The sequence below is a fragment of the Sinohyriopsis cumingii genome, chromosome 6, assembly GCF_028554795.1.
Source record: "Sinohyriopsis cumingii isolate HCF-2022 chromosome 6, ASM2855479v2, whole genome shotgun sequence".
NCBI lineage: Eukaryota > Metazoa > Mollusca > Bivalvia > Unionida > Unionidae > Sinohyriopsis > Sinohyriopsis cumingii.
Genome location: NC_142966.1, coordinates 30895884 through 31152902, shown reverse-complemented (window position 1 = coordinate 31152902; position 257019 = coordinate 30895884). Strand labels below are relative to the sequence as shown.

Here is a 257019-nt window from a genome sequence, read left to right as displayed (position 1 = left end):
GTAATATCACCGGTCCATAGCTCATTCAACAAGATGTCGGCTCACAGATCACTTGATTGCAATATAGTCAATACAGTAACGAGATCACAACAAGCAGGACTGAATGAGGTTGCATACAGTGCTTATGCCACCCGAACCTTTGCTGCAGTATGTTGAATACCGTCCTGAGGTTGTTATAAACTTGAAGGTCCCATTGCCAAAATAAACGTGACTGCAAGATGCTAAATACGGTCGCGAGGTCATCTGAAACTGGGGTGCAAGATGTTTTATACAGTCATGAGGCCATTTGCAAACTTAACAGCGGTATAGTCTTCGAGGCCACTTGATACGTGTATGTAACATTCTCTAAATACAATTAAGAAGATGCCATAAACATGGCTGCAAGGAGTTAAATACAATTTCGAGGCCTCGGTGAAATTGGGTTCATGCGAATAAATACATTTGGTATGCCACCTGAAACTTTGTTGCGGTATTCATAGTAAAGCCCAGTTGACACCTGAAACTTGGTAGTAATATGTTGAACACAGTCCGGAGACCACATGAAACTGGGAGGGGGGGGGGGAAGATGTTGAATACATTTCAAGCCTACTCTAAACTTGCCTAAAAAATGCTGAATATAGTCTCAGAACCACCGTAAATATGGTTGCAACATGCTGAATACGGTTCACTGAATAGTTGGCTGCAATATGCTTACAGTCTTGAAGTCACGTGAAACTTGGCTTGACAAAGATGAATAGAGTATCGAGACCAAAGTAACTTAGTTTCACCATGCTGAATACAGTCCTGGGCCAACTGAAACTTGGAAATAATATGCTGAACACAGTCCTGAGGTCAGCGGAATCGTGACTGTAATATAATTAAAAAAGTAATAAGGACAACGGAAGCTTGACAATTAATAACAAGGGTCTCAAACTCAAACCACCCTGAGGGCCGCATGAGGGCATTTTCGATGGCCCAAGGGCTGCCCCACCTTTGTTATCTCGCATGACATCTTGTGACGCCAATCACTTTGCGGGCCATAGGATACGGCTTGGCGGACCGCATGCGGCCCGCGGGCCGCGTGTTTGGGGCCTCTTATTAATAAACTCCCGAGGACAGCGGAAGCTTGACTGGAATACAATTGATAAAGTCCTTAGGATAGCTGAAGCTTGAATGTAATATAGCTAATACGATCCAATGGCATTACTAGGTAAACACGCAGCTGAAGTGTAAAAACTTGGTTGGAAGTTTAATAACTCAGTTTAATTCATCTGCGATAACAATTCATTGTAACTTGTAACGCCGTACAGCTTTGTTCCTTTAGTCATTTATCTTTATAATTTTTTAAAATATCTACAGCCAAACATCATGTAGATTCTGTCGAGTAAAACTTTTTTGGATTTACTTTATTTCTCGCTTGTGTAATAGTTCTTTGTACCACTGCGACCTTGAGAAGAACCAGTGCATCAGGGTTCGATTCTCATTAGGGGATGAAATAACGTAGTCTGCATGATAATATTATTTCTCCGTATATAATTTCACTTCAGAGTATCACGCATTCTCCGGTAGGAACCAGGGATACCATTTTCACCTCTGTCTGGTATGTATCTATAGCTTTCTGTGCGAATTTTCAGTAGGCCCTAATTTCTGTTAGATGAATCTTAACTGACAATATTTATATCAGAGTTGATTACTGGGTTGCCTTCGACTGTGTCGGCTATGTAAGTCTGCACCTTTGAGTAGATTCCACCCTTTAGTTGGAGACGTGCGCATATATATATATATATATATATATATATATATATATATATATATATATATATATATATATATATATAGTATGTACGCTGCATCAATGATATACCACGTTATGTATAAATTTTTCATTAAAAGGAAACGAGGCTTGCCGAGTTACATTCTAATGAAAAATGTAATCCAGTGATATATCATTGATAAAGTGTACATACAATACGTACATTTTATTTATATCACATACAAATACACATATTTGTACTTTAAATGGAGTTACGATATGCACCGGGCAACTGTGTATTGACTGAGTGAATGAACTCCTCACATCCCTGCGAGTGTGTCCGCTACAAAATGTAGTTCTACGATTTTTCTTATTCACAGTCACATATTCAAATTGATAAGATGATTGTTATCGTTTTGAGTTTCTATTTTTATTCACATTTATTAAATCAATATAAGAAACACTCATGCTTTAGACATGAAATATGGTTTTTATGAAGAAAGTAGTGCACTCCAAACACGGTTAGCTGCTTGTACACTGAACCTGAACTGTCAGGCATTCACGTACTGGCGTATGGAAATCAGCGTGTAATAGAAACTAAGCGATATGACGAACCAACAAGAGGTAATTAAAATATTTTAATATATTGATAGTTCATTTAAATCATTATTCTGCTTTAATTAGCATTTCTAAAAAGTCTCTCTCTCTGTCTCGCCTTTGTCGTATGACACAAGCGAAAATTCCAAACGCTCGTATTTTCATGGATTTTCGCCGTTTCTAGCTATGATAATCCAGAGAGAGAGAGAGACAGAGAGAGACAGAGAGAGACGAAGGCGACACTTTGGACCTTTTTATAGTTAATAGTTAATAATCGAATTTTAAAATATTATAATAGGTTTAAGAAACAACAACAGCAGAGCATTAAATACGCTGCAGTATGTGTGCCTCGAAACCGAAAAATTTAACATATAGGTTTTGTGTCCACTGGCTATTGGAATTACGTATCACTGATATTATGAACACTGTAGACAGATCCCAAGGAAAGCATAAACATACCGTTAAGACAAACCGGATTACTGTAGGTTACTTGGAACAAGTTCAGTTTTAAATTTTTAACCAGCACAATATGTTTTTCTCTCTCACTCCAAATTTTTGCTGATTTTGTCCCTTACACACGAGAAGGGAGAGGGGAATGGAAAAAAGAAAGGCTTCCGATGAAATTGTGTACCATTGTAATTTCATTTAGAAAAAAGGGACTATTAATACTTTTTATCGTTATTTTTATATGTCATTTATGATTAATGAATGAGTAGAAATTCATCATTGATCTATAGGCCTGCAGTTGAAAGAATGTTTATATATTCGTATTATTGCGCCATAGGCGGATCACAATTTGATATACCAATAGTATTGGTATATCAGTTTGCTTTATGCCAACACTTTAAAAATGTCATGCTATTTGTAATGTATGTGGTATATATCGTAACCATCTGCATTAAATTTTGTTGTCATTGTATGGAGATAGAAAGGCAAACAAGCTAACGGATGCATGGATTGATGAAATTAAAAGTAACTAAATGAAGATGGATTGAAAGCAACATATATTGCAAGAAGACGACATATTAGAGACAGAATGGAAGTGTTTTGACAATGAGGATTTTCAGACAAAAGTGATGCATTCTCTTGCAGGAGTTACCGTATGTCAATGATATTTTTTATTTACAATAGAAAGCTACTGTTTAAAGGAACGTTTGCAGGCATTATAGATGCGCAGGTAGGTGCAAACTTCATATACCGTTCCGTCTCACAGGAGTCAAGAACAACAGTTTGATTTACTTGGTAGCACTCTGAATTGATGAAAGCAGAGGACCTGGCTAATACAATATGCATTATGTCGACCGTGAACCCCTAAGTTCAAGCTCATTCATCAATGAGTTCCCGGATGTGCTATGATATGGATGTATGTTTATAAAAACACTGTGGTAGAAATGTAACCAATGTAATCGATAACACATATGTCAATTAGAAGAAGAGAAAAACAACAGTATGTATGCACCTTTTACCAAGTGAAGTTTCTTTTGGGGCTGTAATTAATAGAAGTACCAGTTTTTTTCGTTTTGCTTTGGAAGAGCGTGTGTTTATCTAAAACCAAAATCGATAGCAGCAATAACAGTTCATTTTCAGTTGACCGATACTGCAAATTGTTGTATTAAGATAATATTTTTGAAATATTTTTCTTCATATTTTTGTTTGACTTTGTTTAGCATTGCCTTTGTGCTTACGTTATTCTTCTTCTTCCGTTTTTTCTTTTTCTTCTTCTTCTTCTTCTTCTTATTATTATTATTATTATTATTATCGGCTGCAATGGCAGTCACTCCTTATCAATGTGGGTGGGTGGGTGGTCCCGATTGGTTGATTGGTCTAAGACACTCTCCTTTTCAGATTACAAACATTTCTCACCTCTGTACGTGTGAATTCGAGTTTCGGGTCGGTCTGCGTGGGTATGTGAGCTTCCCGTGGGTTGATGGTTCTGTACCGCGTTAATGTGATGAAACCCACAAACCAACTTTTCAACAGAACGGTTACATCCCACAGCTAAATCCCACAAACCAACCTCTTTAATAGAACGGTTATGCTCAATGGTTAATGCCAACAAACCAACCTTTCCAGCACAACAATTACCCACATTTCAGGTAGGTCAACTAGAGATATATGCTCTCTTAAACATGCCTATGTTCAGTATTTTAAAGCTCTTTGCCACATTTGGCATGAGACATTTGTAATTGTTTCCCTTACTGTGTCATCACAGTTCTATAATTCTAGGGAAATTAATTAAATGCAGTGAGTGCATATGTTGTAGTGCGGTAGTATATGTTCACAAGATTACGTTGTGTCTGATATTGTGTTTCAGTTGTGTCTATAATCAAGTCTGTCATTTTTATGATAAGTATCTTTCAATTCTATAGATCGTTTTCATGATTTGTTGTAGGAATGATCTATTTATTCCATTTTATTTTCTCCTCCATTAAAAAAATAAAAGGGGAACTGGTTGGATCAGCAAACTATAAAAGTACAATTATTTTCTGAAGTGGTACTTCTCATTCTTTCGAGACAACTTGCAGTGAGTGAATAAGAAGCGTACTTAATAATCCGAATATAAAATTGTATTGATTTGATCAGCAACCTTATTCAGAAGTAAACCCTATTCAGTATTAACGAATTCTTAACCATGATGATGATGCTTGTCAATAAAATATGTGGTATTACTACTACTACTGCTACTACTACTACTACGGCTACTACTAATACTATTGCTACTACTAATGACTGCTCCGGTGGCCTAGTGGTTAGAGAGTCCTCATCGGAAGCGGGAGGTCGTGGGTCATACCAAAGACTTACAAAAATGGTACTAATAGCTGCCTCGCTAGACGCTCAGCATTAAGAGGTTAGTGTTAAGACTGGTCGGCCTGGTGTCAGGATAATGTGACTAGGTGGGACATCATGCTACATGTCTGCGGTATGATGCCCCAGTGCTAGATATCACTTTAAACTGCAACACTGCAGACATCGTAGTGATATGACTGAATTTTTTAAAGCTACCTTACTTAATCACACATACATGCACGCACGCACACTACTACTACTACTACTACTACTACTACTACTACTAATGATGATAATAATAATTGCAATACCTATAAATTGTGTTACCACGTTTAATACCAATCAATCGCGTGTCGGTTAGTATTAGCATATTTAATAACTATCAAATGCATCTGGGTCAAATGTTAGCACAAAAATACCAATCAATCACGTGTCTGGGTCAAATGTTAGCACAAAAATACCGATCAATCGCGTGTCCGATTATTATTAGTATATTTAATACATTTCTTTCGCGTCTGGACCAAATGTTACAACGTTCAATAAAGATCAATCTCCTCGAGGCTTACTGTTAGCATATTTAACACCTATCGAAACGGGATATTATTATTATTATTATTATTATTATCAAGACAGCCAATATGAGTAATTATTTTATCAACATAATCAATTTAATCATCATACTTATTGGGAATATTAGTACAACTCACATCATGAAATTTGTTGTCTTTCATAGTACATTCACAACTGAGTTATCTTCGAGATTTATTTTCTTTGATTGTATCTTCACAATTAGAATCTTCAAGCTTTATTTCATTGGTTGTACATTCAAAACTGAATAAAAAAACAGCGCAAACTTCATCATGAGTTATTGTATATTCACAATTGAGTAGTCTACAAAAGTCACGTATTTAATTTATATTGTGTGCATAACCTTTGCCTGTGACTGAAGGCAGGATTTTAGCCTACATGATTGTTGTCGTATAATGTATACCTGAGTTTGTCATAGTTATAAGTGATAAACAAAATGACCTTGTTTACGAATGAGTGAAGTTTATCATTATAAATGACGGTCATCAAGGCATTTTGTTGTGGCAAGGGTCAGGTGACAGTCTGCATTCAAGATTATTAGAATTCATTCAGAACACCCTATACGTTTGGATTTGTGATATAACATTTTGGATTATTTGGAATTTAATTTGCAATACTATAAGATCCCCTTAAATTTTTACTTTGTAAGAAAATTTAATTCTTGATTTTACTAAATATATTGATGTTGCTTCTTTCTGTTGCATAGTTTAATACCACAGACTCGTACCAGATATTGGGGGCTCTTGCGGGATCTGAATTTCTCTTGAACATTTCCGAGATATTAAAAATTGTCTTTTAAATTTAAATTGATCTTGTTTTGGAATTTTCATTGTCCCTTGTAAAATTTTTAAAGAGAGAGAGAGATACAATTGCACGAAGTGGAAAGAAAGAGGCAGATAGAAAAGAAAAGTGAACAATAAAATGCAAATACGCAGAGAGAAAAGAAGAAAATAGAAAGAAAGTTAAGATAAATACAAATACAAAGAGAAAGAAAAGAAAAGCTGTTTCAAAGAGAGAGAGAGAGAGAGAGAGAGAGAGAGAGAAGTTACCAGAAATATTAGGTCAGTAACCACTCCTTTTAGCGAAAAAGAAGATTAATACTTTCCTCACTTTAAAAAAAATGCTGAAAATGTGAAAGGCCTTGAGCATTGAACTTTATTACTACAAAGTGTACTTATTGGCTAAGTCTTCACTTCACTGTTGGTACAACACAGTTCTGATTATAAAAAATGATCTTGAAAGGTTATCAGTCTGAGGCATATCGACAGCGGTTTTAAGAATTGTAGAAAAGAGACAAACTAATGTCAAATATGCAAGGGAAAAGGAACAACTATTTGAGGAGCTGAGCCAAGAAGATTGATCAATATTACGATAACCTCAGATATCTTCTATTAATTAAAGAGGTAAAGAATAATGTCCATAGGGATGCCAAGACCTATCTTGATGAGCGAAAAAGGTCGAAACTTTGCCAATGCTGCTCGCACAACTGATGATTATTCCTTGACTCACAAAGTTTCACATGTCAATACATTTTAGCAGCTGTTTAGTACAAATAACAATATTAGTCTCATACGAGTAGTTCCAAATCTCAATCTGACATACAGTTTTAGAAATCAAACAAAAAAAAAAAAATAGTAAAGTAAATCAGAATTCCTTATCTCTTCCTATATGCAGCTCTTGTAAGAATAAAGAGGATGATATTTCCGATAGCTACATGCCAATAAATAAGTAACAGAATAAAGACTATTCCAAATGCTCTTATTTCGAAAAGGTCATGGTTACGGTCCTGTTAAAACAAGCACTACACTGGTAAAGTAAAATAACTAGTCGGATTGTATGTTGGAGAATTATAATCATTCATGTCGAAAGGTTCTATATCATTTATTGACGATTCTCCCAAGCTTGTTCCATTTAAAATATTAAGGGACACAGGAGCTTTTAAGAGTCCACAGTCTATTTTATTTGGTACGTTACCTTTGTCTGAGGGGGCCCCAAGTGGCCGAGTGGTCTAAAGAGCTCCCCTTTACGGATCACTGCAGTCTCACTTCTGTCAGCGTGGGTTCGAGTCGCGGGTTCGGCCTATAAGAGTATGTGAGAAAGCTTGCCAGTAGCCTCTCGTGGGTCGGTGGTTCTTTCCGGGGTTTTCCCTGGGTTCTTTCTCCACCATTAATACTGGCCGCCATGTATAATCTATCTTGTGCTGAAAAATGGCGTTAAACACCACCACCACCACCACCACAACAACAACAACAACAGCAACGTTTGTCGGAGAAGTGTACCTCTAGTGAAAGTGTTCTTATTCAGGAAGTAGAGTAAGGTTTTATTATGTTCCTCTCCATTGTGTAAATTTCGTATCAGACTTATTCTCAGGACCCGTAACAGTTGGAGCAGTGCTTCTTGACCTATTGTAGGCATTCATTTAATACTAGACAGTGACCATACTGGAGACTGACAGTAATCCTCTTTTTACTTCTAATTCTCTCTATTCTAACCAGGGTGAAAACAGTCAATCACTCAGTATTGAACAGGAACAAGATCCTGAGATTTCCTGTTGTTTCAGAGCTATTAGCAATATTTAAGCTACACAAGTATTGGCTTACTATTTTGTGAAAATGGGGTTCTAGTGAGAAAATGAAGACTACCTGAGGTATCCACTGGTGACGAGTGGTCAATGAACTTTTAAATTGTCGTTCCGAAGTCATATCGACATGAATGGAATAGTCTAGCTTATGAAACTCCGTCGACTGGTCATTTAGGAGTCAATAGGACGTTTCATTAGATCTTGAATCTTGGCCGCAACTTGAAGGTGATATTTCTAAATACTGAAGACCTCGTCACACTTGTCGAATGATAGGAAAACCCAAGCGGAAGATACCTAAGGCTAATCTGCAACCTATTCCTGCATTTGATGAACGATTTAGCAGAATAATGGTAGGCTGTGTCAGTTCCTTACCAAATATCAGGTCAGGCAACCAGTACTTGTTGACCATAATGTGCGCGTTCACAAGTTTCGAGAGGCAATTCCTTTAAGAAACATTGAAACTAAAACCATGTTAAAAGCGTCGATACAGTTTTCTTTTACACTTTTTGCCTTTCCAAATCTGTTCAGTATGATCAAGGATAACTTATTATGTCTGGTATTTTCGAGCTAGTCATGCAAGAATTAGGCATCCAACAGTTTAAATCTTCTGCATATCGCAATGAAAGCCAATGAGCTTTGGGAAGATTTCATCAAACTTTGAAGAACATGATTCGGTCATATATATGAACCTCTTACTGTTGTTTGCTGTTAGGAAATCAGTTCATGTGTGGCTGGGTTTTAGTCCTTTTGAGCTTGTTGTGGGACATACTGTCCGTGGACCGTCGAAAGTATTAAAAGAGAAACATCTTTATTAAGATTTCAAGAGTATGTCTCTGATTTCAAATAAAAGTTGTAAGATGTCTTGTGAAGTAGCGAGATCTAGTCTTCAATCTACTTAGTCAAAAATGGAATTAAACTATGACAGAAATATACAGGAAATCAGGTTTCAGCCTGGTGATTGAGTTCCAGATCTCTTCCCCACCCTTCAAAATCTTCTTCAAGCTAACTTATATTGTCCTTATGAAATTGAAAAGAAAGTAAGTGATTTATATTAATACTCACAGAAGGAGGAAATAGAAACAAATGTGTCATATGAAGCAGCAGGGAGGGCAAACAGACCTAGGGTTTCCGACAAAAAATAAATCTTCCACAGAAAACGTTCCCGTAGAAAGGTCTAGATTACCGAATAAAAGCTTCTTGGAGAGTCTTACTCGTTATTGAACTCTGTTCCATTAACGAAACCTTAGTTTGAAGATTTAGCTGAAAAAAAAATACGTGAATTTTAATTTTTTTTTGATTTTGTATATACGACCGACCTTAGGTAGGTGCCCTCCCTGCTGCTATCGTCTAATTGAGGAGAGTTATAATCAGAAACTTACGCAGAAATTTACAGTCAGAAATTTATATCAGAGATAAATATCAGCGTTAAAAGATTTTATCTAGACCTATTCGATATCTTGATCTGGGATCAGATAAATTTACTGTTACTAATCCATAAGGAGTTGATTGAGCTCGTGAGAAAAAGTTTCTGAATTTATTTATATCCATATCGCCACCACACCAGGTTTGGTGAATATTTCTTAGCGTATGAGCATCAACACCATTAAAAACAAATAAAACATTACAATTATCTCTGATTACTTTAGGTATCTGAGTATACCTCTGAGTTACATAAATGACATCTGTATTTTTATGTCTGCCACGGGAAAATATTCCGGCAGGATTAGTTTGTTTATCTAACATTACATCGTCATAGACAACTAAATTATTAATCGATCCATCTAGATCATCAACTGAGGGAGCCTCTTCGATATCTGTTATAAAATCAATAATATTATTACCGTCATTTAGTAAAGCCGCATTCTCATTAAATTCTCTTAGTACCTGATAACATCGTTGAACATCTATGGATGGTGCTATTAAATATAATTTATCCCATTTTAACCACCTCATTATCAAATTCAATAACAGCTGAGTTTTTCCACTACCCGATGGACCAATTACTATCATTCTAATCGAATTAGGTAACGCTGCGTGGTGTTTGACAGGAACAAATTTTTTTGTAGCTGAAAAATCAATTACATTCATGATATAATAAATAATATGGATTTATATTGTATTAGATGTAAAACACGAACACCAACAATAGAACTAACTACGGTTGTTACACGTAATAACAGATCAGTTGTTACCGGTAGATGTGAAAAATGCGGTACAAAAAAATTTAGATTTACGTCATCAACTAAAAAAAACATTCCACGGAGGTGATGTCACCTCAGGATTATCATCATTACCAGGATTCCCCTGGTCTAAATATTCCGGAGAAAAACACCTTCCAGGATACAGCTATTGCGGGCCAGGTACCAGACTCGATATCAGATTAAATAATCAGGATCAACCAAATTCAGGTGAAGAGCCAAATGATGCGATTGATCAGGCTTGTCTGGTTCTTGATATAGCATATCGAAATAAAGATATTCAACAGCGACATCTTGCTGATATAAATTTAATTCACGCAATAAATTCTGTAAAAAACAAAACGATTAAAGAAAGGTTAGGTAGTTGGTTAATTAAAAACGCAATGAAGGGTAAATTAGTTTTTGGTGCTGGTAATTAATATGGAAGCAATTTATTATTTTCCTGCTGGATTTTGGCGGGGCAAACCAGCTATCAAAAAACTTGCAAAAGCTGCTCGAGTAAAACCATCAGCAGCTGCTGCTTGGTTATCTAAACAGGCTATATGGCAAATTTATCTACCACCACCTAAACGAATTGAGTACGCGCATTTTGATGTCAGCATACCAAATGAGGTTCATCAGGCCGATATAATGTTTTTACCACACGATACTGTTGATGGTAAAACCTACAAATATGTGCTAACTGAAGTAGATATCGCTAGCAGATACAAAGAAGCTGAACCATTATCTAAGAAGACAGCTGCTGAGGTAGCTAGTGCATGTGAAAAAATATATCAGTTAGGACCATTAATATGGCCAATTTTACTTCAGGTTGATCCCGGACGAGAATTCCTTGGTGCGGTGACTTCATTAATGAAACAAAAAAATACAAAAATAAGACGCGGTAAAGTTAATATTCACAATGACCAGGCAATTGTGGAGAGATTCAACAAAACATTAGCTGAGCGACTTTTTGTTTATCAGTATGCAATGGAATTTATTCAGGATAAAAGATCTAATGACTGGGCTGTTAGATTATCCGGTGTTATATCTACGATAAATAATGAAACAACGAGAGCTATATCAATGAAACCAGCAATTTCCATACAGAAAGATTTTATACCGATAAAACGACGTGACTTTTCAGCTCGACCTGTTCTCGGTAGTGTTATCGTTAGATATCTATACAAACCAGGTGAGGCTGAGGGTGGCAGAAAAAGAGCAACAGATCCTATTTGGAGTACAACAACACATAAAATAGTATCTGTGACGAGATCATCATGTAGACCAGCAATTTATATACTTGATTCACTGGCACCTCAAAGACGTTTTACTCGTGAAGAATTACAAGTAATACCAGCTGATGCTCAATTACCACCTCAGTCGCTTAGATAATCAACTCCACGCCGATTACACTCCAAACACGTCAAAGTAACGTTATCGCGATTATGACCTAAATTATTATTTATTCTGTCTACGGTAAACTGTCTGGAATCGTTTTTTTCATAATTCCATGTCATTATGCAATTACAAACAGCACAATAATTACCCTGTTTTGCTTTCAGTGATAAGATGAATTCGACATCTAAATCAAATTCGCGGTTATTTTTTTTATCAATTTGTTTATAACTAAGCAATTTTTTTAAATCACGTACTCGTCAATTTCATCGTTAATAATTATTTTATCTAAAACAATTCGTCCTAGTTGATTTATTTTTCTAACTCTAGATTCAGCTAAATACACCAGATTAGACCATTCTATGTGGTCATCTACAATCCAAACTCGAGTATCGGTTATAGTTAGTCCCTGCGAAGAATGAATTGTCATAGCATATCCTAGCGTCCACGGAGATTTTTCTGCACTCAGCATATCACTAACAAAATTGATATCGACGGCAACTATATCATTTAACACAAGATTTTGTTTTTGTTGTCCTGCTATATCAACGTCAATATTTTGTAATCTGGTATCAGCTGGTCTGTAACACAGCGGCACAGGTATCAACGGAAACTTTTCCTGATGTAATTTAAATAATCTCTGCTGAAGTATATCTCGAATTATTTTTCTGCTAGCTACAATCAAATCATTTGGAGTCCACGTTGATAAAAAATCATCCATGGACGTTTTTGAAATTATTTCTCGCATTACACTACACTGACTTTTATTTGACTGTAATCGGATTAATCTCTTAAATTCACTTAATCTACCATCAAGAGATCTGTTGTCGGTGTTGACCTCTTCATAACAGTCAACAAAATTCTTTAACCACTCATGAGGTGATTCTCCATCAATAGGATTAGGTTGACCGTAGTCTCCGCACATAATTACTGCGGTGTTTTTTGTTAACAACCAATCCAGAAACATTCTTAACGTTTTAACGAATACAGTACAAATTTCGTCCCATATAATTATTTTATTTATATATTTTTCTCCCATTCGCGAAGGATTCCATGTACCACCGCTGTATTTGAAAAAGCTGTGATATGTGCATGAGTTAACTCCGCGTTGTCTCATTTCTCTCGCTAGTCGATGAGTTGGTGTCAATACAATTACATCAGAATTTCTAAATAATTCTATAATTCGAGTTGTTTTACCTGCTCGACCTGGTCCGTTCACGTAAACCGTTTTATATCTCGACACAGGATCATATACTGATGGTGCTCTTGAGATTTCTGATACACTATCTGACTAATATTTATCCTCAACAGGTACATCAGCGTTTTCACAGTACCATAAAATATTTTCATCTTTTCACCCCATAGTTATCACCGGTTAATATTTCCAACTCTGGCAGATGCTTCTCATCGATCTACAGTGAATCAGTAGTTACTCTACCAGCGTCATTAGGGAATCTACTTATCATCGATAATAAATTTATACTCGCATATGCTAACATCGATGATCTTAAATGAATATATTGTGGTGACTCTCCCTCGAGATAACTAACTACAGTACCAAGTTTTTTTCCATCTGATAAATAAATATTTTCTCTGTCACAAAATATACCTCTCTCATCGGTATCAGCGATTATAAAATCTAATTCGGCTTCATCCATAATTAATCTGCAATGATGTCGTTGATGATCACATGCTCCACCCTGAGTAAACTTACCAATTATTTTTCTGCCTAAATCTTTTGCGTCATCGTGTTCAGTTGGTAGCCGAACTGATGTTTGTTTTTTATATGAAATAATAGCCTCGCTGACCATCAACGACGTTAACATCACATAATCTAGCATATATCTCAATAAAACTATTGGAACCTACCTTTGTTCTGAAAAATGTTTACCAAACCAAACATAACAGATCTTATGTAAACCATCATTAAACTTAAACGATACAACACGAGCGAATCCTGTCATTGGAAAATCTGGCAGAGTACCATTAATAGATACTCTGGTCATCTCGTCACAGGGATGGCCAAATTGATTAAAATACTTATTACACTCACCTAATCCTAAAAACTACCGGGATAACATGCTCACGTCGAGTTGGCTTCCATATATTTTTCTCTCTCGCTGCGTGAGCGACAACAGATGGAATGGTAAAACAATTAACCAATAAATTTTCACCTGCCGAGTATTTTTCTGCTATTGCTGTCATCGAATTATGTAAAGATTCATTTCTATATAATTCTCCGTTAGGCCGCACAAATTGATGGTATCGCTGATCACTGGAAAACAACCACACGGATACCGGATCAGCTTTACTTATTTCATGAATAAAATCAAAAATATATCCGCGGTAAAATTTAACAACGCGCTCTCGAGGAAACATTGCCACCGCGTTACTCCATGCATGTGAATTATGATCAATTATTTCGATAGGAGCTCCTCTGGATTTATACGCAGATGAATATAAAACCTCGCCTGATATCGTCTTTACTGTAATAGGAAATTTTAATTTTACTGATAACGCAGCGACGTCACTTACTGATGCTCCATCAGCAACTGATTCAGCCCAGGTATTTATTTTTTCTCTTCGTAAATCTGTTAAACCGTTGCCGCGTTTCGCGTTTGTAAAATGCTCTACTACTCGCTCAGCTACACAATTTATCTTTGTCGACATTTTCATCTTAGCGAGATTCTCGACGGTAGGTTTATTTAATTTATATATGCCATAAACAACAGCTGTAACGGGATAAGCTCGCACATAATATGATTTATCTATTCCTGTCAATAATCCTGGTTTAGATTTTTTACTTACTGTTGCAGATTTTTTCCCGCTGATTACAGGGTCGCGTTTGTCACGAGTAATCCACACATCGTTTTCGTTGTATACGATAAATTTGATTCTGAGTATGTACTTATCATCACCGAGTAGACTAATTATTTTTTTAGCTCGTGCATCATTCATCGTATTATCAATATCATTTGTTCTCTACGTGGACCACACATGAGCTGCTCCATCATCATAGAACTCTTTCTTAGCGCGATTCACTTCAGGAATATCATATTCAAGATCATCGAGGTCGAATAAACTCATTATATTTTAGACAAATGTTTAATAAATAAAATGAACAACTGCAAATGGCTAATGATTGGCTCGTTAACTTGCTGTAACATCGTGTCGGCGGGAGTATTGTGGAATACATTTAGCTTATGTAAAACGAGGTGGAGCAGGACCAACAAGATGCATCAGATGCAACGTCGGAATAAGAGGAAAAACTCGTATTTGTTTAGATTGTGGAGGGAAAAAATACAGAGAGCTAAAACGATATTATAATAAAAAATCTTCAGATAGTGATCTCGCTATCAAATGCGAAGAAGATTATATAAATAGATTTTTAGACAAACTTTGATTTAGACAAATGGATATTTTATAATGAATACCATATTCAGGAGACATCCAATTTACGATAACTATGAAGCGTCATGTGATGGAACAGTTAGGCATGTTAAAACCAAAAAAATCTGTTGGTAGCATTAGTAAATTTGGTTATCTCAGATTTAATATCAGAAACGAAAAAAATTATCTGAATCACAGGTTTGTATTCGAGTGCTTCAACGGACCAATTGGATATGGTCTTGTAGTTGATCATATTGATGGAGATAAACTCAATAATTCCATAGATAATCTTCAGGCTATAACAGTTAGTGAAAATACTGCAAAAGGTGATGCGGGTGGACGAAGAATTTCTATGGCAATTAAATCAGTTAATATGGAGACCAATGAAGAGTTATATTTTCAGTCTATGTATTCAGCTGGTGAATATTTTGGTATTAGTTCAGCTTCAGTGAGCAGAGTTGCAGAGGGGATAACCAAATCATCTTTTTCATATAAATTTGGCAGCTGCATCAAATTCAGTTACTTTCCTCTGATATTAGATAAATAATCACATTTAGAATTAAGCTAATATAAATAAATGAATCAAGAAAATATTGACGAGATAATTAAATCTATTGAGGTGTTGAAGATCAGGTAAATTCCAGTATCAGATGAATTAGATGCTGATAAAATTACTATGGATTTTGAAACACTGGCACAATATAAACAGGAGGGTAGATATACTTTATCGTCTGAATACAGATTTATCAAAAAGATACAACCTGCGATGTATAAATCATTAATTAACATCGACGACACACAGATATCAGATTTTGCTCCACTAGTACGTGCTGTTGAAAGAATTCGATCAGCACTGTCTGACGAGTATGAATCTAAAAAAAATGATTGATACTCGTGCGAGACAATTAAGAAAGCTAATGGAATGTTAGTGAAAATATTTAACAGAAACAAAATAATATTTTTTTTGTTATTTTTTTTGTTACTAATGACAAAATTAAGATTTTATCAGAAGATTTATATTCAGAGTCTCACCACGTAGATCTAGCAAATTTCCAGACTGATCAGTTAGTGAGAAATTTACCTGTGATAATAATTTATTATGACACCGGAGATAAATCGGATTAATTGGTTCTTGTACAACTAAATATCCTGGTGATTCTTTTGGTGAAAATGAATATAAAACAAACCCCTGTTTTGCCTGATTTGACACAGATGCGTCTGCGCTGTAGCTGTTCTCGACGATATCACAATTAAGATTAACTGCGACAACATTAGTTATATTTACGATTTCAGGTGAAATATGTCGTCCGGTACCATCTGGTGCGTTATCGCGCTCAAGAATAGATGGTGGTGGTTTTTTTTCCTCCATGCAGCGTGTAATTTAGAAAACAACTCATCAATTGTTTTGGTAAGAGATGTTTCTAACTTATCTGCGTTATATCCAGGTAACTTAAAATTTTCTAACTGGTCATTAGTTATCCGATACGCAGCTAAAAATTTTCGTTTGTTATCTAATCCATAGGTTTTTATTAATCGCATAAAATGTAAATTAATGTATTTTATCAGTGATATAACCGACATTACACTATTAAGACCATCAATAATTTTATCACATGAACCTGATATATCAAAAATACACTCCTGAAAATAATTTTGCATTATTTGTAAACTCTCATTATATATTTGCTCATGCTCATTAAACCAGTTGATAACAGTACTTAATTCAATATCCCAACCCAACCTAAACATCCATAACATATCATCTTTTCCTCTAAAGATAAAATAATCTATTGAAAACCTCGTTATTATTTTAAATGAAAAACGATCTGGAGTATAAGGAGAGGAAAATATAACAATATCTTTGATCGTAAAATCCTCTCTTTCAGGTTCTGGTGGTATTGGTGGTGCTGGCGGCATAACCTCAGGCCAACCTAGTACGGTCCTTATTGAAGTTGCGTATATATCAACTATGTAATCTGAACTTACTTCAATAGCTGAAGATAACGTCGACTCGTGAACAGATATTTTTATTCCGGGATCCTCTCCGGTTATATTTTTTATTCTCCATGTCAGCTCATCATTAATTTGTGTGATCTCATAGCTGCCTGTTGGTAATCCGACTACGGTCCAATCAGGTGTTCCATCGGGTTTATTTTTATTAGCAAAAACAAAAGAATTATTCGACTGTAGATTTCCAAATGATTTAGCTCTAATATTTGGCCAGCTGTAATAAACTCTTAACTGTGCTAGTGCTATTTCACTAATAGAAATAGGTGTTGGAAAAATAATGCTAAATTCGGGTTAAGTTGAGCTTGCTGATGTCATCGTTGTTTTTTGCTGGATTGTGTTCGTCGCTATCTGTTGCAGTAACTCTGTCATTATTTATACTGACATCTTTAATCGTTTGATTATAAATCTTAGTCATCCGCGAGAACTCTGCATCAGATACAATACCATCATTAAGACTCTCCGATAACATCGAAGATAATTTTGAGTATGCTGCCGTCGCTGTGTTTAATTTATCTTTATATCCGGCTAATTTTTCGCTGGTACATGAGGATAATTTTTTGTTATTACACCGAACACACCGGATAACGCAGTAGCCACAGAAACAACAATAGTTATCGCTGCCGGCGCTATCATCGTTAACGCTGATAATATTATTCCGGTATCAACAACAACAGCAGATACAGAGTAAACGGTAACATCAATTATAACTAACCTACGTTGGTATTTTTTTATTTTTATTTGATAAATATCGATTATGTTTTTTAGATACTCCTGCCACATAAGGGCCTGATTGTATCGATATTTTGATGCTCTCATTATTTATTATTTTTATGTCCAACTAAATGATGGGGGTGTTTCAGCGAAGAAATCTATGTGATATAATATTGACGCCGACGCTGGTGGTACGTATTTATCTTTGTCTTTTTCAGCGATAAAAGGCTCAAATCTAAAAGTTTCCTCAATATCTTTACTCAATAAAATATTTAGCGTACCAAGAAATCTATCTGTGGTATGTCTCCATTTATATTTTTCACAATTAATTCTGAACCTCTCTGCGGAGAAAATACTTAATCCATACGCGCCAGTGACCTGTGCTGTGTATTTTAATGTGGTGGCTGTTGGTGTCCAAGTAAATATTCACGTTGCGACTGTAAATATCAAATTACCGATCATTGATGATTTTACTTGTGGTGAGATTTTAACGTAGCTGGTTTTTTCAATAATTTCTCTGATCTGCTCACTAATTCCCTCATATAAATCCGCAGTATTTTTCAGATCTTCGAGTATTTTATCAACGTCTTCGAGTTTTTTATTGACGGTATCTTTATTTGTGTCGTGTTCGAACGTATCGAGCTTTTGACGGTTTATTGCCTTAACATAATCATCAATCTTTTTGATGGCGTCATTAATCTTTTTAATTTCATCGATAATTTTTTCTGCGTCTTTCTGGGTGGCGCTAAAATCATCCACGTGAATTTTATATTCGTCTCGTTTGATTATATCACCCATTTTAACGTTACTCGTTTTCAGTTTTCCGTGTTGATCCTGAAAAATAGTAACCTCGTCAGGACCTACTCCTGCTATCGATAAAATATTATTTATATAATCTTTTGTTGCGCATTTAGATAAATCAAAATCGACGTTTTTTTTTTTATCAAGCGCGACATCAGAGATCTACAATAAATATCAACCATTTTATTTATTATTTGTATTTAATTTACTTGATGTGTACTCGTGAACTGTTTTATGGTAGGGTTTATCAAATAGCTTCATCGCCGCAGATCGGAGGATCGGTTAGCTTTTGCGTTGATAACGTAGAATACCACGTTGGTATAGTTAAGTGAGATATGTAATTAAGAAACTCTCGAGGCGGAGCTAATCCATATGAGTCTCCGATTTATTGCATAAGCAACCCAGTGAGTACCTGGACGGTGTTGTTATCGAGATTTATAATTCCTGTTTCATATTTATTTGGACGAGCTGGTAATTGATCTCGCATAAATACGCCTCTGAAAAATTTTATTTTTTGTTTTTTAGCGGCGTCAATTAGATCATAATTTGACATCGGTGTTATCTTGCTAAACGAAGGCCTCGTCCGTATTGAGTTCTTCCCAGATAAACTCCTCGACCTTTTTTTTGCCGTATCTTCCGCCAACTATTTTATTTATAACTAATCCTCCTAGTGATCCAGCAGCACCTAACGCAGCAGCCTTTGCCAGAGCTGGTGCGGCTGCTACGGCTAACTCTGGTAACGCAGCGGCCTTTGCTGCGAGTAGCGCATGGTATCGCAGCTAACAATGGGAAAAATCCACCTGTTTTAACCATATCTTTAATGGCACCAGCAGATAAATTAACCTGAATTCCTGTGTTACCTAATTTAGCTTTATTGAAACGCGCATGTTGTGTTTTAGTTAAAGATAGTTTATTTGGACCACCCTGAATCTAATCATTTTTCAGTGTTAATTTTGTCCCGCAGGTTTTTATGATACTCGATTGTAGTTTTTTTTATCTGACCCGGAGTCAGAGTAACGCTAACGTTCTTCTAACCGTTGCTGAAGAGCTATAAAAATATGCCTCGGTGCAGATACACCTTGCTGAGATGCTATGTTCCAGGTAAAATAATTACCAGTCGTCGAGGTGATACTGTCTGTGATAGTTGTTAGCCATGATACAACAGCCCTGCCGTCCTGATTCATAAAAGATAATAGTTTTTGTTCCTCAACAAGTAATGGTGGAGTCATTACCGGCATCCACAGAGATAACTTAGATAATACAACCTTAGCATCTTGCACACCAGCAGTAGCTTCTCTCCAAATAGCGTCGTTACTATTAGCTTTTCGATAAAAGACTATCGTGTGTTTGGCTCCGAAGATAACTTTTCTAGACCATCTGCAAAATCCAAAAAATATGAGATAATGGAATAGCACAAGGAAACTGTCTGCGGCCTCCACTTAGCATAGCTTTACGCGTAGCATATCCGAGGTTATAATGGTCATTAGTTTCATGAATTGATTTAAAATTGGCAGCTGGTCGTGGTACTGTTCCAGCCACAACCGTAACATTGTCACGATTCATTTGTATACAATTAAACGGCTCATGATCAGCATGATCGGTATTATCCTTAGCAAACATCATGCTGGGACCGGCCGATCTGATAAAATCATCAGAATATCTTGCTAGTCCAATAAGTGTTGTAGCAATATCTAAATTATTATTAATATGACTCGATTTCTTTTCCATCAACCATGTCGATTGCACTATTAAACAGCGCCATGATACCGTTATTAACAAATCCAACTCTGATAGCCTCTGCAAAGGCATTATTATTATCAGCTCTAACAATCTCACCAACAACCTCAATAAAAGCTTCACAAGGGAAAAAATATCTCGTTGTATCTTGTACTTGTAATTCAATTCGTCCAACCGCATCAGGTGTTTTTGCATCATATGAATAAAATTGATAATCCTGAACAGATACATCTCTACCTATTGCTTCATCCATATTAAAAGCGTCGTTGGATGTTGCTGAAAACATTTATTATTATTATTTATCTTCTAAAACGAATACTACCTCCGAATGCGCTGGTATTAATTATATCTTGAGGTTGTACCAGTAACGGTTGTATTAGCGCCGGTAACGATTGTGCTAGAGCTTCTTGCTGAACCAGCTCTGCTAGTTTTTGATTAGCTGCGTCATTTATTATTTTACTTACATCACTAGGCATCTCAGCGGTGATAGGTACTTTTGCTGGTGGTTTTTTTCGTCGTACTAAATTTAATAATTTTTCTTTCACGGTATCAAAAGCTTTGCCAGCGGCATCACCAACAACATTTAAAACTTCATCGCGAATAACACCTATCGCTTTCATCGATAACTGTTTAGCAATAGGACCAACCTTAGGAGCTATCCTAGTGAATAAATCACCCGTTCCTGACCCGTATTTGTATACGGGCAACCACAAGTTAACAACTCGAATTTGTACTGGTCGTTGATTATATTTATGGATAATCATTTTTTATTCATTATCTAATTGTTTAACCGCTATGGTCGTCAACTAGTTCATCGATGAAATCACGGTAGGTACTTATATCTATAACACCACCTTGAAATAATCTTCTACAGATATTTGTTGCTTCATTGATTATTTCATGAGAGTTATTTCCGGCTCGTTTCCCTCCAATTAAAACCGAGATGCATCTTTAACAACGCTGTCGGTACAAACAGAATAACCGCTGCCTGTGGTTTCAGGTGCATCCTGGAATTCTTCTGGAGATTGTGGTCGCTGAATTGTCTCAATTTTGTCACGTACGCGACTTTTAAATTCTAAATATCCTGGATTTTTTATATCATAATTCTCGCCCGTAGAAGCAAAATATACTGATGGAATCCATTTTTTATCTGTTATTTTATCTAAATGTTCTGGTTTTAGATATTTATCTTTGTCATCATAACCATGCGCGGCAATTTGGATTAATTTATCTTTATCTTTAAAAGTATCAAGAGCATCATCGGTGAATAAATAAACTGTTCTTCTTAATTTTTGTGGAGAAGGTTGAGGTTGTGGAGGAGGTTGAAGTTGTGGAGGAGATTGAGGTCGTGAAGGAGGTCGTGAAGGAGGTCGAGATGGTAGTTTTTGTAGATTTTCAATATACAAGTTTATTGCATCGTTGTATCTAATATAATTTGGATCATCTGCTCTGGCTTGACTAGTATTATAATATACATAATATACCCATTTGAACCATTTTTCGCGATCCGCGGGTTTACTTGCGTATTCAGGTTTTAAAACCTGACCCTGTCTTTTAAGTGATTCCACAGCAAATCCAGCAACTGTATAAATATCTTTAAGTGATCGTATTCCATTAATACTATCTTCGGTAAATTTTTCAATAGCAGGAACTCTAGCAGTAGCTTGTTCTTTAATGACTTTCTTCTCATCCGCGGCCTCTGTGGTTTCTTCCTCATCCGCGGCCTCTGGGCTTCTTTCTCATCTGCGGAAATTTTAGTTTTAGGTTTATATCTTAATTTAGTTTTTGTTGGTTTAAATTTGGGTCTTCTAGGTGGAGGTCTAGGTGGAGGTGGAAGCGGAGGTGCAACAGGTGGAGGTGGAGGTGGAGGTCTAGTTTGCTCCTCAATTCTTTTTAACACAGGAAGAATACCATGTTTTCTCACTTCAGGATCCTCTACGTCACCTAATAAAACTTTTTCAGTGGTTTCAGTTACTGGCTTAAATAATAATTGAGTTGACTCAGCAAATCCTTCCTTTGCGTCTTGAACCTCACGCATTTTTCTTTTAACTGATTCTCGCAGAGGTATGTATCTTTTTAAAATTTCTTGTTTTTCTCGAGCTATTCTTGTTCGATGAGCTTCTCCAACATCCATAATTTATTAAATCAGTATTAATTTTAATTATATAATTTTCTATGTAATTTTTTTTCTGTGTAAATTTCTGCGTAAGTTTCTGATTATAACTCTCCTCAGTTAGACGATAGCAGCAGGGAGGGCACCTACCTAAGGTCGGTCGTATATAGAAAATAAAAAAAAAATTAAAATTCACGTAGAGTATTTTTTTTCTCTCAGCTAAATCTTCAAACTAAGGTTTCGTTAATGGAACAGAGTTCAATAACGAGTAAGACTCTCCAGGAAGCTTTTATTCGGTAATCTAGACCTTTCTACGGGAAAGTTTTCTGTGGAAGATTTATTTTTTGTCGGAAACCCTAGGTGTGTTTGCCCTCCCTGCTGCTCATATGAGGATGTTAAAGGAATATTTTGGTAGATATCATTCAGTCAATTTAGTGGTACCTGTACCACACAGTTAGGATGCTAACGATGCAATGCAATTTGACTGTAGTGACTAGTTTAAAGCATCTTTGGAATACAGAAATAATAAAAATTTGGATCAGAAACTTTCAGAATCTCAAGACAAGAGTGAATTAAAACAGCTATTATGCAAATATGAGTACCTGTTGCGAGATATTCCAACGCGAACAAATAATATACTAAGATATTGAGATTCTAGATTATACACCTGTGAAATAACATCCTTACATAATGAATCCTCTCAAACACAAAGTTAAAAAAAAATTGAGGAGGAATGATTTCGTAGAACCATGTAAAAGTAGCTGAAGTAGTGACTAATAAAATAATAATTTCCGTATGTGTACATACTATAGAACAGTGAGCAGTGCCACCAAAACCCATTCATTTCCAATTCAAATCCTCGATAAATGCATTGCCAAAATTGGAAATGCAAAATATGTCACCAAGTTTGATCTTGTAAAATGATTCAGGCAAATGTTACTCACGGAAAGAGTGTAAGAAATTTCGGTATTTGTAACTCCAGATGAACATTGTCAATAGAAAGCGATGTCCTTTGCAACGGAAATATCTCCGTTCGCCTTCCAGCCTGTAATGAGCGTGAAAACACCTAGTCTAGATAATTGTGGCGCATATATCAATGACGTCATCATCTGGAAAGATCACTTTGAAACCATTCAGAGACTCTTTGATCGACTCAGTGGTGTGCGTCTGAGAATTAAGTTTGGTAAAAGTGAGCCTGTGTTGCATTTTTAGGAAATACTGTGAGACACGTCAAGTGAAACCTGCAGACCTTATGGTCAAGACTATATCTGAATTCCAAATCTCAATCAGTAAAATGGAACTTATGCGATTTTTGGGTATGGCTGGAAGTTATCGGAAATTTTGTTCAAATTTCTCAATAATTGCTAGTCTCTGATAATTTTTTAAAAGAAATACATTTGCCATTGTCTGATAATTGTAATGAATCTTTTGATAAACTAAAGGCCATACTTAAAGGTGACCATTTCTTTCAGCCAGAAACGTCACTGATTTATTTAAAATGTCTGCTGATGCAAGTTATGTAGGGGTTGGTGGAATATTGATTCAAGAAGATATAAAAAGCATAGATCATACAGTGAGTTATGTTTCTAAAACGTTCAACAAGCACCAAAGAAATTATTCCAAAATCGAGAAGGAATGTTTGGCTTTCACAGTGGCTTTGCAAAACTTTGAAGTGCACATAAGTTCAGCTCCTTCACCGATTGATGTATTCAGCGATCAAAACCTCCTTACTTTCATTGGCAGCATGAAAAACAAAAATCAGAGATTGTTAAGATAAAGTTTGATGTTACAGTAATACAATATTGTCATTAGGCACATCACGGGAAAATAAATTCTGATTGCAAATGCATTTTTACGTGTATTGAAGTACTATATTGCTTTATTTTGTACATATTTTGTGACATTCACAAGACACCCTCTCATGCATAATTATTACTGTAACATATGCATATTTGACTAATGTGTAAAAGAAAGCTTTACTGTATAAAACTTTATTTCTCTTTATGAGTGGATGTGTTCTGTATATTTAATTGGTAATAATTGCAATTGGATTAGTTTCAAAGATTTCCATTGGTCAGAACATAATCATGTGATCAGGCCAAGCTGCGTTTATTTCTGTATAAACAATACGGAGATCTACTTTATACCAACTTCTAAAAATAAGGGAACGTGCAAAGTAACTAATGTAAATATTAAAACGGAGGGTATACACATTGCACGCCTTTAAAAGACACGATAATGTTGGTGCGTTTATCGTATTCTGAAAATTGAATAAGTTTATTTTGACAGAATCAAGCGACATGCATCATGTCTGAAAATAAATCATTCTTTCTTTGACTGGATTTGATCCAAATCTGGAGAAAAATAATGTTGTATATACGCTAAATTTGGGTCTTTCACTGCGGATGATTACAAATGTTGTATAAACGCTAAATTTGGGTCTTTCACTGCGGATGGTTACAAATGAAATTAAAACTATATATAAATGGATATAGGGATTGGGAGGAAGGGGCTTGATAGACTAACAATTTTACAAGAAGACCCGTAGTCCTACAATGTACGACAACAACCCTAATAGTTACAATGTTGGGGTATTGATGGGTCGGAGATAGATCCACCATCGTCACGGTCAATGTTAATGTTTTACTTCGTTTGACCCTTGGACACCCATTACTATAACCGTTTACCGACAGTCTTAATTTCCCTTGTAAGTAGCCCTTCTATGTAGCCTAACCTGTTAATGAACACGAAGATTGATTTAAAGAAATGAAAATTGGTTACTCAAAAGTCAAGACAATAATGAATCGATCCAGTTACATTGAACTCGTCTATGAAAACATCAAATCCACCAGTCATTTGAATGGCCATTAAAACAGACATCCTTTGCTCTTATTAAAATTTAAGTTCAAGGCCCGACCTTGTTTGCGACCTAATGAATTTTACATTTAGAAATGACCCTCATTCAAGGCATTTTGTTGTGGTATAGGTCAGGTGACAGTTTGTATATAACGACTAGGTAAGCAATTAGTTATTCTTATTTTAAGATCAGTCTATGGAAACATTTTTAGTTGTGTTCAGTTATAATTTAAGATGAATTATTGATTCAAATTATTCACTGCCATTATAAAGTACTTATTGACATTTTGAGTTAAAACGCTGTTTTGGAATTATTGAGGCTTCTATCAAAGACTTTCTGGATTATTTCATTGGAGTACATCAGGACATGCAAGATTACTGGAATTCATTTGGAACATTCTATATTTTGGACCTGTGATAGAACATTTAGGATTTTCGGGATTTAATTCACAATAATGAAGGTTCTTTCAAATTGTAACTTAGATAAGTAATTGTATGTGTTGATTTAACTAAACTTGTTGGGTGTGCTTCTTTCTGTTAGATAGTTTAAAACCACAGAGTCGTAACGTACAGTCACAGACTGTATTGTCTTTGGTTCTACATTCACAATTAATAATCTACAAGTTCCGCCCAACAATCACCATCAAGCAGACGTACGACATTCATTGTTGTTTGTTTTATTTTCCATTAGGAGGTTGTCCATTCTCAGTCTGTCTTCCTTTCCATTAACATTCTTATTACAATCATTATGAAATGAAGGCAAAAAAACATTTGTTTATTCTAAATTATTGACTTCGGTTTTTATACTGGTGCATCAAGTTATTGCAATTAAGCTTTACAAATTATATACTTACCTTTATTCTAAAAATATTTATTTGGACAAATAAAAACATAATTAAGTTTTTTTAATATTCTCTTGCGAGGACCGCATGGTACAATTATATTGATTGGAAAATGAGTGAACCTGGCATTATCTGCATCTGTTGGACGTAATACAATTTTTGCTTGTTGGTGAAATCAGATTATCGTGCGATCTTACGTCAAACGGGAGAAGATTCACATCAATCTGAAGGACGAATAGGCATGTGGTAAAAGCATTCAGGGCAAGACATTTCATTTGTAGAAAAGATGCAGAATGGTAGCTCAAATCTAGTTGGATATCCGTATTCAGACGTACGATGCACAGTTTTTTTTATAAATATTTTTTTATCAAGGAAGGAACGCCAGTGATCTACTTACATATGGGGCGGGGGGGGGGGGGAGGGTATGACGACAATTCCTCAGTAACAATTAGAATTGTTTTTAGTTAATGTGTCAGGATTAACGTTGGGCGAGATACTGCGCAGTCAACAAAAGTCATCAACCTCTGCTTGAAAGTCACATTCTATTACTATGTCCTTAATGGAGTTCTTACACCACGCTATAATAATTTATTACATAAATATCATATTTTAATCCTGATAAGCGACTAAACAGATTCCCAAATTTTGTTTCATAAGGTAATTCTATATTTGATATAACGTATATCAGCAGTAACATAGTCTACTTATTAATTATCGCCTCCATGTTCGTCTACACGTGGTTTCCTTGTTGTGCGTTTACGTTATTTTTCAGCACATGATAGGATATACATGGCAGCCAGTATAACTGGTGGAGGAAGAATCCTGGAAACCCCAGTAAGAACCTCAGACCCACGGGAAGCTGCTGGCAAGCTTTTGCACCTACCCATATATGCCAAACCCGAGACTCTAAGGAACGAGGACAGCGGTGTGATACAAGTGGTTTTGCGAGTAACATTCATTGAAAGATAGACTGATGGACGAATAGTTAGAAACGTGTGCAACAATATAACGATGGTCTGATTTCAAGTGAAAAGCGAATGTACGTTTGTGTGTGCGTATGTTCTTTTTTAACTGGGGGTAGGTGGGTGGGTCGGTCCGAAATATATATCTGATATATATTTAAATATTCCCACCATGTCGACCAATTCTGCGTAACTATACGTCATTTCTGTAAACATTCCATCACGTGTTATTTTTGGTGGAACATTCAATTTGTATCAAGAAAGAGCGATCGTCCTTTAATTAAGGAAAGTGTTATTCATAAAATGTACAAACATATCTCACATTTCTACTCTAAATGCATATGAAAATGTGATTTCTAAATATCAACATAAAGACCCACTCCACGACCTTCTTTAATACGTGAACCAAAAATACCTTTTTAATAATTACCTTTCAGAATCATACAAAAAAATACATTATTTAAAAGACGGAAATATTTACCTTAGAACAACGCTGCATCTTAATTCAAGTTTTTAATTTTGCAGGAAGTTGTCCCACACGTACGTTTTCGTTTGCTATCCAAGATGTCAATTTGCCACTAGAACGGGATTCTCAAGAAATTCCCCGGCGTATAGTCTGGTTCTAAATTCTTTGGTAATTTTTTTCTCCCATAAAGAGACACATTACCTATTCATTGATGTTTCTCTTCAACATAATAGCTTTTCTGATAAAATGTTGAACTTTGACTAAATTTGTTTTACAAGATCGGTTATGTTTACTTAATCTCTCTTGCCATTTAGTGGCATTGTTACGTTGAATTTTGTAAAACCAGCTATAAACCTGACCTAATTACGTCACTGAAATGCTGAAAGAAAAAGTCCACAGAAACGTATTTCATTTTCATAGCCCGACGCATAAACATTATATCTTTCAAATTTTTGCGAAGGATAGGCCGATATATTGCGAGTCATGAAAACAAGGGGTGGGGGATGAGGAATGGGGCGGGGTATCGCGTGTGTCCAAAAATTAATATCATTTTGAACAGAATATTCTGGTAACAATTGCCTTGCTTCAAGTGGTAAGCATTGCAGTTTTATCAAAATTCGAAATTGGAATGCGTTTTGCGTCAATCTTGGTGAGGGAAACCTTACGTGCGCAGAATTTAGAAAGTTTTCAGGACAAGTAGCAATTTTGATTTCCTCTCACTGTAGTTATTACCTTATGTCAACGAGGTTCTGGTACGGGTTGATGCTGTCTTCACACGCCAATACATTCTCCAGGAAACAAGAGAAACATGCTGAATCTGATGACTACTGTCTAGCAGATGGAACAGTATACACTGAAACTAGTGTTTTATCAATAGGGTAATCAGTCTGATGTCTACTGTCTAGCAGATGGAATATTATACACTGAAACTAGTGTTTTATCAATAGGGTAACCAGTCTGAAGACTACTGTCTAGCAGATGGAATAGTATACACTGAAACTAGTGTTTTATCAACAGGGTAATCAGTCTGAAGACTACTGTCTAGCAGATGGAATAGCATACACTGAAACTAGTGTTTTATTAATAGGGTAACCAGTCTGATGACTACTGTCTAGAGATGGAATATTACACACTGAAACTAGTGTTTTATGAATAGGGTAACCAGTCTGATGACTACTGTCTAGCAGATGGATAATAGCATACAGAGTAAAGGCGTCCAAATCTTCAATCATTTAATTGAAGAGACTTTCAAATCTTAAATATTATTTTATTTCCCAACTTTAATACGTTTATACCTTGCGACATGACCATCATTTGTGTATTGTCATACTCGCAACGCAATATATATGTGATTTTCCAGACGTAGTATGGATATTGATGCAATTTAATATCGCATAAATTACTTAGATGCCCAAGCGTAGCGATAATTCGGTACACTTTACGGTTTGAGAACCCCAATGTTAGGCGGAAGACTAGAGTAATTTGTTTTAAATAATCTAAATATAGACATTAAAATCTGTATCGTAGTTACCTAATTATTTAAGTATATGATACGCTCAGCAGGGCTGGACCAGGTCAAGTGTTTTTTTTTTTATAGATTTTTTAAAAAAAATTTTATAACCAAAATTTCAAAAGGACCTCGACTTTTCGTCGAAAGGGCACCAAAGCAAAAGTCTACGTCTATTTACTCAAGGTGAGCAAAGTACGCAATAAATATGCCCAAGAACAAAATGATGGTCGAATTCCAAGTGACTATACGTGTGTGTTTATGTATTTTTATTAAATTGTTTTTGGCGGTGGGGCAGGAAACCCCGGAACCCTTCCCCCGAACCTGCCCTGGTTAGTAATTACGTTTCGGTCTTAACTACAATAGAGACGAAGATATAATTTTGACTTCGTTCGAATGTAGGATTACTTCTAAAGAAACGAAAGTAAAAGATGTCCGATATAATTACATCAAGGAGCACCATTCTTTCTCAATAGATGCAACGTCGCCTTTCCTTTCAATAGTAGTTTGCATAATTTTCGTCATTAACAAAGAAAACAACACATCTGTAGTTTTTGTTCATGCAAACAGTGCGAATCTGACAAATAACTATGTTAACTCATGATTCTAACAATTCTTTTGCTTGTTATGTCTCGACAGATTTTGACTCTACATATTTTCCTTCTGATGTTGATGTTTCTTATGCTTTCCTTGAACCATTTTTTTTTGTTTACAATGATATCGTCATTTCCCATACCGTGCAGTCGAAATCATTCATAAACCTTTTCCTCATTAGATTAATTATCGTATAACATGCAGTAAAAATTATATAATCCGTGCACCTGTTGTAATTAGATAAAATGAATTCGTAAGTGACAGTACAGTTGCATGTCTGCACTAACGCGATTGTTGTGTTTGACATTAAATATACGGTGTTATGCATTTCTTTCTTTTTGTCTCAGTTCCAATTAGATTTTGGCTAATTCATCTTCCTAGAGGTTCTGAATATGTGTGATGTGCTTGTTAAAGTTTTGCTGTTTCGATTCATAGCTGTAGATTTTTCCTGGTTGACATTTTCATCCAACTGTAGCAAGTCATCTCTTCAACCAGCATCTTTTCATTATTATCCAGAAGCAATGTGGCAACATTAGGGAACCATATATCCTTATTTTTAATTGTTGTTCTTTCTTGCTGTAAGCTCAATCACAAATAGCTTGCATGGAAGAACTGTACTTCAGTATTCGACGAAATATAATACATTTCCTTGCAACTATTGTTGTCGAAGGTATGGAATTTCCACTCAGTAATCAAAGAAATGCCTATGGAAGAGGAGGAGGAGGAGGAGGATAAGAAAAGAGATGATGATAATTATGCGCATCATCACCGTTATTATTGCTACTGGCTTCATCACGTCATTATGATTATCATTAGTTTCTCGAGTGCAGCAGTGTTTTGTACAATAAATATTTTTCGGTCGTGGGTGTTTATTTCGCAATCATTGTAGATATTGTCAATATACTAAATTAGGTTTAATAGTTTGTTTACCTGAAGCTTTGCTGTGCATTAAAAACCAAACCAAACGAAACCAAACCAGTATTTTAAATTCTTACTAATCGTAGAGTGCGTTAGTTTCTTCATTGCCTAATCCGTTTGGCAGATATGTAAAGTTAATGTGTGCTAAAATATAAGTCTACAAAATAAGTCAGCAAAACCATATATCACTTTGTTTAAAAACAGATGGTGGGTCGATATAAAGCCATTAACCTTAAAATGTGCAAGGTTGAATAGGTTGATAATTAAACGATCACTGCACACAGGGAGAGACGTGTTACCCATTTTTATCTCAAATTAATTAGATGTTTCTGCTTTGCGATACAACAAACACCTTAATAGTTTTTGTGCAATTGAGAGACGTGTTTTGAACGTTAAATATAAACTCTCAGTTAGACTTGTATAGAAATGGCGTACGGCGGACGACATATAAAAGACACCATGGAGAGACTGTTATTATTACTAGGAATCAATCCTATAATATTGAAAAGTGAGTTTCAGATTCTCCTCTGCTATGGGGTACATTGTGTAGGAGAAACATAGTGTATATTGTAATTTTTACCGTAAATATTTAAGACAATGAAACGTTCCCCACTATTTCTATAGTACTGCTATTAATAGTATACCAAGCAGTCATGCATGAAAAGTATATAATTGCTTATAGAGCAAACAATTTCAAGTACCATACATGAAAGTGTTGTTATACCTTCGGTTAAAGAAAACAAGAAAAACAACATATTCTACCGAAGGAAGAACGTGACATACAATTTTAATAAGAATTAAGCCTAAAGCAAAACGTTGTTTATAGAGTAAAAAACTCCACAAGACATTTGAATGTAGTTGAAAAAAAATGTAATGACTGGTAGAAATTCTCTATTAGAATGAATACACATAAAAGAACAAATGCGCTTGAAATTCTGTGGTAGGGTAAATAGAAATAAATGACTGTGCAGGAAAGTTGATGGCAGGGTAAATAAAATCATTAAAACAACAATAACAAACAAACAAATACAAAAGAGTGTCTTAGGAATTCCATGGTAGAGTGAACACAAGATCCTCGCCAAAAATTTAAATGGTAAGGCGGTTAAACAAACAGGCAAACAAACAAACCCAACAACAACTAAAATCAACAACAAAAAACAAAAGCCCCAAACCCATCAAAAACAAACAAACAGCAAACAAAATCAAAACCAAATATAACAGTAAAGATAAACAACTGCTCTAACAAATCCTCGCTGAGCAAATGACAAAAAAGAAAATTACTCTTATGCTGGCTTTGGAATCTGTTCTTGAAAATCTATTTTTTTTTTGAAAGGATGAATTTATGCTAAATTCACACACGATCTGTTAGTATTTATATGAACTTTACCCGAGACTCTCCTAATATTTCGATCTATTTCAAGTTCAATAAAAATCGGGAAAACTTTAATTTGTAATTTTGAGTTAGACAGTCGTTGTTGTGAACTAAACAAATTCCATTAAAGCAAATGTCTTTTCTTATTGAATTGTCTATAGTGAGCATTTGCGAAATCAAATCTTTAGCAGTCCTTTCTTTCAAATATAATTTGATAGTCACAAGGCAAATTGTTCATGTTGTCCAGCAAAATTGTTTTCATCATAACATGACTAGGCTACTGGAGTCATCTTGGCTACATATTAAAGTATCGTTGCTTATTGCGTTTATTTTTTTCGCAAGCTGTTGTTTGCTAAAGCCAACATTAATTTCATGAAATGACGTTATTTTAAATCATGCTGTTCAATTACAAGTGTGAGAAAACCAAAATGAATTATCCATTGACGCCTCAATAACCTTCATTAAGCCACCTGCTCCCTCCTACAAGAGAGTCTTGACGGAGAGGATCACAGCCATGCATATGTAATTTGGGTACACCAGTGAGATCAGTAACACCCTCATGAAAGTACATGCCGATCACGAATTGCGTGAATAACTCCAGCTGTTCCAACTAAATGTAATAAATTTGGTAAACTATAGTGAAGTTTTCTAGGAAATCTGCAGACTTGTGTCGCTGTTTTAATGCCAGTGATAAATGAGCATAGCGACTGGTTTGTGAAGTTAAGCAAAATTTCTTCGTTTGTTCCTTATAACCGTTTAATCGCAGAGACCCTTCAGACACTCTTAAAGTTATCATTGCGCTACACTCTTGATCATCAGCATAAGTTGTAGTTCTAAACGCCATGAACACGTGTTTTGATGCGCTAAGACGATGTAGGGCACTTCTCTGTCATCCAACTGTCAGTGAACATTGATTGGCTTCGAGTCAGCTGGGCGCGAGAAACGACTGTGTTGACGCAGTTCCAGATCGCATATACGCGAACTAATGGTGTTCTGTGGTCAGTGAAGGGATTAATGAAGGCATCCACAACGTCATTGTTGACATCACAACATCGTTGGCGGTACTCTTATGGGCTAACATGGCTGTGTTTTTGGCTCCACAACACTTTGCAGACATCTCTGCAAAATTCGAAAATACGTTTGAAGTGAATCGCACATTAAAACGACAATGAAGCTCCACTAAGTGTGTTTTGGTGCTGGGAGAATCCACGGTTGAAATTTTATTTGGTATTAACAGCTTGTACATATGCGGCAGCGTTGCCTGCACGATTTTAAGGTCGCACACGTGTATAAGGTAAAGGATCTGCATGATTATTTGTATTTTTGACAAATATCATAGATGGAGAAGAGGATCTCACGTAATCGCTTCTATATATGGTGAGTCCGAGACTCGTCAAGGCAATGTCAACGGCGTAGAGAACTGCTTCGATTTCCCTACAGTCGAGGATATAACGTTCAAACTAGAGCAACGCCATAATGCCATTGTTGACCAATCAAATATTAGTATTGGCGGAGGAAGTAGTACCGACGGTGTCGTCCTACACAAGTTTGTCCTCGATTTCTAAGAAGCCCTCATAGGAAGAAAACATAGAGGTATCATGCATTGTAATTTTTGATTGCTTAAGTTGCTTGGTCAGGTACGAATAATATTGAAAATCTCGGTGCTTCGATCTACCAAACCAGATGCGCCCATGACACACGGGGTGTCAGGTGCTTCTTTGAAGTGGGCCATTGTGTTCACTTACACATTATTGGTTTCGTCTAATCCCTTTTTCCGCTGAGGTTGAGTCCACAAAATAATCCGCATTCAAATGTCAATATTGCAGTCGTCGAACGCTGTAAAATTGTTGAGCTGCCTCATTGATGATTCTACCAAGTGGGGCTGAAACTTCGCTGTCAATAGAGGTGTAACAACGTTCTGTGGTGCTCGAGTCACTAACCGTCGTAGTCGATTTCAAATCGGTTGGACAACCCGCAATTCCAGATTTGTTAACCGATCCACAGTAACTCTTTTAATGCTATCATTGGCTCACATAGGAACTTGCTTAGCGATTGGAGCAACGCGCCTGATCAGAGCCGCAAGAACATTTGGGGCTTCTGCGAACAATCCTCGAGCGAACATGGAGTAGGTAATTATCGTAATATGTCACGTAAACCGGCTTTCTCTCAAATGGCACGGCTATCGCATACGACTGTCATTCTATCCGATCAGATCGGTCTCTAATATACAGTTGTATTGTTAAGGTCTCCGAGCGGAGATGTTGCATGTGCCCGTCCTGGTACTCAATGGTAAAACAAAGGTATGTTCACAGGGAATTGTGACATGGAAGATAATCGGGTGTTGAACGAGTAATCGAGAGGAATGTGCCCGGATTTAAAGGCGAGAAGACCCCAAACAATATATAACTCTTGTTACGGTTCTATGGTCTTAAACTAAGTGAAAGAAAAAAGTGAAAACCAGGTTCAGTAAAATTCAACAAATGATTTATTTCCCTAATATACAAAATAAAAATTTAAAATGAACTTACAGTATTGTGAATCAAATTCCAAATAGACCTAAACATTCTATCTCAGGTCCAAAGGTATAGAGTATTCAAAATGAATTCCAATGGTGTTCCAACTGAATTTCAATCTTGAAAATGCTGATATAACAAAAGCCTGGAATATTGCTTACGTCTATCAGTCTTTATGTATCAAAATTACAAAAACCAATATGCCCATGAATGAATTCACGATCATCTCTAAATAATGATATAGTCCGTAAAGTATTATTGAGCACCTTGTAATTCCAGTGAATAATTTAAAAAAATAAATCCACTCAAATATTAACTAAAACACAACTTAAATTGATTCCACTAAGACTGATGTTAAAATATGGGATGAGTTAATCTGAAGTAAACAACGTTTATATAAAAAGCTAAAACACAATAACAGAATCAGGATGATGGTAATTGTCTCATCAAATTCGTTAAGAACTTGATTCTAGAACATTCTTAATTTCCAAAACAAAAATAGACCATGAACTCAACATATATGTAAACGTGTTTACCTCCAAGTGATAATGATCTTAATATATAATCTAACATCATGGACAGGAATTGGCTATGTAACGTGTTGTTTGCAATAAAAGACATTAGTTAGGTAGGCTCAACTCTTACCATCAATTTTGGACAAAAGTAATACAAGCATGGACCCTGAGAAGCAACTTCTGTGGAAGCTATGCTTTTGTAAGTGCGACTCAATGCGTCCAGATTAAGATTAATCTGAATCATCGAGGTAATCCTGACATTGTCTGGCTGGATATGGTATCAAAACTATACAGCTCCTGCGCGTGAATCTCACAAGAGTCTCATTAATATGTTCAGGCCAAGCGAGAATAGTTTGCCGCAATAACTGTACGATATCAACCGCGTTAAGTGCAGATTTGACAGAGATGAAAGAGCTGAGTGTGGGGTAGTGTTCATGTGTTAAAATTCTAGAGTCTTTGCCAGTCATCAACAAAATCCTCCGTCGAATCTCTTCGCTGATTAAATCAATGTTGTACGCACCCGTGGATAGTTGAACAACGTGCCAGGTATTTTATCAATCGTCTTCTGTCGAAGAAAGAGTTATTCGCGGAAAGACTCCCAAACAGTCGTGATCGAATTTTAGGCAAAATGTAATACAACCTTTTCTTCTCTTATGAAATATACAAATACTGGTTGCCTTTGTTAAATATTTTAGCTTGAAATGTATCAAGCATTCTAATATATTATTACCACGGTTCGCGAGCGGCTTATTTTAACCGAGTAATTTCCGTGAATAATCTCACGAGCAATACTATATTCATATTATAATCACTCGAGTCCGCCAATAGTTTCAACTCGAGCTATTTCAGCTGGGGTTAAGAGCGACACACAAGGAATTGTCAACGATCCACTGACGACCTAGTTCATTTAATGACTGCTCTAGTACTTTCATCATTGACACGTATACAGATGGCACTGGGGTTTGAATATTTTCAAGTGCTGATCTGACGTGTACGTCACGTACGGTTTCTTCAATGTCACCGAAGTCTGCCTGTGGCACGCGTCCAAAGGCTTGATCTGTCGGACCCGGTTCATCTTCCTTTGCCATCAGCACTTTAACTTGTTCAATTGTTTTGCGTCGGTTCGACCAGCGGTGCAAACGTTTGTTCGGGACTCGTCGTGAGATTTTTCCGTGTAGTCTGTCGTGACTGTAAATTTTTGACGTGTTGAAGGCACCTATGACATTACGGATCAGTTCAAGGAGGTCGCGGTCAGCTTTGCGGCATTGGTCAGAATTTCATCTGATATGGTATCACTGTTATGTTTGACATTATGTTTAAATTGTCCCGGGCAAACCACCTCGATACTTAGACCCTGCGTGTCCACTTTAGTCAATCGTAGGAAATCCATACGAGTCCTAGGTGATTTCGGCGAACATATTATGAAACTCGTCTCATGCGTGGTCGACTGTACACAAAGTTCAATGAATGTCTGGAAGACACCGTGCGAAAACGCAATGAAATATCGTCAACATATTGTAGCTGTCCCGGATCTCTTTAGGTAATTGAGAGTATCGTTGTGCAACCTAGAGCTCGTCTGTGTGCTTGTGTCGGACGCAGGAAGATATTCAAGCATCATATCGTCGTATGCAACAGGATTATTCGCGCACTGGTAAAGGTCGCCAAGAGGGAGGGCTTCATTTGTTGTGGAAAAGATCTCAATGGCGGAAGTAGACGATATCTTCGGAGATTCTTGAGTAGACAATTACATGGCTGATCGTCTGCTGATGGTGTAATCGCACGCAAAGGATCCCAAGTTAACAACCAAATGATTAGATTCAACTACAAGTGCGCTTTCCCAGATCCAGCCAGGCCAATGAACAACAGTTAAACTGAGTTCGGAAACATTTTACCGTGCTTGGGTGGTCTGGGCTTGGCAAGCGCGGAGAAGCCAATGACGGTAAAATAGTTTGCTGAAATTCTCTTTTGCGACGATATCTTGTTGTATAACTCAGTCGTTCCTTCATATAGTGCGCGATGCCGCATGAAAACTCATGCATCATATGCAACTCAGGTTCGGACGCGTTAAAAAGAAACGCAATAAGCGGTGATATCGCTGCCGAGTTTACAAGGCTAGCCAGATCACGGTGGGAATAAATATTCTGGCGAAGAACATCTATATAGTACAATTACTGATGGTCTCGAACACGATTGGATACATGATTGGACTAACAATCGACCGAAGTCCAGAGATAAACATGTAAACCGTGTCGATGCTGATTGTTACCGACATGATCTTGCGTGATAAGCATCAGCTAATATCCGTGCGTGTCAACGTTTGAACGTGATGACCTGGCCAGGTGTCGGAGAGAGAGTTGCTAGATGGATGACGAAGAAAGATATGAAGGTCAGTATTCTTATTGAAGGCGGACAAGGTCTAATCTTTGAAGCTAAAACTATAATATTGCAAACAAACATGCATACGAAACTAATTCCAATATACCACAGACCGTTCGAGTATTAGAAGGGTGAAGCTACCGGTGAAACGTTACTTATGGGGTCGCTCGGTTGATCAAACAAGCGTTGTGGCAAAGTTAGGACCCCAACGAATTGCATCAGGTTAATATATTGTTTCTCCCACATAACGAGGAACGCGGACGCATATAAGGGAGCTGAGTTACTGACGTCGAAAGCTTCAGAGAGTGAAGCAAGCGCACTTAAACGGATTTGTAAACGTGTGCTACTAAAGTGGCCACGGGAGTTGCAGGTGGACCCGGGCAATAAATTTCTCGAAGCAATTACTGTGTTGGTGGTAGAATACAAGGTGCTCGTTCGTCTTCAATATATTCACATACATCACAGGGCGGCCTGGAACGATTCAACAGCACAATTGCAGAACTTTTATTCGGGCATTACTACGCGTTATGAATCGTAAAAGCGATCTAAAGAGTGGTTGACACATCTTCGTTTCATTACAGTAGCGCTGAACAATGAAACCACGGTAGACTACCAAAGTTTCCTATAAACGATTTTTGAACTTCCCGCGTTATACCCACTAACAACTTGGTTCGGTATATGTATGTACAAGAGGAGTTGGAAAGGAGGACAACGTCTTGCCACAGAATGGTCCATCGACTCATTTTCGAGCAAGAAGCTGATCGACATTCCGGAGAAGCTAACATGCCGTGTTAAGACTGTATGGTTTTGAAGCAAGTACCAAGAAAAAGCGAAAACCAACACATTTTTGTATAATTAAAAGTATTTACTTCCCTAAAATGCAAAGTGAAAGAATAATAAATAACTGACAGTATGGTGAAAGAAATCCTAAAATCCTAAATGTTCTATCAATTCCTATATTTTCAAGTAATCCGAATGAAGTTCAAAGGTATTTTAAATGATAATAAGTGAAGTGTTGATAAGTCAACGGTACAGAAGAAACCTTTTTGATATAATTCCTTACAGCTATTATACATTCAAATATTTTTAACGGATGTTAGAGCATTATAATTCTAACGATTGATTAATAAAAATAAATAAATTCTCCTCATTGAGTAACTCTTCCAAGACTGATAGTAAAACTAAGAATGCCGAATTCTAAGTATTAATTCTCTTATATAGAATGCTAATGCGCAGTAGCGAGAATGCACTACGAGGCATTGAACGAATCATCTTGCCATTTCGATATTTTTTACAGGAAAACAACGGGCACGTGGTTTACACTAGATAACCAATAAATTAGCTTAGCTTGAACGTTTACCAGAATTCATGTCCTTGTCGGATCACGTGATGTTTACTTGAAGTTATAGTCGTCTCAACCTTAGAACTTATAACTGAATCAATGTACACATTCATACATTACTCATCTTACACTACAAACCTATTCATAGGATATTAGCATTAAAAATGTTATTAATTTATTGACCCTTACAAGAATTATAATTATGAAAAAATATACATAATACAGATATACATAGCAGCTATCATTTAGCACCCGCTGGTGAAAGAACGTTTTTGCCTTCGAGTAAAGATTTCTTGCGAAATGAATTGCAAGCCGTTCCCGTGAATACAGATTGATCTCAAAGATTTATTCTCAGATCACAAAGCCATTCACATTCGCGTGATAGCCATACGTGTAAGCAGTGATTCCATTAGGGAAAGTGCATTGCTTGGTATCCAGCGGGGACACATTCACTTTGGTGCGGCCGTAACACCCATGCGATGTTTACGCGACTGGATAAGATTGGCTATGTGTTTAAATTTGTTCAATTAGCACAAACATTTCATTTACATGTAGTACCGGTGATCATTCTCGAACCGGGGGAACCTAATTTGCTTTCTTAAATTTTGTGCGGTCCGAATACAATTTAATAGAGTTGGGTCGCATTCACACGTAATCATCGGTAGGTCCTCACATTTATCCAATTTTCACACCACCTTTTGCTGCTTTTATCGCTAAACAGTGGATGATCTTTCAAATACTCACTGGTTTCAAAATTATAACCGAGTGACGCTTCGCACATATCGGCATAGCTGGATATTGCAACCACGAGTAACGGATCCTTGTTTGTGTACAACATTTTAATGCTGTTATTGTACAGCAGATTGATCATATCATAATAAAACTCATACATGAACAGTTTAGACATGTTCAGCATCGACGCGCCAACGTGTATAAGCTTCATCAGATTTAGTTTTAAATCATTTTTAATAAGACCGCTGTCAGTCGGCCGTCGAATATCACGAGTGACTAGAACGTGGTGTGAGCTGAAAGCCGCCGCAGTTTTTTTTTCTTCTCGCTTCCTTAAACAATATCAACCCGGTTTCGCTTCGGGCAACTTTTCCATCGTTTTGCAGAACAAATCATTATTCGTTAGTTTGAAAACATTTTTCTCGACCTCGTTAGTTCTGACTGTACGCATATCCGTGTTCATTTGTATCTACAGCGCCTTCTAGGCGTGCTGACGAAATTCAAGCATCTGGCAGGCTCACAGCACACACAGTCCGAGCCGCCAATGTGACAACAGTTTTCATTAGTGGACTATGTAGTTAAGCTTCCAACTACGTTTCTGGATAATCTTGACACATTCGATGAACTCCGGAATCATCCACACTGATATGGGGACAGCCACACACGGGGCACAGAATAGTAGTTACATGAATCATGATACAATTTATACTTCACATTCTTCCAGTCCAATTGTATTGATTAACTATTATATTTCCAACACTCCCATCAATATGTTCTAGTTTTTAAATCACAATGGTATTCTTATTTCTTTAAGCTGAAACTAAAACATACCTCAATAAACTCAGAAAAGGCGGTGATGATTGTTGTTCATGTTTTCCTGCTACAAGCAAAGACCAGAACGATAAGTAAATATTAATTTAATATACAAAAGTGGGGCATATTCTGGCCTGAAGGGGTATTGTCTGTCCCAGGCTATTTTACACCCCCGGGCATAGTTTAGCCTAGGACACTTTATCCCCCGGAGTATACTCTGGCCTGGCACAAACTATACCCGGGTTTCATCTGGGAAGCGGTGAATTTGGCCTGCTACACCGGGTTCATCCAATCTAGTTATACTGGCCGCCATGTATAGCCTATATTGTACTGAAACAACGTCGTTAAACCCTAAAACAACAAGAACAGCTACAAGTTGCTGGCGTCAAGATACATGATGGACCTGTTGAGATTGCGGGGCGTAGTTCGCGCGAGGTGTAGAGATGACTCACTTTAGAAATCCCGCCACGGATTCCATATTCAATGAAGAAATGCTGGTCAATGTGAGTTCTGATTCGACACGGGAACAATCTCTACAAAATATATTAGATAAAATATAGCTTTGATCAATTAAAACATTGCTACTAGTATGTGAACCTAATTTTACAATATAATATAATATAATATAATATAATATAATATAATATAATATAATATAATATAATATAATATGATATAATGTAATGTAATGTAATGTAATGTAATGTGATGTGATGTGATGTGACATGATATGATATGATATGATATGATATAATCAAAGAAAGGAAACAACAGAATATATACAGAATGTCGGTGATCAAAATATGGCTGCCAGCAATACTAGTAGTGTGTCGATCTGACTGGAGAGGTAGAGGTAATTTAATTTGGAGGCGCTCGCGGGTTATAATCACATAAAGCTCACCACAGGCTCTCACGAGTAAATAATACACTCTTGTGTCATGCTAGGGTAAAATCATCGTATATAGGAGGCTTTTTTTCTAGGAGGAGTAAATGTTATATAAAACCCTATTATCATACTACATAATTTCGAGAAGTCTCGAGCTATCGTTCTGATAGCAAAGTCTAATGAACTTTAGAAATTCGATACCGACCATCATAATTCGGAGGTTTTGAGACCGTACACAGAACCACCGACTCAAGCTGGAAGCTTTATCACATACCGACGTAGACAGAGCCCAAGACTTAAAGTCACGCTGACATAGGTGAGATGTCAGTGATCTGTAAAGGCGACAGCTTTAAACCACTCGGCCACCTGGAAACCCTTATACCTAAAGATCAACAACATTTACATATAATATTATTGAATGTTTCAAACGTCAGTGTGTTTTATTTAAACTCGTATGTATTGCATATATCTATCTTCCGTAGCGCAAACAACCATAGGCCATAATTTAAACAGCTGAAACGAGAGAGAGAGAGAGAGAGAGAGAGAGAGAGATAATTTAATGTTTCGTTACTAGCATAATAAAAACAGCACGCTTGCACAAAGTTAACTATGCAATTCAATCCCAGAAGCGAGTCCAGAAATGAATCCTTTATTGCATGTCGCGTCCAGTCATGTCCTGTATGCGCTCAGAAGGAGCAATTTATTCAGTATAAACAGTTTTTAAAAAACAAAAGTCGTTTCTTGTCACGGTTTTTAATATATCAAATGTGCTTACAACGAGGTGTTATCTAAATGAAAATGTTGCATCGATCCTTACGTATTTCCTGATGAAAAAGAAAGTTTTGTTCAATCTCAGGATTGTTTTCTGAGTATGTCATCCATGTGAAAAGTAGAATATAGTTTTCATTGTTAACATAAAGGTTCTAAAACGTGTAAACATACATGAATTATTCTCTAGTTATCTAACGATTGCATATTATTAGCGTTATAAAATGACGCATACGCGCCTAGGACTGTTGCATTGTATGTTATCGATGTAATACTAAGATACAGATGTCTAAAGCTATTGGATAATATGTTACCCATGTAATACTAGGATATATGAACGCCTAGGACTATTGTATTGTATATTATCCATTAATATTTTGCTGATAGCTGCTGGGACATATTATATGACACGTGGTGCTGATTGATTTGCTGACACTAAATAACTGGGAAAGCTAGAGTATTGTTACCAGGTCAATGCACGGGCTTACTGAGCTAAAATACAGAACTACAACCGGGGAATTCATGACCTCTATATACAGTATCAAGAACTATCACAAATAATGACCACTTGATAACAGCTGTGATCCAAGGATAAAATATCCATATTAAAATTGTCATTCGTGAAGTTCAACTAAGGGATTAGGGTTGGGGTGAGGCTAAAGGATCAAAGCGGATATTGTGCGTCGCTTCAGTACAACATATATGCCTATATTGTAAGAGAAATATGCAGAAAACACAGGAGATGAATATGTTACAAATTCATGAAGGCTTCACATAAGTAGATCATTATTTATCCATTATATCTTTTGACAGACATTTCGTCCAATGCGACAGTTTGCTGAAAGAAACATTTTGTTACATTTCCAAAAATTTGCTAAGATAAGATGCTATAATATGAATACAAGTAATGAATAAAGGTAAGCTTATGGCAAAACCCCTAGCACTGCGATATTTTTTTTATGATAATAGCCTTCAGAAAATGTTTGTAAAAAAAATTCCCCTTTTTTTTTACGAAATGACATTCGAAGAATTGTCGTGCACCGGTTTTATACATACTTATCATCAAAATCTCTCTCTCTCTCTCTCTCTCTCTCTCTCTCTCTCTCTCTCTATATATATATATATATATATATATATATATATATATATATATATATATAAGTTTTCATCATATACAATGAAAAGCTTGGAATAGACTCTTGACTTATTGTTTGCTATCATCATGAAAAAATCTGTCGTTACACACTGAACCGTACCTGACGATGCATACATATGTTGCTAATATTCAGTACCGGATTTACCATTGTGCTGGGGTGTGCCTAAGCACAGGGCCCCATTGGCCAGAGGGCCCCATCTTCCTGACAAAAAAAAATTACGATGAATTTTTCAAAGTAAGGGGCCTCATAACTTAACTAGCACAGGGCCTCATTTGTCCTAAATCCGGCACAGGGCCTCATTTGTCCTAAATCCGGCACTGCTAATATTGCAAATATTCCAGTTACCACAGCACGTGCATGAATAATCACTATAACTTACTTTTCATTTAGTGTTCGCTCTGGCAATCTTTATTAACCTTTTGTTTCATATTATTTACCAGATGAGACAATAATAACATTAAAATATACCTGTTTATATTTAGAAGACAATATGTTTACTTTAAAGAGATACTAAAGCAATAAAGCTCTGTCTACGATATGTGCATATGTGCAAACTTTATGAATTTAGAAACTATTTTTCCAAAAGGACAGAACATTCGTTTGCTGTGTGTGTGTGTGTGTGTGAGAGAGAGAGAGAGAGAGAGAGAGAGAGAGAGAGGGAGAGAGAGATGGGGGTTGGTTGGTTTACATGATAAAAAGTCTAGTAGTCCTAGTATCTTTTCGTAAAAAGACAAACTTTATTTTACAAGTGTAATACAGTTGCTTAGAGTTGTGAGGTTTTCCATAGGGAACTATCTAAATGTATTCTGATGAATGATCAATAATTCTTAGGTAACCTATTGGCACTTCACCACGGTAATTCTTAGGTAACCTATTGGCACTTCACCAAGGTAATTCTTAGGTAAGCTATTGGCACTTCACTGCGGTCTGCAAAAGGAACTAACTGCGTGATAAACTGTAACGATTCTCACAGCGTTACTGAGAATTACGTTATCTATTCATGTTCAAAGTGATCGCATGTCATGATTACTGTTTTGTCAAATATTATTCAGTAAAGTCTGCCTCTAGATTGCGCACGTGAAATTGACTATTTCCGATTCCATTTAAAAACGATAATGTTCGCTGTCCTACAGAAGAAATCATACAGCTACCGCTTAGGGGCATGTTCTAGTGACCTTTGAATATTCCAATGGAAATGCAACTTTCCAAAATCTGAAAATGGATCAAATCGTTTGGCATACATCGATGCTCTTAGCCACACTGCTAAGGTGGCAGAAGACAGTTTCGTAAATTGGCCTTTGGCAAATTTCTTAAATAAAGGCTATGTTATGACTTTTGGAACTATTATTGTGTAATAATTAAAGATATAGATATATTTGTGAATTTGGCTTTTCCGGCCTGTGTTGTTCTTGAAACTAATGTGAGGCATGTTCAACTCATGTAGTCGTTGCACAATATATAGCCAGTGTAATGCCAATAGTCGGCTAGGAAGTAGAGATAGCCACTTATAGCAGTAGATACGTTGGTTCAAGGCAAATAGAATATCTCAGAAACTGCCTGGATGACCACCATTTTGAATTGCATCAAGCTATTAAGCACACGACGTTTTCCAAAATTAATACCCAGGAAAAGGGCTTGTGTTTGCACTTTGAACATCACGTGTTCTCAAAAATGGAATTCGGACTTGAAAAATGCAATTATAAATTAGGGGTGGGATGAAAAAACTTGTCATTCTATGAAATTCCACTAATTTATCTGGTCAAGTGAATGATAGTCTTATGAATGGCTTTATTATACCTATCCAAAAATATTTACCTTTTTGACTGCACTAATGTATTTTATTTGTTATGAATCTTCATATTAGGTAGGTGTATGCAACATTAAATTTGTGCATAAAAACTGTCCATTGCACCCTCAGTTTCCCAAAAGCGAAGTTATAATACTTCATCTGATTGGCTGATAGAATTATGGTAATATTACAGGTCAGCAGAACAAGACCCGTAGCGGTTGCTGTCAGATCTTCGCGTATGAGAAAGGGCATATGATTGTAATCCGATTGGAAAGTTTTCATCGGGTGATTTGCCAGAAAGCCACCGCTTAAAAAGAGAGCACAGCAGAATTTAGTGCAGTTTAAAAATATAATTTTATACCATTGGTTGTCAAACATTTTTTTCGCGGACCACTTTGATTGTACCGTTAGTTTATTTTTGCAAAGCGCTTTGCATAAAAGTCCTGCATATAAATTTTGTTTTTTTGATAATAACTAACATCTTACAAAATCGCAATGAGGCAAATATTCATCAAAGTTTAAGCTCGTCGTTAATAAAAAATTACAAATAAATAAGTAAATGCAATAATCATATATTTACAACTTTAAATAATAGGAGAAAATTCATTAGAGAATAGTATGTTACTAAACTAAATTTTACTCGAAATAAAAAAAAGCATCCTCAAAAACTGTCCAGCAATATTACTTAGGGGTTGGATGATATACCGCGTTATTTGAAATCAATTGGAGTATAAGGGTAAGGGACGTTACGCAACGATAATACCAATGGAAAATAAATCGCATTAACAAAGTCACCTCCCTTGGTCTCAATATATATATATATATATATATATATATATATATATATATATATATATATATATATATATATATATATATATATAGGAAAAGTAATATAAATTCATAGTTTATTCTTTATCCGTATTTTTTAAATTAAAATAAATTAATTTTAAACAAGAAAATTAGTGTGTTACTACTAGCTGCACTCTTGCAAGAAAAAGTTTGCTGGTGCCAGGTCATGCTTTGGAATTATATCATGATAAAAAAACAGTGCCGGATTATCCTAGTAGCAATAGTAGCAGATGCTACGATCCCCGCGCTGTTATGTGTTTTAATATGTATGTGTTTTCAAAAAAAATAATTAGGGCCCTTTTATAACATATGCTACAGTATGCAACGGGCCTTGCACTAGCTTAATCCGCCATTAGATAATAATAATAATAATAATAATAATAATAATGAGGACTTTGTATAGCGCCTAATCTTTAGAAGCTCTAGGCGCTTTACAACATTAGACAACACCTATAAGATAAAAAACATATAACGATATGATTAGAAAAACAAACACCATGAAATTAGATAAAAGAGATATATTCCTTTTTCACAGAAGACTGACTGTAGGTTACCAGATGAATAAGTCCTACACGCTATTTCACATGTACACCAGTGAAAACCTTATCTATTGCGGCATTCAGAGTTATGTATTCTCTGAAAAGTCTCAAGCATCCAACACCGTGGGGCTGCAGGAGATGGCTTGTGTGGGCTGGGATGATGTGAATAATGATGTTGTATTTTTTTGCACATTCTATGAGTCACACAATAATAATATGTTTTTCCCATCTAGAAGAAAAGGGAGTGGTTAATCTCCTGTTGCTGGTGCACAACTGTTACGCATATCTATATTGTGTGGTTGATTTTTTTCTGATTGTAACGGGTGTTGTTGTAAACAACATTACATAGCTCCATGATTGTGGGTTGCACTTTAAATTTTTAAAAAATATGTTTGCGTTGCCTTTTTGACCTAGGAAGTTTCCAGAAGCGGCCTTGCTCACGAGTTTGATGAAAAAATGACATTCATCCTGGTTCTCTTACTGTGTGTCGGTTTTTATATAAAGGTTGTGATAAAAATAATTATTTATACCTATCTTAACATCTGTAATGAAACCAATCATTCAGTTGTGAGAGGATTTATTTATTTCAGCTATTCATTGGGATTGCAAAGTGCTCATTGACTTTAGGATAATATCGCTGTTTTGGGAGTATTGTTAATTCAATTTAAGACATTTGGGTTTATATCATTGTGATACATCAAGACTGTTGACACATTATCAGATCAAGGCTACTGGCACATCAACACAGTCCAGATTAGCCTTCATTCGGAACGCCGCTGGAATACATTTGGAATACTTTATACCTTTGCACGTGTGATAGAGCTTTTAGGATTATCAAATTTACATTACTATAAGTACTTTTTAAATATTACTTTTTATTTTTAAGAAAATAATATTTGTTGAATTTTCCAAAACGTGTTGGTCTTTGCTTTTACGTATCAATTAGCTTAAGACCACATAAGCGATGAATGCAGTTAACCAGGTACTGGCTAAAAATAACAGAATTAGAACACCTAGTATCTGACGAATTCGCATCGTATCGAATCGTACCAAATCCTACCACATCGACCAGCAAACGAAAAACTACTTAAACCCAGAAAACCCATGGGCAGGTAAATTTTATCTTCTACATTAAACCCACAAACAAGGAAGTACGGGAAGACCTATAATTTCCGGTAACGGGCATCCCACAGAAATGATATCAGAATATTTGGATGATTTCATAAGACCACATGTCCACAAAAGTACCATCATATCTTCAGGACACGACAGATGACCTCATAAAAAGCAGAGCAATCGAACCATTACTGCCAGTTATATAGCCTGTTTCCTTAGATGTCGCATCTCTTCATACTAGCATATCGCACAACGAAGGAAAACAGACGTATAGAGAAGCATGGGAAAGAAGAACTGAAGACAATCGGACCACTAACTTCCTAGTCCAACTCCTGGAGCGTGTCCTAAAACTCAATAACTTTGAATTTAATGAAGAAAACTACCTCCAAACCAATGGAACCGAAACGGGTACAAAAATGGCCCTTTCCAATGATAATATATTTATGGGCAAAACTGGAGGCTCAACATTTAGCGTCGGTGGAACTTACACCATACCAATGCGTACGCTTCATTGATGCCATAGAAATAAAGTGGCAACATGGAGGAGAAAATCTGGATGATTTCATATCAAAGGCACACAACTTTCATCCTAATAAAATTCACAACAAAAGACTCCAACTCAAACCATGTTTTCCTTGACATAACAATAAGACCAGTGAAAAACAAACTCCATATAGACATCATTTCAAAACCAACTGATAAACACCATTATATTCTCCAAAGCGGTTGACATCCAAAACCATGCATTCGGAAAATCCGATATAGCCAGGCAGTGAGGATACGCAGAATCTGCTCCGACGATGAAACATTTCAAAAAAGATATGAAGAGTTATCTGATCATTCGGTCAACCGAGGCTACGACAAAGACTTGATAGAGGAGGCAGCCCAAAGAGCCAAACAAACGAACCACAATGACCTGCTAAAACATGGAGAAAAGGAAAAGGATGATCGGATACCATTTATCCTGACCTACCATCCAGACAACCCCAAAGTAAGTAAAATCAAACAGAAATCAATGGCCCATCGTGGAATCGTGTGACACAATGAAGTTAATCCTCACGAATAAACCTGTATTAGCCTATCGGAGGCCAAAAATACTCAAAGACACCATAGTCAGGGCGAAGCTAACGCCAGTCACTGACCAAGACCAACCTAGTAAATATGGCCCCTGTAGCGATAAAACGTGCAAAACCTGTCAATATTTTATAGAGACCAGCATATTTTCTAGCACGGCAACTAGCGCAAAACTGACCATACATGGTCCAAACAAAACGTGCAAAACAGAGAATGTAATTTGTCTCATCATATGTAAGATCTGCAGCCTTCAGTATGTCGAGGAAACTGAAAAGCTACACAAAAGTACCAACCTTCACATATCTAATTGGATGACAAAGAAGCTATACAGAAGTCCAGTCGCAGGACACTTCTCCTCCCGTGACCACACTGTTAGAGATATAACATTTATTGCAATTGCTCGCAACCCCAACTGGAGTTCCGAAACCAGGAAACAAAAGTGATCTTATTGGATACGCCGCCTTAGAAGACTGAAACCAAGCGGTTCCAACCAAGAAGATTAGAAAAAGACTGCAACAAACAAATGAAATCATCTTTTTGCAGGTGGTACATTTCTTTTAAATAATTCTCTAAATTTGCTTATTAGGCACTAATTAACCTATAACTACTATTATAACGATGAAATATCCGGTTATAATTTGCGTTTACATAAATTTACGTAAAAGTACAGATGGCGGTATGGCTCATCGATTTCTAGGTCAATATACAATATTTTTCAGCATCAGCATAAAGATGAAGCAAACTAGTTGAAACAAAAATTTTAAGCTTTTATTCCTGTAAAAATAGTCATGTGAAATTGTGTAACCACTGCGATTTTTCTGTTTCTTTGTTTGTCTTGTCTCTGTTTTTTTATTTGCCTTTGAAAAATATTTATTTAGAGTCGAAAGGCTTCGTCTAGATAGAAAATATATATATTAGCCTTGTATTTCTCAAAGGGTATATATCGGAGATGTTATCGCCATGCACAAAGTGTGCACAATAGTAAAATCACAAAAAACGGAAGCGGAGATGAATCTGTTGATCATCACCTTTAGCTACCTACCAACTTGCAGTCTTATTGAACAGCAGCTACATCTGCCGATCAACATTCATGCCTACCAACCTATACACAGAGTGACTGACTAATACTTACAGCTATTGACCTGCAAATGCAATGGTGACCATCATCAACAACTACTGACCAACATGCTGTCTTACTGACCAGCATTCACACCTATGGACCAACCAACACGAATCAGCACCCACATCTAATAAAAATCATGTAACTTAATAACTAATACACAGTGTTACTAACCAACATCCCCTTATACTTTCCAATATACAGTTTTACTAGCCAGTACGAACAGCTACTGACGAAAACGGTCTAGATGACCAGTACCCACATCTACAAACCAACACCCATACGTACTACGTAACTATGTATAGGTCTGAAGGGAACGATGAAGCAAAATTAGACATATGTCCAGCACAGACCATGGGCTGCTACACAGTGAATGGGAACTTGAGTCAGGTTCGTAACATTGAAATTGTTGAGAATTCCGTCCTACAACTATATATAAATAAATAGTTTCCTTTTAATGAATGTATACAGCGAGTGGTGTATCATTGATACAGCCTACATACTATACATATATTTTATTTATATCACATACAAAAACATATATTTGCCATTTGATGGGAGTTAGATTGAAGAGAGGCAATTGTGTAATTACTGGGTGAATTAACCCATATCCCTACCGAATGTGTCCGCTTCAAAATGTAGTTCTCTCTTTTTGTGCCATTCATAATCAGCTTTTCATATTGATAGGTTGATTGTTTTCATTTTTGAGTTTCTTTTTTTTTTATTGACATTGAATAAATCAAAATAATTGCACTTATGATTTATACATGAAAGATGGTTTTAATAAAGAAAGTAGAGCACTAGGCCTACAGACACAATGATTCTTGAATACTGAACGCTCATCGATGCACAAGGAAGTTAGCGTGGAATAGAATCTAAGCAAAACGGCGAACCAGCAAGAGGTAATTAAAATATTTTAATATATTTAAAGTTGATCTAAGTCATAATTCTGCTTTGATTAACATTAATACCGACCATAAGTTCGTTTCTCTCTCTGTCTCTTCCTTTGGTCGGTTTGACTACATTTACCATCATTCTTCATAGGTCCAGGGACGTTGTGGTATGAGAGAGAGAGAGGGAGAGAGAGAGAGAGAGAGAGAGGTGGCCTTTGGATCGTTTCATATTTGATAAATAATAATCGATTTTAGAACCTTATAATAGGTTTAAGAAACAACAGCAACATCAACAAAGCTTTAAATAAATTACATATGTGTGCCCCGTAACCAAGACATTTACCTTACTGTGTCGACCGGTATTTGCAACTTTGTATCATTGATTATATTAACACCTTAGATAGGTCCCAAGGGAAGCGTAAACATACCGTTATGAAGAACGATAGTGTAGGTTACTTGGTGCAATTTCAGTTTCAAGGTTTTTTATTCAGCCCAATTTCTTTTTCTCTCTCCTTCCAGTTTTTTGCATGTTTTGTCCCTTGTGCATGAGAGGGGAAGGGAAAACAAAAAAGAACGGATTGAGATTAAATTGTGTACCATGTTATATTCATTTAGAAAATGGGTTATTATTACTTTTTGTCGTTATTTTCTTACCTCGCAAATGATTCATAAGTGGAAATTCATCATTGATCTATAGGAATAGACCCAATGGCACACAGTTCCAAGAATGTTTATGTATGCGTATTATTGAGCCATGGGCGGATCACAATTTGATATACCATTAGTATTGGTATATCAATTTGCTTTATACCAACTCTTTAAAAGCCATGTTATTTTTAATGTATGTGGTATATATATATATATATATATATATATATATATATATATATATATATATATATATATATATATATATATATATATATATATATATATATATATATATATATATATATATATAGGCTGCATCAATGATATATTACGATATGTATAAATTTTTCATTAAAAGGAAACGAGGACTACAGAGTTTAATTTTAATGAAAAATGTATACTAGTGGCATATCATTGATACAGCCTACATACTATACGTATATTTTATTTATATCGCATATAAATACATATATTTGCACTTTGAATGGAGTTACGATATACGAACGGGCAACTGTGTACTGACCGAGTGAATGAACTCATCATATCCCTGCGAGTGTGTCCGCTACAAAAGGTAGTTCTACGATTTCGCTTGTTGTTCACAATTACATATGCAAATTGATAAGTTGATTGTTTTCTTTTTGAGATTCTATTTTTATTCACATGTATTAATCAATATAAGACACACTCATAATTTAAACATGAAATATGGTTTTTATGAAGAAAGTAGTGCACTACAAACACGGTTAGCTTCTTGTACACTGGACCTGAACTGTCAGGCATTTAATTATTGGCGTATGGAAATTAGCGTGGAATATAAACTATGCGAAATGACGAACGAACAAGAGGTAATTAAAATATTTAATATATTGACATTTGGTCTAAGTCATTAATCTGCTTTATTTAACATTTTTAAAGACTAGAAGTTCTCCTCTTTCTCTCATTGTTTCAGCTGTTTAAATTCTCTCCCCTTTGGAGGGGCCCCGAGTGGTCTAAAGCGCTCTTCATTACGGATCACTGCCATCTCACCTCTGTCTGCGGCGGTTCGAGTCTAAGATTCAGCCAATGTGGGCATGTGAGAAAGCTTGCCAGTAGCTTCTCGTGGGTCGGAGGTTCTTTCCGGGGTTTTCCGGGTTCTTCCTCCACCATTAATACTGGCCGACATGTATAGCTTATCGTGTGCTGAAAAATGGCGTTAAACCCCACAACAACAACAACAACTCTCCCCTTTGGACGGTTTGACTCAACTTTCCTATCACTGATAGGTCCAGACATATCGTCGTATGCCACAAGCGACAATGCCTAAGCAGCAGAGAGGGTGAACAGACCATAGAATTCCGACAAAACAAATAAAACAAACAAATAAAACATCTCGTAGAAAGGTCAAGATTTTACAAATGAACTTTTCCTTGAGATGTTTTATTTCTGTAATGGACGATTGTACTAATAAAACCTCAGTTCGAAATAGTATCTGAAAAAATAAAGTACTCTACGTGTTTATTTATTTCTTGTTTATTTTTTTGACGACCAACGTTGGTAGGCACCCTCTCTGCTGCTATTAATTTACCACCATACCAAGTTTGATGAATATTTTTCAACGCGTTCTCGCTGTCGTTTTTCCTCATCTGTTTCATCTTTATTTGTTCTATGTTTCAAGTAATATTCAAGTTCTGATGGTGGTTTTTCTATTTTGGGATTTATGTTCTTTCTGTGTTTATAATATATCATCAAACTTCGATATCGATCTCCACCGCAATTTTTGCAAATCTGATATAATTCTCTAACACCGTTGTTACAACCAACACAACTTCGTGGACCAGCATGAGGATTTTTCTTTATAAGATAATTATGTTTCTTGCAATATTCTCCACGGCATTTTTTATTACAATTGTTAGTTGTTCCTTGATGTAACCACGCACACTTGTTCATTATATTAATGATATCTGTTTAATTAAATTTAATTTTATCATCACCCCTGTTACCCAAATATTTTATCAATACCCACACGATATCTTGTTCTTGGATCATGTAAATTTATTGTTATAAATCCATGCGGAGTAGCTTGCGCTCGTGAGAAGAAATTTTTGAATTTAATTATATCCATGTCACCACCACACCAAGTTTGATGAATATTTCGCAACGTGTGTGTGTCTACGCAAATTAAACACAACTAAAATGTTGCAGTTGTCTCTGATCACCTTCGGAATTTGTGTATATCGTTGAGTAACATAGATCACGTCTGTATTTTTGTGTCTACCTCGGGAAAATATTCTGACTGGATTTGATTGTTTATCTAGCATCACATCGTCGTATACAACTAAATTATTAATAAATCCGTCTATGGAATCTACGGATGGTGCTTCATCAATATCGGTTATAAACTCTATAATATCATTATCTTCATCCAGTAATCGCGCGTTTTCATTGAAATCTTTAAGTACATCATAACATCGTTGATCATCAACGGATGGTGCTACTAAATATAATTTATCCCATTTCAACCATCTCATTATCATATTAAGTAATAATTGCGTCTTACCCGATCCAGATGGTCCTATGATAATCATTCTGATGGAGTTCGGTAGCGCAGGATGATGCTTAACTGGCTCTCGTTGCCGAGTTGCTGAGAAATCAATTATATCCATATATATTATAACATGAATTTATATTGTTTACGCTGTAGAGTTAAAACTCCAACTACTGATTTAGCTACAGTTATAACAAAAAATAAAAAAATAGCGTACGGTGGAAAATGTTCTATATGCGGCAGAAAGAAATTTTCGTTTTTACCTAATAAGCGGGGTGGTGATATTGCTAATTTGATGTCAAAGTTTCCAGGTACTCCATGGGCTAAATACAGTGGAGAAAAACATCTACCGGGATATAATTATTGCGGTCCTGGTACCAGACTTGATATCAGGCTCGATGATCAAGATCAACCAAAACCAGGCGAGGAACCAATAAACGCTATTGATCGAGCTTGTCATATTCATGATGTAGCTTATAAAAGTCAAAATCTACAACATAGGCATATTGCAGATGTGAAATTAATTCATTCATTAAATTCTATAAAAAATAAAAATATTAGAGAATCATTAGCTAATTGGTTAGTAAGATCCTCGATGAAAGGTAAATTAGCGATTGGGGCTGGCAATTAATAATGGAATCAATTTATTATTCACCGAGAGGATACTGGAGAGGCAAAGCAGCAATTGGTAAACTCGCTGATGCAGCGGCGGTTAAACATTCTACTGCTAAAACGTGGTTATCTAAACAAGCAATATGGCAAATTTATCTACCACGTCCTAAACAAATTCAGTACGCGTATTTCGATGTCAGTGTTCCTAATGAAGTTCATCAAGCTGATATTCTGTTTTTACCGCATGATACTGTGCGTGGAAAAACGTACAAGTACGCGTTAACCGTAGTTGATGTTGCAAGTAGATATAAAGAAGCAGAACCGCTATCAGCGAAAACATCATCTGAAGTAGCCGATGCGTTTGAACGAATTTATCAACGAGGTGGTGGACCACGAGGTGGTCTACGATGGCCACAGCTACTACAGGTTGATCCTGGCAAGGAATTTCTTGGTCCAGTATCATCGCTGATGAAACAACATAATACCAAAATACGACGAGGACATACTGCAATTCACCGTGATCAAGCAATTGTTGAGCGATTTAATCGAACACTTGCTGAACGGTTATTTGGATATCAATACACGAGGGAATTTATTCAGGATAAAAGATCTCGCGAATGGGTGGCAAGATTACCAGGCGTGATAGCTGCATTAAATAATGAGATCACACGAACAACCAACATGAAACCCATTAGCGCGGTCACAAAAATAAATATACCAACACAACGAAAAGATGTTGGAAAACAAAAAATATTAGGTGATGTCACAGTCAGATATTTATATGAGCCTGGTGAACTTGAAGGTGGTAAAGCGAGAGCGACCGATCCTATTTGGAGTGTTACCACACACAAAATATCTACCGTGACAAGATCCACTGGAAGAAATGTAGGCGTTTCCAGACCTGCAATCTACAGATTAGATTCGGCCGCTCCTCAACGTGGATTTACACGTGAACAACTACAAATAATTCCCGCGGATACACAACTACCACCAAAATCACTCCGGTGATTTCGATCACTTAACTAGCACCCAAGGCGCTAGCGCCTCTACGTCGATTACACTCAAGACAGGTTAACATGGTATTTTCTCGTGTATGACCGCGACTATTATCTTTTCTATCTACGGTAAATTGTCTTGAATCATTACTCGAATACCGCCATAACATTATACAATTACAACTGGTGCAATGATTGTTCTGCTGCTGTTTTAACTCAATAATAAATTCAACATCAAGATCAAAGTCACGTTTATTTTTTTTATCAGATTGTTTGTATCCGATTAATTTTTTTCTTATTATATCATCATCGATGATGTTAAATTTATCAACGATTTCAGGAATTATAATTCTACGTAATTGAGATATATTTCTGACCCTCGATACCGCCAAATAAACTAAATTTGACCACTCGATGCGATCGTCTACAATCCAGACTCGTTTGTCAGAAATAGTTAATCCCTGAGACGAGTGGATTGTCATAGCGTATCCCAACACCCATGGAGATTTGTCAGCGTGTATTGCATCTTCGACCACACTGATATCAACGGCGACAATATCATTTAATACGAGATTTTGATTCTCAGTCTGTCCTGGAATATCAACATTAATATTCTGTTTTCGTGTATCTGATGGTCTATAACACAACGGTACGGGTAGTTCTGAGTGTTTTTCTTTATGTAGTTGAAATAACTGTTGTTGTAAAGCGTCTCTGATTATTTTTCTACTTGCTACGATCAAATCGGTGGGTCTCCATGAGTTCAAAAAATCACTCATTGATGTCTCTGAGATCACTCCACGTATTATTTCACACTGAATTTTGTTTGATTGTAATCTGATTAATTTTTTAAACTCCCTCAAATTTGCATCAAGAGCTCTATGATCATCATCTATTTCTTCGTAATAATCAACGAAATTTTTTAACCAATCATGTGGAGATGGTCCAACAAAAGGCGGAGGTTGACCATGATCGCCACACATTATTATGGCGGTATTTTTCGTCAACAACCAATCAAGAAACATTTTTAATGTATCCAATGAGACCGTGCATATCTCATCCCAAATAATTATTTTAGGTATATATTTTTCTCCCATCCGTTCAGGAGTCCATGTATCCCCGCGCCACCGAAAGAAACTATGATACGTGCACGATTGTACTTGCCGCTGTTTCATCTCACGTGCGAGTCTATGTGTGGGTGTCAGCACGATTATATCTGAATTTCTAAAAACATTAATCGTTCGAGTTGTTTTGCCGCATCCACCAGGTCCATTGAGATATACTGTCTTATATCTGGTTATTGGATCACTCAACGATGGTGCCTTCGTCATTTCTGATATTTTATTACCCTCACGATAAAAATCTCTCACTGGAACATCTGCTGATTCTACATAATTGTGTAATAGTTCCTTTTTTATTCTCCACGAACCCCATCGTTCATCATTACTTGTAAATTTCATAACAGGTTCTAAATATTTACTTGAAATATAAAACGAATCCGTTGCGACTCTGACTGCGGTCTCAGGAAATCTATTAATCATCGATAATAAATTTATAGAAACATAAGCCAACATGGATGATCTTAGATGAGTATATGGCGGGGATACGTCATTTATGTAACTAACGATCGTACCTAATTTTGTTCCGTCGGATAAATAAACACTCTCTCGATTTACAAATGTATATTTCGCCGTTGTATCAGCGATTATAAAATCGTACTCGGCATCATCTAGAATTAATCGTGCGTGATGTCTTTTATAATCATATGCACCACCTTGAGTAAATTTACCTATAATTTTTCTACCGAGATCTTTTGCGGTTTTGAGTTTATTAGGAATATCATCCTTAAACTCGCTAATAACTTCAGAATCTGACATGGGCAACCAAACTTTGGTCTGTGCATGATATGATATAATTGCCTCACTGACCACCAACGATGTCAGTATCATACAATCTAGCATATATCGCAACAAAACTATAGGTGCCCAACGTTTTTAACAAAAATGTCTACCAAACCAAAGATAACAAATCTTGTGAAGATTTTCGTTAAACTCGAACGATTCAATACAGGCGAATCCAGTCAGATCAAAATCAGGTAATGGTCCATTAATTGCCACTCGCGTCATCTTGTTTGTTGGGTGACCAAATCTTTCAAAGTACGTAGAACAATCTCCGTATCCCAGAAAACTTCCTGGATAACATGCAACCATATCAACCGAAATAACATCATTGTAATTGTATTTGGTATTCCATAATCCGCCATGTCCATATTCGACGCAACTTGCGCGTACGTCCTCGAGTAAATCAAATCGTGTTGGTTTCCATGAATTTCTCTCTCTGGCGAAATGAGCCGCAACAGATGGAACGGTAAAACAATTAGTTAGTAATTTGTCAGTATTTTCCGCGTGCTTGCACTGTAAAAACGTCGCAAGATTTTTCATCTCGTCATGGAGGGATTCTGTGCGATATATTTCACCGTTCGGTTTGACAAACTGATCAAATTCACCCTCCTCATTACTTTTAAATAACCATACCGATACAGGATCGGTTTTACTTATTTCGTTGATAAAATCAAACATACTATCTGCCCCAGAATTATCTGAGGGGTAAAATCTAACAGTTCGATCACGTGGAAATATTGTTACTGCGTTAGTCCATGCGTGCGCGTTATGATCGATAATATTTATTGGAGCTCCTTTCGATTTATATTTCGATTGGTACAGTACTTCTCCCGTTATTGTCGCTACGGTTATTGGAAATTTTAATATTTTTCCTAACTCAGCAACATCTTTTATTGTAGCACCGGTATCCTTAACTGAATAAGCCCACGAGTTTATTTTTTCACGCCTTAAATCAGTTAATCCATTTCCACGCATCGCGTTTGTAAAGTGTTCTATTACTCGTTCAGCTACACAATTTATCCTTGAAAATTTCATCGGCGCTAGTTTATCAACGTTGGTTTTTTTATTTATCTCATAGATTCCATAAATAACCGCTGTTACAGGATACGCTCACTCATAATACGGTTTGTCAATACCCGTCAGTAGACCCGGTCTGGAATTTTTACTTAATATGATAGTTTTATTATTACCAAGGACAGGATCATATTTGTCACGGATAATCCAACTACCTGTTTCTGTTAATACAATAAATTTTACTCTGAAGAAATATTTTTGATTGCCCTCGTATTCAGCGATGTAGTTAATGATAGTTGCCGCTCGCTTGTCGTTCATTGTGGCGTCCGTGACAGCGTCCTTGACTCCGTCAGTGCGTATGATCTTGAACGTTGACCATGTATGAGATGCACCATCCGTGTAAAATTCTTTCTTGGCGTCGTGAATTTTCGAGATCAAACTTTTATTTTTCGGATCAACCAGATCTCGTACTGGCAAGTCAGAAAATAATCTGTCGAGGTTGAATTTATATCTAACAGGCCTAGTTTGGGATAATCTCTCAAACTCGTTCATATAATTAAAACAAATATTTAAATAAAGAAAATATATATATATATATATATATATATATATATATATATATATATATATATATATATATATATATATATATATATATATATATATATATATATATATATATATATATATATACAATGTCTCAATGTAGATGGCTGATGATCGGCTCAGTAAATCGATGCAACAAATCCTGTAGAAAGGAATTTTGTTGGATACACTCACAAAACATACGACGAGGAAGTCTAGGACCAATACCATGTCTACGGTGTGGTATTGGAGTGCGAGGAAAAACAGAATTATGTGGGAAGTGCGGCGGAAAACGGTTCAGAGAACTTAAAAGATATTATGACAAAAAAAATAATGGCGGTGAAAACGCTATAAAATCCGTGAGGGATTATATATCAAGATTTCAGACAAACAATGATTTAAACGTATAATATTATTATAATGGAGCAAAATATATTTGTCCCACATCCTGTCATAACAAACTATGAATCAAATATTAATGGTATCATCAGACACTGTAGGTTAAAAAAACCAGTTGGTCATATTAATAATCATGGTTATCTTAGATTTACAGTTGGGAAGAAACATTATTTCTGTCATAGATTTGTGCATGAGTGTCATAATGGGATGATCAATGACGGTCTAGTGGTCGATCATATTGACGGGGATATTCAAAACAATAATTTATCCAACCTTCGTGTTGTCACACAAAGCGTGAACTCTGCATGTGGTAATACAGGAAGATGTAAGACAATCGGAAAGAGGGCGGTAATTTCCACAAACATAGAAACTGGTGAAGAAATAATATTGCGTTCAATGTATTCAGCTGCTAAATATTTTGATATTAATCCGTCTTCAGTGCAAAAAGTGGCAGAAAATATATATAAAACAGCTTTTTCGAAAAAATATAAACAGAAAATTACATTTCAGTATCAATAACTATCATCACCACATTATTAACTATCATCACCACATTATTAACTATCATCGCCACATTGAATTAATTTTTTTAATTTATGTCACATTAGGTCCTCCATACACTACTGAATTTTTGATTATATAAAAGGGAGATTACTTTGTAATATATAGTTTTCTTCGTAGATTTTTGGTTTTTTATGATCGTAATTAGTCAGTTTAACTAATTACATCGTAACTAATTACATCGTAATTAATTACTCGTAGAAGTATTATTTATGTTTTTTAAATATTTCCCCATCATACAACATTACGAGAGATCATGACAATGTTATTGATCCGTAGGAAGCTGTGTGTAGAACAGAAACCGTTGTCATGGTAATCGACCTGCAGGTGTGTGTTCATGCCACTGTTATTATTGATTCTCAGTCTGCTTAGGAAAACCGCTGTTATAAATACAGAAACTGTTGTTATTGATTCTCAGTCTGCTTAGGAAAAACGCTGTTATAAATACAGAAACTGTTATTATTCAGAAACTGTTATTATTCAGAAACTGTTATTATTCAGAAACTGTTATTATTCAGAAACTGTTATAAATACAGAAACTGTTATTATTCAGAAACCGCTGTTATAAATACAGAAACTGTTATAAATACAGAAACTGTTATAAATACAGAAACTGTTATAAATACAGAAACTGTTATTATTCAGAAACTGTTATTATTCAGAAACTGTTATAAATACAGAAACTGTTATTATTCAGAAACCGCTGTTTAGTGTAAATATTGGCTCCTTAGCTATATAGCTAACTATATATTAACTTCCAAAACATATGTTCGTAACAAGGTTTGATAGCTCAATCAGTATGGTATTGGACTGTGACGCTCGCGGTCCAGGATCAAACCCCCATGGCTGACAATTTGTCGGTGGTGTACGCATAATTGCGATTTTTATAATAGTGGGGGGAACCGCAACCCCCCCCCCCCCGCTCAGCAAAATCCCAACCACAATATTGACTTGTGGTTGATACATATTTTTCGTATCACCCACTGGATTAATTATTGTGGGTGGGATTTTGCTGAGCGTACCTTAGTTAAGTTATATGTTTGTGCTGTCCTTGAAACATCCCGACGAACTCGCTAAACACTCGATAGGTGTTCTAGGGATATTTTTTTTTATTTTAAAGATTCATATATTATAAAATGAACCATGAAAATATCAATGATGTAATTGTTGCTATTAAAAAATTGAAAAAAGATGGAATTAATATATCTGATGAACTTAATCCTGAAAAAATAGTTTCTGATTTTGAGATTTTACAAGAACGTAAAACCCAGGGAACACACACACTATCATCTGAATACAGGCTCATGAAACGGATTCAGGCGGCAATGTTTCAGTCGCTAGCTACCGTAGAAGATGATCATGTGAAGGAGTTCGTTCCCCTCTCTGCCGCCGTAGAAAGAATTAAATCGTTATTATCCCACGAGTATGAGGCAAAGAAAACGATTAGTACCCGTATAAGACTATTAAGAAAAATTATGTTAGAAAGTAACTTCGTTACTGGTGAAACGATCCAAAGTAACTTCGTTACTGGTGAAACGATCCAAAGTAACTTCGTTACTGGTGAAACGGTCCAGAGTAACCTCGTTACTGGTGAAACGATCCAGAGTAACTTCGTTACTGGTGATAATGAAAATGAAAGTTTTGGTAACTGGGGTCCATGTCAACGCTGACCACGTGTATTGGTAGTCAAAATCAAGAAAGTTCTAACTTTGTCAAATTGTTCCTAATAAATTTTATTTATTATAAATTTTATTTATTATAAATTAATTTTATTTATTTACTGAATTAATTTGTTGTTTTTTTTTACTGAAATTTAACAAAATTGTACAAATTTCTTAATTTTTAATACCATTTACCCCATCAAAAGCATAAAATTGTACAAATTTCTTAATTTTGACTACCATTTACCCCATCAAAAGCATAAAATTGTACAAATTTCTTAATTTGACTACCATTTACCCCATCAAAAGCATAAAATTGTACAAATTTCTTAATTTTACAAATTATTTATTTCTGAATTATTATTTTATTTCTGAATTATTATTTATTTATTTCTGAATTATTATTTATTTATTTCTGAATTAATTTATTTATTTTTACTGAAATTTAACAAAATTGTACAAATTTCTTAATTTTGACTACCATTTACCCCATCAAAAGCATAAAATTGTACAAATTTCTTAATCTGAGTACCATTTACCCCATCAAATTTACAAAATTGTACAAATTTCTTAATTTGAGTACCATTTACCCCATCAAAAACATAAAATTGTACAAATTTCCTAATTTTACAAATTATTTATTTCTGAATTATTATTTTATTTCTGAATTATTATTTATTTATAACTCTGATGGGTGAGTTGGTAAACCCTCCATTACATAAAGATCTACGATAAAGTCTTACGACAAAAGTCTTACGACTTTACATACAGATTTATTACAAGCTCTTCTTCACGTATGTCAATTAAGCGATTAAGGTGGTCTGTGAGTTTAAAATTGATTCGTGTTAACATATTATTGTGACACCGCAAATACACAGGATTAGTTGGTTCTTGCACGATTAAACTTCCAGGGGGAACTTGTGGTGTGAACGTGTACAGGATGTATCCTTGTTGAGCTTGATTTGATCTTCCGAGATCTATTTGATAGCTGCCATCGACTACGTCACAAACCAGATTGACCGCGACCGTCGGTGTTATATTAACGATCCCCGGAGATACGTGTCTTCCGCCGCCGTGTGGATCATTATCATATCTGAGAGCAGTTGAAGGTGGTGCTAGTTTTTTCCACGCATCGAGTATTTTAGGGAAGTTTTCGTCGATAAGATCGTTTAATAATTTTACTAGTTCTCCAGCATCAATCCCCGGTATTACAAATGTTGGTAATTGTTGTTCAGTTATTTTGTAATGATTGAGAAACCATGGTTTAGCTTTATAATTATCAATATTTTCATCACCGTGTTTAACCATGTTCACAATGATAGTTTTATTAACGTATCTAATATCTGATATGACCTGATTTAGATGTTTTATCGTCTCAATGATTTTTTGTTTTACGTCATCGCTGTAGCTATCAGTAAAGAAATTTCGTAGTTTGTTGATTGATTGTTTAAATTCAAAATTAACAGGATCAGAATATGATTTAACAAATTCTTCATCAACGAGTAGATTTACTCTAGCACCTGAATGAATATTACGTACATTATCTATTATTCTAGGATGATTTTCACCATCAGGAGCTTTTATAAAAAAGAAAAGATCACCGGTCCGGCTCCATGGATATTTACCTCTATATTCAGGAGTTGTTATAAATTTCCTTTCATCTGTGATAAAATCAGCCCGAGTTGGTTCTGGTGGTATCGGTGTTATCGGTGGTGATATTTCAGGCCATCCTAGCACGGATCTGATTGAAGATTTATAAATATCAACGGCATAATCAGGCGAGTTTATTTCAATCGTCGAGGACAGGGTGGGTTCATGAACATTAATTGATATTTTTGATTCTTTTCCCGTTATTGATTTTATTCTACGCGCAAATTCCTCACTGATTTGTTCGACCTCGTAACTGCCAGTTGGTATTCCAACAACAACCCAGTCAGGTGTTCCATCGTGTTTGTTCTTGTTAGCAAATACGAGCGAATTATTTGCTGGTGTACCATTAAATGATTTTGATCTGATATTTGGCCAGCTGTAATATACTCGTAATTGTGCTAGTGCTATTTCTTTTACTGGAATTGCAGTGGGAAAATTAACACTAAATTCAGGATTAATTGAACTTACCGAGATCATCGTTATCTTTGGCGGAATTGTGTTGGTCACGATCTGCTGGAGTAATTCTGTCATTATTGATACTTGTATCTTTAATACCGATACCTTCGTCGTATATTTTAGTCATCATTGAAAATTCGAAATCAGATATAATTCCATCACTGAGACTCGCTGATAACAACGAGGATAATTTCGAGTATGCTACCGTCGCTGTATGTAATTTTATTTTGTAATCGGATAATTTTTCGTTCGTACAAGTACATATTTTTTTTGTGATGATATTAAGCACACCTGCAATAGTTGTTGCTGCTGAAATACAAATAGTTACAGCTACTGGTGCCATCGTTGTCAACGCTGATAATATTACACCGGTTCCAGCAACAACAGCGGATACTGAATAAACAATCACATCAACGATAACCAATCGTCGTCGATATTTTTTTAATTTTACTGTATATTGATCAACTTGATCTTTTAGCGCCGCCTGCCATTCACGCGCTTGATTGTACCTGTATTGTGGACCGTCCATATATTTTTATGCAGTAACCAATTGAGGTGTTTCAGCTACAAATTCCAAACACCACCAGAAGGATGTTGCGGTTAATTCCTTATCAGCTGCTTCCAGGATAAATATTTCTTCGGTTCCGCTATTTAATATAACAGATACAACCCCGGAAAACCTGTCGGTGGAATAACGCCATGGAAACGTTGTAAATATTTCAAATTTTGCAGCACTGAACACAGACAGCCTGTACACGCCAGTGACTGTTGCGGTATATTTGATAGTATTATTTTGCTGCGACCATGTTGCAAATCCCGATGATACCGTGCATACGATGCTTGTGATATGCCCGGGAGTTATTCCAGCTGAAATTTTAATCAAATTGGTTTTGCTGACAATCTCAGGAATTCCCGCTACGACGTCTTGCTGTGTTCGTTCGATCGTGTCTAGGTTATTTTTGATATCAACGAGTTTCATGTCAATGACGGGAGGAGTTCCAAAGAACTTATTTATGGCATCATCGATTTTTGAAAATTTCTTCGAAGCCTTGTAAAACCGGTTACGTGAACATCATATTCGGCCCGCAGCGTGGATAGTTTTCCATCCACGTCGTCGACGTATAGTTTGTTTGCGACGTCGTTGTCAGATTTTGGAGCTGTTACAGCTACTATTTTGTTCCCGTTCATGTTAAGTTCACCTGTCATTGTGTCACCGGTGTTTCTTACACGATTAGCAACACTTTTTGCAATTTCATCTCTGATGGTTTTAAGTGACATACTTGAATCTCTGATTCTACCACCGTCAGTAAACACGGGAATATTATCCGTAACTGCACCGAGTACTCGCCGGACTATATCATTCCATTTGATATTGCTGGTTTTTAGTTTACCATATCGATCCTGAAAAATAACAACTTCATCTGGGTCAACTCCAGCCAGGTTCATGACATCAGCAAGGTCATCCTTGGTCGCATACTTTGACAGATCAACGTCGGATTTTATTTTCTTACTAGTAGAAGATCTTCCGTAGATGTCAACCATTATATAAGATCCGTTGTTTAAAATGCTTTACGCGCAACAAATCGGTTGCTTGTATAATCGTGCACGACTTTATGTGGCGGCCTGGATGATTTTGATATAGCGTCGAGTACATTAATTACTTCACGGCCGCATATTGGCGGATCTGTCATTGTTTGTGTGGGTAGCGTTGAATACCAAACTTTGTAACCAGAGGTTGTTGCGTGGAGTGGTGCGACATACTTGATAAATTCAACAGGTGGAGCTAACCCGTACGAATCAAAATAAACAATTCCACGTGGATCAACCGCGTATGATACCCAATGAGTACCAGGTCCATAGCGTTTGTCAAGATTAATAATACCTGTTTCTAGTTTGTTTGGTTGTTTCGGTAATAGATCTCGCATAAAAACACCTCTAAAGGCGGATATTTTTAATTTTTTAGCAGCATCAAGTAAATCAAAATTTGATGCTGGAACGTCTAACGAAGTGACCCTGGAAGCCTTAGGCCTCTTCCCCAACGAGATCCTGGCAATCTTAGACCGCGTCCCTTTTTTTTGCTATATCGTCCACCAGTAACTTTTTCGAAAACTTTTTTACCCGCCGCTCCAGCAGCACCTAACGCAACTGCTTTTGCTACGGCTGGAGCAGCTGCAGCTCTTAATGCCGGAATGGCAGCGAGAAATGGGAATATACCACCTGTTTTAACCATGTCTTTGATGGCGCTCGGGGAGAGATGGAATTGAACTCCAGTTTTTGATTCTAGGGCTTTATTGAAATGTTTAATCTGATTATTTGTCAACGATAATTTGTTTGGACCACCACTAATCTGATCTCGTTTTAGTGATATTTTAGTTCCGCATTTGTTGGCGGTTTTTGATTGAAGCTTTTTTACCTGACCCGGGGTCAGAGTAACATTAACATGACTATACGACATTTTTATATAAATAATATTTTTCTAAATAACACGATTAAAGATTTTCCACCGGTGCATCAACGACCCTCATTCGACCACTACCACCTTCAAGTAACATGGCTTTATCGCTAAATATGACCGCGATCGCTCTGTAATCAACACCACCGGTATTTAATGTTGCTTTGAGATGTATATCAACGACAGATTGTTTTGATAGATTAAGATGTTCTAATGAAAAATAATAAATCGGATATAAAGTTCTGAAATCATGTTGTGATATTTGCAACCCAGTATCAACATTTTGATCACGTCCCATAAATGATATTAAACGATGATATGCACGTCCTATACGATTCTGTTCATAATTTAGTTGTATGCTCTCTGCTGGTTCTTGTTGCCCGTTTATCCGTAAGGAAATATCCGTAATACCTAGTTTGTCAAATATCATGTGAGTACGTTCTTGATTACCTAATCGATCATAGTTCTGAAAAGCAATAAAAATATGTCGTGGTGCAGAAACACCCTGTTGTGATGCTATATGCCATGTAAACTGACCGTTAACGTTAGTTTGCATGCTATCCGTGCTTGTTGTTAACCATGACAACAAGAACTTACCACCAGTGTCCATGAAAGAAATCAACTTTTGTTCTTCTGCGATCGTTGGAGTCATTACCGGCATCCACAGTGAAAGTTTCGATAATACTACTTTACCAGCATCAGTAGCGGGTCTCCACAGAGCATCATTATCATCACCTTTTCTCACAAGAACAACCGTGTGTCTAGCTCCAAAAATAACCTTTCTAACATTCCTACAAAATCCAAAAATATGCGATAGTGGAATTGTGCATGAAAATCTTCTATCGGCTCCTATCAACATACTTTTACGCGCTGCAAATCCCAAGTTGAAATTTTGGACAACATTTCTAATCACCGACGCCACATCAGCATCAGCGTTATTGGCATGATTTCTTGGTCGTCCTATATCATACTGATCGTTTTCAGGGTGACCGGTATTATCTTTCACAAACATCATTGTAGGACCTGCTGATCTTGTATAATCATCAGAATATCTTGCTAATCCTATTATTGTTGTAGCAACGTCGACATCTTTCTGAATTGATTCAATATTTTTTCCATCGATCATGTAAGTGGCGCTATCAAACAGTGCCATGATCCCGTTGTTGACAAAACCAACTTTTATTGCATCTGCGTAATTAGCATCGTTTGTTCTTACAATTCTACCTTCTACCTCAAGAAAAGCATCAGCGGGTAAAAAGTATCTACTTGTGTCATGAACTTGTAGTTCAATTCTTCCACGTTGATCTGGCATTCGTGCGTCATAAGAATAAAACTGATAATCACGTACCGATTCATCCTTAAGGACGGGTGCTTCCATGTCAAATGCTGTGTCGGATACGCGCTTGAACATTTTATTATAATTATTTTTCGTCTAACACGTTGATTACCGCGTTCGTGAAATTCCACCTCGGGAAGTTCCACTTCCGGATATCAAACTTGAGATATTATTTCCAGATTCACCGAGTCCTTGATCTGCTAACGCTGCTAGTTTTTGATTTGCAGCTTAATTTATTATTTTACTGACATCTGCAGGCATCACCTCAGTACTTGCCAGTTTCACTGGTGGTTGTTGTTTTCGTCGCAATAATCGTGCTAGTCTTTCTTTGATCGCCGAGAACGCCTTACCAGCAACATTGACAATTGCACCAGGAGCTTTATCACGAACAATATCAATAGCCTTCATCGATAATTGTTTTGCAACAGGTGCTACTTTTGGAGCTATCCTTGTAAATAATCCCTGAATAACATCACCAAGTCCATTTCCGTAAATAACACTATAGATTGGTAATCGTGAGTTTACCGCTCTAACCTGTGTGGGTTTACGATGATTATTATGCACAATCATCTTATTTTATTTACCATTTATCTAACAACTAGTCATCAACGAGCTCATCAATAAGTTCTCGGTAAACGCCAATATCCATGATACCACCTTGAAATAGTCGCCGACAAATATCAGCTGCTTCATTGGTCATTTCTGGTGAATTATTTCCGGCACGTTTTCATCCTATGAGAACTTCTAACCGTGACACGTCATTGATGATATTATCAGGACATAAACCAGATCCTGTTTTAGGTTCATCTTGAGGTGGTGGTTGCATTACCGGAGTAAGTACTTCAGTGGTGGCCGGGGGTGATCCAGGTGGTGAATCTATCGGTGTAAATGTCATTTTCGGTGCAGAAATTTTACGTAAAGGTGAAGGAATTTTCTTCGAGGGGGGTGATTTAAGTGACTCTTTAATCCTTTTAATTTCCGACTTCAACCTTTGCTGCGGCGAAGAAGATTGCTGTTGTTCTATTTGTTGCAGAGGTAGAGGAAGCTGATACTGGGAGGACTCTCCTTGTCCTAGTTGTTCCCGTCTCCCTCTAAGTCTATTTACTTCTTCATTAAATCTTTTAAATTCTTGACCTCTAGCTTGTTTTTTATTGTAATATACGCGATATATCCATTTAATGAAATCATCATCAGTTGTTTTTCCATAAAAGGGTTTTAAAAAATTAGATTTATTAGATATATTTTTTGATATCATCTCAGGTAATTTCTCGCTTTCAGTTTTTCTAATTTCCTCAACAACTCCTTCGTTAAATCTTGCAATTAATTTTAAGCTCTCTTCTCCTGATTTGGATTTAGATGCAAGTTTTTTTCTCACATCGGCGACTTCAGTACGAAGTTCTCCAATACCCTCAAGTATTTCCTCACCAACAGGTGGAGGTTGAGCTGCAGCTATGTCAGTTGGAAGGTCTCGTAAAATCTTCTTTGCCTGTTTAGTTCTTCTTGCTATTTTTTCTGATACCGGAAGAAGATCTTCTTTGATGACAGTTGCAACTTTCTCAGTAGCTGCAGTGACGGGTTTAAACAGTTTTTTAGTGTCTTCTTCATACTCAACTTTTGCTTCTTGCTGCGCTTGTAGATTTTTTCTAAATGAGTCTCTGACAGGAAGAAATTTTTTAATTGATTCTAATCGTTCTCGTGCTGTTCTTGCAGTATGAGATTCTGGATGTATCATTTTATTATAACATAATAATTTAATTAATATCAGCAGAAGAGGAGCAGCAGAGAGGGTGCCTACCAACGTTGGTCGTCAAAAAAATAAACAAGAAATAAATAAACACGTAGAGTACTTTATTTTTTCAGATACTATTTCGAACTGAGGTTTTATTAGTACAATCGTCCATTACAGAAATAAAACATCTCAAGGAAAAGTTCATTTGTAAAATCTTGACCTTTCTACGAGATGTTTTATTTGTTTGTTTTATTTGTTTTGTCGGAATTCTATGGTCTGTTCACCCTCTCTGCTGCTGCCTAACGCTCGTATTTTCATGGAGAGAGAGAGAGAGAGAGAGAGAGAGAGGTGGGATGGGCGGAGGCGACCATATGGACATTTCTATATTTAATAATTAATAATCGATTTTTAGAACATTATAATTGGTTTAAGAAACAACAACAAAGCATTAAATACGCAACAATATGTGTGTCTCGTAACCGACAAATTTAACATATACAGGCCTAGTGTCACTGGCTATTGGACCAATGCATCATTGATATTATGAACACTGTAGATAGATCCCAAGGAAAGCGTAAACATACCATTACGACAAACCGGATTACTGTAGGTTACTTGGTACAAGTTCAGTTTTAATGCTATCGTCCAGCGCAATATGTTTTTCTCTCTCACTCCAGATTTTGGTTATTCTGTCCCTTACGCACGATGAGGGAGACAGGAATGGAAAAAAGGAAAGGATTCCGATGAAATTGTGTACCATTTTAAATTCATTTAGAAAACAGGGACTATTAATACTTTGTATCGTTATTTTCATATGTCATTTATGATTAATGAATGAGTGGAAATTCATCATTGATGTATAGGCCTGCATTTGAAAGAATGTTTATATGTTCGTATTATTGAGCCATGGGCGGATCACAATTTGATATACCAGTAGTATTGGTATATCAATTTGCTTTATACTTTAAATGCTATGTTATTTTTAATGTAAGCGGTATATATATATATATATATATATATATATATATATATATATATATATATATATATATATATATATATATATATATATATGTGTGTGTGTGTGTGTGTGTGTGTGTGTGTGTGTTCTGGCAAATCTTTCAGTACTGTAAAGGTGTATTTCTCTTTTCATATCCACAATATATATTGGAGATGAAAATATATTGCATATGGAAAGAGAAGTACACCTTTATAGTACTGATAGATTTGCCATTGAACACCATTGATCAGGCCATATAGTACTGATAGATTTGCCATTGAACACCATTGATCAGGCCATATAGTACTGATAGATTTGCCATTGAACACCATTGATCAGGCCATATAGTACTGATAGATTTGCCATTGAACACCATTGATCAGGCCATACCCATGCTATTTGCTGTATAGACTGGGAGCTTGGTGATATGCAGTGTCCTGTCATTAACCTAATTCAATTTATATGCAGTGTCCTATCATTAACCTAATTCAGTTTTTGTTTGTCCTGTTATCTCACGCTGGATTACATGGAATTTGATATTGAAACAAGCAATCGTACCACTATCAAGATCCTAACCACAAAGTTATTGTAGCATTCATCTCAAGGTTACTTTCTTGTGAAATCGTGGCTGTAACTAAAACAATTTATAGTAGTATTAACCAACACTACAATGTTTACAGACTGACCTTTCGCGACTTTCATAATCTTAACCACACAGTTCTGGTGACATGGCAATATGCATATATTTCTTGACAAGTCTTGAACTGAAAATCCATATTTAGAGAGATGAAAATGACATTGCTTACATCCGTAATAATGTGTCAGTGTTTGGTACACCACTTTCATGGTTCTATCTTAAATGTTAATATAGTCAATATTCGAATCCAGGATGTAGTTCTGAAACTGTTTCAGATATTGGGAAGAATGTATGTATGTTTATACAGAGAGCATGCTGCATACCATGTTCTGTATCATTTCTCAAGATACGACTCTCGGTGCATTTTGTTTGCAACCATATTAAGTTTGGAATGTTTTGTTAACACAAAAGTGTTGTCTCTCCATCATTCTGTTATCATTTGCTTGTTTAGCCCATGATTTTGTGGCAGAAGGAGGAATTTTACGAAACTTAGACCATGTATATATCACAACGAGACGGTGTGTTACGTACTCTAAACAGCCCCCCCCCCCCCACTCGGCCACTAGGTCAAGTCCATAGCAAGGTAACGGAAATTGTAATTATATGATTTTATGCTTTTTCTGGAGGATAAAATTTAAAGATATTTTAATGAAACTTTAATTAGTTTTATATCATAATCAGAGATACCACAGTCGCGACTTCAGTCTCGTGCCTTAAAGTCACAGGTAGAAAGATATAGATCAGCACCATCTGTCAACGTACCCTTATAACATTTAAACCAATGAAGGTATTAACAGTCAACGTTAGCCTGTTGTATATCTAGACTGCATCATGTATCATGTATTCATAGTCATAACCTCTGGCCTAAAGGTTAAGGTAAAAAAAACACCAAAAAAAACCCACACAACTAACAATGGAAGTCAGTAGCCTGCTTCCTTTGCTAGGCTGTCACATTTTAAATTCTTCATATATGTTGACGCAATTGTATTCAGTTCAACGCTTTATGATGCAGATGGCAGGTTAATTAATGTAAGATCAAAGTCATTGGTAGGGAATAGGGTAGGAGATGGCATATGATGTAACGTGTGGTACCCTTCTTACTTAAAGCCACATCTCATTGTTGCGGTTCCATCTTCAAGATCAAAGTTGTTGACTTTGAGAGGATTTTTCGACATGCATTTGAATTTATGAATTGAATTTATGAAGTGAAAAACTTTGTTTCCATAACAATCAGATCGAACATATACACATTTTAAAGAAATAACTATATTTGGTTAAATATTTATAGAGGGCAAGTTCTATTTTTGACAGCTTCCATAGCAACCAATCTAACCCCAGTTAGAAAATACACGTCTTCACGTCTCCCCCACTATATATTGATATTATTTTTATCAAAGAATTGGAGGAAATATTTATTATCTCATACTCTATAAATAAATACGTGTATCCTTCTCCACATGACAGCCAGGTGAGAAACATAAGTTTCATATCTTCGAAACCACTTAATGTGATTTTGGCAAACTTTCAAGAACTGTTCAATGTAACATGTTTCAGATAATCTTATTTCGTATGGCCCCCATTGCAGCACGCTTATTTGACATGAACGAGGTAGAAACTTGTTTGAATATTTTAAAAACTATTAAGGCAATTAAAATTAAACTTTCTTATAAAGATTTACTTTTTACATTTTCTACGATATGCTGTGTCTATGGCGAACAAGACACTATCTGTTAAGGGATCGACCAATTTTTTTCTTGTTGTCATTATGAGAGGGGCACCTTGGATTTACTTTCAAACCAGGAGTATTTATTCTTTATTACATGAAGAATGTTAATTCTTCGCAAATAATATAGTTAGATATACTATGATCGTTTCCCACAAACCAGAGCGAGAGTTTTTAAATGACATCTGAAGGCGGAATATTTTAGTTTTCGGGTCAAATATTCCAGCCCCCCCCCCCAAAAAAAAATTTAATGGGCAGTCCTTGAGCCTAACAGGAGAAAATTCCCTGAACCAAGTTTAACTTTGAGATTACTATTTTATACTCTTATATCAAACTATGCACAAAAAGCCACACTTGGCTTTTTCAAAGTATGCTTCGTTTTTCCCATGACAATTCCATATTTTTCTGTAAAGGAGTCAAGAGTTATTTCAAACTATTTCAGTTTGTAAGATTCTGCCATTAAACTGGTGGCTTACTTTTTCATGTAAAATTTATATCCTATACAGCTTGACATATTAGCATCAGTTTGCACTACGGGTAAATCTGGAACGAGTATTTTGTGTGTCAAACAAAAATATTCAGATAGAGGGTTAATTATTTTGCGAGAGAAAGAGAGAGAGAGAGAGAGATAGAGAGAGATTTCCTTCAAGGAGTGTACATTGCTATATATTACATCTATCGGCGTTCTATTTTTAGACAAGTAGAGCGCTTTACGTACCAGATAGTTAGACCGTCTTTAAATGCGATTTTCAGCCGTATTAAATTGAACACAAAGCTTAATTTCATTTTGTTTCTACATTTCGAATCAAACAGAGAAAATGAAAACAAAGTACAAGTTTTGAAAATGTGTGCAGTAGAGCTACTTTAAACACGATTGTTTCGAACTTAATTATTACTTCAAGGTCGCACCTTCGTATTAGCTTTCCAGTTGGGGGCTCCGAGTGGTAGAGTGGTCTAAAGCCGTTACGGTCCACTGCCATCTCACCTCTCTCTGCGTGGGTTCGAGTCTCGGGCTCAGATAATGTGGGTATGTGAAAAAGCTTGCTGGTGGGTCGGTGGTTCTTTCCAGCGTTTTCCCGGGTTCTTCCTCCACCATTAATCATGGACACCCATCTTGTACTGAAAAATGGCGTTAAACCCCATTACAACAACAACAACCTTTCCAGTTGTAAACCTTAGATATAAGTGTGTATTGACTAAATTCAGTGCTTTCAAACATAAAAGGTCTTCACAAATATTTTGCCTAATTCATTGATGCAGTGAGAGAGAGAGAGAGAGAGAGAGAGAGAGAGAGATTATATTTAAAAATAAACTTTTCTGAGAGATGTAATTAAAAATAATATTAATGCATATTGATACTGTAAAAAGTTCCCGTCAAGTGATCCTACATGAATTCTGTGGAACCCCTTAAAGCAATACAACAACAACAACAACAACAACAAGAGCAACAGACGACTTCAGACAGTACACATCACCTATCATCAAAGCGTTCCTTACGGACAAGATGGCTACGATGACGTATTCTTGGTCGAAGCATTTCTAAACTTATAGTTTCAAGCTGCAGAGAACATTTTTTAATAATGAAACTAAGTAAATAATTTCATTAGTGCTTTAGACATAGTTCTATTTTGTTGTTGTTGTTGTTGTTGTAGGGTTTAACGCCATTTTTCAGCACACGATAGGCTGCTATACATGGCGGCCAGTATTAATGGTGGAGGAAGAACCCGGGAAAACCCCAGAAAGAACCACCGACCCACGAGAAGCTACTGGCAAGCTTTCTCACATACCCACATTAGCCGAATCCGAGACTCGAACCCACGCAGACAGAGGTGAGATGGCAGTGATCCGTAACGGAGAGCGCTTTAGACCACTCTCTATTTTGTTAGAGAGAGAGAGAGAGAGAGAGAGAGAGTTTAATCATGAGTCAAGTGCTTGTATTCATGGTATACATGAATGGACACATGGTACAATGTGTCCAATAAACCAAGATTATTAATTTTTTTTCGGGTGGGGGGTCGCGGTCTTGTTGGTGATGGTGGGGTAGTAGCCAAAAATATTGACGTGCAGCCATCTAATGAATTCACATAGTTTCAGCACTATCCTTTTCCACCTGATTTCGAGACATAAAACAAACTCAAAATATATCATAATTACTCTTAAATCGTCATTCTGCTATATATACATATTTGTGTTTTTGTTTGGTCGAATAATCTGAAATGTATTTTCAATAAATGGTTATAAAAGAAATATAGAATATTAGGATAGTAACTTCGAATTAAATGCAAATTTAGTATAAGGTTAGAAAACTTATTTGCCTTGAGACCAAATAACAGTAAATACTAAAATTTCTGCAGACAGGAAAAATGTATATATATAGAATGTCTTTCCCCTTCTAAGCCCTCTTTCAATACGAATTTGGTTAGAGCCTTGGTCCATTAATAATTGCTCAAGATATGACGTTTCCATAACAATTTTTTTGTTTCTCAATTAATTATTGGTTCTCCAAAACTTTAAAATTCATAACTTTGTTACTAAATGGTCTTTAATTCCCTTTATTTAGGTGCATGATTTATGAGTGTAATTCCCTTTATTTAGGTGTATGATTGATGAGTGTAATTTCCTTTATTTATCTGTATGATTGATGGGTGTAATTCCCTTTATTTAGGTGTATGATTGATGGGCATAATTCCCATGATTTAGGTGTATGATTGATCGGTGTAATTCCCATTATTTAGGTGTATGATTGATGGGTGTAATTCCCATTATTTAGGTGTATGGTTGATGGGTGTAATTCCCTTTATTTAGGTGTATGGTTGATGGGCGTGATTTGGGTTATAGAGTGTCAGCGTGACCTTACTTCATAAGTGCATCCATAAAAATACTGCTATAAAAATACTGCTGGCTCCTCTTCATCATTTTCACGTCCTGAATTTCAAAGGTAGATTTAAAACACGAGCAGATAACTTGTTTTTACTTTTATTTTAAAAATATCTTTTGTAATTCATTCATTGTACTTTCAGAAGCTGGTATTAACTACACTGGCAAAATTCGTTTAAATTATTTTAATAACTGTTAAAGACAATGTTCTTTAGACTAATTAAGGTGGATTTTTCCAGCATTTGAGGAGACGCCATGTTTGGTTAGCTGTCTGCTTAGATTATGTACAATTTCCACAATTACTACATGTAAAGAAATATCAGCCACAGTACATAAAAGTAGCAATACGCATGATACAAATGCAAAGAACTTTACCTTACCCCTGTCACTCTCTCAGAAGTACATATTATTTGTAGAGTGCCCCCCCCCCCCCCCGATATCCCAACTCTTCTACCTTTTCTTTCTTAAAACTTGTGATTGGATTACAAGAAAAAAAGAAAAACACCCACAACCCCACCCATGATGAAAGTAGAGACATGACTCTAAACATACATTTGATCTATTCTTGATTCTGAGCCTGGGGAATTAATTTTGAAGTAGTTAAAATCAAGTCAATTGTTATCCATAGTTAAAGTTGCAAATATGTCCTGTCTATGAAGTTGCAACGGTTGGAATAGTTTTATGAAACTTTGCCCAAGTGTATATCATGGCTGGACGTGTGTAGCGTACCAAGATCCACTAACACTGGTCAACAGTGAAATCATTACTGACTTGAAAAGGCCCTAATCTGTAGTATTTTGGTGTGCCGAACACGAATATAACCGTGAAAAATTTGTATTGGCTCTCGTTTTGAAGATATTCATATACCTCATTTTCTATGTTTCACTGTGTAAATTTCTCCAGTAGGACTGCAGCAACATCCGGAATAATGATGTAACATTGCATAATACCATCATGCTCACATCATCCACAGTTGATTGCATCATTTTCTGATGCAATGCAATACTAATGCCATGCGGCTGCTGAAGTAAGTTGACGTCAGCAGTGTACTATACATGTGTAGGCCTATTATACTAATGCCAGGCGGCTGCTGAAGCTGACGTAAGCAGTGTACTATATAAAGCCCAATCAGATAGGTTCAGCATTTAAAATATTTTAGACGTTGTGCGAGACAGTTCAAGCTACTGTTACATAAAACTTATTATTTTATCCATTTACGTACAATAAAGAACAGTAATGCCTCGAAAGTGTGTTAATACCGCGGACAATTTTTGCTATATTTGTGGGGAAGTGACATTTGCCAACCAGAAGAAAAGTATCAATTCTCAAGTGAAGAAGGCATATCATCTTTACTTCGGATGCAAGGTTGGTGACCAAGACAAGCCTTGGGCTCCGCATATATGCTGTGCTACATGTACAACACAGCTTTCACAGTGGTTGAATTGCAAAAGGTCATCAATGCCGTTTGCAGTCCCAATGGTGTGGAGAGAGCCAAGCAACCACCTAAATGACTGTTACTTCTGCTTGGTTCCTCCTCTTTCCGGCGGAATAACGAAGCGAAAGAAGTCGAGAATAGTCTACCCAAACATTCCGTCTGCATTGAGACCAGTTCCACATGGTGAGGGACTTCCTATTCCAGAACCTCCAGCAGAATATTCTCTTGATTCATCTGACGAAGACAAAGGTGAGTCGACCTGTTCTTCTCCTGGTCCATCAGCATGCAGTGATCCAGATTTTCACTGTGGTGCATCATCAACCCCACACAGAATAACACAGGAAGAACTAAATGACCTGATTCGTGATTTGGACTTATCAAAGAACAAGGCAGAATTGCTAGGATCAAGACTCCAACAATGGAATCTTCTAGAAGAAGATGTCACAATTACTGCATATCGAAAGCGCCACCAGCAATTGGAGCCTTTCTTCAGAAAGGAAAGTAATCTGATATTCTGTTCCGATATTGAGGGCCTCATGAATGCTTTAAAAATCACTCATGACCCACAAGAATGGAGACTATTTGTGGACTCTTCGAAACTGAGTCTCAAGGCTGTGCTTTTGCACAATGGAAACATTCTTCCATCTATTCCAGTAGCGTATGCTGTCCACATGAAAGAGACATACGATAACTTAAGGCAGATACTGAATTCCATTGAGTATAACAAGTACAGCTGGCACCTCTGTGGTGATTTGAAGGTAGTTGCCCTTTTAATGGGACTGCAGCAAGGATATACAAAATACATGTGTTTCTTATGCGAGTGGGATAGCCGAGCAAGGGAAATGCACTACATGAGGAAGGAATGGACTCACAGGCAGAATGTAGCCATTGGAGAGAAGAATATCCAACACCCAGCTCTTTTTGAGGCTCAGAAAATCTTGCTACCACCCCTTCACATCAAACTAGGTTTGATGAAGAACTTCGTGAAAGCCATTGACCGGACTTTGCCAGCATTCCGATACCTGCATGAAAAATTCCCTCGACTCAGCGAAGCAAAGATTAAAGAGGGAGTTTTTGTGGGTCCTCAGATTCGAGAGCTTTTCAAAGATGACCGGTTCAACAACTTGCTGGAAGGTGACGCGAAACAAGCATGGAATGCTTTTCGCCTAGTTTCTACAAACTTCCTCGGAAATGTTAGGGCAGAAAACTATAAGGAACTAGTAGAAGACATGTTGATGAAGTATAAGAAACTTGGCTGCAATATGTCTCTAAAGATTCACTTCCTTCATTCCCATTTGGATTTCTTTCCTAGCAACTGTGGTATTGTTAGTGATGAACACGGCGAACGTTTTCATCAAGATATCGCAACAATGGAACAAAGATACCAGGGAAAATGGTCCACTACAATGCTGGCTGACTACTGCTGGACACTCCTCAGAGATGCTCCCGAACAGCTGTACAAGAGACAGGCGAAGAAATCTAAGATGTAGTCAATGACTTGATTTTTTATAGGTAGGCTATTACAGTTGACCTTTTACTATTGGAATGCATTTCGTTATGTAAACATTAATTTCTTGCAGATTACAAAAAAACTAGAGCCAATTTTGCAATTTGACTGTCATATTCGTGTTCAGCACATAAAAATTGATAAGAATTGACTAATTTTATTTCAGTAACATGACTTTTGTAAAAATTTGTTGTCCAGTGTAATCAAGTCAAGGTACCGGAATGGGAAAATAAAACACTGACTCTATCTTGTTAAGAGTGTAACTTTTGAACCACTCTTTATATCGTCTTCTGTGGCTATGATAATTATAATAATACTAATAATAATAAATGCATAAATTCAGGTTTCTATACCATCCATATATATGTATGTATGTATGTATGTATGTATGTACGTACCTACTTATGTATGTATGTATGTATTGTATGTATGTATGTATGTATGTACGTACCTACGTATGTATGTATGTATGTATGTATGTTAAATTATATATGTACAAGGTACGTGGTCTTGGAATAGGAATGCTGTCTATTTCCTGTTTGGGATAGCGTTTAGCAGGCTTCTGGCACAAAAGGGGTTGTATGAAAGGCTTCAATTACAACATGCTACGGGCACAAAACATCAGTTACATACAAAGATTGTACATGTAATAAGAAAACATCAGCGCAAACATTGATAAGTGAACCGAAGAATCTACTTAGCTCTAACGTGCGTTGTCGCCGTCGTGTTAAAGTTAAAAATTTAACTGTTTCTAAATTATCGTTATAACGAAACACTCCACGTCGCAAGCTTTAAGTACATTTGCAATTATCAGCCTAAGTCAGGATAATAGTGTACACTTTAGAGGCTCCCTGTTGTACATATTCATTTGTCTAGAAATAAATTATTGCCTCGACGTCTTGCGTCCATATTTATCATTCAAGTTTAGATCATTGTGTTCGTAAGTGTGTAATGACTAATTCCATGCTGTGCTAAAAATTTATTATATTTATATCTTGTACCAAAAGTTTCAAAACTACCAGAATCATTGCAAGAGTTTCTAAATATGAGTGTAACGGTATTTAAAGTATGTTTGCTATGCCACGATTTTGTCAATGTAACGATAATTAGTTTTTTCTTTATGTTGCAGCAGTAGAATATAGAGGTGGAACTTTAGTTTTAAATCTGGGGTCTTTGCAACGGCATTCACATACCGTGTGAACTATATTCATCTTTCTCTTTGCAACGATATTAAAACGTGTGTCTGTGTGTGTGTGTGTGTGTGTGTGTGATTAGGATTTTTAATGTAGCTTTAACAATTTTTCAGGGTGGCCGAGTGGTCTAAAGCGCTCACCGTTCCGGATCACTGCCATTTCACCTCTGTCTGCGTGGGTTCCAGTCCAAGGCTCGGCTAGCGTGGGTACGTGGGAAAGCCTGCCAGTAGCTTCTCATGGGCCGGTGGTTCTTCCCTGGGTTTTCCAGGGTTCTTCCTCCACCAGTTATACTGGCCACCATGTATAGCCTATCTTGTGCTGAAAAATGGCGTTAAACCCTACAACAACAAAAAAAAACAACAATTTTTTAGTCATATAGCTACGATGTCTGCAGTGTGGCAGTTTATAGTGATGTCTAGCACTGGGGCATCATGCCGCAGACATATTGTATGATGTCCCATCCAGTCACATTATCCTGACACCAGGCCGACCAGTCCTAACACTAACCTCTTAATGCTGAGCACCTTTATATTAAAACGTAATATCTGTGTTGGTGAACGGTGTATTTCATCCTTCCAGCGGTAATATTATCTTTGCAACTTTAATCTGTGACTTCGTAATGCTAAACAAATTTTTTGGGGGACTTGTAAGCATAATGTAACCATAATGTTACTGTTGTAATGGTAATTGTTTTTTCGTCGATGCACTAAAAGTAACGTTGCAACAATGAAAAGAACTGTCGCAAGAACAACAGCAACAACAACAACAACAACAACAAATTCCGACGAATCTTTATTTGAAAAGCATGGCAGGGATAGATGAATATCGTTACAGGGTAGATGAACATCGTTGCAGGGTAGATGAATATCGTTGCATAGGTATGTGAATATAGTTGGAACTGGAGAAGAGAAGACAAATCAGGAACAAGAAACAGTCTAGAAATCAGGAAATGAAGTTGGTTTCCATGATACGAAGTTCACTAGAAAACCAAGTGAAACAAATATATTGCGTTTTAGTACTTCTCTTATGTGAAACAAAAATAAAGACATACCTCGAGAACTATGAACACTTGCTTGGCATGAAATAATAAGAATTTATTTGTGCAACTTAAATTGGTTACCTGGGTCCATACTTTAACCACTAAGGCAATAAGTCTTTGGGGCATAATGAGGAAAATATTAGGACCTCATGTACATATTTATGGGACATGAAAAGGTATACACCTAACCGAGAGGGTATGTCACTAAACTCGTGGACCAATGTTTATGGAATGCTCTTTGTTCTCTCTGTACAGAGAGATCACCTCACTATATATATAATAATAACTCAGTGTTGCAAAATGTCTGACATTTTTCTGTGTGCATCTAAAAGCAATAGTAGGATAGTGGGTCACTATACGGACAATGAAAGTCCCAGTCAAAAAGGTCGTGGGCCACTCTGGCGACAAGGGGAATTTTACATGGGGAATTTTAACATAGAGTGAACGGGGAATTGAACATAGCGACACGGGATTGGGACACATTGCAACATTACTGCCAATGTCCAGTACCGTGACGTCACCCCACCTGTTCCATTCCTATTGTCCCTATATAGACCCAATATTTTTTCTCGCTATACAGGCCCAACCTTTTGTCCGTATAAATCTTGTCCGTGAATCGTCCCCACGTGTTTTGTAATATTAATTCCAATTGTCCTTGAATCGCCGTGAAAAGCTCTGACGCTTGATGGGGCGGGACATATAATTTTATATAACGCCTGGCGGAGTGGGACATATAACTTTATATAACGCTTGGTGGACATTGTTGCCAGTGTCCAGTACCGTGACGTCATGATTCCTATTGTCCCTATACAAACCGAACCTATGTTAAATTCCCATTGTCCCTAGAGTGGATATAAACAGTGGCGTCGCTAGGGGCGTCCGGGGGGTGCAGACCGCACCTGGTGACACCATCTCAGAGGGGTGACACCAAAATGAAAAATTGCAAATTTTATAGAGCACACACTGCTCGGCCTAGTCGGATTTCATAAGCGGATAACCGATCATAGTTAAATACATGACTAGCAGGCACAGCAGTGGCGTCGCTGGGATGCGGGGGGTGCGGACTGCACCGGGTGACACCATCAGAGGGGGTGACACCAAAATGACATTACTAAGGATTCTGTATGGTCTGTTACGGAAGGAGGACCATGTGGGTGACACCATGAGCTACCGCACTGGGTGACACCAACCCGAGTGACGCCACTGGATATAAAACTCCCCATGTTAAATTCCCATTGTCCCTAGAGTGGATATAACATTCCCTCATGTTAAATTCCCCTTGAGGCTAGAGCGGATATACCCAATTTTAACATTAAGGTCCCATTGAAGCTAGTGCGTCCTAATCCCTTGTCGCTATATTCAGTTCCCCATTCACTCCATGTTAAATTTCTCCATGTTAAATTTCCATTGTCGCCAATTTGGATATACCCCTTTTTAACGTTAAGATCCCCTTGACGCTAAAGTGTGCCAATCCCTTGTCACTATGTTCATTTTTCCATTCACTCCATGTTAAATTTCCCCAGGTTAAATTTTCCTTGTCGCCACAGTGGCCCACGACCTTTTCGATTGGGATTTCCATTGTCCGTATGGTGACTCATTATAATACTAGCAATTAATTATTATAAATATTTATAGTATGATGCTGTTGAATAGATATCTAAATGGAACAATATAAACTGTGATGGTTAATTAATAAACCGTTACATTGTTCTATTACATGTGTTTACTGGATTTAACCAATATCTGCACTTTACCAATTTACTTTTATCTGCTTCTTCATTCTTTAATTCAATAATGTTCTTCCTTTTGTTTCTCGTATTGATACGGAGGAATTAAGACATTGCTCAATATTCGGATTGATTGAGATATTACACACTGAAATAACAAGTTGATAATCTAGTAGGACACACTGCATTGGACTGGCAATAATTTAACAATTGATACATTTGGTTTGCTTTTTATAGTGTATGTGTGTTATACAGGAATGGGTGATGTCCATTAGAATGTATTAATTAGGGGCATGGTTTGTTACATAATTGCCGTGTAAACAATTCACAGGATATACATGCAAGAAGCAAAGACCAGATCTCTCGTCATCAAATTAAACTGAACGCAGAAAGAGATGGTTCTACAAGGATTCAGCAGGTAAAAAGGCATAAGTATATAAAAACTAGATTAATAGGACAAATAAATAATGTAGTAAGAAGACTTAAATATTACACAAGTCATAATCTGACTCGTTGAACTATGTGCCGATAGTGACCTGCCATGGCACGATCAAAACAATAAGTTCTGAACCAAGAAAAATGAATGATATGACTATGTAATATATTCCATGACTATGGAACTTAAAATTGAATTCCTTAAAATAGGACATTGATTCCATACACTAAGCTTGATTCAGATATACAAGGATGGTGACCTGTGTTCACTAGATATACATTGCAAAGTAACCTTGTCACGGAATGAGGTCGAGAAATATTTTGAGACATAGGTGGAAGAAGAACAATATGGAAAGAAATACTATGTAGCAGAAAGTAAGAAGGGAATCCAGGCTATTGACTTTACTAACATAGCAGACGAAAGAGTATTATGCGAGACGATACTATGCATACGTGTTGCAAGGAAAGAAATAACCATTATCCACCCAAAACGAGAAGCCACACTGCTAGAAAAAGGGGCAATGTATTTCAAGGGGAAAACGGGAGTAGTGACTGATCTGCCGCCGTTTAGACGAGAGGTTATACCGAAAATGGTTGACGTCCATATATAAGGCATACCACTTGAAATCCCCCTGGAAGAAACACTTGCGAATTTTGAAACAAAGTTCAAGGTGAAGATCAAATGTGCAAAGATGACAATATGAAGAGAGTACTCAATATTTACATCAGGACGTAGGATTATAGAGGTAGAGTGGGATTTGGAAATGGAACTGAAAAAAGCGTTCTGTCTGCACGGCTTCTTAAACAGATCATGGAATAGCGGATGCATATACAACAGAGAATGCAAGAATTGTGGTTAGAATAGGCTGGATAGGAAATACTGTAAAACCGGAAAATAGGGATGAATGAAAGGAAGAACGGCGAAAAAGAAAGCACAAATCACACAGAACTCGTGCCGCACGTGCAAACACAGGAAGTTTACATGGTTAAACTTGCCATTTTTCCAAAGGTAATAGAAACAGATAAAGAAGCACAGAAACAAAGAGAAGAGGAAATAGGAGCTGGTGGAGAAACACCATCTAACCCAAGTGAGAAGATACCTCAAAATGTCACCCCACTGAACAAGAACATGAAAGGGAAATTAAAGCAGAAAACGGGAGGCGATGCAAAGGAAAACAAAACCAAAAAGGAACAAGAGCATCAGGAGAAATAGTCTTATATCAAATGGACGAGCAACTCAGAAACGTAGTATATGTATTGGATCATAGTGATGTGGGAGAAATACACAAGAAAATGACAGATGGAGCAGGAAAAATAGACCATAGATAAGAGAACAGATGAAACAAGTTACATAAATGAAAGTGTGACGAAAATAAGAGAAGCGAGCAATCCATTTCCACAAGGAGAAATGCAAGCCCAAAATGGGGAGGGAGGACAAGTACTACAATAACAGATAGAATAACAGACAAGGAAAATAGCATCGAGCCACCTATAAATCAAACCGTTGAGACGACTAGTGAAGAAAAGGAAAGGAAGTCACCACAAATAAAAGATAAACCAATCTTTCAAATGGAAGAAAAGAAAATATAAAAACAAAGCAAAGCGCAACGAAGTACTATGACACATTGGAATCAACAACCCAATAAATACTGAAGTGACTTTAATTTTAAAAATGAAACATAAAATAGCAACTGAGTTTGTTTTCAAAAAACATTACTCAGGGGAAAAGTCGTAACTGATTTGGACTAGCAAGGGTGGAAAGGAAAGGAAAGCCGACCAACAGGTAATATATCTGAGAGAGGCGAGTACGGAACCAGAAACCCCATGGCTTATGAACATCAGAGAAACTTAAGCTCCCCAAAACCCAAATCAACCCCCACCCCAACCCATAATTACTTCAAATAATTAAGCCTTCGGTTATCCAAAACGGGTTTTATGAGGGGATACCTCCAAAATGCTAACCAAGCCATATATGCTTGGGAGGGGCTTAAGGAGGTGTCCACGAAACAGAACTATGTCTTTTTGATAACTCCAGTAAAATTAATTGTGATATTTCGTACTGTAAGATTTTATCCTACACCTTTATAACAACTGTAACCTTTGTATTGTTACTTTTTGTCCTACTCCTCTCTCTTAACTGAAAATCAGAGTTGCAACTTTTGTCCTGCGAAATTCTGTTATAAATTACATATCCTCGCTCCCTCTTACTGCCCCAGCCAATATGTTAGTAGAGTTGTAATTCAGCCCAGGGGATCATTTAAAGTACTTTAACATGTTGACATGTCAAGACAGCTAAAATACTGCATAATTTGCAAGTTTAAGGTGTTATGTACTCTTTATCTGAGAGATCTCTATAGACTGAGGATTGTAGGATATCTGGAGCGTGGGTCAAAACTATTCGGCATTTCGCATTCGTAGATGTAGCATTTAGTTCATTTTGCTTTTATTTACAGGGCCAGATCGAGTGGGAGGGGTTTCCACCCAACCATCCCCGCTAAAAGAAACACACACACACACACACACACACACACACACACACACACACTTACAGTCAATTGTCACTTGAAATTTTACCATCATTTTATTGTTTATTGTTTATTGGGTATTATGCATACTGTGAGTAAATAGGTTTGTAAACCTTTGTTTTGTTGCCCTTTCGAGGAACGTCAGGGACTATTTAACTTGATCTGGCCTCGATTAATACCCAAAAGCAGTCTTGATTATCGTTTAGTGATTTTGAAACAACTGATCATGTCTGAAATTTAATTACCAGACTAAATCTGGTTCACTAAAATGGGAATTAAAGGGATAAAGACTTAATCGACATTACCAGGATTTATATTTTATTAACATTCTGATCGTTTGTACTTTGGAATTACTTTTGTCCGTCTTATTGTAAATTATCACCCTTTACTCAGCTATAAACGTTTTTGTTGGTGACACTAATGATTGAGATAATCGCTGGTATTCAGAATCACCGTGTCGGAAATAATCGTCTCTTCCACTGTTAATGATATTAAATTTAATTGCATTCCATTACATGATATTGTAATGTAACATTGTATGCTGGACTTGACCTTGTCCAAAACTGAGTTCATTTCTGCTTGAACTGAATAAAATTGTTTGTTTTTTTTTTAAATTTCATTTTATGTCAACAACTAATACATAACTAAATTAGTATTAGTCTCTATGTTCATGGGCCTAATATCAGGATCTTTATTAATAGAAGAAGGAAATATGTTGATATGGGTCAGGGTTTTGGATTTTCCTAAGTGAATTTTACAGCTTATGGTTTTGATTTCGTATACCTCAGGATCATTCTAGAAGGTTATTTTCCATTAGGTAATGTTATATTTTTTTTTTTAAAGAAAAAGCTAATTGTGACCTGATGACAAGTAGAGAACTTTATAATTTTGTAATTGTGAGGACTTGGTCATTTGTGCTTCAACATCTAGCACTATTAAGTTGTATTATATGTTGTGACCAAAAGTTTTGGGTTGGAATCTTCTTTATCCAAATTATTGAAATCACGTGATTATTTTCTCTGGAAATTCAAAAGTGCTCTGATAAAATTCTAGGATAAAGACATTCGCTGAAATTTAAACTGAATTCAAATCTGAAATTATATTACTGTGATTCAACAAAAGACTGTTGACACATCAGCATTCGAATATCTACTACAGAAACTTCATCGCCTTCAGTTTTGGATTTCTTCAGGACTTGTGCTGAGTTTTATCCGGGACTTTAAATTGGTAGAACTTATGTCTGTAATTCTTGGATTATTTTGTGATTTAATTCGCAATACCGTAAGTTCTTTTTTTTTTCATTTTCACTTTGTATTCTAGGGAAATAAATATATTTGTTAAATTGTACAAAGCTTGTTGTCTTTCACTCTTTTCTGTTACTTATTTTTAGAGCATTTACTCGTAAAAACACTAACAGCACAGGTGAATCAGTACCTTAATGGCGGACGGTCACGTGATACAAATATGGCCGTGCCCATGAAAGCAAAAATAGAAAGGTCAATTTTTGCATTTAATTTTAATCAGAACAAGTTCTTAACAGTTGACCTTTCTTAAACGCTCATATAAGTCAGGTATAACTTCAGCACATTAATTCTGTCAGACCAGAGAAGATATCGGATGCAGTCATGACATGAATACCAGGTATGAACTTCGTGTCGTGGATAGTATTCATTGCTTTTATGCTGATTGCTCATTGCCACATCACAGTTTGTAAGTATTATTACATTTATTACGTTATGGAAAACCTTCAACGTAAACGTGAAATATACGCCATTTGAAATGTTACTAATTTATTTTCCTGGTCAGTAGGTGTCGACCTTTTATAACAGTTGTACGATTGTTCGGGGAACGGGTCTATTTAGCCCAGAATCGTATAGCACTGGAGTCTGGTAGGCTCTGTGTCGTTTCGGCCCGGATCGTTTCGACCTACTATTCTTACGGGGTAGATTCAGTCCGGAGCCGATTCAGCCCGGATAGTTTCGGCTTCACTGTATTCAGATTTTATTGCACTATAAATAAAGAAAAGACACAGACAATTAGTTTATTTCATATTGATAATTTCTTTAAACAAGGAAGCTAAAATCAAATATAATATTGACTGAAATATGAAAATAAAGCAAATAGATTGTGATCATCAGTAAATATCACTTCGTTTATGTAGGTATTGCATTCTGTATAAAACATAAAAAAAGAACGAAAGCCGCCAACACATGCGGGCGGCATCGCGGAGTTGTTCGACACAGTCAGCTGACCAGTGAATATCATCACTACACTGTAAAAGTGACTCCATTGTTGATTGACAATTATTCTCGCTGTTGTCGCTCCAATAGGCGAAACAGTGTTGACCTATTAATAACATTTTCAATAAAGAAGGTCGACAATACCCCGGTCGAAACTACTCTGGGCTTAATCTACCCGTAAGAATAGTACTCAAGTCAGAAAAAGTTCTGGGCCGAATTGACGCGTTCCCTATACAAGGACGTTTGCTTGATACAATCAAGTGCTGATTCCAATTTTGTATCAAGTTTAAAGTCCCAGCGTACCTTAAGAGATCCACATGAGATAGATTTTTAAAGTATTAAAAGGAGAGATGTTCGGCAGCCAATCATTTTGAATTGCCACTAACCTATTTATTGACATTCTCTCTGCGTTGGATAGCGGAAAGATTACAGTCCTCACCCTTATTGATTTGTCCGCAGCATTTGACACAATAGACCATGCTATATTACTTCACCGTCTGCAGCATGTATTTAGCATTTATGATACAGCCTTATTGTCGTTCAAGTCCTACTTGGTCAACAGGAAACAAATTGTATCTTCAAATGGAATACACTCCAGCACAGTTGATCTATGTTGTGGTGTTCCACAGGGGTCTGTTCTTGAACCTGTTCTCTTCATTATGTACACTCAGTCGCTCTCACGTGTCATAGATCACTATCCGGTGTCTCACCAATTGTACGCTGATGACACCTAAATATACAAATCTAGCCACCCAACTGAAGTTGATGCTACCATCCAAGGAGTAGAGAGGTGCATTTCTGATGTGAAATCATGGATGACATGTAACAAGCTGCAGATGAATGATGATGAAACGGAGGCCATTTTGATCATAACACAAGACCTTATTATTCACATCCTTTACCACAAACAATAAATATCAGCAACTCCAACATTAAATTCACACAATCAGTACGAAACCTAGGTGTTACTCTGGACAGTACTCTCACATTGCAGCAACATGTCATGAACTCATGCAAGGCTGCATATCTTGAGCTGAGACGCATCAGCTCAGTTCGCAAATATCTTTCAGTTGATGCCACTAAAACACGTGTGTGTTCATTAGTACTTTAAAGACTGGACTATTGTAACTCAGTTTTGTCTGGTTCATCTCAATATCTACTCCAGAAACTTCAAAAAGTTCAAAACACAGGTACTCGGATCATACTTAGACTACCACGATCAGAGCACACCTCCCCGCTGCTCTGTACCCTACACTGGCTATCCATTCGATCCAAAATCAAACACAACAATTGTTCTCTGTGCTACGTTTCACTGTCTGACTCTAGTCCAACATACATATCCGACCTCACCCATGTGTACACACCAGCAAGATATTTACGCATCCTCTTCTGACAATCGTATACTCATTATTCCCACTATGTAAACAAAGTCGTATGGACAGCGTTCTTTTGCATTCCAGGGCCCAGCAACGTGGTATGAATTGCCCACTGAACTTAGACACAACGACACAATGATCACATTCAAGAGGTCTCTCAAAACTCACTTATTTCGACTGCAAGAACAAAATTAAAGACCTAATAATAATTCCTACCTGAAATATTCTCAGCTTGTTTTTTGTTTTTTATTTTTTAATGTTTTTCTAATGTCATGGTGTTTGTATTTGTAATAATATTATTATATTTTTTTATCTTATTGGTGTTGTCTAATGTTGTAAAGCGCTTAGAGCTTCTAAAGATTAGGCGCTATACAAAGTTCTTATTAGTACTATTATTATTATTTACATTTTTAAAATAATCTAATCCTGCCTTGTTCTTGCCTTGACAATACCATTGGATTTGCAAGTATGTTTAATAAGACAGTAACCCAGAATCAGTCTGATACCTTGGTTTCTTTTTGATCCCATTTTGAATTTCAAACACATAGAGCAATTTAAGCCCCCCCCCCCCCCATATATTTTTAATCTGCCTTTAATGCGAACTGATGGACATAACACAACTCAGTTCAATTTATGCTACACAAATTCTGAAATGCAGCTTTTTGGGGTCTGGAATTAAAACAATTATATAAGAGTATAATTTATTTTATCGTTAGAATATTTCAGTGCTTATTGGACTATAACTTATTGAAGTAACGTCTGCTACTAAGAGACATAGTTAACAAATTTAATAAAGAAAGAAAAAAGAAAAAAATGCTTAAAAATATAAAGCAAAGAGTAATAATATATATTGTCATCTCTAAGTTCCAATTTTGTCATCAATATTTGCAGAATGACCACTACAACATCCAATGCGTGTGACCCTAGGGACGGTATATATCAAATTGCTCTCTATGTTTACGTACTTGCATCCTGTGTAAGGCTTTCATTATGTCGACCATACGATTATTTCGTTGTAATTGTGTCATACATCGTTATCTGTCAGGATGACACATGTGAATCAACTCCTCCCATTGAGTCATTTGGATTTCTAGGTTGCTTCGTGTGATTTTGCATGGCATAGTAGGCTTAATATTAGCAGCTGTTTTATTTCTTACATTGTGTCAAGCGGAACGCATGTATAAACCCCATACAAGACCCCAGGTCCCCATAATCTTTCTGACCCCTTAGTTGCATATTTTCTTTTGATCTTCCATTTTATGCCGACATTTGAAATACTCGATGCTATCACGTTCGGCCCTCCGAGCATATATTTCATCTTGGATTTGATTGTGGTCTACCGTATTTACTTAAGGTTGTGAGTCAGAAACGCACACTTAACACCTGCACGAGTTTCTTCTTATTTACCGAGATTATTGGTGTGTGTCTTTTTCAGACAAGCATAGGCAATACCTGCTTTGAATTGGCAAATTCTCTGCAGTCAATATTTCATGTATTTACCTGACATACTGAGACGGAATGAGATATCAGGAGTTTGAATTTATTTACTGAGATGGTCTCGATTATATTAGGGGCTTTACTTTGTTTACTGAGATGAACTGAGATATTAGGGGTTTTAATTTACTCACTAAGATGGGCTGATATAATACGAGATTCAATTTACTTACTGAGATGGACTGATATGTTGTTGTAGGGTTTAACGCCATTTTTCAGCACAAGATAGGCTATACATGGCGGCAGTATAATTGGTGGAGGAAGAACCCTGGAAAACCCCGGTAAGAACCACCGACCCACGATAAGCTACTGGCAGGCTTTCTCACGTACCCACGGAGATGGACTGATCTACTATGGTTTTTAATTTGCTTACAGGGATGGACTGATATATTAGGGGATTCAATTTACTTACTGCGATAGACTGATATACTAGGGTTTTTAGTTTGCTTACTGAGCTGGATTGAGATAGTAGGGGTTTTAATTTACATATTGAGATGGACTTAGATATTAGGGGTTTATGTTTACAGAGATGGACTGAGATATTAGGCGTTTGATCTAATTATTAAAATTATTTGTGTGCATCTTTTTAGAAACAAACTCAACACTTGTTTGATTGGGCGAAGCACATGTCGCGAATATTTTTTCAAATCGCCGTTTATTTACTTCTGTACTGTCACACTTTATTTTCAAAATGGTATGTGGTTATTTAAATAGATCCTGTTCTTTGTTCAAGAATCGTTTTATGACTAAGACCTGTTTCATATTCTTTCATAAAGAATGGGGGGGGGGGATACCTTTACATATTTTATATTAGGGCCTTTACTTTTGTACTTGTCTCATTCTTTAATTAAATTGTTGAAAAAGAATACATGACAAATTTAGGTCACGTCATGTCATAACCATGAATACCCCATAATATCATACTGTCATAATCAACACACTAAGATATAGCTTCATTTGATCATTATTTATGCCGTCTATTAACTGTGGGGTGTTGGTTGTGTTTAGGAAATTTATAAGCGTTTTCTTGTACAGCGCATGTTCAAACCAGTTTTAACCTGTTGTCTGTTTCAGAGAGAATTGTATCCGGGTAAGAGTATGTTTACTCCGTTCTAAGTATTTATAATTCAAGGCTTTCTCCTGTCCGGTTATGAGTACATTCAAACCGTCTCAAGATTGTCTGTTTTAATACTTTCTCGTATCAGTGTACGGGTATATTTAGACCGTTTCAGACTTTCTGATTCAAGACTTTCTCGTATAGGGTAGATTTAAACGGTTTTAGGACTTTTTGTTTCAATACCTTCTGGCATAATGGTAAGAGAATGTTGAAAAGGACTGTAACTGGGAGACGCACAGACCTATAGTTCTCACTTCTATTTCTCGAATTTCTTTGTATTTTGTCCAGGTCAAAATAATTTTGAGAAAACGTTACTTCTAAATAATGTGTAATTATAGGTTACTGTATTTGAATGGAAAAGTATGAACAAGTATTTTTTCCTTTTGAGTAATACCGCATTACCTTGGGAGTGCAGTATTTGTTAGAAAAAACGATTTCATAATTTTTAATACAACTATAGCAGCTTTTTATAATATTCTCATTTCGTTTTCCTGCCTAAATTTAAAAAAGAAAGGAATACACTGCAAGAAACAAAGTAATTGAATGTATGCCGTATTTTAAAATAATTACACAGCCATAGATTCATCATTATACACCAACAATATTAATGCACACATGGCATCACCAGCGACCTTTGCACATCGTCGCGTGCTCGACATGAGTTTCTAAAAAAATCTCGTTTTGATCTCCTTAGAATTGAAATTCATATTTTGAATGAATGCACATTGAACATCTTTTTTCAGTTATTCTGGGATGGATGGATTTTGTTTTTCTGTTTATCCAATTCTGCTTTTCTGCTTATGATTGATTGGATTTACTGGGTCAGTTCAGTATAGTAAGGTTAATGTGATTTAATTTTGAAATATAGTCGAAATAACAGTACAATGTCGGTGTGCATCAGGTTTTCCATTACATGATCCATGTCATTCGGTTTTGATGAACTGACTAAGAATGTACATTTTGAGGATATTCAAGATGCATAAGTGTAAGTACATTTATCACCATCCTTATCACAAGCTAAAGAGGACATATGTTTATGATCTGTCACTTGCATGTTCGCTTTTAGAGTGACTCCAGCTGTGACCCGTATCATACATTGTAGATCTTCTATTGCTACCCTAACATTGTAATAAAATAGTTAAACAGGAAAAATTTCAAAGCAGCTGTTGAGTGACAGTTAATTTAGCCAGAGGAAATACGACATCTCCATCGTCTTGGCTTATTGGCACTGTTACACTAAGTGTCCTACCAAATCATTATGTTGCATTTCCCCCCATGAGTTCAGTGTTTCGACTGACTTTAAAATGGTACGTCTCTGATAAATATGCGATAGCCTTTGGCCTCAATGTGTTTTAGTGTGCTATTTTTATAGATCCAATAGAGCATTGGTCATAGTCTGAACCTTTGTATTTGCGAGAAGTTACGAATATTTCTCCTAAATGACTGTTAAAATCAGGGGTCGCGGCTCGTGGGCTGCATGCGGTCCGCCAGGCCGTATCCTGTTGCCGTAAAATGGTTGGCGTCACAAGATGACATGAGAGATAATAAAGGTGGTGCGACCCATTTGGCCCTCATGGTGGTTTGAGTTTGGGATCCCTGGTTTTAATGATCAGAATGGTATTTTCAAATACTGCGCCTCTTAAGTTTATTTTGTGACATCACAAAAATATCACATTTTTTCGTTTACTTGTTTCAAATGTTCATTTCTGACTCAGTGAATTCCTCCACGTCATTAACTTTATCGTCTCTATTTTGAAATGGACTAAACAGCTTGTTTAGTTCATCCACAAAAAATCTAATAAACCAAAAGTTAAAACGTCTGCTAAATGAGTTTACATTCTTGTTTGCAAAGCATTGCCTAATACACTATGCTAATTGTCAGCATACATTTCGTGAATCATGAAAAAATATCGAATAATGATGCACGATTCAGACAATGTTAAGTTAACATGGAAACAAATGAGCATGTAATAATTAAATACTTAGTCCGTCGGTCCATTTCTACGTTTGCTATCAAAATTACCTCCGTTCCACACTGAGTTTTGATTGACTAAATTCAAATTAATATCCGTTTAACAATTATTGTGCTGCAAAATAAACCCAGGCTAATGACGGAGTAGTTCATGGCTTTCTACAAGGAAGGGCTTTTACATCTTTGAAGACGGATATTGCGTTTAAGCAGTTTTAGTCTCTTTAAAACATATAAATTGTAGAAATTCAGTCAAAAGTCGAGATTTTATGGTTTGGTGAAGAATTAAAACAGTTTAATAACAGTAATACTCTGTCAATTGTAAGACTATATAATTTGTTCAGATCGGTAAAATGTTCACCTTTCAGCGCCTTATTTATTTGATTTAAGATATCAGATACGGGTATATTTGTGCTGTTTTTGCTTCTTGAAGCAAAAAGCACTTCCTATTTGTACTGTCTTAGTGAGCTTCACAGAAGAAATGGTTTCTGTGATGTCCTATCCGGCACGCCAAATGTAAATAGAACAGCATGCCTGACAACACTGGACTCAAATCATGAGGTGATTGACGAGAAATGTTAAATTAAATGATCATATCAGTTTGGACTTTTCCATTCCGTGTTTCCCCTGATTTTTTCCATCCATTTTAATGGTACATAGATATGAATTTGAATGATATTATGCTACAACATCGGCTTTTATTTGTCGATATTAGGCAGTTAAAGTTCAATAAAATGTCGTTTAAATTCGCTAGCCTTTAATTCAAGCGACTAACGTCTGCGGCTTCAATGCAATTTAGGGGAACTCAATGTTTTCGATAGCGAATACGCTCAGACCTCCCTCACCAACATAACAGACCCGATCTTTAAAACGGAGTGGTACATATCGAGGAAACTCACACTAGCACATTTCACGCTGCATATTTTTTGTTTTTGGTTTTATCGTTTATATGAAGTGCACTTCTGTAGACACAATTTAAACTATGGTCTTGGAACGTCATGTGTGCTTTAACCGTTGTCACTTACGTTTGCAACGTAAAAGGTAAATCATGGTTGTTATGATTTGCTTGCCTTGCTTAAGTAGATGTGCAAAGTTTGTGACCATGTTCTATGGAAGCAGAAGAGACATACCATTCAAAACAGAAATCGAGTGGTTCATGCTTGGCACGGACCTTCAATGTTTCATCAGTAACAAGAACGAAGGAGGAGACGATATTTAATTCGGATTGATTTCGTTGATGTGAAACAGTGAAATCTGTTCTATGCAAGTTCACTTCTGAACTCACCTGTGTTTTTCCCCGAGTAACATTATTATTATTATTATTATTATTATTATTATTGAAAGTTACTTTGTGGTAAAATATGCGCAGTCTAACGTGTCAAATAACAAAGTATCAGAGTTTTCGTCTGTCATTTGATTCTTTAGACTATTTATTTCCATACAAATGTATGCCTGATGTAAGGCATATGCGTAGAGAATATCTGCAGTCACACTATTTTGGTACAGGAGGAATTCAGATACCTGTAAATTCTCTTATGCATGAATATGGTCAAATTTCACATACGGCCCCTAGGTTAGAACTACATTCAGTGTATTTAGTTATTTAGGGTTACAAGGGAGGGTAATACAGTAATAATGCTGGATCGCTTAGCTGTTAAACCACACGGCCAGAAGGTGGTGGTTGATTAAGTTTGCTCAAGCTGTTTACATACTTCCTTGTTTACGGATTGTGACAAGAGTTACTGCTGCTAGGTTATACAACCGAAATTTAGCCTTATTTGCTTTTATCAAAATTAGTTTCTGTGTAACTTCGCCACGTGTTATTTAAGAGTTTGATCCAGTCAAAGAGGATATGATGTCGGCTGCGGTGATGTTATTACTGACAAGGGCGAACGTTATATCGTGGACAGCCTACATTGCTATTACGCTCATTATTCATTGCCACGTCGGAAGTTGTAAGTATAACTGTATGATGAACATTACCATTTAGGACATTATTTAATAGGATGCTGGCTCGTTCCTCTTCTCCAACGTAGTAGTTATTAATCTAAAGAAGTGTCGGTCATTTACGTATCTGTCTTTCAATACTGGATAGGATTACAACACGTACGTACATGTTGCTACAAGAACAAAATGGTAATGTTAAGATTTGATAGTATTACGTACAATAATGATATCAGAAATTAAAAACGTAGCTATATATCTTTCTTTCTAGTGCACATATCATAGTGTGTATGCCTGATTTAAAGATATGAGACCGGGCAAAAGGGGATCAACACGAGGAAGTTGTGCAGTTATCAATGCGTTACGAGTATATGCAAAAACTAAGCCGTAATTACTTGAATCTGCATAGTTGAAAGAGAATTCATCTGTCTGGTAAAAAGTGGAACATGTGCACTTGAAGAATAATTCATCTATCTGGTAGTAAGTGGAACCTTGTACAATGAAAGAGAATTCATCTGGCTGCTAGTAACTTGAATCTGTAAAACTGAAAGAGACTATCTTATATATATATATATATATATATATATATATATATATATATATATATATATATATATATATATATATATATAATGTAAACTCGTGAATCAGAACACCTGTCTACAACAGATTACAATTACATTTTACTGCTGCTACACTTACAGGAATCAAAGTAGACAGCAAGTACAATTATTGCCTCTTTTAAAACATTGACTTTGTATGGTAGATCATATGTAATCTTTTCGAATTATATGAGGATGTATATTTGACTCGATTGCTTTATTAAATATGTTTGATAATCATGTACAGGATATGTCTCTACAGTAATATGTTTCAATGATCAAATCAATTGACAATGATTTTATAACTTGACTTTTTGCTGCAAGAGGCCTTCCTGTATAACTGATTGTCCCCATCTTGGATTACTATAAATAGATCAGGAGAATCATCCTTGAAAGAAACATGCTTTAGTTACACGTTTCCTCCATAAGATGGAGAGAGTATTTATCTACTGTATGAGGGTTATTGGTAAATACTTATCCAGACAGTAGAAACGTCCTAACCGAATTATTGTTGAATGTCATTTGCTTAAAATGTGCACACAATGACTATCATGTCATAACATAGAGCTGGTAATATGTGTGCTTGGTTATGTGACATTTATCGTTACCTCCGTCTACCGATCTGTCCATCCGTCTGTCAGTCCGTGACGAAGTTTTTCATCACTTCTCCCCTTTCACCTGTAGGATGATATATAAAACTTTGTGGCATAAGTAGGTGGCTATTGCAGATGTGCTATAACTTTTTCCTTATTCTTTGTAGAAATTTCTTGAACTTATTTTTAAAGATAGGAGGGTATTTTGAGAATTCAGATTGTATCCGAGTTCTTTCCCCCACAGTATTCATTAGCAGGATTTTATTTAAACATTTTAGGATAGCTAGGTGTTTGTGGTAGACGGAAGATAAAGCTTCATTTTTTTTTCTTCTGTTCTTTTTATTACACTGTCTGGGGGATTTTGTTGAGAATTTGTAGATAGGTATTTGGTATAGCTGAAGGTTTGCTAAGAAAGGCGTGTTTGTAATTTGAAATTGACATCGCTTTTGCCATCACACTATTTTTAGAATTGCCGTATAAATATTTTGAAATGCGTTTAGTGTGGGGACGGTCCAACAATAATTTAAATCGATCAGCTTCAATCGTAAATGAAATTTATAGCCTAAACGTTGATACAGTTAGCTTATAAAGGAATGTAATTATTATAAAAGTTTTGTCAATACTTCTGATGATATATCGTAGATGTTCTTATAAAATTATTTGTCATTTTATAGTTGATCTTGAGTTTCTAAATGTTTAGAAGTTTATATATATATATATATATATATATATATATATATATATATATATATATATATACACACACATATGCAACAAACAGTTTGGCAATTTTTATAGTAAATTCTTTATATATAATTAATATATAAAATTAGAAGTCAGTTTCTGAGTTGTAAAGTTTGGCTCCTAATAAACATGACTACCATAACATCATACATTTAGAATAATCTTTGTTATTTGTTTAAAAAACATCATTTTGATGCTGTTCTAACTACACTGATCATAAACTTTATTTCATTACCTCTTCTCGGTAAGGAGAAGGATTGTTGTTTGAACTGCAATAATCCAGTCAAGAAAAGAGATAATAGTTCAGCCTAAATTAGAGGCAATATTTCAGCCAAAACAAGAGGCAATATTTCAGCCAAAATAAGAAGCAATACTTCAGCTAAAATAAAAGGCAATATTTCAGCCAAAATAAGAGGCAATAATTCATCCAAAATAAGAATCAATATTTCAGCCAAAACGAGAGGCAATCATCCAGCCAAAATAAGAGGCAATAATTCATCTAAAATAAGAGGCAATACTTCAGCTAAAATAAGAGGCAATATTTCAGCCAAGGTAAGATGCAATATTTCAGCCAAAATAAGAGCAATAAGAGGCAATATTTCAGCCAAAATAAGAGCAATATTTCTGCCAAAATAAGGGGCATAATTTCAGCCTAAATAAGAGGTAATAAATCAACCAAACTAAGAGGCTATATTTCAGCCAACACCCCTACCCCAATACTTCACCCGAAGAAAGAGGTAATAAATCAGCCAAAATAAGAGCCTCACAGCGTTCCCAAGATATTAAGAGATTTTTCAAGAGTTAACGTTAGACAGATAATTGGTAGTGACTACATGAATGTCTTTTCTTCGAAACAGTATACACATCGTAATATACAGGCTAATCTGTGTTAATATATGTGTATATAGGATATATGTGTATATTGGACAATGCATAGCTGGACAAATATATCAGTTACCCGTAGCAAACAATTGTTTATTTTATTTTTTACTTAAACGTATTGGCTGGCAAGATGCACTGTATACCAGATTAAGTAGCAAATTTCCTTCTGGATCTCTAGCGATGTAAGCATTTGACTATTTATGTCTGTTTAGTGACGATGCTCACGTAAAATATAAAGAGTAAAATAATTTTCAATAGCATAAATAAATATAAATAGTAAAATAATTCTCATTAAAATAATTTTCATTAAAATAATTCTCGTTCCCAATTCGAAGCACAATGACTATTATAAACAATAAACTAAGTAAAAGTACTCCAACTAGTTTCGTAAAACTTAACCAATAATTTAATTATCAAAAATATAAATGAAAATGTGAGAATGTGAGAATAACTTACAGTATTATTACGTGAATCCATAAAAAATCCTGAAAATTATCTATGAAAGTCATAAAGAAAGTTAAGCGCGGTACCAATTTCAAGACGGACCAGAATTGTACTGGTCCGCCACAAATCGTGATGTTGTCAAGATGTCGTTGTTCACAACTCCTAAGAGTAATTCACAATAGTTCCAGAGTAATATTATAGTTCAAATAATGAACATTTTGTATTTCGACTAAATAGTCAAAACGAATGTCTTTGCTCTTGAATAATAACTAAGTACAGCATAAAAATCGATTATTATTAATTAAATATGAAGATGTCCTCTCTCCCCCTCTCTCTCGTACGAAAATCCAGAAAAGGCGAGCGTAGAGGATTTTTAATTGTGCCATACAGTAATGTATCTGAACCTATGAACGATGATAAAAGTTAAGTCAAAACGGCCAAAGGAAGAGAGAGAGAGAGAGAGAGAGAGAGAGAGAGAGCATTTCTTGGTCAGTAGTATTGTTAATTAAAGCATAATTATGACTTAGATCAACAGTAAATACATTAAAAGATTTTAATTAGCTCTCGTCGGTTCGTAAGTTTGTTAGTTGATATTCGACAGTAATATCTATGCGCCGGTACGTGAAGGTCCGAGCGTTCAGTGTTCAAGCAGCTAACCATGAGTTTGTAGTGCTCCACTTTCTTCATCAAAACCCTTATTCTTGTACAAATCATCAGTGCGTCTTATATTTGTCTATTTAATCAATGTGAATAAAAAAAGAAACTGAAAAAGAAAACTATCAGCTTATGAGTTGCGAACATGGTTGTGAATAATTACAAAAGGAACAGAACTTTTGCAGCAGACTTTTTCGGTCAATTTACAGCTACCTGTAGTCAATCTCAACACTTTTCAAAGGATAAATATGTGTATTTCTGTATGTATGTGATATAATAAAATATATGTACAGCATGTACGCTGTTTCAATGATATGCCACACGTTGTAGAAATTTGCAAGCCTCGTTTCCTTTTAATGAAAAATGTATACATCTCGTTGCATTGCTGCAGAAATAGTAAACCGTGAAACATACGTTTAACATGTGGATACCATCAGCTGATTAATATTAAAAAATTGAATATTGCTATGAAGCTAGGCTATGCACTTTTTATATTTATGTCTCTGTTTTTATCGTTGTTGGATTTTAATGTTTGTAAGCTGATTATGGAGATTTGGTGTTGGGAAGATATTTCCCAAGCAGAGTAACTAGCCAATTTCCGGGAGCACACGTCATAATGTCCAATATGCGCTAGACTTTATTGTAGCATGGATTTATTTCGTTAAATGAACCCTTCAATATTTGTATTAACATATTTAAGTTTCTGGGTTTATTTTGGTATTATGTTAAGTATTTTGAGATAATAATACTTCTTTATATTTTTTCGCTCCGGTGGCCTAAGTAGTTAAAGCGTCCGCCTCGGATGCGGAGGTTGTGGGTTTGAACCCCGGCCGAGTCATACCAGAAGACTTATAAAAATGGTACTAGCAGCGGCCTCACTTCGCGCTCATCATTAAAAGGCTAGTGTTAGGACTAATCGGCCTGGTGCCAGGATAATGTATCTGGGTAGGACATGATTCTAAATGTCTTTGGCATGATGCCCCAGTGCTGGACATCACTATAAACGGCCATGCTGCAGACATCGTAGCGATATGTCTGAACAATTGTCAGAGCTACATTAAAAATCTAAATCACACACCACACACACACACACACACACACACACACACACACACACATTTTTGTATTAGGTGAAATGGTAGTATTTGTGTTGCATGGCGTAAATACAAATATTTGGCTTTGAAAGATATACTGATGAGTCCTACAAGTATAAAAATAGGTAAACCATGCTAGCATGAAAATAAAGTTTCATGATGTTTGATCACTAGGTGTCAGAGTTAAATGAGCTCGTTGAAGAACACTTCAGTTGATAAAAAATTTTTTAGAGGCCCTTGCAAGTAAAGGTTGATGCATTTGTTAGTAATTACCTCGTAGTGAGATCTCATGAGTATAACATATTTTATTTTATAAAAACTTGCACTACATTTAAAGTTCTTGGTAAGAATTAATTACCAAGTCATAAGAGTATTCTTGGTCGACTTGTGGAAGCATATTAATTGTTGGATGTGACATTACGTGTATCATATGACAATATATTTATTTCTGTCTTGAAAGAGAGAGTTTTAAGAAAATATTCATACACTATGGTCTCTCAAGATCCGTTGGTGATCAACTACGGATAATTTACGAAACTTCAGCCTAAAAATGAGAACGGTACTATTTATAGGTGATCTTCATGAACATAGCTTGGCAACTGTCACTAATAATGTTGCATAATGGATGCCGTATTAGTGTACGTTCTATAAAATGAACGGGATGATTAAGCAGTAATCACTAGATTATTGGCTCATGCAGTAGCAGTTGAATGGGGATTTTTGTGCAGCATATATTACATTTTGCTTATTCACGGAGCAGAACTGTTTTGTTTATAATCCTGTGCATTTGGTGGGGTGTTGGAGTTGAGGGGGGGGGGGAGCTATCCTCTGGCGGTCCTGGTAAGGTGGGCTACCCGCCATTGCTAACATACTAATTAGAAACGGATTATACAAGTGTGAAGACAGTGTGAAGGAAGAGCCTGCTTTTGATTGTGAAAAGTCTGGTAAATATCCAGAAGAATAGGTTATGGGTAACACAGAACCATCAGATACCCTCGAGACTTTATTTCCAGTGGCCATTTACATGTATTTGACTAACATAGGAATCGTATATTTTACTAGATACGATTGGACCCAGGGCCCCTTTATCTGCACGATGGGGGTATTTTATCCATCTTTCTTCCATAGTTACCCTGCGCAGACATTTATTTTTGATATAATCACGCTCACTCTGAAGCGTTTGTGGGAATACAGTGTGAGTTGCATTTGACTGTGAAGAGTCAGGTAACCATCCCGAACAAAAGGTTAGGGACTAAACAGAACCTTCAGAGACCTTCTTTACCTATTCGCAGTGGCTTTGACATATTTTTGATTTGCCCAGGAATCACGGATTTTACTAGAAAGGATTAGATTCATATCCCCCCATTACCTTTATTGCAATGGGTATGTTCCATCAATATTCCAGCCATAGTTACCACGCGCTAACCTTTCTTTGGCTTCTCTGAAATAGAATTAACGAGGCATGTAGATGGTCTGGAGGATCCATACGAAACGGGTCAGCTTAGAAGAGCCGTCGATTTCGCCGGCTAAAGTTCATAGGGTGGAGGAACGCTTAGAATTACTTCTGTAATATCGGGTAGGCTAAGAGAATAGTAGATGATATAACATCATAGCATAAAAACGTTTGATGAGATCGGCGAGGCCCTCAGAGCGACTTTACTTGCCAGTCTATATTTTGGCAGCAGTTACGAGGGCTCTCCTCTAGAGTTACAACCAGAAGAGTGGGAAAAAATGGAAACCCTACTGAGGGTAAAGACGCGGATGGGAATGCTGATGTTTAAGATGGCGAATTCGCTATTTCTAGAGCATCCGATCTGGTGATACAGTGTGCTAACCCTTAAACACGAACTACAATATGATCGTGGTTTTCGAAACTGTTGGTCCAATAAATATCGACAATCACATTCATTCTTCAGCGCCTTCGAAACTCATTGATTGATCTATGATGATGCCGGGTAAATGCTCAGTAGATATTGCCAGAAAGGTTCCGCGAGGGCAAAGGGTTTGAAATCCATGACCACGACTGCCTGCATGATTAGGTCGAGGTGCCGTAGGTTATATTAGATCGAGTATTGTCATATGACGTCCATCTCGCTGATCTGCAGACGTGAATCCAAGTTTTGGTCTCGATCGTTGAAGTACAGTTCCACCAGGTTCGTTTGGTTGCATATAGAGAGGACGACGGTGAACGAATTATCTTGGAGGTTCCCATTTGACCTTCTAGATTAGTGATCTATAGGAGCCAAGTATTCCATGGGTTTTGACCGAACAGGCGTCCTCCCGGACTCACGTTAGTAGCCAAACTGTAAAGCAAATATCACGGGCTGGTCCTGTAGCTTGTGTTGGAGTCTACGTAGGAGCCGCTCACGGCGACACTAGTAAGGTGTATTGTGATTGTATGTGTGATTTGTACGATGACTTGCGCGATGTCATAGCCCAGGGCAAAGACGGAGACGTTGAGTAGCTTAACGTAATCCATGTCGAAAATATTAGTGGCTTTGCGCCGCAGTTCAATGTTCTTTCACTCAGGTCAAACTTTAGTGCTCTGTGACTCTTACTGATCTTCAAGGTTCGCCAAAAGCTTTTTTGTGGCACTGAATGACTTACTTATCTGATTACGTACCAGCTTCGTACATTGGGTGTAACAACATCATAGTTTGGTAACGAGGCCTCTCTGGTAAGAGGAGAGATATTCGTTCGGAATAGTCACAAACGCAGGGTCTAGAACAGGGGTCTCAAAGACGCGGTCCGCCAAACAGTATCATTTGGCCCGCAAAGGTGGCGCTCTACAGTTTCGTACTTTGCATAGGATTAGGATTTTAAAAAAAAATAATTTCCCCGGCTTTCCTCACTGGTTATACTGGTTATTTGAAAAAGACCTTGTATATCTTAGGTATAATGCAAAGAACCTTTAATTCCCTTTATTTTGGTGTATGATTGATGGGTGCACTATGGGTTATAGAGTATACAGCTTGGCCTTACTTCAGATGTGCACCTTTCAAAAAAGTGCTAGCTCTACTTGGTCGTTTTCACTTCCTGAACTTCAGAGGTAAATTGTATAAAAAAGAGCCTATATCTTTTTTACATTTTATATATTTGGTAATTCATTCATTGCACTTTCAGCAGCTGGTATTGTCTAGTCTGGCAAAATTCATTTTCCCTATTTTAATAGCTGCTATGTATAGTGTACTTTAGACTAATTCAGGCTGATTTTTTAACACAAGGGAGCAGTCATTTTAGTTATCAGTGTGCTTAAATCATGTAACATTTCTAAAAGTACAATATCCAAAAGAAATATCATCCACATTACATTAATGATGCATAGAGGTATGCCAACATTCTCTCCATTGTGCGTGTTTTAAATGCGAACTACTTCACCTTACATACGTCACTCTCTCAAAAGTACATATTATCTGGTGAGCGCCCCCAAAAGGATTGGCTTCACAAGGTGTCATGGGAGATAACAAAGGTGTTGCGGCCCTTGGGCCATTGAAAATGCCCTCTTGCGGCCCTCAGGGTGGTTTGAGTTTGAGACCGCTGGTCTAGAAGAAGGTCACTCTGAGCTTTGTTGAACTCGCATGGATATTCCAAGTCAGACTCAAGAAGGTAGAAGTGGGAAAAGCTGAGGCTGTGGTATTCCAATCAGCTTTTCGTGGACAGTACAGCGGTTACCGTCGATGACCTCACATAGTCTTGCATCCAAAAGTATTCTGTACTATATGAGCGTGAAGATATTCTTCTGAGGATATACTCATACGGTTAATGGTGCTATAGAAGACACCGCAGGGGTGTGAAAATATCTGCATCTGATCAAATGCTATACCAGTCTATAGACTCGTACGGGTAGACACCCTTGGACGACCTAAAGACACCCAAGCTCATAACTCTGCTACCAAAGGTTTAGGATGCTATATAGAAGGAACCCGCATCTCCAATTTGTGTGTTTTTGATCACTTGTTACCTGATTTATCTGGTCTTCGCTCTCCTTAGTCTTTGGGGCTGTCACGTCCTCTAAAAGAATTGATCCTGATAAGCTTGTCGTTCCAAGATATGCAAAGTCTTTCATCTCTTCTGATGTAGATGGTAGTGATATGCATCATATGCGTAACGCACTCTGTCTGAAGGTATGTCACATAAAGTAGCAACTACCGGTACTGGTCATCCAGCTTCAAGGAACAATATAATCTTCCACCAATACTAGGTTACTGTAATGAAGGTATCCCATAGAACCCTCGCGTCTCTAGTTGGTGTTTTGGTGATAGTGGCCCACCCTGCCATGACCATCAGAAGCCGGCTCCTTCTAGCTCTACCCAATCACCAAACGATCATGGGGACAAGGAAAACTTTCCAAGAGGTGACTTAGCAAAATGTAATTTAGTCTTAAACTGCCGGTTTACAGCTACTCATCAAAAAAGCTACTGGAAGCCAGTAAGAAAACCCATTAATTTAACTCTCATATCAGTGCATGTTTGCATCCTCTGCACAAAATATATACCACATAAGGAAGGTATACAATCTTAGAAGAGTGCGTGGATATCCGTGCCAACTTATCGCACATCACGTGGTACTTTGCGAAAGTTTTGACAATTGGAAAGAGATATTAAATTATACAGATGCAATTTGTTTTAAAAAATGGCGAAATTCCCTTTACGTAGAAGGTTTAGTGAAGTTCAAAAGTGTTTCCTTTATGCGTCAGTTTATATCCTATTAGTTTGGTTAGTCTCTGACTATAAATAATTATAAGATCAATTGTGCATATGTATGGGGCGTAAAATGACAACAATACACACCCAACTAACTGATTTCTTTCGGTATATACTTTCAGTACGTCCCTATCCTTGTGGACCTATTGAAAAGGGTCAAATGTCGCATTGGAGGGCTAAAACATGTATGAGTGTTTTAGTCACACATTAATCTAGTATATTTTGCACCCTTGTTCTCAGTACAATGCATTTATTCCAGTGAAGTATTTTAAGTCTAAAATTTAATTCTTGTGTAGTGGCTGTTTGATTTACATTTCTTAAATTAAAATTGTAATTGCAAAGAGGAAAGAACTCGTCAATAAATACTTCGTCGGTGTATTTATATTTGTGAACAGAATATTATTGTTTCGTGTATTTCACAGGTAAATAATATAACTCAGTCTTTAGAACCTAAAGCGAAACCTTTATATGTTGCATGTGACGAGAGAGAGAGAGAGAGAGAGAGAGAGAGAGAGAGAGTTGTCTTAGCATGTACCAAAAATGCATATATTTATATTTAGAATAACAATGACATGCACCTATCAAAATAATGCACATTTTAGGTATGTCATGTAAACAATTAATGTTAGATGTAACTTGAGACCTAATAGGTTAATGAAGTTTTGCAACTGCGTTAACACCACACGTGGCTATAATATATAACAAAATCAGAAAATCGAAAATGACAGTAACTGCATTTACACCATACACGGGCTGAAAATGCGTACAAACTACATAGATGTCATAATGTCTGGTGTCTGGTGGCGTGATATTTATGTAATTGAACTAGTAACAACATTTGCCATTTTTTAAACACATAGGTGCGCTCAGAAAACGGATAAATGCATAAGAGTCAAATTAAGTAATGCATCATGGCACTACTGACCCCCTAATGGGGGACTTCAGCACTTATGACCCCCTCTTTCATGTAAGAACAATATATTTTATGATGGTCTATAACCTTATTAGGATATCAATAAATGTAACTGTGTTTGAAAGACATTATGGAAAGCAATTAAGTTTTTTTCTGGCTACATGTTTTATTCATTTGTTCCATAGTCTATAATATTAATTACGAATCATGTTTAGGGATTGTTTGAAGTTAATATAAATTTAAATGTATTGCAATTGAAATCTTGAATTATTATTTAAACGACTTGCTGCCAACGTCAGGCTCAATTGCAATTGAGTTAGAAATGAAATACCTTTCAAGCTACATACACGTGTTAAATAGGGAGTGTAAGGCTTAACATTTAATGATGTGTCCCTTAGACATAATCAGTTCGTTATTAGTTAGAAATATTGCTTTCGTACCATATTTTAAGTATGTTTAATCTGTCTTTGGCTTATTTGAATTTTAATTATTTACGTCATTCTCAAAATGATAGAGATTTTAGAATCATATGAAGTTAGTAAGGTTCGGATAAGTACAATAATTTTATTTGTAATTCTAATAATTTAATGTGTAGTTCTAATAATTGTATGTGTAATTCTAATACTTTTAAGTGTAGTTCTAATAATTGTATGTGTAATTCTAATAGGTTTATGTGGAATTCTATATCTTGAGCATTGTTTGATCTTGATAATAATTGTTATACCATTGAGTCTTGAAGACTTCCGACCTCGTCTTGTAGTTCGGGTCCCCAGCGATATAACGACACCCTCATATTCGGAGTAACACCTCTGCAACTGGAGACCATAACGATACCTGAAATTCTCTCTCTCTCTCTCTCTCTCTTTAGATCTCTTTAGATCTGAGAGTGATCATCAATAAATACAACTCAAGAAGCAATATAAGAATAAAATAATAACTTTTCATAACAAGTGGTGGTGAATATAATGAAGCAGGGTGTCACTCCTCGTAACTACGACCTAAGAACCAGACTCGCACCAAAACGTCTGCAACCAGCAGTCTTCACTTGTCAAAATCAAGTCAGGCAAAATCTGCCAGCAAATTCCGTGCCTCGACCAGCAACAGCGCCACATTATTCACAAGATCGATCCTATATTTCAATCACTTCACTCTTGTTGGACTTCCGTATACACATCGCAGGTGATAACTCTTTCAGCAATAAAACCCCCAAAAGGCAACATTTGGAATGCATACAGTACCATTGGCTAGCCCATCCCCGAATTCGAACTCGCTGCAACACAGACTGAGATACGTCCATCCATGTCCTAACTTGAGATTTTCATGGATCTTACAGCGACATCTCCAACAGACTGTCAAAAAACAGTAGCCAGCATCGACAGTTTCCTTTCCAGTTATGGTGATTTTAACTTTTACAGTTTGAACGATTTTAATATTTACAGACAATTCGTGTCTTGATGACTATTCATTTCATATGCAATTCGTTTCATAGGGACAATATTTTTGGACAGTGGTAATAGTCATACATTGATATGTTTTACGAAGTAATCTTTTGTTTCTTCAAATATATACTCCCAGCTTCCAACAATCTGATATTATTCCAGCGCGTAATTTGTGAGAACATCTATTTCAACATATTTCCAAATAACTGATTCCATCTTTCCTGCAATTCACTTCTTTTTTACAATAGTTGATTCTGTAAACATACCACTGCCATAGCGTTTCCCTATATTGTTACGGTTTTTACTACTATATCCAAACTATGTATAACTAAACAAGGAGAGGTTGAATTAACACACTGGTCTTGATTTGTATTTCATAGACTGCGCTTTACTAGAAAACAGGTCGTGCTACAATATTAACTACATTATATATATGTTGCGCTATTAGCACACATTAACAAAGTTTCACCGTATTTACCCTTCGTAGGGTGAAGTGTAATTTCCGCCTGGCCGTCTCAAATATGTCGATGCTGACTCTGTTTTGTTTTATCAGCCCAATGCGTTCGATAATGTCAGTGAGGTTTATCTCTCACGTTTTCGTATTAGTTGAATGTATATGTACATTATGGTCTCCTGACTAGGCGATGATGGTCTATAACCTTATTAGAATCTCAGTAAAAGTAATTGTGTTTGAAATACATTATGGAAAGTAATTCAGTTCTTTCTAGATACATATTGCATTCTTTTATTCTATATCCTTATATTCTATCATATTTATTAATTATGAATCATGTTTGGGGATTGTTTGAATTTACTATGAATTTATATGTATTGTAATTGCAGTCTTAAATTATTGTTAAAACGACTTGCTGCAAGCTTCATGCTCAACTGCAATTGATTTCGAAATGAAATACATGTCAAGCTACATACACGTGTTAAATAGGGAGTGAAAGGCTTAACATTTAATGATGTGTCCCTTAGACATAATCAGTTCGTTATTAGTTAGAAATAATACTTTCGTACCATATTTTAAGTATATTTTGTCTGTTAATGGTTCATTCGATATTGAATTATTTACGTCATTCTCAAAATGATAGAGATTTTAGATTCATATGAAGTTAGTAAGGTTCGGATAAGTACAATAATTGTATGTGTAATTCTAATAATTTCATGTGTAATTCTAATACTTTTAGGTGTAGTTCTAATAATTTTATGTGTAATTCTAATACTTTTAGGTGTAGTTCTAATAATTTTATGTGAAAGTCTATATCCTAAGCATTGTTTGCTCTTGACAATAAGTGTTGCACCATTGGATCCTTAAGACTTCAGACCTCCTCTTGTAGTTCAAACCCAGGTCCCCAGTGCTCTAGGAACACCCTCGTCACCGGAGTGACAGTTCCTCATAGGGTGGCTAGAACGACACCCGTCTCTCTCTCTCTCTCTCTCTTTAGATCTGAAAGTGACCATCAATAAATATATCACAACAAACAAGATAACAACAACAGCTTTACATAAGACTTGTACAAAGGGGGAGATCTTAGAAATTAGAATAAGTTTTCAACAGGTAACCGTTTTTAAATGCCAAGATAAACCAAGTATGACTTAGTTCACAGTAATTATGTCAGACCAGAGAAGATATCGCATGCCGTCATGACACATCGTGTCGTGTGTAGTATCCATTGTTTTCTTTTTTTTAAATGTTGAATGCTCATTGCCACATCACAGTATGTAATTATAACTAATAAGCCCTTCAACGTAAAGATCTGCTTTTCCTGTACGTCATCAGTATTTTTAATTTCCTTCGTGTGCGTTCACGTGACATTTTGGGTCCAATATTATCAGCCTATGATTTATTTATTTTTAAATTTTGCCATGCGGCCCTCACGCATTAACCCTAGTGAAGATCCAGCTACCCTCTTCCAGAGTCCTAGATTGCCTCATGAGTTCACGTATCAAACTTGACATCTTGTATTTTATACCGAAATACTGCATGCCATTTATTCGGTTCCTAGGCCTTATATGTCGTCTACATACTTTAATTTAGGTTCTGTACTTTTGTAATTGTTTCATTTATTAAATTTATAAATAGAATCTATAAAAAATATACTTTATGCCTTGTCAAATCAAGAAATATCCCATAACAGCATAACGTTCACACTAAGATTTATCTTAGTTTGATAATTATTTATGTCGTCTAGTGATTATATTTTTTTGTTTCTGTTTAAGACATTTAATCGGTGTTCTCTAGTACGAAGCATGTTTAAACCGGTTTAAACCTGTTGAATGTTTGAAAGAGTTGTGATTCCCTCCTCGTTTTAATGATAAAATTATTTGCATTTGAATCATATTACGCTCAAACATCGGCTTTTATTTGTCGATATCAGGTTGTTAAAGTTCAAGAAAATGTTGTTTAATTTTGCGAGCATCTATTTCAAGCGATGAACGTATGATGCTTCCGTGTGGTTTCGATAGCAAGTATGCTCTTATCTCCCACACAAAACCGGGGTATTAACATATCAGAGGAAACACACTAGCACTTTTCAGGAAACATAGCATTTATATGAAGTGCAGTTCTCTATACACCGTTGAAACTATAGCCTTGAAACTCAATGGATGCATTAACCTTCGTCACCTACGTTTGCACCCTTAATAGTTAAATCGTGGTTGTTGTGACTTAATTTCCTTGCTTAAGTAGATGTGCAAACTTTTTGTCATCATGTTCTGAGTAAGAAGGTAAGACATACCAATCAAAAACAGAAGCCCAGTGGTTCATTCTTGGCAAAGACCTTCGCTATTTCAACAATAATAAGCGTGAAAGGGGAGATGAATTTTGGTATAGGAAAAATTGCAAATTTCACTCGCTTCCCCACCTGTGTCTTTCCTTAGTTACCTTATTATTATTATTGTTGAAAGTTAATTTGTTATGAAAATATTAACAGTCTATTACGTGTCAAAATACAAAGTACCGAGTTTATGTGTATATGGTCAAATTTAGGTTAAATTTGGGGCCACATCTTTTAACTGTAAAGTGAATTAAAATGCATTCCATTATGTGATACTTAAGACTATTTCCATAAAAATATTTGCGTTACCTGCTTGTAGTAATGCACACGCTTAGCCAATATCTATCTGCAGGCAAAACATTTTGGCACACCAGGAACTCAGATACATGTAAATTTCCATATGATTGAAGATGGTCAAATTTGACATACGATCATTTGGTTAGAACTACATTCAATGTCTCCAGCTATTTAGGGTTACAATGTGTAGCTGGATAGTGTAGCGATTTCAGTTTATCAAAAGTAGTTCTTTGTTAACTTAGCCAAGTGTTATTTAAGAGTTTGATCTAGTCAAACAGGATACGGTGTCGTCTGCGGTGATGTTATTATTGTCAAGGATGAATATTATACCGTGGACAACATTCATTATATTTACTCTCATTATTCATTTCTACATCGGACGTTGTAAGTATAAATGCATGGATGAACTTTACCACAATTATTGTAATAATCTTTGATATTATATGTAAGAAATATGCATGTTGTTTTACGAGAATTAAATATATTTAGGACACTATTATTTTATAGAATGCTGGTACGTTCCTCTTCTTTGACGCAGTAGAGTTATTAATTATAAGAGGTGTCAGTCATTCACGCATCAGTCTTTCAATACTGCATACTTTCTTCAAGAATTATAAAGAGTACATATATGTTGTTAGTAAATCTAAAGGGTCATGTTAACATGATAATATTAAGTTTCAAAATAATATGAAAAATTAAACAGATAAATAATTATCTTTGTGTATAGTGTATGGAATATTGTGCGCACTACAGATTTTTAAGATAAGATACGAGGGAAACAGAGGCAATGCGAGGATTACTATTCAGTTGTTAAAAATTATTAATGCGATACAGCTCGTATTTAATAACTCCGCTACAGTAACTTTAATCTTTACAATTGAAAGAGAATTCACCTGTCTGGCCAGTTTGGCTGTTTGTCTTGCAGAAAAAAGAGAGGATGATATATGTATGATTTTGTTTTTATAAAAAAAATTAATAAGCGGTTAATCGGAACCTCTGTATAGAAGGGATTACAAAGACGTTCTGTTGCTACACTTACAAGAGGGAAAGGAGAGGAAATTGAAGTATTTACGTCATAGTATATGCAAAGTCGATCAGCATAACTCTGAAAACTGTAAGATAGTATCACCTTAAAAATGTATGCTTACCCTTATATCATGCACTATTCTAACTGGCACTTTTATTTTTATTAATAAAAACAAATGTTGATACAATTTGTGAAGAAAAGGAAGACAGGATTCAATGTAGGCAATACATACAGCTATTGCCTCTTTTAAACCATTGACTATACATGGCAGAAACACTTTAGCCTATTCTAATTATATACAGATGTAAATTTGTCTCAGTTGTCTAAACATGTTTGATATCAATGATATTCTACATGATACGTCTCAACAATATTATTTTCATTGATCTAATCTAATGACAATGATATTTTCTCATCGACTTTGTTGCTTCAAGAAGTCTTCCTATTCATTTGTTTGACCTCAACATGGAATACTAAGTATAAATCAGAAGAATAGTTCTTTAAAAAAAATGCGTTAAATTCATTTTTCCCCTTTAAGCTGGAGACGGTGTTCATCTGCTAAATGATAATGGCGAAATTCATGTATTGTAAACACGCAACCCGACAGCAAGAAATCCCTAACAGAATGAATTATTGTTTACTGTCAGTTACTCATACTCTACACACAATGACTTTCATGTAATAATACAGAGTTGGTAAAACGTATGCTTGGCTATGTGGCTTTTATCGTTACCTCCGTTTACCAGTCGGTCATTCCATCCATCTGTCCTTCCGTGACAAAACTTGTCATAACTTTTCCTCTTACACCTGTTGGAGGTTTTTATTAAACTTTTGTGGCCTATATGTGTGGTTAGTGCAAGTGCGCAATAACATTTTACTCTGTCAGACACAGTGTTGGGAAAATTTCTTGACCAATTGTAAACGATAGTTTTTTTTTTGATATTTCAGATTGCAATTGTTTCCCCACTGGATATATTGTGACATTTATGTTTAGTAATTTGAGATTGTAATAATTCTTTGTATCATGTTTAAGGGTAGTCTTTGTGCTGCATGGCCTTAAGTTCAGTATTCAGCTTTGAAAGACATACTGATGATTCATACAAATGTGAAACTCGACAAGCCATGCAAATGTGAAATTAGGGTTTCGTGATGAGTAATTATGAGGTGGTTAGAAGAAAATTACCGCATTTAAAAACCCTTCAGTTGATAAGGAAACTGTTCTTGATGCCCTTATGAGTAAAGGCTCGTGCATTTGTTGGTTAATTTGCTTATAGCGAGATCTCTTGCGTATAACTATTTATTTTATTTACAAAAGTGTGCATGACATTTTATGTTCTCGGTAAGGATTTATTTCCAATACGTACGCGTATTCTTGGTCGACTTACAGACCAAATGAATAGATTGGATAGGCATTACGTGTGTCCAATGGTAATATATTATTCTTTTATCGCTTGAAATAAAGATCTTTAGAGAAATGTTCATAAACTAAGGTCTCCCAAGATCTGACGGTGACCAACTACAGATAATAGATGGAAGCATCGGCCTTAAAATTAGCAATGGTGATATTTCTAAGTAATCTAAATAAAAATAACTTGATACCTATACTGATAGTTTTAACTAATGGCTGTCGTATAAGTATACTTGTCATAAAGTAAACGTGATGATCAAATAGTTATCACCATATTATTTGCACATGCGGTGCGACCTACAAACTTCACCGTCATCTTAATTTCGATGGGAAGATTTTGAAAGACGTCTGAATATGCTAGGTGTCTTCGTACTTACTTTGGAGAGAACTCCGATACAGAACGATGCAATCTGGAATACGTGTTTAAGTTTCTTAGGCGATCTTTGATAAGTAACTCAATGTCTACGTGAACCGCCTCATTTACAGCAGTCTGGGCCATACGGAAAAATAAACATAACCTAATGTGGAGTTAACCAGGGCCAACATGCAGAAAAACCTGTTTTCCACAAATTTTAATTTTTAAAAATGTCATGGATGCATTTTTCCTGTTATGTACCTGTATATCTTAAACTTCGATTTTGTTGACATTTATCTTTAAAGGCCCCGACGGTAGCATCTAGGTGCTTTTTTCGAACCACATCCATTTCGTCGGCGTAAGTTGTGGCGGCCGAGATCTTATTGTCCAAGCACATTTTAACCAACGGGTTTGTATCGTACGTATACGTTTTTGGTTCAGTGCACTGGCTGTAAAGGTCTCGCTTTTTGGTAATATTTTGAGGTCGAGTGGTGTCTTTCACGTTGCGGATTGCACTGCAGTCAGTTTTGCTAAGCTTGCGGCCTATCGAACGGTCTTCAGTAATCGCGCAGCGTATCATAGGCTTGGAGGAAGACGAGGTTTTCTGGTGTCTCAACGCTAGTCGGGTGGGTGGAGAGCGAGGAAAGATCTACCCGAAGAACGTTACGTTTCTGACAATGTCCGCGAGGGCAACCAGGCCGTTCGGGTCTGAGGTGCCGACTCGATTGCTGTAGACTACGTGCAGCTATGCCTTGGTGTGGTCGTTAGGAACCCAGTGTACTGCCTTGTGTTTCTGCGAGCACCAGGAGATGTCTAACTTCATGTTGCATATAACAACAGCTTCTTTCTAAACGAACCGATTGATCAGCGACCTCTGGGATAATCATCACCTTGGAAGCAATCACCAGGGAAATGGGACGGGCTAACAGTAGAAAGATGCTTATTTCTTTTTGCAATGATTTTAGAGCCGTGACGTAATGCTGGGTCCTGCAAGCCGCTCTGATTAGCTTGGCTGTGAGGCTGTCAGCATAATAGTAGTACTGTATGTCCACAGGGCACAAGGGTACCACCCTGGAAAGTACCACGTGTGTCAACATGTAATGGATTGGGTTTTGAACGTCATGGAAATATCCCATTGCGTCGTCTGCCTCTTTGATCAACTCTAGTGAGGAAAGTGCTCGCACCCATGGCTATGTTAGCAACAACGATGTCGCGCGCCCCCTCGTCTGTTAGATCTGCGAGGTAATTTGACTTGCATCTTGTATCATCATCCCGCACGTCGGACATCTCGGTTTTAATTGCCAGATGTGTTAGCCAATTCGTCGTTGTCGTATTTCTACGAAAATATTTTCCACGGCTGCGAAATAACGATGGCCTTCTTGAGAGCTACTAACTTGCTGGCGAGAAATGCTCAATGGCCTTTGATTTTGAGTTGATTTTCTTGGCTAGCGAAGCGGATGCGCTGACGAGTCTCAAAAGATGCATCCATGCCGGTCACGACAATTTACTTATTATGTCAGCCGTCGGTCCATTCATGACAGTTAAGTAGCTTTTGTTCGGATCCACGTAGGGACCGCTCAAGGCGTCACAAGTTACATGAAACAAGATAGTAGATTTGATTTGCATGATGTCAGGCGCGACGTGGTTGCCCAAGTTAGGACGGCGTCTTTGAGTGGCTTAATGTAGTCCATGTCAAAACTACTAAAGATCTTAGCCCGCAGTTCTATGTTCTTCTGGACGTATTGTGCCATCCATGGGCTCTGGTCGAACTTAAGCGCTTCGTAATTATTAATGACCCTCATGTCAAAGCAGGTGAAGAGCTGTAGTTTTCGGTACTGAACGACTCATTGGCCCTTCTTTAGCAGATTACGCGAGATCGCCGTACATTGGATGTAATGACTGCTAGGCTTGGTAATGATGCCTCTGTGGTAAGAGGAGAACCATTTTTTTGGAATATTCAGACTCACGCGCTAGATAATAGTCAGTGCAAGCGCGGTGCAACTCTCCTGGATATTCCAAATTCATCTGAAGAAGGTAGGCGTGGGAAAATCTGAGGCTATGCTTTTTCGTGGTCAGCTAAACGGTGCCCGCCTATGGTCACCCTTGACCTTTCCTCCAAAGCTATTCCATACTTTATGAGCGTGCTGATTATTCTTCGGAGTATATACCAAAACGGTGAAAGTTGCTCATAACTTGGCCGCACTAGGTTTATGATGGTATATCATAGGAATCTGCTTCTTTATTTTGTGTATTATTGATCACTTCATACTTGATAAAATTAGAGTTTGCTGCCCTGAATCCGCATCTTAGGGGCTATCGAGTCCTCTGAAACCTTTAGTCCTGACGAGCTTTGTCGTTCAATGACATCCAAAATCTTTCACCTCGTTAGATATTGCCGCCATTATGATCTTCTGATGTGGATGGTAGTGATATATACCCTATGCGTAAAGTACTCTGTCTGTATCTCACATGCAGTACCATCTACTGGTACTGGTCATCCGGCTTCACCTTATTAGCCTTCCACCTATACTCGCTCAATGTAATGGTGGTACCCAATAGACGACTCGCGTCTCTAACTTGTGTCTTGGTGATAGCCACCCACTCTCCCATGGCCATAGGAGCCCGCCTCCTTCCACTTCCACCCAAGCACCAAAAGTTCATGGGTCTCGGAAAACTTGTCAATCTGTGGAGTAACAAAATGTCATGCAATGCAGTCTCAAACTCCCAGTTCACAGCTACTCATGTTCCCAGTCCAGAGTAAAGGTGTTTCAAGCAATAAACATGAAAAGAAGCAAGCCAAGTAGAAATCATTATATTCATTGCATTGAATCCTCACCTGGATATCACACGACTCTGAACTTCATTACAATATTACATGAGCTAAAATAAATTACACAATTAACTTAGTTGTAAGTGGTCTACATACAATTTTTAATTTACATGTGAGTGGCCTACACATAGAATTGTCTTACTTTCAATTACTTTGTTTCTTTGTTGTGTATTTTTATATATTGTCTTTGTGGTTTTACTGCGGAGGACAAGCACCGACTTAATACGATACAATTGTCTATTCTGAGGACGATGAGAGGTTATAAAATACTATGTCTGTTGTCTACTTCTTTGTAGCTCTTGGCATCAGATGAGATCACACAGCCCAGGTAGGTGAACTGGTGGACAACACTGAGCTGTCCGGTCAATGAAGATGCTTGGTGGCCGGTACTCTTCCTTGGGATCAAGCTGGTGAAGTACCGCAGTTTTCTTTGGGCTGACCTCAAGACCAAAGAGCAAACAAGCTTCTGCAAAGCAGGGTGTTACGTTCTCTAAGGTGGCCTCCTTGTGGCCAACAAGAGCGGCGGCGTCTGCAAAGAGAAATTCTCTAATCAGTTTTTACAAGTTATTGGTGTGGGCCTGAAGTCAATTTAAGTCGAAGAGGTTTCCATCAGTACGAAATCGGATATAGATGCCATCGTTGTCATCAAGATATTCTGTTGCTTTTTGGAGCATCACGCTGAAGAAGATTGAGAACAATGTGGGGGCTAAAGCGCAGCCCTGTTTCACGCCATTTAGGACGGTCGTTATTGCTTCTGACCTGACCACCTGGTCTTCATGCAGCTGGATGAAACTTTGGGGGACAGCCGAGCTTTTCAAGGATTTTCCACAGTCCAGTTCAGCTCAACGTGTCAAATGCCTTCGTCAGGTCCACAAATGTGATGTACAGTCCTTCGTTTTGTTCTTGTTATATGTATGTATGTATGTATGTATGTATGTATGTATGTATGTATGTATGTATGTATGCATGTATGTATGTATATATGCTGTTGCTGTAGGGTTTAACGCCATTTTTCAGCACACAATAGGCTATACATGGCGGCCAGAATTAATGGTGGAGGAAGAACCTGGGAAAACCACGGACAGAACCACCGATCCACGAGAAGCTACTGGCGAGCTTTCTCACATACCCACATTAGCCGAATCCTCGACTCGAACCCACGCAGACAGAGGTGAGATGGCAGTGATCCGTAACGGATAGCGCTTTAGACCACTCGGCCACTCGGGGCCCCATGTATGTATGTATGTATGTATGTATGTGTGTATGTGTGTGTGTCTGTGTGAGTGTCTGTTTGTGTGTCTGTGTCCATGTCTCTGTGTGTGTGTGTGTGTGTCCATGTCTGTATGTGTGTGTGTCTGTGGAAAGGTACGTGGTCTTGGAGTTGAAGTCGTTTTTAATATTCGAAATCCTCCATTGCTGCCAACATCCTCTTTCGGCAAAAATTTAGCAGGTGTATGGCGCAAAAGGGTATAAAAGGCATCAATAACAACATGTCATTCAAATATCGGTGCAATGCAACATAATGATTTTGTTGGTATAATGGTGTATTTTATCGTTCCAGCGATAATTTCATCGTTTTAACTGTAATCTGTGTCGTTGTAAGGCTAAAATTATGTTTTTAAGACCAACGATGTTACTGTTGTAATTGTACGTTTTATCATCGTTGCACTAAATGTAACGTTTCATCAGTATAAACCTGTCGCAACAACAACAACAGCAACAACAACAAAGATAGGAGTCTGTATTGGAATATCGTTGATGGGGCAGGTGAATATCGTTGCAGGAGTCGGTGAATATCGTTGCAGGGGTATATCAATATCATTGCCGGGGTAGGTGAATATCGTTGCAGGGGTATATCAATATCATTGCCGGGGTAGGTGAATATCGTTGCAATCGTCGGTGAATATCATTGATGGGGTAGATGAATATTTGCAGGGGAGGATGAATATCGCTGTCAACATATATGTATGCCGTTGTAACAAATATAGGTATTATTTCAATGACACCAGTGTTGAAAATACCTTTTCCCACAGTCAGATGTACTACTGCACTAAAACATTAACGTTGCATCACCAAACGTAGGACTTGTATTAAGAGCTGGATGTTACTAGAGATATAAAAAGCGCATATTGATTCTATACAATTTTCTCAAGTGATCCTTCATGGATTTTATTCATTGATAAATGGAGAAGGAAGAGAAGTCAGGAAGTAGAATAGTCTAGAAATCGGAATTCAAAGTTGTTTCCCTGAATTAGATAAGTCGATTAACAGAGAACCCAGTGAAACAAATAACTTGCGTTTTGGTACTTTTCTGTCTTTGTTTCAGTTACGTTTTCCTTAAAAATAAAATTCTTTTCTTCTGTAACATCTTTTAGAGAAAAAACATTAAATTTTTAAATGTATAAACGTAGCTAAAAAGTACAGACAAGGTTTTTCAATGATAATTGCACCGTATACATTTTTCTAGGTAAACGTCTCCCGCACAGGAAGATCTTAAAAAGAACTTAATTATAATAATGTATTTCTCGGCAGACGCCATATTTTATACTTCTTAAGTGAAAAATAAATGAATAAATCTATGCATAAAACACGTGCTTGGCATTCAATCAAAAAGGATTTTATCCATACAGCTGAAATTTGTCTTCAGAGTCCTGCTTAACCACTAAGAGGCTAAGCCTATAGGGCAAAATGAAAAAATATTAAGACTATAGGGCAAAATGAAGAAAATATTAAGCCTATAGGGCAAAATGAAGGATATAGGGCAAAATGAAGAAAATATTAAGACTATAGGGCAAAATGAGGAAAATATTAAGAATATAGGGCAAAATGAAGAAAATATTAAGCCTCTAGGGCAAAATGAAAGAGAGAGAGAAACATCTTGAATATAGATGAATTTACACATCACAATATTTTGACTTTAAGAATTAAAATGTTAGAAAATTAAGAGCTCATTCGGAAAGTCTCTATTTAGAAGGAATTATGACAGTTACGTGTCTAAATAATGCAGATTGTAGATATGTTATATAAACGATAGTGCTAACTGTAAATTAAAACATAACAGGTTGTTGTTTTTTTTGCTTAAATAAAGTTTTTTTTTTATAATAAATTTGATGGATAAGCATACTATAATTCTGCACTGAAAACCCTCCGACCTTACACTAAAGGACATCACTCTTAGTAAGCATAAATATAATTACATTTCATCAAAACCAGTTCTCAACAGGTAATCTTTTCTAAACGCCCCGATAAACCAGGTAACAGCTAGGTCACACGAATTCTGTCATACCAGCGAAGATACCGCATGCCGTCATGACATCAATACCCGCTAGGAATCTGGTGTCGTGGATATCATTCATTGTTTTTATGTTGATTGCTCATTGTCCAAGCAGAGTTTGTAAGTATAATTACATTTATTACATTATAGAAACCCTTTACAGTGAACGCAAAAGGTACTCATGTTGAAATTTCACTGACATATTTTCCTGGCCAGTAGGTCTCGCCCTTTTCTAACAGTTGTAGGAATGTTAGTAAGGTAAAAGGATCTCTTTCACAGCCCGTACAGTATTTGCTCATGCATGTTGAAAGGAATTCGAAACGGACACTATAGGGTCATGTTGTATATTGAGTGTGTATTATGCTTGGGGACGTGTTGTACTAATTTCTCGTTAGTCAAGATTACACATACAGTGATATATGATGCATGAATCAGTCAAGTGGTGATTCCTGTTTGTGTCAAGTTTAAAGACCCAGTGCACTCAGAGCAATGAACATGTGATAGATATAAAGATTTTTGAAAGGAGAGATGGTCTCAGCCCTGTATGGATTCTTGTTGATTTTGCCATCAACTTCTTGATATCTTTCCTTTTCGTTTTATCCCGTCTTCTTCTTTTTCGCAACAATTGCTAGTGAATTTGCACATATATTTGATATCACTGTAATGAGGAACTTCTAATCACTTACAAGACCAATCTCTTCCCTAGAATCATTTGGACATATAGGCTGCTTTCATATATATCCATTTGATTTTTTGCTTGTTTTTTATGCCGAAATTTCAAACACGCCGAGGAACACATGGACCTTCATATATTAATTTTAATGTCTTTAACGCAAATTGATTAAAATAACACAATTCGTTCAAATTTAAAAAAATGAACTGAGAAAATGCAGCTTTTTTGGCCTGGATTAAAACAGTGAAATAAGAATACTATTAATCATATCCTCAGAAAATTTGAATATTTTATTTAAGTCAGAATATTTTATTTAAGTCAGAATATTTTATTTATGTCAGAATATTTTATTTAAGTCAGAATATTTAAATTAATATTTCGCTATTACTTCTCAGTGACATGGAAACAAATTTATAAAATAATTTTAAAACAATTTGTTGAAAATTAAAAACCAAAGAGTAATAAGAGGTCGCCATCTTTAATGTCAAGGTTTGTCATACAGTTTCGCAAAATGCGCACCACAGTATTAAAAGCTTGTGACCATATAGGCAGTACACACACACACACACACACACACACACACACACACACACACACAGACACACACACATCTATATATAGGGGCCCCGAGCGGTCGAGTGGTCTAAAGCGCTCTCTGTCACGGATCAATGCCATCACACCTCTGTCTGTGTAGGTTTGAGTCTCGGGCTCGGCAAATGTGGATATGTGACAAAGCTTATCGGTAGCTTCTTGTGGGTCGGTGGTTGTTACCGGGGTTTTCCCGGGTTCTTCCTGCACCATTAATACTGGCCGCCATGTATAGCCTATCTTGTACTGAAAAATGCCGTTAAACCCTATAAGAATAACAACAATATATATATATATATATATATATATATATATATATATATATATATATATATATATATATATATATATATATATATATATTGCGTGACGGGTTGTTATGCCACCACTGTGGTAGTTGTTATGATTGGGGAGGGCTGCTCCCAATATTCTATTTAAGTTATTATAGAAGACCCACCCAGGCTCTGTTTTGGTTGGAAGATAACTTAGTGAACGATATATGTAAAGCTCCGAGGCCCCAGCCAGCAATGCCGACGAGTAAATTATTGAATATACAAAAAAGTGAAATTGAACGAATAACAATTTAATGACAATTCAATAGTCACGTGCTTAAAGTTTCCCAAGTACTCTCCTTCTGCTCGACCCTATTGTATTATTTGATTGTTAATATAAGATAGCTTTCCACTTATGGTTGTATTCTACTCATCAGTTTATTATTCCCTCCTATTCTTCCAATTCCTTCCCCTCTTCCTCCAGACCTTTTATATATTCCTTCTCCTCATCGACTTCTTTCTGCTCCTCCCCTTCTCTAAATTCTCATCCCCAACTCCTTTCTCAACTTCTCCTCGAATCTCTCCACCGACTGGACGTGTCGACTCCGTCTGCTCTGATAGTCTCATTTCCGACTCCCCTCTAAGAGACTCGGGACTTAACTGAACCGGAAGTTTTGTCCCCCCAAAAGCTTCCAGTGAAACACAAGGACGGTACAATATTCTCGTTAGCCCTCTTACCTCACACTACACCCAGCCTATTATCAGATAACGGCTATTACATATCTTCGGTCACGCACTGATTCACATCGAAATTGGGGGGGGGGGGCGATTTGTCTAAATCACTCTCCAATACAAATCACTGCCATCTCACCTCTTTCTGCGTGTGTTCGACTCTTGGATTCGGCAAATGTGGGTATGTGAGAAATCTTGCCAGTAGCTTCTCGTGGTTCGGTGGTTCTTCCCGGGGTTGTCCCAGATTCTTCCTTCACCATTAATACTGGCCGCCTTGCATAGCCTATCGTGTGCTGAAAAATGCCGTGAAACTCCACAACAACAACAACAACACATCAAAATATGATAAAACACGTCGCAATAAAAGCACGGTATCAATAACTTCTCATACATACATCAATAAAATTGTGTCTTATCATTAAATATTACTAATCCCATTATAATACACAATATCACAGCAATCACTTGCATTTATTTACATTACAACCCATAGAAAAATACACAAATATTCAGATAACCATGTTCTGATATATCCATATTAACTAATCTTACACACTTCAACCATTTTTCGTCTGGACAATTCAAGGATGTGTAAATTTTAACATATTACATTAATAAATTCACTAGTTTACTACGAAGTAACCTAATAGCGAATTACAAAATTAATTACGACCACAAGCTAACAATCTACATAATTCTCTACATACTACTCAAGCTCATTTCTAAAATACGAATGTCAATTAAAAACTAGAAAGCTAATTCTACGTATTGAACGATCCTATTAATTAAGTATACATGCGACACATAATTACAATTACAATGCCATAATATTCTTCAAAAACTGAGCAAATGACTTACTGACCTTTACGAATAATTGTCTTTCCTTAGAATTTCCTCTCTAAGTTTTACCGCCAAATTACGAGTGGCTTCATCGGAGTAACCCTATATTATTCAACAATCTTCCTAGGGAGACTAAATTTTCGATTGCTAGTTAGAAGTTATAATTCGGATCGAACTTGTTATCACACCCTCTATCTCGATTCCGACTGGGTATCGCTTTGACCCAATCAAACCAAATTTAGCGGACATTTTCATTCTCGCTGTCTGTCCACGTGGGGACGAATTTAGAACAATCCAGATCCCTCGCGGGTTCCTCCGCTCTTTGGACTAAGCTGTAACACATACGTGGGAATTCGCTCGATCTAACGCCTGTGCCGATTCAAGAGGTCAGATCTTCTCTCTGGTCACAGCAACCTTGCGTAAGAGATTAACTCTACCATATGGCAATGTTTAGACATCAAACCATAGCTTTTAATAATACCTTTGTTTATACATGACTAACTAATTGGGGTTGAGCAAACGTGACACACACACACACACGCACGTACACACACAGACACACGCACGCACGCACACATACATGCATACATACATCCATAAATGCACACACACACACATTTTTATCCGTCAGGATGACACTCGTGAGATATGAGTCATTCGTATTTCCAGATTGCTCCGATTACGTTCGCATGACATCTTATGTTCAGTAAAATCAGTGTATACTTTTCTTTACACTCTTGTCACTCGGCTCTCATGATGACCCAAACACACGAACCCTTCCCCCCATCCAAGACTTTTGACGCCTAGGTTGCCTCATGCGTTCACATATAGAACTTGCATATTATTCCGAAATTTGACATACCCGATGCTATTTATTCAGCTCGACGAGCATTTATTTCTTAGAAACAATGATACAGCTGAAGTATACAATTTTACTCGCGTCCTTACCTGTCTTTCCTTTGTAACAATATTATTATTGTTTATTATTGTGTTTGACAGTTACTTTGTGATAAAATATACGCAGTCTATTACGTGTCAAAATACAAAGTATCAAAAGTTTTGTGTATATGATCTGTGGTCAAATATAAGTTAAAATTTGGTGCGACAGTTTAAAACTGTAAAGTGAATTAAAATGCATTCCATTATTTGACACTTAAGACTTTTTCCATAAAAATATTTGCATTCTCCGCTTCTAGTAATGTACACGCGTAGAAAGTATATATCTGCAGGCAAAACATTTTGGCACACCAGAAACTCAGATACTTGTAAATTTCCATATGACTGAAGATGGTCAAATGTCACATACGATCATTTGGTTAGAACTACATTCAACGTCTCCAGTTATTTATTATTTTTTTTTTCTTGGGGGGGGGGGGAGCACCAGACAGATGCTCCCCCCAACTTAACCAAAGAGAAAGTTTGTTTATGTGTTTGTGTTTCCCCCAATGATCTGTTGTGTCTGTTGGTTTTATTAAAAAGAATTTTACAAAACAAGTTTTATTTAGAATTTTGTCGGGGTATTCCAAAGACCCTAGTGTATCTAAAAGGGTTGTTCTTCCGAAACAGATTTCTATCACCAAATTTCGGGTTTCCTTCCCTTTGTTCTTTTTTAGTGACCTTGCTAGTGGTCTCCTATGTCCCGTGTGTGCTATTTGTTGGTGCTACTTGTATTTTTTTGTTGCTATATACTGTTTCTATGTTGGGACTTCAGCTGTGTTCAAATTTCAACCCAGTTGTCCTATCACCTCTCTACTGGGAGGCTATATAATTTTGAATTTAGACGAGATAGCGTTGCGATGTTGTGAAATTAAAACCCTAGTGGTTTATATGTTTGTTATATGGCGTCGCTCTCGTATTTTCCAATTAACACAACTGTGCTCGAGGTGGGGTCTGTACTTTATTTATTAGATTGTACTTTTCGCCTCTTGAGCCGGTTGTCTTTTAGTTATTTATTTCCAAATTTCCGAAAAGTTTTAAATTTTTTAAAGAATTAGAAGGGTTAGAAGAAAGCAGGAAGGAGAAGTAGGACCTAGATGTTAAGAGTTTCCTGTATTTCCGTTTTTTGTGTTATGTTGCATTTATTTTCCCTTTATGGATTTTTCAATTCTCTTCCACAGGCTTGCTCACTTTGCGTGGCGCCTTGTGATATAGCCCTGTGGTTCATTGATAGTACTTGCTCCATAAAGGGCCCTGTTCCTCCCCTACTCCCCCTAAACGGGAGGTTTGCGTTGTGCAGAGGGTTGTCCTTTAGTCTCTTCCAATTTTTATAATTTGTCCACATTTTAACAGGTGTCTACGATATAGTTTGTAACTGCGTATAAGGTATTTTTTGTCAAAATTTCCGTTAAGATATAACAAGTTCTGTGTCTTGTATGTAGTTTTCTCTTTAATGTCGTTAATTATCTTCTGTCTTAGAGTCTGTCTTTTTTCACACTGTATTATAGTATGTATTTTAGTAAAATTATATTTTTTACACAGTGGGCATTTTGGCGATACAATGATCATATGCCGCCTCACTGCGACTTTTTTAGGGTTACAAGGGACATCTAAATCTGGAGGGTAATACAATAATAAAATTCGATCGCTTTGTTTTTAAACCACACAGCCAGACGGTGGTGCTTAATTAAGTTTATATAAACTGTATACTAAATTCCTTGTTCACTGGAAGTGACAGGAGATACTTGTGCTGAGTTGTACAACCGGAATTTCCCCTTATTCAGTTTCTTTATGACTTAGCCAGATGTTATTTACGAGTTTGATACAGTCCAACAAGATACGATGTCGTCTGTTGTGATTTTATTATTGTCAATGATGAATGTTTTTCATGGAGAGCATTCATTGTTATTATGCTTATTGCTCATTGTCACGTGACTAGTTGTAAGCATAATTACACGGGTGAAATGTATCACAAACATTGATAGTAGGTCTTAAATATATGCATCTTGTAGTTTCAGAATTAAATATATTTAGGACGATAATACGTAGGCTGCTGGCTTGTTCCTCCTCTCTAACGCAATAGTTATTAATTGAAAGGAGTGTCAGCCATTAACGTATCGATCTTTCAATACTGTATGCTTTCTTTCAATGATTAAAAGGCGAACAACACGCTGGTACAAGAACAAAATGAGTAATGCTAAGATATGACAGTGTTAAGTACAATAAGAATATCAGAAATTAAAAACACAAGTAAATATTTTTTCCCAGTGTATGGAATATTTAGTACACTGCTTATTTTAAAGACATATTATACCATTAAAAAGAGCATCAAGGCGAGGAATTGTGTGTGTTTGTGCGTGTGCGCGTGTGTGATTTGAATTTTTTTTTTAAACGTAGATTTAACTATGTTTTTTTAACGTAGATTTAACTAGTGTTCAGTCATATCGCTATGATGTCAGGAGTGTTGTAGTTTATTGTGATGCATAACACTATGGCATGTAGCATTATGTCGCACCGAGTTAGATTATTCTGACACCAGGCCGACCTGTCCTAGCACTAGCCCCTTAATGCTGAGCATCAAGTGAGGCCGCTGCTAGTAGCAATGTTATAAAACATTAGTATTACTCGGCCTTGGATCGGACCCGCGACCTCTTGCATCCGAGGCGGACGCTCTAACCACTAGGCCACCAGAGCTGTCCAAAGCGAGGATGACTATTCACGTCTTCGATTAGCAATTCGATATGGAATATATGTAATAACTCAGATGTAGTAGCCTGCATATGAATAATTGAAAGAAAATGCACGTGTCTGGTCAGTTTGTCTGTTAGTCTTTCCGCAGAGTGGAGAGGGCGATATCTATAAGATTGCGTTTTAAAACGTATTAACCTCTGATTCGGAACGTCGGTATACAATGGATTACAAAGACCTTTTTCTGCAATGGAAATTGAACGATTTACATCATAACACATCATGTACATGGTACTTCGATAACGACAAATCTGAACACTGTAAAATAGGTATACATTCAAATTTATGCTTGGCCCTTTTGTCATGCATTACTGTAAAGGTTACTTTTATTGTTATTAATAAAGTCAAAGGTCCTACATTTTGTGAGTAAGGAAAAGGTATAATTAAAAAAATCAATAAATTCCAGAAAGAAATTCACTCATAAAGCAACTTAAGGTCTCTCCAACTTTAATAACACACCATTCAAAAGATCTGTATGCGAGACAGACACATACGTATACCACATCGAGCTATTTGATATGATGCTAGAAACTACACATGGCATGGCGATATTTATACTACCTGTAACTTCTGTAAATTTTTAGATCATTGTCATCAAAGGTAGCTAAAATATCAAATTAATTTTAAATACTTTGTGTGAAACTAATTAGGTAATTTTAGCTCAATTTAATGATACTGACCAGAAAATTTACCAAGCTACATATAGGATAAAATTCAGTATGATGTGTGGAATTAACTATAACTTAAAACACTGTTCCAGACACTCAGGCAATACACATCACTAACTACAAAACTCCACACTATCACAAGATCATCCGAATAAGATGTCAGACGTGCGTTCTTTAAACTTTGTCAAACTTTGTCAAACACCCCCAGTTGAATCAAACATTGTAAAGAAATGAAAATTCTTGCACTTACCAATCGGAATGGTTCATTTATCTGTCCACATGCTATTCAACAAGAAGGTTTCCGTGAAATGTATCATTGTAAAAGTAATATCAACATTTTCCATATTTCTAGGATTGAAAGTATGCATTTCCAAGAATATCATGCATTATAAATCCCCTCACAGTCGTTACATACTTCGTTGGAGCTCTGTACCTTATCGTACCGTTGTCTACGATAAAACGTTTTCCAAATTAGAACCCACAAAAGTTAAACTTTACCCAGTAACATATAATAATTGCTTATTGTTATTTTCATGGGAAATATAATGATTAAATGTGATAGTACACTAATAATGTGAAATGATGTTATGTTTCTTTTTTCTCCTGCTTAGAACTTGTGTACTTAGAGTCGACCGGGCATCCCAGTGCCCTCATTAACATATTCGTATTAATGCGCGTTTCAACAGATTAAAGTACGAGGTTCAAGACGCTCATGATGCAACACTTGCAATACGAACCAATTAAATTTTTTTTTCTTCTTCTAGATTGTTTATTTGTTTTCCAAGAGCAGCATGTATAGTTATATTCTACTTAGATAATTATTTAGATTTTCAGAAAAGAGCTCAAAACCTTATGGCCTTTATGTAAAGTGAGAGGCAATAACAGTACCTAATAAATACTCTGTTTTGCATGTGTTAATTATATTCCAAAAGTGTAGGCTGTTTTAATTTATATGGACAAAAATTGGGTGAGAAATAATATATATTGGTATGGTGTTTGTGCCAAGACAAGGAAATCCCAGGTGCGGGGTTACATTTTTCGTCTCCCCCTCGGCTATAACCCCGTTGATGGAATTTCCTTGTCTCAACATGGATTCAGAATAGTATTTTGAGAAGTTTATGTTCTTTCATTATTCTATAAAGGTTACGTGACTTTTATTTATATGCTCTATTTATCTTCCTGCAGCAAAATTGGAAATGGTTATTCTTGATATCATGGGACTCTTTGACCTCTGATGTCATTGAAGTGTAGGTTGCAAATTTTGTGCATTCATGTGACTAGGAATGCAAATGGTGAGTTCCAGGTCAAATTTAATCCACACTGTCGTTTCACATCGTCTGTCAGTGGATTAAAGGCATAACTAATGTTATAGTAACATTTTCTGAGAAATAAATTCAATTTTCAATATATGTCGAGAATCACTAATTCACACGTTGAATGTAACTGTTTGTGATGAAAGTTCCATTTCATATGGCGAGTATTTAGATTTCATCTGTTGAATTTTCACAGCAACGAGAAGTAGCCTTCTTGGTTTAAAATAAACCCCGGTCCGATCATGAGAGCGACCTCTAGCTAAGAAAATCATATTAATTCTCGACCTGTGAATCGTAACTTTCAAATGGCGCCTGATAATTGAATACAAGAATGATGTATCATAATACTCAGTATTAAGTTGAAATTGCGAAATGTTACATTTAACACCAACACATCATTTCATCATATAAAATTTGCATTTCTGACAAGCACAACTAAAAGTCCAACCACCGCTGTGTTATTCAACAGATACAATTTCGAAACTCAACATACGAAATAGAACTTTGACCACAAGCAAGGTGATTTAACGTGTTGAATTGAAACTCTCGACATATGACATTACAATTTCAACAACCGCCATGTAATGCAAAAGACACAATCTAAAAAAGCGACATTGGACATCGAATTTTCAACCAGCGCTGTGTAATTCGACAGATGAAATCTAAATACTCAGCATATGAAATGGAACTTTCAGCATAAATTCTTTGAAACAATACTTAAATTAGGAATTCTCGACGCATGACATTGATATGTTAACTACAACTGTGTAATTCAAACTACACAATCTTAACCCTCGAGTTAGAGAATATGACTTTCAGCCACCACTGATTAATTTAACAGACACAATCTAAAACTCGACCTAGAAAATGGAACATAAAGGACAAGATTTTTTGAAACAACGCGTGAAATTGGAATTCTGGACACATAACATTAACATTTCAACGGAAACTTTCTGGTTGGACCATCTATTGTCCGCTACGGCTCCTCATACAGTGGAAACTAGGATTACATAATCCTCAACCACAATCATGATATACATCAAGCATGAAACACAACAATCAGTCAGACAGAAGTCAAGCGCACTATACATTAAATATACGCCCAGTGATGTATAATCTGGGTCATATCTTGGAAGGTAATGAGATCTTCACCCTGTACTATATATGCGTCTAGAGGGCAAGAATATAGAAATGCTCACGTTGATCTCTGGATCTGTCCTTACTCTTAGGCATTTATCCCATGGGTCATAAATCAAAAATTAGAATCTTTTGAGATCACGGTAATATATATATATATATATATATATATATATATATATATATATATATATATATATATATATATATATATATATATGTGTGTGTGTGTGTGTGTGTGTGTGTGTGTGTGTGTTAAGATCAAAGTTACAAATGAATGAGACCTGACATGACGAATATACGCACCCAACTGAATAATAATAATTATAATAATGAGGACCTTGTATAGCGCCTAATGTTTAGTAGCTCTAAGCGCTTTACAACTTTAAAACAACACCTATAAGATAAGAAACATAATAATATTATTACAAAAGCTAATAACATGAAATTAAAAAAACATTTTTTTTAAATTTAAAAAGGAAACATGCTGAGAATATTTCAGGTAGGAAACATTATTAGGTCTTTAAGTTTGTTCTTGCTGTCGAAATAAGTGCGTTTTGAGAGCCCTCTTGAATGTGATCACTGTGTCTTGTGTCTAAGTTCAGTGGGCAATTCATTCCACGTTGCTGGGCCATGGTATGCAAAAGAACGCTGTCCATATGACTTTGTTTTCATACTTGGAATAACGAGTATACGATTGTCAGAAGAGGAGCGTAAGTATCTTGCTGGTGTGTACACATAAGTGAAGTCCCACAGTGAAACGTAGCACAGAGAACAAATGTTGTGTTTGATTCTGTATGGAATGGATAGCCAGTGTAGAGTACTGAGCAACGGGGAGGTGTGCTCTGATCGTGGTGCTCTAAGTATGATCCAATCAGCTGTTTTTTGAAGGTTCTGGAGTAGATATTGAGATGAACCAGACAGAATTGAATTACAATAGTCCAGTCTTGAAAGTACTAATGAACACACAAGTGTTTTAGTGGCATCAACTGAAAGATGTTTGCGAATTGAGCTGATGCGTCTCAGCTCAAGATATGCAGCCTTGCAAATGTTCATTACATGTTGGTGCAATGTGAGAGTACTGTCCAGAGTAACACCTAGGTTTCGTACTGATTGTGCGAATTTAATGTTGGCGTTGCTGCTATTTATTGTTTGAGGTAAAGGATGTGAATGAGAAAGTCTTTGTGTTGTGATCAGAATGGCCTCAGTGTTATCATCATTCATCTGCAGCTTGTTACAAGTCATCTATGATTTCACATCAGAAATGCACCTCTCTACACCTTGGATGGTAGCATCAACTTCAGTTGGGTGGCTAGATTTTTATATTTGCGTGTCATCAGCGTATGATTGATGAGACACTGGATGATGATCTATGACATTTGAGAGCGACTGAGTGTACAGAATCAAGAGAACATGTCCAAGAACAGACCCCTGTGGAACACCACAACATAGATCAACTGGGCTGGAGTGTATACCATTTGCAGATACAATTTGTGTCCTGTTGACCAAGTCAGACTTGAACCACAGTAAGGCTGTATCATGAATGGCACATACATGCTGGATACGGTGAAGGAATATATCACGGTCTATTGTGTCAAATGCTGCAGACAAATCAAGGAGGGTGAGGACTGTAATCTTTCCGCTATCCAGTGCAGAGAGAATGTCATTAACTACTTTTAAAAGAGTAGTTTCAATACTGTGGCAAGGGCGATATGCAGATTATACATTGCTAAAAAGACTGTTTGAATTTAGATGAGATACAAGCTGGGATAGAACAACCTTTTCTAAGATTTTTGAAATGAATGGGAGATTAGAAACTGGGCGGTAGTTCTTTAAATCGTTATGGTCTAGTGTTGGTTTCTTCAGCAGAGGCTTTACAATGGCAGTTTTGAAAAACGATGGGAATTCCCCAGATGAGAGAGAGGTATTAATGATACCAGTTAATGAAGGCAATACTGGATCTATACACTCAAGCAGCAGTGATATTGGAATTGGATCAAGTTCACATGACTTTGGTGCACTCTTCATAACGATTGTACGTACGAAATCCATAGAGACGGGTTCAAATGCTACTAATGGTTGCCGTTCAAATTCTGTATCCGAACTGTATGGTGACGACGAGTCAATTGAAATTGTGGTGTCAAGCTTATCTCTAATGGTTTGTACTTTGTCACGGAAAAAGCTTGCAAACATGTCCGGAAGGTCGACTGGAGAGAAGGTAGTTGGAAGTGGTGTTGATTTGTTCCTTAACTATAGATTGTTAGTAATCTCGAAGAGCTCTTTGCAGCTGGAACTTTCCATGATCTTAGTAGTGTATTGGTTAGGGACTGATATGTCAAGATGGCATATAATGCAGAGGTGATCTGATGCAAGGTCATAGGATACCAGGGAGGACCGTATAATGTTATGATCAGGTCTATGAAGAATCCGGTCTAAAATATGACCATGTGTATGGGTGGTTGGTTAACTGACTGTTTGAGGTTGAAAACATTAATGGAATCTATGAGTTTTGATGTATTTGAGTTTCCGGGACAGTCAAAGTGAAAGTTGAAATCTCCAAGAATAATCAGTTTGCTACCTATCGAATTTCCATAGTCCAGGAGATTCGGAAACTGCTCCAAAAAGAGAGAGTCAGCCAGCTTGTTTTTTTCTACTAGGAGGAGGGCGGTATAGGCAGAAAAAACGGACTGACCTTTGCTCCAGTATGAGTGTGGTTTGGACTAGTTCAAACGACGTGTGGTCGAAATCGAATGTTGTGGTGTAGTTCAGACGTTTTATCATGGAGTTATTGGTGATGACAATAATTCCACCTCGGCGAGAATTACGGGGGAACGACTTGATGGAGCAACCAGTGGTTGTTAGATCCGCACACTTGGGCTCATCGCCTGATGTTTTTAGCCATGTTTCTGTCAAGAATAATATGCCAACATTTTCGTCGTTGATACAATTAACTATTTATGTGCGCTTTTCCGGTGGTCCTACTGACTGGACATTGAATAATGCAATGCGCAAAGGTATTTCTTGGATAGCTGACATAAATGTTGACGAATTAATTGGGATTTGAATTAGGTTATCTAAATTAACGGTCAAACATTTTTTAAATCGCTGTGCCAAAATAAGGGAGATAACTGGAATTCTTCTTCCTGTTCTACGCCGACCAGCTTTGAAACGTTTCTTTTTTCGCTTCTGTCTACATTTAGGTAATGATGAATGTAGTCCCACTTCGTTTAGTCTAGAGCACAATGTAATGTGCAGAGCCAAGGAGTGAACATTTAAAGCAATTAATGAGGGTCCATCATAGCATAAACGGGTTGACAGGCGAGTATCACGTAATGGCGGTTTGTTCAAAAACATTGGAGCAAGACAGCTGAGAAAAAGTCTAATTATTCTTGTTTCCAAAGCAAAGAGGTGAAGAAACACGTATGAATTTAACAGCCAATACATAATGAACACAATAACGAAGATGAAAACAGGCAACAAGCACAAATATCGTGAAAATGGCACTAAAAAACGGAACAGCTGCTTCAAGCCGGTTAAGCGATAGCGGCCATCCTGTTTCTATAGTCATAGTTGGACTCTCTGTACCCTCTTGTGCCTATTAAATAAGTTCTGATTTCGCGGTTGAGATCAAAGCGCGGATGTGTGTTTTAGTCACTTGTGTTGCAAATATTTCTTGCACACGTTTGGTAATAAAATGCATATACACAGTTCAGATATTTAACATCCGAAACTGAAACTAAAACCTAGTACAAGAACCATTTTCTCCACTTTCTGAAAATGTAAAGTTATAATTGCAGATTCAAACAATGATTGCTAGACATTACGCCGGTGTGTGAACAAATAGACCTGCCTCTTGTACTTTAAATGTATATAGGACAACTCAATCTTTAATTTTAAATCTCTAAGGTAAATCTAAACCTTAATATGCGAGTAGAGAGAGAGAGAGAGAGAGAGAGAGAGAGAGAGACTTGTTTTGAGGTATGATAGAGGCAAACAGATCCTTTTACTTCTTACAAATAAGCACATATTCATAAAGTAAATGTGAATGCACAGGATAAATAAGAACTTTAATGTTCTTATAAGGCAGTAGGAGCGTGATGCCTTTGCGTTAGACACCTGAACTATTTTTCATTTCATTTCGATCAACAGAAAATTGTCTATACATGACCTTGATAAACTCTCCGATAATACAGGTTCGATCTATGTGTCACATATATCCTGTCAAAGTAGAGAAGTTATTTTATTCGGTCAGATATGAATGTCCAGCACTAGCCTCGTGACCTACACATAATACTTATTATTCATCGCCACAACACAGGCTTTAAGTATTATTAAATGTATTACTGCCATTGATCGTAATCATGAAGTACATTCATTTTCAGAAAATGTTTTACGGGCCAGTAGAGGTCTCTCCATGTTTCTCGAGGTATCTGATGGTTAGCAATGCTAAATCAGGTTTATCTACAACCCGTATATGTTAAAGGATCATTTATGTATGTCTATGGAAATTTGAAAGCAAAAATATATGATTATAGTGCGTAACCGTACATTAAAATCGGTATCGTGCGGTACCGATTTTTCATAGACGTCAACGTTGCATCATAACACGAGTATTTTCATAACAGAGGTCTATTGATGAGACCTATTTTGCATCTACTTCACGGTCTAAGTGTAGTTAATGAACCCACACGGTAATTTGCTGCATTTGAATTTAATTTTACATGGTTGATCTCGGGATCTGTATAGAAGTTTGACCCATAATTCCAAACCATACCCCTAAAATTTCCGATTCGTGCACCTAACATAGATCTCGTTTTATCACATGAAATACAAAATATTGCTCATGGCTCAGGAACGAGTTTGCTGGAATAAGTGCTCGTCCCTAACACCACTCTACTCAAACCGGCCCATTTATAAACTGCAATCCCCACGGTCTTACGAAATAAATCCATTGAAATCCGACGTATGCTTGATACTAACATGGGTCCAAGCCATGACGTGTTATATTTCTAGCGAAGCCATTGAATTAAAAACCTTTCTAATATATAGCACACTTTGTACCTGATTTCTTTAAAGTGTTTGTGTTTACTGTGACACTTTACAGCAATCTAGTTTACTGTAACACTTTGCAGCAATCTAGTTTACTGTGACAATTTATAGCAATCTAGGTGCAATGTTAATTGAATAAATGTCAAAGTTTTAGTAATATTTCGTCTGCTGGTCCCAGTCACCAATATTTGTAGAATTGTTCAGCTTTATGAATACTTTGTTATACCCAAGTGAAGACACCAGCATATTTTTTAATAAATATTGAGTTACGTTTAAAATGAAGGTCGTTACTAACGTACTTCTTTGTAAAGAAGCTTTCCAAGCTTGTCATCACTCCTCCATTTGTACAACATTACTCAAGAACGCCTATTAAAGGGAGGCTTGGTGATTGACAAAAAATAGTTAATAACATTACGCGTCCAATTAAAATACGACCAGTCACATGTCTCAATATTATGTTGTTTATGCATAGATTACAATTGCATGCATATAGTGAAAGTTCGTGCAAATCGGCGTAGATGCCTTAAACGCTTCTTCCGATTAAAATTCGCAACATTTGTCTTGAAAAAAGTAATTACCTGTCCATACCTATATAAATATATGTTGATGACTTATTTTTTGGCGTGACTAAGCATCAGTAAAGCTATACAGATGTAAAAATAAAAGTGACCTAAAATGCGTATAACACTGTCTGATCAGAAGAATAATTTTGAATTTTCTAACGCATATATATTTCTTGTAAACTTCATGAAACGGAAACTCACTCCGCATTCATAATACATGGGCGTAAAAGACTAGACGATGACAAACAGGTGGAAACTTACACCTAAACATGATCAGTGATGCCATTTCTTGGTGATCTAGGTCAACATTAAAGGGGTAACTGTCACTGATACTTTGTATATAACGGCAAACCTATGGATAGGTGTACCAGAGTATAATTTGAAAATTATAAATATTTATCACAAGATAACTTGCACATGTTCCCAGTCAAGAATACAATTAAAGAGCATTCAAAAAGCTGCAAGGATAAACAAGAAACAGTATACCGGTTACCTTGAATCATAAGCTTGATCTGACGAGACTTTGAATTTCAGTTCATGATTATCTGTCAGTAACAATGACGTATAAAATTAACTTACTTGTGACTGGTCTACATACAAAATTTATTTGCGACTGGTCTACATGCAAAAGTAACTTACCTGTGGTGGCGTACATACCAAATTATGCTCAACATCAGGTTTGCACAATTTACCAAATCCTGGAGCTGTATGTATGCAAAAAAAAAAAAAAAAAAAAAAAAAAAAATGGGTACCAAGACCTGTCAACATTTCAAATTTATACATTAACGAGGGCATCCTATAAGGAGGTGATGACACTCGTTTGCCGGTTTCCTGCTGAGCAGAAACCTGGCCGTTTCTACCCGCTCCCTAAAGGTTATACAGTTTCCTAAAGACTATCATTTCTTGTAAGAATAACGCCACATAACAAAAATCTGCATTCATTGATCACTTTCTCCGCCGCTGTATAACAATTCCGATTTTATTGATGAAGATACCACATATTATCTCTACAAAACCGCTAACATTTCTCAGTCCATCAATGTAACCCTGTACGAACATAACACATTAAAAATCACCCAATCTTACAAGCATTCGTAGACAGCCGTACCAACTGTTCAGCCAGCATATCTTACTTTGTACAGTTTTAATAATCAACATTATATTCAAGTCAGTGCAACAGCAACGGGCTAGAAAATGGCCCCGAAGTAGGTCAAGGAGGCAGGGACCCGATTTTATGTACAAATTTAATGCCGCAATCAGCGACCTAGTATAAAAAATCATAAAAAATCAAATACACAAGTGAGGTAAAAAATTTCCATATTATTGGATACCTATATTAAAACAAAGCATAGGATCAGAAAAGTCAATAGCACTTCATAGCAGTGTAGCAAGGCATCTTTGCTGACTTTGTAAATAGTTCCCAAAGCTAGCCTGTTAAGTGATAGAGGTCACACTAGGTCAGTGTGTTTGTCTAATGGTGCCGTAAAGTGGAGAGACGATCTGATAAGGACAGAGGCTGACTGGTGCGTGCTCTCTAGGCAGTGATACTGTTATAGGCTTCAGATGTAAGGTTAATGACCTTGTGATCTTGGAAAAGATTGTAATATGTCACTGTCAGGAACAGTTATAGGGAGGATAGAAAAATCTGAGAAAATCTAGAAGTTAGGTTAGTATAACAGAGTCCATTGTAAGATCTAGACCGGGTTGCATGCTACACAATTTGGTGGCAGCGATGGGATTATGTTTTCGTAAAGTAGCTGCAAACCCTGGAAAATCTTAAGAATAAATGAAAATGGCGCAATCGCAGACAGTCTCGTCAATGATGGATGCACAAGAAAGAATTAACCGTGAAATTCGGCAACTGGAACGTGAAATAGAAGAAAGTAAACGTAGGACTATCGGAATTGAACATCAAATAACGCCATCGAGACCCCGGGAAAGAAATCAAGCACCCCAAAGAAGATCAGAATTTTCGGAACAAAATAAACTGAAACGACCACTTGTAACGCCACAAACGTTCGACGGTTCCACACCACTGATGGACTTTCAAGCACATTTTAGTACGTGTGCCGGGATAAACAAATGGACTCAAGAAGAGAAAGGGCTTTATCTAGCAGTGAGTCTCAGGGGTCAGGCCCAACAGCTACTGGGATCTGGAACTCCAGATTATGACAGGCTCATGGATTCACTAGAAAGAAGGTTCGCGCCAAAAAACCAAACGGAAATTTACAGAGTACAACTAAAAAGCCGCCTTAGAAGGGAACATGAAACACTTCCAGAATTGGGACAAGCGATACGCCGCCTCGCTTCCCAAGCATATCCAAAGGCGCCAGAAGAATTACTCGAAACACTGTCGAAGGAACAATTTATCGATTCTTTAACTGACAGCGAACTTAGGTTAAGAATACAGCAAGCACGCCCTAAAACCCTGGATGAAGCCATTCAGATTGGAGTAGAACTCGAAGCCTTTAATAGAGCCAAGCTTCAGCGAAAGGATTTGGGAAGATATGCACGAACCGTTACAATATCTGATGCAGGGTTACGTGATATCCAGGAACTTAAGAAAGAAGTTGCGGAACTCAAGACATTACTAAAGGATTTGAAGGCAAAATCTGCAGGGAAAACCGAAACGAAGGCAAGATCTTGTTACAAGTGTGGAGAAATAGGGCATTTCAAAAGAGACTGTCCAAAAAGCAAGCCCAAACTGTCGGAAAACTAGGGTGGGCCCACCCCAAGGGCCAGGGGTGGGACCGTGATTCCAGGCCTAGGAATATAACTGGACAGGCAACGATGAAAGATGCTGGGATGTACCTTCCGGGATCTGTACACGGAATACGTGTCAATTTCTTAATACACACAGGTGCTACGGTTACCATGATAGCAAAGGGTGTCTATGAGAGGATGGCTCCGGAATATCGACCTCGGTTACATGAGGTTACCGGGCACGTTCTGTGTGCAAATGGGAAACCGCTAGAAGTAGTCGGGAAAGGAAAGTTTACCTTGTCGTTCGGAGGAAAACGTCACGAGCATTGCGTTATCGTTGCAACGATGGGCTTGACAGCAGAAGGAGTGTTAGGATTGGATTTCCTAGAAAACGTAGGAAGCAAAATTGATTTTGTGAATCACAGTTTAACTATTGGGGACGCCATTTTATCGTACGATGTGATCAAATCAATTTCGATGGAGTGCGCTAGAGTTGTGTTATCAGAGACAATATCGATCCCTGCAAGGCACGAAATGAACATTCCTTGCAAATTACAAACAGAAGGGGATAACCACGCATTCGGTTCGATCGGGGTTGTGGAACCAGAGGGACGATTTGTTGAAAATAAGCAACTTCTATTAGGAAAAGTACTTATTAGGGCTACATCCAACGATTTCATTCCTTTAAGGGTCATGAAAGTTACCGACGAAACAAAAGTTGTCCATGCTGGAACTGTTATGGGTCTTTATGTACCGGTGGATGACGATGATGTTGGTGATGTTTCTGGAGAATTATTGGCTCAAGTGGAAACCTTCCAAATGCCTGAACACCTGAAAAAGTTATCTCAAGAAACGAAAAAGGGTCTTACATTGGCCCAATGCAAGAAAGTCGACCAACTTCTATGTACGTTCTCGGGTTTATTTGCTAAATCAAAAGATGATCTTGGCAGAACCAATCAAATACGTCACAAGATAAATACAGGGGACGCAAGACCAGTAAAAAAAACCGCTACGTTGAATTCCGATTCACTCAAGAGATGAAATTGAGGACCATGTTGAGAGTATGTTAACTCAAGGCATTATAGAGCCATCATTAAGCCCCTGGGCTTCGCCTATAGTGCTGGTGCGTAAGAAGGATGGAACGATTCGTTTTTGTGTCGACTATAGAGCAGTCAATCAACTGACTGTGAAGGACGCGTATCCTCTACCACGTATAGACGATTCATTGGACCGACTTTCAGGTGTATCGTGGTTTTCTACCCTTGATTTAATGAGTGGATATTGGCAAATAGAAATGGAAGAGCAAGATAAACCCAAAACAGCTTTTATAACACCAAATGGCTTATATCAGTTTCGTGTAATGCCTTTTGGATTATGCAATTCAGGTTCCACCTTCGAAAGGCTGATGGAGACTATTTTAGCAGGTTTACAATGGAAAATGTGTCTAATATATCTGGACGACATAATTATTTTCGGCAAAACTTTCGACGAGGAGCTAAGCCGTCTACAGGAAGTTTTCACTCGATTGCAACAGGCGGGCCTTAAACTTAAACCCTCCAAGTGTCACTTGTTTGCACACGAAGTGGCATTCTTAGGGCATATTGTGTCTGAAGAGGGGATTAAAACCGACCCTGAAAAAATCGAGGCGGTGAAATCTTGGACTACGCCAACGAATGTGAAGGAGCTTCGCAGCTTCCTGGGGCTTTGTTCATACTATAGGAGATTCATAAAAGACTTTTCGTCAATCGCTAGTTGTGTACATAAACTGACAAAGTCAGGACGGGCGTTTAAATGGACTAAGGAATGTGGAGAAGCGTTTGAAATGCTAAAAGCTAAGTTAACAACAGCACCAATACTCGCATACCCTGACATTTCAAAACAATTCATTTTGGATACCGATGCTAGTGAAAATGGAATCGGTGCAGTAATTTCCCAGGTTCACGAAGGTCGCGAAAAAGTCGTAGCGTATGGAAGTAGGACACTGTCGAAATCAGAGCGATCCTATTGCGTGACGCGGAAAGAATTACTTGCTATAGTGTACTTTGTGAAACATTTCAAGCCATACTTGTATGGGAAACGATTTCTCATTCGGACTGATCACAATGCATTACGTTGGCTTATGACGTTAAAGGACCCAGAAGGTCAACTGGCTAGATGGCTTGAGATGCTGGCTCAGTATGACTTTGAAATCCTACACCGACCAGGACTGCGTCATGGAAATGCGGATGCATTATCAAGGAAGCCATGCCGACAATGCGGGAGACAAACGCATGTTGCAAACATTGGAAACGACGAGGAGAAAAACGCACTACAAACAATTGCTGTAAGTACGTTATGTTCCAGAACTCATAATAACGGTACGTATGCATCGGCAGATATGGTATCAAAGCTGCTGAAATCTCAGCACGCCGATAATGACCTATCCATAGTTAGACAGTGGCTGACTGGTGGCGTAAGGCCATGCTGGAATGAAGTATCAGGCCAAAGCAATGAAGTTAGAAGTTTATGGGCTCAATGGGACCAACTTGAGTTTCACAATGGATTATTGTGCCGGAGATACCAAACGTGTGATGGTAAAGCGGGACGTCATCAAGCTATTGTCCCCTATGAGCTCAGGAAAAGTGTATTAAAATTTTCTCATGATAGTAAAACTGGAGGCCATCTAGGGATTTCAAAAACCCTTAATAAAATCAGGCAAGGATATTATTGGGTTGGGCTACAACATGATGTTAGGGACTGGTGCAGTACATGTGAAGTATGTGCAAGAAAAAAGTCCCTAGGCAAGAAGAGAAGAGCCCCGATGCAACTCTGCAAATCAGGAAGTCCGATGGATAGAATAGCATTGGATATTATGGGACCGTTGCCAGAAACTTCACTTGGGAATAAATATATCCTGGTAATTGGAGACTATTTTACTAAATGGACAGAGGCATTTGCACTGCCTAATCAGGATGCCGTAGCCATAGCCAGTGTACTTGTTGAAGAGATAATCTGCAGATTTGGCGTGCCCCGTCAAATTCATTCGGATAAAGGGACACAATTTGAATCTGAAATTTTCCAAGAAATGTGCAGATTGCTGGGTATCGAAAAGACAAGGACAACTGCTTACCACCCACAGAGTGATGGAATGGTTGAAAGGTTCAACAGAACGCTCGCTGTGATGCTTTCTGCATATGTAAATGAACATCAGGATAACTGGGATGAACACTTGCCGTATTTAACAATGGCGTATCGCGCAGCTGTCCAAGAGTCTACGAATTTCACTCCAAATTTCTTGATGCTTGGTAGGGAAGTGACCGTTCCACTCGATATTCAATTTGGACGGCCACCAGATACATATTCTCGAAATACCTGGGTTGAGAAACTTTCGGAAACGATGCGTTTAGCTCATCAATTTGCAAGGAACCACCTTAACCAAAGTATGTTACGCCAGAAGAGATTCTACGACAGTCGATTGAAATGGGAACAGTTCAAACCAGGTGATTTGGTTTGGGTTTACACTCCACAAAGGAAAACAGGACTTTCAAGTAAATTGCTGTCTTGGTGGAAGGGACCATTTCAAGTTGTTAAAAAACTCAGTGATGTGACATACCGCGTAAAGTGTGGATATAGGGGCAAATCGCAAGTGATTCACGTGGACAGGATTAAATCATGTAAAGTCCGAGATAACAACGATAATGAGGATATGCGTCAAAGTGATGATGATATCGATGAACATGACAATGCTAGCTACGATAATCTCGATGATACATCCAGAAATGAGGATCTACCTTGGCCATACCCTCTGGAAAGTACCACCTCGGAACACCCGTTACCAACGACCCAGAGTGGACGCCAAAGGCGACGCCCGGGCTGGTGGAAAGAATATACGTTTTAGATAGAAACTTTAATTCCAAAATTCGTATGAATTACTATGAACTTCAGTTGTGGAAATTTAAAAAGTTAAAAAAAAAAAAAGTGCTGAAAGTGGATACCATTAAGTTAAAATAGGACTTATCTGAAATATTCAGCCGGATTTGCCGTGTGTGACTATACATTTAGAACTCTTGAATTATACAATAGAGCTTGCTTATGCTAAACAAAAAGAACTTTAATCGCAACGATTTTTTTTATATATAATGTCTAGTCTTATTTAATATTTTTTTTTGAAGCTTTAAAAAAAATATATAATATATGTTGCAGTTTTAGTGTGAGGACACACTTAATCGGAGGCATGGGTAATTTGTAGCAAGGCATCTTTGCTGACTTTGTAAATAGTTCCCAAAGCTAGCCTGTTAAGTGATAGAGGTCACACTAGGTCAGTGTGTTTGTCTAATGGTGCCGTAAAGTGGAGAGACGATCTGATAAGGACAGAGGCTGACTGGTGCGTGCTCTCTAGGCAGTGATACTGTTATAGGCTTCAGATGTAAGGTTAATGACCTTGTGATCTTGGAAAAGATTGTAATATGTCACTGTCAGGAACAGTTATAGGGAGGATAGAAAAATCTGAGAAAATCTAGAAGTTAGGTTAGTATAACAGAGTCCATTGTAAGATCTAGACCGGGTTGCATGCTACAGCAGAAGTTTAAGCACCCCAACCCCAAATTTATACCTGCATTTTTTCATGTCTGGAGTCTATCCTTGACACCATGTTATACGCACAGTGCAAACACAAGCCGTTTTCCTTGACGAAAAGTCTGCAAAACAGTGTGTACTAAACAGGCTGATGTAATTCAAAATAGTTAACATCCAAGCCGTTTCTGAGATGTTCTACTTGTACCAAACCCATGTGTTTACTGCTATGGGAGGATAGCTCTTCTTCCTAGCCAAGTATTATTATTTCACTATCAACATACTGCACAGTAACTATGGAAGGTGTACATGACTGACATCACTTTAAAGAGCAAAACAATCTCGAAACACCCAGTTCACAAATGTAACCATAAATTTAAATAGCAAGCAATAATAGCTGAAGAAGTCACACCATAGCCTTAAGTTAAGAAATTTGCGAGGGGCCAATTTACAATACTGGACTCTGCCACGCAAGCACAAAACTTTACGATTTAAACTCAGTCCAGTAACAATCTGCATATTCCCTTGGAATTCTGCTCACTGAGTCAAATAACAATATCGATGGTGGACAGAGGTAGAAATATTATATGCTACAGATATGATCAGATAGTTGTTGTTGTTGTTGTGGGGTTTAACGCCATTTTTCAGCACACAATAGGCTACGATCAGATAGTAGTTTTAGTGGTAGTAGTAGTTGTGATAGGAGTATTAGTAGTAATAGTAATATTAGTTAGTTTCTCCATCACATTCTTTTGTAATGTAAATTGATTCGTGTTTATGTTTCTCACAGTGGAAATAATAAATGGGATGTAAAGACTAGACCAAAGATGATGTATACCTATGGATGCCACCTATGTGACCCGATATATTATATGTATTTAGATTGGGGTTAAGCCCTTGACCCAGTACGACGAGGAAAAAATCGTAAGCTCGATGTTTAATTGTAATTACCAACCCAACTCAGGATACGTGATGCAATGTGATGTGATTTTGATTTTTAACGTAGCTTTAACAATTTTTCAGTCATATCGCTACGATGTCTGCAATGTCGCAGTTCATAGTGATGTCTAGCACTGGGGCATCATGCCGCAGACATGTAGCATGATGTCCCACCCAGTCACATTATCCTGACACCAGGCCGACCAGTCCTAACACTAACCTCTTAATGCTGAACGCCAAGCGAGGCAGCTGTTAGTACCATTTTTGTAAGTCTCTGGTATGACTCGGCCGGGGATCGAACCCACGACCTCCCGCATCCGAGGCGGACGCTCTAACCACTAGGCCACCGGAGCGGTAACTCAGGATACTATTCAATAGGTCAATATATTTCCGTATGCACTCAAAGAAATTACATTATAATTTCCGTGCTTTCAAAATGCAAAAATGTTATGCAGTCTAATTATCCATCTGTTCGCCTGTACATGTGTATTATCCCTGAACTCTTCCTCCACTATTAAAATCGAATACGTGAATGTCAGTTAGGGGTCAAGAATTTAATGTTCTTGGGCAGAGATCAGACACTTGAAAACAACCATGTAGCAGTGATAGGGGCCACTATAACGACATTGGGAATGTCCATACAAAACCCCCTATGGCTACTATAGCGACACAATTTATGGTGACAATGGGGATTAGCATTACAATACCCGCTGGGCCACTATAGCGACAAGACAAAATGATGAGTTTTGTATAGGGACAATAGGAATGGAACAGGTGGGTGACGTTACGGAACTGGACATTGACAACAATGTTGTACCAATCAGGCCAAACAGGATGACAGCGGAAAAGAGCGGGTAGTGGGTAACGGGTTAGTTGAGCTAGTGCAGCGGTTAGCGGGTGGCGGGTAAGTTCAGCTAGTTCATAAACTATAAGAATAATAACACTTGGCCGGGCGGGACAGCCGGTGCGTTGACATAGGACATATACATAGATTATGAACATAAAGCTATCACACAAATAATATCAAATCAACTAAAAACGTTTTAGTTACGAGAGAATAAATATCTTTTAGAAGCGATGGAGTGGTCCTGAAAAGGGCCTTTGTTTTTTTGGTTAACAATATTCCGTTAACATAGGTGGCATCGCATAGGTGTTAACTTCCTCAAACATCGTCTGATCTCTGGACAGTAGGTGAGGACTCTCTTCACACAGCCATGTCTCTCAACATAGATCATTATTTTCCAAAGGGCCGTATAAGTCACCTGGGTGAGAGTCCATGATAATTTGTTATACATGGGTAAGTCCGTGCGGAACAGCCTCGACGATATGAGGGTAGATGATTCAACGTTAGTCATGAGAACATTTGAATGGAATGAAGTGAATCGGCGTTATTTATAGTGGAAGAGCGGATCGAAACGGATTAAGTTTTTGTTTCTCACCAATCCCAAAGCGCGTTACGAAATCCAGCCACACTGCGGAAAAGAAGAATCGTCTGAGAAACACAGAGAAAGAGTAAATGATGCACCGATAGTCTTGCGCCTGTTCCATGTCGGAACTAGATCTGTTTGCCATGCCACCCACTCTGATGACGGTGCACGATTCTCCCAATATGTACAATTTCAACCCGCCTTCTCTTTGACGGATTCAACTCCCACTAAGTTTGAAGTCAAAGAACAACCCAAATATTGCACCAATCTGAATAGCAGTTACTTGTACTTGAACGTTCAAGTAAAAAAAAAACAAAAAAACAAAAAAAAAACAAAACGACAGTACCAATCCGGGAGTCAAGGTATGGAAACCTGACATTGCGGATGAGCTCACGTTTAATGCCACAATAAACGCACCAGGTGCTGAAAATCTTTACAATGCGGGATATGTCTCTCGCCGAGTGAAAAACAAGCAATGACGTAGATTAGACCTGATGCCTCGCTTACATTTGTACACGTGGTTGCAATTAAAGTATTTGCTGAACGGGGTGCATGTCCTCCTCACCTGAATCGTAGCAGTGCCTCTTTCTATTTTATGGCCTAAAACAACGAGTACAAAACCAAAATCGACGCGTGGAAATGTTACCTAAAGTGGATAACGACATCAGTCACACTATGAGCAGAACGACCGCCAATTATTCGGTGCGACGCGTGGAAGTAAAAACGTTCACTATTCCCACGAGTCAGCGATACATGATCAAATATCATCTGTTCCAAGGACAGATACCCAAACGTTGAATCATTTGTATCGTTCAACGAAGCCTACAATCAAAGTCTGTTTCATTTTAAGCGATACAAAGTGAGCAAAATAGAAGTCAGTTGCGATGAAAAGACCTTGTATACCAGGCACTTCGAACCTAATTTTGGTAACCAGAAAAATTACTTGAGATCGTACTTGACCCTGTACGAAGATAATGGACAGTTAGAGATCATCCCTAGTAACGGAATTACGCACGAGGATTATGCATGAGGCTGAGCATTGTGTGCTGTTGATTTCATTCCAGACCAAGGTAGCGACGAAGGACATTTCCACCCCATTAAAATCCGGCCCGATTCGTGTGGAACTTCAGTTTGCAGAAGCTCTACCCCACAAAATGAACGTTATCTTGTATGATGAATTAAAGAATATGATAGAAATCAACAGTTTGAGAGAAGTCATTCTAGATTATTAGAAGCTATTGAAGACTTTTATACTTCTTTGAATGGTGGAGAATCTATGCAAATGAAAGCAGAACCCCAAGACAATGACGATGGGGAAGTGGTTGTCAAGTCTAGATGGCCAGATCAAGAACAACATTTAGTCTCCTGTTTTGCCAAACACCTGGTGCATAAAATTACGGAATTGGCCAGGAAAGCTTGTTCATAATGTCAAAAAGTTCATCCCAGTCAAATTCAACATGATAAATGTCTGACAATGAGTCAATAAGAAAACTTGGACGAGTATCTGAACGACGCTTGAGGTCTTATCTCAGAAGAAGCAGTGTTACACCAGTTGTGTAAAGACTTGCGTGATCATTCATCTCCTCCATTGATTGTTGTAGAGATCTATAACCCTGAAGCTCTCTTGGCTCAGAGTGCTGAGACGAAGCGATGAAACGGTTACTTGTCAGAGATTTTCAAGCAAAAAGTCATAATTGAATTGATGACTTATGATTACCTGTAAAAAAAAACAAGAAAAATCCAACAAAACAAAAAATGTATACATGGGAACTTTACTATCTTTTGAACAACAGTTCGTATATCACTTTTTGGAATCCTGTCGTGTGTGCTAAAGATGAAGTGTCTCGTTTTATAGTGTATATTTTGAATTGCACAGCGGTGGATGAAATTTCAATATCATATGTCAAGGATCTCTCATATGTTGAATTTTCGCAGCAACGAGAAGTAGCCTCCTTGTTTAAATATAACGCGGTCCGATCGCGAGAGCGACCTCTAGCTAAGAAATTCATAGTAATTCTTGACCTGCGAATGCTAACTTTCAAACTTTAAATGCATGAAATGTAATGGCGCCTAATCATTGAATAGACGAATGATGTATTTTAATACCCGAGAATTTTTTGAATTGTTACAGTGGACATTGTGAAATGTTACTTTTAACACCAAGACAACATTTCACCATTTAAAAGTAGCAAATCTGAAAAGCACAATAAAATGTCCAATCACTGCTGTGTAATGCAACATAAACAATCTAAGCCGTCAAAATAAGAAACGGAACTTTTAGCACAATGAATGTGATTGAACATGTTAAATGAAAATTCTCGACATATGACATTAAAATTTCAAAACACCGCCGTGTAATTCAAAGGTACAATCTAAAAACACGATATTGGACATCGAAATTTTAACCAGCGCTGTGTAATGCAACAGATGAACTCTAAATACTCATCATATGTAATGGAACTTTCAGCATAAACTCTTTGAACCAATGCGTTAATTCTTGACGTATGACAGTGAAATTTCAACCACCGCCGTATAATTCAAATGACACAATCTTAAACTTCGACAAAGAAAATATAACTTTTAACCACTACTGTTTAATTCAACAGATACAATATAAAATATAGTCATAGAAAATTGAACTCTAAGGACAAGCATTTCTGATGCAACACTTTCAATTGAAATTCTTGACATATGACGTTAAAATTTCAACGGCAACGTTCTGATTGGACAAGCTTTTTTCCGTGACGGCGCCTCATATGGCATGCCAAATCGTTGAAACTTTATGATCTGGAGAGACCGTAGGATGAGCTACAGAAGGCGAGCTGGACAGATCGTAGGGCGAGCTGGAGAAGTAGTAATGTGGGTTAGAGAAAGCGTGGGATGAGATGGAGAGATTGTTAGGCTATATGGAGAAGGAAAGCTGGAGAGTTAATTTAACAATTTCAGGAGTTTATAAAAACTGATCACTTCTTTTCAGGCACTATGGGATTACCGACCACATGAAAGAATTACCAATTTCCGGAACTGAAGAGGTTAACAATCACTAAAACTAGGCTTCTCCGAAAGTACTCCTTTTGAGCATGGGCAACGTTTCTGCTTTGCACAATACATATTTGCAATGTTTTGTCTACGAACTATTGCGCTTACTTTAAATTACTATTAGGAGATATATTATACTGACCTTAGCAATTAAAGAGAGTTACCACACACACACACACACACACACACACATTAAATTCTGTGCGTGTTTCTATACTTGTTGTTTCTTGCGTGAATTTATCTTGCAAACTTAACATTATTTTAATACTGCCTTTACACTGGTAGAATATCGTTCTAAGTTTCTTAATAAAGAATGACGCCTAATGATGGAACCTGAAAGGTAACTATATGATGAAGTACGTCTATCATACATTAAATTAACTTTTCTTTGTCTATCAGTTGGTATTTTGTTCTAAAATAAAAAGTTACTTTGATGACTTGTCATTGCACGTATTGGCTGTTTCCTTCCAGAGTTTTAAAGGAAAACGGAACGTATTAAACTGAGCCTTTCCTTTCTGCGTCCTTCCATTTTCTCAGTAACTTGCGAATATTCAGGAAGTTGGGCCATTATTCTGTCTGACATTATCTGCATAGCGATCTAAGAAGATCGGATGATTGAATTAAATCCAGAATATAAAACTTTTATCGGAGGAGAGGGTGGTGCGTAGGTGTGTGTTGTGGATTGGGGTTAGTGGGGGTAACTGGGCAGAGGCCAATTTATTATAGGCAACTGTTTCAGTCCAATATGTTGGCAATTCAGATGGGTTTGGGGGGTTCTGGTAGGGTACTCTAATTACTGTGCGCCTTAGGAAATTCATCGGTCTTAACATACTACAATCCCGAGATGTTGAACGTGAAATAATTGTATAAAACATGTGAGTCAAATGATGATGATCCTAAACAATTTACATGAAGCAGCAATTTATACAGATTAGATTTGATGCTGTCATACAGTATGCCGCTAAAGAAATTTCGGTATTTAAAGAATCTAAAGGTGTGCCATCATCACTCTTCACTTCATTTTGAATGCTCTTATGTTTTGTATATGAGGGAGAAATATTACTATTTTGACCGAACCGCTTTTGTTATATCCAACGTGGCTTAAGATGGAGAGCATTAATACATCGAGGTATCAAAGAATTGTAACGTACCATCTTTTACAAAGGACGTGTTAATAAGCAATGATGCCATCTGATTATTGTTGACTTGATTTAGAAAGGACGTTGATAATTATCTCATCCTCGAAAGTAAATTAATGGAACGTGTCATGTAATCTCAGCTCGAAAATATGTTAAAATTTCCGAAATCTCATTAGAGTTAAAAGTCCATGTAATACACAAAGTTTGAACATTTCATGAAACTAATTGTACCGGTCTGTTTTGCTGAGTTAGTCATTGATTGCTTAATTAGTTAGTGTTTGTTGTCAGACAAATTATGCCGTATTATCATTGCAACTTGGATACAAGGCTTGTAGCGAAGCAGGATTCTTGTTATATAGATGTTACACAAGTTTGGAATGTAGACAATTCATAAAGGAGTAGGACATCATTAAACCAATCCTTGTGTTTGCTTCCGAAGCAGCTAAGCCGTTCCAGTATATTTAAAGTTTTGAACTTACAATTTCTACTAGGCTGTTTCTGTAACTTTAGGAAATACGGATTCTTAGAACTCATCATCTCCGTCCTAGTTGAGTCTACAGTGATACAAACATAATGTTCAATTTCCATAGATACCCATTGTGACATCCGTAACGTTGCAACATTACATTTCTCAAAGGAACATAATAACTAACCTCCAGCCCACTCCATTTCTCTAATATGGCCCAACTCAGCACCCCGTAGTAAATCGCCTCCTCCACCATTACTATATACAGAATTAGAACTTCTATCGTCCGGAAAAAAATGAATGCACGGATATAAAAAAATAAAGTCAGTGAATTTTACCAAGGGCCAGAGATTTCAATTATCTGATATATTTTGGAGACCTTACTTTACAGTTTCATGATATCATAATCCAACACTTCACTCCCCTGTAAAAATAATTATCAATTACTTCAGCTCAGCCCCTTCTGGGCATCCTACCATCTTTCCAGCTTACCCTACGATTTCTCCAGCTCACCCTAAGATGTGCTCAGCTCGCCTTCTTTAGGTCACCCTACTATTTCTCAAGTTCACTCTACAACCTCTCTACTCGCCCTATAATCTCTCCAGCTCGTCTTCTCACGTTATATGTACTATTTCTTCAGGTCGCCCGAACATCTCCAGCTCCCTCTATTATTTCTTAAAATCATTCTCCAATTCACCCTACTATCTCTCCAGCTCGCTCTAGTATTTCTTTAAGTCTTTCTCCATTCTCCAGTTGACCTTAATATCTCTCAAGCTCGCTCTATTATTTATTCCGATCTCCCCGCAATCTCTCTAGCTCACTCTACGATCTCTCCTGCTCACCATACGATTGCTCCGGTTCACTCTACGACTTCTCCAGTTCAACATACGACGTTTTCAACTAGCCACCACAATCTCTCCAGCCTACCCTACGATCTCCCTATACATTCTCTCCAGCTAACCTTCCACAGCTCACCGTACGGTCACTCTAGCTCGCACTATATTCTCTCTCGCTAACTCTACTATCTCTTCAGCTCACCATGCGATCTCTCTAGCGCGTCTTCGACAGATCTCCCCATGATCACTTCAACTCGCCCTAGAATATCCAGCTCGCCATACTATCTCTCTAGCTTGCTCTACACTCTCCAGCGCATCCAAGTCTCTATAGTTCGCAACACAATATATCTAGCTCACCTTAAGATTATCATGGTGAACAAAGACCTCTATAGCTCGCTCAACATTCTCTCTAGATCACCACAAGATCTCTCCAGCTCGCCTTCTCCGGCTCAACCCATGAACGCTCAATCTCGTGCATGCTATTGTTATAACAGACACGGAAAATTTGAGTGGGATGCCAAGACCAAATGAAGACATTTTGGGAGGGAAGGCAAACACAACAGACCCTTACTTAATAAACGAAGAAACTTGAGACATTGCGTAAGATTGAATCAGAAAACAACTCATCTCCTAAAAGTTTTAGGATGATTCACACTATTAAAAAGGAATACATGTAGCTTATCACATTAACATAACGCCAGTAAATAAATAAACGTCGCATTTCTCCACCATATTGGCACAATTGATGGGTGACGAATACAACAGTTGTGTAAAATTAACTTTTTTGAATTATTTTGTCATGTAAAATGAAAACATGTTCTTAATGTAATTCAATTGGCAGCTGAATTACTCGAGAATTTCCTTACATGATTCAGTGATGGAAATTAATGAAGTACCAGTACAGTGAAACGTTGGGTAATGCGCAAAACCGGAAATAATTACCGCGTTAAACCGAAAACACTTTCACCTCTAGTGATCACTGACCCTAATGTCATTTAATGCAATATTGCGACATTCTCTGAGTTTTTTCCGTAACACAGGGACTAAGCCTCTGGGTCTTAATTTGAAATTAAGATCCCTAATCTGACGATTTAGTCCTAGGGTCTTACTTGGAAACAATCAAGATCAATAGTCCCATCAACATAGCTCCTGGGTAGAAATCGATCATTACTTGTAAAGTAACATGTTTCACTTCCACCAGGATAAGATATACACACATGATGGGCGTATGTCTCATGCGTTATTTTTGTTAATGTAATGTATTTACACAGCTGGTACATTGAAAATTTGCAACTAAAATCTAGTGGAAGTTTAACTTTTTCCATTCCTTAAAATTTGAAATCATATTTGCTAATAATGTCAAACATTGCGTCTGTGCATATTTTGTATATAAACAAAATATACTAGTTTATTATAATTTAAAGGTAAACAGGACAACTGATTCTAAATGTTAGTGCCTAATATTTTAATATGCAGAGAGAGAGAGAGAGAGAGATCGTTGTATCGTTGTTTTGAGTATTGCAAGAGTATAATGGCTCCCTTTACACCTTACAAATGACTATATAATGATAAAGTCAAGGTAATTCACATGTTATATAAAAACTTTCCAAACCATATATAAAGACTTTCCAAACCATATATAAAGACTTTTCAGACCTAATAAGGTCGTTTAATGTGTAATTGCTGTCGAGCTAGGCACCCTGAATGTTTTTGTGTTACATTTCGATCAAAAAAGAAGTTCTCATCACGTCACTTTTCAAAGGATTTGATAATCCGTGTATGATTTAAATGTCACATTGATCTTGTAAAACCGGATCAGATATTGCATTTTGTCATTAAAATAAATGTCCAGTACAAACCTAAAACATTAGTTGTTTTAGGCTGATTGTTCACTGTCACATCATAAGATGTAAGTATATTTACCTTATATTTATCACATGGTTGGAATATTTCATGGTCGACGCTAAATAAACTCATTTTGAAGATTCTGGAACACGTTTCCCTGGCAAGCAGTTCTATCATTTCTCTAACATTATTAGGATGGTTAGTCAGTTAAAATAGTACAGCTAATACTTTATAAGATTATTCACGTATGCCGATGGGAATTTGAAGAAAAAAAAACAACAACATTGGGTCATAGTGTGTAACCGTGTATTATGCTTGGCTTGTTCTGTACTGATTTCTGATGGAAGTTAAGGCTACGTACACGAGTAGGCATACACGTACACGAGTAGGCTTCCTCGAAACGGTAAATTAATGAGGCCCATTTTGTATGTACTTCTCTGTCGCAGTGTATATTTATAAATCCACTTGTGACGGAAAGTACTGAAATTAGACGAAGTCTTTAAACTGTCGTTATACATCCTACGTTTGCAATCAGCTTATTTACATAAGTGTTCCTTTAACAGAGGCCGATTTCTTTAATGATTGACATTATTTCATTACATACCTATTTAATTCTAATTCTCAGTACAGATATTTAATCCATGTTTCCATTTGTTATCCCTAACATGTCCATTTCGTACACCCAGCCTAGAACTGTGTATAGAGTGTTAAATAAAATACATGGAGTCACACTGTAACGCAGCCACTTATATTCGTTTATGATAATTGTGTATTGCATAGACTTATTCAGGATTCTACGAAACTACGGCCCGGTCAAGATATACAGCCTCTATGATCTTAACAATGCAATTTCATTTATCATTGAAACTCTTAAAATACATCAAAAACATATTATTGGAAATAATAATAATGATTAGCGTATTTATATAAACCAGAGCATATATATCATTATATGGTAAAGTTATTCGTTTCACCAAGATTTTGTTACAGGTGATCCTGCAATTTTTGAGAAGCTGCATATTAACAAAGCACCTTTCATTGGGTCACAGATTTAGCTACCGGATTGTCATCAATGTCTCATTACTCACTGTACACTGTCGTCTAAATACACATAGACTACCCCACCATAATTCTCAAATTCTAAAGAACAAACACTTAACTTTACATCAACAACAAGAATGCCTCAATGTAATTATTGTATCACCACAAACTGGAGACGGCACAAAATGCTATAAAACTAGACTTGGATACACTCGTGGATACTGAAGAAGAACAATTTGTTCGATCGTTTTAAAGTTTTGCTCCTAGGTTGAACTTACATTAAAAGAAACGTATGATCTAAACTGAATGCCAAAACACTAGATTATGATTGGTTAAGGGAAATACTAAATGAAAGAAACTGCCTAGTGGAATTCCCCACAAGTGTAATATTACAAATCCTCTAAGAAATTAATGTAGATAACAGTTCATATATAAGGTGACAAAGTCGATCTTTGTTTTGGGTTGAGCAACTGGAGTCTGATATAGCAGCAATATCATGTAATATAAGAAAGAATTTGTAGAAAAGTTCCAAGCAACCTATAACATGAGTACTTCACATTATCTTTATTAATTGATTTCTATATTATAGTTGTAGCATTGTATATCGACCCAATCAGGTTTTTTCACAACCAGTTTAGATTGGGAGTTCAGCCAGGTTGTCGACCTGACACCCAGGTGCATAGTAAGACTTGAATGATAACACAACGCATAAGATTTGCAAAGAAGAAACATGTATGAACTTTCATCAGTCATATTTCTAGTGAAAATAATGAGTATTCTCGTGAAACTATGTTTTTCTTTTGTCAATAATGAGAACCTAATACTTTCAAGTTTGATGTATACTTTATTTCCACTCAACCTTTACACTTTAATGTCTTTATTTAATACAATATCCTTCTTGTTGAATATCAACTAACTTCGTATTATTCATTCTGTTGATTATGTGACAATTTTCCAAAGAAAAGTCGAACCCCTTGTGATGTTGTCCCATCTATTCACTGCCGAAACCCCTGTAACTTTACATTCACACACTCATCAAATAAGTACTGCAGAATTCTGAAGAGTCGAAATTAAAATACGTTTACTTCACCCGTAGAAAATAGTCGAAATCGCTTATGGAGGTGAACAAATATATATACATCTTATAGTAGACACATTAAAGTCAGTTTAGGTGGACATCAATATTTTGGACAGAATGTTGGATGATGAATTTTTAAAAGAAAATGAAGTGGAAAATTAAAAAAAAATATGACAAGGAGGAAAGTAGTTAAGTGGGGTACATTAGCGACAATGGGAATTAGCATTACAGAGACCCCTGGGTCAGATTAGCGACAAGGGAAATTTAACATGGTGAAAAATCGTGGGTCAGATTAGCGACAAGGGAAATTAACATGGAGAAAAATCGTGGGTCACTCTAGCGACAAAGGGAATTTAACATGGAACTAAAGTGTGGGTCTGTCTAGCGACAAGGGGAAATTAACATGGGGAATAGAGTTTGGGCTTTTGGGATTTTTTAAAAAAATTTTTAAATTTAAATTTAAATTTAAATTTAAATTTTAAAAAAGGGTAGGCAATGGAAAGGCTATCTCTTTTCGAGAAATATGGCTGGCCCTGAAAAGGGCCTTTGGGTTTTCTTCTTCTTCTGCTTCTAATTTCTTCTTTTTCTCCACCAAGTTCTTATTTTATCTCCAACACTCTTTCTCTTCTTCTCTTTCTTTTTCTCCTGCTCTTCTTTCTTCTTCTTCTCTTCCTCCTCTTCTTTCTTCCTCTTCTCATTTTCTTCTTCTTTTTCAATCTTTTCGTTCCATTTGCTTATTCTTATTCTTTCCTCTTCATCCTCCTTCTCCTCCTTTATCTCTTTCATGACACCACTAATCTTGTCCTTTACCTTTTTTAAGTTATTAATTTCCATCTTTACACGATGGGGACTATAGGAATAATGGTCTTCAACCAGTCTTATTAACATCTGCTCCATCATTCCTAAGTTGTCTAAAACGTCTTGTAATGTTTGTATTTTGTCCATTTGGTTAGAAGCCATCTTCTTTTTTTATTCTTTGCAGAATGGTTTGAACGACGAATACTGTGGGTTTTTATACTTAAAGCGCGTACGTGAAGGAAAACATCCCCCTAAAACGTAAAATTGATCTTACCTAGATCATGACCAAACAACGCGCGAACGTGAAGGAAAACATCCCCCTACTTTTTCATTTCATATAATAAAACCCAAACTATACTTTCTCATTTCATATAATAAAAACCCAAACTATACTCTCCACATACGCTAAGAAACAATAAACAAAATCCATAATCTACTGTCCACACAATCTTACGTGAGCGCTTACAAAACCCAAACTATACTCTTCACATACGCTAAGAACAATAAACAAATCCATAATCTACTATTCACACAATCGTACGTGAGCGGGTACAAACACAAACACACAAACACAAACACACAAACACAAACACACAAACACAAACACACAAACACATACGCTAAGAAACAATAAACAAATCCATAATCTACTATCTACACAATCGTACGTGAGCGGGTACAAACACAAACACACAAACACAAACACATACGCTAAGAAACAATAAACAAATCCATAATCTACTATTCACACAATCGTACGTGAGCGGGTACAAACACAAACACACAAACACAAACACACAAACACAAACACACAAACACAAACACATACGCTAAGAAACAATAAACAAATCCATAATCTACTATCCACACAATCGTACGTACAAACACACAAACACAAACACACAAACACATACCCTCACACTATCTTAAAAAAGAGTTAGTGTTTATATTCACACTACTCTACCTACACATTGGCAAATTGATGGTTATTTCTTTTCTAGAGTATTGGGTAGCCCTGAAAAGGGCTGTTTTTTTGGAACTTCATGGACACCTGGTTAATGGTGGCACCTTCCAGGCCTGGCGCCACATACACATCTTATCCCCCAGTTACTTTTTACTTTTTTGGGGGAGAGAGCAGAGGCAGGATATGTCGCTTCAGAATCCCAATTTTCGCTCTCTGGGATTCTGAAATTTATTCTTCTTCTCTTCTTTTCCTTCTTTGTTTCTTCTCTCCTCCTCTTTGTATCTTCTTTCCTCTTCTTCTTTATATCTTCTCTCCTCCTCTTCTTTTTTTCTTCTTTCCTCCTCCTCTCTTATCCTTCCCTCCTCCACAATGGCTTCCGCGGCCAGTTCATTCAACAGGCGCCTGGCATATTCCAGATGCACATGAAGTTCCAACAGTTTAGACAGTCTCGTGTTCATTTTTGGTGTTGATCAATCAACAAGGGTAGCTAGACTGCCCAGCGAGTTTCGATTTTTAGGGAAAGCGCGGACGTGAAGGAAAACATCCCCCTAAAAAAACATAAAATTGATGTTACCTACATCATGACCAAAAACAACAACGCGCGGACCTAAAAGAAACACTCACTCACTTTTTTATGCTACCCATCACTATTTTAAAATTTTTTATAAATCACTTCATTAGACTATCCACATACGCAAAGCAATCCAATCTAACTCCAAATATACACCTCAAACACCAAAAAAACATGATTTTAATCTACTATTCATACCAACTTACTTAAGCACTTACTAACACACAAACACATACCCTCACATTTTTTAAAAAAGAGTTAGTGTTTATTTTCACACTACTCTACCTACACACATTGGCAAATCGATCGTTATTTCTTTTCTAGAGTATTGGGGTAGCCCTGAAAAGGGCTGTTTTTTTTGTTTGCTATGGCATTCTTTTTTTTAGTTTCTAAGAATGCGATGTCCTCTGAGGATAGACTTTCTGGCGATAGGTCTGCTTCTTCGGAAAGAAAAGAAGAACTCTTTGGTGTCGATACGGCAATCGACAAAGCCTCTGTCAGGTTCAGGTTGCTGCTGCTGCTGCTCTTGTTGTTGTTGTTGATGCTGTCTCTGAAGTCTGTACTTCTCTGTCCATTCTTCTTTTTCCCTTTTCATTTCTTCTCTGAAGAGCTCTTCTATCAGGTCTTCAGTGATTTTTAACATTCTCACATTCTCTATTTCTTCTGGCTTCGGTATCAGACTGTGTCTGACCCTATGCAAATTCACGTAGGCTTCGTTGAGTTTAGCTAGTTTGGAGCACATCTTCTTAGGAGGATGAGTCGACAATGGATGGTTAGACTGGAAACAACCCGGTTCTTAAAGTTAAAGCGCGGACGTGAAGGAAAACATCCCCCACACGGTTTTTGAGTCGCAACGTTTAGTGAGTGTCATGAGAGGGATAGTAAGAAATGAAAGAGCATCAATCCAACATTCTTATAGCTAAACAAAAGACAAAGGCATTTTTTTCAAAACACAACATTTTTTATTCAAAAATCACTTAACACTAAACAACAACTCTAACATTTTTAACAATAATCCAACAATATAACATCAAACAATTTTTTTCAAAACACAACATTTTTTAATTCAAAAATCATTTAACACTAAACAACAAGAACTCTAACATTTTTTAACAATAATCCAACACTAAAAGTTTCTCCACTATGTAAAGAGGGATAACAGTCTTCCATGGTTTCTAGTAATCTAGGATGACTTCTCTCAAACTGTTGATTTCTATGGTATTATCGAATTCTGCATACAGGATGACGTTCACCGTTTCATCAGGGTCTCGGTCTTTAAACTGAATTTCCACACGAATCTGGCCGGATTTTATAGGGTGGAAATGTCCCTCGTCGCTGCCTTGGTCTGGAGTGAAATCGAAAGCCCACAAAGCGTAGCCTCCTGCATAATCCTCGTACGTAATACCGTGACTGGTATTGGTTCCTAACTGTCCGGTGGCTTCGTACAGGGACAAGTACGATCTCAAGTAATTCTTCTTGGTAAAGTCAGGTTCGAAAGGTCGGGTACACAAGGTCTTGCCATCGCGACTGACTTCGATTTTGGACACGCCAAAGTGTTGAAAGTAGAAAGGATTTTTTTCGGCAGCTCCGTTGAAGGCTGTATTCTCGACGATACCAACGATCAAACGTTTGGGTAACTGTCCTTGGAACAGATGATCTTCGATCATGGATCGCTGTCCCTTGGGAATGGTGAAGGTTTTCACTTCCACGCGTCGTATGGGATACTTGGCGGTCGTTCTACTCAACGTCTGACTGATGTCGTTTCCCACTTTAGGTAACACTTCCACACGGCGTACGTAGAGTCTGGCTTCTAGGATTTTGGTTTTGTAACCGTCACTATCAGCCATCAAATGGAAAGCGGCACTGCTACGATTCAGTCTCAGGCGGACATCCACCCCGTTCAGCAAATACTTTTCTTGCAACCACATGTCCAAATGCAAACGATCCATCAGTTCTAAACTTGTGTCGGCTCCCGTGATTCTCTTTCTTCGTTCTAGAAATCCATCATTGTTGTCTTTCTTTTCATCAGTTTCCAATATTTCAAACTTGGTAGGTTCGTCAGCTTCCCATACCACACAGGCATTGAGATTAGTGTTCTTGGCATCTATTCCGTACGTCAAGAGATTTTCCAGGTAGGCACGATAAGGGTAAGTATCCATGCTGCTACTGACCAGTTTGTTATTCAAGTACAAGTCCACTCCACTGAACAAGGAATGCATGAAATTGTTGACGGGAGCTACTGCTTCATCGTCTATAGGACCTCCAGTCTTATCTAGAATTTTGACTTTCAGGTACAAGTAACTGCTATTCAGATCGATGTAATCTTCGGGCTGTCCTTTGATTTCAAACTCGATGGGAGCGGAATCGGTCAGTGAGGAGACGGGGTGAAATTCCACCCACTGGGATTCTTGCATAGTCATCATGGTAGGGGGCATGGCAAACAGATCCAGTTCCGTCTTGGAACAAGCGCAAGATTCTCGGTGCATCATTTTTTTTGGTCTCTTTTCTCAATAATCGAAAACGTCTAAGTCTCGAACGGTTCTTCTTTTCTTGGCCTTTCTCGCTTGAAGTCTGGTGAAAGGGTGTTTTCTTCGTCGTCTCTTTCTGCCTTGTCCTTGCTGAATGCCTGACTCGTTAGCGTGCAGGGCATTTATAGGTGTTTCTCGTTGGCCTAAAATGTCTTTGCCCGTTTGCAGCAAGACATTTTTGCCTGCCCTCATGAAGGCTTCTTTAGGGTTTTGTTTGTCGATGATGACATTTTGGAGAAATTCTTTGCCTTGCGTCAGTGCCGCATCTTTCAAGGCGTGCAATCCGCGTGTCACCATCGGTTTCAACACCGGGGCCACCGAACGAAAGGCCGATTTTAACATGTCTCCTAAACCGTGTCCTCGCTGTCGAGCAACCCCTCGGTACACTGGATACATGACTTACTTACGAGTCGTGAGAGAACCGTTTTCGAATATGGAGTTTCACCGTGACTTTTCCTTTGGTGAATGGAATATTTTGTCCCAGATCTCCTTTTATAGCAATGTTGACCGTGTCCAAATACGACTTACTGACAGGCAAATAGTGAGGATGGACAAATTCGCGGTGGACATGGTAAGTGTTTCCACCTTCCTCGTCAGCGTTCGTGGCAGAATCCACTTTGAAAGGAATGACACGCAGTAACGGTACGGAGGTGTGTCCCACCACGTTGTACTCCACCACATCGGAATACACGAACATCAAATTCAGTCCTTGGTTCAGTTCTACCGGGGCACGAAATAACTTGCTAAAAGACTCGTTGTCGTAAACGATGGGTAATTCGTTTTTCTTGAGCATGGCCTTTCTCATGTCCATGTCTCCGCCCAACATGTCAAACAATTCAGGACAAAATAAAATGGACACGATTTTACTTCGTTCAAATTTCATCAAGAAGCGACGAGCTGCTTTGTGGTACTCCATGGTGACATTTTTGTTGACATGCTCCAAAGCTTTCAGAAACACGACATTAAACCTGGAGGTTATGGTGCTGACCAAATGTTGACCACTAAAATAATAGCCTGGGGGAATGAACAAGTGATAGGTGGTGTACTTTTGTGTACGGGTTTTCTTGTCATATTTGACATTGCTATCCATCCACTGTTGCATTTGCTCGTCATGAACTTCCACATCAAAAAAATTTTGATTGGGAAGGACATTGAGGACTTGGGTCGGGTGAATCATTTCTACTAAAGCCACTTCCCAATGGGCTTCGTGATCTAACTGGATGGCCTGAGGTAATTTGGCCGTGTAACAGCACAACGTGTTCTTGGGAAACACCTCCATGGAACTGTCACTGGGTAAAGTTAAGTAAAATTGGTTTTGGTGACTCATAATTCCAGAGTTCTGTGGCTGTCCGAGGGGATATTACTGGACGTCAGAGGCGTGTCTCCGTCTAAAATGGGGTTCTGGTTGTGATTGAAGTGGTGACTGGCACTGGCACTGGACACAAGGTTCCCGGGGTTCCTGTTCGAGGTGAATTTCAGGGAGGGATTAGGAAGCAGGTAACCGATGCAACTGCTCAATAAAATGGTCCACAATTGTTTGTCTCCTTGTTGCAAACTCAAATTGGCGATGGCTGCCCCGATGACACAATACACCACGAAGATTTGGCAGAAAAAGACGATTTGCGTTTTAGGCACACGTTCTCCACACCACACCCACAAGGGTTGTTTTTGTAAATCTTGCACAGAAGAACTAGGGGAAGGAGGAGTGGTCGACGTAGCTGCGTCTGCTGTGTGAAAAGGCATGATGGTCACTTCTTTTTATAGTCGATGACTTGCGAAGCGTCGATCCAAGAATCAAAACTGGGTGGATATCCTTTCCAACGTACTTTGACTTCTTTGACACGTCGTTTGCCCACTTTACGGGTTCTGCGTTCGAGAATGCTTTCGATGTCGTACACGTCGTCTTCTTTTTTGGTCACACGTTGTAACTCGGGCAAATAAAACGTTCCTTTGAGCACTTCTCCGTTCATGTCTTCCAATTTATAGACGGCAGGATGACGGCCATGCACTCGTCCAGTGACGCGAAACAATTCGGTCGTCAAGTTAGGTAAGTAACCTTTGTCGAAAGTGCGTTTGGTTTTGCCAATGCGCACCCAATCTCCTACGGCCAACTCTCCACTTTTCTTGGGGACAGCCCTCGTCGGGGACGTACCAAACAGGCGCTCAAACACCAACACTTCGTTCTCGGGAGTCACGTCTTGCGGGGCACGTCCGATGCTTCGATGGTAAGATTGGTTGTACGCTTGCACCAGGTGCGGTAAGATGTCGATGTACTTCAGAGTGTGGTGACGCGTAAAATATTTCCACATGCGTTCTTTCAAAGTGCGTTGAAAACGTTCCACGATGCTGGCTTTGGTTTCGGGATTCTCGGTGGTAAAAAAATGAATGTCACGTTTCTTTAATTCTTTTTGGAAAGCTTGGTTCAGAAATTCGGTACCTTTGTCCGTTTGCCATCGAAGAGGGTGACGACCGCTTTGTTTCAACACTCGTTGCAGGGCTCGCACTAACTCGCTGCTCGATTTGGAAGTCAAGGGCACGAACCAGGCAAATTTGGAAAAGACGTCGATGACACAAAACAAATATTTGTAGCCACGATTGTAGCTGGCCAAATGAGAGACATCGGCTAAATCGGCTTGCCATTGATGATCCATGCCTTCCACTCGGGTGCGACTTCTGGCAAACTTGCGTCGAATGGGTTTGTGTAAAGTGTAGGTAGCTTGTTCTTGTAACCATCGTTGCACTTGAGGTAAACGGAGACTTTTCAGTCGAGTTTTGGCAGCACGATACAATTTTTGAACTCCTGCGTAACCTGCAGGATGCGAGGGATCGTAGTAAATGCTGGCTAAGACTTTTTCCATTTTTTTTTGTGTTGGTTGGTGTGTTAATAAGACACCCACTCTTGGAGGATGCTACTCTTTTTCTCTTGGGGTATTTTCTTGGATTGCAATGCTTTGCGTGTGCGGCCAGCAATAGGCGTCGAAGAGGAGAAGGATGTCTGAGCGGGGGATATCGGTTCTTGTTTCACTTCTGTCTTCACTTCTGTCTTCACTTTCTTTTTCTCTTGTGAGGAAGAAGGGGTGGCCATCATCTTTTTAATCCATCCAATTCTGGAGGTAGGTGGTGTTGTTAACTTGCGTACTTTTTCTGGTGGAGTTTGAAACCCTTCCTCTTCTTCTCCTTTTTCTGTCTTGGTCACGGGTACTGGTGGTACTGGTACTGGTACTGGTGATGGTGCTGGACTTTTCATCAAGGTCTTAAAATCTTTCAGAGTGGGTAGAGCTGTTTCGTCTAAAGCTTTCTGGTGAAAGAGTTGCAGTCGTTGCAAGAGTTGACCGTACTTTTGCGATTTTTCTGTTTCGGACAAATCTTGGCGATCCATCAAGGACTGCAATTCGTGTTGTAACTGGGACATCTCGCTCAAATTGGGATTGGGGGGTAAATGCGGGGTGCGTTGTTCTTGCCAACGATGGTATTCCATCCATCGTTTGTAAGGCACTAAAGCTAGTTTTCGTCCTTCCATGGGGTTGTCAGGGGTCGATTCTGAGATCTTGGGACTTCCGAAGGCCTTTTTATCTTGCTCCCACCAGTCCTCCCAACATGGTTCCCAAGACTCCTTTCAGTATGGGGCCTAACAAGAAAGGTAAAATACCTCCACTTTGCACTAACATCTTCTTTTTTTGACGAATGGGAATTTTCTTTCGAACCATTTGGCGAAGAACGTGACGATGTTTGCTTAAGCATTGTTTCTGGTGTTTGGACAAAGGGATCGTGCCTTTCAAAACGTTCAAACAACATTCGCACACGGTATCGATGACCTCTTTGGAGGCCGTTTGAATGAGTTTTTTTCGTAGGGGTGGAGAAGCTTTGGACAGGACAGATAACATGTCCCCATGTTTGGCTAAACGTGGTGGCAGTCCTTTCCTTTTCTTTCCTTGGGGTTTTCTGGAGGGTGACATCTTTGAGTCTTCAGGAGCACCAAAAAAAACACTGATACCCGACTTGGTCACATGCCTTTTTTATACTGGAACGCGTCGCCACTGATTGTCTTTACGTCGTATCAGTTTGAGGACAGGCATGACACGTCGTGCAGGGGTACGCAACGGACTAAATCGAGCCAGTTCTTGCTTGGACAAATCCAGTAAACTTTGTAACATGCCCGATCTTTCTTGAACTTTGATTTTGGGAGAAGGTACTTTGTGAGCAGCAGCCACTGCCACTAAATTGGAAGGTCCTGCCACTGGGGAAGTTCTTTTGGGGGTCATCAACGGAGAAGTTCTTGGTGTGATCAACGTCTCCAAGTACTCTTCAGTTCTGGGTGTCATTAACGGAGAAGTGGACAAACGTGAAGCTGCCGGAGACGCAGTCACCGCCGTGGCAGATCGTGGTTTGCGAGTGTAAGGTTGCGTCCTGGCCGAAGTGCCTCTCTTGCGACTAGTTTTCTGTGGACTTTTCTTTTTCTGGGGGCTTCTTTTCTTTTTCCGGGGTGGTGTCTGGTCAGAGGAGGGTCCTGCCACTGGAGAAGTTCTCCTTGGGGACCTGGTCTTTTTCTTCTTGGGGCTTCGTTGGACTTTTGTCTTGGGTATAACTTTGGGGGCATTAGGATCCCATCTTAAGAGTGAGCGAATGATGACCCCTCCTAGAGTACCGCTCCCTCCAGGTTTCAAAATGATTTGTTTTTTGGTTTGAGTGTCGATGCGGGGATCGGCCAGTTGGACCAAAGCGACTTTGTTTCGATCGAAAAAGCGTTTGGTTTGATGAGGAATCTGAATGATTCCTTGGAGTAATTGACGTGCCGTCACCGTGAACCATCGTAAGACTTCTTTGAGACTAGCTTCTAAGACACGAGCTCGTGTTTGTGGATCTTTTTCTCGACTCAATTTGACGGGAAGATGCGACTGAAGGGACGTCATGTTCGCACTGAGAGTGAGACAGACGAAAAAGGGTCTGAGGTTTTTATAGATTTTTTATGGGGAGTGAAATGAAGTCGAGGACGGAGACGTGTACAGGACAGGCCCTCCGTCTTGGCACCAGTGGTGAAACAAGTGGGTACGAAATCGCAAATCCTCGGGAATCGTAGGTTTCAAATCGACGAGTAAATAGGCGTGTGGAGTTTGAGTGGCATCGTCGTACGCCTGAGTCAGCCAAGGCGTTCCTAACTGTTTGGCTAAGACTTGCACTTGCGATTTATCTCGAGGGCTTTTAAACAAGACCACGTAATGCGCATTGAGACTGATGGTGCGATGGGCTTTACTTTGTTGAAACAAATTTTGGGTGATGTAAACGACACTGGCATTACGGTGATGCCCTTTGCGCGTGAACCACAGTTTAATTTCTTCTTCGTCTTCTCCTAACATGTCGTCGAAAATGACCAAATGGGTTAGACGGGAGTCAGAGACGATGCCGTCGTCTTCTTTAGGAATGCCTTCCACAAACACGATGGAATCGCCTTGACTTTCTCGCAAGAGGCTGTACGCCGATTGCCACTCTTTGTAACACCACACGATTTGTTGAGGGGGTCGATCGATCAAATGATGTTTATGTTCGATCAAACGTTTGACGAATTCGGTTTTGCCCGAACCGCTAGGTCCAGCAATGAGCATGTTAAAGGGATGGCGAAGATACAAAGCCTCCCAACTGGCACGATCTAAGTGTTCGTCGATGACTTTGACAGTAGAGGAAGAGGGAGCAGAGACAGCAGAGGTAGCCATGGTGTGAGAAATGTCACTTGTGACACGAAAAACAAACAAGACAAGAGTTTATATACTTTTTCAGAACACGTTTATTGAATGTTTCAAACATGAATACGAAAGACAAAAATACATACAAGCCAAAGGCTTAAGTACAAGGATAAAAGGCACATGATAACCATGAACGTGGAATAAACACAAGTGTCTGTACAACATGTTTTGGGTAAAGTTCTAACCAGTTCTATAGTAGGGGGTAAGGTCACACAAGTGTCCTCCCGAAAGGGTCTTTCAGGCCTGTCCACGACAGTCCTGTCCTGGGTGACGGGTTCTTCTGGCACCGTCACTAACACAGGATGAAAAGTAACTTTTTTCCTTGAATAACTCTCGTGCATACTGGGCCACCTCTTGTGTCCAAGCCTCAAAACCCTGGTCTCGGTGATGTCCAACATTTGACTCCTAACCAATCTGGTTTCTTCTTCGTCAACGACATGGTAAGTTACTTCAATGAACAATGAACTATCGATCTTGCCTAGGGTTCCTTTTCATATACAGACCAATACCGACGTGACCGTACGGTAAGGTGAAGTGATTGGGAAGTCGCACTCGCTTCTGGTATACAATTTGATAGACTTTTTCCAAGGGTCGACTGACGATGTGGTGAGTGGGTAAACGTACAATCTTGTTCGGTTGATAGGTGGTCACTTTAAAGTTTCCATCCTCTCCCGATTGCAAGGCTTCTTTCAATACCCCAAAGTTGACCACTCGACTGGTACGATGATTCAGAGTCAGTCCTTTCACTTTGCACGTCGTGTGCACTTCTCCTTGTTTGTCCCGGTATTCGTAGCCGTAATTTTTGGGACCACCACTGACGAAACTTAGAATCTTGTCGTCGGGATGCTCGTCTGTCCAGGCTCCTAAACGGTCTCCTTCGATGTCAGGGTGCTGTTGAATCGGGTGATGGATGTAAATGCAACTGTCCGTGTCAAAGTACAGGACGCGTTCTTCTAACAGTTCTAAAGCTTCGTACAATTTTAAGCGAGCATGAGCTGTCACGTAAGCCGCAATGATGACATTTCCAAAAGGGTCGTCTTGTACAAAGTCCAGATCTTCTTCGTAATTGACCAAGATCAAATCCTCTCGAACGACGTCCACGTGTTTCATGTATTTGGTTTTGTCGTGAATCATCTGGAAGTAGCGGGAAGGTTCTGTCAAATATTCCGTCTTGGGTAAACACGGTCGTTGTGCCATTTTACCCCACAAGCAATTTAACATCACTTTGGCAAACGATCGCCTGCCTTCGTTTTTTTCGATGTGGTCTAAAGAGATGCCTTCTTGTGCATAGTATTTCTCTTTGAATTGTATTTGGTCTTCGGGAGTGTGACACCAGGAAGGATAGCCGCTGGCTTCTTGTTTCAGTTTCAAAAAGGCATCCACGTAGTCGGCGAAAATGCCTTTCTGAGTAGGGTCACCCTTGTGGTACTGTCGTGTCTTGGGAAAGTGGCAAATTTCGTACACTTCTAACAGTTGGTATCCCATGTCCAGAGCTTTGAACAATTCCACGCTGACCCAGGTTCCCGTCAAGGCACGTTCTTCCTGGCTGTGATGGCAAGGTTGGTCCTGGTTGCACGTTTCGGCACAAGTACGGCACAAGGGAAACATCAGTTTGCCTTGACAATGGTGAGGTAAGACGGGATGGTATAGGTTCGTGGGAGGCAAAACTTTACACTTGATCAAGCCTTCATATTGTCGAATGTTTTTCAGGTCGATGTGTTCCGTCAGCAATTGCGGGTGCCCTACAGGAAAGCGACAATATTTGCACACGTAGGGATACAGCGAACACACGTCCAAGTATTTGATTTCTTCTCCTTTCTCTTCGTCGGCTTGGTACAGCAAACAGGTGGCATTGGTCCTTCCTCCGTACAAACTATCCCTCGGGTTCAGCGGGTCCATGAACTGGTAACTTTTCACGAGGTGTTTAAACTCGGGATCGGTTTTCAAACGGTGATCGTACTCGTGTTCCCACATTTCCACCACTTGGTATCCTTGCTGTTCTAACTTTAGGCGTCGCTGACAAGTGTCCTGGTACAAGTCTTCCATGGTTCGTTGCAAAAACTGATTTTTAGTGTCACGGTCAGTGTAGCAGACGGGACATCCGTGAAATAAGCAACCGTTAAACTCGTACACGATCTTGGGGTTTTCTAAGTCCCAGCCATCGACCGAATACGTTCCGATGGTCTTTTCGCCTCCTCCGTTGCGGGCATGCTGAATCCATTTGTCTTCCTTGTCGCACAAGTAATGTAACCAACGTAGGGCTTTGACCGACTATTGACGCTTGACATAGTGGGTCGTTTGAGGACTGATGACAGCCACGGTGTTTTCAGGCATGAATCGTTGGCGGTACACTAAGGAACACGCTTTGGCAATGGTGCAAGATTCTTTCAAAGGATCGACCCCTCCGTGTTCCATGAACAGTTCTCGAAATTTTCCACAGCAACGCCGTAAAATGTCCACGTCGGAACGACAATACTTTAACATTTCTTCCTGAAAGTCGAAGGGGTCAGAGGCATGAGCCTGGTACCAAGCGTAGAAAGCTTCTCGTTGTTCGGTACGCATGTTGTCGGGGTCGTAATAGTGAGCCTCAGGCAAATGGGGTAGAACGGCATGTTGATTGGCTTCCGTATTGAAAAAGTGTGGAAAGTACCCTTTAGCCATTTCTGTCATTCCAAACGTTTTAGGCATTCGACTCAAAGGCATGGCTAAGTAACTCATCGAATCTTTAAACTGTACTTGTCCCACTTGCATGAAAATGATTTTGGTTCCGTTCAAAATCACTTTAGGACGTTCGGTGCCATGTTCCGTATAGTACCTCAAAAGAAACTGTCCATCGTATCCGGAGAAATTGTGAGCCATCACCGTGGCATGACGATGACAATCTCCGTAACGTTCGATGTCCTCTTGGCTCCACGTCTTGTCGATGGGGTTTAAGACCCATCGGGCAAAATCGGCTAACGTGTTTGGTCCTCGAAAGATTTTTTCACGTCCTCCAGGAATCTTGCTGCAGTGAGGGCAATGACTGAAGATAGGTTCTTGAATGCACTTCTCGCACGCTCGATGAGCCACGCAGAAATTAGGAATGTGAATGCCGGTCTCTTGCATGCATTCGAAATCGAAAAAGATGAAATTGCCTTTCTTCTTGCGACCGTCCTCTTCCTCTGGTGGTGGTTGGTATTTTTGCACGTAGCATTGGTGTTCCAAGTCCACGATGTGGTGACAAATGTGACATTTTTTCTTTCCTCGACATACGTGTGCCTTGGCATTATTGGTAAGTATGCCTTGTCCACAGGTAGGGCACAATCTCAGGAGTTGACAAGCACATTTCTTCTGTGAACCTTGTGTTTTCAAATGTTGTTGGTAACAGGTAGGACTGACAAACGTGCGCAAACAAGTCGAACAAGGCACTGGTCCTTCGCTCAGACAGGGTGGAGAGGCCAAACATCCTGGGCATTTCATTCCACAATGCTTGTGTTGCTCTCGATTGTTATAACCATAGTCACATTTCTCACAATAATAACTGTATCCCAGGAATCCAGTGATAATGGTAATGGTATCGAAATGGTCATCGTGATGATAGACATGAATGTATTTTCCGTCCTTAAAATCTTGGCCTCGAAACAACAGAGTTCCACGCATTTCTTGAGGGTGCACTTTCAAGGTGTAGCGTGGAGCTAGGGCATCTTGCAATTTTTGCATCTCAGGAATGCCACAGGGTGTGTCTTTGGACAGTCCGGCTTGTTGCAACAGGAGTTCTGCTTCATTTCGTTGTTTGGCTCGATCGCATCGTTGAATAGTTTTCCAGGTTCTTTTCCATTCTACCGTGTCGTTCTTGTTGGCATAGGTTCGTCCCACCACGATGGCACGGGCTAAACACATCTGGTCTTGAGGGTTGTTAATTCGGACGAGACTCTTTTTGGTGTTGCGAAGGTCGTCCACTAATAACATCTTTTTGCATCCAGTTCCTTGAGGAGGAGAGACGTGGGCCATTTTCAGTGTGGCTTTACCATCGGTGATGTCAAACTGGTCATTAGATTGTTGCACCTGTTGTATCTTGTCCATGACTTTGGAAGGGGTCAGTTCTGCGGGTCTGCTAAACTCGATCCAAACAGGGGATTTCAAACCGTCGTGATCTATGGATAGTGTCAAGCGATCGTCTTCTTTGGCTTGACATTGTCGCTTGAGTGCGGTGAGCAAAGAATCCCACATCTCGGTGATAAACCCTTCTGCTTTCTCCAAGGGTACGTCGGCCTTGAAATCTTTAAACTTCACCGTGTAGGTGTAAGCCGTGGTTCAAAATTTTCTAGAGGAGCGCTTTTCCGTCTCTCGAATGGAATAGTACTTTTCAGGGTTGACTAAGGGTGGTGAACTTGGTTTAGAGGGTTCGGATTCTGGTTCACTCATGTCCTCTTCAAAATCACTGGCATGAATTTGTGCCAAGATTTCAGCCCTGGTACGAGGCGATAGATCACGTTTCTGCCTCTTACTTTCTTCTTCTTCTTTCTTCTCGAATGAATGGGATCGTTTCATCTTGAGTGCAAAACGTCAAATGACTCAAGTTTAAACACCATAGACTAATTTATAGTCTTGGCAAACCAGCGTATATAAAAAGGGTGTGTGTCTTGTCCTTTCACTATTCATTTCACTCTCAAGCTGAGCACAACAATGGAAGAGACTACCCAGATGGAACGTTTCGTCAGAGCTTTGCGAGGGGTCATAAGAAAATTCTCTTCAGACCAGCCGACGGACTACTCTCCTTCCTTTCGAGATAAAAGTCAAGATACTTGCTATATCTGTCAGAAGAAAGGGCATTGGTCTTCAGAGTGTCCAGACCGTCAAAAAAAAAAAAAAAAACAGGGGCTAAAAAAGACAAAAGTCAAGATACCTGTTATTATTGTCAAGAAAAAGGACATTGGTCTCCAGATTGCTCAAAAAAGAAACAAGACGAGTCAGAAGAAAAGAAGGATTCTTCAGAAGAAGAGAGGGATTCTTCGGAAGAAGAGAGGGATTCTTCAAAAGAAGAGAGGGATTCTTCAGAGGAAGAAGAGGAAGAAAGAAGACAATTCTATTTACAAGAAGCAAAGAAACAGGAGAAGAAAAGAAGAAGGGAAGAAAATGAGGAAAAAACGGTGAAGAAATTAAAAAAACAGAGAGACTAAACAAGGAGAAAGAAGAAGTCAATGAACTTTTAATTAAAGTGTTCTGTGGTGAATTGTGAATTGGATTGTAAAAAAATGGATAAAAGAATACATGAATGATATAAGGTAAGTGTCTTTGAGTTCTGATTTTAAAATAGGAAGCTACACTCACGCACTCATACACAGACACGTACTATAAGGTAAAATGGGTGGGGTTTATTCTTGAGTTATTGGCAAATTGAAATTGTATTTCTTTTCGAGAAATGTGGGTGGCCCTGAAAAGGGCCTTTTTATTTTGGTGTAGGGGTGAGTTTAACCAATCAACTTTAACTGCCTTAAGCCTTTGCCACGGCCAAGGCCTACTTTTGATGATTGGGTTGAAATCACTAAGGGTGGTACGACAGGCTTAGTCACAGGGTTGGCGTGTTTAGCTCGGGAAGGTCGTATTCTCTTCGGTCGTGATAAAGAAGTCTGATACATTTGTTTTAGACTTCTTAACTCCGCTAAAATGTCCAACAGTACTGTAGCCGTTTGATTTTCACCCTCTTGTTTCTTTGCTGCTACTTCTTCTTGCTGTTGTTGCTGTTGTTTTTTTCTTACCTCTTCTTGTTGCTGTTGCTGTTGCTGTAGGAGAAAAGCTTGTTCCGCTTCCTTTTGTCGTTGCATAAATTTCTCCAATTCTTCTTTCTGTCTCTGTCTAAAATTCTCCACTTGCGGTAATGAAGAAGGTAACGAAGGTTCCGGAACAAATTCTTGCGAGGCAAGAAAATCCACAAAATCCCAATGTACCTCTTCTGAAAGTAAGTCCGGGTTCCCTTGGGCAGTCTCCCCTGCTGGTGCACCCCAATGGATCGTTTTCTGAGTTTCCGTCATGTTGAATCACTGTCGCATAGATTGACTGCACACAAGCGCTAACGAATCTATATAGACCACGTGACGTCACAGACTGCTCTCTTCGGATTGGATGCGAGCTGACTGAATTTTGTAACGCGTGTTCGGATTGGTAAATGAATTCAATCCGTTTCAATCCTTCCTGTACCTATAAATAAGCGCAGTTCACTGCATTGATTCACTTGTTCTCGTCGCTTCAAGATGTGGACCGATGTGCAATCTTCTACGCTTGTGTCTTCCATGATGTTCAGGACGGACATGCTCATGTATGTCCGAGCCAAGTGGACCGTTGTCCACAGGACAAACACCAGCCTGTGGATACGTAGGATCTACGTTGAAAGACAAGGATGCCTGAAAAGAGTGCTGATTTACGGACCAACAGTGAGACGTAGCCTAAGGACAAGAAGAAGACCAATGCGGTACCATTTATGTTAATGAATACATTAACATAAACCCAAAGGCCCTTTTCAGGGCCAGCCATATTTCTCGAAAAGAGATAGCCTTTCCATTGCCTACCCTTTTTTAAAATTTAAATTTAAATTTAAATTTAAATTTAAAAAAATTTAAAAAAAATCCCAAAAGCCCAAACTCTATTCCCCATGTTAATTTCCCCTTGTCGCTAGACAGACCCACACTATAGTTCCATGTTAAATTCCCTTTGTCGCTAGAGTGACCCACGATTTTCCTCCATGTTAATTTCCCTTGTCGCTAATCTGACCCACGATTTTTCACCATGTTAAATTTCCCTTGTCGCTAATCTGACCCAGGGGTCTCTGTAATGCTAATTCCCATTGTCGCTAATGTACCCCACTTAACTACTGAGGAAGCCACCATAGTCAGTTACCTTATGTTGTATATTGAAAGAAGGAGTGTGTGTGTGTGTGTGATTTTGATTTTTGACGTAGCTTTAACAATATTTCAGTCATATCGCTACGATGTTTGCAATGTGGCAGTGTATAGTGATGTCTAGCACAGGGGCATCATGCCGCAGACATGTAGCATGATGTCCCACCCAGTCACATTATCCTGACACCAGGCCGACCAGTCCTAACACTAACCTCTTAATGCTGAACGCCAAATGAGGCAGCTGTTAGTACCATTTTTGTAAGTCTCTGGTATGACTCGGCCGGGGATCGAACCCACGACCTCCCGCATCCGAGGCGGACGCTCTAACCACTAGGCCACCGGAGCGGTCTTTGAAAGAAGGAAAAATCCAAACACAGTATAAATGTTTCAAGAAGAAATCGTGAAATTCAAGGAATGGTCTGAAATGCCTTGTTTTTCTAAGAACAGGGATATTAATATCTCACCTCCTGTTTTGTGACAAATTACTGAAATTGTCCCACGGATAATTTAATTACTTAGTTTATGAATGTTGCCTGAGAGTTACTTTTCAGTAAGTAGGGTGGCAGAAACAGGTACGCGTTAAAGAGGCAGTAGGTATTTCTTATCTCGACCTGCCGCAATCACCGATCGTAAACATTCAGACAGATTAAAACATTTCACAGAGTTTGTCTCATTATCCAGCCTTCTACAATCACATTTCAGCGCGTGCTCATCAAATAGAGTTCAAGCTCCATTTAAGTTTGTTCATCAGGGTAGATTCTTTACCCACTCTGGGATTTTGATCAAACCAAGCATCCTCCAGTCTATGAAAAGTCGCGAAGACTGGGAACTTATTTGGCTCATTTGAATTACAATTATACTAGGGATATATAGTGAAAAAATTAGATTACAAAACAAAATGCTATTAAAATTCGTTATTGCATGTAACTCTTACCGCCATTTACCGCCATTTAGTAACACGTGTCACTTTTACTGGTAGTAATACTCGAACAACGATGCCATATCCATAGCTCCCTTGCATCTTAACCCATTGCTATTAATAGCGTTTAATTCGTGTAAGCTGTATTTCTAAAGCAGAGGACATGTACTATTATCCATCTTCGCTAGCCAAGGTTCCGATAACCCGATCTACACCTTGGCATATCCAGCAGATAGTTATGTGCCTCGGGTATGTGAATTAAATTGGATGCAAGCCACTGCATCCAATCAAAATTAAATTGGTCAGATTTGAACATTGTTCCTACGTGATAGAGACAAATGGAGCATACACCTTGAATTGACGGATAAATAAGCAATTTCACACTGCCTGTTTGCCCAAATACATTTTCCTCAAATGCATCTGTAATTGCTTCGCTCTTGTAAATAGTCATACATTTGATACTAAACTTACAAAGTATCCTTTTTAGTTCAATTGCCACCACCGTTTTCGTCCGATGTACAATGCACCACTCTATTGGTTGCTTGGCATTACATACTAAGGAAGGCAATACATGAAATCCAATAGATGTTGCTAGGACAAAGCACCAATAATGCTGTTCGATCCGCCAAAGTGTATAATACCTCCTCGACCACGTGAACCCCTTCGATTCGGTATGCAGTTATGTACCTATCTCATTTCTTTATAATTCAATTCTGAGTGTAAAATCAATGATATTTTTATGAAAATAATATTCCATGTGTTAGTCATAAAAAGAATTACGTAAGTACCTTTCAGTCCATTTTTAATTTATCTGTACAGAACACTCAACTATAATAAAATCTCACTCAAAATGGAATCAACCCGTACCGTTTATACTGTGATATATAGAACATTTCTTTGACACACCATATAGTTTGGACTGTCTAGAGCGATACCATTTTTAAACGTTGGAAGTGACTGGAACATGTCTCATAATATTTTACACCAACAAAAGTACGCCTTTACCGATGCCCATTGCAGTTTTAAGAAAATTGTTGATACCAGCAGTTGTTTGGTCCACGTGAGGTCAAGCTTATCTTTATTCTGTTAAAAATTGTCACGTTGAAAAATGATTTAAGAAAACAAACACTTGTTTGATTTCCAGTCACATTTATTAGATGTATCAAAGTTTGTGCTAGACCACATCTCGTCAATTTTATTGCTGTTGTTTCTATTCTTGATTATCTTTATTACTTTTTTGTCTTTGTTTCCATTGATGCTGTACTATTGCGTACATTATTTGTTCTTATATTTTTTCTATCTTTATGTTACATGTAAAAGGAATCAATGTACCTGTAGATTCCTGCTTTTTTCCTGCCTATGGAAAAAACAGTATCTTTACAAAAGTGTCTTTCTTGGATATAGCGTGCAGTATTCAGGAAAAAGGTTGTTTTATGATTATTTTCCATATTTATTTCTTAGATGCAGTGATTGACTTGCTAATACAGTGTTGATTTATTAGCTGTTGCTCATCACACATGCTGAGAAATATCTTCCTCTGTGAGTCCACTTTGCATTTTTATGTGCGCGTTAGTCTATTGACAATTATTATGAAATAAGGTGCGGAAGATAACTGGCAAATGTATCAGAGAGCTGTATCAAACATCTAAATATGCATGATACAATGGTCACTTCATTTGCTAAACTTCAAACACATTCCCGAAACATTTTTCACCAGAGAACTACCGCAAAAGAAATAAAGAACTCGTTTAAATTTGAACTCTTTTTAACGCCGAATGCTACAGTACACCCTTCCCTGACAGCCTTTATATTTAGACACTTCATTTTATTGTCCACAAGCGTATATACAATTTAAAAAACCATGGATCGAATGATAGATGACGGATTTCGCTAGTATGTTGATTACAAGAAACTATTATGAGACTTTGGAACTTTGTTTCGGATAAACATTCGTAAACAAACATAGAAATTAACAAATATAGTAAAAATCGTATTCACTTGCGGACAGTTTATACTAATACTTGTAACTACAGCATAATGACTGAAATACACAGCTTAGGCATACGCGGTAGCCGGCCTAGCTTTATATCCTACGATTCGGAGAGACAGACATTTCACATTGTCATGTGCCCCCTACGGTAGTGTCACTAACAACAGATGGACAATTAAAAGGTTGAATAACTTCGAGCCCTAGCAAGGCCGACGGTGTAAGTGTATAAAATATAAAAATAATAAAGTGAACGGTATAACAATTTAATTAACTATATCACGGTATTCAACAATTACAGGACACGTTTTCTATGCATTTGAAAAACAAATCAGTACAAAGACCTATGCAACTAGCCAGTTATTTTATCACATGAAATCAAAGGTGAGAGTGTTTCCTTCTGGTATTCCTTCTTTGCTACTAATCCGTAACTTCCGCTTTTTGGTACTTCCGGTACCCTTGTTCCGTTTTCCCGGTCCTGCGACTTCGTAACAAGTGTCTATTCTTATGGCCCTGCAACTTCGCACAACTGCATATTCTCCCGGCCTTCCACGTCTTCATCTTTCTAATCTTCTGGTGGCGTCCTATCCGGAAAGCTTACTCAGAAGCCTATGTTCCAAATATCGTCGGAATTTCCCAGAACTCCTTTTCCCACTCAATTTTTTACGAGTGCACAATTCACTTTTGGAGTACCGTGATTTATCTTTAGTCACGTCAAAACCTGTAATGAGTCTTCCAAAATGAATGTAACAGGATAATGTCTGGCTGCTCGAGAAACCCGCCTTAAATTTGACTAATGTTAGTTCTGATTGGATACCGGTGGTCTCTTTGAAAACTGTCTCAGGTAGTAGTACTGACATGTTATATGTTCGCGTTTTCCTGCCTCTAATCCTAAACCCACCGATGACACAACGGACTGATTGCAAAACAGAGTTTCTCACCACCGCGACAAGGGTCTATTTGAATTAACCGCGAACTTGACTGTGACGCAACGATTAAGTAGTGGACAGGTAGTTTTTTTGTTTCAGAATCGGTCGAAATTCGTAATGTTATGTAACACTTATTGACATTACCCAAAGTACTTTGAATTACGAATTCTATCAGAAGAGATGTATAACACTAGGCAGGAATTGCAAGCAAATTTTCTCACACAACGTGACACCCCTACGCTTGAGAATAAAATCGGGATTTTATTGGCAGAAAATTTGCTCCGTCATGCGAATATATTTATATGCGATATAAACAGAATTAATTCCTAACGAGCCCACATGCTAACTACGGAGATGAATATACGGCTCGATATTAGATTATTCTACTGATCTAACTTAACAGTTTTGGAACTCCTACTCATGAAATTTGCACCGACATTATCGGTGCCCATTACGGATCTGTTCTGCATTCGGTACTGCTGTAAGAGACCACCTCATCAGTATAGGCTGATTCTACCCTTTGTGAAAGTTTATATTCATGGTAGCATGTTGTCATTTACCATCTGGAGAATAATCAACACTCACTGTCTTCTGCCTTAGTAAAAAAAAACTGTTTGCATTAGAACTATTGAGCTTAAAATATGTGTTATTTTATTGAATGTCAACTAAAGCTATGCTTAAGAATATTAAGAACTCTCTAGAAGATCATGGGTTCCGGTTTTCAAAATGTAAACGTTTCTATTCATTTCTACCAAACATCGAAAGATTCAAGATGACCCCAAAACTCAGCACTAATGTTTTATATCCCGTTTGATGATTAGACCATATTTTTAGCACTTGTGTCCGTCAACGTTCCTTCCGTATATTAGATACATCAGTACAAACTTAAAAATGTCAGTGATAAAAATACATAGGTGCATGCCCGACTCTCTTACGTAGATTATATAGCACATTAGTAAAATCTACACTTGATTTTAGATCAATTTTGTACGGATCAGTTATCCATTTTAAACTGGATGCTTGATTCAATGCACAATTAGTGGCTTAGATTTTGTCTGCGATCATTCAGAACTTCCTTTTCAGGAAGCCTCTATGCTGATGTATTGTTCAAATCGCGTTCACTACAGACGAACGACACTGGCTCTTCGGTACAATATCACACTCTTCTCTAGTTTATCATGTTCCGTATACGATGTCGTCTTTAGTCCCAAAATACCAAATCTTGCACAATCGGACACCACATTTAACCTTTCAGAATATGAAGTCGCCATTGACTAGAATGTCGAAAAATCAATCGTACCAATACTTCAACATTCTCCATTCCCAAAATACAACCATTGTTATTGAGTCCAACCTAATAATATTTTTCTATGCCAAATCACAACACCCTTTTCCAGTCATCTGATTCTGCAGAAAGATTGGACCGAAATACGAACCTCGAATGCTGGTTATACGTCATGAAATAGAGGCGGTTCAAAAGATGAAGACAATATAGCAGTTGTGGTACTGTCTCCAGGAAGTTAAGGATTTACATTCGATTTTTACAGAACAAATAATAGCCATACCGAAAGAATTGAATTATAATGAAACCTTTTAAGAACTTGCTTCATTATCGTTTTAGATTATTTCGACACTAATCGTCTTGCAAGCTGAATTTTAAATTATTTATAAAAAATATATACTAAGTCTTACAGAAACATAATTTGCACATGAAATCTAGGAAAGGAATTCTTTTCGTTTGGGTGCATTGTCGCATGGTTATTTAATGTAATGAGATGCTATCCATTATTGTTGATGGTGGCGAGGGAGCAGATAAGTTTGCCTTCCAGTGAGCCGTTTCTAAATACAGCAACTTGAAGCGAGCTCGAACATCCTACGCCACATGAATGAGGTACCAATACTTTTTAATACTCAGTCAATAACCGTTTCATTACATACTTAATGACAAACATATTAATTTTTCTCCAATATTGAAGGAATAATACAATCGAAACAATACAAATATTATGTTTTGTTTCATATTTTACATCATGTTTAATTTATGAATGAAACCTGAGAACCTCTCATTAATATGCACTGTTTTATTATTATCAACGCGCGCGTAAACAAAACTTAGCTTGGCCAAGAGAATGGAATGGTATGTAGCCAAAGACAAATAACGAAATATTGATAGGAGAGACAAATATTTATATTAGGAAAACACGACTCGACGCATCAATGGAAACTGAAGGTACAATTATGAAAAGATGCGCCAGAAACAAATTACTCGAATGTGGTCATTGTGGGCAATTTGGGTGTCGTTAGATGATGCTGTAACAGCCGATGAAGGATGTGTGTGGGTGGGGGTGTAGATCTGGAATACTAGTGTGCATCGGGATAGAATAATATGCCTTCTGCTCATATACACTTAGTTTAGAGTCGTATGTCGTGTTTGATGACATATTTTGATGTCCAATGGGCTGCATGATTTTATTTGGTGACACTCAGGCTTTTGAGAGCGTGGTAGGTCTATTTGTGGTCTTTTGACGGAATGAATGTTGAATCTGTTTTGAAGTCCGGCATTTTCAGCAGAAATCTCCATCAACGTTATATTGGTATTGTGTCTCATCGGTCTTTGATATTACCTGAAAATAAGAACTGCTATTCATTATTCTGTGTGACTAAAAGTGCATATGTTATGTGAAACAGAACATGCTCATGAACCTGCTGATTGATACATTGTATCAAAGGGGAGTGTGACATCACTCTCTCTTTCGCTTCATTTGTTTTTACATTTTTTTCATGCAATTTTGAGTCTTGGATTATAATGGTAGCGACAGTAGGTATTTTGAAATATTTTATTTTGAATGAGAGCTATATCTAGCCGGCACAGTTACTATTAGAAAGAACAATTTACTAACACAGTCATTCGATAGCTGTGGATGGGTATTTTCTATTGTTCTAGGCTCTTTCTTCACCTCCCATTGCCATCGCTGAACATGTTTTACAAATCGTTAGGTCGCCGCTTTTGTGTTGTGCTTTTTTCTTCTGATTTTCAATGAAATTTTCTACGTCACTTGGATTTATGTGTAGATTTCCTGCCTCCACCTTTATTTCTACCTCAAACGGTTGGAGAAGTGGTACGTTGGAAGCGCAAATATATTGGACGCGGTCAGCGTTCGTTGCTATTTTTATTTCGACGTATATAAAAGTAGTTCCTCGAACGCGGGCACATATTAACTATATAAGGAAGCGGTGACTATTGTTTTACTTAACTCCTGTCAATACCGCTGTGTATTGACTCGTAGCAACTAATGGGACTTGTTACGAAGCATAAAGATGTAATCATTCAGAAGCTATGCATTTCGGTTAACAATCCTGATGCCTGGTCTTTGAGCCTTGAAAATTATACAACTACTCCACTTGTTTCATCCTAAAGTTCACCCTCAGTGCAGCCATCTTCAAGTCTCCATGTTAACCAAGAGTTATAAGTGCATGTTTTTTTTTTTTTTTTTTTTTTTTTTTAATAAAAAAAAATATATGATACTAATGATGGATTCTTGTCTAATCTTATCCTTTGTGGAGTTTTCATTTCACTTGAAATTTTCCCAATCTAGGCTTACCGAATATGGCTAATAATTACTCTTCGACTAAGATATTTACCCTTGACCTACATCAAGCCCAGAGCTGCTTAGGTCGTTTGAAACGCTCCTATATTTGACCTCTAATTTGTAATTAATTATCGGCCGTCAAAGTGAACCAAACAGACTATAACTGCTTTGGTAATCAATTTAGTACAGGAAAATATTTGAAAAGTACTCGTCCACTTGTACAGTAAAGTTGCGACCAGTGTACTGAGATTCTTCATACTGTATTAACGCTACCAGGGAAAATTATTAGTGAAAGGTATAAATATATTAAGAAAAGCTGTCATTTGTTTCGATTATGCATACACATTCTTAAGGATAAGGGTACTTGTGCAGGTTATTATTAATTTTCGTCCATGATGCCTTTCAGGATTGTTTAAGATGCAAAGTTTTAGCTATTATTGCTTTTCTGTCTCACACTGTAAACTACAATTAGACGCGTTTAAAACAGCATTTCGTAATGTTTCTCCCATTTTTGTATGTCACTCAGTCAATTTGCTTGTATGATTGTTCCTTATATCCTACACATAACACTTACTACTACCTTCTCGAATTGTAAAAACGTCATCTTGACGTTAATAAGTATCTATGAGCCGCTAACACTTTTGTATTTGATTTCAGGTTGTTTCTTTTTTCCTTTCCTAGTACTGACTTTAAGCTTTATGACATTATCAGCTGTAAGTGTACTTCACAGGGTTGAATATCTACTATCCGTCAATACTTATCGACAACAACGTTCTAGTTCTTGTTACCTAGGACAACTTGTCTCGATGTGACTGTCGGAAATTGATCCTTAGGAAGATTTTACATTGAAACCTTTAAAGAACAAAACAGAGCAGTAGTCAGAGATATTGTTGTTAGAGCAATGCTACAGTAGATGACACGAAACCTCGATGTAATATTCTATACTATTAAATGTGCAATAAATTTGTAGATCATTCGGTATAGCGTCAGCCTAGGTATCCTGTGGTTAATGTTATTAAAGTGAGACTCATAATTCACTAGTTACTTTTCGATTTTAATCCTTGCCACCTGGGGTCGACTGCCTAGGTGTGTCATTGGGATGTTCACTTAGCTCCTATTTTCTATTGCATATTATAGCCAATAATGTGTTGAAAGAAGCAATAAAAACCATGAAGAAACCATGAAAAGAAACCAAAATTAGATAATTAATTTTTTTCCAGTCTTGCTGTAGTGATTATATATTATTACTTTTAATCATTAATTACTGATATTTGTACGTGTATCACTTGGTATAAATATATGATACATTATCCAAAGGTTAATATGTATATGAACAATGTCTTATGCTAACTAGAACAAAACTTGAAACACGTTTTTAAGATGTTATGATTATCTATCGGATGCAAGTTGTAGAGACAATATACACCTTAGTTGTTAATTTTAAATAACCTCAATAATATCAGTAAAACTATTTTCTGTTTAACGCTCGCAAACCCTTTGTGTTTTCGTCCGAGTCAAACAATGTAATAACACAAATAAATTCATTGATGGAATCACCTCTTACGCGTTTGACCATCGTGCTGTTGTGAACCAACTTACAATTGATACTGGTTAACGCGTCAAAACCAATCCTGTTTGCAGTTCGTATTCACTGGCATGACTTGCCATTCCTGTAGCACAAATGCTCAACTGGGAGGGTATGGTCAACTACGAGATGATGGCAACACTAGAAAACGTGTTGATTGCCTCGGAGTATCCGTCCGTTCCTAAACTGTGAATAGTCCACGGATCATAGTGTGTCAGTTGTGTGACGTTGGTGTCCGCCTTCTAAATCTCCAGGTGCAAACAAATATCGAACAAACTTGTCTCCGAGTGTTTATTACGGTGCTGGGTCAATGATTTTCAGAGTAGCAGTCACGTCTTTTCTGCCAAATCGCTTTGGTTTGCTTTAATCTAGTCATATGACTTCATTTTGTTAATGCTGCTATGACCAATGACAGTGGTGTTTTCCAATCCTGAGACCGCTCTGGCTTCAATTAACAATTTATGTGCGTACTGATAACTGAATAGCCGTTCTTCAAGAGTGCGATTACATCCGCTCAAGTGTATCTGAGACACTTGGAGAATCTTGGTGTCAACGGTTCCGCTTCTTTATACCTGCTAACAACATCGACAACGGTTAGCGCCTTACTTGTATATGCTCAGTTGGACTTATCGATCACGGACACAGTCATGTGTAGGAAATAACAAATCAGCCTGATGAATCTCAGGTGCTTGGACATCGATTGAAACACGTAAATATTTTCTTGGTACTGGTAAATTATTTTGCCAAAGCGTTTGCTTGGCCAAATATGCTCCGACAATCCCATGGGTGACCTTGGTTGCACTGGCGATCTGTTCCAAGGTGGCTTCATCTCTCAGCACCCATACGGACTGTAGAGTATTTTGGATAATATCCGGCTTTTTTGTTTGTTTGTTCATATTGGTATGTTTACTGTTAATAAGTGCACCATTTCTTCCACGACTTAATCCAGTCTTGGTTTTAATATACCTTCTTTGACAACACATTTTGCGATTCGTTGACCCCTCCATGTTGGATTAATAGCATTTAAGTCATGGATGATATCCACGTTGGCGCGTTTACGACCATGGACATCATTTAATTCTCTTTAAGCAAGGTCATATCAGTAACACGCGCCATCAACGCGGTTGATAGGTGTTTCAGTAGACTTTGGTTATTTGTTAGACTCGAATCGTGGTGCAAGCCCTGTAGCCCTATACCATGCCCACTGTAATTGTATCCAGAAAGTTGTTTGTCATCCGGAATTTTACTGCATAGTGTCCCTGGTTACTTTCTTAATGCTGTCACACTATAATCGTTTTCAAAAACCGTTTGCAGCTTTTCTGGTGAACGTAAACTTTTTTCCTCCACATCTAACACAAGTTCCACCAATCGATTTTCGTACATTGCGTCTTTGAACTCGAGTTGGATTTGAGGTACGTGTGTTTGCTCGACACCGTACACAGCATGAAGAAATGGTCATGTTAATAAATACTGTGTGATTATTAATGGTATTACGCAAAAACAATTCGCAGACTTTTCTGACATTGGCCGTTCTGTATAAGCGACACTAAAATCGTACAAATATTGTGACGGAATCTAATTTCCATACTGAGTTCGTGCACTAATCATTGGCCCTGTTAAACCAGGAAAAACAGAACTGTTGTTGAATATGGTTGTATGATGGTTAGCCGGGATCGGTTGTACGTGATTACACCATCGGCTTATGTTCCAGTTCGTTATATAGTCAAACGTATAAAGGATATCAAATTAACCACAAAAGCAATTGCAGAGGACATCATACGCTTGCAAGAAGCTATTGAGGAAGTCCAAGAAGATGTTGATGAAATTAGAGTAACCTCTGGAATGATCGCCAAATGCACCCGTAAACTGGGTTAAGACGTTAGAGAGGCTATCGCAAAAATACCGTATCTGCCACTCGATTAAACAAATCGCAGTTAAAATCCCAAACTAAGATCGTTAACGAAGAAACTCGTGAGGTGATTTGATACACGCTGTTATCAGAGCTCCCCACTGGGAAAAGTACATGATAACAAAATGATAGATGATAAATGATGCATGGCCTAAAACGAGCTTTGTGGAAGGAAGTAAGCTAAAGACGATCGGTGGGCTTATTTTGTAGAAGCGTATAATGCATATGCGAAGAAAAGTACTGAAAAGGGTGATGAGCTATGAGCAAATTATATGGAAACACTCGCACCTGATCCATTGATGCACAATAATCGCAGCAACAATTACCTCAGCCATTCGGCTAGGTTCTGGGTAGCACATCAACGTAAACCGGCTTTACAGAGAAAGAAGTGTCAAAGTGCCTAGACGAACAAATAAAAAGGTTCTACTAGAAATAACAACATGATGTACATGTGTGCTTCCATCAGCAAAACAGATAAAGGGAAAATGTCTAACCACACGTGCAAGGCGGAAAACACAAGCCCAAACAGAAAGTATATCTTGACTATATGCTGCCACGTTATAAAGCTGATCGAGATCGAGACCATTATCACAATAACCAACTACCACCGCCAAGGCAGATGCCTATATCACCAACTAAAGAAAGAAGGCTTCATTATCCTCACTGGATGAAAAACTAAGGCAACAACGAAGTCGACAACAACGTGAAGCACCTGCACCACTATCTACACCTGCATCGACGGAAGAAAAAGAGATATGGCAAACACATGAACTTACACCGGAACAGAAATGCCGAGGTATCGCATGTAAAAACAAAGGAGTGCAAGACCTGACAAAAAGTGTAAATAATATCGGTTCAAACAATTTGAGGGCTCTGGTTGACTGTATGACACTAATGATCTTGCTGATCGATTGGAAATACTTATAGGATCAGTTCGTGCGATCAACAACTCACCCGAAGTCATTAATAAAGCTACATTTATCTTTTTTGCGATTGTGCACCAGTGATCTTATGGACAGAGATACAGAACGTGCGCTGATGCATTAAATTGTTGTAGATACACTTAATATATACGAGGAACGAGAATCGTTCAACGATGATGAGTTCTGAGTCGCTTGGAACACTCTGTGTGTTTTGAGGAATATATGATTCAATGAATCAGGTGGTTGTATATACAGCCGAGAGAGTTACCTCGATGATAACCATCTCATCAAAGACATCAGAATTAAGTTGAAAGGTGCTTTTATAGACTTTGGTTGTTTGTTAGACTCGAGTCGTAGAGCAAGCCCTGTCCCATGCCCACAGTAATGTTTTCCAGAATGATATTTGTAATCCGGATTTTTACAACAGGGTGTGCCTGGTTACTTTCTTAATTCAACCGCGATATCAACGTTTTCCAAAACCGTTTGCGATTCGTATGGTAAACGTGAACTTCTTTGCTCCACATCTAACACAATTTCCACTAATCGTTGATCATACATTACGTCTTTGAACTCGAGTTCGATTTTTGGTACGTGTTTTGGCACGACATCGTACACAGTATGAAGAAATGACCATATTAATATATACTGTATTTATATTCAATGTTATCACGCAAAAACGATTCGCAGACTTTTCTGACATTGAAAGAAACTCTAAAAACGTCCAAACATTGATGCCGAAACGCGTTTCCAAATTCAGTTCACGCATTTATCATTGGCCCTGCTGAACTAGGAAAAGCACAATTGTTGTTGAAGTTAGTTGTACGATGATAAGCCGAGATCGGTTGTACTTATTACGCTATCGGCTTATGTTCCAGTTCGTAATATAGCCAAACGTATAAACGATATCAAACTTACCACAAGAGCAATTGCAGAGACCAACATACGTTTGCTAGAAAGATTGAGGAGGTCAAATAATATGTTGATGAAATATTAGAATCTCCTGGAATGATCGCCAAACTCACCCGTAAACTGGATGAAGACGTTAGAGAGGCAATTGCGAAGATATCATACCTGTCACTCAGTTAAACAAATCGCATTTGAAAACCCAGCCTCAGTTCTTTAACGGAGAAACTCGTGGGGTGATTTTATAAATGCTATAAACCCATAAACGGAAATTGCCTAACCAAATGTGCACAGCTGATAACACCAGCCCAAACAAAATGTATATATTGACTATATGCTAACACATTTTAACGCTGAACGAGATCGAGACCGTTATCATAAGAACCAACTATCATCGCCAAGACAGCTGGCATCCTCGTGTGAACGAGCGTCTATATCACCGATTGAAGAAAGAAGGCTTTATACATCATCACTGGATGAAAAACGACGTAAAGCACCTGCACATCCAACTACACCTACACCAACGAAGAAAAAGAGATTTGGGAAACACATGAACTTACACCGGAAGTATTGCATGTATAAACAAGGAGTGCAAGAGCTGATTAAAAGTATAAAATATATCGGTTAAAACAGGTAGAGGTCTCTGGTTGACCATATGTCTATAATGATCTTCCTGGCTGATTGGAAATACTTGTGGGATCTGTTTGTGTGAGCAACAACGCACTCGAAGTCATTATTGAAGTTACACCAATGTTTAAGCGATTGTGTACCAGTGATCATATGGAGAAAAACATTAACTTGATGTAGACACACTTGATATATACGACAAAGGAGGATCGTTCTTAGGTGGTTGAAACACTTCTTTTGTTTCATGCAATATATGATTCAATGAAACAGATGATTGTATATACAGCCGAGAGAGTTGCCTCAATGATAAATATCTCATCATCGAAACCAGAAGTCAGTGTGACTTTTCTTGCACCTGAAACCGCTGGTGAATTATGCACTTATGAGATCACAATATCATCTTTTTGAGTCTATTACAGTGTGCCTAATATACAACTAGACCGATCGTTGGTTTGCCTACCAACAATCCATTTGTGTTTTAAGTTGACACTGGTGTCATCAGGCATACAACTGAACTCCCTTCTGGCGCTTACGACATATAATCGATCAATGAAGAAATTCGACGGAGAATCACACTGGAGACTGGCAAATACTACAATTTCCATACGTGCTCATGAGCCCAAACCCAGCTCAGTCATTGCAATAGACCCTCAAAAATATTCGGTTGATTTAGTGCGGTCGTAAATAAAATCAGTTTTAAGTTTTCCTGGTTACGTTCTAGACGACAAACTATTTTAATGTGTGTGGGATATTATATTGCGCCAGACATTGTGATAATTACTTGAAAGACCCAGCTCAGTTTAACATATGGCGCCGTTGGTGGTAGTTATTAAAGGAGGCCTAAACGACAAGGGTAATTGTACAGGGTTATATTTCGTTTGGGTTTTCGTCAACCGTCGAACAAATTGATATCGATCACGCCAGCAGCACCTATATATCTTCCATGCCATAATAATCGGTTGACACATGTTCATTTTTTTCCTTATGGATCAAGACGAGCACGTCGTTTATCTCTGTGGTGAAACATTGGTGATACAACTGGACATTAGAGATCGACATGATATTTAATACTAATATTAATAATACCAATGCCGGTAGTACGTTGACGTGTGTAACATCTTACTCGCAGTTGACGCGGTTAAACCTTTGTACATGAAATAATTCGGAACTGAGCTAGGCGATGTTATTCGTGGATTATTTACGAGTGCACTAACAACACTGATATAATTATTATCGCGAACTGCACATATCGCTAAAACAAGTTTCAGTGCGAGATGTGGAAATTATTAAAAGTGCAACTGTGGATCCATTACAATAACTGGACTCTCAGTCAGCTCAGTCGCTTCTAGATCGATTACGGCGATTACTTATAAGAACGTCATGAACAACAGCAGTTACATTACCATCGAGGGGATCAATTCCGACTGCAGTTAGTAAAGTCATTAACGAGGACGCTTAGCTGCATCGTCAGATTCAGCGATTGCAAATCCCGCTATCGGAAGTGCATTTGGACGGTAAGTGGTATTAAAGAAAAAAAAAATGTATAGCTTAACAATGACTCAGTTCAAAGATGTATTTGTTTCAGCATTTGACATGGCATCGCTTGTGCTAAAGGATAGAAGCAAGAGAGATTTTCAATATTACTAATATCCAGCCAAGGATCCAAATCAATTAAAGATATAATTACAAGTGCAGGACACTTCAACGTTTTTTCTTCCGTGTAAAACATTTTTGGAAAACTAATAGAAGCAGATTGTGCTGGAAACACAGCCATTGCCCAAGTGATATTTGTTAACAACGGAATTATGGCGTTGTTCCAGAGTGCAATTTATTCAATTGATTAAAAGGAAACCGAATTACCTTTCAAAACGTTAATGTAGCCAGGACGAATCTTGGATTAGCCTGATACTGCAATGATTACAAGAGAACCGCCGGTCCAACAATACTGTTTGTGAAGAATGTAACAAGCAATGCAGCTCCTGTTAGTTGTAATTTTTTGAGCCAAACCTTGCTGCTCACACCACCGCAGTCCTTGATTCCAGAACAAATTTGAACTTTGGATTTTCACAGCGTCGATCACATTTCATTTGTAATTCACTGAGATTTTCGTGCATCTTTGGGGTGTGTGGAGCTATTCACAAATGATATTTGGAGCCAAACACCCATGAAATGTTTCGTAAAAACAACTACAACAACGCAATTTGGGGTGTCGGATGTGGCGCTGGTATAATTGTATTTCAAAGGTTAAGATTGCAGATGCCTGTGTTATCCCCTTCACATTCTACAGAATCGCATATATTATCGATTACACAGTCGGAAAACACTTTAACGTCGTCATTTTTAGCACATGTCACAGACTCACCACAGATGCGGGAAAGTTTGTATCGCAAATAAGTATCCAACGTGGTCTAAAAGCACCAAAACATGTGTTTGGGGAGTTTCAAAATGTAAATGAAAAATATAGCAGATAACATAGTAATATGATATTTGATACCTTAGGAAGGGCTGAAGTTTCGTTGCTGTTAAACGGCCATCTCTTCCTATTGCAATCTGTAGTCGTATATGGACGGGCATCAAAACCCTTGTTTGCTAATTTTCCAAAATAACTTGCGTAGGTTGTACCCGAGTTATTAATTTTCACTGGACACTTGCAGTTGTCCAGAAGTGTGCCTTTGACATATATTTTCGTACACTTGTAGATACCTGTGGTGCTAATTACAGATGATATGCTGTTATACTAACTGAAAAAAACACTGTGTTTGTAGGGTGCTGCTAGTCGAATGCGGATCATCGATGCACCTGCTGAAAATTCGTAGAATTCATAATTAAACCTGTTACGTATTTATATTATATTGTCCTAGTGAAAATCAATTTGCGAAACTAAACGCAATCAGAAACAATTGTGAGGTGACACTAAACCTTTCTCAGGCATAATTAACTGGATGTGTCCCGTGAGGTTGACAAGCGCAATGCAGTTTAATTTCGGCCAAGTACAACAATGCCTCAGAGATATTAAAGTTTGCCAAGTCTGAGGTGACACAAATGCGAAACAACGGCGGATTTCGGCATTGTTGGCAACAGCCACTCTAGAGGTTGCAAAAGCTGCAGCTTTAGAGGCAGTCGGAACTGTACCAGGACTGGCTTTGAAAAGACGGTCGGTGGACTCATAGTGTCTCGCAGCCGTATTAAAAGGAAGAAACCTTCGAATTTAGAGCCCGAGTCGTCGAATATTATCAGGCAAAGGTCTTCGATTAAGTGGTGGCAGAAGGCCATGTTGTTGGCTCATCCGTTGACTAATCTTGATTTACTCGCTAAAGGCAAAATAAAACATTTTCATGGTGTTTGTATGTGAGATGATCTTGTATAGATGGTGCCACGCACACGTGAAACCGGTATCGTCAATCTAGATTTATCAACATGCCCCTGGCACTCGCTGGGTCGCATGCGTAGTAAGACCTCTTGTTAATTATTTATCCTAGTACAAACCATGTTTGACAGTGTTGCGCTCACTGGAGAGTTCACCAACTCCGCAAGCACTTATTGATTTTACATTAAAGTACGTTTTATATAAACATTTACGCACATTACTCAGCTAGACTACACCGTGCATATGTGGATTTGAGCTCATGTGCCGCCAAAGCGGATTTGTCTTAGGCTACTAATCATGTTCTTGTTGATGTCTATCTAGGTGAGTTGTGATTTTTGAAGATCAAACTGGCAAACTTTAAATATCTAATGTGAATATACAAGGTATTATTGTCCAGATCAAAGGCAATTTTGTGATAAAAGATCTGGTTGGGTTCATTAGCAACGGTGGAACTAGACATAGTGGTTTGTCGGTCACGTTTATCAAAGACTATTGATACAGCCGATGGTGGGAGGAAGCAATATATGGAGCAGTAGGTCGTTAAAGTGCCCTCCCCTCGCGTAGTAACTCTTAAAGCGAAAATTACAGGAATAAAAATCTAAGAAGAAGAAAACTCATTTGAAGATAATATCTTAGGAAATCGCCGACTTATTTAATGTACTGCATAAATGGTTTTGGTAGACCTAAACCTCACATTTTTAAAGGTGCGTAAGTACGGAACATACTTATTAATCATCACAGGAAGCAAAATCACGTGGCTTCTAATGATAATGTGAATAAATGATAAGCGGCATCATGATCCCGATTTTATATCACTAACATATATTATGAGGCCGGAGAGTGACTTTATACATTTTTACATAGTTGCAATACCAGCATCATGAATAACCGGAGATAAAATTCAGTTCGAAGCACACAACGTTTATCTTGAGGGATACTTAATCGTCTTTGTTGTTTGTGTTTAGGGTCATACTGTATCATATTATATATGTAACGGAATCTGACACAGTGATGTTGTTGCGAAATTTACCACTGGCGGGGTGCTGGTACAGCTGGCAGGAGATGCTGACATGGATAATATTTTTTCTCCTCATCTCAAGTAATATCTGCGTGAACACGATGCCGCCAAACCCTGGTATGAATTGTCATTTCATGTTGTTAAGGACCAAGTAGAAAATGCAATTTTGAACTACCCTGATGTATCACTGCCCACTTGAGGTTAGCTTGGAATCCTCACACCAACATGTGCAAATGCTCAAGCAATGACTGCATATACAGGTGTAAGAACACTCCAGGACTTTCCATAATGGTAAAGTGGCATTCACGGATGTATCCAGCTGAATTAAATTTACCAACGAATATTATTAACCAACAATGACTCAGTTGAGAAAAAAAACCTATCTCGACTGTTATTTTACAAGAAACACTTGTTCGGGTAACAGTTATTGGGCAAAAAGATCGTTATACTAAAAGATGTAGGCGTAATCAATGTGTTTTCAAACGATCGTAATGCCAAAGCACAAGGACGGAGTATTCCCGAGGCACATATATATATTTTATTCTAATAACCGTATATGCCATTTGTACCAGTAAAGGCAAATTATTGGATGGAAATGCATGTGCGTATGGTGCCTACGCAGCATGATATGACATGACAAGTTCTTTCTGTCGTCTATTTAAAATGCATGATTGTATTATTATTTCAAGAACTATGGTGGAGCCTCATTCTTACAGGCGTGAAAAATAATAATCGAAGTGGAACAACAGCCGCAAAATGAAAGTACCATAGCAACCGCACAGAACGCGATTAGAAACGTGCGAGGTAGTCTTGCTGCAGCTGAAACTTTTGGTCTTGGTGTGAATGGAATCTCGACAACATTAGCCATTGTAGGTGCACCAGACTGTATTATTGTCTGTGCTATATTGATAGTAACTGGTATCTCTGGAGGTGCTAACAAATTAATTTTGATCCGACTATATTCACGTATAGGCGTCTATTCCACATTGCTTGCAGCCACATAAAGCAGTCTGAATACAATCGGTAGACTGCGTTCAGTTGCAATGTAGGATGAAAGAATCAGTGCGGATGAGTTTGAGACTCTGTTGGGAGAAATGGAAAATCACAGACAGTTACGGGCGTAAAGTACAAACAGCTCAGGTTTACAGACATAAAAAGTGTGATAGAAAACACGCTAAGATATGGTTACTCATCGAAAACACATTAGCTCACATTGTGTGCATTGATCGGTGCCTGACTATATGCACTCCGCAGGATTAGTTTCTAAAATAACAGGAGTAGTATGTATGGCTGGTGTTTTGTCTCCATTTTAGCTCTTAGCGCACTTATATCCGTACGAGACTCTAGCTTCGCATGTCTGGATCACGTGATATGTGGAGACAATTACAAGTGATCAACATGCAATGGTCACCTAGTCAACATGCTTTTCAAAAAAACATATTGGATCTTTTCTTTACGAAGAAAGTTGCAACTAATTTGTAAATTTAATAGGATATGTTTCGCATTTTGCATTCAGTATTCAGTGGATGGATGTTTATTTAAAAGTGGACTTAACGAAACTCCTCTTGTTCTTCTTTAACACGTAGGTTTTCATTGAAAACAAAGATGACATCATAGACGGTGGTAAAATATATTAGTGAATATTAACCGCTGTGATCATTAGCACAAGTGTAACCGGAGTATCACATTAAATAACATTATATTGACAATGAATCCACATCAACCATGCAATTGATGAATCTGGCGGCCATTTTGTTATCTTCATATCTCTAGTTTCAATCCCATGTCATATATAAATAGTATGTAGCAAAACAGCAGTGCAACGTATTATTATTATTATTATTATTATTATTATTATTACTATTATTATTATTATTATTATTATTGTTGTTATTATTATTATTATTATCATTGTTATTATTATTACTATTATTATTATTATTATTATTATTATTATTATTATTATTATTAACTAATCGATTTTCATTATAAAATATAACCCATCTATTCTTATGCATTTGAGAGCACCTGTTCAGATATGAGTATTTCAGTACCTGTAGTAATGTTACTGATGTTTGAATAAATACGCGGCTCTTACTATTTCAGGTTGATGATATTCTTTCCTTTACACTTTCCACAAATGTTATTGTGATCGATTATCGCAAAATCGATATTTAGCAGGTGATCGATCACGGTGTTATTGGCCGTATCGAGTAAACAATACATTAAATAGGAAATCGATGAACGAACGAAAGAGATCTGAGCAGAGATACAGAATAGTACAACAAAGAGCCCCCTTATGTAATATATAACAATTTAATCAATTAATAAATAATATGAAATTGAACATGATATTTAAACGATTCACTTCGCTTAAAAACAGTCACAAAAGTTATGCAAAGTTCAATTGGTCCTTCTGATACACCTATCATATAATCTTCATCATACAATCGAATGACTGATTAAATTCTAATTGGGTTGCTTCCAGTCTTTTAAAATCACTGTTGGTGATAGGTCTGCGTTGCAGTACTTATTTTCTTCTCTGTGTGTGTGTTTCTCAATGTCTATGTCTGTGTGTCCGTCTCTGTGTCTGTATGTCTCTCTCCAGCCTCTTCGGGCCGTTAACCGTCTGTTTTGTAGAGTGCTTTCTTTCCCACTGTGCAGTACATGTTACAAGCTAATATTTTTTAAATAAAAATATAATATCGAAACTAAATACGTGTCAAGTTTTTCTTGTTCAGGATCAATTAATATTCCTACTCTATTTTACGTGTGATATTGTCCATCGTAATTTAACAGAACTAAGATATGGTCATTTCGCAAACTCATATTGATAGACAATCCTACCATCATACATTAATGTCTATGCTTGCCACCACCCGCATTCATAGCAGAGAATCATTACATACTAAAATTGTTTACATAAACCACCACACCCCATTTTGGCTGGGCTATGCCTGTCGGCACATATTCCTAATAATTCACAACATTATTACACAAATGAATTAGGGGACCTCACTTCTTATACTACTACTTTGTCTTTTTAATTAGCGATTCATTGACATACATTTCCAGACAGAGAAAAATCTGTTCTCATCATACATGATAAAAGTACGTTAATTTTTTTCTCGTAATTCGTTGCAGATGAAATGCATGAAATGCTTATAATATACGATTTATATTACATCTGAATGAGGCAGTTTTAAAACTTTCATGTAATCAATGATCGTATAATATTCAGGAGAAAATGCATGTAAACAATTAACTTCTGAATTCAAGGATAATTCAAATGTTCATTTAAACGAATAACTTCAACAAAGAATTACAAACATAATCAATGACCATACTGCATGCAATTCAGAATAACCTTGTGTTTTAGTGAGACTATATCTTGCTACGTAGCTGAATTTCTTTCTTTTGGTGTCCTCCTTCCAGACACAGGACCCTTGGTCTAAATAACGAGAAATATTTATTTACAGTAGATACATTAAGCTTGCATCAGGTTGTCTACTATCACGAGGGACACTACTTTAAAGCCACCCTGAATTGTGTCTGGAAAACATATCCCTTCGCTTAGTTTTGCCAGTCAGAATTTCCTTCTCTAACTACCAAAAAATGTAACACTCCCATCAAAGTCAGAATGTTCCACTCTAGTCCGCCTTTATTAATAGCTATTCTAGAAACTATTATTTAGTGTTGGTGTTGTCTGGTTGAACGCCATTTTGCAGCACACGATAGGCTATAATGGCGGCCAGTATTAATGGTGGAGGAAGAAACCAGGAAAACCCCGGAAAGAAACACCGACCCACAAGAAGCTACTGGCAAGCTTTCTCACATACCCACATTGGCCGAATCTGAGACTCTAACCCACGCAGACAGAGGTGAGATGGCAATAATCTGTAACGGAGAGCTCTTTAGATCACTCGGCCACTCGGGGCCCCAGAAAATATTATTTAATGAAACCCATATCAAATGGACCAAGATGTTCTCCGGCTCGCCTCAATCCTCTCATTCCGTACACTTAACGCTTCAATGACATCTATGTAGGATGGTTATCGAACGGACTGTAATTAAAATTCAGTTTATGCCCCAACAAAGCAGATCCCATCCCTTGCAGACGGAAAGTTAATGTGATCCTATCCCATACATTAAACGTAAATGTCACGCTGAGCAAGACAGAATGAACAGCATTATTATCTCTACAAAATTATGCACAATTATGATAATCTAGAAATTTCGGTAATAATTCATGATTGTTTGTTTGCAGAAGTATTGCTTGCTTGATGGAACTGAAGCATAATCAGTTTAATTAAATGTAAAGCATATTTAGTCCTTGTTGACTCATCCCATAGATAGTTATCGAAGTCATGAAATAGTCACAGGCAGCCACCCTACCAGTTAATGGCTCCCCGTCTATTCATCCATGTAAATATTCCATTCTTTTGTATGACTGTATATGAATAAGCAGCTTGTAAGAACGCACCTGTAACCGTCGTTACATGGACGCATGCACGGGCAAATACACCTTTGTTACATTTATTGTTTGAAAGCAATTGGTAGTATTATGTTTGGGATTGATTATACTTGGTTCTTTAGAAACCGTGTAATGTTCCTCAATATTGTGTATACTTTTCATTTTGGTCCACCTATCAGAAATTAGTAACACTTCATAGATATGCATCTGTTCAAAAGTCTTCATCGCCTAAGTATTAATTAGTATTTTGTAAATATTGATGAAAAAATAAGACACCTGTTAGGTGTTAGATTCTGTGTCCATGACAACTGAATCATTTCAGACTCTTTTAAGTCTATGTTCTTTGTTGATATGTTGTCCCAAGTGCGCACATACATTATAAGAAATATTGAAGCTATGTATATTACACCCCTGCCGCTTAATTTTATAGTTGCTGTTAACTAGTCTTAATTTGTCATTAGTTTCGACTGTTTGTATAATGGTATTTGACCGTAGAGCAGTGTCGTTATTATATGATGATAACTTCACATGTCGATACTTGTTACTTGCTCTACACTATCAAAATGTAATTTGCGACGTCATGACACTCACATAATGATGAATCTATTAACACATGTTGATCAGTATGCATATATTTGTACCACGGATCCAGCCAAAATGAAATGAAAATGTAGTTGTCAATAACTAGAAGGGACAGCCATTAATAAATGTTCATTTTATGGTGACCATTTATGTTTGCTGTCCACATATCAGATAAAGATGTTCATTTCTTGTTATGGGGAATTACCTTCAAAAATGCTTTGTTCCGACTGACGCTTTTCCCCTTGACCGAATGAAAGCTTGGATTTTATATTTGAACAACTGGGTAACTGCATATAACATCACTTAGCTGTCACTCATGTCTTTTAACAGTCAAGGAAATCTTGATTTTAAGCTTAACTTATATCGTATGTTCATTAATGACTGTATCCAAGCCAAATGGTTCATTGTGCTGTTTCATTTATGTGCACAAGTTCAAAATCAATTTTGTCATTTTGAAAACGATACAAGAGCAGGCAATATCTGCGAGAAAAACCCTAATAAAATCTAAGAAACATTTATACTAGAGAGAGGATACTAACTTATAAAGATAAGGTTAGCGATGGTGTCAACTGTTGGAATAATTTCAAGGAAACAACAAACCAAAATATAATCTGCAACAAGACAAGGACACAAACCAAAGCAGCTGACCTCAGAAAAATCATGTCAAAGCAATGTCTTTGTAAACATACTACAAATGAAAAAGACCCTTATGAGTAACTATCAAATCTTCTAATTATAACAAGGACTTTATCTTGTAAACATTCGGGACCTTCCAAAATTAAAATTTCATTGGGTAATATTTATTTGTAGAAAATGCTAATTGTGACTTGAGGTCATAAAGAAGACTATAAAATATTGTTACTTGGAAAAAAGAATTATTCGTGCTTTAAGATCTGAGCAGAATCAGTGGGATTATTGTTGTGCCCAGTTTTTCATTTGGGTTGGATTGCATTTATTCAAATTATTCAATTCAGTTGACTCTTCTCTGGAAATACAAAGTGCAAAAAGAGACTTCTCCGAAAAAAAGAGACATGGATTCATAATGAAATTTAAATAAGGATATATTCATGGATTGTATTATTGTGATTCAATAAAGACTGTTGGCACATCACTACGACACTTTCCACTACATGCACATAAACACTTCCAGTTTTAGACTTTTTGTGGAATATCATTAACGTTTTTTTAGAACTTTAAATGTTAGGACTTGTGTTAGAAATGCTATGTATTCAAGGGAAATTAATTGTTTTCGAATTTTACAAAACTTGTATGTTCTCAGTCTGTATGTATGTATGTATGTATGTATGTATGTATGTATGCATGCATTTTCCTTTCATTTGTATGAATAACTAGTTCAGTTGTTTATTTTAGGTTTCGAGAATTTCGCTGTGAATAAATCTGCGTATCAGTCGTCAACATTGACTTACAACAATTTCAACTGGACGGCTGATAAGGCTGTAGATGGTAATACAGATGGAAGAAATCCTAATGTAGACAAGACCTGTAGTGCAACAGACACTCGTAGGGACAACCATACATGGGAGGTGGATATAGGCTTCCTGATTATTGTAAAGACCATCGTGGTTTATGAAAGAAGTGATGGTTGTAAGTTTCCTTCGTTATTAGAATGCAGATGCATCTTCTCTTGTTTTAATGACTATTTTAACAAAACTTTTAGCAAATATAATATTAAGCCCTAAAATTAAATCGAACGTAAGAAAGGTACCGACATTCATTTCGTAGTTTTACATGCCCTCATTTGTCTATTTAATCGGCAATAGCATAATTCCAGTAATCTTTGCCAATGTGTATGTATCTTTGCCAGTGTGTATGTATCTTTGCCAATGTGTATGTATCAATAAATATATGTAAATCATAATAAATGAAGATAACAAACAGTGAAGCAATATATATATATACACCCTTTTTGCAGACATGGGTATGCATGCTACGTGTCTCATACAGAATTCCACCGTTTCAAATACCTATATTAGATATATCTATAAGCAGTGAAAAACTGTCATGAAACAAAACATTTGTATATAACGCAACTTTGCCTATGCTTATATGTGTTAAAGTAACCATATACATTGAAAACAATCTGAATAATTATTCTAAAAAGACCATTTCTACTTTAGTGAGTCAACTTTCCGGTTTCAAGGTATTCATCGGCAATGTTTCGAAGCCATGGACTGCGAATCAACCGTTAGTAGAAGTACAGCCAGTCAAAGCTCCACACACATTTAGAGTTAATGATTCTTTAGCCCGTTTCGTGTCAGTGATACGACAAAACGAGGACATCCTTGTTATTTGTGAGGTCGTGGTCGAAGGTGGTAAGTATATTGTCATTGATATATACAAAATTATATCTTTTTTGATAATGGAATTACAATACACCTAATACTTTGTATTCTGCTCGCCGTTGTTCGGATAATCAATTTCAATGAGAATGTAATTTATTCAATGTATGTGATTTAATTTACTATTTTGCATTCCTCCACAAAAGAGGTTTGTATATTTTTATTGCAACATTTAAGCATTTCATTTTCTCCGATTAAAAGTATATTCTTCGATAGTTAAAAAAATTTTGTTACAAAATTCCTTTTCATTATTCGGATATTTTATTCATGACGACGATGATTAAATCTAATAATCTCTCGTCTATGTTGATCTGACTTTATAAAGGAAATTTTAGACCAATACAGTATATCTTCTGAACTTGTAAAATGAAATTTCAAAGTGTCGTGTAATTTCTGAAATGTACAATTTGTATTTCTGCACTTGGCTTCTAATATTTCTTCTCGTTATGATGACAAGACATTGTCATTCGGGTCGATGAAGGATTTAAATTTGAAAGTGACAACACATATCAGTAAATTCACAAAGTAAGAATTAGAATTTAGCGTTGAATGGAAATAATGCATGTTTTCTATCTCTGCTGAAATGGTTAGAAAAGAATTGGGCAATGATATCAATTCCTAATTATACACTTCAAGTGAAATAGCGTATATTCGCCTCTGAATGAGAGGCACATATCACGGGAGAGATGTATTCATTTTACGTTGAATTATGTACGCAATTATAAATGACAGGGAAGAGAGACAGTATGAAAATATAGTATAGTCATCTTTTTCAAAGCGAATAATCCTATAACTGAGGAAAGGATAAATAAACATAAGCAACCAACATTACATATTGAGAAAGTAATATAAAAGCGTCTTTTTTCAAACTATAATATTCGCTGTTTTGATGTTAGTGTCATGTAGGGTAGTAGTGATTGGTACCGGGAAATAGGAGAAGATTTTTTTGATTTATCATATATTTGGATCAAAATACAGTTTTCAAAATACCTGTATATACTTTACATACTGATCTTTCGTTTAGTCTACATCGGACATGTTCTTTTATGTCTCAGCGAATTGTTTTAATTACGCCTTTCATGATGTTGCAAAAAGTTACCAAACGTCCAAGGCATCAGCATCTTAAAATAAAACTAAATACAGGCATGGAAAGCTTCCAACAAGGAATCTACATCATCGTCAACGTAAAAAGTTACGACCTGGATTATATTTTGTATTTACTTATATGATGAAGTCTCATGATAGTCACCCCCCCATATATCTATCTATCTATCTATCTATCTATCTATCTATCTATCTATCTATCTATCTCTCTCTCTCTCTCTCTGTCTATATATATATATATATATATATATATATATATATATATATATATATATATATATATATATATATATATATATATATATAATCAAATACAGGTCTGCTTCTGCATGTATAAGATTCTTTAACCTTAAGTCGATACAGCACCCTTTTCTCGATTATGATGCTATGAAATTTAAGAGCCTGTTTCCGGAGAGGTACATCGCTTGAATGTTGTCATTTCATTGAACAGGCAGTTTATTATTACAATTTCATAACGTAGTGATAGACATTATTCGATATATGTAAACCTTGAAATACTTGTAATATAAATTCTTTTTCTTAGAGTGTCAGAAAGGAACATTTGGCGATGCATGCAATGAAACTTGTGGGAACTGTCTTAATGGCAACGTTAGTTGTAATACAACCGGACACTGTACACAGGGATGTGAGAGAGGATGGAGTGGTATAACGTGTAAAGATGGTATGTCTTATTTAAGAAAAGCTTTCCTAAGTTATTTCTAATTACCGTCGATTCCATCATTCGAGTAAACTCAAACAAAATAACATGGGGAACCTACTTTCAAGATAATATTGGTGAAAAGCAAAATTATCAATCATTTATTGTCTTTATTGTTATATAGATTTCTCCACAAATTGATTAGAGCACAGTTCTTCGTATGTTTTAGTTACAAGCTAAAACGTGCTTAAAGGACCTCCGCCTTGATTATTTTTAGATGAAAATATTTAAAGGAGTTCCGCCTTGATGGTACTTAGATGAAAACATTTATAGGAATTTAGCCTTGATGGTTTCTAGATGAAAATATTGAAAGGAATTTAGCCTTGGTGGTTCCTAGATGACAATATTTACAAGAATGCAGCCTTGGTGGTTCTTAGAGGAAAATATTTAATGGAATTTAGCCTTGATGGATCTTATCTTAGTTGTGTGTAACGGTAGCTGGTTCCCGTGTTACTTTTCAGAACTTTTATTAAATACTGAAATCATTTATAATGATTGAAATATATTATTTTCATAAATTATGTTTATAGTTTTTAAAAGAATTTCTAATTTTAATAGTTTTGTCTAAAAAAACATTCATTTAAATGAAAATTAAAAGGCATGCTATATATATCACATAATAACGATGATTGTTTTCAATATTCACCATATTTTGTTGATATGCGGGAACGTTGCATATTACTCTCTACAGTTTTTCGGATGAGAAAGTAGGTGATATAAATCTTCGGAAAATCCAAATAGATGAAATGTGAGACCAAAATTTACCTGTACAGGAGTAAGAACTTCATTTTACTTCTACAGAAGGAACAATCCCAATCGTTAAAATGAGCTAAGACGCTTAGGAAAAATTGCTTTCCTTCCAAAGTGTTCAGGAGGTTTGCTTTTCGAAATATTACAGGTAATATAATGTAATGAATATATTATCTCTCTAAATTTGCGTTCAGCAAAATGTCTGGATTTTCTGAATTTCATTTTTTCCCTCATAAATAAATACGAATGTGTTATCAAAAGGTACAATAACCATATAACCTTTCATTCATGGTAAATTACAACTTGTCACTATCCTATAATTTTCGAACGTATTTTTGTTAGGTTGCAAGAGAGGAACATACGGGTACGGATGTAATGAAACATGTGGCATGTGTTTTCTTGGCAACAACAGCTGCTCCGTGATTGACGGACAGTGCACGCTCGGTTGTGAAGCTGGATGGCAGGGAAGAACTTGTAAACAGGGTATGTCACATCCCATATAAAAATGGAATTGTAATTTCGAACAATCTGTACGTTGTCATTATGAAAGGAACATATGTACATACTAATATTATATTGTTTGTAATGGGATATTTAGATATTGTTAACAAGGGCAATACGTTTTTGGAATTTAAACATTTGTTTTATCCGCAAGATAATATTCCACGTGGAAGGGAAGATACAGTGTTCCTCGAGCCTTTCTTTCAAGGGGAATATTAAAAGTGTGTTTATCAAAAATGCTGTGAAATATATTATTTTTTCTAAGGATGCGATATAAGAACATACGGCGTACTACATAGCAGATAGGAGCAGTCGGATTCCAAATCCGTATACTCATATACAGTATCCTAAATGGAAACAAATATGTGACATAATTTTTAGGTAATACAATTTTCAATACACCATGTGGCATATGTTTTAATGGCAACAGCTGTTCAACGATTGATCAAGAATGCGAGGTCAGTTGTGAAGGTGGATGACAGCGCAGAAGTTGTAAAAATGGTATGTCACATTTCATCGGAAAATACAGCTGTAATCGCAAACATTCTGTAAGTTGTCATATTCAAAGTAAATCTGTACATCATACAAGTATATTTCCCGGTGTGCATTATCTTTGTGAAGTTATTAGTAACAAAGTCAACGAGTCGCAGAATTAAAATATTTTTACGCAAGAACATACCCTACAAGGATGGGAAAGAAACATACTTAGATAGTGTTCCTTTAAAAAAGTAAGAATGGTGTTTATCTTGAAATAAAGTGAAATTATTTGTTTCCTTTAGATTGTGAAAAAGGAGTATACGGCCAGGGATGTAATAAAACTTGTGGCATGTGTTTTAGCGGCAACAACAGTTGCTCTGCGATTGACGGAGTGTGCAAGCTCGGTTGTGAAGCTGGATGGCAGGGAAGAACTTGTAAACAGGGTATGTCACATTCCATCTGAAAATGGATTTGTAATTTCTAACAATATGTAAGTTGTCATTATGAAAGGAACATATGTACATTCTAATATTATATTATTTGCAATGGGATATTTAGATATTGTTAAGAAAGGCAATACGTTTCTGGAATTTAAACATTCGCTTTTGTCCGCAAGAAAATGTTCCGTGTGGATGGGAATATATAGTGTTCCTCGAGCCTTTCTTTCAAAGGAAGTATTAAAAGTGCATTTATCCTAAAATGTTGTGAAGTATATTGTTTCCTCTAAGGATGCGATGTAAGAGCATACGGAGTACTGCATAGCAGATAGGAACAGTCGGATTCCATAGCCGTATATTCATATACAGTATTCAAAATGGAACCAAATATGTGACATCATCTTTAGGTAATACAATTTTCAATAAACCATGTGGCATGTGTTTAATGGCAACAACAGCTGTTCAACGATTGATGAATAATGCGAGGTCAGTTGTGAAGGTGGATGATTGTGCAAAACGTATAAAAATGGTATGTCACATTTCATCGGAAAATACAGCTGTAATCTCAAACATTCTGCAAGTTGTCATATTCACAATAAATCTGTACATCATACAAGTATATTTTCCGGTATGCATTCTATTTGTGTAGTTATTAGTGACAAAGTCAACGAGTTGCAGAATTAAAATATTTTGCGCAAGAACATACTTTACAGGGATGGGAAAGAAAAATACTTATATAGTGTTCCTTTAAAAAAAAGTAAGAATGGTGTTTATCCTGAAATACAGTGAAATAATTTGTTTCCTTTAGAATGCAATAAAGGAGCATACAGCCAGGGATGTAATGAAACTTGTGGCATGTGTTTTAGTGGCAACAACAGTTGCTCTGCGATCGACGGAAAGTGCAAGCTCGGTTGTGAAGCTGGATGGCATGGAGAAACTTGCAAACAGGGTATGTCACATTCGGAAAATGCGGATAAAGTCTCGAATAGAGTGTACGTTTCATTTTCAAAATAAATTTGCACTTAATATTAGTTGAATCCACTAAAAATGCACTATATTTTTCAACAATAAAAACCTGATGTTTCGTAATTTAATTTTAGAGCAAGACAAACCTTACAAGGAGTATGGGTGAAATGTTCATTTACTGTTTCTTTCAAAGAAAATATAACTTAGGATTTTTCGCAGATGTAGTGTCGTATGTCGTTTCTTTTTGGCATGTGTAAGACGAACATGTAGTGACAAGTCTAATAACACTTGTGGCATGTGGTTTAGCGGCAACAACAAATGTGCAGTGACAGGTGGATGGTGGCAGTTCATTTGGAAAAACAGGATGACGGGGAGTAATTGTACACCGTGCGTGGTATATTCCATTATAATAACAAATTGTATGTTGTGATTATCAAATTAAATCTGCTCAAAACCCCAGAATAATGATCGAAATGTATTATATTTGAACGAATGTTTCAACAACGAATCTGGATTTTCGGAAATTAAATATTCTTTGCACAAAAACATACTCTGATGACAAATTACTAAACACATATATCCTCTTTCTAACGAATATGCAATTTGTGTTAGTTTCAAAATGTGACTTTGTATTTCATTTTCTTATAGAGTGCGATAAAGGAGCATATGGCTACGGGTGTAATGAAACCTGTGGAATGTGTTTTAGTGGCAACAACAGCTGTTCAGGTATTGACGGACATTGCAAGGTCGGTTGTGAAGCTGGATGGCAGGGAGGAACTTGTAAACATGGTATGTAACATTCAATTGAAAATGCAGATATAATCGCAACCAAATTGTAAGTTGTTAAAATCATAATAAATATGCACATACGACTAGTACATCGCCTATAAAACATTATATTTGGACATCTACATTTAGTACACTTTCGGAATGTTCATAATGCATGTAGTTTTCTTGTGCAAAGAAGATACTCTGCTTGGATAAGTAAGCTGAATACTAATACAATATTATTTAAAGATAATTGAAAGATTTAGTGAATCCTAAAATGCTGTTTTGCATTTGGTCTCTTAAGCATGCCAGAAAGGATCATATGGGTACAAATGCAACAGTACCTGTGACATGTATTTAAACGGCAATAACAGCTGTTCAACGACTGACGAAGAGTGCAAACTCGGTTGTAAAGCTGAATGGCGGGAAGAAACATTCATACAGAGTACGTCATATTCCATTTTGAAAATGCATATATCATCTGGAACAAAACGTACGTTGTCATTATTTTAGCCCTCTTGTTCCTGAGCTTGTATCTAACAAATGTAACGCCGAAGTAAAATCATCATAAGAAATGTTTCTGTACTTTTGTAATAAGAGGATGCACATTTTTGATTTTGCATTTGTAAATTAAGTTTGAAGTAATGGAATACTCGATTTTCAGAATATTTCAGTACATGCTAATTTATATGCTTGTGCTCAAAATATTCGGCAAACGTTTCCTGATTATGTGCTACTATGTGCCTTTGCCGTGATTAATTATCAATGAATTCGTCTTTGATTCGATGCCATTAAAGTATTATCTTTGTTAGAATGCTAATGATAATAATATAAGAAAAATCTTAATCATTTTTTCTTGTCGCAGAAATTAATTATTAAAAGAAAATAAAAGGAACGAGAGAGGTTTTTAATATGAATTACGCATAATGAGAACATGAACTATTTAGCTTGCATTTGTTCGTGAAAGGTAAAAGAAAAGTGTGCGAAGGACGAACTTCAAGCAACGAAAGCACAATCTAAAGTGAAAGATTCTTCTAACGTTTATCGTATAAATCGAATAATAATCTGTGCGAATATTTACCACCTGTTTATAAGCGCACCAATTTCGATGTTTGAAACTCGCTTTGATACAAAGTTGCTTTGAATATACTGTAGTTTCATTATAATTTCCTTTTAGAACGTATTGTCCTAACAATACTAAATCCAAGCAAGATGAGTTGTTGGATATAAATATATATTTATTCTGCAAGAACAGTTTCGATTTGAATTTCGACGTGACTGAAAAGCACGTAGTCACGAAGACAAAAGATATGCACACCTCTTCTGGAAATTTTTTGTTTCCTGTTTTCTAAGAATGAGAAAGGGGAATTTGCGTTATTACGTAAAAAGAAATGTTGTTATCTGTTTAAAATGGGTCATTATTCGTTGGTTGAGCGACAGACGGGCAGTGCATGGACGGTAGTAAAGCTGGCTGGTGGGGAGGAACGTGTCAACTTATGTAGTCAGTATTCTAAGCAAAATCTTATAATGCGCAACAAGCTGGACTTTGTCATTCGTTTTATATTTTATTATTCGACATTTATTTGTCGTCGTACATTCAAGCTAGAATTAATCGTAATTTTAAATAACACTATATGCACTATTATAGTCTAGGTGTCTAAGTAATTTAAGTCAGTTATTTTATGATGTTGATTTCAGTAATAATGAGCTTATCTACTAAAGGTAATTCTGATTAATTTTACACGTGGTACGTTGAGTGTTCCAATTAAGTGAAAGCTAAAGGTTTGCTCATCAATTAATTGCAGCAAAATCATCACTCACGCACTACTTCTCTACACTAAACTATATTCTAGCAGAATGTGTTGTTTTTTATTTCGTGCAAGAAGATTTTGAAGTGAATATATGTGATTAAAGACGATTGCAACAGTGTGAGCTTACTTTTTTGTACGTGTTCTAAATATTTAGCTGACAATGTAACGTATATTGCATGTGTCGTGCTAGTCCCAATTTTTCGTGATAAAGTTAGGGGATCGAAGAACCCTTAGAAAAGATACAATAATATAACAACCTATATCAATCAGATCGTTGCAGGAGACTATGATCTATCAATTATACCCTCAGTTCGTATGAACAGAATGACAACTTGAGCGATTCTCTATAGGTAATGCAGCTAAATTCTTTGAATATTCATGAAGTAAATAACGTCAGATATATTTATTTAAATCGAACATATGAGAATGTGTTTCATTGCAATAACATTTTGAAACGAGCCAGAGGAAATATCAGTGTGACTATAATATCATCATATTATTTACGAACCATATTTTTTTCTTGTGAAACAAATTTGGATATATTTATTCTCTAATATAAACGCATTCAGGTATTGCCCATTGAATATAGTATTTGATGCCATACTGAAATCCATGAAAAGCATAGTATCGGGTAATATATTAAGAAGAAATCATCAGACGAGATTCTCTTCATAATGCTTTCTTCTCGTTCATTTTTGGAGTGTTATATATATTTAATTTGTATTTGTTTTTAGTATTTTTATTTTTTTTCATTATGTTCTATTGGTAGTTGTATATAGGACTTGACCTTGTCAAAAATCAAGTTCCATTTGTATTATTCTGACTCATTAATTTTGGTTTTGAAGCTGTTTCGAACATACGGTCACAAATTAAATAACAGAGTAAAAAACAAAACCAACAAGTCTTGCAAACGTTTAAGAAAAGCAATTTATATATCAAAGATATAACAAGAAAATGCGCGTGGAACTTACAGTATTTATGAGATGACTCGAAACTAATCCTTATAAAGGTCTATAAAGGTCGTAAATGAATGTGAAGTTCCTTATACATTTCAAAACCGGAAATGTTCTGGTCCTCCAACAACGCTGACATCATCAAGATGGTGTTGTCCAGAATTTCGTCGAATAACGTATTACAGTTATAGAATAATATTATCGTGCAACGAATGAACACTATCTATTTCCACTGAAATATGCAAACAATCTTTTACCTCTTATCTACGTACAGCAAAAATACGTCTGCATACATTACAAAAGGAACACAAGAAATGTGAATGACTTCAAATTTGGAATGAATTTGATTGCTCATTTCTCTCTTTATATACACCATCTATTGCAACTGTATTTCGCAACAGACCCCACGTGAGAGACAACACCGCTTCTTTTTCCTCGATTTGGCCTATTCGTATGACCTAGCCCAACCAATCGGAAGTTACATAATTATTCTTGAAATGTCGAAACCCCATCTTCCACTGAGACATTAAGCCATGTGCGCCATCAAGTATTAAGTTTATTATTAATAAGTGTCAAAACATATGTAAGCATATATTTATAGATCCTATATAACCACTACACTCTTAAGATCATATTACGTATGCAAAAGTGAACTAAAGCTATTATGTACGATTTATAGCCATGAAAAAATAGTTTAAAATTTAATAAAATCATGTATCAGGAGTTTTAAAAAATGTAGGTAGACATAATATAGTAAACATGTTTATCTCAATCTCAGTCTAGAACTTTGGAAATTCCCCATGAACTGCCGGTTCTACCTGCTGTTTACTAAATTTTATATTCTAATTTTAGAATTGGAATTCTAATTATAACTTAGATTTCATCTTGTAACATTGGGAAAATTCCAGGACGAAACTTTGTATCAGAAAATATAAAAAATGATAATTGTAACCAGAGGTCAAGACGAGGACTATATAATATTGTTTTCTCGAAATTAATTATACTTGCTGTAAGATCGCAGTAGAATCGGCTGTATTACGGTTGTACTCAGCGATACATTTGGGATGGAATTTCTTTCATTCAAATTATTTAATTCAAATTTATTGGCCCCTGGAAAACGAAAGTGCTCAACAGTATCATTCCTGGCAAAATAGACTGGACGTTATAGGAAATTGCAATTAAGGATATATTCTTGGACTGTATTATGATAATACAACCCCCGTTGGCACATCAACACTACATGGGCCACAACAGGCACAGTAACACTTCCAACGTTGGATTTAATTTGTATTTCCACTAAAGATCATTATTAATTAGGATTTTTGTTTGTAATTCTAGTTAGGATTTAATTCGCAATACCGTAATTTTCTTTTTGTTTTACATTTTCACTTTGTATTCAAGTGAAATCAATTATATGTTGAAGCTTACAAAGCTTGTTATTCTCGCTCTTTTCTATTACTTATTTGAAGACCAGATAGTCATAATAGTAGAATGAAAAAAGAAGAACCCATAAGATGCGATATATTTTATACACTATTTGCTGTTCACTTTCTTAGAATGCGAAAGAGGGACATATGGTTATGGATGCAATGAAACCTGTGGTAAGTGTATGCACGGCTCTGACAGTTGTTCAACCATAAACGGAACGTGCATAGATGGCTGTCAAGATGGATGGAAAGATGAGAAGTGTACACTAGGTATGCCAAGTCACATTGAAACTGCTTTGACCACTTTCCATTCACTGACATAACGTTAACAATTATGTAATATGCAGTTGATCTCCAGATCGTCATTGACATCTTTCCATGAGGATTACTAGTATTAGCTCGTGTTTCGTAGGTCTGATATATGTCATATCGATGTAGTTTATATATGTTGTTCAATATATATCATGGTGATGAGGTTTATGTGTCATTGCGATCTAGGTTATATATATCTAGAAACCTTTGGTTACATTTTCAATGGCGATGTAGGTGATTTATGTTACGATAATTCCACATGGTATTATTGGAGTGGTTATACAAAACAGTGTTCAGTTTTCCCAAATGACAATATTTATACTATATTTGTCACATAAATAATATTTCTTGAAGTTTTTATACGCTGACGCAAATTTTAATTGCTTTTATTCTAAAATTTTCCTTTTATTCAGAAATAAGTCTGTCTTCCCCTCCGTCAGACAGTGGTATCATAATTGGTGTTGTTGTTCCTGTTGTCATCGTGATCATAGTTTTAATCATCGTCCTTTTCGTTTTGAGAGGGAGGAGAAAACGAAGGTAATAATTTAAGTAATGTTTCAATAAGAAATAAAACATATTGCATACGTTTTGCGACTCTATGTTCTTAACTAAGCAACAAAAAAATACACTTAGTAGAAATTTTAAGATAATTTTATTCTCTAAGTTATAAATTGAAAATTTATTAGCAACGTACAGTATTGTGAATTAAATCCCTAAAAATCAATAAAGTTATATCATTCATCCAAAGGAATAGAGTGTTCCGAATGCAATCCCTAACTCATTTACATCAACATACATTTTAAATAATTGGTTGCAATTTTGATCTGAATGAACTGGCGCACTCTTAAGTATGGCCTTTAATTTAGCGAACTCCTCTGGTTAATTTTCAGAAGAATGAAATAAAGTCAGCAATGATGGAAATATATGGGAAACATATGAGATAATATTCAGCCATACTTAAAAAACGCACTAGATGCATTTAACTGAAGGGCACTAGGAATTCAGAATTCAGAAATTAACTTTTACAGGTTTAATTTCACCATGTCCTATAATATGGTCTAAATATAACACAAGCATGTGAAAACTGACTTTCATTTAAAATGACTGTCAAATTTGCATGAAACTGAATTGATCAAAGAAATTCCGATTGATTTTCCAATAATCTGTCTAAGTTTTGTTGTAGCTGGTGATTGATATACGTGTCACAATGATATGGATGCTTTCATGTTCATTATAAGCTGGAATGTTGACGAAGAACTTTCCTTATCATGCGGCAACACTTTGTATTGATAAAGTCCATCTGGATTTTCAAATGCCAATTTGTTATTTTTCGATCTTTCCGTGAGTGGAACGTTTAAAAAATCCTTTGAAAAGGTCATGCTTTTGACATAGTTTGCATTTGTAAGTGCAGTCCCTGATTCGTGGTATTGGAAATGAATCCATTTCGGTGACACTGATAACTTTTAAAATGAGTATACATACAGAAATTATTATCTGGTTTCATCACAAGAATACAGGGGAAAGTTCAGTTTCTTTTGTTGGTTCAATGCAAAATTCTCCAGCAAAATACTGAGTTTCTTTTTTCCAAATATTTCTACTTGGGAGGATTTATTCAGTAATGATGCTGCTTCACTGGTGAAGATTCTTCAATTTCAACTTCAGTGTTAGATTTTCTTTGCTCGTATGAGAACATCTGGGAACACGTGCCCATATTCACATTGCAGCTGTTTTAATTCACTTTCTGTGGCTGAAAATGCAGATCATTATGGTCTTGATTGTTCAATATGTCTGAATTCCGAAGACTGCTAAGTAAACGTCACTGAAGACAGATTCCATTCCATCTTTTAAATGCTCACTTTTTGAGACAGATACAACTACAATGGTTGAAAGACTAACACTGCTGTCTCCATCAACACACTCCTTTAAATTATTTATGTTGCAAAGTTGTTTCTGTTTCCTCCTCCAAGGAGTATTAAAGATATGATTTATGGCCCGTATTTTCTTTTCAATTTTCAAGGATCGTGATATATGGGCAAGAGAGACTGATGACTATCACCATGCTGAATACGTCTTTCTTTTGTAGTTTCGTCTTACCTTAATTTCATTATTGACTAAGTAGAGTGAAGATTAATTCATACCACTTAAAAACCTTTGACAACGCGTATTTGATATCAGAGACATAGTAAAAATATTTCTGAATCTTCGATTAAAAGAGGTTTCTCTTTTAACACCTTCAATGGTCCATGCACATTATGTCCCAAAACTAGTTCAAAAGGGATGAAACGTAATTATTCTTAAAATGATTTCGAAACAGCTAAGAACTGCAAATGAATACTCTCATCGAAATCTTTTCCTGTATCAAATGAATATGCCCGAATCATATTCATAAAACTTTTGAGGAAATCTTTATAAAGTCCCTTGACCTTTAGGGTGATAGGAAGAATATTTAAACTGCTGGACACCTAATGATGTATACAATTTAAATTCGACCCTTGGTCAGACCGGTTTGATTTGGAGTAGTCAAAACGTGTAAAACACTATATCAAAGTTTTGCTACGATTTTAATTTTAATATTCCTGAAAGGATTTGCCTCTGGGATTTAGGAGGGATGCACACATTATTTCTGAACAAGTATTGATTGCCTGACATGGTCTTAGAAAAAGGACCGACACAGTCTTCTATTATTCTGCCACATGGTTCGTCAAATGCTAGAACTGGTTACAGATGAGCCTTATGTATCTTCTGATTTTGTTTTTCTACCATTTGACAACTGTGACAAGATTTACAGTACTTAGAAACCTTACTTTTAATTTTCGGCCAGTAAAAATGGTTTCTAGGTCTAGTGGATCTCCTAAATGACCAGCGAAGGGCGTTTCATGGGCTAGGCTAGGAAAGTCCTATCATTATAACTTTGGAACAAGAATATTATGCCTCACTGGCTAGGCGTTACAAGCGAGTACCTGAGGTGGTCTCCATTTCTCAATATGACCCCATGTTTCATAAAAAAATAATTACAACCAGTACTTTGTCTCTCCAGTTTCGCTAAAAACCCTCAGAAACACATTTGAGTTCTCAGGATATTGTTCCTGTTCGACAATGAGTGATTGTGTTTTGTCATTCTGATTAGAACTAAACAAATGAGTAGAAAAAAGAGGATTACCGTGATCAATTCATTGGCTTGATCCAAACGAAGAGCAAAAGTGACCTGATCAAAAGACTGGTAAATAAATGTGTGACTGACACAATTCTCAGGGTCTCTTTTTGGTCATAGCTCTAGTAACTGCACAAGAAGCGTATAAATGATTGTGTTATTTTAATAAATCATCATCTTTCTGATCCAAACAAGATTTGGCAGTTACAAGTAGGTTAACTACAATCTTATCTACAGGTAGGTCATTGCCCTGTATTAAATTAATTCCATCGATGGGTAAAGAAGTCACTGTTTCCGCTGTCATCGTTCCTGAGGCCGAATTGGATGCCAAATTAAACAATGGAGAAGAATATTAACAAATTAGAACACTACTCTCTGAATAAGAACAGTTTCATTAGAAAAAAGACTTGTCAGAGAGTGGAAACATATATGATAATATAAGACTCGTAGAAGCTCCTGTGTTCCTTAATATTTTAAAAGTGATAGAGAAGATAGAATCATCAATACGTGATACGGAACATTTCGACATGATCGGTTGATAATTCTTCATGATAAAATCAGACTGAGGATTGTTTGATCGCCACAAATGTATTATTTTCAGTTATATGTCCATGAGCTTGACCAATTTGAATTAAGATCATAAGGAATAACCCTGACTTTATTCTGTTGTTTATTTGCCAACTTGCATCAATCATAAATAGCTTGTTCTTTCTTCTTACAATAAGCAGACATATGAAGAAAGTATGATTCTGCTCAGTCTACGACAGTCTACTCAGAAATTTGTTTCATCTATGTTGTGCAAAATTTAGAGTTTGGAAGTGATCGTATGAGACTAAGATGAGTTTCTACCAAACAATTGCTGAAATAAAGATGTATTGACAAACAAATGGTTTGGAGAGTTAACGGATATTAGTCAGTTGTTTGAGCAGCACTCTTTAAATTTGTTACATTTTGCTCATGAAGGAAGGTTTTGACATAACAAAGAACGCAAATATTTCAAGTCTTAAACTAATGTAAGCTTCCTGAGGCTATTGCAATCTTGCCCAACCTTCTTGGCAGAGCATCACCTATGGCACAATTGTTCATTTGGAAATTCGATATTGGTTTGTCTAATTTCTCTTCTACAACTCATGAGCCTCCGTCAATATGCCCTTGGTACCAACTTGTATGCGTTCAAGATAATCCCTGAGATATACCATAATCAGCAGCTTGTTGTGCCGACCATGACGTGTAGATTCACGAGTTGAGCCAATAAATGCTGTTAAGGCATTATATATCATCTTTTGAATTCCTAAAATGTTTTAGTTTAGTATTTTGAGGCTGGCAGTTCTATTTTAAATCTTTTACTTCATTGGTTAATATTATAGTAAAAGTACACGCAAACTTTGTAACAAGAGTCTCATTTATGAGAAGGTCGTTCGATAAGATGAAATCAATAACTAAGCATTTCAGGAATGGCGCGAGCATGATTGGGATCACGTTAAACAAAGCGTGGTTTCAAAGTGCAAGTACCATATAGAGAACAAACACGCATGCGTTAGCATTTGATTCGTTTAATAAGATTTGTAGGTCGGAACAGGACTCTTCGTCTATGTTGACGAAAGGGAAATGGATACGATTCAAATTATTCTTTGAATATTGTGAATTAGAGATTGTTTATTTGAGACGTATATTGACACTTGTTACGAGGCAATGCTCTTAAAATAAGTAACAGAAAAGAGTGAAATGCAACAAGCTTCGCAAAATTTAGCAAATAATTTATGTTGCTAGAATGCAAAGTGAAAATATTAAAAAGAACTTACATTATTGCGAAATTAATTCCAAAATAATCATAGAATTACAAACACAAGTTGTTTACAGAATATAAAAATCAATAATTAAAGTGATGTAGAAAATAAACCTTTTTTTGACAATGTTAAGTCCAACATACAATGTTGCATTGCAATAACATGTAATGAAATATAAAAAAATAACAATCAACTCAAATTAAATATACAAAACACACTCTATATTGACTATTCGCTCTGTTTGTTTTGTTCTTGTGTAGTTATCATTGCTTTCCTAAGACACATTGAAAAGAAAATAGTGATTGACAATTATACTTTAACTGGATTTAGTGGAGTGGATAATCATTAATTGTAGCAGCCAGTACTTTGGGATTAAGCGATTATATTTCAAGACTTGAATATGTTTTACAATTATCATCTCGTCTTCGTTCACGAGATTACATTGAAATGAAAAACATTTGTATTAATAATTCTGTTAAATGTAGTGGTGTTATCACGGTAGCTAACAAACTCATTGAGAGCTTCGTTCGGAATACCTTGGAAGAGTTTTTAGATTAGTAAGAAATTAATAGTACAATTGAGAGGTTTTAGGATTACCTACTAGGAATTAATTCACCGTAAGTCATATTTAAAACGTTCATTTTGTTTGATTTTATATTTTATTTAAAACAAATGTTTTTGGGAGAAACTTGATTACTTGTTTGGAGTTTACTAATCTTATTACTACTAAGTTGAAACCCCAAGACGTAACAATACACTTAGTAAATAGCTGTCTTGGCCATTGCAGATGTTCAGGATATTTCTAAAAATGATGAAATATTGAGCTACTTCTTTTACCCAAAAAGTGTGCACTAACCTAATATGTATTGTAATATCAAAACTTAATTTGTATATAAAGGGTGGGTGGGGAAGGGAGTGTTTTTCGCTGCATGTTCTAATTCTTATGATCTAAATTGCATTTCCCTTTCTTCTTTTTCTCTTTCTCTCTGCATCTATATTTTTCTGTCTTCTATATTCCTAACCTTTTTCCCCTCTCTAAATTTTGTTGTTCTTCTGGTTTTCGTTGCATTTGCCTTTCGTCACTATGTGTTTTAATTTGCATTTGTCTCTCTGGTCTTTATCTTTCTTCTTTCTTGACTTCATTTCTCTTTCTTATGTCTTCTTTTGAATTTGCATTTGCCTATCTTCCTTTTGATCATTTTTTCCTGAAGCTTTCTTGACTTGAACTCCGTCTGGTTTCTTAACTGCATTTTCTTGGTTTCCCACCAGAGCCAGGTAGAGGATTACTAATCGAATCCAAATCAATTTTATATATTAAATTCTTTTAAACAAAGTAGTGCGCAAAACTATTTTTTTCTTTTTTACCGAAGATGTTTCTACCTCCGAAATAGAAACAAATGTTTGGCAATCTGAAGCAACTCGTTCTTTGTCGAAGGTTCTACTCCTTCCCTGACCGGATTTGAGACAACATTCATTACATTTGTTGACATTGTAAATGTGTGTCAGTTTCACTAAAGTATTCATAAACGTATAAAATTAAATATGTACAAGAGACAATGAAACTCCGAAACACAGTAAATTTACATTTAAAAAATAATTTGGATTCCTCTGAAATATTTTTAAAGATATTCATATCTCTAATGGTCCCCCAAATGTTTTGTTACGACCTTACGCTTTAAAACTAAGCAATAGAAAATGTAAAACTTGTAAGTTGAGAAAATTAAATAATCTCAATTCTCTAAATTATAACATGAAAATTTAAGAGGAACTTACAGTATTGTGAATGAAATCCCAAACAATTATAAAACTGTTATCACAAGTTCATAGTGTTTTGAATGAATTGCGGGTCTTGAATATGTTGCTTATCAATAACCGTGAATGTGCCGATGTGTCAACAGTCTTGCTGTATCACAGCGATGTAATCCAAAATGTCTTACAATAATCCCGAAAGGTGTTTTGTCCCAACAGTCTCTTTCACACTTTGTAATTCCAATAAATAATTTAAACAACGATTCCTCTCATCTAAACACAACATTATATACGTCTGGAAAGGGAAAGTGAAATAGGAACATAAACAGCAACATGAATTAATAATTGTTCACTTTCACTTCCTATATACATCCAACGTTTCTATGTCGCAATACATCTCTATTTAATCTATGACACAATAGTTCTCTACCTGATATATAAGGCATTACATGCCCGCGTTGCATGTCGCAGTAAAAACCCACGTGACCTACATCAGTAACTCATCATCTCAATGAAAAATTGCTATAAACTGTAAACAGTTTCATTCCCTAGAACCTTTCAAGTTCATAATCAAAGCATATCTAGAACTCAGATCCAAACAAATAACCTATTTATAGATCACAATTGATCTTAGAATGTATCGTACAATTATGGAAACAAATTATCTATGCAATATGTTCTTTATAAATGGTGGTAAAACTCTACAAATGTAGATAAAATATAAACACACACTATATATATTCATGACATACTGGAGTAGATATCTTACGATAATTGGCATGAGAATTGTTTGGGGTTTTTAAAAATTGTATACCTGTATTGATTTGATTTGTAAGTGTTATATTTGTGGAGATGTTAGAATGAACGGAAAAATATTATCGATACGTCTGCTAACATTGTCAAATATTTATTGACAACTCGTATTTTGGTTCACACTGATAGTAACTTTAACAAGGAAGTTCCCTATGTGCCGAATCAGGAGCAAAAAGTGGTCCACCAAGTGATCCAGGAAGGAGAAAGCAGTGGACGGAAACCACAAGAGATCGAAGATAAGTCTTTCCCCAAAGGTAAGTTTCTAATCGTTAGTTCATACTTTTATCGGTGGATAAATTCGTAGATTTCTTCAATGAGTCCTATCATTTTCATAGAAAGATTATTGGTTGCATTTTGTTTTGTAGAAAAGCAAAATCTACTAACATTGTTTACTCATACATTCACAGTATTTAAATGTACATAAAGATAAATACTGAAAGACCACATTCATAAAAATTTTAAGGAACACACAATAAGAACATTTCGATAGGATATACTTCATTACCAGGAGAAATTCTTTCGTCAATTTTTAACTCAGCTTTCTGTCTGTTTTGTGTCAAAAAAGCGTCTCAAAGAAAGCTCCTAGAAACAAAACAATGTTCGATTTTCAGATAGTTTATACCAAAATACAGAGAAAAAGACACAGCTGATGGCTCAGAGTATACCAGTTCTCTCCTTTTGGGGTCACGTTATGAAGAAGAAAGCAAACAAAGAAGAATTTGAGTCAGAGTTTCAAGTAAGTAACACGTTTTGAATGAATAAAAAGAAGACTTTACTGCCTGACGTCACCGACAAAATAATTTTTCTGAAGCTCATTTGATTTTTGTTGTATTTCACTAATTAAAATTTATGCATCTAAGTCTTAAATGTACTCGAATGTACTTCAAAGTCATCGCACGTGACTAATTTGCAATCCTGTAATACATGATTTGTACTCGATACAAAACACTCAGGGCCAGGATGTGGAGCCCACAATCCAAGCATTGAAGTAAAAAGCGCAGACTTAACCCCGAGGTCAAAGAATTACCGACCATTTGCTTGAATGAATTGTCTTAAGATTGAGCAAAGTGTCGCAAGCGGATTACAAATAAAGGCAAATAAAAAGCACTCTAAACAAAAATTTAACGTACATTTTCTATGTCTATGACCTTGACCTCAATATAAAGAGAAAACAAGAAAAAAAACATGTAACACAATGAAATGGCTTATATTGATCATGAGTCATGGCAAATATGACAAAAATCTGTCAAATGGAACATTTTTTCACGTAATAAGTGACAGCTTTGCCTCTACTCTAACAAACAAGGGCTAGACAATAGGCGCTAGTGTAATATCTTACATATATCGAATACAAATAACACGGGCTGGATAATGGTCGCTTGTGCGATATATTCCATTAACTGAATGTAAATAACAGGCTTACTTGTCTACGTTTCGGAGAGAAACACAGTTTGACTTTTATCTTCACAGAATTATCGACAACGTAATTTGTTACAATTTGGTATCATGAATAATACCATTAACATGCAGAAAGGGATATACTTAGAACTTTGATAAGCAATCATTTAATGCCAAAAGAAAGAAAATATTCGTTGGGATAAAATAATTGATTGATCCTGGTTTGGAAAGTTGTTTTCTCTCCTAGGAACAAAATAGAACAGAGCAAATATATCGACCATTTCTCAAATGGCACATACCAACGCTCCGTTTAATACTAGCATATGCAGCCGGATTATAATATTACTCTTCCACTACATAGGTACATGTCAAATTATTGTTGCAGTTAATCTATGTGCAAATCCGTGATATTCTCATGGATTTATAAGACAAATCAATACATAAAAAACGATAACGTTTGTGGTTGATCTTCAGAGGACTGAAAGAATTTGATAAATTGTAAAACACGTTTGATCACGTGAGAGGAAGGCGTATTTCAATTCCATTTCAAAGTAGATCTTTTCCACTAATTGAGCAAAAATATTACACCAATTAAACTCCATTTTGGAAACTTTCGAAATAGTTTCTCCAGAAAGCCAAAGTTGAAATATATATCACAGCATCTTGACATTTATAAACGGTAAATTCAATTCGACTAAAAATAAAGATGGGTTGGAAAGAAAACTTCTTAAATGACAATCTACCGCGCCTGCGTCCTGCATTAAAACGCACGTATTGAATACTTGATAATAATTTCTTCCATTGCATACAATATTTGATAAACACCTCAGAGTACTTTACCTAAATTTAATCTGATGAAAAGATTGTATATAGCTAAGTCTTGGTTATCCAATAGATACATTTGTCATGAACAATATGGAAATAAAAGTTTGAGGTTAACATGTTTAAAATATTTATTTATGACAGGAATTCAGTCAAGGGTTGACCAAGACGTACGAAGGAGCCCTGGCAAATCCTTCAAAGAACCGATACAAATCAATGTATCCATGTAAGACACCTCATTTGCAGTACTCAGATTCTTCTGTAAACTTTCTGTCTTTAGTATCTCACATGTGCCTTGCGTTTAGGATATTATTTGACATTCTTAACTAATTGCTACAGATGCTAGCTGTAATCCAACGCGAATGTTGCCTATAGAGCCTAAAGTTTAGAAGCTCTAATCGCTTTACAACATCAGACAACACCTATAAGATAAAAAAATATAATAATATTATTATAAAATCAAACACCATGAAATTTGAAAAACATTAAAAAATATAAAAAACATGCTGAGAATATTTCAGGTAGGAAACATTATTAGGTCTTTAAGTTTGTTATTGCATTCGAAATAAGTGATTTTTGAGAGACCTCTTGAATGTGATCACTGTGTCTTTGTGTCTAAGTTCAGTAGGCAATTCAGTCCACGTTGCTGGGCCATGGTATGCAAAAGAACGCTGTCCGTATGACGTTCATTTCATAGTGGGAATAATAAGTATACGATTGTCAGAGGAGGAACGTAAGTTTCTTGCTGGTGTGTACACATGGGTATATTTATATGTGCTGATAGGACTCTATGGTCTTAAAATCAGTTTTATAAAACAACCACGACCAGCGATTTTGTAAAATTCTACAAATAATTTATTGCCCTAACATACTAGGTGAAACTTTCAGTATAATTAATTAAACCGAAATTGCACTAAACTTTATATCGCAAGTCCAACTGTATGAAGTTCCAGTTAAAATATGATGGCTTTCCAAATAAGCTGAAATGTGTTAATGTGTCTATATTATGGAGTTGATGATCTGCTATGGTTTTTGATGTGTCACAATAATATTGTAGAAAACGTTCTTATCTGAATTCACTATTATTTTAAAAAAAGTTACATTTCAAGAATGTTATTGAGCATTTTGTTATTCCAGTGATTAATAATTTGAATAAGTCAAATGAAAATAATCAAAATCAAATCTGAACACAATGACAAGAATGATTCTGCTTCAGAATGCAATTACCATTTTCACAAAATACTGTCAATTAACGAAGTTTTTCATTCCAGAAATTTATAAGGTAAGAATGAAGACTAAAAAAATGTGTTCCATTACAACGATCTGAATGTTTAGTCCAAACAATTTGTGAAAATTTCAGCCGTGTATCATATTGTTTATAAATAAATGTCATTGGTAACTTACACTCAGAACGTGATTTAGGACTATGTAAAGTACAAAATACAGACAAACAAAATATGCTGTGATTAGGAAAGCCAGCCAGTAATACAATGTATGTATGTATGTATGTATGTATGTATGCATGTGGATATATATATATATATATATATATATATATATATATATATATATATATATATATATATATATATATATATATATATATATATATATATATATATATATATATATATATATATATATCACATAGTCGGTACATTTTGACTATAGTGTGTAAAGTTTCATATTTTTGGTATTAACACATGTTAAAATATCACTTTGTGTGATTCTCATTTGTTCAAATAAGCCCACGAAATTAGTGTGCTGTATTCTCTTTACTGACTGGCTGCGATCGTGGGAAACAGTTTTTAACCCCACCTTCTGGAATGTTTTGTTTTAATTGAACATTTTGGCCGCCATTTTTAATTCAACTCTTGAAAGGGAATTTGGGAAAATGGTCGCATTTGTTTCAGTATTGCCAATTTACTGTCACAAGGGTACGTTATGTCATGCATAACATACCAGAACATGAAACATTGCAAAAGCCCCCAAAGACAAGAAAAATATAAACTCAGTTGATAGCGAGGGTGGGTCTGGGGATGGAGGACGGTATATCGAACCTATATACAAGCTTTGTTTAAATGTGAACTCAATGCAGTAAATAAACTCAACTTTGTTCACAGAAGAATGTAGACATAAACCGGTCTCCACAAGTGACATCACTTTATCCAACCACAGCATATTTATGCGGTAAATATGTGACGGAAGTCCGACACAGACAGAGATTTTGTTAACGTCTTCTGTACAATCTAATGTTCCAAATCAAATACTGCACATATGCTGTCATAAATACATTACAGTAAATAGGTATACTTCTGCAGCCAGTAATCTTATGTTCACAAAATATCGCAACTATGTAATTTTTAGTTGTGAAGTGGAATTTCAGTGTAAACACTGGCACTGTCTTGTTTATATAGGCCAACTCAGACCAGTACTGTGCACCATATCAAATAATGTAACGTCACACACATTATTACTCTGTGTTGGCAAATGTTTTGTCTTTTGTAAAATGTTCTGTTTATTTTCATGAACGCTTGTTCTTTGATTTATAGTTGGCAAAAATGTATAATATACTTTTACTATTTCAACCTTGTTTGCGACTAATTTTTACGCGCAACAAATGAAAGGTACAGCGTCTGTCTCAATGAAAGAAATTATTCATTCTTATTTCTATCCAAACAATATCTACTGATTTAAAACTATGTGATAAAAAAAATTTCCAATGGGTAATGATTTTATAATAAATGTATGACACTCATTAAATAATGTAAAGCTTTTGGTCGCCAAGGCTTGCAAAAGAAGGACATTATTTAATTATTCAACTCCTTTCATAAATTGAAAATTAAATCGTTACCCGTTTGAGATCTATCTATCTATCCATCCATCCATCCATCCATCCATCTATCTATCTATCTATCTATCTATCTATCTATCTATCTATCTTGTCCTATTTTGAAAATTTATCTGTCAGTTTGTTCTCATTTTTCTAATTTCCTTTGGAGATACTGAGTTTCTTAAATAAAGTTGAACTAAGAGATATTATTTTGCAGATGACTTTAATAGGGTAGTTCTGAAACGAGATTCGACACAGGACTCGGAGTATGAAAATGATTCGGACTATATCAACGCCAGCCATATAAAGGTATATGATACAGATGGAAATAATAATAATAATAATAATAATAATAATAATAATAATAATAATAAAATAATCAGCACAAGCAGGAACAGATTAGAATATCGACGTGTAGCACGTGAAAGGAAATTTAATTTTATTATCTTTATGGATGGTATCGAAAGTCTAAATAAAATTAGGAACTAAGTGGGTCAGTTCACATATAATTGTTTTTATTACACCAAGTACGCACTATGTACTCTTGTGTACCATATATGTATCATTATGACCTAATAGTAACGTAATTTGCGTGTCTCTGTGTGTGATTAAAGGTAGGTTTAACAATTGGTCAGTACTATCGTTACAATTTTTGCAGTGTGACAGTTTACAGTGACGTCTAGCACTGGAACATCATGCCGGAGACATGTAGCATGATGTCCCACCAAGTCACATTATCCTGCCACCAGGCCGACTAGTCCTAACACTAACTTCTTAATGCTGAGAGCCTAGGGAGGCAGGAGTTAGTACTATTTGTTATTGGTCTTTGGTATGACACGGCCGGAGTTCGAACCGCCATCCTCCCGAATCCGAGGCGGACGCTCTAATCATTTGACACCATAGCGGTCATGTAATTTGCATACTGACAATCGGGTGCAAAGGATGATATGAGAATGACGTTAGGAAACTATAAGTATTTGTTAACGTTTAAAAATACAAATATATTTAATGAAACATTGAAGTCACCGTAAAACCATATACAGTTGTTTAAGATCTTATTTTCTCACAGGGGTTTGAAGGCCGCAAGTGCTACATTGCTGCCCAAGGTATGTACACATTCTCGTAAAATAGTTGTTCATTCAATGAAAAATATTGTTCAATATTAGTAGTATATCGTAATAGATATCAAGAACTGAAACAAGGATAGTAGTTTGGAATTTGCTTGCACTGTAATGAACACCATTCAGTGTTTTTGTCTTTTATTGGATACGTCATAATAGTACGATTTCAGGGAATTTATTACATGGTTACCGTTATTTTGCAAAATGATAACTCTTCCATGGTGATAAGGAGATAACATAGGCTTTTAATTTTCGATGAAATAGAGGCAGTGAGATTATAGCTCAGTCGTTGTGAATTTTTTTTCTGCTGTCATTGTATGTTACATCCTTTGTAGGATTTCTTACAGGACACAAAATAAGCTCTACTGATCACATCCATGTACTTAAAGCTCATATAACCACAATGTTGTGAGGTGTTTTGAATGAAATTTGGAATTAAGTAAGGCGATGAACATGTTTTTACACTTTTTCTTATTTTAAAAGACATTTTGGATTCTAAATTAAATATCATTTGCCAAATTTTACAAAGGAAAATGCTGAATTCTCTACCTTATTTGTTTTGATATGAACACTCACGCAGTATCTTCTAAACGTATTATGACAGATACAAAATCCAAAGATCATGCATGAGTTAATCTCAGTTGTTTACAATCACAGGTCCCATAAGCAAAACAGTGGACGATTTCTGGTGGATGGTATGGCAAGAATGGACAGAATGCATCGTCATGCTGACAAATCTCAGTGAAATGGGCAAGGTTGCTCTAAATTATAAATATAAATCTTCACATGTCGCATGGGTTTGTTAGATTATGGACATTTCAATGGTAGAAACCAGATTATGGGACTATGGGTTAGTCTGTGGTGATGGTTGGGTTTATACGCTTATGCTATTATAAATAAGGGAATTCTGACGGAGAAGATATGTCTATCGCTGTTTTATCCAACATTGGTTTTAAGTTTCTTCCACCTCTGGTTTTGGTCCACATTAGTTCTTCAACTTTGAGGAGAACATAGCACATTGATATCAACAATTGCGTGGACAGATAATGACGATTACGTTTATGATGACAATATTAGATTTGATCTTCTAGACACAAAATATGGAGAAGCTTGCATTGATAATGCGTAATAATAGGCAGACATTATTAAACCAGGAAAACTAAGCGATAATACTACTTGTAACATAACATCCAGGTAAAAGCTAATTGATCTTTCCAAGTTAGATTTAGAATAAGCGATATTTTTCTTCATGTTGATACCTAGATAGATCTGTGCTTTTAAATCGACAAAGGTGCTAAAATGTTTGAATATCTAAAAGTAGAATACGTAAAGTTTTAAGTTTTCTCCTCCTCTGGTTTTGTTCCACATTGGTTCTTTAACTTAGAGGAGAACATGACGCATTCATATCTGCAAATATGTTATCAGATGATGACGACAATGTTTATGATGACAATGTTAGATTCGGTCTATTAGACACAAAATGTGGAGTTGCTTGCATTGATAATGCGTAAACCATTATCAAACCACATAATATACGCAGCAATACCACTTGTAACACAACGTCCAGGTAAAAGCTAATTGATCTTCCCAATTTGGCTTTAGAATAAGCAATATTTTTCTTCGTGTTCATACCTAGAACGATGTATGCTTTAAAATCGTTAAAAGCGCTAAAATATTTGGATATCTAATGTTATTTGATTTAGATGAATAACAGCAGAAAACTGGAATAGTTGAACTATATAAATCTTGATCAGAAATTAGAAGTGCTTAATTTAAACATGGAAGATCCGTGATTTCTGTCTTAACTGATTTTTGTAAAACTTTAATTATAACATATTAATTCTTATGTACCTGGACTTCGAAGCAATAAAATCTCACCCCTGCATCATATGCGTTTCCTTTTAGACAATATTCTTTTGAAGGTCGTTCTCTGAATTATATGATAAATAGTTGTTTATTTTATCGCAGTGTATTAACACACATTAACCAAATTAACAAATATTAACCAAGCTCTAAGTATCGTAAGGTCTCGCATATTAAAAATTTGATCAAATGGAACCAAAAGTTCGATATTACCATCAGGGGTTGAGATGCGGGTCCCTTTTGATAATGTGTTTAATATTATCCTACATATAGTTTTCATATTTTGCGGAGAAAATAATGAATTATTGACCATCAAAACCTATATCCATCTATGTGTACGGATAATTTTAAGAACAAAAGAATAGTGAACATTATGTTTTTGTCTAGATGAAGTGTATCCAGTACTGGCCAGATAAAGATGAACAGACGTACGGAGATGTGACGGTTAAAAGTTTACGAAATGAATCTTTCGCTGACTGTGTCAGAAGAGACTTGCAACTAACTGTGGTAAATTTTATGTGTCCTGATGAACTAATAAAATAAATTGTGTTCATTGTTGCATGTGTTAAGCGGGATGTGCATTACAATAGAATTTAATATATGAGTTCAAAAAATAAACAACTGTTTTTTAATGAATCATTCAACTTCGAAATCTTCTGCTTTGTATTTGACAGAAGATAAATCTAACAGCAAACGAGTCCATCCTTAGTCAGCATTTATCGGTGCATTGATTTCTTTCTCGTTTTTACCATAAAGGAGAAACAACATTCACAACTGAAGTTTATTTGTGAGTATACTAATCTCTTGCTTTCTATGTAAATATTTATAATTTTCTCAAATCTGATTTACAGATAAGCTCTGCAAGACTGGCACTAAATATTATACATGGAATTGCTACATGATTCTGTCTTAAATTATTGCATAGTTTTGTTGGTGAAACATGGACGTGAGAATGTTATGATGACAAAAAATAGCTTGAGATGTATTCAGTTTTCTCTGATATTTACATCGTATTTGGTGTTTTGCTCTTAAAATTACAAATATGTTCCCGTATTTATAAAGCACTTATAATAATGTGCTTACAGCTAATAATTTCCTACATATATATATATATATATATATATATATATATATATATATATATATATATATATACATATATATATATGCATATGAATGCAACTAAAGTAGCCAGTAAGAGTAGAAGAGTCGTGAAAAGGAAATCATAACAAAATGTTACTAAGAATGATGATATTTATGTTTTCTATACTCATTAATATGTGCAAGAAATGGCCATTGGCAAAGAAACGTTTAGATAGCGAGAAATCGAATCACATGTGGGCAGAAATTTAACTGTTTATTTGATGCTATCTTGAACAGAAAATAAGCTACCCAGCTTTATTTTAAAAATAATAGCTGTTTAACACCCTTTAACAGAACGGATTGAAGCTAATTTTATAAGTTAAACATCAGTTATGCATCAAAAAATTTCTAGAAAAGAAAACAGTCAGATGCTAAACCAGTATAACTACGTGGATTCTTTTATTTAGAGTGGCAAGTCGAGGAAGGTCACTCAGTTTCATTACACAGCCTGGCCAGACAAAGACGTACCGGACACGGCCTGGTCACTTGTGGAATTCTGGAAATCTGTCAGGAACCACAAGGCATATGGCAAGAGTCCAATGGTTGTGCACTGCAGGTATACTTTGGAATCGCACTTTTAAACATTAATGGATTAGAATTAAAACAATGGGAATGAAGTTTGAGTGTTTATTATCTTTGTTTATGTTTCAGAGGGACGTAAGGCATACATAACCCTTGTGTGATATTTATATAAACTTAGAAATGATGGTCCACATTATAATGCAATAAAAAGAAAAATCAAAAAGGATAACTATTTAGCCTGACTGTCTAACATTTTTAAAATGAAACGTCAACATCCACGACTGGAGCTGTTTTAAGAAAGTATCAATTGACGATATATATATGATAATGAATTTGGTATAATTGCCATTCTTCACCGCTTGTAGAATGCAGAGAGTTGCTGACACAAATGTTGCAAATAATACTTGTTTGAACGAAACAGTGTGTTTGAAATACCATCCGTATTCCATATAAACATAAGTATATCGTTTGACAGAATTATCTAAATCTAATGAAATCCATATTCAGTGCTGGAGTGGGAAGGACAGGGACATTCATCGCTTTGGACATCATTTACGACGAGACATGTGAAACGGGACGTGTCGCCGTTATCAAGTGTGTCGAGAATTTACGAGAACAGAGAGTCAACATGGTCCAGACTGCGGTATTATTGCTCATCTGGCCACTTTTAATTTTGCTGTAGTAGCACATTATTTAGTAGCTATATAATATAATGGATTTTTTTATTGTAATTTATTTTTAATTCTCAATTGTTTTCTCAGAGCCATGATGACACTTTATGCCACGTATGACTCAAGAGATTAAAACATGATAGAGCTAACATGTCGGTTTCAACAAATGAACACGAATAAGCAAGAACAAGCGAAATGTAAAATGAACATTTTAAACATTGGAAATTAGTGTTGGCAACATTTGCTAATTCAATGGAAACGTTTCCGTTTGAAATAAATGTTTGTTTTATATAAAATAACTACGCAGTTATGCTAGCTGATATTATCTCAAATTGTAGGTCAATTCTTCACATTGCAGATCCTAAACTCATGTTCTTATTATCTTCAGTTAGTCATGTTTCATATCAAGCAACAATAGAAGCAAAACTTAACTGAGGGTGTAAAATATAACTAACATATTTATCTACGTTCTTACCTACCTATATACATATATATGTATATGGCTTTCTTTCTTTCTTTAGAATCAGTTTATATTCCTGCATGATGTTGTCGCAGAAACTCTCGGATTTGGAACAATACCTGTATTAAAGAAACAGTTTTCAGATGTACTCATATATTTAATGCAGCAAGACGAAATGTCCGGACTGACTCGCCTGCAAAGACAATACGATGTACGTAGTATAAAAAAACGCAATTTTAATTTTTTGCAAAAGTAAGGTTCATGAACAAAGTCTCAGACTGAATCACATATACAATTTATGGGAAATCTCCAAGTGAATGACTGAGCTCTTTACTTCATAAATGGTCAAACGGAAATCTTACAATCTTGATACTAACATTTTCCTTATCTGTGGGTTCAAAAGTGTGCGAGGACTTGTTAAGCGCGTGTTCAATATACACCAAACTGTTGCTTATGTCTTATTATTAACGCGCTTGCTTGATTTGATACCATAATAAGAAATCATAGTGGTGAGATATATAACTCTTAAAGCGAATCTAGTCACTTATCCAGCGGTGAATGAAATAAATACTTTAGCACATGAACTTCAGTTAATAGAACGCTACATAATGAATGTGCATATTGAATTCATAAAAGTAAAGACAAACCAATTTAGTCTCCGAGAAACTGGAAGCTGCTACTAACGGTGAAAGTTGTCCATGTCTCGTGTATTTTTACAAAAATCATTATGATTCATTTTTCTGTTTTAACGTTATCACATTGAATATAATATAAACCTTTAAAAACACGATGATCTTGAAATCGCTGAAACAAAATAGTAGTTGTAGGTACAGATTCAATTTAAACTCTGCGATTATCTTGGTTTTAGTTCAGTTTTAGAGTCACTGGGGTTGTAGTCTAACTTCAGTGAATAATTGTCAATTACTAATACATATTTAAGTATGTTATGTTATAATCAAGTCTGGATATATATATATATATATATATATATATATATATATATATATATATATATATATATATATATATATATATATATATATATATTTCATAGATTCGCATGTAGCGATGCGTATGGTTCCATGGATTTAGATTAAAAGATAAAAAAGAAATGGTTTCATAAACCATCTAATGTCGGCATGACAATGAGATCTCTTCCATTATTATTTCGTAAGGGCTGTAAAGATGCAGCTTTGAGTATTGTCGGTATCGTCGTCAAGTTAATAATTTGTTTAACGTATTTCAGATGCTCAAGAAATTAGAGCTTGGACAAGAGGAAAGCAATGTTGCAGTCTACTCGAATGCCCAAGGCATTCAGTCTGAGATCATATGGCTTCCGGTAACATTTATATTTTAGCTGTAAACATCTCTTATTCAATATACGTTGTAAAGATTCTACCTATGATGGAAGTTCGAAAATGTTATCTATTAATCTAAGGAAGATTGTTTTCAGTAGGATTATGAGTACTTTCAGCAAATGTATTGAAGGTTTTCAGAAAGCATCATCTTCCTTTTTATATTTATAACTGTCACAGCATATTAAAACCCAGATGTCTTGCCCAGAACATGCTTAATGTATGCAACATTTTCCACTCGATAGTCTAGGAAATCAAAGCACCATAACATTATCACCAAAATGAGGTAATTCCCAGGGATTTGGTAAAATTGCAAACTTTATCTCTATATTTAAATCCATCTCTTGATTCAGCCCTTTTCTACTTATATCGATGGCCCTAAGTCAGCCGTTGTACTTTATTGCTATTGCTTTATTGTGTCACTGGAAAACATATTAATTACAGAATCTGTCAGGAAGAGATGCCTACATCGCAATGAAACGAGTCGACGATGAAACACTGCTATCCACCATTCGAGAGAGGAATATCAAATGTTTGATCGTCGTGGATAGCAACAGTGTAAGTAGGGCTATAAATGTACACTGTCGACATCTAATGAACAAAATGTGTATGACATTGTTTCTTATTCACATTGTTTCTATTTTTAAGCTGACAAATAAATCTTATATGTGAATCACAGGCATATTGAAATAAAGAGATACGAATGTTGAATACGGCTTCGACATATTCTTACCTTGTCTGAAAATGTAATTTAGTATTTAATCGTTAAACATTGATCGCATAGTTTGCTGCGTTTCTTGAAGCGAAGTATTTTTACTGTTTAAAAAAGGTGAGTACTCTATGACAGGAAATGTACTTTATTGATTAGGAACAATTAAGTAAAAATGTCTGACATATACATTCTTCGTATAAATTCTACATTTTATGCACCTAGCACATGTTTTAAGCTCTGCTAACTTAACACTTCTGCCATGATTGCAAAAACATTTCCATAAAAATCTAACTGATACGCATGCATATAACAAACGAAAATATTCCATTTGCGAGATTATGTGGTATTCCACGCTTTGATATCATTATCACTATCACTATTACTGTAGTTCAATGATAGCCGATAAGACACTGTTGTTACGACTCTGATGTCAAAAATTAAGTAATATAAAGAAGGGAAACCAATAAGGCTTGTAAAATAGAGAAACTAATTTAATTCTCTAATTTATGCAATGAAAATGTAAGAGGAACTTACATTATTATGAAATAAATCCAAAATATTCTTAAAAGTTCCTCAAAAGTAAGAATGAATATCTTTGAATGTGCTGAAGTGCAAATAGTGTTGATGACTCACAATGAAATTGTCTACAGCGTCTTTGAATAAATTCACAATAACCCCTAAATGTTGCTCAAGTCCAAAGTCAATGAGCACTGTAATTCTAATGAGTTATTCAAACAAACGGTTCTTCTGAAATTAAATCTAAACACAATATTAAATACATATGCAGAATGATGTTAAAACAAGAGCAATATTAGGAAATACGAATACGGATAATTGTCAATTCTCCGGCAATATTCAGTACTACATCTCTATTACGACCCAATGTTGCTATTCATCCATGTGATTTATTTCGCATTACATTACTTAGGTGGAAATACAGCCCACCTGATCTATGTAGCAATACTCAACTATCCAATTTGAAAATTATCCAAATCTGGTGAAAAAAAAGGTTCATTATCATACTCTATTTAAAACGTCAAACACTCAATACAGATATACATGCAACGGTAAAGCCAACCTGCGTTTTTTGAGGCTTTTTTATAACTGGTGACGTTTGTGAAAACTGTTTTGAGGCAAATGCCAGTGACCCGCAGACTAGATGCTTTGACCAGTATATGGTGTACAGACATATCCTTGGTTTTAAGGTTACAGTTATACTGTAGAAACGAACTAGATTTAAACGAATCATGTTCTATTATATAAATCGTTTCACATGATAGTGAAATAAAAAATATAACAAACTAGAACCAATATTACGTAAATATTAGTTTTAGATCAGGAATAACTAGTTAATAAAGGACAAAAATATCTCTGGCAGGAAATAATAAGTACACGTTGTCCGGTACATGGTGTGTAAAAATGTGTGCACATTAATTTCTGATACTTCCTTGTGTTGAATGTTATGGGCAGATTAGGCATGTGTTAAGTTATAGCATTAACAGGTGAGGAAATACGTATCAGATGGCTTATTAAATTACAATTAAATGCTATGAAACCTTTGAATTTCAATGTCACGCATATATATTTACAATACGACGTGTTTAAGTAATGGCATTTCTATTCTCAGTCTAAAGATGTCTTGTTTTCCATTGGAGTCAATCAATCAAAAACTGTTGCTGGCTTGGATATAACATGTAAGAAAAAAGAAGACCTGGGAGCGTTTGAAAGAAATCAGTTTTCTATTACAAGTGACAAAACGGTATGACATTTGCCTGCTTAAGAAATCAAACAATGATTAATGTAATTGAAGTCCGTAATTATCTTCCTTTGTAAAAGAGACAATGATTTATATATTGCATTATGTTTAAGAGAATAATAGGAAATCACTTGTATAATATTATCGTAACGTTACAGGATGATACCATTGATTTTGTAAAGACACAGAAAGCGGTCTGACTATAAATAATTAAGATAATGATAGGAATATATTCTCAATATATTCTCAATAGGTTATGCGTGCGCTTCAGTGCCCATATGACACATCGTACGTAACCATGTCCTTTTCATGATTATTTAAGTATTGCCAATGCAAAAAGATGAATTGATCTCTCTTTTCTAACTACAGAAAGAGCCACAAAAACTGACGATGTTCTTGCTGACAACCTGGGAAGAATCACATGAGGTACCTTCAGATTCGAACTCCCTTTTGTCGCTACTTGAGGACTTTAGCCAGTACCATTCGAATCCTAGCGAATTAAGTCCTGTCCTCCTCTACTCCAGGTTTGTATACATAGCTGCAACTATATAACATATAAATCGTGTCGTAGTCTTTTTGTTATTGCATAAATTGTGCCTTCTATTTGCCCTTTTAATTCTGTATAATTATCGCACTATATTATGCCAGGGCATGGGTTGAACACATTAAGCATAAGGGTAGATGTTTAGTTTAGCTGGACTCCATAATTGTACTGGATACTACATTTGGTTCATTTGTTTGGTTTACCTTATTACTATTCAGCGTACGGGCTGCCCCAACGTAACATGCAATGGCGTGGAAATCTTTTCTAACGTGCATATAATTACAATACTATGTTTTTGGACAGATAAGCAACCTATGTTTATGCTTTGTGTGTAGACACCGTGTTATCATGTCGTGTAGCTACCCATGTGTCATCAAATATTTTGCGCGTGTTGACACCGTGCCATCATATCGTGTAGCTACCCAGGTTTCATAAAAAGGTCTTCTATGTGTGTTGACACCGTGCCATGATATCGTATAGATACCCTCTTTTCATCAAACAATGTCTTGTGTATGTGTTGACACCGTGTCATCATATCATTTAGCTATCCTGGTTTCATAAAATACTCTACTTTGTGTGTTCACACCGTGCCATCATATCGTATAGATACCCAATTTCATCAGTGTATTGTGTATGTGTTGACACCGTCTCATCATATCTACCTAGGCTTCATAAAATAGTCTTCTTTGTGCATTGGCATCCTGCCGTCATGTCATGTAGTTACCCATGTTTGATCAAACAGTCTTATTTGTCTGTTGGCACCGTGCCATCATATCACATAGTTACCCATGTTTGATCAAACAGACTCTTCTTTGTGTGTTGACACCGTGCCATCATATCGTATAGATACCTTTTATTCATCAAAAGAGTGTCTTCTTCTTTGTGTGTTGACACCGTGCTTTCATATCGTATGGATACCCATGTTTCATCGAATAGTGTCTTCTGTGTGTGTTGGCACCTTCCTATCATATCGTACTGAATAGTTTGGCATACATGTTAAACGCCAATTAATTAGTATGATATACTGTGCTATTGTTTTAAATGAAAAGATTTGATTTTTTCTCGTGGCCCTTAGGTTAGAGCATGCATGTGGATAGAACTAAACATATAGTTCAAGAAAATTACTATATAACAGCACTACATGACAAATTAAAGTCCGATTCCTAACAATTACTTTTATATATCATTTATTTTATAAGTATATATTGGGACTTAAATTGTCTTTCTGCACATAATTTTTATTGTTTGATTTACTTGCACAGATAAGTAATGTTTTGATGGTACCTTGATGTTTCTGAAACATTATGTTCAAGCGTGAATTACATTGTGTCCTAACAAATCGTTTGTTTTACTTCCACGCAGACTTAACCTCTTTCGCCTCAGTAATATTAAAATTGTTGGATCAAATCATTCGTCCTTTATATAATTGATATTACCCATATTTCGATTCGAAATAAATAAAACATTTGAGGCTATTGAAACTGATTAGTAAGTATGAAAGATAAAACAAGATCTTATGTTGCGTCTCATTAATTGTATGTGAGTTTCTGTTGATTAATACCTCAGATGGGAGCTGGACAGATGCAGCATTACTTACATCTTGCTGAATGAAAAAGAAAGAATTCGTAGAGACGGAGAAATTCATATCTTGCGGACAAGTGCGAATATGTTAGAAAGGAGTTGTAAACTACTACCAACATTTGTAAGTATCTTTAATTGCTTGTCTTCCTCGAGTTTTCTAAAGTGCTTAATTCATAGTCTTGAATAAAAAATGGCAGTAAAAGTAAATTTGAATTTCAGTTTATCTGTATACATTTGTGTCACCTGAATAATCAGTATTGTTATTTCCAAGATGAATCTTCAATACAGGAATATAATCTTTGTGTGTAGATTTTATTATTATTATTATCATTATTATTATTATTATTATTGCTGCTGTTACTACATACCAACTACTAATACTGATATCGCGATGGCAAATGTTACAATTACTACTACTATTTATATAATTAGTTTATATTTATTATGCCTGTTTATTGTGTATACTTATTTCAGGAGCAGTATGTTTTCGTTTACAAATGCCTTCGTACCGATGCTTTGCCAGAATCCACATATGAAAATACAGCTGGGATCATGAGGGAAATCCTTTAATCATCATAGATGAAGTGATTTCATGAAATCATGTAGATTATTTGAATATAGATCTAGATATATATCTAGTTATACTTCTTTATTAAATAAAAGGCTGGTTTACTAATCTGACTTTATCATACTGTTTTCATTCAGTATCTCAAACATAATTGATATCCAAAAATAGCAATATATGCAGATCGATATATTTTTATGTTTGAAAGTTGTAGCGGTGATATATTTCTTTTGTTTCTATTTTTACATCCTAAGTAATGTGAAGATGTTTCCAGTAAGAACGGGCAGATGTGGAATACATGTCCCAGCAGCCCTTATCGAAGGTAGATATAGTACCTCTCTAAAAACATCTCGCCCAGATGGCATTGAAAAGGGATATTTTGACCAGCACAATTTTTATTTTACTTATTTCATTTTATGTTTCGATTTCTGTATTCAGAAAAGGGATTAATATTCTTGTAAGATAGACTGTACTGAACGATTAGTTTTGAAATATGAATATAATGCTGAGAAACTAAATAGTAATATTTAATTAAACGTTTACTTTACGAGTCTCTGAGTCAAGTTTAAATTGCTTGTTAATGTTATTTACATGACATCTTCTTCAACAGTGAAAGCAGAAAACTTGTAGCTAATGTGACCCAAATCTTTTCCGTTTCGTATTTTCGTATATTCTGTTGAGAAATGACAAGGTATTTGAGATATAAAAAATACAATATTGATTGAATCCTAGTTTTGTTTGTTTTATCTGGTACGCATGCTTAGATTTATAAAATATAGACAAATATGTTAGAGCCATGGTCATTCATAATTTACTTAATATAACACTTTGAATGTGAACGATATATTAATCTTACTTATACTTCATCCAAGTGTATGAATATATAGGTTTAATCAAATTTAACACCATTCTTAAAATTGCTTCTAATTTGCTTAGATATTCGACTATTTAAACATCTGATTTTCTTTTAGCTAGAGAAGAAGACACGAACGGAACGATTATGAAATATCATTTGTAATGGTTCGCATACACAAAGGTTATTTCTGTGATTATTTGCAGAGATAAAGCAAGTAAATGATATTGATTTTATTACTGGTCTAATTTCTACAAAAGTAAATTCGAAATATGTACTAGAACAACATTTCAGATAGAGTGATACTGTAAATGTAGTGGCCTCCAGTGGCCGAGTGGTTTCAAATACAACACCCCACCCCCTTTGTCAATCACTATCATCCCACCTATTCACATCGGGTCGAATCACAAGCTATACTGGCGGCATGTATCCCATGATGTGCTGAAAAATGGCGTTAAACTCACAACAGAACAACAAAAACAAGAATGTCAACAACAATAACTGAAGATCTAATTGCAGGAAAGGACAACATTGAGGGTGTTCGAGGTTGAAATATATTTTAAAATGTAGGGCAAATTAAAATTCAACGGCGTAGACTAATGGTATCAGTCCATTCATAGCTTCGAAAAACGTTCCCATTTGAGATGTTTGAAAATGAAACAAATTTTGTTTTGAATTTATTGCAATGACGAGTGACAAATACAAACCAAAAACAAATTTGTGTTGTGCTATGCGGGACAAAATTGCATCCTTACAATGTTGGTCTTATTAGAGATGGAAATCGATATCTATCTATCGATCTGTCTATCTATCTATCTATCTATCTATCTTCCTTCGAGTATCACTATAAATAGCTTGCAACCTGTTCTGACGCCAGTGCGTGTTTCAAAGGAGTATTCATGCAGTTACTTCATAGCCCATGAACATTTCGTTCGTCCATATTTTCAATCAGCATTAGTGATTATACATCGTGTCGTTCGAAATGAAGACTCAAAGAGAAACTGAAAACATATTAACTGAATTGATATAGAACAATGATACATAACAAAACAGATGCTACTGCATATATTATTTACAACTGAGTGTCAGATTTTCCAGATGTATATTAAAAGAAACGTGATTTGTCAATAACTAACCGGTTAACAGAATGTTAGAAATGTACATAATAAGAACAACTGTAATTATGACTCATACAAACAACAGTCTCGATGATTGGTGCACACAATGTCACGTGTTAGGGAACAAACATCGTGTCGCCTGTTTTGTTCTTTTCATTTGGAACCCCTCGTAAAATTCTGTTCTAGTTATCTCTCGTTATTGTGGTCCTTTTATTTATGGACAATCAGACCTGTAAATTGCAGAATTAATACTACAATTAGCAATTATACATTCCAGATTAAATGTGATTGAAGTCTTGTTGCAGGACCAAATTTCAGCAGACTTTGTTTTTCTTATGAGCATACTTGCCTTTTAAACATCGTCGTCATGAACATAAAATACAACCCGGAGATAATTGTTTTGTAGAAAGAAGCATATGAATATTGGCGCATTTCTTTTCAAACTCTAGGAAACAGAGCATATAGAAAGATTCTGTACATGTATGTACATTGCCTTGTATCTAAAGAAAACAGTTCGTAATGGATATATGTTTTCACAAACACAAAACAATATGTATATCCTTGATGAACATGCGATCTCAAACACCCCTAGAAATAAATCCTCATCAATCATATTAGCTAACAATATTAAACAGTTATCAAATAGACACAGATTTTAATTTGATTTTTGTAACTTAATTTTAAACAGTTTTATGGCTATAAGACTTACTAATCATGGGTTATTTGGGTTTATTTAGGGTATATTTTATAAACGTTAAAACATTCTTATGCAACTATATACCAGAAAAATACAAATATAAAAATACGTTTTGAATGTTGTAAATATGTAATGGATGAGAAAGAATAAAAAATGAAACGTTTTGAATAGTGTTTGATATTTTCGGTACCTACGGTTTCCATAACAGAGTACCTGAAAACAAAACATGTGTCAGAAATTAAATCAGGCTACCTGATATTTGTAATATACATCATATAACGAGGATAGGGGGCGGAAAACTGTCATCATTTATTAAAGTCCATTGAAATTAGACGAATATGGAGAATACTTTATGTGCGCAAATTCGAATACTAGTATGTACGTTTATGCGCATTTATGTTGGTATTATGTATATGTATGAATGGATCTAATTTTGTGTCTTTGTGCGTAAGTATTTCTGCTTCACTCAGTAAATCTGGCAAGCTAGCTAGCCATCTATTGAACCATAGTAGATGAGTGTGACCTTGAACTGCTTAATACCGTTATATGTTTTACGAAGCAGAACTCTGCAATGTTTTGTCAACAATATATCCCATGAAACGTTTATTCTCGTTTACTTTGGAAAGCGGTGAAATGCAGAACTAAGAACCATGTCACCTAAAATGCTTCTTTAAGACTCTATGCTTTGATTGCATTGACCGTGTTGCCAGTTAGAAATGCTTGCATAGAAGCCGCATGTCCATGTTCATTCCCTAGATTTCCTGTTATATTCAGCTACCGAATGATTTAGACAGAGAAAAAAGAAATCAAATTGAAGCTAAAATTTAAGAAAAGTTTTAAAACAGTGCTTTATGAAGTGTCGCCCCTAGTTCTAGCTGCTAACCATAATAACAATTTTTAAAAAATATATATATTTTGCTTCCTACCTATGAAGTGTTTTGTGCAAAAAAATTTTTTGGTAACTAATGGTTCATGATTTTGTCTCATTTGGGTAATTTTATTCATGACTGAAAATTGTAGTGATTATATACAGCTGGATTTCGTACGTGTAGCTACTATTTTAAGATATCAAAGAACGCGAAATTGCATAAAATTTATAAATGGATACATAAGTATATGTTGACAGTTACTAATAATAAAACTATAAGTAAATAAATTTCCGATAATCAGCTTTTTCTATTTGGACAGGTAGGTCAGGTGGTAATGTAGAAGAATTAACTTAAATCCTATAGGATGAGTTAGGTCACATGAGTAGTTATTTTGAAATATTTGAGTAGTAAGATCTCTCTTGTGGGGTGTATTGCGACATGTATTCGTAATAGGCTCTTTAAGGCTTATATAAGGAGATAGCTGAGCAAACAGATTTGCTCCAGTTTTGAAGGCATCCTTTTCTCTTGTATTCTTGTATAACATTAAGTCTGCAGACATGTTATGCTCTTTAATATTATAAGTTGATCTCACATTTTCATTTTTTAATTTGACAATTACATTGTTGCGTTTTACCACACTTGTCGTTTTCCTTATTTATTTAACTTAGTTCTTGGATCTTGAAAAGGGGAAACAAAATGTAAATCATTTGAAAAGATAGTCAAATATGGAACTGGATAGACGTACAAGGAATTTGTAAATATTGCCATTGATCACGCCATGCAGAACTTGAAGATGAAAAATCAGCTAATAATAACTGAAAAATGGTTTACATGATTTATCAATCGATAGCCAAGTTTGAACATTGTCCGACCGAGAGCCCAGGAGCTCAGAGAGCTAATTTGATAAAAATACAAACTGCCAGCAAATGTTTTGTCCAACCTGACCACGTGCTTACCAAATCCAACCCAAGGGAACGGCCACACTTAATTTATTTCATTCATGACAAGGGAGTTACCATCAACCATAATCCTTCCTAAATTGCTGCTGTCAAAGGGTTCCATCTTCCTTCAGTAGTTCTGGCAACTCCTTGACAGTCAGTATCATTTCAAATGGAAACAGCGCTGGCACTGCAGTTCACCCATACATTGTTTTACCTTTTGAAGGAAAGAGAGCAGTATTTCTGCCGAGTCCATCCCGGGGGGGGGGGGGGGTCGATGCCAACGCATCAGATGCTGGGTGGACAAATTCTGTCATTTTTCGCCTTTACCTGGAGGTGAACCACTTTCTTCATTTCTGCACAAGGTAGAACAGATGAATCAATTATTCTTCTTTTAGATGAACACAAAACACGCATCTTCATGTGAATCACTAAATGGGGAAAGGAACATAACATCATTATACACATCCTCTCATACCACATTCGCTATCCACATCAGCCCATTGAGATTGGTTCTTTGAGCCTTTTCAAGGGAAATTTAAGTATCGATGCCGCAGTGGAAAGAGGTCTTGCACTGATGTAGCAACCAAACACACAATATGTGATATATCGTGAAGAGCTTTTTTCTCAAACATCATCAGGTAACTTATATGCGGTCATCTGTGAAACAGAAAAATATCACTTTTGCCCTTATATTATACCAAAACATGGTCTGGTACCAGCAACCGTTTTCTTACAAGGCAGCAGCTTGACTAATCTAGTTTCTAAACATTGCATAGTAAAGTAGCATTGCAAGTAGTAAGGTGGGATACCATACGTACAATGGGAATTAACATTAAAAACACCCCTGGGACAATATACGTACAATGGAAATTTAACATGGCGAAAAATCGTGGGTCAATATACGTACAAGGGAAATTAAAATGGGAATAAATCGTGGGTCAATATACGTACAAGGGGAATTTAACATGGGGAATAGAGTTTGGGCTTGTTTAGGGACAAGAGGATTTTTTTTTTTAATTTTTTTTAAAAAAAGGGGTAGGCAATTGAAAAGTCATTCTCTTTTCGAGAAATATGGGGGCCCTGAAAAGGGCCTTTGGGTTTATGTTAATGTTTCCATTAACATAAAGGGCACCGCATTGGTCTTCTTCTTGTCCTTAGGCTGCGTCTCACTGTTGGCCCGTAAATCAGCACTCTTTTGAGGCATCCTTGTCTTTCGACGTAGATCCTACGTATCCACAGACTGGTGTTTGTCCTGTGGACAACGGTCCACTTGGATCGGACATACATGAGCATGTCCGTCCTGAACATCATGGAAGACACAAGCGTAGAAGATTGCACATCGGTCCACATCTTGAAGCGACGAGAACAGGTGAATCAAAGCAGTGAACTGCGCTTATTTATAGGTAGAGGTAGGATTGAAACGGATTGAGTTCATTCACCAATCCGAACACGCGTTACAAAATTAAGTCAGCCCGCATCCAATCCGAAGAGAGCAGTCTGTGACGTCACGTAGTCTATATAGATTCGCTGGCGCTTGTGTGCAGTCAATCTATGCGACAGTGATTCAACATGACGGAAACTCAGAAAACGATTCATTGGGGTGCACCAACAGGGGAGACTGCCCAAGGGAACCCGGACTTCCTTTCAGAAGAGGTGAATTGGGATTTTGTGGATTTTCTCTCCTCGCAAGAATTTGTTCCGGAACCTTCGTTACCTTCTTCATTACCGCAAGTGGAGAATTTTAGACAGAGACAGAAAGAAGAATTGGAGAAATTTATACAACGACAAAAGGAAGCGGAACAAGCTTTTCTCCTACAGCAACAGCAGCAAGAAGAAGAGGTAAGAAAAAAACAACAGCAACAACAGCAAGAAGAAGTAGCAGCAAAGAAACAAGTGGGTGAAAATCAAACGGTCACGGTACTGTTGGACATTTTAGCGGAGTTAAGAAGTCTGAAACAAATGTATCAGACTTCTTTATTACGACCGAAGAGAATACGACCTTCCCGAGCTAAACACGTTAACCCTGTGACTAAGCTTACCGTACCACCCTTAGTGATTTCAACCCAATCATCATCATCATCCGCAGTCCAGAAGTAGGCCTTGGCCGTGGCAAAGGCTTAAGGCAGTTAAAGTTGATTGCTTAAACTCACCCCTACACCAAAATAAAAAGGCCCTTTTCAGGGCCACCCACATTTCTCGAAAAGAGATAGCCCTTCAATTTTGCCAAAAACTCAAAAAAATAACCCACCCATTTTACCCTTATAGTACGTGTCTGTGTATGAGTGCGTGAGTGTAGAATCTTATTTTAAAATCAAAACTCAAAGACACTTACCTTGTATCATTAATTTATTCTTTTCTCCATTTTTTACAACCCAATTCACAATTCACAACAGAACACTTTAATTAAAAGTTCATTGACTTCTTCTGTCTCCTTGTTTAGTCTCTCTGTTTTTTGAATTTTTTCACCGTCACACTCTTTTCCTCTTCTTCTTCTTCCTCCTCGCTTTCTTCCCTTCTTCTTTTCTTCTCCTGTTTCTTTTTCTTCACCTGTCTTCTTTCTTCCTCAGAAGAATCCCCCTCTTCCTCTGAAGAATCCCTCTCTTTTTCTGAAGAATCTCTCTCTTCTTCTGAAGAATTCCTCTTTTCTTCTGATTCCTCTTGTTTCTTTTTTGGGCAATCTGGAGACCAATGTCCTTTTTCTTTACAATAATAACAGGTATCTTGACTTTTGTCTTTTTTAGCCCCTGTTTTTGTTCCTTTTTGACGGTCTGGACACTCTGAAGACCAATGCCCTTTCTTCTGACAGATATAGCAAGTATCTTGACTTTTATCTCGAAAGGATGGAGAGTAGTCCGTCGGCTGGTCTGAAGAGAATTTTCTAATGACCCCTCGCAAAGCTCTGACGAAACGTTCGATTTGGTTAGTCTCTTCCATCGTTGTGCTCGGCTTGAGAGTGAAATGAATAGTGAAAGGACAAGACACACACCCTTTTATATACGCTGGTCTGCCATGACTATAAATTAGTCTATGGTGTTTAAACTTGAGTCATTTGACGTTTTGCACTCAAGATGAAACGATCCTATTCATTCGAGAAGAACGAAGAAGAAGAAAGTAAGAGGCAGAAACGTGATCTATCGCCTCGTACCAGGGCTGAAATCTTGGCACAAATTCATGCCAGTGATTTTGAAGAGGACATGAGTGAACCAGAATTTGAAACCTCTAAACCAAGTTCACCACCCTTAGTCAACCCTGAAAAATACTATTCCATTCGAGAGACGGAAAAGCGCTCCTCTAGAAAATTTAGAACCACGGCTTACAAAAACACGTTGAATTTTAAAGATTTCAAGGCTGAAGTGCCGTTAGAGAAAGCAGAAGTGTTCATCACTGGGGTGTGGGATTCTCTGCTCACTGCACTCAAGCGACAATGTCAACCCAAAGAAGACGATCGCTTGAGACTTTCCATACAACACGACGGTTTGAAATCCCCTGTTTGGATCGAGTTTAGCACCCCTGCAGAATTGACCGCTTCCAAAGTCATGGACAAGATTCAACACGTGCAACAATCTAATGACCAGTTTGACATCACCGATGGAAAAGCCACATTGGACATGACCCACGTCTCTCCTCCTCAAGGGACCGGACGCAAAAATATGTTATTGGTGAACGAGCTTCGCAGCATTAAGCGTAGCCTTGTCCAAATTCACAATCCTCATGACCAGATGTGTTTAGCCCGTGCCATCGTGGTGGGACGAACCTATGCCAACAAGAACGACACGGTAGAATGGAAAAGAACCTGGAACACTATTCAACGTTCCTATCGAGCCAAACAACGAAACGAAGCAGAACTACTGTTGCAACAAGCTGGCCTGTCCAAAGACACACCCTGTGGCATTCCTGAGATGCAAAAATTGCAAGATGCCCTAGTTCCACGCTACACCTTGAAAGTGCACCCTCAAGAAATGTGCGGGGGTCTGTTGTTTCGAGGCCAAGATTTTAAGGACGGAAAATACATTCAACTTTATCATCACGATGACCATTTCGATACCATTACCAGTATCACTGCATTCCTGGGATACGGTTATTATTGTGAGAAATGTGATTATGGTTATAACAATCGAGAGCAACAGAAGTATTGTGGAATGAAATGTCCAGGATGTTTGGCCTCTCCACCCTGTCTGAGCGAAGAACCAGTGCCTTGTTCAACTTGTCTGCGCACGTTTGTCAGCCCTACCTGTTACCAACAACATTTGAAGACGCAAGGTTCACAGCAGAAATGTGCTTGTCAACTGCTGAGATTGTGCCCTACCTGTGGACAAGGCATACTTACCAATAATGCGAAGGCACACGTATGTCGAGGAAAGAAAAAATGTCACATTTGTCACCACATCGTGGACTTGGAACACCAATGCTACGTGCAAAAATACCAACCCCCACCAGAGAAAGAGGACGGTCGCAAGAAAAAAGGCAATTTCATCTTTTTCGATTTCGAATGCATGCAAGAGACCGGCATTCACATTCCTAATTTCTGCGAGGCTCATCGAGCGTGCGAGAAGTGCATTCAAGAACCTATCTTCAGTCATTGCCCTCACTGCAGCAAGATTCCTGGAGGGCGTGAAAAAATCTTTCGGGGACCGAACACATTAGCCGATTTCGCTCGATGGGTCTTAGACCCCATCGACAAGACGTGGAGCCAAGAGGACATCGAACGTTACGGAGATTGTCATCGTCATGCCGCGGTGATGGCTCACAATTTTTCCGGATACGATGGACAGTTTCTTCTCAGATACTATACTGAACAAGGCACCGAGCGTCCTAAAGTGACTTTGAACGCAGCCAAAATCATTTTCATGCAAGTGGGACAAGTACAGTTTAAAGATTCGATGAGCTATTTGGCCATGCCTTTGAGTCGAATGCCTAAAACGTTTGGAATGACAGAAATGGCTAAAGGGTACTTTCCACACTTTTTCAATACGGAAGCCAATCAACACGCCGTTCTACCCCATTTACCCGAGGCTCACTATTACGACCCCGACAACATGCGTACCGAACAACGAGAAGCTTTCTACGCTTGGTACCAGGCTCACGCCTCGGACCCTTTCGACTTTCAGGAAGAAATGCTAAAGTATTGTCGTTTCGACGTGGACATTTTACGACGTTGCTGTGGAAAATTTCGAGAACTGTTCATGGAACACGGAGGGGTCGATCCTTTGAAAGAAGATTGCACCATTGCCAAAGCGTGTTCCTTAGTGTATCGACAACGATTCATGCCTGAAAACACCGTGGCTGTCATCAGCCCTCAAACGACCCACTATGTCAAACATCAATACTCGGTCAAAGCCATACGCTGGTTACATTACTTGTGCGACAAGGAAGACAAGTGGATTCAGCATGCCCGCAACGGAGGGAGCGAAAAGACCATCGGAAAGTATTCGGTTGATGGCTGGGACTTAGAAGACCCTAAGATCGTGTACGAGTTTAACGGTTGCTTATTTCACGGATGTCCCGTCTGTTACCCTGACCGTAGCACTAAAAATCAGTTTTTACAACGAACCATGGAAGTCTTGTACCAGGACACTTGTCAGCGACGCCTAGAGTTAGAACAGCAAGGATACCAAGTGGTGGAAATGTGGGAACACGAGTACGATGACCGAATGAAAACCGATCCCGAGTTTAAAAGTCTCGTGGAAAGTTACCAGTTCATGGACCCGTTGAACCCGAGGGATAGTTTGTACGGAGGAAGGACCAATGCCACCTGTTTGCTGTACCAAGCCGACGAAGAGAAAGGAGAAGAAATCAAATACTTGGACGTGTGTTCGCTGTATCCCTACGTGTGCAAATATTGTCGCTTTCCTGTAGGGCACCCGCAATTGCTGACGGAACACATCGACCTGAAAAACATTCGACAATACGAAGGCTTGATCAAGTGTAAAGTTTTGCCTCCCACGAACCTATACCATCCCGTCTTACCTCACCATTGTCAAGGCAAACTGATGTTTCCCTTGTGCCGTACTTGTGCCGAAACGTGCAACCAAGATCAGCATTGTCAGCACACCCAGGAAGAACGTGCCTTGACGGGAACCTGGGTCAGCGTAGAATTGTTCAAAGCTCTGGACATGGGATACCAACTGTTAGAAGTGTAAGAAATTTGCCACTTTCCTAAGACACAACAATACCACAAGGGTGACCCCAGTCAGAAAGGCATTTTCGCCGACTACGTGGATGCCTATTTGAAACTGAAACAAGAAGCTAGCGGCTATCCTTCCTGGTGTCACACTCCCGAAGACCAAATACAATTCAAAGAGAAATACTATGAACAAGAAAGCATCTCTTTAGACCACATCGAAAAAAACGAAGGCAGGCGATCGTTTGCCAAAGTGATGTTAAATTGCTTGTGGGGTAAAATGGCACAACGACCGTGTTTACCCAAGACGGAATATTTGACAGAACCTTCCCGCTACTTCCAGATGATTCACGACAAAACCAAATACATGAAATACGTGAACATCGTTCGAGAGAATTTGATCTTGGTCAATTACGAAGAAGATTTGGACTTTGTACAAGACGACCCTTTTGGAAATGTCATCATTGCGGCTTACGTGACAGCTCATGCTCGCTTAAAATTGTACGAAGCTTTAGAACTGTTAGGGGAACGCGTCCTGTACTTTGACACGGACAGTTGCATTTACATCCATCACCCGAGTCAACAGCACCCTGACATCGAAGGAGACCGTTTAGGAGCCTGGACAGACGAGCATTCCGACGACAAGATTCTAAGTTTCGTCAGTGGTGGTCCCAAAAATTACGGCTACGAATACCGGGACAAACAAGGAGAAGTGCAAAGTGAAAGGACTGACTCTGAATTATCGTACCAGTCGAGTGGTCAATTTTGGGGTATTGAAAGAAGCCTTGCGATCGGGAGAGGATGGAAACTTTAAAGTGACCACCTATCAACCGAACAAGATTGTACGTTTACCCACTCATCACATCGTCAGTCGGCCCTTGGAAAACGTCTATCAAATCGTGTACCAGAAGCGAGTGCGACTTCCCAATCATTTCACCTTACCGTATGGACACGTTGGTATAAAACATTGGTTGTAAGAGGATAGTTACCCCACCAGAAAGATGACTTCGCCACAGCAAGAATCGAGTGAGAAACCCGATGAGAACTCCAAGTTCAAACCCTACCATTTTCCAGTCTTCTTACCTGACTATTGTGATTGTGCTCGTGGATTGGACACGTTTCAGAAATGGCCTACGGATAGGGGAGGATTACCTTCTTCGGATGTTTTTGCTAGAACAGGATTTGTCTACTTGGGACCTGAGTCAGGATTGGGATACGAGGTACAGTGTTTCGCTTGCGGACTGAAGTTACGAATGGATCTATATATCTATAAAGATTCAGCTATTCTGGAACATACTCGATGGTCTCCGCACTGCCTTTACCTTTCTATGGCCTTTCCACACATCACACTACGGTACAATGTTGACGGTACCTTAGAGACGGTACCTTCCAGTACAGGACATAAAAAACGTAAAAAAGGAAAGATGTACAAGCTGGAGACTGCATTGCGACTAGTATAAAAAGGGGCTATGGTCAAGATCGATAGTTCATTGTGACTACCAAGATCGAGCGAACAAGATGAATACTTTCAGAGAAACACAGAACAAGTTGTTTAGAAAGGCACAATTCAAGTGTGAGGCTTCGGAAGTGGAATGCGATTGTGAGCCTTGCGATGGGTACGATGCTGTACGCTGTGACCTTAGCGATGCCGTAAAGCATCATGGGAACTTTAGTGTCACTACCCCTATCATGGAAAGGGATGCTGTGCGTGTCAAACCTGTGGGATGCGAAAGTGATGCCGCTCGTCCTCTTGGACACTTTACTGGGTTTAAAGGGGAATGTTCACCTTCACGTCTACCCCCCTACGGATGTCATCCAGCCCTGAGCAAACTCCTACCCATGTCACTCAACCCTCATGGAAACGAACCTGTGAAAGACGAATATTCGTTCCCTGTGCGTTTATCGGAATACTGCGACTTTGAAAATCGTCTTCAATCGTTCAAAGGAAAATGGCCTAAGTATCTGGGAGGACCGACCCCCGAAGAATTAGCCAGAGCCGGATTGTTCTACTTGGGCGAAGGAGATAAAGTCAAGTGCTTCAGTTGCGGTGTGTCACTTCACCACTGGGAACCGCAAGATTCGGCCTACGTTGAACATGCTCGATGGTCACCGAATTGTCATTACTTGCCCTTAGTGGGACCGAGACATTGAAGTAACTTACCATAATCTGTTCATGGATACTTTACAAGAGAACATTCGTGCTTTGCCTGTGGAGTTGAGAGAACGCATTTACCGAGAGCTGGTCAAAATACAAGTGAAACGTAAAGAACAATTGCATCCGTTACGTCACCGGTGTTTGAACCACTGGTACCTGAAGGCTATACAAGGATTGATTCAATTGAAAGTGTTCCATCGGACAGACATTGATGAACGATCCTCTAGTTTTAAAAAGGATTGGTTTGTTATGGACGATTCTACCTACATCATTGTAAACTTACTGCATCGAATTCCAGAGGAAGAGTTAGCGAATTACCAACATCTTGAACACAATGTCAGCTTAGTGAAAGAGGAAACTTCTGAACGAATTGTAATGTGCAAATTAGTAACTAAAGGATTTAAATTCGACACTGAAGTAAAACCATGTTTTTGCAAAGAGTACATTTCTTGTGTCAGACCAAAGAGGATTTAGTATGACCTATTCATGGATACTTTGCTAGAGAACATTCGTGTTTTGCCTGTGGATTTGAGAGAACGCATTTACCGAGAACTGATCAAAATACAAGTGAAACGCAAACTCAAAGTTATTCATCCGTTTTTAAATTATGCTCTGTTCCAAAGTACAAGAAGACTGATTATGAGTGGATATTACATTAGGCACAAAGTTAAACGAGGCTATTGGGCACCACCCAACGATTCCAAAAACAGTGTATATACTTATGGATACTTTACAAGAGAACATTTTGGGCTTGCCTGAGGAGTTGAGAGAAAGGATTTACCGAGAGCTGGTGAAAATACAAGTGAAACGTAAAGAACAATTGCATCCGTTACGTCACCAGATCTTTAACCACTGGTACCTGAATGGTATAAGAGGACTGATTCGTCAGAAATTATTTCAGTGGTCAGACCTTGTTGAACACTTTCAGTTTGGGGATGATGATGGACTAGACGTTCGTAATTTTGGTTACTTCGAGATTCACTTACTGCAACGTATTGAGGAAGACGGGTTAAAGGATTACCAACATTTGTTACATGGAATGTGCTTAGAAAAAGACGAAACATCTAGACAAACTCTGACGTTTCAGTTACAGTATGTAACATTTAAATTCCCTACTGGAGAACGAACATGTTTGGTTAGAAATTACCTTTATTGCTTCCGAAACAAAGACACTATAAAATCAAGTTGCCATGCCACGGATTATGTCACATATTATTGAACAGATTCCGTGGAAGGAACTCAATGACCATATTCAAACCGTGGATCATTACCATCAATTATTACAAGAACTGTATCCATTCAATTTGGGTTGACAAATGGTGTGTATCTTAGTGACTTGTTTTCTGGGATTTCGTTTACCAGCCGATTCTTTGTGGACTCTTTACGATCAGTACTTACCACCTCAATGGCCTTAAATGGTCACGAAAAACTCCTTTTGCTCAAAGCCTTGCGTTTTCATCTGGATACTTCTCGACCTCAACAGGAAAAAAAGATTCGTCAACTTTTACCTACCCAAGACGTGTATGACGATGTGTGTGTAGCTTGTGACTTACATCCCCATTGGACAGATGTCCGTGCCTGGAAAGAATGGGGTTTTGAGGCTTGGACCCAAGAAGTGGCCCAGTATGCACGAGAGTTGCTCAAGGAAAAAAGTTACTTTTCAACCCGTGTTAGTGACGGTGACAGAAGAACCCGTCACCCAGGACGGGACTGTCGTGGACAGGCCTGAAAGACCCTTTCGGGAGGACACTTGTGTGACCTTACCCCCTACTATAGAACTGGTTAGAACATTACCCAAAACATGTTGTTGTACAGACACTTGTTTTTATTCCACGTTAATGGTTATCATGTGCCTTTTATTCTTGTTCTTAAGGCTTTGGCTTTTATGTATTTTTGTCTTTCGTATTCATGTTTAAAAAAAAAAAAACATTCAATAAACGTGTTCTGAAAAAAGTATATAAACTCTTGTCTTGTTTGTTTTCGTGTCACAAGTGACATTTCTCACACAATGGCTACCTCTGCTGTCTCTGCTCCCTCTTCCTCTACTGTCAAAGTCATCGACGAACAGTTAGATCGTGCCAGTTGGGAGGCTTTGTATCTTCGCCATCCCTTTAACATGCTCATTTCTGGACCTAGCGGTTCAGGCAAAACCGAATTCGTCAAACGTTTGATCGAACATAAACATCATTTGATCGATCGGCCACCTCAACGGATCGTGTGGTGTTACAAAGAGTGGCTATCGGCGTACAACCTCTTGCGAGAAAGTCAAGGCGATTCCATCGTGTTTGTGGAAGGCATTCCTAAAGAAGACGACAACATCGTCTCTGACTCCCGTCAAACCCATTTGGTCATTTTCGACGACATGTTAGGAGAAGACGAAGAAGAAATTAAACTGTGGTTCACGCGCAAAGGACATCACCGTAATGCCAGTGTCGTTTACATCACCCAAAATTTGTTTCAACAAAGTAAAGCCCATCGCACCATCAGTCTCAATGCGCATTACGTGGTCTTGTTTAAAAGCCCTCGAGATAAATCGCAAGTGCAAGTCTTAGCCAAACAGTTAGGAACGCCTTGGCTGACTCAGGCGTACGACGATGCCACTCAAACACCACACGCCTATTTACTCGTCGATTTGAAACCTACGACTGCCGAGGATTTGCGATTTCGTACCCACTCGTTTCACCACTGGTGCCAAGACGGAGGGCCTGTCCTTTACACGTTTCCGTCATCGACTTCATTTCACTCCCCATAAAAAAATCTATAAAAACCTCAGACCCTTTCTCGTCTATCTCACACAGTGTGAACGTGACGTCCCTTCAGTCGCATCTTCCCGTCAAATTGATTCGTGCCTTGTATGGCATCAGTCGAGAAAAAAATCCACAAACACGAGCTCGTGTCTTAGAAGCTAGTCTCAAAGAAGTCTTACGATGGTTCACGGTGACGGCACGTCAAATACTTCAAGGAATCATTCAGATTCCTCATCAAACCAAACGCTTTTTCGATCGAAACAAAGTCGCTTTGGTCCAACTGGCCGATCCCCGCATCGACACTCAAAACAAAAAACAAATCATTTTGAAACCTGGAGGGAGCGGTACTCTAGGAGGGGTCATCATTCGCTCTCTCTTAAGATGGGATCCTAATGCCCCCAAACTTTTCCCCAAGAAAAAAGTCCAACGAAGCCCCAAGAAGAAGAAAAAGACCAGGTCCCCAAGGAGAACTTCTCCAGTGGCAGGACCGTCCTCTTACCAGACACCACCCCGGAAAAAGAAAAGAAGCCCCCAGAAAAAAACAGAAAAAAGTCCCAAGAAAAAGAAAAGTCCACAGAAGAAAACTAGTCTCAAGAGAGGCACTTCGGCCAGGACGCAACCTTACACTCGCAAACCACGACCTGCCACAGCGGTGACTGCGTCTCCGGCAGCCTCACGTTTATCCACTTCTCCGTTAATGACACCCAGAACTGAAGAGTACTTGGAGACGTTGATCACACCAAGAACTTTTCCGTTGGTTGACCCCCAAAAGAACTTCCCCAGTGGCAGGACCCTCCAATTTAGTGGCAGTGGCTGCTGCTCACAAAGTACCTTCTCCCAAAATCAAAGTCCAAGAAAGATCGGGCATGTTACAAAGTTTACTGGATTTGTCCAAGCACGAACTGGCTCGATTTAGTCCGTTACGTACCCCTGCACGACGTGTCATGCCTGTCCTCAAACTGATACGACGTAAAGACAATCAGTGGCGACGCGTTCCAGTATAAAAAAGGCCTGTGACCAAGTAGGGTATCAGTGTTTTTTGGTGCTCCTGAAGACTCAAAGATGTCACTCTCCAGAAAACCCCAAGGAAAGAAAAGGAAAGGACTGCCACCACGTTTAGCCAAACATGGGGACATGTTATCTGTCCTTTCCAAAGCTTCTCCACCTCTACGAAAAAAACTCATTCAAACGGCCTCCAAAGAGATCATCGATACCGTGTGCGAATGTTGTTTGAACGTTTTGAAAGGCACGATCCCTTTGTCCAAACACCAGAAACAATGCTTAGGCAAACATCGTCACGTTCTTCGCCAAATGGTTCAAAAGAAAATTCCCATTCGTCAAAAAAAGAAGATGTTGGTCCAACGTGGAGGCATTTTGCCTCTCTTGTTAGGCCCCATACTGAAAGGAGTCTTGGGAACCATGTTGGGAGGACTGGTGGGAGGAAGATAAAAAGACCCTCGGAAGTCCCAAGATCTCAGAATCGACCCCTGACAACCCCATGGAAGGACGAAAACTAGCTTTAGTGCCTTACAAACGATGGATGGAATACCATCGGTGGCAAGAACAACGCACCCCGCATTTACCTCCCAATCCCAATTTGAGCGAGATGTCCCAGTTACAACACGAATTGCAGTCCTTGATGGATCGCCAAGATTTGTCCGAAACAGAAAAATCGCAAAAGTACGGTCAACTCTTGCAACGACTGCAACTCTTTCACCAGAAAGCTTTAGACGAAACAGCTCTACCAACTCTGAAAGATTTTAAGACCTTGATGAAAAGTCCAGCACCATCACCAGTACCAGTACCAGTACCAGTGACCAAGACAGAAAAAGGAGAAGAAGAAGAAGAAGGGTTTCAAACTCCACCAGAAAAAGTATGCAAGTTAACAACACCACCTACCTCCAGAATTGGATGGATTAAAAAGATGATGGCCACCCCTTCTTCATCACAAGAGAAAAAGAAAGTGAAGACAGAAGTGAAGACAGAAGTGAAACAAGAACCGATATCCCCCGCTCAGACATCCTCCTCTTCAACACCTATTGCCGGTCGCACACGCAAATCATTGTAATTCAAGAAAGTACCCCAAGAGAAAAAGAGTAGCATCCTCCAAGAGTGGGTGTCTTATTAACACACAAACACAAAAAAATGGAAAAAGTCTTAGCCAGCCTTTACTACGATCCCTCCCATCCTGCAGGTTACGCAGGAGTTCAAAAATTGTATCGTGCTGCCAAAACTCGACTGAAAAGTCTCCGTTTACCGCAAGTGCAACGATGGTTACAAGAACAAACTACCTACACTTTACACAAACCCATTCGACGCAAGTTTGCCAGAAGTCGCACCCGAGTGGAAGGCATCGATCATCAATGGCAAGCCGATTTAGCCGATGTCTCTCATTTGGCCAGCTACAATCGTGGCTACAAATATTTGTTTTGTGTCATCGACGTCTTTTCCAAATTTGCCTGGGTCGTGCCCTTGACTTCCAAATCGAGCAGCGAGTTAGTGCGAGCCCTGCAACGGGTGTTGAAACAAAGCGGTCGTCACCCTCTTCGATGGCAAACGGACAAAGGCACCGAATTTCTGAACCAAGCTTTCCAAAAAGAATTAAAGAAACGTGACATTCATTTTTTTACCACCGAGAATCCCGAAACCAAAGCCAGCATCGTGGAACGTTTTCAAAGCACTTTGAAAGAACGCATGTGGAAATATTTTACGCATCACCACACTCTGAAGTACATCGACATCTTACCGCACCTGGTGCAAGCGTACAACCAATCTTACCATCGAAGCATCGGACGTGCCCCGCAAGACGTGACTCCCGACAACGAAGTGCTTGTGTTTGAGCGTCTGTTTGGTACGTCCCCGACGAGGGCTGTCCCCAAGAAAAGTGGAATGTTGGTCGTAGGAGATTGGGTGCGCATTGGCAAAACCAAACGCACTTTCGACAAAGGTTACTTACCCAACTGGACGACCGAACTGTTTCGTGTCACTGGACGAGTACATGGCCGTCATCCTGCCGTCTATAAATTGGAAGACATGAACGGAGAAGTGCTCAAAGGAACGTTTTATTTGCCCGAGTTACAACGTGTCACCAAAAAAGAAGACGACGTGTACGACATCGAAAGCATTCTCGAACGCAGAACCCGTAAAGTGGGCAAACGACGTGTCAAAGAAGTCAAAGTACGTTGGAAAGGATATCCACCCAGTTTTGATTCTTGGATCGACGCTTCGCAAGTCATCGACTATAAAAAGAAGTGACCATCATACCCTTTCACACAGCAGACGCAGCTACGTCGACCACTCCTTCTTCACCCAGTTCTTCTGTGCAAGATTTACAAAAACAACCCTTGTGGGTGTGGTGTGGAGAACGTGTGCCTAAAACGCAAATCGTCTTTTTCTGCCAAATCTTCGTGGTGTATTGTGTCATCGGAGCAGCCATTGCCAATTTGAGTTTGCAACAAGGAGACAAACAATTGTGGACCATTTTATTGAGCAGTTGCATCGGTTACCTGCTTCCTAATCCCTCCCTGAAATTCTCCTCGAACGGGAACCTTGTGTCCAGTGCCAGTGTCAGTCACCACTCCAACCACAATCAGAACCCCATGTTAGACGGAGACACGCCTCTGACGTCCAGTAACCCCTCGGAGAGCCACAGAACTCTGGAATTATGAGTCACCAAAACCAATTTTACTTAACCTAACCCAGTGACAGTTCCATGGAGGTGTTTCCCAACAACACGTTGTGCTGTTACACCGCCAAATTACCTCAGGCCATCCCCTTAGATCACGAAGCCCATTGGGAAGTGGCTTTGGTAGAAATGATTCACCCGACCCAAGTCCTCAATGTCCTTTTCAATCAAAATTTTCTTACGGTGGAAATTCATGATGAACAATTGCAACAAGAGTTGGATAAGATTGGCACATATAGCAATAAAACCTATAATGACAAAACTCGAACGTGGACCTACAACTTGGTGATTCCCTCAGGCTATTATTTTAGCGGTCAACATTTGGTCAGCACCATAGCCACCAGGTTTAATGGCATGTTTCATAGAGCTTTGGAGCTTGTCAATAAAAAGGTCACCTTGGAGTACCACAAAATAGCTCGTCGCTTTCTGATGAAATTTTCTGATGGGGGCAAATTCATGTCTTTCTTATTTTGTCCTGAATTGTTTGACATGTTGGGCGGAGACATGGAGATGAGAAAGAAAGTTGAACAAAAAGGACAACCCGAATTACCAGTCATTTACGACAACGAGTCTTTTGCCAAGTATTTTCGTACCCCGGTAGAACTGAACCAAGGACTGAATTTGATGTCTGTGTATTCCGATATGGTGGAATACAACGTGGTGGGACACACCTCCGTGCCGTTACTGCGTGTCATTCCTTTCAAAGTGGATTCTGCCGCAAACGCTGACGAGGAAGGTGGAAACACTTACCACGTTCACCGCGAATTTGTCCATCCTCACTATTTGCCTGTCAGCAAGTCGTATTTGGACACGGTCAAAATTACTATAAAAGGAGATTTGGGACAAAATATTCCATTCGCCAAAGGAAAAGTCACGGTGAAACTCCATTTTCGAAAACGGTTCTCTCACGACTCGTAAGTCATGTATCCAGTGTACCGAGGGGTTGCACGACAGCGAGGACACGGTTTAGGAGATATGTTAAAATCGGCCTTTCGTTCGGTGGCTCCGGTATTGAAACCGATGGTTACACGCGGATTGCACGCCTTGAAAGACGCGGCACTGACGCAAGGCAAAGAATTTCTCCAAAATGTCATCATCGACAAACAAAACCCTAAAGAAGCCTTCATGAGGGCTGGCAAAAATGTCTTGCTGCAAACGGGTAAAGACATTTTGGGCCGACGAGACACACCTATAAATGCCCTGCACGCTACCGAATCAGGCATTCAGCAAGGACAAGGCAGAAAGAGACGACGAAGAAAACACCCTTTCACCAAACTTCAAGCTAGAAAGGCCAAGAAAAGAAAAACCGTTCGAGACTTAGACGTTTTCGATTATTGAGACACAGAAAAAATGATGCACCGAGAGTCATGTGCTTGTTCCAAGATGGAACTGGATATGTTTGCCATGCCCCCCAGCATGATGACCATGCAAGAATCCCAGTGGGTGGAATTTCACCCCGTCTCCTCATTGACCGATTCCGCTCCCATCGAGTTTGAAATCAAAGGACAGCCCGAAGATTACATCGATCTGAATAGCAGTTACCTATAGTTAAAAGTGAAAGTGATCGAACCACCCAACGCTGACCTAGCCGATGATGATGTAGTAGCTCCCGTCAATAATTTCATGCATTCCTTGTTTAGCGAAGTGGACTTGTACTTGAATAACAAACTGGTCAGCAGCAGCATGGATACTTACCCTTATCGAGCCTACCTGGAAAATCTCTTGACGTACGGAAAAGAAGCCAAGAACACTCATCTGGGTGCTTGCGTGGTATGGAAACCTGACCAAGCGACTAGGTTCAACAGCCTTACAGTTGCTGGGGATGCTCAAAATTTATCGGGATTTGTAGAACGACGAACGAAAATTGCTAGAAGTCGTGTTTTAGAACTGATGGATCGCTTGCATTTGGACATGTGGTTGCAAGAAAAGTATTTGTTGAACGGGGTGGATATCCGCCTGAGACTGAATCGGAGCAGTGCCGCTTTCCATTTGATGGCTGCTGCTGATGCCACTTACAAAACCATCATCCAAGAAGCCAGGCTCTACGTGCGTCGCGTGGAAGTGTTGCCTAAAGTGGGAAACGACATCAGTCAGACGTTGAGCAGAACGACCGCCAAGTATCCGATCCGACGCGTGGAAGTGAAAACCTTCACCATTCCTGCTGGACAGCGATCCATGATCGAAGATCATCTGTTCCAAGGACAGTTACCCAAACGTTTGATTGTTGGTATCGTCAAGAATTCAGCTTTCAATGGAGTCTACAACGAAAATCCTTTCTACTTTAATCATTACAATGTGTCCAAGATTGAAGTCAGTCGCGATGGCAAGACCTTGTGTACCCGACCTTTTGAGCCTAACTTTGGTGCCGCGAAGGATTATTTGAGATAGTACTTGTCCCTGTACGAAGCTACCGGACAGTTAGGAACCAACACCAGTCACGGCATTACGTACGACGATTATGCAGGAGGCTACGCTTTGTGGGCTTTCGATTTCACTCCAGACCAAGGCAGCGACGAGGGACATTTCCACCCTATAAAATCCGGCCAGATTCGTGTGGAAATTCAGTTTGCGAGTCCACTGGATGCAGGGAACACAGTGAACGTCATCCTGTATGCAGAATTCGATAATACCATAGAAATCAACAGTTTGAGAGAAGTCATTTTAGATTACTAGAAGTCATGGAAGACTGTTATCCCTCTTTACCTAGTGGAGAAACTTTGGACATGAAATGTAAGGAGACTGTGGAAGAAGAAGTGATCATGATGAAGTCGAGATGGCCAGAACAAGAAGCCCATTTAGTCTCCTGTTTTGTCAAACACTTGGTCGAAAAAATGACGGAATTAATCAAGAAAAATTGCTATGGATGTCAAAACGATCATCCCAGTCCAATTCAACACGATAAATGCCTGATGTTGAGTCAAGAAGAAAAATTGGACGAGTATCTGGACGAAGCTTGGAGTCTCATCTCGGACGAAGACGTGTTGCATCAGTGGTATAAAGACTTGCGTGAACATTCTTGTCCACCATTAACCACTCAAGAGATCCATCGTATCGAAGCTCTCCTGAATCAGAGTGAGGAGACGAAACGAAGAAACGGTTATTTGTCAGACATTTTCAAGCAAAAAGTCAGGATCGAATTGACGACTTATTATTACCTGTGAAGAAGAAAGAAACATGGATACCTGGGAACTTTATTACCTTTTGAACCACAGTTCGTATACGGCTTCTTGGAATCCTGTTGTCTGTGCTAAAGATGAACTCCCTCATCGCAAACGTCAAGACCATCAAGCTTACGTGATCAACACGGACGACATTCATCTCCCAGGAACCCACTGGGTAGCTGTTTACTTTCCTCAAGAAGGATGTGTGGAATATTTCGATTCGTACGGATTGACCCCTTTGGAAGACGATATCATTGACTTTATGAGAAGAAATGCTCAAACCACCCGATTCAATAATGTGAAATTACAAGGCACAGATTCCTTGGTGTGTGGACAGTATTGTGTGTATTTTCTGCATCATCGCAGCCTGGGCTATTCCTTGGAACATTTAGTGACTCAATTTGATCCTCGTTCTTCTTCTAGAAATGATGTGAAAGTAGATCGATGGTTTTGTGACCATTATGCTTATCTTTTGTCTCAAGCTAGGAAACGTAGTGTCCATCAATGGCCTAATGATTTCCAACAGTGGAAATCACAATTTCATTCACAACGTTGTCAGCCCTGTTTAAAGTAGACTGTCAATTCAGAAAAAAATGTTTGATGTTTTGAAGAAAAAAATGTTTGATGTTATAATGTTGGATTATTGTTAAAAATGTTAGAGTTGTTGTTGGTTAGTGTTAAGTGATTTTTTTGAATAAAAAATGTTGTGTTTTGAAAAAAATGCCTTTTGTGGTTTGTTTGGCTATAAGAACGTTTGATTCATGCTCTTTGACTTCTTACTATCCCTCCCATAACACTATTTGAACGTTGCGGCTCGAAAAACCGTGTGGGGGATGTTTTCCTTTACGTCCGCGCTTTGACTTTAAAAACCGGGAAAGTTTCCAGTCTAACCATCCATTGTCGACTCATCCTCCTACGAAGATGTGCTCCAAACTAGCTAAGCTCAACGAAGCCTACGTGAATTTGCATAGGGTCAGACACAGTCTGATACCGAAGCCAGAAGAGATAGAGAATGTGAGAATGCTAAAAGTCACTGAAGACCTGATAGAAGAGCTCTTCAGAGAAGAAGTGAACAGGGAAAAAGAAGAATGGACAGAGAAATACAGACTTCAGAGACAGCAGCAACAGCAGCAGCAACAACAACAACAACAGCAGCAGCAACAGCAACCTGAACCTGACAGAGGCTTTGTCGATTGCCGTATCGACACCAAAGAGTTCTTCTTCTCTTTCCGAAGAAGCAGACCTATCGCCAGAAAGTCTATCCTGAGAGGACATCGCATTCTTAGAAACTAAAAAAGATTGCCATAACAAAAAACAAAAAAAAAAACAAAAAAAAAAAAAACAGCCCTTTTCAGGGCTACTCAATACTCTAGAAAAGAAATAACCATCAATTTGCCAATGTGAGTAGGTAGAGTAGTGTGAATATAAACACTAACTCTTTTTTAAAAAATGTGAGGGTATGCGTTTGTGTGTTTGTGTTTGTAAGTGCTCAAGTAAGTTGGTATGGATAGTAGATTAAAATAATGGTTTTTTTGGTGTTTGAGGTGTAGATTTGGGGTTAGATTGGATTGATTTGCGGATGTAAATAGTCTATTGAAGTGATTTATAAAAAATTTTAAAATAGTGATGGTAGCATAAAAAAGTGAGAGAGTGTTTCTTTTAGGTCAGCGCGTTGTTGTTTTTGGTCATGATCTAGGTAAGATCAATTTTGTGTTTTTAGGGGGATGTTTTCCTTCACGTCCGCGCTTTCACTATAAATTGAAACTCGTTCGGCAGTCTAGCTACCCTTGTTGATTAATCAACACCAAAAATGAACACGAGACTGTATAAACTGTTGGAACTTCATGTGCATCTGGAATATGCCAGGCGCATATTAAATGAACTGGCCGCGGAAGCCATTGTGGAAGAGGGAAGGATAAGAGAGGAGGAGGAAAGAAGAAACAAAGAAGAGGAGGAGAGAAGATACAAAGAAGAGGCGGAGAGAAGAAACAAAGAAGAGGAGGAGGAAAAGGAGAGAAGAAGAAATTTCAGAATCCCAGAAACCGAAAATTGGGATTCTGAAGCCACATATCCTGCCTCTGCTCTCTCCCCCAAAAAAGTAAAAAGTAACTGGGGAACAAGATGTGTATGTGGCGCCAGGCCTGGAAGGTGCCACCATTAACCAGGTGTCCATGAAGTTGAAAAAAAAAACAACAGCCCTTTTCAGGGCTACCCAATAATCAAGAAAAGAAATAACCATCAATTTGCCAATGTGTGTAGGTAGAGTAGTGTGAATATAAAGACTAACTCTTTTTTCATAGTGAGAGTGTATGTGTTTGTGTGTTTGTGTTTGTAACTGCTCGCGTAAGTTTGTGTGAATGGTAGATTATGGGTTTCTTTATTGTTTCTTAGCGTATGTGGAGAGTATAGTTAGGGTTTTATTATATGAAATGAGAAAGTAGGGGGATGTTTTCCTTCACGTCCGCGCGTTGTTTGGTCATGATCTAGGTAAGATCAATTTTATGTTTTAGGGGGATGTTTTCCTTCACTTTCGCGCTTTCACTATAAGAACCCACAAAGTTTGATGTTGGAACCATTCTAAGGAATAACTGAGAGAAAATGACTCAAGTATCAGTGCTATTTAATCTATTGAGAGACATCTATTTTTGGATAATGGATGTAGAATATGTTGTAGGAAGAATAGAAGAGGAATGGAGGCATGGAGATATGAAAGACTTTGTAACCAGTCAAGTTCAAGGCCTAAAGACAGCAAGAGATATCATAGCAGGGATGATTGAAGAAGAAGTCAATAAGTCAAGAGGCTTCATTAACCCACCTTACTTCAGTGTGAGAAGTTTGAAGGAAGCACTGGATAATATCATCAAAGTCCGGTGCTTCCTAGAAAAAATATTGTACTGGACAGAGTGGAGAAATGTAAAATGGGGATTGGAAAAGGTGAAAAGTTTCTT

At 37.2% G+C, this 257019-nt stretch overlaps 1 protein-coding gene across 3 annotated transcripts; it reads left to right on the top strand.

The window, feature by feature from the left end:
• Positions 1–95100: 95100 nt before the first annotated feature.
• Positions 95101–232450, top strand: LOC149796574 (uncharacterized). 3 transcript variants are annotated; one of them, XM_089961276.1, is made up of 26 exons: positions 95101–95393; positions 195666–195899; positions 196433–196627; positions 198303–198440; positions 199569–199709; positions 200507–200647; positions 201450–201590; positions 202256–202396; positions 206696–206836; positions 207292–207415; positions 214508–214632; positions 214990–215114; positions 216743–216824; positions 219649–219740; positions 220501–220537; positions 221210–221307; positions 222803–222922; positions 223966–224114; positions 224588–224723; positions 225273–225422; positions 226458–226550; positions 227011–227124; positions 228906–229037; positions 229404–229558; positions 231145–231280; positions 231634–232450. In XM_089961276.1, the coding sequence occupies exons 1-26, from the start codon at positions 95291–95293 to the stop codon at positions 231727–231729; spliced, it is 3339 nt and encodes a 1112-aa protein (XP_089817402.1). In that variant the 5' UTR covers positions 95101–95290; the 3' UTR covers positions 231730–232450. The 3 variants fall into 3 exon arrangements, with proteins under 3 accessions (XP_089817402.1, XP_089817405.1, XP_089817403.1); XM_089961279.1 differs by lacking the exon at positions 95101–95393 and adding an exon at positions 110798–110914; XM_089961277.1 differs by lacking the exon at positions 95101–95393 and adding an exon at positions 118429–119544.
• Positions 232451–257019: the final 24569 nt, after the last annotated feature.

Bases quoted from the DNA above. Each gene is read 5' to 3' on its own strand.
- LOC149796574 (XM_089961276.1), top strand. From the start codon at position 95,291: ATGATGTCGGCTGCGGTGATGTTATTACTGACAAGGGCGAACGTTATA. The intron at 214,633-214,989 runs GTAAGTTTCTAA...TTCGATTTTCAG, and splicing joins AGATAAGTCTTTCCCCAAAG to ATAGTTTATACCAAAATACA. The intron at 229,038-229,403 runs GTATGACATTTG...TTCTAACTACAG, and splicing joins CTATTACAAGTGACAAAACG to AAAGAGCCACAAAAACTGAC.